This window comes from Pelodiscus sinensis, chromosome 8 (genome assembly GCF_049634645.1).
Source record: "Pelodiscus sinensis isolate JC-2024 chromosome 8, ASM4963464v1, whole genome shotgun sequence".
Lineage (NCBI taxonomy): Eukaryota > Metazoa > Chordata > Testudines > Trionychidae > Pelodiscus > Pelodiscus sinensis.
In genome coordinates this window covers 70,979,549-71,223,341 of record NC_134718.1, presented here as the reverse complement: position 1 = coordinate 71,223,341, position 243,793 = coordinate 70,979,549, and the positions used below count along the sequence as shown (strand labels likewise).

Genomic DNA, 243,793 nt, shown 5'->3' with positions numbered 1-243,793 from the left:
CGTCAGCCCCAAATCCTGAACTTTCTGCGTATATCTATGACCCTCCAGACACACGCACCTAGGCCAAACCAGCAGTGTTGACAGTGTGGCCAGTTCTTGGAATTTTATATTTGGTGTTTTTCTTAAAGCTCAAGCTACTAGAGTCCTGTGATTAAGTGAGAATTGTATTCACTTTTTTAACACAAATAGCCCTCATAATTGCAAAGCAAAGCTAGACTATATGACCCAACTGCACATCTAAGGCTTGAAAAAAAGCCCCCTCCCCCCCATAAAAGGCAATAAGAGAACCACATTTTAAAAAGTAAAAACCAACTCTTGATTTAAGCCTCTCTCATGGCATCTTGGGGACATCAAGGGTTGTCAACACTGGGCAAGGGATTTGGCTTCCAGTAGCAGCATGGGGATATGTCAACCATCTCTCTAGCGGGTAGGATAGAAAAAAAAACCACAACCTGTTTTGCTCCTTAGCAAAGGGAGCATCTGACTTCACAGACTGCCCTTCACCCACAACTGTCCCCCAAAATTTTAGTTACCATAAGCACTGGTCAGAAAAAGAAGCCAGTCCCTCAAATAAAAGCCGTCACCAGCCACAATAAGCAGGCAGAGAGAACCAACCTGCTAGAATCTTCACAAAGAAAAGCAAAGAAAGAGGCCAGAAGTCAAGGAGAGGCCAGGGTTTGAGTAACCTAGGGTATGTCTACACTAGTCCCCCAGTTTGAACTAGGGAGGCTAATGTAGGCATTTGAAGTTGCAAATCAAGCCCGGGATTTAAATATCCCGGGCTTGATTTGCATCTTCCCGGCCAGTCGCCATTTTTTGAAATTTACAAGTCTGGACTAACTGCCCATGTCTACACGTGGCAGGGACCCGGTAGTTCGAATTAAAGCCCTAGTTCGAACTACCTGTTATTCTTCCTGGAATGAGATTTAATAGGTAGTTCGATTTACGGGCTTTAATTTGAACTACCGGGTCCCTGCCGCATGTAGACGCGGGCAGTTAGTCCAGACTTGTAAATTTAAAAAAAAAAAAAAAATGGCGACTGGCCGGGAAGATGCAAATCAAATGCGGGATATTTAAATTCCAGGCTTAATTTGCAACTTCGAATGCCTACATTAGCCTCCCTACTTCGAACTAGGGGGCTAATGTAGACATACCCCTAGGGACCTGCTCTGCTCCAGCAAGTGATGTCTTGCAGTGGGACAGGAGAGCTGGGAGTCCTATCGACCAGCGGTGCACAACCCATAGGAAAAATGGCTCTTGCACAAAAGGGGGTTTTTGCACAAAGGAGCCATCTAGACAGCGCTTTTTTTGGCGCAAAATCCTCTTGCGCAAAAGGGAAAGGAAGAAGAAATGCAAATGAGAGCGCAATATATGCAAATGAGCACCCCATTTGCATTTGCTCTTTCCCAAGAGGCTCATAGTATAGACGTAGCCTTAGATAGTTAACGGAGCTGGGAGGAGGGGGAGTTAAGAATAAAAGGCTGAATTTACCCAAACTGATGAAAGCTCAGCGTTGATGTGGGGTGTCAGCACCCCATGCAATCAGCAACAGGGTGGCAACACTTATTTCATGATTCAAGTTTAGTTTCCTTTGGTCAGCATTTCTGGGGCTGGGACAGCTGGTTCGGACATTCCTTGGGGCACATGCCCAGAGGAATCTGATAGCCACAGCTTGCATCAGCACGATGCGGCCACAGGCACCTGCGAATAGGGTTTTTCAGTGGTTTTTTTTCTTTTAAATAAAAGCAGTTCTCCTTTATGTTCCAAGGGTGATGAAGCCCCAAACATCTCTGGAGAAGAATGCATTCACCCCAGTGCCTCCCTTGTGGCCTCGCGGGCTTTCCTCATCAAGTCCTCGCCACCCGTGGGCACTCCAGCTTCGTTACACAGTTTTCCACCCAGGTCGTTTTGAAGTTTCTCATCTTCTGGGGTATCAATGTCCCTGAAGTAAATCAGCCCTATTTTGAGCAGTGTTTGACTTCCTACGATGTGCAAGAGAGGCCTGGGGCAGGCTCAAGGAGTGCTCCTCCACCAAACAAACGAGAAACCTCACACACTCAAAATAAAGGGGGGTACCTTTTCCTGCCTCCTCTCAGGGGCACGGGAGTGTTGTCCTGGAGTGTCAGTCCTTTCCCTAAACAGGCACTGAGCGTTGGTGGTTTCCTCAGATTTCAGGAAGAGCTGTAGTGCTGGGTTTAAAAAAAAGAAAGGGCGGGGGAGGGGGGAGGGAAGGATTTTGAGGTGTAAATTTAAAGCATTTGACCAGAAAGGTGAGAAAATAAACATGGGACAGACTTTTTGTGTTACACATTTTTAATTCCACTCTTTATGCGTAGCCTATTGTAGCAGGTAAGGGAGGTGCGGCTGCATAATGGCTAAATTTGCTTACTCCATCAGGGACTCGGGATGTTAAAAATCGTGTACTAGGGTAACCGTGTCACCGCAGAAAATCTCAGTGGTTATATGGTTACACGTGCTGCAGACCCCACAGCAAAGCCTCCCTGGGAGCCGGGTCAGCAGCTCTTGCCCACCCGGTTGCCAGGGAGGAGTCTTGCCACAGCAAAGCCACCCCCCCAGGACAGGGCCGGCCCACAACATTTTGGCACTTGAGGCAGGGAGCTCAAATGACGCCTCCTTGCTTCGGCCAAAACTTTGAAAGGTCTCAATTCTCTGGGTCCTAGTGGCGCCCCCCCACAGTCCGGCACCAGAGGCAGCCGCCTCAGTTCGCCTCATGGTAAGGCCGGCCCTGTCCCAGGACGCTGAGTGTAGCCAATACCATTAGCTGATAACAGTGACCCCTGTAAGCGGAACACTTGTGTAGGTGCCCAGGAGAGATTCAAATGCCGCCCAGCTGATTAGTAGAGCGCTCACAGTGCCCAGAGCCAGCAGAATATGTTTTTTACTGGTGGTGTACATTTGCACATGCTTTGGCTCACATAACAAAATTTATTCCATGCATGGACGGAAAAGCTTAGAGGGAACACTGGCTGATAAGCATCCACTTATCAGCTAAATAGTTGTTTATACCCTAACATCCCTATCAGACACATGACAACAGAGCCAACTAAGGACAGCACGTAGCCCTAATTTTAGTTTTTCCTGACCTCTTTTTGCCAAAGCTGGACAGGTACAGTTCGACCTTGGGAAGTACCTAATGACCACGTTCCATTAACTAGGATGAGATTTAAAGATACTCAAACACCTCCAGAGTGTGAAAAGTACCTCTTAGGACAGTGGTCTCCAACCTTTCTAACCACACAATTACGTTTTCAATGTAAGTGCGATGTAAGATCTACCTCAAACCCAAATACCCTCACCCCACTTCCTTCCTGCCCCTGCTCACCCCTTCTCTGAGGCCTCACCCTGCTCACTTCATCCCCCTTCCTCCATGAACCTCATTCACTTTCATCAGTCTGGAGTATGGGGTTGGGGTTCAAGCTCTGGTCTTGGGCCAAAGAGTTCAGAGTGTGGGAGGGGCTCTGGTTTCAGGGGGAAAGCTCTGGGAAGGAGTTTGGATGTGGGGGGACTCATGTTTGGGGCAGGAGGTTGGGTGCAGGAGTCAGTTGAGGCTGGGACAAAGGTTTCAGGAAGCAGGCTCTGGTTGGGCACCACTTAACTGAGATGGCTTCCGGGTGGTGAAGCAGTGGAGTTAAGGCAGGCTTACTGCTGCCCTGGCCCTGCACCACTTCTGAAAGCAGCTGGCATGTACAGCAATGGCTCCATGGCATCACATGCTGCCCTTCATCTACAGGCATTGAGCCCACAGCGTCTACTGACCACGGTTCCCTGTTGTTGATCAATGGGAGCTGCAGGAGTGGTGTCTGCAGGCAAGGACGGTGTGGAGACCCCTGCTCTGCCTTTCTCAAGGGCTACAGGGACACGCCGGCCACTTCCAGGAGCAGCAATTACCATAGGGATAATTGCTCCATCCACAACAGGTTAGGTTCCCTCCATCCCCTTCTTCCTGTGTGGGAATAGGATACAGAATTGGGGGGAGAAGGGAAACCCTGATATCAGAACCGCCCTCTTCTCCCTCCTACACCCTGCACAGCAAGCAGGAGGCTCCGAAGGAAGCAGGTCCAAGGCAGAGGGCAGGAGCAGCATGACAGTGAGTAGAGAGGCAACTGAAGTGCCAGCGCTTGGTAACTTCCTGGCCAAACTGGTCAGGATCACCGGTCAGAGGCCCCAAGAACTACTGGTTGGTGACCACTGTCTTAGGATCAGGTCTTTAGGAACAACATTTCAGTGCAGTGCATGGCTAATCAGCCACAGGATTCATTACTGGCAACAGCAGTTGCATGCATAATCCCCCAGGCTTGGTTCTAGAGATACACTCCTTAGGGCTTTTTGGCTCTGATATACAACACAACACAACACAGAGCCTTTGTTAGGCTCCCAGCTCAGCTACTGTATTTATAAACCATGACTTCTTTAAAAGGCTGCTGTCTGTGCGATTCTTTTGCTGTGTTAAAAAATATCTCTCTACACACACACCACAAAAGTTGCAGAGTTTGTTCTTCAATTCAAACCTCAAATTCCAAAACAAAAAAATGCTCCACCTCTCTGTATTAAGTGCATCCTTTACTGCTTGGGAGATTCCTTAATTTCAAAACAAGCTTGCTGTGGGGATTAAAGGCTCAGCTCATGTGGAAACCAGGCATCTCAGGCCAGGAGTGGTTCTGAGAGGAAAGTCTGTGAATAGCCAGCTTTCCCACACTCACAATGAACATGAATGGCAGCATGTCCCCAGCAGCTTCGCTACCAAAGAGCTCTGCTCTAACAGCACCAGGCAGAACCCAGCCTCAGCTCACATGCATTGATTTCGTATAGTGGTTGTGAACTCAAATAACCACTCTCCTAGCTTGCAGTGCCAGTGCTTTGTCAATGACTTAGAGAAGGCTATCCTTACATTACAACAGAGCAGCTTCATCCATCTTACCTAAATTATAGATTAACATCGTACAAAGCAGCTCTCTCAGAGCTTAACCTCTTCACTACTTAAGCTATCTTCCAACCCGCCTTTTCTTGTACTGGAGACTGGATATTTCAAACCTCCTAGTCCATGTTCCCTTTGGGATAAAGGTAGCAAATTGCATACTGACTGTCAGCTAAGTACACCTTGTATTTTTCCCCACTGTTATCAAGGTTTTGAGGGTATCTAGTGATATGGCAAAAAAATTCTTCTCTTCCTTAAAACATTAAGCAAAGGGCAAATTTAAATGAGGCAGCTGCAGTTTAGCTGATTGATTTGTAGTTTGAGGATCAAGAATCATGGGTTCTAGTCTCTGCTTTACCACTTACTAACCATTTGACCTCAGCCAAGTCACTCAACCTCTCTCTCTCTCAGCTTCCTCATCTGTAAAATGGGGATAGTGATCCCCATACTTCTTAATCCATACTTATTACAAGAAAAGCTATTAACATTTTTTTCACTCTGTATTTCTTTCCAATTTTGCCTCTGTATGTCTGGACATTGATTCTTTATTCTTAATAGCTTCTTAGAGTCTAGATATGTGTTTTAATTCCTGTATGTCTTTCCTTATGCATTATTCTTACCAATTTATACTGTCAGCTATAGTGATTGTTTTACTGTATGCCCTGGAGAAGCTCAAATACCTAGCTACCAATACCCAAAAGATGATCATATCTAGAGGACAAACCGTGAATAGTAAAATGTGTAATTTAAAAACGTATGAAAATTTTATTATGGAAACTACAGAAGAATTTTCAATGACACTGTCACAACACACAGTCTAAGGGAGTGCCATTGCCTGTAGTTCATACAGTAGTGGAATGCACTAGTACTTTACTCAATCATATGCTGGACATCATCTCCTGTCTGTAGAGTCTGGTGATCTTCAATGTCACAGGTTTCTTTAAACAAACATATTTTAGTACCCAGAGGAGGATCTCAGGTTGATTCTAGCTTGTATCCACAGTGACACTGTGTGGCTAAATGCATGTAAGCATGCTCTGCTTCCTAGGGAAGTGACCTTTCTTCTTTTCTGTTGCCCTGGTAGTTAACCTATGTGAAGGAGTATCCCTAGGTCAGTGTTTGCCCTGCATTAAAAGGGAAATGCAATCCCATTAGGTGGGTCTGGAAAACTAAATTGCAGCACGTGTTGTTTGAAAAAAAGACCCTGATCACACAGAAGCGGAAATCTCATGGAAAGCTAAGCACTGCATTCCTTACAGCAGTCCCAGCAAACGGTGTCTTGTCTCACCTTGACACAGTGGCACTGATTTCCAAATTGCCTGGTTTATTTGATTCAGAGATATGGACATCACTTTTATGCTAGGGTTGCCAGATGGTTGAAACAAAAATACCAAACACCCCTCTCCCCCTGGAAAAAAAAACCCCAGGGAAAAATTCTGTTGGGGGGGGGAGAAAGGAGGAGTGGGAGACCAAAATTGTTGAGAAAAAAAATCGAACAGCATTAAAACAATTAAAACAGCATGTCCCCTTTAAGAGTGAGTGCAGGGATAGGAACAGCAGAGCTGTTGAGCACTAAGACCCAGGGGAAGCATTGCTCCCCCTAGGTCTTTTGGCTGGCAGCCATTTTTTGACAGCAACCTTGGGGAACCAGGTGAGCTTGAGAGCTGGGGTCACGGGGCCAGGGAAAGGATTCGGGGGAAGGCCGGGAGTGTTTGTAGGGTTGCCAGATGCCCAGCATTTTCAGCTCCTGGCCGGGGAAAAATTCAGAAAATACTGGACCACTCAGGTGTCCGGTATTCTCTGAATTTTTTTTTAATCAGACAGGAGGCGAAAATACCGGACTGTCCGGGTGAATACCAGACACTGGGAACCCTACATTATGCTGTAAGCCACGGTCTAAGCAATGGCCCACATGTGGCAACAGACATGTCACCCAAAGACTTTGTTCCAAACCCGTAGAGCTCTAAACTAGAGTACCCTTTCCCTCTATCACGATCAGTTGAGCTTTCAGCTGTAGTTGAGTGTCGGCATACAGACACTCAAGCTACAGCTACACCAGCATTTTTTGTCAGTAAAAGTTGTGTCAGTTAGAAGTGTGAAAAAAATCACATAAATTTCACTGACAGAAGCACGGGTGTGGACAGTGCATGTGAGTGGGAGACACTCCCCTGCTTTCATAGATATTGTTGCTTGAGAGAGCTCTCTTCCATCGGCATAGAGTAGATACACAGGAGACCACATGGAACCGCTGTGCTGTTGTAAGGTCCATCCTGTAGATACACTGAGCAATATATTGTGAATCATGTGGAGCTCTTTCCATATTGAACAGATTGATGGCAGATGTTTCCTTCAGTGCTCTGTCTCAATCATTCAGTGATCAAACATTTTTCTTCCCCTAGAGGTGTTGTGTCCACAAAATGCACCTGTTAAGGTTTATATTTAAAATCTCAGGTTGCATGCTAACCTGGCATCTGGCACTGAAGCTATGCAAGGAAAGTGTGTGCGCCATTATTATTTCTTCAGAACACAACCCCCTAAACACTAGCATTTTTTTTTTTTACAAATTGCACCCCAAATGATTAACAGAATTGAGTGACAATAGCAAGGGAGAGAGAGAAATTAAAAAAATACAGTCCTAACTGGTCCTTTAAAAGTGCACAAATAACACTGAGATCTTCTTTAGAAAAAGAAAGGCACCCTGCAGGACAGGAGAAATAGTAAAGGAGCAGGGCTGTATATGCCAGGGATGTGTGTGAGGCAGGGTAGGAGGAGTCACATTATATCATCGTAAACCATTGGGTAAATTATATAAACTCTGAATTACTCCAATCTCTTTAATTCCTTATTTCCTTTGCTGCTCTCCAAATTGGAAAATATAAAAGAGTGCACTGTTGCACTTAGCTCTTACTACTTGTTTCAGATGCCTGAAGTCTTGTTAGCTACTTATTTGCACATTAAGCCAAATACTGATCAAGGCTAAGGCCTGGTCCAGATAACAGATCTATAATCGGCACAATTACGCCATCAGGGTGTAAAAAAAATCCACATCTCCAAAGTGACAAAGTTATACTTACCTAAGCCGTCATGTAAATGGTGCTATCAGCAGGAGAATTTCTCCTGCCAACACAGCTTCTGCCTTTTGGGGAGGTAGTTTAACTACAGTAACTCCCATCAGCGTCTTCATTTAAGTGCTTTAGTGGTGCAGCTGCGTCAATGATGTTGGCTTGCCGTAAGTAGTGCCTGTTTGCTACAGTCTGTGTTTCTGAGGATAGTCTTCCTTTTGGGTGTTCCAACAAGAATTTCTATGGTTATCACTTTGCTCCTGCTCTGGTTGTCCCTAGTTATCTGTTTTGCACTAGTACTTGAGAGACTTGAACCTGGGCCCCCTTGTGCTGGATGTTGTACAAACACACACAAAAAGATGCTGCCTGCTGCAAAGGGCTTACAAGCTAAGTACAAGACAAGAGACAACAGATGGAGACAGACAGACTGGGGAATATGAGGAAACAACAAGGCAATACTGGTCAGCATATTAGATGCCAATTTTTTTTACAGGCATCACTGCAATGGACAGTTACACACCAAAGGGGCCAGAATGATTTTGGGCTGGAAGAAGTCTCCAGTGTCTTAGCCTGCAGATCACACAAAACAGTCATCCATTCTCATTCACCGTGGGCCTCAGGGCAAGGGGTGGGGCTTCAGATGGAAAAGGCGGGGCCAAGGGCAGTCAGCGCTTAGCACCGCCCAGAATATGGTGTCCCTCCAGCTCTCAGAGCCATACAGTGCTGTGCTCTGGTGACAATTCAAAGGGGCTAGGGTTCCAGCCCCTGCCCTTGCCACAGTAGCAGCAGTGGTGACCAGGAGCTCATGGCCCCTTTGAATCACTGGCACCCCAGGCAACTCCTCAGCTGACCCTCTTCCCCGTCAGAGGGCCTATCCTATCTCCTTCTAGATCACCTACCAATCCACAGACTGCAATGCGCTTCAATAAAATCAAGTCTCACAATTACCCTGTGAGCTGAGGAAGTATATTATCTTCATTTTACAAGTGGGAAACTGAGGCAGATTAAGTGTTTTGCCCTAAATCTCACAGGGAGTCTGCGATAGAGCTTGGAAGAAAATCCAAGGCTACTTACTCTCTGCCAAACCTCCCCCTCTTCTATATTACACTTTGGTAGGCTGAGGGTAGATATATACTGAATTTTATCTTTAAACATTTATTACCCGCACTTTTAAAAAATCCATTCTAGAAAGCTTTGTTCCAGGGTTCTCAAATTCCTGGCCCATGGGCAATCCCTGGCTGGAGCGACAGCACAAGCCAGCCTGGGACTCCCAGCTAGCTGGGGAGAGGGGCCTGTTTGTTACCATCCCCTAAACTCCACAGCTCCCCTCCCTTCCTTCCCGACATGGCACCCTGTTCCCCCAAGGACGTGGCTTTGGGGATCATGGGGGAGAGGGGAGCTGGTGCAGTGCAGTGGCAGTAGTTACACCCCCTCTTCACTCTCCAAGGTGGCAGGAGCTGTGGGGAAGCGGAGTGAGTGCATTTGCCTCTGCTTCCCCACAGCTCCTGCTGCTGCAAGGCTGGGGGGGGGGGGTAGGGGGCGGAGCGGAAGGGGCATTGCTGCCACCACATCGTGCCAGGCCCCTCCCCGGTGTTTGATTCTGAGACCCCTGTTTATTCCTTCTTTTTGAAGTAAGATTAAATAGCTCCTGAACCTAAACCCGGGTAGAGCTAGAAAAATGCCACTGATTGTATTTCTCACTGCCCCACTCTGCCCAAAAAGCACCTAGGTCTAACTCCAGGTATTTTCTGTCTGCCTGACTGAAGGTAGCAGGTTAGCGGAACAGAGGTTGATCCGTTGCTTCTATTCCAGAAAGGTGGCCAACTTCCATTTCCATGGAAACAGTTAATAGCTGTACATTTTGGACCCTCCCTCCCTCCTTTTCCTTAATTTTAATTCCTAGGCAGTTTCCAGGGAAATCTGATCACTGGGAAACCAGGTAAAAATGTTGACTGATTAAAAAACCTATTATACTTACCTGGCTTTTGCCAACTTAACTGTTCCTATAGAAACAGGAACCGGCCATTTGGCAGTCCTAGAATACCAATGCATGCTTGTCAAGCTCACGTAATCTTTGAAACAGCTCCAGAGCAGACTACTAATGATTGTGTTGCCTAAAGGCATTTTAACTGAACAAAAACCAAGAAAAGTGCTTTTCTAAATTTCCCACACCAGCGCAGCTAGGCCTAGTCTAAACTTAAGTTTTAATTTTGACAGATTATTTTGGTTTGGGGTGTGAATTTTTTAAACCAATATAGTTATGCCATTAAAAGTCCTAGTGTGGACCCAGTTATACTAATATAGTTACTCCTGTTCCCTTACAGGGAAGGGGGGAAATAAACCATACGGCTGTGTCTAGACTGGCCACTTTTTCCGGAAAAGCAACTGCTTTTCCGGAAAAACTTGCCAGCTGTCTACACTGGCTGCTTGAATTTCCGCAAAAGCACTGATGATCTCATGTAAGATTGTCAGTGCTTTTGTGGAAATACTATGCTGCTCCCGTTCAGGCAAAAGTCTTTTTCCGAAAAACTTTTGCGCAAAAGGGCCAGTGTAGACAGCAGAGATTTGTTTTCCGCAAAAAAGCCCCGATCGCGAAAATAGCGATCAGGGCTTTTTTTGCACAAAAGCGCGTCTTGATTGGCCACGGACACTTTTCCGCAAAAAAGTGCTTTTGCGGAAAAGCGTCCTGCCAATCTAGACGCGCTTTTCCGAAAATGCTTTTAACGGAAAACTTTTCCGTTAAAAGCATTTCCGGAAAATCATGCCAGTCTAGACGTAGCCTACTTGTATAAACCACGTTTATATTGGTGAAACTGTGTTCACACTGGGGGATTGTTCACTTACACTTTAACTATACCAACATAATTAAAGCGTTCCTATTTTCCAGCCCCAATTAGATACCAACCCAGCTGCCTAAGAGCACATCTTCACTATGAGTTGGAATGATGGGCAGCGATCCATCCAGCAAGGGTCAATTTATCATGTCTAGATACTGCAGTGAGTAGATCTAAGTACATCAACTTCAGCTACCCTATCTGGGTAGCTGAAGTTGTATAACTTAGACCAATGGCCCCAGTAACGTACACTAAACCTAAACATTCAGTTACTATTAAGCAGACTGCCATCCTTATACCCACTATTCTTCCATGGGAAACTTGTATTTTTTTTAAACTGAAGTTATTTAAATTGATTAGTATCAGGGCTGAAAAGAAATACAAAATGTCCCTCCCCTCACTTTGGGGTTTACACCAGATTTATTTTAGTGGAACTGCTGTAGGCAAACCCATTGTTTTTCCTACTTTATTGAACCACGACCTGGACTCCACTTCCTGCTTCTTCTTTTCTTATATGAATGTTCCCTTTTAACCCCCTATCCAATCTCCTTGTGAAGAAATACATCTTTTCTGCACCTGTCTGGATACTTGCTAAGGTCTGGGGACAGGACATATAATGCTAAACAAAAAACAAATAGCAATAATGCAAAGAATAGCAACAGCCGACTGGGAAATTGACAATCAAGATCAACAATAGGCAGGGGAAATAGATGAAGTAGTGAGTCCTACATAGCTTTACACATTCAGGACACATGCACCATCTAAAGCTAGTTTTTCTATAGACATCAATGCAAACGCCACAGGTTTCATCATGCCTTTCTATTTCCCTATACCCACTACAGCCACATCTCAAAATGAGGCATATAATGTATCACCAAACCAAGAGTCAGCATGCCCACATGCACACGCACATAGACAGAGAGCCCACTTGTTGGCTCACCAAGTGCATATATATAGTTTATTTTTCTCTGGGTGCTGATCCTTAGAGGTCTTCCCTGCTAAATGTCACTGTGGGGAGATTGCTATTTCAAGTATTACTTGTGGGAGATAGAGGAAAGACGCAAGCAGCACTTTTTGCTCATTTCACATTTTCCTCCATTAAGGGAGCAGCTTAGTAAGAGCAAGCCCTAAGGAGTAAATCCAGTAGGTTTAAATGCCGAGCAGCACTGGGCATTGAACACTGGCGTACATATGAGTTTTAATTATTCTCAGTCAAACGTCTTACCCATTAGCTTTTTCAATGCTAGCTTTCTTTCAATGCAATTCCACAAATTTCAGTGCACATCCAAGCACAAAGAGGTGATATGGGACTTCCTAACTCCGGGGGGCGGGAGGGAAGATGAAAAATCAGGGAATTGCACCAGTCTCATGACTTCAGCATGCTGTTTTCTATAAATTCTAGTTTCATGGTTCAGTATTTGTGATGCTGAGAGTGTATTAAAAATATAAAGCTATGGCTGATTTGTAAGAATAGGAGCTTAATATGGGTCCAAATTAATCAAGAACTTGTATTAATATCCTGAGGGATTTGAACATGTTTTAAAAATAAGTGGCTAGGCTGTTTCCTACGGGGAGATAGGAGGCAGCAAGTAGGCTGTTAGGAGACATACTACCCTTGCCTTCCAGCTGGCTGCTGCACCCAAAACCTCCCCTTGGGTTGGCCATGAAAATGGAGGAAATACACGTAAATTCATGCCAACGATGACTGAATGATGGCTACACACAGTGCATTCAAGGTACCAGAAAGTGCCTTTCACTGGTCTTTACAACACACACTTAAAAAAGGGAGACATATCTACCTAGAGAACATGAATTATAAAGCACATCACTCACATGGAGAAAGGTCACAACACTACAGTTTTTAAGCCAAAATATGACTCCAGAAGAGATTACTGCTATAACCAATCATCACATTAGTGGCAACATCAAGCTGATAAACCATATAATAGAGAAGCCATCAGGCAGCACCATTTGGAAGCACTATGGTTGGAGAAAGAGAAGCATATTAGGAAGAACATGACCTACAAGGAGAGGCTGTGGGATTTGGGCTTATTTAGTTTGCCTAAGAGAAGAGTGAGGGAGGATTTGATAACAACCTTCAACTTCCTGAAGGGAGGTTCCAAAAGGGATGGAGAGAGGCTGGTCTCAGTGGTGGCAGATGACAGAACGAGGAGCAATGGTCTCAAGTTACAATGTGGGAGGTCTAGGTTGGATATTAGGAAAAACTATTTCCCCAGGAGGGTGGTGAAGCACTGGAACGGGTTCCCTAGGGAAGTGGTGGAATCTCCATCCCTAGAGGTTTTAAGCCCCAGCTTGACAAAGCCCTGGCTGGGATGATTTAGTTGGGGTTGGTCCTGCTTTGGGCAGGGGGTTGGATTCGATGATTCCTGAGGTCTCTTCCAGCCCTATGATTCTAAGAACAGTGATTGTATTCAGAATGCTCACTTCAAGTAGCTTGTACCTGCTGGGCTGTAATACTTGGATGCTGTGGAACCAATCCTGCACAATTTTCCCTGTAGATTTTAATTCCTGGAGTAGCAGAACTCAGCATGGGCTTTAAAGCAAAGTGCAAGGCTTGTATTTTTTTCAAGGAACCAGTCAGGTGGAACCAATAGGATTTTTTAAGCCAACATTCTCTTTTCCTCCTCCAATTTATATTCTACACAAAGCTGGCTCTTCAGTGTCATTGTCAAGTCCTTTCTATTCTTTCCTGGAAATATGGTTAGTGGGTTACATTTTCTTCTGCCTGCACCACCCACAAACCAATGTTCTGCATTTTATTTCTTTTTTTCAGAAAGTCATATAGTATCCTTCCATGGTGCTAACAATATCACTGTTTCTTTCCAGCAGATTCACAACATGATGCATCACCGCTTCACTTAGATAAGGACTGTAGCTCTGGCGAACACAAGACAGGATGTGAAGAAAATGGCAGCCTTTTTCAGCATCTGCAGAAACAAAGGTAAAATGCAACAAGTCATGGACTTTGTAAGGAAAGGGACCAAGGGGCTGAGTTTGCAGTTCTGACATTGGCTAACGTTCCCATAACTTCACTGAAAAGTGCCAGTGTTAGGGCTAAAAAAGTAATAAGGAGAACGTGAGTTATTGGTTAGATAAGCCTGACAGAAGGCAGGGAGATCTAACACCTAAAGGTACATCCTGAACAGTGGTAACACATTTCAGACCCCACTCTGAGTTGTAAATCTCCATTCACAGTCTTTCAAGTTAGTCTTTCAGTCTGCAGCTCACTAAGAAGAGATCCAGTAGAAAGGCTTTTCCACATTTGACTAGTCTGAGTTTTGAAGCTCTAAACCCAGACAGTTAGATAAACTAATATTCTCAGCCAGTACTGAATGTTTGCCCAATGCTGACACCTTGTGGCCAAGCTGTGGCACTATACCTATTTTATACAACAGCAAAACAAACAAATAATTCTACATTTTACCGACTCCTCGGGCAATTGCCTGAACAGAAAGTCATAGATTTGTGATCTAGGCTTTCAGTGACTTTCACATTCCCTAAAGAGAGGTGAACTGACAGGCCTTTCACATACAAAGTTCCAAATTTTACAATTCTCTTACAACAGTTCATAGATTCCACAACCAGAAAGAATCACTGATCATCTTAGGCTGACTTCCTGTACAATACAGGCCATGCAACTTCTACAAAATAACTCTTATAGTGTAAAGATGCCCCTAACTCCAACTTAGGGAACAACAAGTGTTGTGCTGCCTTAAGGCAAAAGCCTTCTTCTGCAATTCAGCCTGCATAAACCCAGAGTAAGTGGGCTTTGCTCAACAGAGTTACAAAGTGCATAAAACAACAGCAGGAGAAGAATTCCTTTTCCAGGTGCTGAGCAGCATTATGAGCTGCAGTGGGGTTTGTGGTTGTTGCATCCTCCCCAATGGAAGGGGGATTTGGCTGGTAGAGCAATGAAGTAGGAGCTGGACTAGTCCCACCTGTAACACTTTTCCCATTCCATTTCGTTATCTAATGCTGCAGGATCATAGTGCCTCCCAAAAACATCAGGGGAAAGAAGCATTAAGAGATGCACGAGAGTGAGGTTCTGCTCTTCCTACTGTCTCTGGTGCAGAAAAGACAAGGCTAGTGTATTGGGAAACTAACGGTTTGGTTGTGAGGTTTGCTGCGACTGTTCTTTCCACCTCTAGAAGGAAGAGACATGTAGCTTTGAGCCAAATTTTTGAACCACCTGCTGTTATAGCTCCATTGCCTAATCTTACAAGCATGACTAGTGAGACGCATAGTGGCAGAGTTGTTGTACATAGTAAGACTGGCCTAAAAGAGCACTTGCCCAATGCATGGAGAGCCTTAACTGCTTTCTTAAATGGAGCCAACATTCTATGAGGAACCAGTGTGGTACATAGAAGACAAGGGTAACATGCTCTCAGTAGCTAGTGTTGCCAAAGAGATGGGTCATTGTGCTTTGGATCAATTGGAGGTTTGTTTTAAGAAGGCCAGAGTACTCATTACCAAACAAACAAGTTACAGTGACCCAGGCTAAGTCATTAAGGAATGGCCCAGCTCAGCATCCAACAACAGGAAGAGAGAAGGTGACATTTTTGCAGTCATTGGTCCTTGTGATTACAGAAGCACTGAGCAGCCCAGAATTACTTCTGACCACTTGAGGGTTGATTTCCTCTCTAGTGGGAGATGCTGTAATGATCTTCATAAGGTTACCCTCTTCCTTCTGACTTTCATCCATCCACATACTGATCTCAGCCTCTGAGATATAGGCAGACAATAGTGCTGTCATTGGCAAAGATGAGCAAGGTATAGAGCTGGCAGTCATCTGCCTATAATTGACAGCTGATGTTCCAGGTGGTTTCATGTAGATATTAGGCACTATGGGTGTTAAAATAGAGCCCATGTCCTATTTCAACCTAGGGGCAGAGCAAATAAGAACAGAGAAGAAGCTGGATAAGGAGCCCTCTGTTTTGTAATGCCTTCTGGAGACAAATTCTAATAATTCTAGCTGCCTTTCGGCCATGCTCTCACTGCTATGCTGGCCTCTGAAAGGGTGTTTTTTGTGAACTTGATTGGTTGTGACTGCCCTTGATTTGGACCAGGACTGTCCTTTAAGTGTATGATAGAACAGTTTTACAAGAACCTCATGTAAACATATTTTAGGGCCCCAGAGTTTATTCGTTTCAGGATGTCGGTTTATGGCATAGAAACCCACGTCTTATGTACAAACTGACTGACACAGTTTATCTTAAGAGTTAGTAGAAAGAGAGCTGTAATTAGTGACAAAGATTAGATAGAAAAAGGCCTCCCTTCTTGAAGGAAACTGGGAATTTCTTTCAATTAGTAAGAGTTGCTGTGTTAGTGCCTTTCAATTATTTCACCTTAGGTTTCCACAATTCAAAGTACAGTAAAACTCCAATAGTCTGGCATCCAATAGTCCGGCACTCCTGATAGTCCGGCATCAAAATGGCAAGAGCCTAGTGAGTGAGCTTCGGCAAAAAATGAGTCACAAGGTAACAGCGGCAGCAGTTGAACTGAGCAAAAAGGGTAAAAAAGGCTTAAAAAAACGAAAACATTACAGTATACTGTATACAGTATGTACAATAAAAAGGGTTAAGAACACTTTATATACAGTATATAATGTATACAGTGTATATATATATATAACCAGTTTATAGTACCTCCTGACAGACCGGCATATTTGATAATCTGGCACCATCTACGTCCCATAGATTCCGGATTATTGGAAGTCTACTGTAGTTTGTTTGGATACCCACAACCACCAGAGGGCATGCGAGAGCTAGCATAGTGCACAGTGCTATCTTTAAAGTCTATGACATTGACCACACATTATTTAAGCCATTTTCTGTGGCCACACGGGCTATTTCAGCTTTAATCTTCAAGACAGTTTCAGCCTTCCCAGTTGACTGCTTGACAATCCTATTATGTTCAGTGAGCATATTACACAAACAATCCTACAGAAAGACAACAGGGTGATAGAAAACAGACCTGAAAATTCCATCCCTTGCAATACAAAATAATTTACTATAATTGTGTGTCAATAAAAAAGAAAAAATCAAATTAGCCATAGATCACATTTAAGCGGATATATTTGTTCCTTCTCAAATCCAGGAGACAAGCATCCTGCAGCTATAATTTCATCAGATCTGAAACTAAACAGAATCAAGCCTGCTCAGAATACAAATGACCTGCCTGGAAAGCTCAGGTTCTTCATGAAGCAGAGTTAGTACTTCACTAGTTGCCATTCTTCCCTTTGATGAAGGAGAGAAAGAATGCTATTGTGGTTAAGATACTGGAATAAGATTTGAGACACCTTGGCTGTTCCACAGACTCACTGTGACTCTGACCAAGTCACTTAATCTCTCTGTGCCTCAGTTCCCTGTCTGTTCAATGAGGCAGAATACCTCCTAGCCTCAGAGGGCTGCTATGAAGTGCTCAGGTAGGTCAGTAATGAGGAGGGTAGCAGGTGCTGAGTAATAGATACTAAACTAAATGCCCAAAGCTATCATTACAGTACTATGTTGCCAAAGGTATGGTTTTCTGGATGAGAAGAAAAACAGTCCCTAACTATTTAAGGGATATTTAAATATGATGCTCAGAATTATTAATGAATTACAGTAGCATCCAGAGTCTCACAGTAGGATTGGTGCTCCTGCACCCTCGGTACAGTACGTACATACACACATGAAGAGAGGTCCTGCCTTTTACATTCAAATGTAAGGCAAGACTCAAGAAGCGAGGGTAGGAGTTGGCCAGATGAGATAGCTTGTGAGTGAAACTACAGTACATCCTCATCGAGGTGGTGCCAACTCATTTGAAAGTTGTTTAAAAAAAATAATTAAAAAAATCAGCTATTCCAAACATCCCTCTGTCTCGTTGGCAGATTTCTTGTAGGCATCAGTAGCAATCGGCTACTAACAGCACTAATGTTGGTATGGTGGCACATCAGGCAACTATGTTCAGACATGCCAAGTTACCCAAGCTGAACATTTGTAGCAATTATTCTTCACATTCCTAGTTTTGTGATGCTAACACAGAATAGCTGACATGTTCTAGCTAGACAAGGTAGGGTGAGAAGACCTCTGTGTAGCTCAAAAGCTTGTACCTTCCACCAACAGAAGTTGGTCCAATAGCTTGTCTGTCTCTTATGCTGGGGCCAACCCAACAACAACACTGCAAAAAGTCTTCTAGCTAGCCATTTATGTCATGCTGCTGTCTATGGTGTCCAGAAGTGGCTGCATTTCAGGGGTGAGTGAATGACCCCATGCGTCACATTCTGCATTGGTTTCGGAATGAGAGAAAAACCCTTGAGTCATGTACATTTATCATTAGGCTAGGTGCCTCAAACTAAACACAAACCATTGCCATAGCAATGATACACTCTGATCTTGGGGGAAAGGAGCAATTTTAAAGGCATGTCATCTGCTTAGAAATTAATTTAATTAGGTGATTTAATTGATCCCTGTGCACAGGGACCACACATAGTCTATGTATCACTTAAAGACTATGGTATGGATGAAATCCTGGCTCCATTGCAGTCAACAATGACTTCAATGCAGTCTAGATTTCACCCTGGAGGCTTGGGCCCCTGTTATAGGGATCAATTTCATTTAAAAATGTCCTAAAAATCTACACCTTAGTGAAGGCAACTGACTCCACACTACCCCTTTTGTGACATCACTCATACTGACACTGAGTTCATGAGGTGTGTGTTTATTCAGTAGTGAAAAGTACAAACCACCAGGGGCTGAGCTAGCCCTATTTGACTGTTCCGTCTGAAACCTAAATCCTCCACTGAGTTCACATCCAAGTCTCCAACATTCAGAGTGGCTGTTCATTTCAGAATTAAAGTGCTTTCTCCCTGCATAGTATTGTTGACAGCTTCCACGCTCAAGACACTCTAGCATGCCCGGCACCAGGCTTTTGACTGAACAAAGAAGAGAGGGAGGATAAGGCTAACTTAAGCTTGAGTTCAGGAAAAAAAAAGGAAAGGGCTATTCTAATCAAGCAGCAGGAGGAGATACTGTTTTCTATGATGGGTCAGCACTGGCTCAGAGACCAGACCATACACCTACTTACGCCTGGGTTTTCGACAATCTGCTTTGATGATACTAAGGGTCATGCTGTATAACTCCTTATCCTGGTCAGTCACCTAGAACACACAAGAAAAATTGCCAATTCACAGTAGTCTGCCTTGCAAACACATGAACTAAGAAGGTACATGCTAGCCTGACATTACCAGGATGGTACCTTTGCATTTGTGCTATATACAAAAGCAGTCACTTCTAGCTTCAAGTTATTCTTGTTATAAAAATAATATTAATAAACAATTAGGTGAAAGACAGCACACAAGGATCATTTCAAAAGGAGAGAGCTGCACAAATTACATAGCTTATTTTGAAATTTTGAAATAAAGCGCTATTCTGAACTGTCCCTTAATCCTCATGGAATGAGGTATCCAGGGACATTGGAATACCATGCCTGTTATTTTGAAAAATATTTTGAAGTAATAGGCACAATGACAAGATGCGGAATAGCTATTTTGGGATACCGGAAGTATCCAGAAATAGCGCCGCTGTCTAGACGTATCCTTACAGACTAACACTACTACCCCTCTGAAACTTCAGAGGGACTTGGAAACCCAATGGAGAGGGAGTTCAGGGCGCTACTTCTAGGTAAAGGGAGAGTCATTCATAGCTGAAACTAGGTTAGACCAAAGGATTCACTGGATCTAGTGTCTTGCATTCACTGAATAGATCGAGTGTCTGTGGATCACAAGGGTGCCACTTTGCACCTCTCCACAGGTAACATGCAGGATGGTCTCGCTATTTGGTCACGTTGGCTAAATGTTTCGGGTTACCAAGGATGTCTACTGCAGTTGTTGGTCAGCAAGAAGCAGAGGCAGCAGCTGTCCAGCTTTCTCCAACATGTACTCAAAAGAAACTGAAAAGATACTGAAGAGGGGAAGTACTTCAAGCAGTGAAGAGGGCTAACACTTTTGAACATGTAAATAGATCCCATAGGGTCCACCTTCCCCTGCTGAAACTGCCTCTTGGATTATGCAATTCAATCATATTACAGAGCGCCTCCTATTTGACTTGACATTCATGATATCTGGTTACACATCCCACAATGAGAGTTCAGTTCCTTACATGATACAAGTCCTTGGGGAGGTTTGACTTCTGGAAAACCACTCCTTTTTCCTGAAGCACCTCTATTGCTTGTTTGAACGCACTGTGTATCAGTTTGGAGCTGGCTTCGCTTTTTGAATCCATCTGGATGGGGAAAAGGAACAAACAAAATACACACAAGATGTGAAGTCACAGTCCTGTTGAAGTCATTGGTGAAAATGAATTTCAATAGAGCCAGCATGTCAACCAGTCTTTTTAGACAGATATCTTCCTCAGCAAAGCCAAGCCAGTTCTTTGGCTCAAGAGTTCACAAGTTATATTATATACAATTTAAGCCAATTCTCAGGCCAGAAGGGAATCACAGGTTTGTACCCCAGCACGGCAGCAGAGCCACTCAAGTCACCAGTTGCCTTTTTAATTTTTGATGACGAGCCCATCACATAGAGCCACCTCCTCCTAACTCTGGAGCACTGCAACCCAGGAGGCTACTATGGTGTTTGATTGACATGGATTAGGAGATTGACTCATTTCCATCCTCCAACTGCAGCGACATACACGGGTTCTGATTTTGACAGACTTCACAACTTAGGTGGCCAGGACAAAGGGTAGGTCGAGCATTACTTTGTCTAGGTGACCTCCAACAAGAATTGGAGGGATGGTGACACTCTTCCCTCTGAGTCAGTTCTAAGCCAGTTTCCTAGAGAAGGAAGGGAATGGTGGCAGGAGCCATACAGACATGTGGAGCGAGAAAAAGGGAGTGATAAAAGAGGTGGAGGAGAGGAGATGCTACTTATCGACTGACAAATACTGTCTCATTGCATCCTTGTGTTCCCCCACACAAACATCTGTTGTTTTCTCTTATACTTAGAATGTAAGCTTTTTGAGTTGGGACTATCTTTCAGTTCTGTACAGTGTCCAGCACAGCAGGATACTGGCCCACGACCGAGGGGCGTAGGTGCTATAGTAATACAAATAATAGCAAAAAAAGAGTGGTTTAAAACATTGCTAACCCCAAGCATTCAGAATATCAAGAGTCAGGACACCCAAGATCATGACATTTTATAAAAGATAAAAGTGTATTTATTTTTATTTGCCATCTGTGGGGGGGGGGGTTATTCTTTTAACTCAGTGGGGGCACTGAGGTCATTTTTCAAGATTTTTTCCTACAAGCATGGAGAAAGTTTTACAAATTGAAAAAATAAAACAAAACATGAAATTGTGAAAGCTAAGACTCACGTTCAGATGACTCCAGGAACTGGGACTTTACAAAAGCAAATAAATATTGAAAGAATTGACACCACAGATTTTGCGATAGGAGGTAAGCAACATAAGAACAGCCATAGTGAGTGAGACCAATAGTCCAGCTAGCCCAGTATCTATCTAGCTCAATATCCTGTATTCAATGCCAATGCCAGGTGCTTCAGAAGGAACGGAGTCATCAATGCCCTGCTGTCTACTTCCAGTAGGCAGAGGCTAGAGGTACCCAGAGCATAGGGTTTTCTTCCTGACCATCTGGGCTGATAGTCATTGATTGCCTTATCCTCCTTGAACTGATCCAAAACGTTTTTTGAACCTGTTATAGTTTTGGATTTCACAATGTCCACTGGTAACCCACAGCTTGACTGTCCATTGTGTGAGTAAGTACTTCCTTGTATTTGTTTTAAACCCGCTGTCTATAATTTTATTAGGGGACCCATGGTTCTTGTGTTATGTGAAAAGGAAGTGTTATTTACCTTACTCACCAGCAAAGAGTAAGAGACACATACAAGATGAAGAGAGTTGTGGGGAAAACAGGAAGTGTGTTAAGGGGAGTAACTTTAGAGCAGTGGTCCCCAATCTTTTGGGGCTGCCGGGCACCCGGGGGCAGGGCCGCTCATGCGCCGCGCGCCCGGGACCGGCCCACCACGCACCATGCATCCGGGGGCGGGGCCGCCCATGGAAGCATAGTGGTCACATGGTGTCTCTTTTTTTTGGAGGTGGGGGGAGGGTTGAGAGAAACATGCTTTGCTTTACCGCGACTCTTCTAGCCAACTAAGGAAGCACATTTAGTGGCTTTTTTGCAAGAGGTTTTGATGGATGCTTTTTTTGAGTGAAATAGGGAAGATTGGGCACTTATCAGGGCTTTCACAAGAAAGTACAGCTTCCTCATGCCATGCATACTTCTCCACAAAAGGAAGGAAATGTTGCCCTTCTAGATGTTGGAATATACCTTCAACAGCAGGGATACTACCAGCAAAGCAATTGCCTCCTGCAAGATGCTGATCAATTTTTAATGCGAAAGCAATGAATCAGAGACTCAAAGAGAAAGACAAAAAAAATCTCCAAAGGAGTGTGATAATTATTCAGTTTGGTCTAATGCTGAGATCCCGTCAGCAGGAGGAGATAATTGGGAACATGCTCTGTGCAAGCTGACGCATGGCTCGGCTTGGATGGATACTGAAAGAGAATCATTAAGGACGCATGTCGAGAGATTGACAGAGCAAACAAACAGAACAGACTTTGGGATGAAAAGAAAAAAGCATCAGTTCCTGTTTATTGAAGCTTCTTTGACATGCACTCATGAACCTAGGTGAACAGGCCTACAACAACAGGTGATCCTTGGGACAGCTCCCCATCAAGGGAACTTGGTAGGCCCCATGAAAGGTAGAAGAGAATTGGCACAGAAAATTACAGGGGAACTCAGGGTACATCTATGCAGCCGGGCAAAACTCGAATTAAGCTATGCAACTTCAGCTATGTCAATTGAGTAGCTTAAATCAAAATAGCTTCCCTCAGCTTTTGGCACGGTCTGCACAGCAGGAAGCTGAAGGAAGAACACTCCTCCTTCACCTTCCCTTACTTCTCATAAAATGAGGGTTACAGGAGTTGGAGTAAAAATTCCCCCAGCTCACCATTTTTTAAAAAAAATAAAGGCTTGTAGTGTAGACTTGCACTATGTTACTTCGGAATAATGTCAGGTATTCCAAAATAACGCTACTGTGAAGACTTACCCACAGGGTCATTTTTCATTGCAAAAAGTATCCTAATGTGTCCCTCCGTCTTCACCCTTGGACTTGGTTCACGGTTTGGTAATTTTCCTCTTTACTGCAAACTACTCCTGGCCTTCAAATCCACTCAGACACCCTCCTTTTCAAGATGCTTCCCCCAGTTTACACAGCACACTCAAGGGGGTTAAAATATCCTCATATCATGGAACCTGGTACTATTTGTGTCAATTTCACTTTACTTCTCTCTTCTACAAAAAGTGACTTCACTTCCAAAGTAATCCCTAAAGCCTCTCTTGGCTGTTTTGGTGGCCTCACCATCTCCTACCCACTACCCAGGTGTCTCTCTGCTTTCTCCGATTTCAGACTGAGCTTTGTTTCATGGCTTTCAGGCTGCTTGGAACAAACCTCTCCATGCTCACTGAATCCCCAAAGATGCCCCATGCTTATGCCACAAATCATTACAATTACAGTGACCATACACCTTTTGGTATTGGGCTGTGTCAAGAGGCAACAGGCCCCTGAAGACCCTGTAAACTTATTCCCTTTGATTGGTTGTTGGGCCATGCACCACGGCTATTTTCGGAAAGGCCCAATACCCCAGTTCCTATGCAAATCTCTCTCGTCAGGGTATTACGGCCCAGAGGCCTCAGTTAATATACTAGCACCTCTAGTCAGGGTTTTATTACCCATCGGCCTCAGTTAATATGCAAGTCCCCCTCCTCAGGGTAATACGGCCGAGAGGTCTCAGTTCGTACGCAAGTCCCCTCTTCAGGGTATTATGGCCCCGGAGCCTGTTAATACACAAGATCCTGTAGTCAGGGCATTATGGCCCAGCGACCTAGCCATAAACACTAGAAAAACTCCCCCATACAGGGGTATGTAAGGATGGGTTAGGGGGACCGGGGCCCTCCCTCTCCCAGCTCAGGGCCTTGTTGGCAGTGGCACAGTCCACTGCTTGCTCAGCAGAGAATCCTGCCGCAACTCACTGAGCACTTGGGGAGCAATTCCCCACCCTGGGCTACTTCCCACCAGATCCTGGCAGACGTCCTCCCTGTATTCTCACTCTAAGCTGCCGGCTTCTCAGGTAGCCCCTCTCGGCCTGGCTGCTGCTGTTTGATCCTCTCAGCCAGCTAGGCCAAGGCATCTCGGTCAGGCTCAGTGAGGGGTTGATACACCCCGTCACAGGCTGTATAGGATCCCAGCTGTGTCACTGGACTGAGCTCTTAGGCAGGAATTGGGTTTTTTTCAGTACAAGCCCACCAACTATACAGCACTGTGTGCACATATGAGGTTACAGCAAATAAACACAATCTGTGGGAAGGTAACCCCCTATATCATATCACATCTCTGTCCCTCCTCCTGAAGGAGGATGAAGGCTTGGCAACTGGAGAGATAAAAGGACTGCAACATGACTCATCAAATAATACATTACCCCTCTACAGAGCAGCCCATTAGAGGACCTCAAGCTACTTCGGCTACGTCTACATTGGCCCCTTCTCCGGAAGAGGCATATTAATTTCCAACTTCAGAATAGGGAAATCCGCGGGGGATTTAAATATCCCCCGCGGGATTTAAATATCCCCTGTGGGATTTAAATAAACATGGCCGCCGCTTTTTTTCCGGCTTGGGGAAAAGCCGGAAAAAAGCGTCTAGACTGGCGCGATCCTCCGGAATAAAGCCCTTTTCCGGAGGACTTCTTATTCCTACTTTGAAGTAGGAATAAGAGATCCTCCGGAAAAGGGCTTTATTCCGGAGGATCGCGCCAGTCTAGACGCTTTTTTCCGGCTTTTCCCCAAGCCGGAAAAAAAGCGGCGGCCATGTTTATTTAAATCCTTCATGAACATTAGTGATTTACAGCCTGATCTAAAGCACCCTGAAAAAGAATCCCATTGACTTCTATGGCTTTGCGGACATTCTCAATTCTCACTTCCATGTGAGTTAGGTACAATTACTGGCCTATATTGTTCCAGTGACTAGATTTTAGGTTCTTCAGTTTTAGAGTACTCAATTTGGGACACCTTAAAGAGATCTGATTTCACCTTAAAGAGATCTGCCAAGAGCACAGAGACCTGAAAATCAGCCCCTTTAAAAGGTGCGTCAAGTGGAGTGCCCAAAAATGGAGGCATCCAAAATCACCAGCCACTTTTGTAAGTTTAGGCCACTATCCCTATTCTGCACATGGGAAACAGAGGCAGAGTTTAAATAATGTCTTCCCCGCTTTGCACATGGAGCCTGTGGCAGAGCCAGCAATAAATCCAAGTCTCACATTACACCACAGACTAGAATTTGTGTAGCCAGTTATTCTCACCTTATGCCTTTCAAAAAAGCTATCCAAGCAAAACAGGCCAAGGTGCACAGTGATGCAGGAATTATCTTCTTTGCTGGGGAAGACTGTTGAAGGCACAGCACACCCAAGGGCTTAAAGTATCTTGGTATAATGGAACGTGGTATTGTCTGTGTCAGCGTCTCTTTTCACACAGTGCTTAAGCCTGGTCTTAGAGCAGGTGACAAGTTCAGTAAGAGATTCCTTGGCTTGTCAGGCATAGTGTCATCTTGTCATCATATCTGCACTATAGTCTCAAGAGGAAGAGATAAATCCATGTCAGCAAGCTGATGGGCAAGCCCTTTAGTAGTAGATATGTATGCACCAGGACACACAAGAAATCCAAGCTTAGAGTAAATATAAACAGCATTTTAAATTCCATGTTATAAATATTTGTCCTTGTTGACCCTGAGGTTATAATCAGACCAAGGAAAATATAAGCTGACGGGTCTGGAAAACACAATTCCAAAAGAGCTGTCCAAGCTAGTGACATGTTAACATCCCACTTGGTATTAAAATAGCACATTGTACAGCCTCATAACGAAGGAAGTGCAAAAAAACCCTGCTTAGCTCAGGAAACAAAACCATAGGGTATGATGCAACTGTGGCTGCTTGGTTGTGAGCCATACCAAGGAGCTATTTACTCCAGTTCAGGAACTGGATGGATAAAATTTATATATAGTTTTCATTCAAAGAAGAACCAAATACTCGTTCATCTGTCAAACACAATAGCACTCTTAGCTGGACTTAGGATCTTCTTGGGCATGCTAAATACTGGGTGACATTTGTCTCCACTTCCTGCATAGAAACCTCAAAGTAGTATTTATCTTATCTATTTTTGAAACCCAGTTATTCTCTCAACAGTCACTAGTGGGGGAAATGATATAGCTCAAACATATGGGGAGAGATCCAAGGTTTTTTAAATTATTTTGTTAGCAAAAACTAATAGGAATGTGTGTTTGTATTTAATAAAATTGATTTAAAAAAATCTATCCCCTTTCAGTATTTTAAAATCCTAAACACTGCAACCTTGTGCTAGAGATAATGAGAGCCACCAAGGAAACTGATTATATATCAAAGTCTAATTGAGTCCTACACAGTGTTCAGGTTACATGCAAGAAGTAAACAAATATATCATTTAACAGGATGTGCTTGAGAGAGTTACATTTTGGGTATCCTAGTATAACCCTTTCACTCTATATTAAAATATTAGACCCAATTCTCTTTTGCCCTGCCCCTTCTGTAGCCATTTGCACTGTACCCAATTTGGTGTAAGACATTACAAAAAAAAAATCACTTTAGTGGCTTTATAGCCACTTGGCACTCATGCAAATGGTTGCCTGGGAAATGAAGAATCAGGTGCATTATTTTGTTGAGGTCCATTCAGTCTCTTGGAGGGTACAAAGAATGAATACTGTCCAATGACCAAGTAGATGGGCAATCATTACCTGCTCTGACAAATGGGCACTAGCAGGAGTGGGCCTGAAGATGTGTACATCACAGAACAGATTCTCCCTTTTACAAATACTTTGTAAGGTGGATTAATTAGGAAACGCACCTGGGAGAACTACTGTTTTTCCAGGAGGAACACTGGGTACCTGACTCCTTGTGATTTATAAAAGCCACTTACACCAAGAGCTGCAAGATCAGGGATCTATATTTATATTTATAAATCCCTCTCTCCTCCCAGATCAGGGATCCATTGTGATGAGCACTGTACACACATCGTTCTATACTCGGAATAGCTTTTGTAAGCCATTTGTTCTGTTTCTTCTACAAATGCTGTGTAGGAACTTGTCAAAATGATCATTCCTTTCTATAACCCAGATGGTTAACCCAGATGTCCAATCCTGTGTTTGATGTTCTTGTACTGGTTTCTTTACCACAAACTGTCAGGGCTCCTGTTAATATTCATTCTTCTTTGCTTTGTTAAGAGCACAACAACAAAAGCTCCTTTAATAAAAGGAGGCCAAAAATAGTCTCCAGGAAGCAACCACTAGGAAGCATTTTACGGACCTGCAGGGAGTAATTTTCATTACTGCGTGAATTGAATGAAGAAGTTTTTTTCAGTTAAATGTCCCTCTATAGTGCTGCAAATCTAAAGTCAGAGAGTTATGTTAGCAACAGAACCAAACTAGGAGCAGTAAAATGCAAAAGTGAATCAGCTTAACCAATAATCAGGTTTAATACTCTTGGTTGTTTTTAGTAACACAGCTAAAGAAATAATTATGTACATATACCAGCCAGTCTCAATTCATGTAAATCAGGATAGCTCCATTAACTTCAATGGAGAGACACCAATTTACACCAGTTGAGAATCTGGCCTGTTACATAAGAACATAAGAATGGCCGTACTGGGTCAGACCAAAGGTTCACCTAGCCCAGCAGCCTGTCTGCCGACAGTGGCCAGCACCAGGTGCCCCAGAGGTGGTGGACTGAAGACAATGATCAAGCGATTTGTCTCCTGCCATCCTTTTCCAGCCTCTGAAAACAGAAGCCATGGACACTATTTCTATCCCCTGGCTAATAGCCTTTTATGGACCTAACCTCTGTGAAATTATCTAGCTTCTCTTTAACTCTGTCATAGTCCTAGCCTTCACAGCCTCCTCTGGCAAGGAGTTCCACAGGTTGACTACGTGCTGTGTGAAGAAGAACTTTCTTTTATTAGTTTTAAACCTGCTACCCATTAATTTCATTTGGTGTCCTCTAGTTCTTCTATTATGGGAACTAATAAATAACTTTTCTTTATTCACCCTCTCCACACCACTCATGATTTTATAGACCTCTATCATATCCCCCCTTAGTCTCCTCTTTTCTAAACTGAAAAGTCCCAGTCGCTTTAGCCTCTCTTTATATGGGACCCGTTCCAAACCCCTAATCATTTTAGTTGCCCTTTTCTGAACCCTTTCCAAGGCCAAAATATCTTTTTTGAGGTGAAAGAGACCACAGCTGTACACAATACTCAAGATGTGGGCGTACCATAGTTTTATACAGGGGCAGTATACTGTTCATCTCAATATCATTACATTTTTAGCATGTTATATGTCCATGTTACCATTTAGCCAGTATCAGAATGAGAACCAGAGACCATACTAGCATATTTTGGAAAGTGCCCTATTTTTCAGTTTCTTGATGTACAGCTGACTCCAATTACATCTAGGCTTCTGATCTCCACTCCATCCCACAATCTTGGCATTGCACAACTGGAGGCGTCCAACAAGGAGAATCTTTAATGGGAAGCAGATGTTCACCCACTCTTTTGTAAGTTTAAACCTAGTTTAATATATTGGCCTTCAATCCTCTGTTCTTGATCAAGTTCAGTACTACCCAGGCCTGGTCCACAAACTGCTTCAGTACCTTCAAGACATCTCCTATGCTGATATTTCCAATGTGCATGTAGTTTTCATAGATGTATGCAAGTTAAGAGTTTGAACAGTGCCATTATTAGATGATTGAGTACACCCCTGCAGCAAGCATAATATTGTTTCCTACAACAGAGGTTTCCCCAACCCTTCACCAGCCCCGTTTTAAATGTCTGAAGTTACAAGGCCTGCCAGGTACTGTCAATTCATCCCAAAAATTAAAGATCAGGAACTGGCACCCAAATGCAAACAGATGATCCAAAACCCAAGACATTTCCACATATACAAATCTGTAAGCAAACAAGAGGCACTATTTTCCATACTCAACGGTCAAAACCCAGCAATAACTGTGCTTACTTGCTGAGAGGTAGTCCTGAAGAGAGGCTGACTGGCCAGTGACACCAAGGATTCAACTGTTTCCAGCTCCTGTTGGTAAAAGGTCTGAATTCTGTTCTCCAATAGGAAATCTTTCACTTTCTCACTCAACACGTCAATTGCAATTGAGCTGGTAAAGTTCACACCACCTGAGGCACTATAGGGATACAAAACTGTTAGAATATATAACAAGTCAAAAAGTACGTAGCCAAGTTTTTCAAAAACAGGCCTGTAAAGTTCAGCTCAGAGTGTGGGATTTTCAAATGTGCCAAAACAGAGCTCAAAAGACCTCATCCTGGAGGTGAATGCCTGGCTGCAAAGATGGTGTTGCCGGGAGGGCTTTGGCTTCCTCGACCACGGGATGCCATTCCAAGAGGGACTGCTAAGCAGGGATGGGGTTCACCTTTCGAGAAAAGTGAAGACTGCATTTGGATGCAGACTGACTAACCTAGCAAGGAGGGCTTTAAACTAGGTTCAACGGGGGCAGGTGATCAAAGCCCAGAGGTAAGTGAAGAACATGGAAACCTGGGAGATAGGTCAGAAATGGGAGGGAATGTGGGCTATTACAGCAGAGAAAAAGACGGGACAAAGCAAAACTTGGAGGCAATATCAAATCAGTATCTTAGATGCCTATATACAAATTCAAGAAGTATGGATAATAAGCAGGAAGAACCTGAAGTGCTAATAAATAAACATAACTATGACATTGTTGATATCACAGAGACTTAGTGGAATAATACACATGATTGGAATAATGATATAGGAGGGTACAGTTTACTTGGGAAGGACAGGCAGGGGAAAAAGGGAAGAGGTATTGCCTTATATATTAAAAATGTATACACTTGGACTGAGGTGGAGATGGACATGGGGACAGAGGTGTTGAGAATCTCTGGGTTAGGCTAAAAGGGTGATGTCATGCTAGGGGTCTACTACAGGCCCTCTACCCAGGTAGAAGAGGTGGATGAGGCTTTTTTTAAACAATTAACAAAATCATCCAAAGCATAGGATTTGGTGGTGATGGGGGACTTCAACTATCCAGACATATATTAGGAAACTAACACAGAGGGCCATAGACTATCCAATAAGTTCTTGAACTGTACTGAAGAAAACTTTTTATTTCAGAAGGTTGAAAAAGCTACTGGGGTGGGGTAGGAGAAGCTGGTTGAGAAGTTAAAAGTGGAAGGCAGTTTGGGTGAAAGTGATCAAGAAATCATAGAGTTTATGATTCTAAGGAATGGTAGAAGGAAGAACAGCAAAATAGAGACAATGGATTTCAGGAAGGCAGATTTTGGTAAGCTCAGAGAGCTGGTAAGTAAGGTCCCATGGGAAGCAAAACTAAGGGGAAAAACATCGGATCAGAGTTGGCAGTTTTTCAAAGGGACATTATTAAGGGCTCAAAAGCAAGCTATTCCGCTGTGTAGGAAAGATAGAAGGTATGGCAAAAGACCGCCTTGACTTAACCAGAAGATCCTGAATGATCTAAAAATCAAAAGGAGTCATATAAAAAGTGGAAACTAGGACACATTACAAAGAATGAATATAAGCAAACAATACAGGTATGCAGGGGCAAGATTAGAAAGGCAAAGGCACAAAGCAAGCTCAAACTAGCTACAGACATAAAGGGAAACTAGAAGAATTTCTATAAATATATTAGAAGCAAGAAGACGACCAAGGACGGGGTAGGTCCATTGCTCCATGAGGAGGAAGAAACAATAACAGGAAATTTGGAAATGGCAGAAGTGCTTAATGACTTCTTTGTATCGGTCTTCACCAAGAAGTCTGATGATGAAGGAATGCCTAACACAGTGAATACTAGTGGGTATTGGGTAGGTTTAGAAGATAAAATAAAAAAAGAACAAAGTTAAAAATTACTTAGAAAAGTTAGATGTCTGCAAGTCACCAGGGCCTGATGAAATGCATCCTAGAATACTCAAGGAGCTGATAGAGGAGGTATCTGAGCCTTTAGCTATCATCTTTGGAAAATCATGGAAGACGGGAGAAATTCCAGAAGACTGGAAAAGGGCAAATCTAGTGCCCATCTATAAAAAGGGAAATAAGAACAATCCAGGAAACTACAGACCAGTCAGTTTAATTTCTGTGCCAGGGAAGATAATGGAGCAAGTAATTAAGGAATTACTACAAACACCTGGAAGATAATAAGGTGATAGGTAACAGCCAGCATGGATTTGTAAAGAACAAATCATGTCAAACCAATCTGACAGTTTTTTTTGATAGGATAACGAGTCTTGTGGATAAGGGAGAAGTGGTAGTCGGGATATACCTAGACTTTGGTAAGGCATTTGATAAAGTCTTGCATGATATTCTCATCAATAAACTAGGCAAATACAACTTAGATGGGGCTACTCTAAGGTGGGTGCATAAGTGGCTGGATAACCATTCTCAGAGAGTAGTTATTAATGGTTCACAATCCTGCTGAACGGGCATAACAAGTGGGGTTCTTCTGCAGGGGTCTGTTTTGGGACCAGTTTTGTTCAATATCTTCATCAACAATTTAGATAGTGGCATAGAGAGTACGCTTATTCAGCTTGAAAATGATACCAAGCTGGGAGGAGTTGCAACTGCTTTGGAGGATAGGGTCATAATTCAAAATTATTTGGACAAGCTAGAGAAATGATCTGAGATAAACAGGATGAAGTTTAAGAAGGACAAATACACAAAGGACATTTTGTTTACGTTGACTGTCCACAGGCATGATGTGGTTCACTGTTTCCAGAAAATGGGAGCTGCGGGAAGCAGTGGCCAGAAGGTCTCCACAGCCCACACTGCTTCCTGCAACTACCATTGGCCAAGAACGGCAAACAGTGGCCAATTGGAGCTGGGGGTGGGGGTGGGGGAGAAACTGTGCCTGCAGACTGTCAACATAAACAAAATGTCTCACGACCCACCAGTGGATCACCTTGGTGGGCTGCAAGCCAGAGGTTACCCACCACTGGGCTGTACTCTCTAAATTAAAAAATATATATATTAGTTCATGCTGTTAGGTGTGTTTGTGCAGAAGTGGGGTGAGGATGCAGCTGCATGGAGGTGGATTTGAAGGGAGAAATGTCTTCTAAGGTTCTGTGTTTTGGTCCTCCACCCCAAAGATCTTGGACATGAAAATCTAAAGGGAGGCCCATATGCAGGGGAGTATGAAAGCACTCCACCATGGTCCCCCAAGTAAGCATTCTCCAGCCAGCCAGGGGAAGGCAGGAGCAGCGTGTTGCCTGAGCCTCCCTCCCCCATGCTCTTACTAGTCGGGAGAAAGCTGGGGCTTATTTCCCCACTTACTTGGGGGGCCGCGGTGGTGCATTCGCACGTTTACAAAAAAAGCCCCCTCTCCCCCGAAATTCCTGTGTATGGGCCTGAAAGGGCAGCGCCTTATGGCAAGTCAAAATTGTGTGAGTCAGAAGAGGCTGCCCAACTACATTGTCTTGCCCTAATGGCTGGGCACACTGTTTCTAAAGTATTTCCAGCCTTTTCCAGTGCAGCAACCTGCTGAGCAACACGCTTTGCTTTTAATCTGGCTACCATGATATTCACCTCCAGGATGAAGAGCCACATTAACTCCTGCTAATGGCTGTGAGTATTTCACACCTAGACTGGATACCAACATAACCATCCTATTTACCTCTGTGCTTCCTCTGGGATTTTGAAAGGCTTATCATAAACTTCTCTGTAGAGACATGGCAACTTCAACATCCTTGAAATCTGAACATCACACGTAGGATCATTCACTTTATCTGCAAGGATATGAAGGAAAAAACTACCAGGGCTTTGATATTAATTCATTAGCTGAGCACAGCTGAGCTGCTACAGTACTACAAATACACTGGTGCAGCACAAAAGAGTTTCTTATGCCAAACATGGCTGGCACATTTTGTTCTAGAAGAAAAAAAAATGTTTGATGTTATTACTTAACCAAAAGGCAACCATAAACCAAGTGCTTTTACCCTGAAAAAGCAAAATGATTATTGTGATAGTTTGGGTGTGTGTCCCGTTTTGAATTGGCTTTATGAACACTGTACTACTTATTACAGTCATTCTGAATTCTATCACCCTTTCGATTGCAAGATACCTGCATGTCGGGAGGAGCTAAGTCTGGGAAGCTATGACAAAGCAATCAAGAATGAGCCTTCCCAGGTGAAACAATTGGTTACAAGGCTTTGCAGGTAATCTCTGCACAGAAACCCATTTGGGGAGAAAGGTGCACTGGACTCCTCCCTATCCTCAGCGCATGGCTTAAAGAGCTGCAGATTCTTCATTTGCCCACCTGACTGAAAGGCACAGCCCAGTGACGGGCAACTCTGATTAGCAAGTGGGCCACACAAGTGGCCCTCTGTCTCAGTGGGCTGCATGTGGTCTGCACACCTGCTCACAGCCCTCTCACACGCAGGGGCACTGGAACCTCGCACTTACCCAGTCTTCCCTCTCCCTTCCAGAGCTGGAATACTGTGAATTACTGATTCGTGGTGCTCCAAAAGTGCTGGGAGGCAGGGGGAAAAGTAGGATGTGCAGGGCTCCAGTGCACCAGTGTGCAAGAGGTATGTGGGGAAGGGGAGCAGACAGAAGGTTCTGGGCTGAACCCCAGTGGGCTGCATGCGGACTGCGGGCCACAGATTGCCCACCTCTGGCACAGACTGTTTTAAAAGTGTGCGTTTCCAAGTGAAACTGAAGACCCAGAAGAAGGGATCTTGCTTCCCTAATGGGCATGAACCAGAGACTCAAAAAAGGTGCTGAGATCAGACAGAAAGGGATTGCAGACCAGCCATTGATATGGGTGAGCTGGTCAAAAACCTGAGGTGCTGCTATAAGCAGGGTGCCTCCAAAGCACCTGTGCCCCTTCTCCTGCTGCTCTTCTGTCATCTGCAGCTGCACTACTCCTGCCCCCTGCCTTGGTGCTCCCGTCCCCTCTGCCCATGTACCCCATCTCCAAATAGCAGGGATGGGGGGAGAGAGGTCACAAGTGACATGGAGCTGCTGTCTGAACAAGCCTTCAGTCGGGTGATTGCCATTGTTCTTAAAGGCACCAGACTGTGTCTCGGACAGAGTGCATCTCTCTCACACACAAACTCTCTCTCTTTCACACTGTGACCGGACAGACTGCCTCTGCCCCTCCGAGGCGGATCTGCCCCGCACTGACCCGGCAGTCGCCCTTGCGCTCCTAGGGGCAGACCGGGAGGCACAGAGGCTTTGTCTGCCGTGCACGGCTGCGGCGACCCAGCGGAACAGTGGGGACGGGGTTAGCCACACGGGCGAAACGCGGTGGCAGGATGCGCCTGCGGGGCTGGCGGGTGACGTCAGCACGGCGAGGGGGGTGCTCTCACGTCAGTAGGGTTGGCGGGTGACTTCAGCAGGGCGGGAAGGTTTAAAAGGAGACTACTGGGCAAGCGAGGGGGGAACCCGGCCAGGAGAGGTAGGGCGCCAGTTCCAAAGGGGAAGGAGGAGGGTTCTGCAAGAAGGGAGGGGAGGAGGAGGAAGGGAGCGGAGGCAGACTGCAGGGTAGGAAGCAGCCCAGGGCGGGGCCTGGAAGTGTGGCCGGTGAGCTGGCAAGTTGCGGGCTAAAACGCCCACCGGCTGGACAGGTTTGGTCGAACCTGTCCTTAGGGCATGAAAGAGGGCGGGCCTGGGCCCCTCTACCCCGCAGCCACCCGTCAGTGGAGCCACCAGCATGCGAGACTCAGGATACTTGTGACCAAAGCGCGGGGGAGACCCCAAGACTAGACCAATCCCCCTCTGGGGCGGCAGGACAGCGAGTGGCGGGCTGAACGTGCACGGAACTGGCACCGGTAGGCCCCTCACCCCAACACAAACCCACATGTATTCCCTGTAATTTTATTCTTCCAAAGTTCTGTTATTTTAGCTTTTTGACTAGTCTATGCATTTCATAATTTTATGTATCTCTTATGTTTAAAATTTAATTCTTTGAGTAGTGAAAGTTCCAACATGCCTAATGTCCCGGATGGCATAAATATCATTATTACTTTTATTATCATATTTGCTTTGACATTCATCATTCAAAGTGATGCAGTCAGATAATGGTATTGTTCTAGAACAGTGGTGAGCAACCTGTGGAACCATCAGGGTCATCTGACTCGGGGCCATGAGACACTTTGATGTTGACCATCCGTAGTTACCCCTCCGTCCCCTGCAGCTCCCACGGGCTGTGGTTTGCCATTCCTGGCCAATGGGAGCTGCAGGAAGCAGAAGCCAGCACATCTCTGAGGCCCCTTTGCCTGTAGATTCCACCCCCACAGTTCCCATTGGCCAAGAACACCAAAATGCAGCCACTGGGAGCTGCAGGGGGCAGTGCCTGCGGATGGTAAACATTAGCAGAATGTCTCATCACCCCCCAACGGTTCACCCTCATGCTGCCCGTGGGCCAAAGGTTGCCCACCACTGTTCTAGAATGTATCTTTAGCTTGAACTAGCTTTAGCAGTGCCAGTTTAAAAAACATTAGCTACACACATAACATTAGACACAGGGCAGATGAAAGTTGCTTATTTTCAAAACATATTTTTAATTCTATCTGTAAAATAACTTAAATTGCATGAAAATAAATGACCACTGCGTACTTCCAGGGGGACACGTACCCCTGAGACCCACTGCTTTAGAAAGACCTACAAAGAAGAGATGCATACCCTACCGTGGGACTAAATGTATGTTGCTTATAAAAACACATTCAGTTTGATGCCAAGAACTACAATGCAGAAATATATCGGAAATCAAATCAAATATAGGATATATGAGAGGTTCTGAGATAAAGCTGAAGCAGTTAGTAACTTAATATCCATCACTGTGGTCTTGTCACAAGCTCACTTAAAAAACCCACACACACTTAAGAGAAAGAGATACTGCTCACAATAGTTGGATGCCTGGATTTCTCGCTGCTCTCTGTAGATTCGGACATGACCTCGGACCCTGACAATATCCCCAATTTCCAGCTTTGTTTTTCGGAGCATCTCCTCCTGGAGCTTCTTCATCTGTTCAAGTAGATCATGGCTGCAAGATGTGCCAGGTACTGATGCAAAAGATTTTGGGAAACCAGAGATAAGTATTAGAATGATGCTTTTCCTGTCACAATTTCAAGGCTAAGTTACCGGGGAAGATCAGCTAAAACCAAGTTACTCACCCTATGCAGTGAATGAGGTTCTTTGTGATGTGTGTCCCTATGGGTGTTCCACTCCAGGTGTCAGAGCATTCAAGCGCCGCTGATCAGAGTTTTGCGGTAACTGTGCCTGTCTGGGTCATGCATTCACTGTGACCGTCTCATGGTGCCATTGGTACCTCATCTAGTGTGCATGTGACCTGACCCTTTTAGTTCCTTCTCTAAGTAGGTCCATATGGAAAATTCCAAAGCAGAGGGGAGGAAGCTGGATAACGGAGCACCCACTGGTTCAGGGTTGCAAAGGCTGGGGGAGGCTATGCATTCCCAAACAGCCAAGCTCTGCACTGCTCAGGCTGTTGGCTTGTGTGGTTCCCCCACCTTCCTCACACTCTGGGGCTGTAAGCAGGGTGGCTGGCTCCACATGCCATCTGCCTTCTTCATGCTCTGTGGCTAGGGAGTCTGCGGTCATGTGCTGCCTGCCTTCTCCGTGCTCCTCAGTGATGGGCTAACCTAAGGCACAGCATGGGACAGGTGGCCAGGCTGGGGACGGGGGCTGGTTTACCCACCACCCATGCCCACAGGGACACACAACCTGATGAACCTCAGCGCCTGCACAGGGTGAGCAGTCTTCTCTTCTTTGAGTGCAATGCCTTTGTGTGCTCTGTGTAAGGTGATTGAAGAGCAGTGCCCTAGTGTGGATGGAAGCGGCTTTGGAATTGTGCACACAGTCGAGGCTGGCACCATGAGACCTAGTCTAATAATTGCATAATGGCTTATAACTGTGTGTTAGGAGGCACAGGTGGCCACTCTGCAGATATCTATGATTGTATGGTATTTAAGAAAACTATCAAAGTTCCCAACTTTCTAAATTTCACAACACCCTTGCCCCGCCCCTACTTCAGCACTCCACCCTCCTTCCTTCAATGGCTCGCTCTCCCACTTTCACCAGGATGGGGTACAGGACTGGGGTGCAGAAGGGGATGTCTCAGGGTGGGACCAGAAATGAGGGTTCAGGGTGCAGAAGAGGCATTCCGGGCTAGGGTAGGAGGTTGAAGTGCAGGACTCCAGCTGGGGATGTAGGCTGAGGTGGGGGCGGGGATGAGAGGCTCAGGGTCCTGTTGGGGGCTTTGGGTTGTTGTGCATATGAGGGCTATGGGGTAGGGCTAGGAATGAAGGGTTTAGGGTCCAAGAGGGGGCTCAGGGCAGGAGTTTCACTGTGGGAGGGGAATTCAGGCTAGGACAGAGGGTAGGGGGTGAGAGGTCCCAGCACCGCTTACCAGGTCCCTGAAATTCCTAGGAGCATGGCAGGTGGCCAAAGAGGCTCTAACAGCTGCCTTCATGCCCACAGATACCACCCCAGCAGCTCCCATTGGTTGCAGTTCCCAGCCAATGGGAGCAGTGGGGGCAGTGCCTGCAGGCATGAGAGCAGCGCGCAGAACCTCCCTGTCTGCCCCTGAGCCTAAAGACCCACAGGGACTTGGCAGCTATTTCCGGGAGCTGCTCACAGCCAGGGAAGGAGGGAGCCTACATTAGCCCAAGCCCCCACTGCATCACCGACTGGTCTTTTAACTGTCTGGATGTCAGTGCTGAGAAGAGCTGCCAGGGTACCTTTTTGAGCAGATGTTCTAGTCCAAAACTGCTGCCTGGCATGCAAAGATAGATACTGATCTTGTTAAATGGTTCTGATCCCTGGTAGGGGTTCTGTTTTGTGCTACTGATAATACATATAAATGCAATTGAGGGTGCAATTTGATAGCCTCTATGTGGATACTGCAGAGGCCTCGGAACATTCGGTCATGGAAGTGAAAAGTTGTGGAGATTTTTAGAAGGGCTGTGTTTTTTCCAGCTAGACCACTAATACTAGTCAGACATGTAAAGTATATAGGACAGCCTCTTGTATATTCCCATGGGGAATAAACAATAAAGATAAAACCTAGGCAGGTGAATCAGTTGAAGTGAAAAGAGGTTTTTTTTCTTCTAAAGAAGGAAAAAGATGGGAAAATATTAAACTAAAATGTAAAGATCACTAATTCTCACTCTTAATTATTTTCCTATGTTGTCACTGACCCCACTACAGAGCCCATCTCAGGCCGAGGACAGTAAAGAAGGAACTGGGGATGGGATCAAGTCGGCATGTGCTAACAGCACCAGAAGACAATCACTGCACTGCTACCAAAAATCTCCAATCAATGACTCGGAAGGTACCAGCACCTGAAGTGGAGCACGCACAGGGACAGCACTTGAAGAAGACCTTAGCTTCAGGGTGCCATCTTATTAAAAAAGGCAGCATACTCAGCAGCACTGGAGTTCCTGGGTGTCAATTTTTAGTTTAAGGCTCTGCATTTACTTGGGTTTTTTAAACTGCACAGGTATTGCTCTTCATGGAAAAACAAATCTGAATTTCTCACCCGGAACATACTCCGAACTGTGATCAAAAGCAAAGATTTTAATTGTAAATTGGGCATCACCCGACTATCAGGCTGAGCAAAACAGCAGAACTTTCTTACAGAAGGGAAAGCCTGAGCCACCTGAAGTAACACAAAAGCACTTGTGTGGTGCCATTTTGTGCTTCCAATGACGTAAATGCATCTTAACGGATCTTCCCATTTATGTAAAATCTTGGATTGAGAGTCAAGCCAATTCCTTAGTTGTTTGAAACCTGAAGTGTGATCCTGGCAGCTATGTCCTGGCTGCAGCAGGCTGTAAAGGAGTCTGCCTGTTCCCTCCATCAGATGGTTTTATAAAAATCAGGGCTGTCCCTCAAGGGGAACAGGGCCTGGGACAACCCCTCCCCCCCATCACACTCGGCCCTGCTCATACCCCACTTTTTACTGCCTTGATCTGTCCCCTTCCCCCAAAATGCTGCCCTGCCCTCCTCCTTTCCCAAGCCCATAAACCCTCCACTACCCAGTGATGCCGGGAACCAGCAGCGGGGGCTCCCAAGCCCCCAACCCCACGTAAAGTGCAGGGCCCTCCAGAGTACGGAGCCTGGAGTGACCATCCCGAACCATCCAATGGATAGGTCCTCTCTGTATAGAATACAAGCCGTTTTACTGATGGAAAGAAATTACTCAAAGAACATAGATCAGGTTAGGAAATGGTGCTACTGTCCTTTTGTAGAATATGCTCATCTCCCATATAAAACTTGGCAGCCTCATTGCCTTATTGTCTGAAAATTAATGCTCTACCCTGATATACTTATTTGGGAGCAACATGTGTACTAAAATCAGCTCTGTTAAACACACAGGACCAAATTCTCTATTGGTATAAATGGGGACAGCTCCACAGACTGCAGACATTTTCCATCCATTTATACCACCATAGAATTTGCTCCTCTCTGTGTACAACTGACCTCAAGAGTGACAGTATGATCCTAGTTATATATGTGTCTGATTCAGAGCTTCTTGAGTTCAGTGTAAAGAGTCCCATAGACTTCAATGGGCTTTCCTATACCTCCAGCCTGAGTTTAAAGCATTTAAGTGAGTAGCAAGAAGAGAAATGCCCTAGGAAAAAAAGCCAGACAAAAGTAAACCATTTCCCTACTGCTGATCTGTGTCATCACTTTTTTGCAGATTTGGAACAGCCCTGATCACTGAACTATTTCCTTCATGTTTTCAGGTTGCTATAGGCTACATTCAAAGTAGTTAATGATGGGCATATGCATATGGGAGCAGGAAAAACAAAACTCCACATAATAGACACAGGCCTGATGTATAAGAGAAGAAATAGGACAGGCCACAAAAGTCAACTGATTTGGTTTGGAAATTGCAGCTGTAACAATGGCAAATTTCCAGGATATTTCTTTACCAGATGAGGTCACACAATGGACCATAGAAAGAAATATCTTTGAACATTTTTGTACTGTCGAACGGAAATGTTACATCACTCTGATAAGCAGTGGTACGAACTGGCCTCACCAACGGTAAGAGCACAAGATGACTGTATAGTGAGGCTATGTTGAGGGGTAAGCATCTCAAAGCAGCCCAGGCTATAGGATGTACTTGTAATATTCTTCATGCCTGAGAACATAATGTGAATTTGTGTCGATTTAATAATTTACCATTCTATCTGAAAAAAAATCCCCCCCACATTAAAATGTTAAGTCATAGCTGAAATCCGTTATGTACTCTCACATTACCTGACAAAGACTTCTCTACTTCCATGGGATTTTTCCAGCAAATGCAGTTTATGACCCCAGTACTGTCATCCACTGTAAGAGAATTGCATTAATCAATAAACAAACGATCTTGGCATTCCAAGAGATCTCAACACATAACACTGCCCCACTTGTTTTGTCAGTACCCCTTTGGCTCAGCCTTAGAAGAACAAGTTATTTGCATTATTTTTCTGAAGACTACAATACTTCTTATTCTTACTCTGAATCATATGCCAAAACTAGTCCTCAGGTTAGACCTTTGCAGCATTCTCTCTCGGCATCCGTTATTATTAGTGGCAAGATAAATGTTAAACTCAATATTTTAAGTAAAATCTTACACTGAAACAAAACCCACCTACCATACTCTGCACATCTATGTCCCCTTTCATCTTAGGGTATTTCACATTCGTTAGGTTTACAAAATCCATATGATTCAGACAAGTATTACTACCCTAAATTCTTTGGGACCAGGAGCACATCCTTCTGTGTGTATATACGGATCGGCCCACCAAGCCACTGGATCCAGCCCACACACCACCCTCTTGAGACCGTCAGGCACGCAGCTGCCGCAGCTTAAAGCACAGTCCCTGCAGCTCTCTGTTCTGCAGGCAGGGGGAGGCTTTGTATGATCTCCTGGCCCAATCCTCAGCTCCTATAGGCTGGAAACAACCAGAGATTGGCCTGGAGTCTGGGGCAGCACAAGCCTCTTTCCTTTCTCAGAGCGGAGAGCCACATGGAGGTAACAAGCCTGCAGTTTAAAGTGATCTGCAGCATCAGCAGGGAGTCCAGCCTGCTCTAGGGGTGCTGCAGGGCAGCTGGTTTAAGTAAGCAACTCCTCTGGCACCTCTGCCCCTCCCAGGTCACCATCCAAACCCTCTGTACTCTGCCCCCCACAGATCACAACTCCCTCCCAGACTCTGTACCCTCTCCTACACTCCTCCCCCAGGCCAGAATTTTCTCCTGCACCCATACCCCCTCCCTGACCCAGCACCCCAATCCTTTGCATCAGGTCACTACCCAAACCTTCTGCAGTCTGCACCCCCTTTTCCCCTTCTCTCAGGTCACAATTCCCTCCCAGACTTTGTACCTCCTCCTAGAGGCCCTCCCCCAGGCCAGAATCCTCTCCTGCATGCATACTCCCTCTCTGAACCTTCACCCCAATCCTCTGACCCAGGTCACAACCCCTCCTTCACCCAAATTCCCTCTCAGACCTCACACCATCTCCTACACCTCAGTTACTTACCCTGTGTGCCCATCTGCACCCAGACTCCACCCTAGACCTCCACAGAAAAGTGCGGCCCTTGACCACTTTCCAAAATCTTGGAGTGGACCCCCAACAGAAATTATTGCCTAGCCCTGACCTAGTACAATCCTGATTTGATGCTCTACATGCAACTGCACTATATTATATATAAAATGAAGTTAATGAAATCTTAAAGGTTTAAACCTAACATTTTCAAAGGTGGCTTCTGATTTTGGGTTGTCAAGTCATGGCGCTTGGGTCTGATTTTCAGGAGTGGTAAGCATCCATGATTTCTATCACCAGGGTCCTTGGCATCTCCAATCCTACTGTATAGGTTGGACCTCTAACATCTGGACCTTGTTTTGTCCAGCAACATCTGTGACCCAGCATCCCTGTCGGTGTTCCTGGGCTGGAGCACTCACAGGGAAAAGCCAGACCTTACACTCAGCAACTCTTCCACTGCCTACCCAGAGCTTTCGAGCACCACAAACAGCTCATCTGTGGGGCTCAAGTGCAGGGAGGGAGGGGAAGGAGCAGGAGCAGGGTGACTGCTCGAGAGAAGAGACAAGGTGCTACTGGAGCAAAGCCCTGCAGCTGGAAGTAGCAGAAGGTCCGATATTGACTTCCCTTAGACCAGCAAATTCCTTGGTTTGGGGTGCACATGCTTATCTTATCTAAAGTATTGCCATCCCTGGGCAGAGGCCACAGGCTGGTCTAAGTTCCTAGTTACCTTCGCCTCTGAAGTCTGGATTCCCTTCAGCTCTCCCTGCTTCTGCCAAAGTCCTGATTTAAATCCATCTAGAACTTCTTTGTTCTCAGTTTTGAACCTGCTGCCCAAAGCCAAATTGGTGAGTGCTGCAGGAGCATCAAGCCAGCATGTCAAAGGAAAAAGGACTCTCCACTGTCTCTCAAGTATTTTGTTCTGCTTTTTTTCCTTCAGGTCTACAAATATCAAATCTAGTCAAGCTTGCTTTTGCTAAAAGATTTCTTGGAGGCCTCAGAGATGCATATTGAGAGCTTTAACTTTAGGGGTATGGGTGGGAGGTTCTGAACTTTATCACAGATATCCCTACTCCTAAATATTCTTTATATATTGATGTTAAGGAGTAATTAACAAAAAGTAGATAGAATTTATTTTCCCCTCTCAGTTGACCAGACTTCATCCTTTCTCATTTCACTATGGCCTTCCAGGGTAGAATCATAGAACACTGGACCTGGAAGTGACCTTGAGAGGTCATCAAATCCAGTCCCCGGCTGTCACAGCAGGACCAAATACCGTCTCGATCATCCCTGATAGATGTCTATCCAACCTACTCCTGAATATCTCCAATGATGGAGATTCCACAACCTCTCTAGGCAATTTATTCCAGTGTTTAACCACCCTGACAGGTAGGAAGTTTTTCCTAATGTCCAATCTAAACCTCCCTTGCTGCAATTTAAGCCCATTGCTTCTTGTCCTAACATCAGAGGCTAGGAGGATAATTTTTCTTCTTCCTTTTTGTAACACCCTTTTAGATACAGGCAGTCCCCGGGTTACGTACAAGATAGGGACTGTAGGTTTGTTCTTAAGTTGAATTTGTATGTAAGTCGGAACTGGTACATATTGTAGGGGAAACTCTAGCCAAACATTTCTCCAGAGCTCAGTTTTATTCTCCCACACCTCACTTCCCTCAGTCCTTTATTCTCAAGCTGAGGTGTCTGCTGAGAAAAGCCGCTCTGCGTCTCCCTGGTCTGCTGGGGGTGGGGGGGGGGGCGCTAGCTTCGCGTCTCCCTGGTCTGCTGGGGGGAAGCAGCTAGTGCGGTGTTGCCTCACTCCATTTGTAAGTAGGGATCCGATGTAAGTTGGATCCATGTAACCCGGGGACTGCCTGTATTTGAATACAGCTCTCATATGCCCTCTTAGTCTTCTCTTTTCTAAACTAAACAAGCCCAACTCTTTCAGTCTTCCTTCATAGGTCATGTTTTCTAGACCTTTAATCATTCTTGCTGCTTTTCTCTGGACCTTTTCCAATTTCTCCACATCATTCTTGAAATGCCCAGAACTGGACCCAATACTCCAATTGAGGCCTAATCAGCGCATAGTAGAGCAGAAGAATGACTTCTTGTGTCTTGCTCACAACACTCCTGTTAATGCATCCCAGAATCATGTTTGCTTTTTTTGCAACAGCATCACACTGTTGGCTCCACTATGACCCCCAGATCCCTTTCTGCAGTACTCCTTCCTAGACAGTCACTTCCCATTCTGTATATGTGAAACCGATTGTTCCTTCCTAAGTAGAGTACTTTGCCTTTGTCCTTATTGAAATGTCATCCTATTTACCTTATATCATTTCTCAAGTTTGTCCCAGATAATTTTGAATTATAATCTTCTCTTTTAAAGTACTTGCAACCCCTCCCAGCTTGGTATCAATCACTAACTTTATAAGCGTACTCTCTGCCATCATCTAAATTATTAACTAAGATATTGAACAGAACTGTGTTATCCCAAAAATATTCTCACTGGAGACCACCCATGGTTACACTAGTATGGGTTTATTTCCACTAGGTAAAACTAAAGAGGAGAAAGCAGCCACCAAAGGTTTAAACTAAAGAAAATAGAATTCTCTCTCTCTCTCTCTCTCTCTCTCTCATGGCTGGGGAAGCTGGTCAGGAGGAGAGACACTGGAGAGGAGCTTCTCAGGAGCAGGGGAAGGAAAAAAAGAAACTCATGTGCTCCTTCTCTTTATATAGTATCTGAATGGCTCCTCTGACTCATTCACCTTGTCATCAGGGAGCATGCCCAGACTTCCCTTTATCCAGCAGAGAGCATGCCCAGACTGTAATGACTCATTGAAATGTGCTCCATTGTTCCAAGCCTTCTTCAATCACACTCTTTCTCCATTCACTCTGGGGAGAATGCAGCTTAGGGAAATTTACAAGCAAGGTGGCTGAGAGTTACAAAGATTACAAAGTTGCAGTTTTTACAGTAAATTTCTGAGTTACACAGATTACAAAGTTTGACAAAGATCACAATGAGTTGCAGTTTAAAACCTTAGACCTTGCAGTTTGATGTAGCTTTAGAAAATCTATGTATATAAATCAAGTAAGCTCAGGCGGAGGCTTTTTTATGCAACAAACTAGTCCCAAAACAGACTCCTGTGGAAACCCACTTGTTATGCCCTTCCAGCATGACTCTGAACCATTAATAACTACTCTGTGAATGGTTAGACAGCCAGTTATGCACCCACCTTACAGTAGCTCCATCTAGGTTTTGTTTCCCTAGTTAATTGATAAGGTCATCCAAGACCGTATCTAGAAAAGACCTAGATTTTCAATGAAAAAAATATAAATAAATAAATAAAAATCCAAGCAGAAACAGACATGTGTATTCAAGGGAAGAGACTGGGAAAAATATCTTTCAGGTTATCTTTAATTATCAGAAAGGAACAAGTACAAGGACGTTTACCCTCTGCACGTCACCTTTAAAAACAGATGTTGAGAGCATGACTTCTCAAGGTATGAGGCACTCTGGTGGATACAACACTTGCTCCCTGCCTCACCAATCAGAAACTGTTCAGCTGAGAGATGTAAAAAAGTTATGAGCAGGAAACTATGTTACAATTTACACTGCTAGAATCAGCCTGACTGAGGTGGAGAACAGGACAGGGAGGGACAGCCTGGCAGGTATCCTGAAAGCTAAACAAAGAATTGTTGAACAAAATGGGAGCTAAGTTGGACACAAAAGGGTAGGAAGAGAGCAGGCTAGATGATAGCTCTATTCAACCATATCAATCTAACATCTGAGACCTTAATTCCACACATTCTCCTAGGTTCTTTTGTTTATATTGCTCTGTATCCTGCACTGATCAGATGACTTGAGCTAGGCTACATGTTAAAAATAGTCCAATGCATGGGATCCTGCTTCCCTTCAATCGCTCTTGCAAACTCAGATCCTTTTATTACTATACTGCAGTAGAAACCAACCACGCCAACTGCTTTCCAAAAACAGAGAAGACAGACCCTCTAAACACAGGAGACACTTTACTGTTTGAGTTTATGCCCAATACAAGATTTCACTGGGTTTCTGACTTCACTTTCACTACAGATCACCCTTCCACCTTTTTATCTTATGTATTTATAAGGCCCCTATTACCATAGTATCTGAGCATTTCACAGTTTTAATGCCTCCTCACAAGACCCCTACGAGGCAGAAAGTGTTATAATAGATGCAGAACAGAGGTAGAACTGAATGACTCACACAAACTCATACAGGAAAACTATGGTGGGGCAGGAAACTGGATCTGGATCTCCCTAATCCCAGGTTTATGCCATAATCACTGTCCCATCCCACTCTTCTGCTGTGCCATCACTATCCCAGTGGGCCCTTCTCTACAATAGAAATTCCTATTGAATAAATGGCCTGGCAGAAGAGTTAAAAATAAAAAGCAAGTTAGTAAAATGTCTGATGTTTTGGAGAAGCAGCTCCTTGTGGAGGAAGGCAGGAGCTTGTGTGCTAGGGAAGCATAAACATTCTATTACTAGTGAGATAGGCAGCAAGTGACTCATCTCATGGCACAGCAGCCTTTTAAGCAAGTCAAGCAGCATGGGCGGATTCAGAATCCCAATTAATGTGCCTTTGCAAAACAGTATGATGGCTAAGGCCCAGTCTTTTAAAGCTAGCTGGCACCTATACATGCAAATAGTCACCCAATAGGATTTTCAAAAGCACGTAAACACCTAGCTCCCAATGGGAAAATTCCAGTAGGCACCTATCTGTATTTTTGCACACCTATATGCTTTTCAAGCTCTGGCCCTAAAGGATGGGGGCAAAAGGGGAAATCAAAATTGAAGGAATGCTTTCAGGCCAGTAAGCAGAAAACGCAAGTGACTTCCCCTTTGCAGAAACCATCAAATCTATTTACATTTTATAAGAGTTTTGCACAGAAGTAGAGCCCTGTAAATTTGTGGATATCTGCTTTATACCCGCAAGCATCCATATCTGCAAATGTGAATGCATGTATCCATGGATCATTTTTGCACATACCAATGGAGATCCCTATTCTAGATATTAAATTTGTATGTTAGATATCGATTAATTGAATAATCAGGTAACCGCATCCAAACATTGCAGTTACATGATTATTCAATAGTCCCCGGGAGCAGGGCCAGCAATCCATGTACTTCTGACCCCACTCCCAGGGAGCCCCTGGCTACCCTGCACTGCTGCTACTGATATAGAGGCCGCAGGACAGCACCAGCCCATCCACAGGGGGCCTGACCTCCCCACAGCCAGGAGCTGCGTCAGAATGCTTAGGCCTGCCACGGACAGAGGCTGTTCCACCGAAGCCTCCCCTGACTCCAGCCCCACGCTGCTGCCTCTGGTAGAAGCAACAGCACAGGTGGCTGCCCATGCACAGCTCCCCATGCACAGCAGCTCCTGCCTCCCCTTCCTTGCTGCCTCTGATAGAGAGGCAGTAAGAGGGGGAAGTGCGTGTAATCGACAGGATTAATCAATAAGCCCAGGCTTATCAGTTAATCGTTTAGTCATCTAAATGTTTACATCCCTAATCTAGAATCCTGCAAATCTGCAGATATCTGCGGATCATTTGTGCAGATGTGGATACACTTTTTGTATCCATGCAGGGTCTATTTATAAATGAAGAACAAGAGTTTCTATTCCTGGATTGTATTCCCTGTTCCAACTCATCCAAGACTACAGGCAGTCCCCGGGTTACGTACAAGATAGGGACTGTAGGTTTGTTCTTAAGTTGAATCTGTATGTAAGTCGGAACTGGCGTCCAGATTCAGACACTGCTGAAACTGACCGCCAGTTCTGACTTACATAGAGAATCAACTTAAGAACCCCAGGCGTCCCCAAGTCAGCTGCTGCTGAAACTGATCAGCAGCTGATTCCAGGAAGCCCGGGGCAGAGCAACTCTGCCTCGGGCTTCCTGTAGTCAGCGCTGGTCAGTTTCAGCAGAAGCTGACTTGGGGACGCCTGGGGCAGAGCAGCTGGGGTGCTACTGGACCAACCCAGCAGCACCCCATCTGCTCTGCCCCAGACGTCCTGATTCAGCCGCTGCTGAAACTGACCAGCAGCGGCTGAATCAGGACCTGGGGCAGAGCAGCTGGGGTGCTGCCGGGTTGGTCCAGTAGTGCCCACGGGCGCTGCAGGACCAATCGGCAGCGCCCCAGCTGCTCTGCCCCAGAGTCCAAAACAAAAGCCTGGTCTGCAGGGGGGGGGGCACACTAGCTGCGCCCCCCCCAGCAGACCAGGGACAGGGGGAGCAGAGCCGCAGCGGCAGCGGGGTGCCGCGCCTCTGAGGCTTTGCTCTGGCAAAGCCTCAGAGGCGAGGGACCCCGCCAGGCTGCGGCTTCAGTCTGGGTGCCTGTGGTCTGCTGGGGACGGCCCCCAGCAGACCACAGGCACCCGGACTGAAGCCGCAGCCGCGGGGGGGTCCCGCGCCTCTGAGGCTTTGCCAGAGCAAAGCCTCAGAGGCGCGGGGAACCGCCGCTGCTGCCGCTTCAGTCAAAGCGGCAGCAGCGGCGGTTCCCCGCGCCTCTGAGGCTTTGCTCTGGCAAAGCCTCAGAGGCGCGGGACCCCCCCGCGGCTGCGGCTTCAGTCAGGGTGCCTGTGGTCTGCTGGGGACCGTCCCCAGCAGACCACAGGCACCCAGACTGGAGCGGCAGCAGCGGCGGTTCCCCGCGCCTCTGAGGCTTTGCCAGAGCAAAGCCTCGGAAGCGCGGGAACCGCTGCTGCTGCCACTTGGGTGCCGGTGCCTGTGGTCTGCTGGGGACGGTCCCCAGCAGACCACAGGCACCGGCACCCAAGTGGCAGCAGCAGCGGTTCCCGTGCTTCCGAGGCTTTGCTCTGGCAAAGCCTCAGAAGCGCGGGAACCCGCCCGGTGCCCCTGGTCTGCTGGAGACGGTCTCCAGCAGACCAGGGGCACCGGAGCAGCTTACGAACGGGGCTTTCTCGCCCCGACTTCCGGGGCGAGAAAGCTCCGTTCGTAAGTGCGGATCCGACATAAGTCGGATCCGCGTAAGTCGGGGACTGCCTGTACACAGCAAACCATTGGTACTTAAAAATACCTCCTTTCCTACCTTTTTAAAGTTCTTTGAAATCTTCATTTGAAGTATGTTACAAAACAGTGAAAAGTATAAATCAACAAAAATTTTTTTTGCAGTAACAAACAACGGTACATCCAATGAGGCAACTTCTAGGTTCTAATGGCTATAAATGTTGGAGTCCAGAACATGCTAAGAAACAAAAAACTTTTCTTACCTCCATATATATAGAAGGCATCTCGTTCTTTTGTTAGAACCACTGTCCCAACAACATCCACCTGTCTTACTGGATGTCCATTATAAAAGAATATACCTACAGAGAAAGTCAAAGAACATTTCCATTAAATGTGACTGAATACTGTTGCAGGAGTTCTATGTTGATTAGCCACTCATTTTATGAAATGCTCTTTCAATGAATTTTAAAGTTAGCTAACATTTATTTATATAAAAAATATCTTATCAATGAAAATGGGGAAAAATAGTAGTACTTGTTCCACTCACTTATTATGCTAAAAGGAGCTAGTCAATCACAATAGACACTGTAGCTCATCATAGTTTGGTAACTTCTCTCCTTCCTTGAATATTCTGACTACTAACAAAAGAGATAAATGTGATTCTATTTGCAATAATCAGGCGCCAGAGTAAATGTTCTTTTAAATAAATATGAGCAATTTATACATCGCCCAATACTTCTGTTTGAGGCTATCCATAAATTAGCACAGATAGCCTTAAAAATATTACAGATTCAGTGATATTTTCACTACCAGGACTAGAAACCAGAATGGTAGCTAGCAAAATCCATTACCAGCTACCAGTCTCCTTGTGACCTGCAAGACGTAAAGGATGTTCTCAATCAAGCTCCTATTAAATTGGTATATACATTTATATATTTTACATTTACCACTACAATTATCACCCTTTAAGAGAAAAGGCCAGAAGAATGTACTGAGGACTGCCTCTTGAAGAGAGTAAGCAGTTTTTCAAAGGGACATTGTTAAGGGCCCAAAAGCAAGCTATTCCGCTGCGTAGGAAAGATAGAAAATATGGCAAAAGACCGCCTTGGATCAACCAGGAGATCTTGCATGATCTAAAAATAAAAATGGAGTCATATAAAAAATGGAAACCAGGACAAATTACAAAGGATGAATATAGGCAAACAATATAGGAATGCAGGGGCAAGATTAGAAAGGCAAAGACACAAAACGAGCTCAAACTAGCTACAGGAGTAAAGGGAAACAAGACGACATTCTATGAATATATTAGAAGCAAAAGGAAGACCAAGGACAGGGTAGGCTCATTGCTCAGTGACAAGGGGGAAACAGTAACAGGAAACTTGGAAATGGCAGAGATGCTTAATGATTTTTTGTTTCAATCTTCACCGAGAAGTCTGAGGAAGGAATGCCTGACATAGTGAATGCTAGTGGGAAGGGGGTAGGATTAGAAGATAAAATAAAAAAAAGAACAAGTTAAAAATCACTTAGAAAAGTGTGACACTGTTGCAAAAAAAAGCCAACATGATTCTAGGATGCATTAACAAGTGTGTTGTGAGCAAGACACGAGAAGTCACTCTTCCGCTCTACTCTGCGCTGAGAAGGCCTCAGTTGGAGTATTGTGTCCAGTTCTGGGCGCCACATTTCAAGAAAGATGTGGAGAAATTGGAGACGGTTCAGAGAAGAGCAACAAGAATGACTAAAGGTCTAGAGAACATGACCTATGAAGGAAGACTGAAAGAAGTGCACTTGTTTAGTTTGGAAAAGAGAAGATTAAGAGGGGACATGATAGTGGTTTTCAGGTATCTAAAAGGGTGTCACAAGGAGGAGGGAGAAAACTTGTTCTTCCTGGCCTCTGAGGGTAGAACAAGAAGCAATGGGCTTAAACTGCAGCAAGGGAGGTTTAGGTTGGACATAAGGAAAAATTTCCTAAATGTCAGGGTAGTCAAACACTGGAATAATTTGCGTGGGGTGGTTGTGGAATCTCCATCTCTTGATCTGAGGAAGTGGGTCTGGCCCACGAAAGCTCATCATCTAATGAACCATCTTGTTAGTCTTTAAAGTGCTACATAGTCCTGTATTTTGTTCCATCTCTGGAGATATTTAAGAGTAGGTTAGATAAATGTCTCTCAGGGATGGTCTACACAGTACTGGGTCCTGCCATGAGGGTCAGGGACTGGACTCGATGACCTCTCGAAGTCCTTTCCAGTCCTAGTATTCTATGATTCTTTCTGATATAATCAACATGCTTTACTCTGCAGCATTTGACTTTGTTTCTTGAAGGGAGGGAAGGAGAAAAGCAATGGAAAGGAGACACAAATCTTAGTTGGAAATTTGGTATCTATATACACATGCATAGAGCAGGTCATGACAAGTTAGAAGGACCCTAAAGTTTCCAGAACAGTTGTGACAGTGACTTGATGTGTCCAAAAGCTGTTTGGAGGCTGTGTATAATGTGTTCACTGTGAGCAACACAACTGGCGAATCATCCTCTGAGAGCAAGACTGCTGTTAGTAAACCTTTTATACTATTTATATATAGCTCCCCTTTATTGTTGATAAGGTGCTGTCACATTGCAGAGTCAGTAATCTGGCTAGCTGCACTTTAACAGGGATAAAGAGGACCATTTCCTGGCTATAATTACATTGTATTGTTGCCTTTGACACCCACTCTCATTTCAAGGCCTCTGGGGCATCAAAATTTCTGCTTTTATCTGCATGGTTTTCAGCCTTCATGTCACCGTATACAACAGGAAAGAAGCTGTCTGGATTTACATTTTTTCCCCAGTGTTGTTCTAAGGGATTAATCATTGTTCATAGAATCATAGAATAATAGGACTGGAAGGGACCTCGAGAGGTCATCGAGTCCAGCTCCCCGCCCTCAAGGCAGGACCAAGCTCCGTCTACACCATCCCTGACAAATGTCTATCTAACCTGTTCTTAAATATCTCCAGAGAGGGAGATTCCACCACCTCCCTTGGCAATTTATTCCAATATTTGACCACCCTGACAGTTAGGAATTTTTTCCTAATGTCCAATCTAAACCTCCCCTGCTGCACTTTAAGCCCATTACTCCTTGTCCTGTCCTCAGTAACCAAGAGGAACAAATTTTCTCTTTCCTCCTTGTGACACCCTTTTAGATATTTGAAAACCGCTATCATGTTCCCCCTTAATCTTCTTTTTTCCAAACTAAACAAGCCCAGTTCATGAAGCCTGGCTTCATAGGTCATGTTCTCTAGACCTTTAATCATTCTTGTCGCTCTTCTCTGTACCCTTTCCAATTTCTCCACATCTTTCTTGAAATGTGGTGCCCAGAACTGGACACAGTACTCCAGCTGAGGCCTAACTAGTGCAGAGTAGAGCGGCAGAATGACTTCACGAGTTTTGCTTACAACACACCTGTTGATACAACCTAGAATCATATTTGCTTTTTTTGCAACAGCATCACACTGTTGACTCATATTCAACCTGTGGTCCACTATGACCACATGATTCTAGCAGTTAGATCTGGAAAAAAGACGTATTAGATCATTTAGCCCATATTCCTAGGGGCCAGTGTAGGCTTATTCCATGCAGTATATTCGTTAGTGATCTGTACAATTCTGACATAAATAAATTTGAGTGATGGGGCTTCTGGTCATTCCCTAGGGAGTTTGTTCCACAATCAAATGTGTTTCCCCTTGGATTCAGCCTACATTTCCTTTTTAATTTCCTCCCATTGCTCTTTGCCCCGTCTTAAGTCATTCCCAATTGCCATTAATAACCAGTTTATCAACAATTATATACTTTACAGCATCTGATCTTTACCAAACCCATTAGCAGAGAAGGGTTTTATACAAATTTATATGTTGCCTACCCTGTTCCCCCACCAGCCTTCCCCAAACACTAATTTGTGTATATTCTATTCTGATGGCATTTGATGTGGGTGAAAAAGATGATGTGGAAGGTACCTGGCACGAGTGTGTTTTGCACATGTACACTTCCCAAAGAGACAGGCAAGAGAGTTAGCATTAATTGTGTTCCGTGACTTTTCATTTTTATATGGGATCATAAAGTCTGTTTATATAAACACATGCATACAAAAGGACTGCAGTGAGCTTGGCTGTGCACAGAGACAAATCCACAAGAAATGTGGAAAACATGCATGCCCCAATTTTAAAAGGCTGGTATCTTAACATAGCAGAGGATACAGCCTTATGAGCATCTTATTTAGAAGATTAATGATAAAAATTGCGGCAGATGAGGAATCTCTCGCAAATAAAATCTCATGGCATGCAAATGAGACATGTAAGAGCATATCTGGGAGAGAGAGAATTGCTGTAGTTGTCTAGGACTTTATAAGAACAGAGAAAATATGTTTGTTGGTGTTCACAGAATGTGTTATTCTTCTGTTGTGTGCTATTATTAATTGTTCTGGAGAAGCACGTAGGAGCCCCAGTCATGGACCACGACCCCATTATGCTATGTGCAGTACAACACATAGAACAGAGATAGTCTCCGTATTATTGTGTAAGTACTTAAAAATGGCAGTCTGTCAACTCTTTGGGGGCAAGGAAATTCTTTTAATTGATGCATGCATAGCACCTATCGTGAGCCGCGTGCGGTTCTTCTCCCCCTGTCAGTGCGGCTCATGAAGCCGCCCCCGCCTCCTGTGCTCTCTGGGGCAGGGGAGCCATCCAGATCCAAAATGGTGGATCAAAAAATGGTGGCCGCGGATGGGAGCCTGCTGAGGCCAAAAAGCTGTTGGATCCAAAGCCTTTTTAAAGGGACAGTTTTTTGTTTGTTTGTTTTTTTGCTCTACCATTTTTTGGGGGGCTCCTTTCTTTTTCTTCGTCTGGAATGGGTTGGCCACCCCTGACCTATCACAATGGGGCCATTATCTCAGATTTAGGCCTAGAGTATATAATACAAATAGACCATTTTAAAACACAAAATTAACAATCTCTATAGAGGCACTCCCCAAGTTACAAATATCCGACTTATGAACATCCGCACAAACAAACAAAAGCTCAGCAGCCTGAAGCAGGAACATCCTTAGGATTTATGGGGCTCTACACAGTACTATTAAGCTAGTGCCCCATGGCCAATGGCAGTCTTTGCGGTGGGATGATGATTGTTTAGAGATGCGATTTTATAATATTCAGGAGCACACTAATGAAATAATTTTAAAGCAAATATCAAACTAAGGTCCTGTTGACTAACACAGTCGATTCAGAAACTGACAGTATATATAAGGGGTTGGCAAATGCCTGTTAAATGGTTTCATTACCACATGAATGGCTCTTTCACAGGTTCAGTTCTGCTAATAGCTCTTGCAGGCTTTTTCACTTTTATGTTAACTAGATCCTCTCTGGAGAAAGCAAAGCCACAGAACAGGGATAGGATGAGATGGGTGGACATTAAGTCCCACTGATGCCCCAAATTTTCTGATGCCCTACACAGCTGCATATTCTGGGTAGGGATGGTCCTTGCCTCAGGGGAGCAAGCAAGAGTCAGTGATAGTGACAAGCAGTGCAAGTGCTGGCCAGATGACTCCGGAGGAACAGCCGGTAATTGCATAGCCAGCGGCTGGAGAGAAGTGGCACGTTGAAGGGGAAACCGACATTTCTCTCCAGCAGCATGTCCACATCCTGCTCCTCCAGAGTCTTCTGGCACAGGCCCGTACCGCTTGCCACCTCCTGTTGATCAGAGACTGGGTGCAGCCAATGGGGGGGCAGGAGACAAGGAAATGGGACTGGCCACAGGAGCTAGCTCCGAGCCTGTGGGGGGCTGGTGGCCAGGGGTGCCTAGAAATCCCTTTCAGGATCTCCACCTTCCTCCTCATTCTCCTCTAATTAAACTTGCCTTTCCTCAAGCACCAGCATTCAAGGATAAATAAAAAACTATTTCGACTTTTTTCATGGCAAATATGCAGTATTTCAGCTGCATTATGGGTTAAGTAGGCATATGTGGGTTAGCTTGGGAATGTATAATTTATTACACTGGGAAAGTGCATTCAGAGTTCCGAACGACAAACATACAAATGAACTTTTGGAACACAACCCATTTGTAAGTTGGGGACTTCCTGTATTTGGTCAATAGGCTCTTTGAAAAACATCCATCATATCTATTTCCACAGAAGTAAATATGCTGGGTCTTGTACACGTCATATTGTCTCTAAGGACACAACACTAGATTTAAGGAGAGCATAACAAAGCCAGTTCTTGGCACCCTTCCTATTGTCAAGGAAAAGTTAATATATTAACAAAAATTAAGAGTAGTTCTTCAAGGGTAAAGCAAGCCAAGGACTCTCTTTTACTCAAGGGGATAAATAGATGCACCTAGTCTTTCTTGTAGATAAGCCTACTTGACTATCTGATTTTTATGATTATCTCTAGGTTTCCCTATGGGTTTTTTCTTTCCTTGTCCCCCGCACCACCCTTACTCCTAAAAACCATTTTAAGTCTGGCCCAGCGTGGTTTGGGGTACATACCCTCACCACTGTATGGAACACGCTGTAGCCTGTTTAGGTTTGTCTAATGATGACAGCAATCCAATGTTAGCTCTGTACTGCCTTACAAAATGTATATACGTGGGTGATATTGGCTGGAGCTCAGCAGGAAACAGACAGAAAAACATACACATTTCAAACAATGGTTAGGAAACAAAAGGTGTGTCATAAGAATCAGTACAGAAACTAGAATGAAGAGCAAGGCTTTCCAAGTACATGAAATATCCATTCATATTTAGAAACCAAACAAGCAAAGCTTTCCCCCTCAATTCCCATGAATGTGCCCTGACAAAAAAGCACTACTCTTACTGTTTTAAAATGTTTTTAAAAAGTGACCACTTTGCAATATGAAGGCAGTAATGAAAAGGCTGAAAATCCCCCAAGCATTTTTAAATGGCTTGAGAATGAGAGAGCATAACAAAAAATCCACCACTTTTATTTTTTTTACAATTACTTAGATGCCAGTAACACACACACAGACAGAAAGTTAGTGAACCCTTTCTGCTCTGTCAACAACTCTCAATTTCAGAGAGACTGTTTCATACCAGTTAGAACAATGGAGAAAGCATCTGGTCTCCTAAATTCCATTTTCAGTGCTGCCACTACAATTCTATATAAATTAATACCAGTTCTTTGACTGGATGGAGACAATACTGATCTCCTTCCCTCACTGGAGTGATTGAGAACTCATTCATCAACATTCAAAATCTGTGGTAGAGATCTTCGGACAGACAGTTCTATATAACAGACTGCAACTTTGTGAAGCTGATACTGTTCTACAATCACTCCCACCAGTAAGTAAACCCATTACATTTCTATACATACCACAGAAATCAGGCATATGCACATACCTGGAACCTGCTTAGATTCTTTCATTTCCTTTATATCCTTAATGTAGAGTCTTGCAAATGCACAAAAAACAGGATCCAACCCCCATAAAAGAGAAGGCATCTCTGCTTCATACTTCGCTGGCTGGGACTGCATTCAGAAACCAAGTGATCAATTCCCATTAACAACGACAGGCTAGGGATTGCTGATGATCTTTATCTACAAAGATGAAAAGATGCTATTACATATAGTCCTCAAAAATGGATTGTGAGATTTTCTTGACACTGCAGCAAAAAAACACAAGTAAAGTATGTGCTGTGCTAGCTTACTTGAAGTAACCAATAATAGCAGCAATAATATTTTGCAATCAATGCCTTCAAATTGGTGACAAATTGAGGGGATTTTCTTGCATAAATACAGTGACAGAAAGGTGTCCAAAATATATCTCACTAAATACAGTAGGAGTACCACAAGCCTCCTTTTTACCTTTTTTACTTTTCCATTTGTCTTTTTGTTTACAGTTTTTGCCCCTTCAAAAAATAAGTATCCCCCCAATTCATATACTTAAATATTTTACTGAAAAATTAGCTTATTTTATTGGAAGCAAATAAGAGCAGCGTCCTCTTCCTCTAGATGGTGATTGGTCCTGCTAAGAGGCCAGGCGACTGGACTTGGTCTCTCGAGGTCTCTTCCAGTTCTAGTATTCTATGATCCTAGGCCACCCAACCTTAAATACGTCATACTGGTTACCTCTCCTTCCCTTTGCTTACTCCTGGTTCTCTTCTCTCACCATATCTTAGCTAATTTAGACAGGCAGATAATTTCAGAAAATAGGTGGTTTGCCCAAAAATACCTGCCCTGGGACATACAGTAGGAATTTTGAGCCCTGACATGCATTTTTGTTAACTTCCCCTTTTCTGGCATTTAACTTGTTCCTATAAAGTACTCAAGGTTGCTCCAAAGAATGAAAGAAGCTGTAGAAAACAATTCTAACAAAAGAAGGATACCACTGTCCTGCAGCCTCCCCAATTTGAAGTGCAACACTCATTCATGCGGATTGATATAAGGGTAAAGATTTGTTTATTGCTAAGTTCCTCAGTGCAGCCATTCCCTTTTGTTCATGCAAAATTAATATCAGTTCACTGTGCCTGGATTTATTTTTATTTCCTCCTCCTCCTACAGTCAACTCTTTCTTCCATGCTGCCCCTTACACATGGAAGGCCCTTCCAAAATCTATCCAACCATCCTCTCCTCATTGAAATCCCTCCACAAAGTTTGTGTCTCCCCCTGAAACCTACAAAAGTGTGTTACATCAACCTTTTTCTTTCTGAGGCCCTTCCCCCTCTCAACATGCTATAAAAACTCAACAGCCCACCTATGCCACAACTGTCCTTCTGCTTATAAAAGCCAGGGACAGCTTTAAGGAGGAGCAAGTAGAGCAACTGCCGCTGTTTCAACCCAACCATAGCTCAGGGACCGAGACTTCAGTCCCACATGTTGGAGCTTTGGCTTTCTGCCCTGGGTCCCAGCAAGTCATACGGCTTGGTGGATCCCCTGAAACCTCCTTGCGATGCCCAAAGGGCCCCACGTTGCCAGCTGAGAAAGAATGAACTACAGGCAGTCCCCGACTTACGCGGATCCGACTTATGTCGGATCCGCAGTTACAAACACGGACTGCGGGACTTTGCGGTCCCGCTGCCCGTGTACTCCCGGCAAGAAAAGCTGCTCCACGTCTGCCTGGTCTGCGGCTTTGCAAAGCCTCGGGGGAAGCCGGCAGGGGGGCAGCCCAGGCGCCCTGGGCTGCTCCGCTGCCTGAGCCCCTCCGCGGCTTTGCAAAGCCGCGGGGCAGCCCAGACGCGCCGCGGTTGTCCCGCTGCCGGCATCCTCAGGGGCTTTGCTCCCCGTCTCCCTGGTCTGCTGGTCTCCAGCAGACCAGGGAGACGGGGAGCAAAGCCGTGGAGGACCCGGGCGGCGAGACCGCGGTGCGTCTTGGTCCGCCGCCCGCGTCTTCCTGGTCTGCTGGGGGGGGGGCTAGGCTTTTCCAGCAGGCTAGGCTTTTCTCCGGTCGCCTGTGGCAGAGCAGCTGGGGCGCTGCCGGTTGGTCCCGCAGCGCCGCTCTGGGCGCTACTGGACCAACCCGGCAGCACCCCAGCTGCTCTGCCACAGGCGTCCCCAAGTCAGCTGCTGCTGAAACTGACCAGCGCTGACTACAGGAAGCCTGAGGCAGAGTTGCTCTGCCCCGGGCTTCCTGGAATCAGCTGCTGATCAGTTTCAGCAGCAGCTGACTTGGGGAGCTTGGGGTTCTTAAGTTGATTCTGTATGTAAGTTGGAACTGGCGGTCAGTTTCAGCAGCGGCTGAATCTGGACGCCAGTTCCGACTTACATACAGATTCAACTTAAGAACAAACCTACAGTCCCTATCTTGTACGTAACCCGGGGACTGCCTGTACTTGATGTTTAGATCAAGCTTTATCAAGCTGAATACATGAAGCAATTCAGTGTATGATCTTATTAATTTAATTCTAGTGACCTCACCCCTCTCTGTTCCACTCTGGAGCAATGTTCATCACTTCTCATTGTGTCTAAACAAACTCTAGATTTTAAGCTTTACAAAGAAAGGATGTGGGTTGAGTGTGTTTTGTAGAGTAACCTAGCAATCCTTTGGAAATGGCAAAATTATTACTATCAGTCTCCCCTTTCCACTTAATCTGTTGCACATTTGTTCGCATCATCACACTAGAGCAGTATGGTCACCATTTCTGAGGGCCAATTGTTTGTTTCTTTTCAGTCCACCTTGAGAATCACTTTTTGAGTTGGGTCTTGCTCTTAAGAAGGATGTTTTGAAACTGTGAAGGGGCATAGCACATGATAAAGTCCTCTGTAAAATTAAATGTTAATAAACCTTCATTCTGTAACTAACCAAGGCTAGAGCAGCCCATGTGTCAGGAGACCAGGTCATAAGTAGTCAGATCTGATGGTCAGAGCAGAAGTCAGGCTCAGAGGTCAGAGTAAGAGATAAGAACAGCAGTCACAATTTGAATGCCACAAATCAGGATCAAGACAGAGCCAAAACAAGGAATTGGAGCCCAGCATCAGACCTGGAGTCAGAGAAGGAAAGAGCAAGGTTGGTTCAGAAGCAGAAGTGAAGTGGGTACAGGACTGGAAAAAGACCATGTGCTAGCCAGGCAGCTACTGGTTGGGTTAATATCTGGCCTGATAGCTTCCTAAGTCAACCAGGCATGACAGGAGTCTAAGCAGGCATAGCTGCAGGGGTCTAACCAGCTTAGAGTGAAGGGAAGCAGTTCTGTGTAACCCGCTCCCACACAGAAGGAAGAAGGGTTAAAATATCATGTCTGTGTCATGATGCTATTTTAGGGGCACTTATTCTCTGGAAAGTAACCTGAGATGAGCACATGATTTTGGTTCTCTCGGGAAGTTCTTCCCGTTGTATAGGTCAGTATCTCCCAAACAAGAGTTATCAGATACAGTCCACATGTTGAGTTCCAACAGCTGTCAGTTTTACAACAGAAGACATTTCTCAGAGCCAAACCCAAGATGACACTTGTAGACCTGAAAGCAACAAGGGAAGAGCTAGGCAAAAAACAGGTCTGACTACATTTTACTGCATAGATTCATACATGGTGTGGTGGAGCAGAAGAAGAAAGTCATTACTGGCACACATGAATCCCTGGGATAATTAATGAAGGCCTTCCCCATCAATGGCCTTTCCCCATCCGGGAAATAATGAAGTACAGTAAAACTCCATTAGTCCGGCATCCAATGCTCCGGGACTCCTGATGGTCCGGCACCATCAGGAACCCGGAAGTGCTGGGGCAGCCGGACAGGCTTCCCCCATTCAGCTGCTGCTGAAACTGACCAGCAGCTGAATCGGGGAAGCCGGGAGCAGAGTACCTGGGGTGCTGCCGGGTTGGTCTCGTAGCGCTGCCCCTCGGCTACCCCAGCTGCTCTATTACAGGCATCCCCGATTCAGCTGCTGCTGACACTGACCAGCAGCAGCTGAATCAGGGACGCCTGGGGCAGAGCCAGACTATCGTAAGGGGGGGCTATGAGGGGTCTGGGGTTGGCATCCCCTCCCACCCCATTCCATACTCCTCATAGCTCCCCCTTCTGATAGTCCGGCATATCTGATAATCCGGCACCCCCTGGGTCCTAAAGGTGCCAGATTATCGGAAGTTTACTGTCTTTGGGACTTCAATAGCATTTACTATATTTTTAAGATTTCCAGACATTTCCAAAAGGTAGATAGGCTGGACTGGCACTTTGAAATTCAGAGCCCGTACACAGTTTGCATGATGGGAAGCAGCAACTGCCTCATCTGTTCTTTCTTTCCCACCCAGCAGTGAGAATGATATAATATGCACTACTCTACTTTGAGCTGAATGCCCAAAGGTGTGGCCCATATTAATACAATGGTCTGCCCTCTGGCCTATGAGACTTTGAAGAAAGGGTGTTGCCAATGCTCATGATTTTTTCATGAGTCTCATGATAATTGTTCCCTTTAAAGACCCAGCTCACGGAGTCAAGTGGATATGTGATGATCTCAGCCTTCATTCTTAAAGAATTAGTAAGTTTCTAGCCCTTGTGACTATGGAGAAAGCTTCAAAATGTGATTCCAGTGAAGGCTTAAAAGCAAACAAAAAATAAAGTACACCAAATCTATTATTTGTACATAATCTCATGATTTTGGGGAACCTGACACCTTATTTTGAACATTTGAGGTTGCCAATACTGTTAATTCTAGAAACTTCAGACCTCTCGCTGGCTCAGCAGGGCCTCATATTCAGGGCATCACTGGGGAGAGGTACAAATGGACCTCCAGTGAGCACCGGAAGACCTTTAAACCTCCTTATGACACACACACACTCAGACAAAGCATGCTGTAGAAACAAAAAGCTTACAAGTTTGAGGAAATCCCTCGTGGAGTGGTATGTGTGCTTTAGCAATAGTGTTCCAAGGTCCTCAGCAGCATTCTGTGGGAGTCCTTTGGTCTGACCCAGTATGTCCTTATGTTTTTATACCCCCTCACCCACCCACTGTGACTTCCATTCATCTAGTATTGTGGGCTTCCATAATAGCTCTGTTTTGATTTATTCTTGTCATTCATCATAAGCACATTGAGAATATACCAATACAGGCAGTCCCCGGGTTACGTACAAGATAGGGACTGTAGGTTTGTTCTTAAGTTGAATCTGTATGTAAGTCGGAACTGGCGTCCAGATTCAGACACTGCTGAAACTGACCGCCAGTTCTGACTTACACACAGAATCAACTTAAGAACCCCAGGCGTCCCCAAGTCAGCTGCTGCTGAAACTGATCAGCAGCTGATTCCAGGAAGCCCGGGGCAGAGCAACTCTGCCTAGGGCTTCCTGTAGTCAGTGCTGGTCAGTTTCAGCAGAAGCTGACTTGGGGACGCCTGGGGCAGAGCAGCTGGGGTGCTGCTGGGTTGGTCCAGTAGCGCCGCTCCTCGGTGCTACTGGACCAACCCAGCAGCACCCCATCTGCTCTGCCCCAGGCGTCCTGATTCAGCCGCTGCTGAAACTGACCAGCAGCGGCTGAATCAGGACCTGGGGCAGAGCAGCTGGGGTGCTGCCGGGTTGGTCCAGTAGTGCCCAGAGCGGGCGCTGCAGGACCAATCGGCAGTGCCCCAGCTGCTCTGCCCCAGAGTCCAAAACAAAAGCCTGGTCTGCTGGGGGGGGGGGGAGGAGCACACTAGCTGCGCCCCCCCCCCCCCCAGCAGACCAGGGACACGGGGAGCAGAGCCGCAGCGGCAGCGGGGTGCCGCGCCTCTGAGGCTTTGCTCTGGCAAAGCCTCAGAGGCGAGGGACCCCGCCGCGGCTGCGGCTTCAGGCCGGGAGCCTGTGGTCTGCTGGGGACGGTCCCCAGCAGACCACAGGCTCCCGGACTGAAGCCGCAGCCGCGGGGGGGAGTCCCGCGCCTCTGAGGCTTTGCCAGAGCAAAGCCTCAGAGGCGCGGGGAACCGCCGCTGCTGCTGCTTCAATCTGGGTGCCTGTGGTCTGCTGGGGACCGTCTCCAGCAGACCACAGGCACCCAGATTGAAGCGGCAGAAGCGGCGGTTCCCCGCGCCTCTGAGGCTTTGCTCTGGCAAAGCCTCAGAAGCGCGGGAACCCGCCCGGTGCCCCTGGTCTGCTGGAGACGGTCTCCAGCAGACCAGGGGCACCGGAGCAGCTTACGAACGGGGCTTTCTCGCCCCGACTTCCGGGGCAAGAAAGCCCTGTTCGTAAGTGCGGATCCGACGTAAGTCGGATCCGCGTAAGTCGGGGACTGCCTGTACTGTCAAGTAATAGGTGTAACGGCATTGCGCAAGAGAGTTTTTCTTGCACAAGAAGGGGCAGTGTAGACGCTCCTTCTTGCGTAAGAGCCTCTTCTGAAAAAAATGGTGGCTCATTAGGTATGCAAATGAGGCTCAGAGATATTCCACGCTTAGCCTCATTTGCATATTACTCGCATAAGAAGCTGCGAGTGTAGACATAGCCTACAGGTATGCAGGGGCAAGATTAAAAAAGGCAAAGGCACAAAGGAAGCTCAAACTAGCTACAGACATGAAGGGAAACTAGAAGAATTTCTATAAATATATTAGAAGCAAGAAGACGACCAAGGACGGGGTAGGTCCATTGCTCCATGAGGAGGAAGAAACAGTAACAGGAAATTTGGAAATGGCAGAAGTGCTTAATGACTTCTTTGTATCGGTCTTCACCAAGAAGTCTGATGATGAAGGAATGCCTAACACAGTGAATACTAGTGGGTATTGGGTAGGTTTAGAAGATAAAATTAAAAAAGAACAAAGTTAAAAATTACTTAGAAAAGTTAGATGTCTGCAAGTCACCAGGGCCTGATAAAATGCATCCAAGAATACTCAAGGAGCTGATAGAGGAGGTATCTGAGCCTTTAGCTAACATCTTTGGAAAATCATGGAAGACGGGAGAAATTCCAGAAGATTGGAAAAGGGCAAATCTAGTGCCCATCTATAAAAAGGGAAATAAGAACAATCCAGGAAACTACAGACCAGTCAGTTTAATTTCTGTGCCAGGGAAGATAATGGAGCAAGTAATTAAGGAATTCATCTACAAACACCTGGAAGATAATAAGGTGATAGGTAACAGCCAGCATGGATTTGTAAAGAACAAATCATGTCAAACCAATCTTGTGGATAAGGGAGAAGCGGCAGACAGGATATACCTAGAATTTGGTAAGGCATTTGATACGGTCTCGCATGATATTCTCATCAATAAATTAGGCAAATACAACTTAGATGGGGCTACTATAAGGTGGGTGCATAACTGGCTGGATAACCATTCTCAGAGAGTAGTTATTAATGGTTCACAATCCTGCTGAACGGGCATAACAAGTGGAGTTCTCATAGACTCGTAGACTTTAAGGTCAGAAGGGACCATTATGATCATCTAGTCTGACCCCCTGCACAGTGCAGGCCACAGAATCTCACCCACCCCCTCCTAGAATAATACTCTCACCTATATCTCAGATATTGAAGCCTTCAAATACTTTGAAGACCCCAAGATGCAGAGAATCCTCCAGCTGTGATCTGTACCCCACGCTACAGAGGAAGGCGAAAAACTTCCAGGGCCTCTGCCAATCTGCAGGAGTCTGTTTTGGGACCAGTTCTGTTCAATATCTTCATCAATGATTTAGATATTGCTATAGAGAGTACGCTTATTAAGTTAGCAGATGATAGCAAGCTGGGATGATAGCAAACTGCATTGGAGGATAGGGTCATAATTCAAAATGATCTGGACAAGCTAGAGAAATGATCTGAGGTAAATAGGATGAAGTTTAATAAGGACAAATGCAAAGTACTCCAAGTAGGAAGGAACAATCAGTTTCACACATAGATAATGGGAAGTGACTGTCTAGGAAGGAGTACTGCAGAAAGGGATCTAGGGCTCATAGTGGATCACAAGCTAAATAGAAGTCAACAGAGTGACACTGTTGCAAAAAAAGCAAACACAATTCTGGGATGCATTAACAGGAGTGTTGTGAGCAAGACACAAGAAGTCATTCTTCTGCTCTACTATGCACTGAGAAAGCCTCAGTTGGAGTATTGTGTCCAGGCCTGGGTACCACATTTCAAGAAAGATGTGGAGAAATTGGAGAAGGTCCAGAGAAGAGCGACAAGCATTAAAGGTCTAAGAACATGACCTATGATGGAAGATTGAAAAAATTGGGCTTGTTTAGTTTGGAAAGGAGAAGACTGAGAGGGGACATGATAGTGGTTTTCAGGTATTTGAAAGGGTGTCACAAGAAGGAGGGAGAAAAATTGTTCTCTTTGGCCTCTGAGGATAGGATAAGAAGTAATGGAGCAAGGGAGGTTTAGGTTGGACATTAGGAAAAACTTCCTAACTGTCAGGGTGGTTAAACACTGGAATAAGTCGCCTAAGGAGGTTGTGGAATCTACATCTCTGGAGATATTTAAGAGCCGGTTAGATAGACATCTATCAGGGATGGTCTAGACAGTACTGGGTCCTTCTGTGAGGGCAGGGGACTGGACACAATTACATCTCAAGGTCCCTTCCAGTTCTAGTGTTCTATGATTCCCTTTTGCAAGCACAATAATAACAATTTCTATTATAGTAATTTAATTTCTTGAACTTTCCTATAAGTGTAATTTACACAAAATGACTTTGCCCGGTCAACAACGGACCTCACCTGCTAGTTCTTAATAAACATGGTGTATTGCCTTTTCCCCTGTAAAGATCCCATGTGCTTCTTACAAGCATAACACTGTTAAACAAAAAGCTATGAAGTACTTTCCAATTATCTGGAGGAGGACTGGCTGGTCACCAGGGCCACTAACGGGGGGAGAGCAGGGGCCAGGCCACAGGGGGCAGTTGCCCTGGGGCCTGGCAATTTAAAAAGGCCCATGGTTCCAGGCTGCTGCTACTGTGGCAACCAGAGCCCCAGGCTCCTTAAATAGCCACTGAAGCCTCACATGGTGGAGCCTGGGTGGCACTGAGGGCTGGTTGGGGATGGGATGGTGTTGAGGGCTGGCTGCCCCAGTAGTGCCTCTTCTGCTCAAGGCCTCTCCTCTTCTGGAGGCAGGGGAGGCGGAGGCAAGGCCGCCATCCCATATTGTACATGGCCCAGCAAAGCCTGCTGACAGCCCTGCTGGTCACACTGTTGTTGCAGATATATATGCATGACATTCTGGTCTCCCTTTTATTGCTTCACAAACTTAGAAACAGGTGAATGAACATCCTTTTGATAAGCAGGTTTGAAATATGGTTTGGTTTAACTGTACTTCAGCTTTGCAAACACCATTCTAAATGGTGCTGAAATTTTATTTTGCACAGTCTCACCACAAGCTGCCTCAATTAATTACAAAAGATACAATATGCTAAAGCTCAATCAGAAGCTGCAGAAATTATTGGCTGAAATTCTATGGGCTTGTCTTGAGCAGATGCCCAGACTAGATGATCCTATTAATCTCTTTTCACTTTAATGTATTAATTTTGCGGTGCTCTGCACTGCAATATACAATAGGTGAAATATTAAATTAAAATCCCTTCAACCTGCAAATCAACGACGCTACGTAATTCAAGAAAGCAGGCAAAAAAAAAACCCCCAGTTTGTGAGTTATCTGTTTTTCAAAAAGCAGATAATAGGGTTTAAGAATTTGCATGAGCTATTGTTGAACACACAACAGCTGCTATGTGTTGCCGAAACAATTGCACTATTAGTATCATTATTATGGAAGCATTTGGGGATACCTTAAAAATGCTACATAAAGCCAATTTTTATTCTACAATGTTATGATATCTTTGTCTTTAGGAATGAATAATTGCAGAACAGCTGTTTAGAAAACAAGTAACCTGTGAAACATTCTGCATGTAAAATTATGGTTCTGTATGTGTAACGTGTCATTAAATGTGCAACCCTAAAATGCCACCTTTGTGAAGTCACTTTTCACCAAAAAAAATCCCCAACTGTTGCCTGATTCTAACTAAGATTTTCACCTTCACCTTTGCATTATTTAGTGTCATTATTTCCTTTTTGTGCTACCATCTAAATTTGTTTCTGCCACACTGCATCTCTTTTCATCTTATGATTAAAGTATATCTGACTGTAAAACTAATAGCCTTTAGTATTTATCTTTGTGCCAAAATGTTCTAGTTTTGGAAATAAATTTTCTGAGAAATTGGGGATTTTTAAAAATTGTGGATGTGAAGAATAACGTCACCTACAGGATCATGGTTACAGCAAAACCTGAACTAGTTGTTTTTATTATTAAGGTCAGCAAGTCAAACATAATTTAAAAATAACCTAGCTACAATAGCGTATCACATTACAAGCTGTTTTATCTTGAGACTTTGCAGCTCATCAGGATATAGCAGAACACGTCATCGGTTTTGGAAACAAGAATGTGTGGTATGGGAGGAGGGAAATCAGGATTTGGAGCAAGAAAAGCAAGGTTTGTAGATATTTTTTTTTCAGAAATGTTTGTGCCATTGCTGATTGAAAGCAATATTAAGAGACAAAGCAGTCTTTATCCCTTAATAAATTCATAATCTTTATTATGTAAACTAGTGGAAATTTTTAAAGCCACAAACAAAGTCAATCAGCTTTTGCTCCTGTGCAAGAGGAACGGTCTAATTACCATTTGGTGGTAAGACAACTATGGTGTAGCATTTGCAGTGTGTGCATTCATGTGACTGGACTAAGCCTCTTAATGCCTATCAGATGGATGGTGCACTACAAGATTTAAGTAGCCTTTCTCATGTTCACATATTGCATAATGAAGTTTTGGTCCAATATCCCCGAGAACAACTACATAAGGCCTTTGAATTAAATAAAAGATAATCTCCACTGATTAAAACTGGTTAATGGGACTAGAATATTATTCCTTCTGGTAATATTATAGACATTTAATTATTATTTAATGAAGCATGCCAGTAATTTGGTAAAGAAGTATTTTAAAGTGTTCAGTTTAATATATATTCCAAAAATTGTGGTTAATATTTTTTGAAAGATATACCTATTTAAAACATACAGGCTCTCTTGTGAACAGTAATTTAAGTTATATGCATTACAAAGTCAAGAGATTTATCTAACAGAACTACTAAATGCACACTTTAGTCAACTTAGACGAAAGCAACAATCTTAAAATAGGAAAGTTAGAGGAACTTTCCTAATGTAGCCACTTGTCATAAACCTAGTAGATACTGGGTATCATATTTTGAGCTACACATGTCAAGCAATTGATGCATATATTCACATTTATGAGGTAATACTTAGTTTAATGATTCTAATAAGCATGGCAGCACAGTTTAGCTAGCACATCAGATGCATATTGTAGATAGTTCTGAAGGTGACATTATAGTTAGCCTGCTAGAAACACTGGGTCAAATATCTAACTTCTGTAACAACTGCACTAAAGTCAATAAGAAAAGCAGGAATGCATTTGGCCCAAAATATTTTGCTGAAGTGGAAGTAATCCTTTTTTCAACATAATTTTTGAATAAAAAAATCAAATATTTGACACAGCCTTCAGGATTTGCATCTTTAAAATTTCCAACTTTATTCAGTAATATTTGATTTCAAATGAAACCAGCTGGATAAGTGTATCATTTAAATGATAATTTAGTAATGACATTTTATTTGTCATTAAGCCTCAAAGTTTAGCATCCACTTGAGATGAACGCAGCTGTCTGCAGACCCTACAAGGTAGGCCTACATCACTTCCACATTGAGAAGGATTTCTTCACAAACAGAAGGGCTATGTCGTTAAATTTCTAAAATTCTCCGGCAAATACCAACTAACACCTTAGTCTGCTGGCATGCTTAGATGTTGTCCCCTGATATTTAGTGATGAGCTGAGGAACACGACTTCATGAACTGACCTAGTTTGCACAGATACATCATTCTGCCTAAGCACACAAAATGATGGGAATGCTTTGCCCAAATGATTGTTTTTCTCTGCTGTAGGGTCACAAGTCATCTTATTATTGGGGGCAAGGCTAATCAGAATCCTAGGACTAGAAGGAACTTCCAGAGGTCATTTAGTCAAGTATCCGGCACTACTGGCAGGGCTAAGTTTTATTTAGACCAGGCCTAACAGGTGTTATCTAATCTGCTCTTAAAAATCCCCTATGATGGTCATTCCACAACCTCACTAGACAATTTATTCAGTTAAGAAGTTTTTCCTAATGTTCACTCTAAACTGTCCTTGTTGCAAACTAAGCGCATTGCTTCTTGTTCTTCCCTCAGAGGCTAAGGAGATATTTTTTACTCCCTCTTCCTGATAATACCCTTTGATGTACTTGAAAACTATTATGTCCCCCCTTAGTCTTCTATTCTCCAGACTGAACAAACACATTTTTTTTTTCAATCTTCCCTCTTAGATCATATTCTAGATATTTAATCATTTTTGTTGCTCTTCTCTGGACCATCTCCAGTTTCTCCACATCTTTCCTGAAATGTGGTACCCAGAACTGGACACAATACTCCAGTTGAGGCCTAATAAGCACAATGTAGAGCAGAATTACTTTGTGTGTCCTACTTACAATACTCCTGTTAATACATCCCAGAAGGTTTGCTTTTTTTGCAACAGTGGTACACTGTCGACTCATATTTAGTTTGTGGTCCAGTAAAATACCCAGATCCCTTTCTGCATTACTCTTTCCTAGGCAGTCATTTCTCATTTTGTATATGCACAATTGATTGTTCCTTCCTAAATGGAGTACTTGGCATTTGTCCTTATTGAATTTCATTTAATTTACTCAATTGTTTCTGCGGTTTGCCCAGATCATTTTGAATTATAATCCTATCCTTCAAATCACTTGCAACCCCTCCCAGCTTTGTATCATCCATATACTTTATAAATGTGCTCTCTATGCCATTATCTAAATCATTGACAAAAATACCAAACCCAGAATAGATTCCTGCAGGTCCCCAGTCAATGTGCCCTGCAACTTGACTGTGAATCACTGGTTACTACTCTCTCGGAATGGTTTTCTAAACAGTTACACATCCACCTTATAGTATAGCTTATACAAGCGCCATCTAGCTTGTATTTCCCTAGTTTGTTTACGAGAAGGTCATGCAAGACACTACCAAAAGCCTTAGTAACAACAAGATATATCTTATCTACCACTTCCTCCCATCCACAAGGCTTTTTAACTTTGTAAAACTCCTATAATAAAAGGTGATTGTCTTTATTGTGTGTATCAAGAGGCAGCAGATCTGTGCTTGGCATACCCTCATTGAGGGATTTACTTTCATTGAAACTGCACTCATTAGACAGGCAACAAAGGTTCCAAAGAACAGTGGAGTTGAGAAAGGGTGGGAACAGGTATTTGTATCTGAGGATATGGGCTCTACCTAAGAATCCTAGGGTGTGTCTAGACTTCACCTCTCTGTCAACAGAGAGGTAGATTTAGGCACGTCGAAAATGCTAACAAAGTGGGGATTTAAATATCCTGCACTTCATTAGCATAAACATGGCCACCGCTCTTTTTCAAAACAAAGCTTTTTCAAAAAAAAAAAAGGGAGGTCTAAACGTGGATCTGTCAAAAAATAAAGCCTTTTTCGAAAGATCCTGTAAACCTCATTTTATGAGAGATAAGGGATCTTTAGAAAAAGGCTTTATTTTTCAACAGATCCATGTCTAGACTGCCGCTTTTTGGTTTTTTTTCGAAAAAGCTCCATTTCGGAAAAAAGGGACGGCCATGTTTATGCTAATGAAGTGTGGGATATTTAAATCCCTGCTTCATTAGTAATTTCAACGTGCCTCATCTACATTTCTCTGTCGACAGAGAAGTGTATTCTAGACACACCCCTAGACACTATATGACCCTTCCTACTTCCACTATGCAGTAACAGAGCAGGGATGTAAGCGACTAATAGACAAGTCAACTATCCAATAAGCAAAAGCTTATTGAATAGTCGACACACTAGTCAACTAGTCGCTTCCGTGCCCCCCGCTGCCTCTATCAGAAAGAGTCAACGGGGGGGGGGGGGGGAAGGAGGTATTGGGGGAGCACCTTTGAAATGTACAGCAGCCCCAGCAGAGACTCTTGTGCATTTCAAAGACTGAAATGCCGCATGGACCCCAGGGCCAGTGGGGAGTCACCTGCTGACTCCGGGCTCCATACGGCGCTTCTGCTTTGAAATGTACAAGAGATCCAGTAGGGCTCTTGTAGACTTCAAAGGGGAAGTCCCCCATTGGCCCCAGGCTCCATGCCGCGTTTCAGTCTTTGAAATGCACAAGAGTCCCTGCCGGGGCTGCTGTACATTTCAAAGGCGGAACGCCACGTGACATTTCCGCCTTTGAAATGTAGCAATATCCGGGCGGGCTCTTGCTATATTTTAAAGTGGAAGCCCCCTTATCGACTAATTGAATAGTCAATGGAAGTTCCATCGACTATTAGATTAGTTGAGTAATCTAATTTTAACATCCCTATAACAGAGTGGATTGAGACTCAATTGAATCTTTTGGTGCAGATCAATAGACCTGAAGTCACTAATGCTTAGACTTGGTTATTAGATTTGTTTGGGCAGCATCTCTGATACAGTCTGCACTGGCAATGAGGCTTCCTCACTGACAGATGAAATCACCGACATCTGTATTATATGGTGGGACCATAAGATATTCCAGAGTATGTGGTGTGTTGGGCAGCTGGCAGGGTAGCTGATGCCAGAGTGAGTAAGGTGCCTCACCCGCCAGGTTGGGGGGTGAACTCACACAGATGTACCCCTGACCTCTGTGTCTTTACTGACCATGGACAACAACTCTGAGACAGTGGAGAGAGAAGCACATTAAAGGAACATTTGGATTGGACTAAAAACCTAAGGCAAAGGACACTGTTCAAAATACTCTGGGGTGGTATTTTGCTCTCAGTTTTATGCTTATGAATGCTGCTTGCAGCGTTTTACTAAGTTAATGCCAGGTTACTTTTCCCCCTTTTTATTATAAGTTTATAGTCTACATTCAGACTGTGTGTCCTTGAGAGGTGAAGTACTGCCTCTTGGAGGTACCCAAAAGGTGGTGCGTAATTGTGCCACATTACTGGGTGTGTGCTTGAGCTGGTTCTGTGTTATATGTTGAATAAAACCCCCTATATATTGAATCTGGCCCTACTTGCTGCTGACTCCAGCTGGCACAAGGGTTACAAATTAAATGGTAATACATTTGTTCTCTATATTGAATTTTTCACAGTACATATGCCAAATAATTCCATACAGTGTCAACAGATTAAAACCATTTATAAATCCATCAGAAGCAAGGAACCCATGCAATACATTGTTTCAAGGTCACTGTTGTGAGCCAGAATATAGATTCAGATTAACAACGTAATGATAGCCCTGGAATTTGTCCTTTAATAGACTAACCTCCAGTATTATGCTTTTTTCTTATCTTCCCCATAAATTCCAGAATCATTTCCATTGTGCAAACAGGGACTTAAAGACAGCAAGCAAGGAAGAACACTGGGGTTGTGCCTTTCTGTTGATTCTTTATTAACAAGTTATGAAAGGCCCCTCCACACACACAAACTAGAAATGTGACTTTCTACCCTAGATTTCGAATTACATTCATTCAATTAACAGCTGAGAGCTCTGCATATACAATCCTGAGTTATTCAAGATGACTTTCAGCAAAAAACAGGAAAAGATGATGATATTTGTAATTTTTTTGGGTGGGGTAGGGACTTAAAACAGCCTCTAAGCAAAGACCTTCTTTATACACTGAAGAAACTAAAGAGGGCATAAGTCCATTTATTTTCTCATATTCAGATCGTGTTCACTGCTCTGGTGTGAGTGCTCTCTCTGATGCTAGAAATTCCTCACAAACTTTGCTGTAAGGCAGTGGTTCCCAACCTTTTCATGCATACGGACCCCTTTTGAATCTATTAAAATTTTATAGCCCTCCCCAAAACAATATAATTGTTTTCAAACATTCCATTACTTGATAATCATTTGAAATATATAATAGTTCATGTTATCTAAACAAATATAGTAGTATTAAGAGATAATACAGGCTGTCCACATTGAAATGTAATAACTTTGAGGTGCCATATATTTTTATTGAATAAAATGGTATTGGATCCACTGATCCATTTTTGCTAGAGGCCCAACTAAATCCTTCCCGTCACTCTAATAGCTTTTGAACGGTTAGAGCAGATTGATGTAGCCACGTAACGTGATCATTTCAAAAAAAGAAAAAATGGTAAAAAGTGACTGACTCGAATGTAAGCCGACTTCAGACTACAGTCGCAGCTTGTCTGCTTCAGCCTGGGCTGAGGGCCGGGCAGATTGCAGGGCCTGGAGCTCCTCAGTTCCCATTGGCTGCTTTTGCTGTTCACAGCCAATGGGAGCTGAGAGGCTCTGTGCCTGCAATCAAACAAACTCAGACTCTGCAAGCAAACAAATATCCAATCTGAGTCCGCAACACTTCCAGGGTCACTTGTCAGCCCAGCAGGGCAAAGTGCTGACGTGCTGGGACTTTTTATCCACATGGAGCATTTGCAGACTTAGAGCCTGTCAGCTCCCGGTCCCTACCTTTTGCCATTCTGGGTCAAGAGGAGTGATGGGAGGCGGCGGCCAGCATGTCCTTTGGCCCACGCTGCTTCCTCAGCTCCCACCCCCTCTGTCCTCTGCCCATCCACGGAGGATACAGCAAAGGGGCTCTCGTGGCCAAAGGCAGCTCCTGCCCTGGCACTCTGCCCTTGGGTGGGCATGGAGCACTGGGGGAGAAAAAAGAAAAAGAAAAGTAAGGATCGGGCCCACCGCGGGACTGGGAGCAGGGAGAGGGCTGGAGCGTAAACGGCAGTGCAGGACAGATGGTCGCAAAAAGCGAGCCCTGGGCGAGAATCACTAGGTGGAAAGTCCCAGTCCTGAGGTGGGCCCAATCCTTACTTTTAAACTTTCTGGGGACTTCTACAGTACTGTCACGGACCACCACGGGTTTGCAGACCACAGGTTGGGAACCACTGGGGACTAGCAACTCAAGAACAAGGCAAAGAAATGTGTTAGTTAAGATTTAATAAATATGTGGCACTTGTTATGCAAATAAAACTAGAACCCAAAAGTAGGGGGACAGCATGGTATGAAGAATAGGGAAGAGGCTACAAAGGGAAGAGTATAAGATGAATATAGCAAAGAAGTAGAAAGGAGAATGAAATGGAGCAGACACAAAGGTGAAGCAAGTATTACATAGCATGTAGGCGAGCTGGAATGGGCTGACACTGATGTGATAAGAGACAAAAAGTCAATGAGGAAATTCCAAGAGGAGAGTGAGCTGGTCAGACCAGTGGGAGAGGCAGATGTCTAATGATGAAACAGGAAGAGGGGAGATGCAGGGATGTCAGACAGATGTTTTTTAGTAATCAAGTGAGGTAAGACTAGCACAGGACCACAGGGAAAGAAAAACAGATGACATAGAAAAGACAGACTTTGGATCCATCAATGGAAATAATTTTGGAGCAGCTGATAAGAAGAGATGTTGGAGGAGCAGCTAGAGAGTCAAGAAAGGTTTATATGAGTAATACAGACTAATTAGAAGTTATCTTTGTATAGCTCAATGGTTCTCAAACTTTTTGACCCACAGCCCACCCTGCTCAACGCAGATCTTTCCATGTTCCACCAACCAGCCACCCATGACAATAAAATGGGTGTGCACACGGCTGCCTCTCTAGCAGAAGCAGCAGCATGAGTGAGAGGGGGCAGGCAGCTCGCGGGGAGTACCAGCTCCTGCCTCCCCATCCCTGGTGCTTCTTTGGGAGACAGCAGCACGAGAGCGGAGACATGGAGGCTACTCCTTCATAGTTACATGTAACCTCCCCCTCCTCCGCTGCCTCTGTATCAGAGGCAGCAGTGAGGCGGGTGGCAGGTGGGCAGTATGCAGAAGAGCAGGCTTTTAAACCAGCTCCCCATGCATACTGTCTTCTGCGGAGCCACATGCCCCTACCCACACAGCTGCCTCTTTATCAGAGGCAGCAGTGTGGAGCAGGGTAGTGTTGTCAAGTACACAATTAACTGATAAACTTGGGCTTTGCAGTTAATTCTGTTGACTACACTCACTACCGCTCCCTTGCTGCTTCTGTATCATGGGCAGCAAGTGGGAGGGAGGCAGGAGCCAGCTCCCCACAAGCACTAGATCCCATGGAGCCACCTGCCCCCCTCTTTCTACCTCCCACAGAGGCAGCAGGGGGGCAGGAGTAGGCAGAAGCTGGTTCTTGGAGCTGCCGGCTTAAAAGCAGCAGCACAGAGTGGGGAGGGGGAAGGCCCCACCGTGAGAGGGGCTGCTGCCACCTCGCATTGCTGCTTGTGTATCAGAGACATCAGCACAGGGAAGGGGAAGCACCAGCTCCCGTGTAGCTGCCTCCTATGCCCCCTCATGTGTAACTGCTGAAAATTACAGCAGTTACACATTTATCTGAGTAAATGCTTTTTAACATCCCTACTCCTGATACACCCGGTGTCCTTCCTCAGGCAATGGAGGTGAATCCACACACCCTCCCTGAACCTTTACGGCAAGGAGCTGTGAGGAAAAGGGACTCCACCGCGAGTGCCCATGTCACTGTCAGGGATGGGCTAATTGGGGGAAATGCTCAGGAAAGGAGACTCCCCTCACCCTTGTCCCAAATTAGGGGGTGAAGTAAGGGTCTCTCTCCTCTCCCCAACTGCCCTGTCCCCAATGGGGGAAGGGCGCTGAGGTAAGGGTCGCTCCCTCCCCCCACTCCCACCATCGCCAGTGGGGGGAGAGGGTGAGGTAAGGGTCTCTCCCTCCCTCCACTCCCATCATCGCCAGTGGGGGGGTGAGGGAAGGGTCTCTCCCCCCTCCTGCTATCGCCAATGGGGGGGGGGTGAGGGAAGGGTCTCTCCCCCCTCCTGCTATCGCCAATGGGGGGGGGGGTGAGGGAAGGGTCTCTCCCCCACTCCCGCCATCGCCAATGGGGGGGGTGAGGGAAGGGTCTCTCCCCCACTCCCGCCATCGCCAATGGGGGGGGTGAGGGAAGGGTCTCTCCCCCACTCCCGCCATCGCCAATGGGGGGGGTGAGGGAAGGGTCTCTCCCCCACTCCCGCCATCGCCAATGGGGGGGGTGAGGGAAGGGTCTCTCCCCCACTCCCGCCATCGCCAATGGGGGGGTGAGGGAAGGGTCTCTCCCCCACTCCCGCCATCGCCAATGGGGGGGTGAGGGAAGGGTCTCTCCCCCACTCCCGCCATCGCCAATGGGGGGGTGAGGGAAGGGTCTCTCCCCCACTCCCGCCATCGCCAATGGGGGGGTGAGGGGAGGGTCTCTCCCCCACTCCCGCTATCGCCAATGGGGGGGTGAGGGGAGGGTCTCTCCCCCACTCCCGCTATCGCCAATGGGGGGGTGAGGGAAGGGTCTCTCCCCCACTCCCGCCATCGCCAATGGGGGGGTGAGGGAAGGGTCTCTCCCCCACTCCCGCCATCGCCAATGGGGGGGTGAGGGAAGGGTCTCTCCCCCACTCCCGCCATCGCCAATGGGGGGGGTGAGGGAAGGGTCTCTCCCCCCACTCCCGCTATCGCCAATGGGGGGGTGAGGGAAGGGTCTCTCCCCCACTCCCGCTATCGCCAATGGGGGGGTGAGGGAAGGGTCTCTCCCCCACTCCCGCTATCGCCAATGGGGGGGTGAGGGAAGGGTCTCTCCCCCACTCCCGCCATCGCCAATGGGGGGGGTGAGGGAAGGGTCTCTCCCCCACTCCCGCCATCGCCAATGGGGGGGTGAGGGAAGGGTCTCTCCCCCACTCCCGCTATCGCCAATGGGGGGGTGAGGGAAGGGTCTCTCCCCCACTCCCGCTATCGCCAATGGGGGGGTGAGGGGAGGGTCTCTCCCCCACTCCCGCTATCGCCAATGGGGGGGGTGAGGGGAGGGTCTCTCCCCCACTCCCGCTATCGCCAATGGGGGGGTGAGGGAAGGGTCTCTCCCCCACTCCCGCTATCGCCAATGGGGGGGTGAGGGAAGGGTCTCTCCCCCACTCCCGCCATCGCCAATGGGGGGGCGGGATGAAGGGGATACCCCCGTGGGGCACACAACAAGGAGAAGCGAGCCGCCCCCCCGGGGGAAACAGTCTTACCCGCCCAACTCCTCGGCGCGCTCCTATTGGCCCCTGTCGGGCTCTCCGCGATCACGTGGCAGGGGCCGTTAACTGCCGCCGCGCAGGGCGGGGTGAGCGGCTCCTTTAGTCCCGCCCTCTCCCGTCTTCCTCTGCCAGCCGGGCTCGCCTGCCCCTCCCTTCGTCCCTCCGTGCGCGCGCTAGGGGAGGCGGGGGAAGTCGGCGCCGGGAGGGCGCGCGCGCGTAGGGAGGCGGGGCCCGGCCGGCCGGCAGGGCGAGCGCGCGCGCGGCGGCAGACGGTTCCGGACGCGGGGCGGGTGACGGACTGAGGCAGGAGAAGGAGGAGGCCGTGGCGGCTGGAGAAGCCCCTCCCCCCCGGCCCTGAGGAGACGCCGCTTGCCGCCTGGGCAGGACCCTGCCGCCCTCTGTGCCGCGTCGGGGGCCGGGCGCTCCTTCCTCCGGGGCTGCAGGGGGACCCCGCTCGCCTGAGGGAAAGGAGGCGGCTCCCGTCCCGGGGAGGGGCCTCCCCGCCCGCCGTCTGTGGCGGGGCAGGCGCCTCCGCCCAGGATGTGAGTGAGGAAGTTGGCGCGTCGTCCGTGGAGGCTGGAGCCGCGGACCTGACAGCCGCGCGGGTTGACCTGGTGGCCCGCAGGACCCAGCCCTCTGAAGCGTCGCGGGCATCTCCTCCCTCCGGCCCGCCCCAAAGGCTTCTCGCGCGGGACAGCCCCCTCCCCGGCAAGAGACTTGGGAACCTTCCCCTCCCGGGAGGAGAGAGACGCCGCTCGGGGAGCTGAGCTGCTTCCCGCCCTCTGCGGGCTTCTCCTCATTAATTTTCAGCGCTTCTCTCTTCGAAAGGGGGGGGGGGGGCACCATGTCTTTCTTCAACTTTCGCAAAATCTTTAAGCTCGGCTCCGAGAAGAAGAAGAAACAATACGAGCACGTCAAGAGAGACTTGAACCCGGAGGATTTCTGGGAGATTATAGGCGAGCTGGGAGACGGGGCTTTTGGGAAGGTCTTCAAGGTAAGAGACCACTGGAGAAGTGGCAGCTGAGCCCCCGTGGTACTGTTGCTTCCCACAAGTGCTTCGCAAACTTGCCTTTCTGAAAAGGCCTGGATCGCGAAGTAGCCTTGTAACCTCTTGGGCATCTGAAGGAGTGGGCTGTGCCCACGGAAGCTCATGACACCACCTACATGTTTCCTCCCCCTTCCCACCCCCCCCCCCCCCCCGCATCCCCCTTCTGTTCTGCAATGTGATTTGTCCTTTTCATATTTGTTCATTTTTTTTAATTGTATCCTTTGGTATATATGGTTGTGACTACTTTCTTCCACTATTTGATCTGAGGAAGTGGGTCTGGCCCACGAAAGCTCATCATCTAATAAACCATCTTGTTAGTCTTTAAAGTGCTACATTGTCCTGCATTTTGCTTCAACTACCCCAGACTAACACGGCTACATTTCTATCATCTATTTGTTAGTCTTTAAAGTGCTAGCAGACTACTTGTTTTTTTTAAGTTTATTCTGGACAGACTAACTCTACTACTCCCTGGAGCTTTTGTAACATAAGTATTACACCCATTTTACACTTTGGGAAAGGGAGGTAAATAAGTTGTAATTTACTCAAAGTTGCAAAGCTAACCCTTAAAAAAAAAAAAAAAAGCTTTTACAAACAAGTGGTCCTATACAAAAAACAGGACTATGTAGCACTTTAAAGACTAACAAGATGGTTTATTAGGTGATGAGCTTTCGTGGGCCAGACCCACTTCCTTAGATCAAATAGTGGAAGAAAATTGGCACAACCATATATACGAACAAAATTATATAGAGTATCGTGAGCTTTTGTGGGCAAAAACCACTTCTTCAGATGAGATGATCTTGAGTGTTGGGCTACCTGAAAGCCCTAATCATCTCAAAGAATCAGAAATTGGAAATGGAGAAGTCAGATTAGGTCATGTTCCTCTCTGTCCTCCACCCTGGCCACTGCTGAGTTGTTTCCCAGTCTTGCCTTTTTTTCTTCTTCTCCTGTATGTTGTTCAGTTTGGCTTTTAATCTCTCAAGGGAAAGGTTTCTTCTGTCAATCATAAGTGGTATTTTCCATCCCTGGCTTTATCTAAAAAACAAAAGTAAAATTGACCTCAGTGTCTCATACAGAAGCATAAGTGCTGATATTTTTAATAAGTGCATTTGCATTAATAGAATTGTACCCCTTTATAGAACATAAGAATGGCCGTACTGGGTCAGACCAAAGGTCCTTCTAGCCCAGTATCCTGTCTGTCGACAGTGGCCAGCACCAGGTGCCCCAGAGATGGTGGACCGAAGACACGATCAATGATTTGTCTTCTGCCATCCCTCTCCAGCCTCTGACAAACAGAGGCCAAGGACACCATTTTATCCCCTGGCTAATAGCCTTTTATGGACCTAACCTCCATTAAATTATCTAGCTTCTCTTTAAACTCTGTTATAGTCCTAGCCTTCACAGCCTCCTCTGGCAAGGAGTTCCACAGGTTGACTACACGCTGTACAAAGAAGAACTTTCTTTTATTAGTTTTAAACCTGCTACCCATTAGGATTGAAGTAAATGTCCCAGTGCTACTCAGGTTCTTTTTAAATACAAGCATTTGTGTGTTGGTTGTACTAACTTGTTTCAGTTGTTTGATTTAAAATATTGAAATATAGCAACAATAATTTATATTGCTATAATAATTTAATTTGTATAGGCTGCTTACTATCTTATGCTTCACTGAAGAACCCTATGTTGTAATACTTTTAGATTGTAGACACTATGGCTACGTCTACACTGACCAGTCTTGCGCACGAACAACATTGCTGTGCCTCATTTGCATACTTAATGAGCCTCCATTTTTGTTCAAGGGGCTTTTGCGCAAGAAGGAGCAGTCTACACTGCTTGAAAATAAGCGGCAGACCGGTTCTTGCGCAAGAGGGGGGTTTTGCGCAAAACCGGCAGCTCATTAAGTATGCAAATGAGGCCTGGCAATATTCATCGCCGTTCCTTATTTGCATATGGTCTTGCTCAAGGCTGGCCAGTGTAGACGTAGCCTATCAGAGAGAGATCAAGAAATACATTTATGCCTTCAAAGTTTTTCCCTGTTGGCTTTGGGTTTCACAGATGGCACCAATGCCTCTGGTTTGTTTTAGGGATTACATAATGTTTGTTTGTTTTTTGGCAATGGGGAGAGAACTGCATCCTCAAGTTCATCAGGGAACAGACCTGAGGCTGTAGGTATGACCGTGAGAGAAGTTCTCCTCCTGATATAGCTCTGTGCACACAAATGCTTATGTTCGTATAACTTGTGTCTCTCTGGAGAGTGTAATATTTACACACAGTAGCAATATAAGTTTTGCTGACATTGGCTATATCGTACACGACAATCTAAGTTAGGATACTGGTTCTAATTCAAGAGTTGGGATTTCAGGACTCTTCTATGTAAACAACATCAACTACAATTTGAAACCAAAGTTGGGATTTTTCAAAGCCGAATAGGGCAGGAATTATTGACCTTTTTCTTTGAGTCCCCCCCACATGCTATAAAAATTCCACAGCCCACTTGTGCATATTGCATAACAATAAATGGTTAAATTACAAAGCAAATATAAATCTGGTGAAAAGTGATTAGAGCTAAGCTTTATCTGGCATTCAGGTGGGGGTTGGGGCAAATATAACTTGGTCACAATTCCATTCTGAAACTAGTAGACAAACCATGTTAATTAAGTAGATCCTAGATGTCAAAGCCTTCAGTGAATCTAAATCAAGCTATCTTTGTTATCTTGCTTAGAAGTAGTGAAGAGTACTCAGAAGTGTCTGATCATAGAGTTATTAGATTTTATTCCTGGAGCAAAGATAATTTTCATGAAAACATGAATATAAAAACCTAGTTTTCTCTCAATTGGATTTAAGTAGACTAAAACATTTTTTTATGTAACTGTTAAATCCCTAGGAACCTGTGTGTGAATTTCCTTATTCTCAGTGTTTCAGCAGATTTACAATAAACACTAAACAAAACAGGTTTTGTTTCTTGGGTATTTAATGCAAAACAAAGCTCAGGTTGTTTACTTGCTTTGGTTTACATTTAGAAACATATTTTAAGTAGTCAGAACTCATTTTTGGGTGATAAAATATGATTAAGCATCTTTTTCTTGAGCATATTTTACTATTGATCATGAAATTTATTTGATTAACTGTATTAATATGCATTTATTTAATATTGGATATATTAACCTCACATAATATAGTTGAAGACTTTAGGATATCTAATTTGTAAGGGGGATTGCTAATGTCAATGCTCTTTCCCCTTTCTAATCATTTATTCAATTACAGTTAATTTCAGTTTTATTAGCTTGCGTGTGACATACATCTTGCAAATACTAAAAAAGAAAAGCATATACAGTCTAAATCAGAAATGTCAATATAATCCGTTAAAATATTACTCAGAACTGCATAAAAAGTCCTCTTCAATACAGTGCTAGAAGAGCAAAAATTGCCAATTTAATGACTATAGTAAAAAGTTAATTATCCAGCATATTGGGGGTGCCAATTAATCAAATATTCTGATTAACTAAGTTATACTTTCCAATGGAATACCAATTTTCAAAGAATTAGAATACAATAAAATGAATAAAGTATAAAATAGTATACAGGTACTAGCCAATCCAGTAGTAGGACTGTAAAGAATGGTTGGCTTCTTGAATCGGGTGTATACAGGTCAAGTTTTCAATACAGTAGGTTATCTTATGAAAAAACAATGAAGTCTCTTGTGGCATCATAAAGACTAACATTTATTTGGGCATAAGCTTTTGTGGGCTGGAGCCCACTTTTTCAGATGCATAAAAAGTGGGCTCCAGTAAAATACATTTGTGAATCTTTAAAGGTGACACAGGATTCTTTGTTGTTTTTACTCAAACAGACAAACACTTCTACTCCTTTGAAACGTATCTTATGACACATGTCACAATGGGTGGGTAGTGCATGGTTTACAGCCAGATCACTAAAAATACATTTAACACTAGAACTATGAACATAATTTAATCTTTCTTTGATTCTGAAGGCACTTCAGGATCTTGCAGTGCCTCAGAGTCGTCATCATCATCAATTATCACTTTAGGTATATAAGATTGGGCTGAATCTGCATTGGCTCTGATATACCCTGGAAGCTGCTTTTTTGATTAAAACCTTATCAGCCTCCTTACTTGTCTTCTGCATCTTTAGCATGAAAATAGTGCAGAATGTGCAATTGCTTAATCACCTGGTTAGTATTCCAGTCCCGGTTGCTCGTAGGGATGTTAAAATGCGTTTAATCAAGTAAACATGTAACTACTGAAAATTTCAGAGGATACAGAGAAAGCAGTGCGAAGGGGGCATGTGGCCCCCTGGGAGCTGGTGTGCAGTGGGAGCCAGATCCCCACACACATCAGGAGCCTGCATGTAACCATGAAGGCTAACAAATGAGCCCAGGCTCATAGGTTATCTGTGTACACAGTTACACTTTCATATCCCTAGTTTACTAGATGGAAGATATTTATCGGGAGGTATCAGAAATATGGGTTAGTAGATCTGTGGTTTATAAGTGCTGGATAACACAGCTTTTACTATACTAGGGATTAAGCAAATGCTACAAGCATCTTTTGAGATGACAAAAAACCCCAAACAAACCAACCCCCAAAGAGGTTAAACCCACTGTTCTCTCAGGATATGTCTACACTTCATTCCTCTTTCGAGAGAGGAATGCAAATTCAGCTGAGTGACATTGCAAATGAAGTGGGGATTTGAATTTCCTGTGCTTCATTTGCATAATTACGTTTGGCCGCTATTTTGAAATAACCACGTCTAGACAGCGTTTTTTATTTCAAAATAGGGTATTTCGAAAGAAAACCTTTCTTTCTAAATAACCCTTATTCCTCATACAATGAGGTTTACGAGTTATTTCGAGAGAAGGGTTTTCTCCTGAAATAACTGCATCTTAATAGCATGTGTGATTTCAAAATAGTGCCATAACGTGAATATGCAAATGAAACGCAGGATATTTAAATCCCGGGTTCATTTGCAATTTCTAATGTCTTCATTTGCAGCCCCCTCTCGAAAGAAGGTGCAAGTGTAGACATGCCTTCAGAAGCTGGACAATTCTGCAGTCCAAAAATAATGAGGAAGGTCTTCCAACACTCTAGATTTGTGCCAAAAATAAAGATGTGCAGGAAATTTTTTAGATCTACCTTTAAGTACAGCAGTTAGAAAGTAATACAAGCTCTACTGTGTACAACTCTACTATTAAACATACCTGGCTTGGAACATGAAAACAAGGTAGGGGGTAGAAAGTGGAGGAATTGAGTCTCCTCAAAATTATTTTGAATGATCTTGAAGGCTGTAATTTGATCTCTAAATCAAACTTTGCTCCCATAGAGAATCTGCCTTATTTATTTCAGTATTGAAAATTCTTTGCACTGGGGCACTTTTGTTCCCTCTATGTAAGCAGGTAGAACAAAGCACCTTTTGAGCAGAGCTAAAAACCTTTTGTTTTATGTCTTTATAATAATATGATGAATAGCCCGAATGTTGAAACTTTATCCCTAAACAAGTAAAAGCAGATACTTACTCTACAAGGTGGCCTTCTACTCTTTTTGAAGAGTGTTCTTCTCAAATATCATGATGGTCTTATTCTAACTGAGAACCAGATCTCAAAGTACAATATAAAGACAATCAAGATCATTATTGGCAGAGGCCTGTTGAAATTTTCAATAAAAAAACCTTATCATCGGCATATAGTAACTGGTGTTATTCTGATTCAATAAATAGTAAAGTTTTCTAGTTCTGGAAGTATTTGTACTGGTCTGCTGATGTCGTCTTAGCCTTGGCAGGCTGAAAAGGGGTAGCCATGCATTAAGGCTCACTAACTTATTAAACTTCTAAATAATGTTCGTAAATATCTTTGTGTACATCTACCAATACATGCTTATTTCAAAATAATAAATTCTGGAATAGTTATTCTGAAATAGCTTATTTTGAAATAGCATGTCTTCATTTCAGAGAAGCCTCAAAATTAGTTATTTTGGAATAGACATTATTCCTCGTAGAATGAGGTTTACAGATTTCGGAGTAAGCTGTCTGTTATTTCGAAGTTATTTCATGTTGCTAATTCAAAATAATGCTAGTTATCTCGAAATAACAGTGCAGTGTAGATGCACCCTTTGATGCTATTTAGGTAAAACATATAAAGAATTCAACTAAAAAAAATATTTTCACTGCAAATCTCTCCCAGTTAGATTAGATACCCTATCTAACTGGAGACTGCTGCTCTTCTTCCTTCTTATATTATGGTAATGGTTGGATATAACTTTTCATTCTAATTAGTTTTCAATCACTCAACTTCCACCTTTTGGCTGAATTATTTTTCTTGGTTTGGCATTTGCGGGTTGGGGGAAGAGAGAATGCGGTTAATTTTTTAGGGAGTTTAAAAAAAACCCCAGATAAGCTATTTCTGAGGAAAGTAGGGGAGAGAAGGTGTCCCTATTTGTATGGTATTTGAAATTTTGTCTGTGAGAATTACTTTTTTTTTTTTTTTTGTAAGGGGCATAAAAAGTTTGATGCAAATCATCTTGGATTAGTGTATGGGTCGTCCATTCACAGTTTTAGCTACAATTTAAATTGCTTAAATGATTTGGTTAAATTGATGAAACCCTTATGTCATCTCTCTTGCTTCAGATTAAAAGGCTATATATTTTTTAGTCAATTCAGTAATGAATTGACTTTAAATTAAATCAGTATAGGAAACTCAAACTAAAATTAAGAGCTACCACATAACAGGTTTCATCAAAATACTTTCAAAACTGATTTATTTAATTTGGTGTTCTAATTGCCAATAAACAAGTCTTTGGGTATAGATAATATTGTTCATAAGTTGGTCTTTCTAAACTCCTAAAATTCTGTGTTAAGGATTCTGTATTTTACAGATATGCATGACTCATTTAACTGCAAGAATGCCAAACTCAGCCCTCTGACTTAATCAGAAGTGTCTAGGACCCATTTCCAGTTTAATCTGCCAGCTTGGTTTGTGGGAAGAAAATTGCTTAACACTTCATTAGAAAAGTTCACAGCCTTCTGTAAGCTAACATCTAGGGTGTAGGTAGTGTTTCTCATCAATGCTCCTCTAGAGGATACTCTGCCAATAAATTTAGTGAGTCCCAACGATCTTCTAACTATAATCACATATCCGTTCGAGTGAAGTATCCTGAGTGCAGTATCCTATCTCCATAAACAATTATTCATCAGAAGAACTTGTCTTGCACATATTTTAATTCTTTTAAAATGTTCACATCTTTTGCTCAAATTGGAATGTTGTTTTTGCCCAATTATTTTCTGAAGTCTGAGGTGACACAACTTTGACTCAGATCAGATGCTTCTAGGACTGTGGTTACAGTTAACTGGTGGCTCAGCCTAATGTTTGCTGGTACAGTTCTACGTTATCTATATCTAATTTAGATGCAGCTCATACCAGCAAAACTTACTTTTGGTGATAAAACTTATGATGTTTTCTCAAAACAAAATAAGCTATGCCAGCAAAAGCACTTTATGCCTCTATGTTTTGTAATGTTTTGGGGTCTGAGACAACCAAAGGATTTTGTCACTTGCTGCCCTATAACTTTGGGTTGGGATCTTTAAACTGTTCAGAGGTCATTAATACCAGTAGCAAGTCCACAAACATAAGATTTTATGCTGGCTCTCACTAGCCTCGTTACTTTTTGCATTTACTTTTTGCATTTATTTGGGCATAAGCTTTCATGGGCTGATGCATCTGGCGACATAGGTTCCAGCCCATGAAAGCTTATGCCCAAATAAATTTGTTAGCCTTTAAGGAAACATGGGACTCCTATATTTTGGCACAGAAAAAACAAGTTTGTTTTTGTGTTTGTTTTTTTTTCCTGCACCCTTTTCCCTGCTGAAGAGTTGCCACTTGATTAAGTGGTAGTCTGTTTGATTTGATTGATGCCTTGCTGAAGCATTGGCTAATCTTTTTGTCTCTGAGGAACTTGTTTTTGATGCCCTCCAGGGTGTGATGGAACATGTCTTGGGAATATTATACTGTGGAATTCATATCTTTACAAACCATATTACCACACATTTTACTAGGAAACTAATGATCAGCAAATCATGAATTTTCAACAGTATCTTACACAATACGCTTTGTACAAAATTTAACAAAGTCTTTACAAAAAGGGGCGCACATAGGATATAGACTGCCAGACACCAACTCTCCTTCCAGTCTCAAGTTTCCTCAAATTCTTCCAGAGTTCTTAAGTACCAGAGACTCCAACCATTCCCATGCTTCATCACCCCTGAAGGCATGAAGCCAGCCTCTCATATATCAGCTTGCAATATCATAGCGACTCCGTGTACTTTGTACACCAGAGACCTAACCGGGGGGGAAAAACAAAAATTTATCCAATAGGAAAAACAATGATAAAATAATAAGGGAAATCAAACATTCAAGTTACACAGAAAATAAACATAAAAATGCAACTTCAAGTTTTACACTTTCATATTAGGGAAAATCTTTTTGTTATTGCAAGTTACATATGGCCTTGAGATGGTTTCTCAGCATACCTTCTAGCTATAGAAGGGATCCACCATTCACAATAAGCTGCTTGGCCAAAGACTGTCCCTCCAGTTTTGGATTAAAAAAACCTTGGTACCAATCCTATTTGTGTAAGCCTTTTTCTCCCCTCTGCCCCCAGTCCATGGTAACTCTTGATTATTCAGAGTGGGTAAATTACCTCTTGATTTGATAGCTTGGATGATTTTACTATCTTCCTATTAACTCTAATGTCTCTTCCTGGCCTCATGTTGTTTGAAGCCTATTTTGTATAAACACTTGGCTTACGTAGTGCCTCTCCCGCCTTGACAGCTCACTGCCCTGCTGTGAAGTACAGTTTAAGGGGCGCAGATTATGAGCAGTGTCCTATATACATAAATACATATATTCATAACTAGTCTGTCTGTGCAATCTTCATAATGACCATGTTGAGAACATTACAAGCTTTCGTAAGACCTTACACAATATGCTTTTGTAGTATAATACAGTATGCAATCAGTTTGCTTAACTGTTCATTTTTGGGGAGTTTAAAACTTCTGTTCTCTTAGGATCCTAATTGTCACACCTAAATATATATTAGGCTTTTGGCTGGTGTAGAAATGTTGTGTTTAAAAAAAAAAAGTCGCATTCATAATGCGCATTGTCATACAGGCAAAAGTTTCTAGTGCTGGAATGGTGCGGAATTGAGAGCATATGTGCTCTCTGAATAGCAACTTACTGAGAACTATCTCAAGTTGGTCAACTTCTCAAGTTTTTTGATTGTTGGGACTGAAGTTAAATGAACCTTCCTTTATTCTGTTTGTTTTATATTTGTAAAGTGACCTCACAGTGAGGGTCTACTTAGCTTTCTGGCCTCTATCCTAGGATGTAACTTGTCTAATTATACATAAAGGATAAATTATTCTCCTCTTTTTGGTTCTATCAGGATGTATTCCTATTTAGTTGAATTTAAATTTTGCACGCTGCCATATTTTGCATTAAAGTTTCAGCACTGGAAAAAACCCAGTCTGGAATAATGGGGTATATCATTGGAATTGGGTGAAAGACCAGAACATAAGTTTTTGATTGGCTGCCATGAGCCTAAAATCTGCACTTGGTAACCCTAGGATGCAGGAAAATATAAGCATGTGGAAAATTCTTCCTTTATCAAATTATGGGTATCTTCTCTTCCAATGCGGGTAAAATATTAATACTGATCAAATGAAGCTAAGTGCATCCAGAGACTTTAGTACACAAAAAAAATCAGTGGAGGATTTTTAGCAGTCTTGATTCTAAAATATTCTGTTCTAGTGTGTCTTGACTGGTAGCTTCCTGTATAAACTGAAAAAAATACAGGTTTTTTTATTATCTGAACCTACGGTCTGAAAGGGTTAATGACTTTCTTTATTGTTATATTAAACTATTGCATAAAAATGTTAGTATGGGGAACAAATAGTTTAGGTTATTAATATATTTGGATAATATTTAAAAAAAATAGCCTTCTTGTAACTGATTTAGGTGTGTTACACTGTGTTGGCTATTTTATAATTACCAGTAAAAGAAATTTCATAAATAGCTAGATCCAAAGTCATTTTTCCTTGTAAAAATAAACAAATTAAATCACACTTGTCACAAATTCAGATTGGATTTGCATTCAAGTGCTGTTACTTTTTGCCAGAAGTGGACAATGACAAGTGGAGGCAGAGAAGAAACCAGTCAGGAAACGTTTATGCTAGAAGTGCTGCTGCACTTCAGTGTAGAAGATACTACGGAGATGGCAGCTGGTAGGGATTTTTTTCCATCACTATACTAAAACCAAGTCTCCCTGGGAGACCATGGTTAGGTTGACAGAAAGATTGTTGTCTACAGCAGGGCTTAGGTCAGCATCACTTTGTCTCAAGGGCATTGATTTTTCACACCTTTGGTTGAGGAATTGAAGTGGATCTAGGTAGACCATTCTTCAGTTTACCTTTATTCAGATGTAACATGGATTCTTCAAACAGCATTGTTTACTATTATTTAATTAAAATACTTGCATACTTATTCTTATTTAATCTCAACTTCCTCAGTATACCTCATCATTGTGATAAACAGTCCTGAAGAGTTTGTTTTTTGGATATGACTTTTGAAACACGGATGAAAGCTTATAACGTGTAGAAATCAAAGGATTTTTTAGTCTCATCCATCAGCTTGGTTAGCTGGATCACTACTGAAGATTATAATCTTCCTTCTTTATAAAAGGTTTTTCTTCATCATACCCACACCAATGAAATGTTTTAAATAAGCAATATTGATAGCCCAAGTTGTTTAATGTCCCCTTATTTGGTATATATCCTTACTAGTCATTTGGTGTGTATCAGGTAAGCACTGTGGGTCATAATCATATGAATAATGTGTTGTCTGCATTTTTCTCTTGAATGCAGTGAGCACACAAGGGCACAGAGGATAAATATAGAATATGTTCATGTTCATGATCACTCCCTTTCCTTTACTAGTCATCTTTTCCAAAGTGTGAGCTCAGCTATATAAATTGTTCTGACGCTCTAGTTAAGTTCCTTATTTGAAATAGAAACCCCTTACTTTGATTTCTGCAGTGTTTGCTAGTACTCTGTCACCTGTTTTAAAACCATTTCTAACTTTTACGATCAAGAAATCTGCAGTTTATTATAGTTAATAATTGACTTCCTTGAATTTTTACTGATATTTTTATTCTGCAGATTGTATATACTTTATATAGTAGTGCAACCATCTAAAGTTGTACAATGGCTTCCATAATAATGTCCTGTTTTCAAACTTTCATACTTTGAACAACGTGTAAGCATTACATTTTTCCCATCTGTTTATACAGTTGTCTTTTCCTGAGTGTTCATCCACTTCTGCAGGAGAAAGGGATGAGAAAAATCATGATTTAATTTCTGTTAACAGGCCTTACATTTGAAGTGGCTAACATTTTAGAGTTGCATCTTTGGTAGGAAAATAGTTTTCAGAGGAGCAATACATATACATTTTAGGTTAAATGTTTTACACTTGACTAAATTATGAAGCTATACTTGAGGAAAATATGCTGTATATGTGTATATTTGTTTGGGATTATTTAAGAGGTGCAAAAGAAGACTTTTACCACTCTCTTCTTTGGTTAGGGAATCCTAAGGATGGAGTTTTTGATGTGGGAAAGTACGAACTCTGTTCATCGAAGACTCTAGACTGCAATTAGTATTCTCAGTTCTGAAGAATGTTAAACTGAATGAGACAGTTTAACCTAAATGGAATTTAATCTTAAAATAATATAATCTGATGTACTTTTGTTCATTTCATATTTCAATAAAAAGCTTAATTTTAAGATAATGCCAAGTTCCCAAATAACAGCAAAGAGCAAGTGTAGCTAAAATCAATTGTTTCTTCTGTAGGATTTGCCAGCCTAGAGCTAGTAACAAAAAACAGGACTATGTAGCACTTTAAAGACTAACAAGATGGTTTATTAGGTGATGAGCTTTCGTGGGCCAGACCTACTTCCTCAGATCAAATTGTGTAAGAAAATTGTCACAACCATATATACCAAAGGATACAATTAAAAAATGAACACATGAAAAGGACAAATCAAATTTCAGAACAGAAGAGGGATGTGGGGGGAGGTAAATGTCTGTGAGCTAATGATATTAGAGGTGATAATTGGGGAAGCTATCTTTGTAATGGGTAAGGTAATTGGAGTCTTTATTCAAACTTAAGTGTAAAGTGTCGAATTTGAGCATGAATGACAGTTCAGAGGATTCTCTTTTGAGTATATTCTTAAAAGGCCTTTGAAACAGGATGCAGGTAATCAAATCGTTGAGACAATGTCCTTTCTGGTTGAAATGGCAAGAAACTGTTTTTTCTTTGTAAAAACGACGAGGAGTCCTGTGGCACCTTATAGACTAACTGAAGTGTAGGAGCATAAGCTTTCGTAAGCAAGGACCCACTTCGTCAGATGCATGTAGTGGAATGCATCTGACGAAGTGGGTCTTTGCCCACGAAAGCTTATGCTCCTACACTTCAGTTAGTCTATAAGGTGCCACAGGACTCCTCGTCGCTTTTGCAGATTCAGACTAACACGGCTACCCCTCTGATAGTTTTTTCTTTGTGATCCTGTCTAATATCTGTTTAATGGGCATTCATCCTTTGGCAAAGTGTCTGAGACGTTTGTCCAATGTACATAGCAGACAGACACTTTTGGCACATGATAGCATAAATTATATTTTTGGATGTGCAGGAATGTGTGTTCTTGATCTTATAACTCACTTAGTTAGGTCCAATAATGGTATCAGCAGAGTGAATATGTGGACAAAGCTGGCAACGGAGTTTGTTGTAAGGGAAGATACCAGGGTTGGTATTAGTGTGGTATGTCCTGTGGTGGTTGGTAAGAATCATCCTGAGGTTAGGTGGTTGTCTATAGGAGATTATGGGTCTGTCGCCCAGAGCCTCTCGGAGTTTAGTATCCTGTTCCAGTATAGGCTGTAGTTCAGTGGTCCCCAACGTGGTGCCCGCGGGCGCCATGGCACCCGGCGGGCCATTTATGTGCGCCCGCAGAGCAATCTGGGCTGTCCCCCTTCCCCCCCCCCCTTGGCATGTGGCAGGTGCCAGCCCTGGGTGCATGGGCGGTCCCTGCCCCAGGGTCGCGGCGCTTGCCGGTGCTGGCCCTGGCCCCGGGTGCACCGCACATCCCGGTGCCGGCCCCAGGTGTGCGGCACATGCTTGGTCCCGCCCCCAGTCACGTGGCCTGTGAGCGGCCCCGCCCCCATACGCCCAGCACGTGAGTGGCCCTGACCCCAGGCGCCCGGCCTCCCCAAAACGTTGGGGACCAGTGCTGTAGTTTATTGATAATGTGTTGGACAGGTTTAAGTTGGGGGCTGTAGGTGATGTTCGTATGATCACATGTTCATATGTGTTCATCACCGACACATACTTTGGATACTTCGGTGTTGCTAGAGGCAGTGGATGGCAGAATAAACTCCAAGGGCAAAGTTGTAGATTAGGAGGTAGAGTTGGAGGATGATGCTGGACATGCAGAAGGGTTGTTGGGTGGTGTAGCAAGTCTCTTTTCCCCTCAGAAGGAAGAGGGGGGCCTGAGCCAATCCCAGCAGGCCATCTCTTGCTTGAATGATGCAAGAGAAGAGAGCTTTGATAAGTTATCTTCTTGAGTTGATGCTGCTCAGTTCTGTGAGGTAGAGCTATCCTTTGCTCTGTATATTCTAAAAGGGGAAAAGGGATGGAAATGTGCAAGACTAGCTGTATTAGAAAAGAGGAGACTATGAGAGGATATGATAGAGGTCTATAAAGTCATGACTGGTGTGGAAAAAGTGAATAAGGAAAAGTTATTTATTCCCACAATATAAGAACTAGGAAGTGTTTCTTCACTCAGCATATAGTCAACTTGTGGAACTCCTTGCCAGAGGATGTGGTGAAGACTAGGACTTTAACAGGGTTCAAAAAAGAGCTAGATAGATTCATGAAGGTTAGGTCCATCAATGGCTATTAGCCAGGATGGGTAGGAATGGTGTTCCTAGCCTTTGTCTGTCTGGAAATGGGTGACAGGAGAGGGATCAAGTGATGGTTACCTGTTGTGTTCTGTCCTTCTAGGACATCTGGCATTGGCTACTATTGGCAGACATGATACTGGGATAATGGACCTTTGGTCTGACCCAGTGTGGCCATTCTTATGTAATTCATGTTCTCCTGTGCAGCTGAGCAGTGTAATGGAACAGTGTGCTAATGTACACTGAATCTTCTAGAGAGATTTCTAGGAAATCCTCCTGGAGGGTACTTGTCAGTCCTCTGCCAAGGGTTCCTTGCCACAGCTGCATTGTTCCATGGGAAACTTTTCTGCGCCAATCAGTTGTACAGGGAACAAAGTGATACACAGTTGAGCAGCAAAGGGACTTGGTCTGAATCTGTACTTACACAGGAGACGTACGTTTTTGCATCCTTGCTTATTCTTTGTTTCAGTGACCTCCATCTGCATAAAATGACAGATTTACCATATTGTCCCTCCTTGCTCATAGTAACCCCCTTAAAAAGATGTAGGCTGTTTGCTCCATCGTGCGTGCGCGCGTGCTCTCCCACCCCTCTCCCCACCTGTCCAGGCTGAACACCCCATGTATAGGACATTTGCCAAACCATGTGCTTACCAAGGAACAGTCACAAACTGATCGGTAATGAAAATGAGATGCATTTTACTACAGCGATTCAATGCAGTGCATGCACTAAGAATCAAGCTTTTGATCATTGTTTCTTATGCTTCAAGAGTTGTGGCCTTTAAGGGAATGGGTCAGGAGTGGATGATAAATTTGATTGAGGAGTAAATGGAGATGTAGAAGTTAGGGATGCAAATGTGTATCCATGTACACAGTTACACACAGGGCCACTCTATTTTCCCTGCCCGCTGTTTCTGTATCAGAAGCAGTGTGGGGGAGGTGGGAGCTGGTGCAGGTGTGGAGGCAGCATTTAAGCCAGCACCTGGCATGTCAGTTCTTGCAAAACTGCCTAATCCCTCCCTTCCCTATTGCCTTCCACAGAGGCAGCAGCTGGGAGGAGGCGGGTGCATCAAGAGCCCCGGCTCTTGCCTGCCCCCTGTGTTTAAAATGGTAGCCACTGAAAATTTCAGCTATTGCATGTTTACAAAAATAAACAAATTTTAACATCCCTAGTCGAAGTCCCTAATTACGTTGCAGGCTGAATTGATGCATGCTCGGCCCCTTCTACCACTCCGCATATAATACAGAACTACTTTCTATCCCTTTCACACATTCTTTGCTACTTCCCAGCTTTTCTCTGTACCCTGTTCAATCCTTTGTACAGATTGCAAAAGGATAGCTGTAGTTGCACATAGCTATAAGAACCTACGTTGCCCTTTATTATTGTCTCCCTTTCCACCAAGATTTGTGTGTGTGTTGTTAATTGGTATTTAAGAACCGTACTAAAATACTACCAATCTTTTCTCCTACACCGCATAATGTTCAGAGGACTTTGATCATTTACTGAGTACAAATTGCAGTCAAGAATCATCAAAATTTTCATTCAAGGCAGCAAGTTAGCAGAGCATGGCAAAGTGCAATATAAAAGGATGCAGTACTGTAGCTCATTGTCAAAACGTTGCCTTCTAAGTGTAGGGATAACATATCAATGTATTAAAAATGTTTCCCCCAAATGGAAGTGACTCCCCATAATTTGTTCCCCACAACTTAAAGTGTTTAGATTGATTATTAATTCTTATTCTTATTCTTATTCATTCTTATTCTTATTCTTATTATTAGTTAAGATTGTTAAATGTTTAGATTTATTATTATTATTATTTATTATTATTATTGCCCCTTTAGAATATAATGTATTAGGTCATGTAATTTAGAACTATTAAGAATATAATCCTATGTAGCCAGAAACAGCCCCCCCTCTGTGCCCCAGGGCATGCTCAAGCTTGTGCAAGGGGCTGCTTGAAATTGACATTGAAGAGATACATTGTAACAATGCATTGTCAAGCCACTAACTCTGCTATGGGAGCCAAGCCCAGTAATTGACTAAGGGCATTGTTACATAATTGACCCCTGTTCTCTTTAAAACATTGTAACTTTACTCAGCACTCAGAATGTTTTAAGCAATACCACCCAGAAACTTTTTGTAACTACAACTCTGATATATGTAAAGTTATTATACAAAAATATTGTAAGAGAGAGAGTGCTTGGATGATGAGTGAATGGTTCTGAGAGGTGCCAGCCTGAGAATACAGCAACAAAGGGCTGAAGAAGGTATCAGGTGCCAGTGCAACCAAAAGGTGTCAAGTGGAGAAAACCAAGTACTGGAGGTCCACCTGATGAGACCACTGACGAGCACCTGGCAGCCACCCTGGAGACATCAGCATGATGCAGCAATTTCCATAGACTGGCATGGGAAGAAATTCCTATAAGAACTGGACTAAACTATGGAATCAGAGTCCAAGGTTCTGCTGCCAGCCTACCAGGAGCTTCAGATGTGCATCTGATCAGGACTTCGCTCCCCACTATCATCACTTGTGTACAGAATACCTGGCCAGTATTCTGTCACAAGCAACTTCCAGGCTGGTAACTATAACAAATACACAGAACCTGAATGAATGGATGAATGAATGTTTATATGTATAAGGGTTAAGTAGTTAAACAACGTTGTTTGCTTCTATCTTTTCTTTATTTTTTTATTATCTTTACAATAAATGTGGCTTTTTGCCTTATCCCCCTCATAAGATCCTGCTTGCTTCTATTTGGTATAACATAAGCCTCCATGATTCAAATAGCCTTGGTATGTGATTGCCCAAAATAAGCTGCCAGGCACTCGGCCTCCGAAATAAGCAGTGGAGGAAACTTTTCACCTTAAGCCTTGGGAATGAGGAAAACAGTAATGAGCTTCTGCCTGATGAAAAGGAAAAAAAAATATTCCTTGTGCCCTGGAAGCTGTTGTCAGAAGTGAGGAGACTTGGGCAATTTTATGCAAAATAGCAATATACTTCCCCAGTTGTGAATTAACCATTACCTGCTCAGCAGAAAGGGAGTTTTAATGGAAAAGTCATAATAAACAGTTCTATAGTGATAGCACCTTCCCTTAATAATTATAATAGGCTAGTTAGAAAATATACAAAACTCCAGAACTAGTTACATATAGTACTTAAGCTATTAAAACACTGCAGTTATATTAGGGAAGGATATCGGTTATGTTTTTGCAATGCAGAAACCATATTCATAGATAAAAACTTTGATAGTTGCAAAGTTTGCATAAGGGCAGCCATTTGTGCCTTGCACATTTTGTCCATAAAGCTTTTCAAGGTGGGTTGTATAATTTTATTTTTTTCTAGCATTTATTTAGAACACTTCCAATGCACTTTACAAACTGATACATTTTGCCACAGCGGTTACTGAATATGCCTCTGAAGTGTGGCTACACTATAAATTAAATAATGCAGGTGTATAGCAGTATACTATACGAAAGCACTATTGGAAGAAGAGGAATTTAGGTAGGTATGATGTAATAAGCCATCTTGTAATTTTGTCAGTATGCCAGGGTTAACACCCATCTTTAACCAACACAATTTGTGGTTGGTTCTATATTGTTTGAAAGACAGCTTCTTACACATCATCTTGCATTTTAAAACCATGCTGGGGGAGTGGTCTGCCTTTGAATCTGAGTGAAGAAAGAGTTCTTTAGAAAAAGGATTGAATCCTGAACACCATTTTTGTAGTACTGGTTTATCCACAAAGATCAGCCGTCCAAGTGCTGGCTCATATCAGCCTTGTTTCTCTTGTGAGTCACAAACTAATTGAGATTTGGTGTAAGCTTCACAGAAGAATCAAAAGGGAAAATCAAAGTATATAACTGCTGGCAAGTCTTAGACTTGAATATTTTTAATCTAACTTTTGTACCTCTTGTGAAATGAACATCAGCATAGAATTGGGCAGCAATATTTGTTTTTGTCTTGTTATTCAAAAACTGGAACAATATCTTAAATATATCAGATTGGGATTTTCTTTAATTCCTGTTCAATTTTTAGTTTATTTAAATTGGCTTGTATTTAAAAATTGCAAATTATTTAAAGAAAAATTACAAATATTTGTAGAAGGGAGCAACTCAGCAATACTCAGAATCAATTAAATTTTTCTTTTCATTTTATTTCTGGTAAAATTCTAAGCTTCAATTTCTTCAAAAACTAGTTGATGTAATATTGTAAAGAGAATTATTAATCAGGTTCTAACACTTTTTAGGAAACAGACATTACGACAATGCCTCTTTCTCAAGTTGATAAAAACATGCCATACTTCCTCTTAGCTCAGAAATTAGTTGTTTTTATCTGAACAAAATAGCTTTTGAGCAAATAAAGATAAAGTGCTAAGTATGATGCCAAAGGCTATGTACATAATAAGCTTTATAAAAAACTACAAAAGTCAATTTCCACATGGTATCCATTACCACAGTTTGATTTATATAGTCTTGTTTTACCACTGTTTTATAACAATATGAACGTTTGTTTTTCATCATATTTTTTTGTAAAGTATTGCTAGTCTTCATTTAACATGAGCATGTCTTTGTAAAAGGAAAAGTACATTATTTTAACTAGCTGTGGCTCACGTTAGCAAGGTAGAAGGTGCAATAATATAATGATGCAGTGTGTACCTCTTCTAAGAAATTCAGTTGAATTACTTGTAATGTACTCCCCTTTTTCAAAGATCATGAATGTATTATCACAATCATAGAACAGATCATTAGACACAAGATTGTTACTCTTCTGCCATATTGGAAATAGATCATGTGATTCCATTCTGTTTTCTGTAAGCTGGTTTCTAAGCCATGACAGAACTTTATTCCTTGTCTGTGACTACTTAGTTTCCTTAGTAACCAGAACTGTCAATTTAAAAAAAAATCAGTTGATTGATTGCAAGATTGAAAAAATTGTTATTAATTGCATCTTTAATTGCACCGTTAGTAATAAAATACAATTTATTTAAATATTTTGGGTGTTTTCTACATTTTTAAATATATTGATTACAACAGAATACAGTGTGCTGTGCTCACTTTATATTTTTTATTACAAATATTTGCACTGTAAAAAATAAAATAAATCACATTTTTTAATTCACATCATACAAGTGCTGCAGTGCAATCTCTTTATCATGAAAGTGCAATTTACAGTTGTAGTTTTATTTTGTGTGCATTATATATTAAAAAAAAAAAAATCTATGTGCAACTTCAGAGCCTGTAGGTCCACTCAGGCCTACTACTTGTTCATCCAATTGCTAACACAATCAAGTTTGTTTTCCATGTATGGGAAATAATGCTTCCCATTTCTTATTTACAATATCGCTTGCATGAAACTATTGTAGCCAGCTCTGCAAGGTATTTATATGCCAGATATGCTAAATATTTGTATACCCCTTCATACTTTCATGTATTAACATAAAATAATGAAGTCACTGGTGGACATTCTGTGGGCCGCATGTCTCCCATCAGGGTAATATGACTGTGGGTTGAGACATTTTGCTGACATTGTATATCGCAAGCATTCCCCCCTGTAGCTCCCAGTGGCTGCGGTTCTCTGTTCCCAGCCAATGGAAACTCTGTGAAGTGGCAGCCAGCAAGTCTCTGAAACATTTGTTTTGTTGTAAATGTGGAAGACTTTTTTAAAAATAATCACACAGTCTTTATGACCCAGCCTCGCTTATAATGACATGTTTTTCTTATAGCTGCTGCCACAAATAGGAAGTAAATGAAATATATTCAAACCAGACTTCACATTATTTGGAACACAAGACTCAACAAGAAGGGAGATGTATCAGTAGACAATGGGGATGTAATAGGATAACTGTTTATGTGGTTAACTGATAACCCTTGGTTTATCAGTTACTGTGAACTACATGTAGGCTCTGCTCTGCTCCTAGGGAGCTGGCTGCCACCCCACACTGCTGGCTCTGTATCAGAGCCTGCAGCATGGGATGGCAGCCAACTTCCTGGGGGTGGGATGGTAGCCGGCTTAAAGGCTGGTTCCTGGCGCACACTGGCTCCTGGGGAACTGGCTGCCACCCCGTGCTACTGCCTGTGATATAGAGGCAGCAGCGCAGGGTGGAAGCTGGATCCCCAGTGGCAGAGCCAGCAGTTGGGAGCCAGATTAAAAGCTGGTTCCCGGCGTACCCTGGCTCCTGGGGAGCCGGCTGCCATCCCATGCTGATACAGAGGCAACAGCACAGGTTAGCTCCCAAGGAGATGACTGCTGCCCCATGCTGCAGGTGTATGTATCTATCTAGCTCCATGAATCTATCTAGCTCTTTTTTGAACCCTATTAAAGTCCTAGTCTTCACCACATCCTCTGGCAAGGCGTTCCACAAGTTGACTATGCACTAAGTGAAGAAAAACTTCCTTTTGTTTGTTTTAAACCTGCTGCCTATTAACTTCATTTGGTTACACCCCTCCTCCCCCCCAGTTCTTATGCTGTGGGAATAAGTAAATAACTTTTCCTTATTCACTTTTTCCACACTGGGCATAATTTTATAGACCTCAATCATATACCCTCCCCACCCCCAGTCTTCTCTTTTCTAAGTTGAAAAGTTCTAGTTTTTTAATCTCTCTTCCATATGGCACCCGTTCCAAACCCCTGATCATTTTTATTGCCCTTTTCTGAACCTTTTCCAATGCCAAGATATCTTTTTTGAGATGAGGCAACCACATCTGTATGCAGTATTCCAGATGTGGGTGTCCATGGTTTTATACAGAGGCAATAAGATATTTTGTCTTACTCTCTGTCCCTTTTTTAATGATTCCTATTATTCTATTTGCTTTTTTGAGTGCTGCTGCACACTGAGTGAATGTTTTCAGAGAACTATCCACGACTCCCAAGATCTCTCTAGAGGAGTTGTAGCTAAATTAGTCCCTATCATATTGTATGTATAATTGGGATTATTTTTTCCAATGTGCATTACTTTTATCAACATTTAATTTCATTTGTCATTTTTTGCCCAAACACTTAGTTTGGTGAGATCCTTTTGAAGCACTTCACAGTCTGCTTTGGTCTTAACTATCTTGAGCAATTTGGTATTATCTGCAAATTTTGCCACCTCACTGTTTACCCCTTTCTCTAGGTCATTTATAAATAAATTGAATAGGATTGATCCTAGGACAGACCCTTGGGGGACCCCACTAGTTACCTCTCTCCACTCAAAAAACTTACCATTTATTCCTACCCTTTATTTTGTGTCTTTTAACCAGTTATCAATCAATGAAAGGACCTTCCCTCTTATCCTGTGACCGCTTACTTTACTTAAGAGCCTTTGGTGAGGGACCTTGCCAAAGGCTTTCTAGAAATCCAAGTGTACTAGATCCACTGGATCCCCCTTGTCCACATGTTTGTTGACCCCCTAAAAGAACTCAAGTAGATTAGTGAGGCATGATTTCCCTTTACAGAAACCATGTTGACTTCTTCCCTCCCCCCCCCCCCAATTATGTTCATCTATGTATTTGACAATTTTATTCTTTACTATAGTTTCAACTAATTTGCCCGGTACTGATGTTAGATGTTAGTGCTCCATCTGGCCATAGGAGGCCATATCATATTAGCATGCCAACTCACAGGAACCAAATGTGAAATGATACACCATTGTGCGTAATTGGTGCACTCTAGTCTTTATTGCTACTAGAAATATAGTTTTGGGTCTTCTCCCCCTGCCCATTAAGTTCATTGTGAGTCCCAGTGACTTAAGGCTATTCTAGTGTGTTTTTAAAAATGCAGAGCATGGTTGAGTTGCCTAGGTTCAAGGAAGTGATACAGAACTGTGCTAATAAAGCAGTTTCTTGGATTTTTTGAGAATTGCCAGCAAAAACGGGGAGGGAGACTTGTTTCAGGTTTCCAAACATTGTGGACTCATAAGTAAAATTATTTCAGTTTTGAGCATTTTAAATGTTTGGATTGTTAAGAAAATTTAAGAGAGTTTCTGAACAAAATATCACTTTGGACTGAAATTGAAGCATTGTTTTCAAAATGTTGAAATTAAGTTATTTGGGCTGAAACAAGTTGCCAAAATTGACACATTAACACATTCCAAGGTGCATCTGCATTTTTTTGCTCCTACCTATCCAGACAAAAACATACCTTTCAGCCAGCTTTACAAGCTGGCTTGAAAGCAGGTAACGAAAGGTCCTCTTAAAGCCTTTGAGCAGAATAGGAGGATACATAATAAAGAGAATGTGAGGATTTGTAGCAAGTACCACTGCTTCCAGTCTAACATGCTGGTCCAGGTGCCACAGGGCTCTGACCATGGCAGAGCAGCTGCTGTGGCCACATGGCCTTGGTTCTGGCCCCCAGAGCAGCCATGGGCCGCCCCCAACACGACCCTGGCCACCATTGCTATACACAGTTCAGCTGCCTCGGTGTTAGTGTAGGACAGGCTGCCAGAATCTTTTAAACACCATCACCAGCAGATAGACATCTATGCTAGAGCTACCAGTTATGCTAATACTATTGGAACTGAACTGTCATTTTAAGGGTATGTCTACATTGTAGAGTTTTCCGGAAAAAACAATATTTACGTCCACTGCTATTGCATTCTTTCAACAGAAAGTCGAAAGAATGCAGGGGTTTTTCTAACGGCAATAAACCTCATTCTATGAGGAGGAAACCTTTTTCCAAAATAGCTTTTTCAGAAAAAGACGTGTGTCGATGTGGAAGAGAATGTTTTTTCAAAAGAAGAGGCCTCCAGGAAAAAGCACAGGTGCCCTGGTGGCCACTCCATCCACAGTAATCACAACTTAAATGCGAGAGAGCGTCCACGCTGACTGGATGCTATCTTTCAAAAAAGCCAATTGCTTTTCTCTTATGCTTTTGTTGTGTAGCTGCTCTTTCAAAAAAAGTGTTCCTGGAAGATCTCTTCTGAAAAAGCTTCTTCCAAAAGAAGCCTGCGGTCTACACGTAGCCTGACATATTTTTCATAGGATAGACCAGTCCATAATGATTCCAAGGTTAATTAATTTTAGTTTCTGATCTGAAAAATGGGGGGTTTTCTCTATTTTTTCCCTTTGTGTTTCCTTTCTTACTACTCCAAGATCCAGTATAGTTTTAGTTCAGTTACTAAGATTTAAGATTGTAAATAAGCATGAGTAGGTATTTAGTTTAGGGTGTTTTCTGAACAGTTACTTCTAACCTAGCAGAAAGACAGGAGATGAGAGCTTCCTCCTTTGCCTAGGACTACTTTACAGCTTAAATCAACATAAATTATGTCCCTCAGTGATGTGAATTAGCCACACCCCTGAGCAACATAATTTATGCCCATTTAAATGCCAGTGTGGGCAGCAGTATGTTGGTGGGAAAGCTTTTCCCACTGCTCATCTCACAGGAGTTGGAGTAATTAAGCAAATGAGAGAGCACTCTCCCATTGGCTTAGAATGCCTACTCTAGAGAGCTTATATCTGCATCAGTGTATTTTGCCTCTGCAAGTTCTCTGTTTGTCATTAAGAAAGTTATCAAACCTCCCTATGTCTCAGTTTATCCAGCATGAAATATATGTTGTCATCTGTGGGATATGTTGAGGATTAATGAGTAAATATTTGAAGATAGCAAAATGCTACAGTAGTGTACTAATTATAACAGAATCTTGAGGTGAAATTAAGTTTGTCATGTGTATTTTGAATATCTTCAAAATTGAGATGTTCCTATGTTAATGGAGCTATGACTTCCTTTTACAGGCTCAGAACAAAGAAACCAAAGTCCTTGCTGCCGCAAAGGTGATTGATACTAAATCTGAGGAAGAACTAGAAGATTACATGGTTGAGATTGATATTCTGGCATCATGTGATCATCCAAATATTGTCAAGCTTCTAGATGCTTTCTACTATGAAAACAATCTTTGGGTAGGTGTTTCTTTTGCATACAGTTCTGCTATTTATATAAAAACATTGAACTTTAGGTTTTCCCCCAACTTATTATATAAAATTTCTTATTTATTTCATCAAATCTTTTCTACATTGGTACTAATATCAGGATAATTATCCACAATTTTACAACTGGCTTGCAAGACACATGATTACTGTGTCAAAGCATCTTCTAGCAAATCAGTAAGATGAAATTAAGCTATACTGAGTCATCTATTCAGTTCTGACTTTAACAGCAACTCTGGTTTAGCCTGATTTGAATCTAAACCTTAGAACTTGATCATTTATTTCCATGTATGGAGAGGATTTAGACATTTCTTGTTTGTAAACTGCTAAATTCAAGTTTTAAGTCCACCAGCTCAGTTCTGAAATAGCAAGAATATTTGATCACGGCAACCAGATAATTAAAAATAAAATAAAAATTTGGGCTTATCAAGTCCGATCTTGTGAAGGTGCCGATCAACCTCAATTTCCAGTGATTTTAGTGGACCTGGAGTGCACTTACTAATTTGCAGATGTGTTTTGCGTCTCTCAGAACTGGGCCCACAATTTGCTGAAGATCCAGGCCTTTCAGTGTATCTTGCGCAGATTTCACACATAAAGTGAATGTACTTAGATACTCTACTAATTAATTTGCAGTTTAGTAAATATAGAGAACTAGAAGACCTATTCGGCATCGCTTGGGTCCTTTAGGACAGGGAACTAAGGGTGTGTGTGAGGGGAGGGAGAGAGGGAGGAGGACTTCAGGCTAGGGGTGGGGAGTGGAGTGCAGCAGTCAGATCAGGAAGTGGGGAGCTCAGGGCCGGGGATGAGGATACAGGAGTCAGGTCAAGGGGTTTGGAGCTGTGGAAGGGCTCAAGGAAGTGGGGAGGAGTCCAGGACAGGAGGTGGGGCATCAGCTACTCCCTGGGACTGGCCTGGGATGGCAGGGATCATACTGGTAGCCAGTGGCTGCTCCCCGGAGCTGAGGCGCTTGCTGCCCCTCTGTGGCCATTCTGAGGTATAACTGTCCTCTGTGCTTGCTGTCTCCCTGTGGTCATTCATGAGTATGTGTCCCTAGCTCTTACCATTTAGGAGGAGTTTGTGAACAAACAGACGCACAAACTCTCAAATGTATAGTAGATCATAAAAGTCATGTGTAATAAGATATTTCCACCTACAATATCATTATTAGACTGGAATAGACTTCAAAAGGAGGCTGTGGAATTCCCATCCAAGTTAGTGCCTCCCAGACAGAGCCTGCACCTGGCACCGCCCTTCCCTCCAACCCTCTGCTTCCCCTCCTGCATCCCAGCCCCAGGTCACAACCCAAGTTCTCCTAAACCCTGTATCCCAATCCCCTGCCCCAAGTCACAACCCTTTCCCAAATGTTTCACCCCCTCTTATAACCACTCCTCCAGGTCAGAATCATCTTCTGCACCAATACCCATATCCCCTCCTAGATCCTGTACTCTCTCCTGCACCCTAATCTCCTGCTCCAGGTCACAACCCCCTCTTTCACCCAAACCCCCCTCCCAGACCCCACATGCTCTCCTACACCCCAGTTCCCTACTCAGAGTTCCCTTCTGCTCCCATCCTCCATCCCAGACTAGGGGTGTTAAATTTTGATTAATCAACTAATCGAGTAGTTGATGGAATTTCCATCAACTACTCGATTAGTTGATAATGGGGCGCTCACTATCCCACTGTACCTCTGCTTCTGAAATGTACAATAGCCACTCACGGCTCTTGTATATTTCAAAGGAAGAGGTTCAGTGGGACTGCCTAGATTCCCGGTCATAGGGGGCATGGGTTCCAAGCTATGTCTCTCCCTTTGAAATGTACAAGTGCCACCCTTGTACATTTCAGAGGGAGAGGCACAGCATTCGAGATGCCTCTGCTTCTCCTGCCCCCTGCGGAGATGGTGCTGGAGGGAACATTTCCTTACATTTAAGTGGTTAATCAACTAAGTAAGTGGTATGGCTTAGTGGTGGGGTGGAGGACTGCTCCAGCCTAACTAGATCAGACCCCAGCCTATGGGACTCCCACTCCCAGCCCCAGCCCCATGTGGTGCAGGCTGCCAGCTCCAGTCACGCAAAGGGCTGGCTGCTGGCTCCAGTCCCAGCCCCATTTCACAGGGCTGGCTGCCGGCTCTTAGCCCCAATTGTGTGGGACTGTTCCAGCCACATGAATTGAAGGAAGAGAAAAACAAGTCAAAGGGGTTTGTTTTCCCTTTAAAAATATGACAAGTCTTTTTCCTTTTATTTTTGATGTCTTTTCTTTCATGTAAATACTATACTTCTGTTTCATCTAAAGGAAATGAAGATAAGGCAGGTATTTCTACTATTAAAAATGTTTTGGCTCCGATACTCAGAATTTTCAAATCAGAAGAGGGATTATAGTACAGCAGAAAAGCATAGTTATTGGAAAATGACTGTATGGTGGTTATGCAAATCACACACACAGCCAATCAGATTCCAGTTGACTTTAATCCTTTTATTGTGGAATTTTTATACCTAGATTAACACATTTTGTCTAAAGATCTCCAAGCACTTTGCACTCAATTTACTTAAACTTTGCAGTGCCACATTCAGTTAGCTAATATCACTGTACTACAGAGGTGACTTAAGTGATTTATCAAGGTCACACAGCATGCTAGGGATAAAAGAGGAAATGGAACCCAAGCCTCCTGATTCCAAGTCCTTTGCTCTCTCACCTGTAGGCGACCCTCCAATTCAGTAAATGAGCTTTATTTTTACCTGTGGTTTTTATTTATACACAGATCCTGATTGAATTTTGTGCCGGCGGAGCAGTAGATGCAGTAATGTTGGGTAAATACAAGTTTTTGTTTCAAATAATAATCTTTATTAAAATATAGTTAAATATTTGGAAGGATTTTACTTTTAAAAATCATATGCTATTTTAAAATTCAGTTATTTTGTATTTTATACAAGACTGTACTGAACAACACTGTGTGATTGCATGAGCCTAAGTTAGATACCCGTGTACATAACCCTCTCATCTTAAGGCAGAATTTTGTTATTTTTAAAGTGTCATCATACTTCTTAAAAACCTATATTATTTTAAATTAATAACTTAAATTGTGCATTAATTTAGTCATGTGAGCCACTTCAGTTGTATGACTATACTACTTTTGTGATTAATAGTAACAGAGAGGTAGCTGTGTTAGTTTGATCTTGGTAAAACACAAAAAACAGTAGTGCTACATGACTGCTTTTTTTGTGATTAAGTTGAACTTTGCATGTAAGTCTTTACAGAATCTGGTTCTTTTTTTCCATGTTACTTCTAATTATGTTTTAACTTACACTTTATATTTCATTGACTTGACAGTCATTTTAATGAAATTTCTGTATATTAAACAGAAAATTCAAATTAATTTTATAAATTGTTCATAAATGAGATGTTTTTAGATTCCAGGAGTGAAATCCTGGCTCCATTGGAGTCAATGGGAAGTTTGCCAGCCATTTCAATGGGGCCAGAGTTTTTCCCTGTATGTTTACTTCTGAAACTAAGGGTACATCTAGACTACATGCCTCTGTCGCCAGAGGCATGTAGATTAGGCTACCAGGCATAGGAAAATGAAGCGTCGATTTAAATAATCGCCGCTTCATTTAAATTTGCATGGCTGCCGCGCTGAGCCGATCAGCTGTTTGTCTGTTCAGCGCGGTAGTCTGGACGCGCGGGTGTCGACATCAAAGGCATTTGTCGACCACCCAGGTATGCCTCCTGGGATGATCAGCTGTTTGTCTGCTCAGCGCAGCAGCCATGTAAATTTAAATGAAGCGGCGATTATTTAAATCGCCGCTTCATTTTCCTATGCCTGGTAGCCTAATCTGCATGCCTCTGGCGACAGAGGCATGTAGTCTAGACGTACCCTAAGTGTTCAGATTGACCGTTTTTACTATGATTTATAATGATCAATCTGGAAATTTATGTAAAAATAAAAACAAAAATGCAAAAAATGGGATTATTTTTATATTTGTGGATGTGTTTTGCTTTCAGAGCTTGAGAGGCCATTAACAGAACCTCAGATCAAAGTAGTTTGCAAGCAGACTTTGGAGGCACTGAACTACTTGCATGAAAATAAGATCATTCACAGAGATCTAAAAGCTGGAAATATTCTTTTTACATTGGATGGAGACATTAAACTAGGTAAGTCTCTTGCATGGAAACAGACAAGATTTTTTTAAAAATCACTTGATCTTATGAACACTTTTGTTTAAATTGTTTTGGCACTGTTATGTATATTTTTGTTTAGAAATACACTAAAAGAATTATACTTAAACAGACATACATGATATTCAGAAAAATAAGTAAAGCTTGATTTATCTTATTTATGCTTGGGAAATCTCCTGTAGACTTCAAAGGGAGCAGGAGCAGGTCTTGTGCCACTAATGTTACTGAATTGCATTAACAAAACGCTAGATGTAAATACAGATTTTGTTTTATTTTAAAAAAATATATATAAACAAGAATTTAATAGTAGATTTGTGGTAGAAACCTCAGTTCTTCCCTCTGCAGTATCTGGCAATGGAAAACAATATTTTAAATGTGTGAAAACAAAGTCTATAATTTGAATTTCTTTAAGTGTCTTTCACTATTATTCTTGATATAGAAAAAGTGTGATATGATCAATATTATTATTATTGACCTTCCTTTTCCTACAGCCTTTTATATTAGGGATGTAAATGGTTAACCAGTAAGTCTGGGGTTATTGGTTAACGTTCACTGTTACAAGCAGTCTCCTGCCCTGCTCCTGGGAAACCACTTGCCTCCACAGGCTGCTGTCTGTATCAGAGGAAGCCGCGCGGGGGTGGCAGCCAACTCCCTGGGAGTGGGACTTCAGGCGGGAGCCATTGTGCACCGGGAGCTAACTTCTTAAAAACCACCTCCATTCCTGCTCCCGGGGAGCTGGCTGCCACGTCACAGCTGCTGCCTCTGATACAGAGGCAGCAGTGTGGGGCAGCAGGCAGGAGCCAGTGTGCACCAGGAGCTGGCTCTACAATATATCTTCTAAAAGTTATACTGCAGAGCCCACAGCACCATGTAACCGCTAGGATTTTTAGCAGTTACACGGTTACATTTTTACATGACTTTTTACATCCCTAATTATGACAAGTGTATAAAACTAAGAATTGCTTGCTTGTTCTTGGTGACACCTAGTTCTTGTGTTACAAATTACATTGATAGATAGCAGATTTAAAACAAACGGAAGGAAGTACTTCAAACAGTGCATAGTCAACCAGTGGAACTCCTTGCTGGGGAATGTTGTGAAGTCCAAGCCTAGTAACGGGGTTCAAAAAAGAGCTAGATTGATTCATGGAGGATAAGTGCATCAATAGCTGTTAATCAGGATGGGCAGGCATGGTGTCCCTAGCCTTTGTTTGCCAGAAACTAGGAATGGGCAACAGAGAATGGATCACTTGATGATGATCTGTTCTGTTCATTCTCCCTGGCACACCTGGCATTGACCACTGTCGGAAGACAGGATACTGGCTTAGATGGACTCTTGGTCTGACCCAGTATGACCCTATATTCTTACGTAATGTGTAATCTTTTCTTGCTACTTGTACTATTGGCTTTTTTGCTTCTAGTGGTCTTCAGTATGTTAAGTCCAATGACTGCTGTTTTTTAATAAATAATAAGGAATTTCTTGTGTGGCACAATTTTATGAAAACAATCAAGATTTAATGCCTAATTTATAGTGTCTACAGTCTTTTAATATTTTTGTTTTTATGCTGTAAAATTGGCATCTGCCTTAATCCTACATTTTTCTGTTAAGAATAAAATTAGGGTTATCAAGTATGTTGAGGTTTGTAGGTCTTTTTATACAGATTAAAGCAGATAGCACAGGGTCATTATGTCTGTTTAGTCTTTATTTAAGAATTAATTTTAATTTAGAAGTTAGAATATCTGTTATAATAGGACTTATAAAACAAGTGTATTTGAAGAGATTTTTAAGTGACAAATGTCATGCTTGATATGCCATTTGATCAAATTTATGATAGGAAATGCAATAGTTCTAATATACAGTACATTTTGCAATCAAGTGTACCTACCTGCCTTTACTGTTAGTTTTTTCCAACATTTCGTATAGGGAGAACAGAAAAATGAAAATAAGTTCTAGTGTAGGATTTCTGAAGAATGGTAAAAATCAAAATCTAATGGGGAGTTGTTAGACAGAGACGTTTATGTTCAAATTTAGTGTGACAATTTCAGAGGCAAAATAAATAATTTCCTAATTGAAAGTATTTTATTCTTTTTCTTCTCAACAAATATTTCTCTTACCTGCTGTTATTTCTGTCCTTAAAAGTGCTTTATTTTTAGCAGGGAAAGCATTAGATTGTTTTTTATTAGAACAGTTAATGAGCTTAAAGGGGGCAAGGAGTCCTGTGGCACCTTATAGACTAACTGAAGTGTAGGAGCATAAGCTTTCGTGGGCAAAGACCCACTTCGTCAGATGCATGTGAGCTTGAAGGGTTACTGATTAATAATACCAACACATTTAAATATTTTGAAATTTCACTTTGGAGTTTTAATATTCATGCATGTGTACTGTTGGGTCTGAAACATATCACCACACTTCATGTTATTTGTGGAATATAAACAAAATCCACCTCTAAATGAATTATATTTTTGCTGTTTGCTTCAAGCGGATTTTGGCGTATCTGCTAAAAACACCAGAACAATACAGAGAAGAGATTCTTTTATTGGCACACCTTATTGGTAAGTGCAGTTTTGTTAACGTTTAGTATGAACTAATATTTTAATATCACAATTGATTACCTAGCTTTCAAAAGAACAATGCAAAAGATGTAAGGGTGGCATTTATTTTTAAATATTTAGTGAAAGTACTAATGAAACTAATAAGAATGTTTTTGACTGAAAATGATGTTTCATTTTCTAATTCTATCCATCATTCTCTTTTGCAGGATGGCTCCTGAAGTGGTAATGTGTGAGACCTCTAAAGACAGGCCTTATGATTATAAAGCTGATGTGTGGTCACTGGGCGTCACTTTAATAGAAATGGCTCAAATAGAGCCCCCTCATCATGAGTTAAATCCTATGCGAGTGCTATTGAAAATAGCAAAATCTGATCCACCTACATTGGCACAGCCTTCAAAATGGTTAGTCTTTTAATGCTAACTTTATTTGTCAAGAGTTTTGGAGATTGGCTTTGAGTCTAAAGCGATGTAAAGATGTTTAACATCAAACGCTTGTGTAGTTCTGTTAAACTCTGTGGAACCACTCACAAGCACAAGTTACATATATGTGGCCTTGAAGGATTGAAGCCCTGACCCACTGTTATTACAGTGTCTAGAAGCTTTCATATTAAAAAGTCTATGGTATCTTACTATTTTGATATTGTTGTGTTGGAAAATAAAGCTTGTTCTTTTCAAACATAAGATTCATATTCAACAACAAATGTGTATGTAAAGATTTTTAACTACCCTTTTTAAAAAATTGTCAGAGTAAAAGCATGAGGATGATTTGTTTAAAAAAAAAAAGTAAAAATGGGAAAAGGAAATATTGAAAGGTCCTATTTTTAGATTTTATAAGGAGAATATATATTGTTTGAAGAAAGTATGCCATTTCCCATTCAGTCATGATTCAGCTTGTTTTTAAATGGCTAGTGCAAAGTATTACTAGGTGAATTCGAAGCTAGGATGCATTTTAAATCAAAATCCATAAAATAAAACCTTTCTTCAAAATGGAACTCCATTGGGGAAAAAAAAATGCAGCTCGGGGACTAAAAAAGAACAGAAAGGTTAAGGTTGCACTTCAGAAGACAAAATGTGCTGCTTTCACTTTTAAACATTTATTGGATTGGCTCTCAAACGATCAATATGGAACACCTCATGGGCTTTTGGACTGTAAAACTCACTGGGTTTAATTCGTTGCTGGAATAAGCTCAATTCATTTTATTATCAGAGGGGTAGCCGTGTTAGTCTGAATCTGCAAAAGCGACGAGGAGTCCTGTGGCACCTTATAGACTAACTGAAGTGTAGGAGCATAAGCTTTCGTGGGCAAAGACCCACTTCGTCAGATGCATGTCTACATGCATCTGACGAAGTGGGTCTTTGCCCACGAAAGCTTATGCTCCTACACTTCAGTTAGTCTATAAGGTGCCACAGGACTCCTCGTCACTTATTCATTTTATTGTAATCAGTCACAGGGAATTTGAGTTTTTTTCATTCCTTTGTCTCTCCTGCCTTCTTTTATAGGGTGAACAATTGTAATGCACTCATAAATTGGAAATTGAAAAGAATGTGTTACTATGCAGTTTCTGAATGAGGAAAGTGGCAAGCCCATCTTTGTTTGTTTTTTTTCTACAGGTCTTCAGATTTTAAAGATTTTCTAAGGAAATGTTTGGAAAAGAATATAGATGCCAGATGGAATACTGCTCAACTTCTGCAGGTAAGACTAGTTAGTTACCAGTAAGGTTATAGTACTTGGATTATTAAATCTAATACATCTGTTTAGACACAAGATACTGCTACAGTGATGTTCCAGATATTTCAGAATTAGATATAGTTTGTACACTTAATCTGTATTTAACATTATGTGGCAAATCCTCAGTTGATATAAATCAGTTGAGAGACACCATCTTACTCCAGGTGAGAATTTGGCCCAGTGTTCATAAATGTATAGGTGAAGATAATTCTTTTGTGCACTTATCTATATTAATTCAGTGCTTTCCTTAATATAAAGTAGCTGTATTTATATAAGAAGTTGATTGCTGACAGATGTTTTAAAAGCTTTAATGCTCATCCATCTGCTTTAATGCTGTCACTGCAGAAGAGCTAACAGGAGTAGATCTGACTAGATAAACTTGATTCTGTTCAACGTCCGTGCATGTTTATTTGTATCCAAAATACATTTGACACACGTTGAAAGGCTTTAAGAAGCAGGACCAAATAGAGAGAACAGTTTATCCAGAAAGGATATGAGGACAGGTAGTTATTTTTTTTTAAAGGAAAAAGTACAGAAGAAAGTGATTCTCATACAACTTTGGACCAAAAGTAACATTGTATTTTTAGACAATCTTTCTATTAAGCGGCCACCGTTCTTGTTCTACATTAAATATTTCTAGGTAGAAAATTTATTAGGTAGATGTTCAGGTGTGAGATGAAAAAATGAAGACCATTTCCAAGAAAAGCAACCTTTTAAAAACTCTTTCTACTTTTGTTGTTTGGGGTGTTAAGGTCAGTATAACTTTTTAAAAATTATTTGATGAGTTCTCTGTATTTTTTATGAGTTTATTCAACAAATCATGGTATTTTATATTTTAAAACGTCTAATTTGTAAAAATAAAATAATTGCACGTTAATAAAAAGGTTGTTGGTTTGATATTACACTTTAATATTAATCCCTTTAATCTCTGGATGTAAAGAATCCTAAAATATAACCCTAAAGAAATTGCTGCTTTTATTCCATTGTTATAAAAATGAAACAGCTGTTTACTGTGTATTTTAAAAGGCTTTTTTTTTTTTCTTTAAACAAGCATCCATTTGTTACTGTCACTTCTAATAAACCAGTCAGAGAGTTGATTGCAGAGGCAAAGGCTGAAGTAACAGAAGAAGTTGAGGATGGTAAAGATGAAGATGAAGAGGAGGAAACAGAAAATTCTCTGGTCAGTTGAATACATTTGTAGATATATTTATATGCTTATTTTAATTACATTTTGTCTATGGAAAAACTTTATTTTTTGTTTCACTAATTATTTTTGCAACATTTTAATGAGTACTAAGAATATTTTTCCCCAACTATAGTATGTCTTCAGAAGTCAGAATATATAAAAGCCAAATGATCTTAAGCTTTAGGACAGAATAATAAAGAATATTGTGTGCATGTGTGGCTAGATATGTGTATGCATTTGGATATGTAAGGTGAGAAGGCTGTTGAAACAAAGATTTTCATCTTTTGTAAAATAATAGGCAAATATATTAATAAATAAAAGTGTACTGTGTATTTGGCATTGTAAATAATAACTGTTGTATGGGTGAAGATACGACATTTGTTATAAACTAAGTTTCTTTTGCATTTATTACTCAGTTATTTTTAAAAAAGCAAAAAATCTCTCTTCAGGACAAACTCTCCAGTGGATTTAGTTTGTGAGCAATTAAAAAAAAGCTTTAGATTTATAAGGATACTTTTGTCAATCAAATTCAGTCCCTTAAAGGGAAATGAAACCATGGCTGTAGTATGATGATATGCTAATGTATGGTAGATAAAAAATAGATGCATTTACAGTGTTTATATATGCCATTTAAACACATTTGACTTCCAGTATACTGAGATTCAAAAATAATTCTAAATATTAAATTATTTTAGAAACATTTTAGCAGAAAGAGTGTGTTATTACATGCTTTCTTAGACAAAACTCTCAATGAATTTTGTCTCAGTAGGAAGAATAGGATCAGGCCAGTCCTTGATACACACTAGCTATTGAAATTATATATCGTAGTCCACTAATGGAAAATTGTAACCGTTTAATTCTCAGATTATGGGATTCTAGTAGTAAAAGACAGATATGCCATTATCACTCCAAAGAGTAAAAGTAATTATGATTTGAAATGATGGTTCATTAATATATTTGTCTATATCAGTCTCTGTAGAAATATTACATTAATTCAAAATCTAATTCAAAATCTAGCAACATCAATAATTCCTTGTTACCATCCATTCATATCTGCTGGAAACTTTTGGCTTTAACTGAAATTTTTCATGTTTGGCCTCTTCCTGAAGGTGAATTTTTGAAGTTCAGGTAAAAATTGTTCAGTCACTTTTGAGTGAGACATTTTTCCCATTATGTTATAAACTGTTTTTTGTGAATTTATTACTCAATTTATATTTAAAAAGCAAAAGCAAAAAATCTATAACAACGCCGGGGGTAAATCTAGGTATATTTAGATATATAGGTATATCTAGATCGAAGTATAATATATATTTAAAAAACAAACAAAATTGCAAGTTTCTTAAATATTTGCAAGTTAAAATTTGGCATGGAAATAATCCTCCTGGAATCAGTGTCTTGCATTGTTGAAAAGAAATTGTTTTTTTTTTTCACATGTAAGTGGAACCTAGTTGGCTATAAACCAAAAAGCCTAATCAGATGTATTCATCTTCATCATCATCAACAACCATGGGCTCAACGCCCGTTGGTGTCCGATGCCACCCTCGCTATTTTCTTCTATCTTTTCCTTTCTAGTGTGGAGTGGCTTAGTTTCTGTAGACTAGCTCCGCACGAATCTACTATATCATCTACCCATTCTCTGTGGGGTCTGGCTCTCCTATTCGGACTATCCATTATGCCGAATACCAGGGTCTTAACTTTTTGCTTGTCATTTATTCTGCAGATATGCCCGAGTAGCTGTAACTTCCACTGTATAACCTTCTGCAGTGGTTCTTTTGGCTGTATCTTCTTATATAATTCCTCGTTGGTGACCTTCTGCATCAATCCTATTCTCAAAATCTTTCTATAACAACTCCTCTTGAATGCCAATATCCTCTTTGAATCTTTTGTTAACACCCCTGTATTACTTTTTATTATTTCAGAGATCCTAAACCCACTCCACCCTTATGTCAGAGAAAAACACCCACATTTGGCTATGAGAGGATATCCTCGGCACAGGCACTTTGAAAACTGCCTCATGGCTGTTTTTAGAGTATCCCCTCACAAGTCTTAGCAAAGCGAATGTGCTGGGGGGTAGTGGGATCATCTTGGGGGCAACATTCAGATTGTGGGCAATGCTGTAGTCCATAGGGAATTTTGGTGAGGCTGCTGTAATTTGGACGGACGGATGGACGTGTTTTATGCTTAGGTCCTCTCCAGTCCTTGGAGGAAGCCCTTGATTAGGAGGACAATAAGGTGGCTTAAGGCTACTTTAGTTGCTTCATTCACGAACACCCCCTGCAAAGCTATAGATTTTTTTTTTTGTGCCTCTCAGATATGCAGCACCTCTCAATTCTGTGGCCAAAAGAACCATATAGGGTGAAAGTGGTTGAGGAAGGGCTCATAAGGATTTTTCAAGGTATGTTGGTGCTATGGCAAAAGAGATCCAGCATCTTTTAGGGACAGAGAGAGCCTGTGCAATTGTAAACTGGGCAGAAGGGCTTTTCTGCAGAGGTAATAGTTCTGTAGTTAGGTCTGGTTCAGTAGCGTGAGATTATGGGATTTATTTTTTGTGGCTACATACGTGTGGTGTCTTTTGATACCTCTTGCTCCTATGCCAGTGTTTCCCAAATGGTGTTCTGCGGAACCCCGGGGTTCCATGAAGTGAAAATAAGGGTTCCGCAAGAAAATTCCGTTCCAATAACATTTTATGATTTTTTTAAAAAAAATATTTAAGAATTTATGAATTTTATTGAAAACCTGTTTTCATTTGTGTTTGCCATGATAAGTGTCCCTGTGTAATGCCAGCCGCAGTCAATCAGTGATACGATTGCCTGTTATATACCATATATTAGACTGGTATTAGGGGTTCTGCAAAATTCTTTTAAGTTTAAAAGGGTTCCGTCGCCAAATAAAATTGGGAGACACTGGTCTATGCAAGTATTTTTATGTAATTGTTTTTTATTTAGCAAATAGTAATTTTTTTCTTTTCTAAATAAAATTATAGCAATTACCAACAAACAAGCGTGCCTCCTCTGACCTTAGCATTGCCAGCTCTGAAGAAGATAAACTTTCACAGAATGCTTCTATTCTGGAATCTGTTTCTGAGAAAACAGAACATAATGCAGCTGAGGAGAACATCAGTATATTTCCTGATGATAAAACAACTGCTGGCAAACCCAAGACAATTAAAGATGTGGAAATTATTGACAGTGTGTCCGATACAACTTTTGGAGATGATAGAAAGGTGCAGAATGGGTCTGTATTAATTGAGGGAGATGAGCAAGAGAAAAGATCAGGACTTGAAAAGAATACTCAAAAAGTAGAGAAAGTAAATGAAGACACAGGATCACAGACAGAAAGAAAAGAAGTTGATACAGTGACATTAGAAACAAATGATAAACACAGTATAAAAACAGAGGAAAGAACTGCCACGGAAAATGAACAGACAGATGAAAATAAACTGAAAACACCTGAAATTGAAGATGTCAGTGCTCAAACTACACAAGTGATATCTAAAGAGAATGGGGAGAAAGAGGAGAAAGAAAGCAGAACAGATCTCCATGAAAATAATAATGAAGAAACAACTACAGAAAAAATTACAGAGCAAAAAGGTGATGGCAAATCTGAAGAAGTTCAGGAAGTTGAGATGACAGGTAGCACTAATGAAACTCTGGTTAAAGGTGAAGAGAAAATGGCTGATATAGATCAGGAACCAATAAAAAATGCAGTTGATGTTGCTCAAGAGACAGGCAGCACTAGTGAAAGTCAGATCAGTAATAGAGAGAAAATACCCGAGAAAGTCCAGAAGCTAATGGAAAGTAGAACCGAGCATGTTCATGAGACAGGCAGCTCTGAAGAAACTCAGATTAAACATGAAGATAAAGTCACCAATATAGATCAGAAATTAGTAGAAAGTGAAAATGAAGATGTTCATAAAATAAGCAGCACAGAGGAAACTGAGGTCAAGAATTCAGGAAAAGTGGCTGTGACAGACCAGAAGCCAGTACCAAGCAAGACTGAGAATATTCATGAGACAAATAGCGCAGAAGGAATTCCTACTGAAAGTGTGGATAAAGTGGTTGAGCATGATCAAAATTCAGAAACAAATGGACCTGAGGACACCCAGAACAACATTGAGTTAAATGCAGAGAATTCACAAGTTCCGTGTGATGCACCACTTAAAAACAGGCTTCAAGATCCTGCAGTTGAACAGCCTTCTGATTCTGAACTCACTCCAATACCTATGATTAGTGTTAGCACTGAAGAAGATGAGGAAAAAGTTAAAATGGGTAATCAAGTCATTGCTGAAACATTACAGCAGCTAGAACCTGAGACTCTAAAGGAAAATGATGCAGATTCAGGCACTGGTTCTGCAACTGATAATAGCATTGATTTGAACTTATCCATCTCTAGCTTCTTCAGTAAAAACAAGGATAGTGGATCAATATCTTTACAAGTAAGTATAGACAATTATAAATATTTTTAATGTAAAATCTTGTACAATAGAGCCTTAAGAATTTTTTGGGGGAGTTAATAATGTTGAGAAAATTAACCATTCAGAAATTAGCATTGTGATACTGAATCTGTACATTAAAAGAAACCACTTCGCTAAAATTGAAGATTGCAAATAGTCAGATAACAGTTGCATCTAAAATTGTTTTAAAAGTAAAATATTGAAGTACATTGAATAGCATTGTAATTCTGTGCATTTGTGATTTGGTTACTATAAAATTGTGTAACTATATTCTCAAATCTAAACTTATCAGATCAAAACAATGTTAACCTTCAAAATATGAACTAATGTAAACTAGTACAGAACATCGAGACAGCAAATTCTGAAGAGCCAAAAACTACAGACTATTTAAGAGGAAGATTTGTCTTATGGCTAAGGACTAGAATCAAGATTTCAAGTTCAAGTCTTGGTTCTATACGCAATTCTTGTGACTTTCAGTAAATCAGTTAACCTCTCTCTGGCATGTCACTCTTCTCCACATACATCTTCTCTGTAACCCATTGTTTGGCTTGACTGTTTAGATTGCAAGATCTTCAGGCTAGCATTTGTATCTTAAAACTTTTCTAGAACAAAAAGTGCTTTACCTCTATTGGTATAAATGTAGTTATCCGGTACATTGACATAAGCAATTATATCTCATTCCTATTTAGAAAGAGGAACATAAGGCACTATGTCAGCATAACAGCATGCATGGTACTGGTTTAAAAAAAATCATACCCCTAACCTACATAGTTACACCAGTACAAAACTGAGTGTGAGCCAGGCCTTAATATGTTTTCACAGTGCCTAGTATGATGAGGACCCACCTTCAGCTGAGACCTCTCTGTGCTACTGAAATAACATAATATCAGCGATAAAAACCAGTAGTTCTGAGAGAGGAACTTTTCCTTTTTATCTCAATGAAGTCATAATTTTGGAACTATGTAGTAAAAGTGTAATAAAATAATAATAATAAAATACTATGAACTAGTTAGTCATATACTGCTGAATTGATAGGAGGATTTAATAGATTAAATAAATTCCCCAAAGGAATGTAAAAAGTTATTTAAAAATGTAAACATGTAACTGCAAAGAATCCTAGCAGTTACATGTGCTGTGGGCTCTGCAGTATAAAGCTTATGTATAAGCTTTATTCTGCAGCACCTGAAGTGAAGCCTCTCTGGGAATGCTGGCAGCCCCCAGGGAGGCTCCACTGCATGGTCTGCAATATGAACAATATATTGCACAGCCTGCAGTGAAGCCAGCTCTCCAGGCTGCTGTCACCACTCCCCAGGAGCCAGAATGTGACCTTAAGGGAAACGGATAAGCCTCAGCTTATCAGTTAACTGTTTAAATGGTTACACTTCTACATCCCTATTCCCTCAGTGCTACTGCCAGTAACTGAGACATGGGGGGGAAGGGATATTGGGACTCCTACTTGAGGTATTGTTCATGAATACTGCTCTTAAGCTCCTTTTTTTCATATCCACTTTTGGCTTGTAGGTGTCTGACAAATGTGAAACCCTCCTCACCCTTTCCCCCTACTGATTAAGGGATGAGAACTATTTGTTCTCTCTTTCTGTCTTTCACTCAGGAGCCTCTTACCTTATCCCAGTTTTTTTTATTCAGCTTCACTGCTGCTTTTCAGACTCCTTGGGACATCTGTGAAAGTGTCTAGTCTTGATGAATTCAAGGGAAAGGGCAACAACAGAGGCAAATAGACTATCTTCATACTCAGGAATATACCACTGCATCAGCTTCTATTGGAAGACATAAAAATTGTCTAGATAAATGGCAGTTTAAAAATTAGCAATAATAATGACTTACTTTTCTGAGACAGCAAAGGAGGGAACTATGACTTCCTGGTAAGAGGACTTTTCAAGCTCTTACAACTTGAAGATAGTTTACCCTTGTTGTATATGCAGTTACTCTCAGTTTAGAAACTCAGTAATGTAATTTATCAGATTAAAAAATGTTTTAATTCAGTTGAACACTGACGCAACATTTTCATTTAGGAAACAAGAAGACACAAGAAAACACTGAAGAAAACGCGCAAATTTGTAGTTGATGGAGTAGAAGTGAGTGTGACAACATCAAAAATAGTTACAGAAAACGATTCAAAAAGTGAAGAATTGAGATTTCTTCGGTGAGTAAAAATTTCTAAATAATTTTGGAGACATTTGGTATTTTTTTCCTTCTGTAATAAAACAGAAGGAATCTTTAATTAATGCAAGAGTGCTCTCAATTTATTTTTATACATTAAATTTAGATTTTTGTGTTAGCTAATGGAAAAACTGTTTATTTTAAAATGATACAAAAATCCAAGTCTAATTCTACATTGCTTTTTTACAGCTGGTATTATTGAGCCCAAATTGGGTTTTTTTTAAATACTTTTATCTTTATTCACTTACCCTCTTATTTTGCCCCACCAACACAACTCATTATCAGACGTCAAGAGCTGCGGGAGCTAAGACTTCTTCAAAAAGAAGAGCAGAGAGCTCAACAGCAGCTCAGTAATAAACTCCTACAACAAAGAGAACAGATGTTCCGACGCTTTGAACAGGAAATGACAGTAAGTGGGGGAGGGGCGGGAAGAGAAGGGAGGTGGAATTTGCACCAGCATGATATAAGGCAACTTATTATTGAGTGAATCTAGTACTCTTACCATATTGATGGAGTAGATGAACATGGATAGATGAACAACCAAAGCTTTTCCTGCTGAGGATACTGTTCCATGATTCAATGTTTGTTCTCTCTACTTAGAGAGATTTCAACAGGTAGTCTTGTTGCTGTCCTGTATTAATCAAAATGCTTGGGAATAGTGCCTCTCAACCAGCAGAGGGTGATAAAACCAGTGTGTGGGGGGAGTGGTATCTTCCCCACTCCATTAACGGTGCTCATTCACATATTGCAGTTGTCTTTGTCTCTAATAAATGGAGGAACATTTCCCTTGCCAGATGTCTGATTAATATAGGCTAAAAGAAAGACTAGACCAGAGATAGTCACTGATGTATAGCTGCCTCTGCAGCATGAACTTGAGGCCCCAAGAGTATGTGAGCAGGACAGCTCCTACCCAATACACAGAATACACAGCTGCATAGGGTTGCTCCAAATTTCATAGTGCCTTATGCAGCTGGGTTTTGTGTATGGTCTCCAGCAGCCCCCATCTCCCTACCCCCATATTCCCTGAGCTCAGTGCTGGCTCTGGCAGCCCCCGGCTGGGCCCCTTTTCTCCGCCATAGGCTACGTCCCCAGGTGGCAGCGAGCAGCACAAGCTGGAGGATTCGGGAGGAGCAGAGGAACACAGCCAGTGCCTGCACAGAAGCAGTGGTTTCCTCTTCCACTGCTTCTCTCTAGCTGCAATATGGACGCCCTCTGCTCCTTAGGCCCATGCTCATGCAGCTCGCCACCTTCCACTTGCTAGCCTGAGGATGCAGATGAGTCTTCCTGCCCTGCTCCTGCTCTTGCCTAGGATTGCCAACTCACCCGACTGAGTGGATCAGGTGCCATTTGCAGCAATGGAGTCCAGTCTGTCTGGTACAGGAGAGTTGGTAACCTGTTCCTTCCCCCACAACTTCTGCCTCTGCAACCCCCTCCTTCACAGGTGCTTCTGTGAGTGATCATATATGCTCCAGATTCTTTCCCCCCACTATATCTAAGGGTACGTCTAGACTACAGGGTTTTGTCGACAGAAGTTTTGTCGACAGATACTGTCGACAAAGCTTCTGTCGACAAAGAGCGTCTAGACTACATTCAGTTCTGTCGACAAAGCAAGCTGCTTTGTCGACACAACCCTGTAGTCTAGACACAACCCTACATGCAATAACATCTTCTGTCGACAGAACTCTGTCGAAGGAAGGCATTATGCCTCGTAAAAGTCTACTTTTGTCGACAAAACTCTGTAGTCTAGACACACCCTTGATCATACTTGCAACACATCAAAGTAGGCATTCGCAGCCAGAACAGAAGATGCAAGAAGGATTCCCTTTCCCACAGGCAAGTTCCCAACCCTTACAAGTATCAGCAAGCTCCAGCTTCCTCAAGAAGATAAATAACTACTCCTGTCTTCTATATAGCAGGTCATAGGCCAAGATAATGGGCACCTTGAAATACGTACAGTGAGATATCACAGGTTCCCTGCTAGACTCTCAAAATGTTTTGATCTGGAGCTGATAAATATCTTGGGCCATGCCTCCCATCCTTGCTCTCATTTCATGTACACCCAGATAAATTATTTTCAACATAACGTACAGGCTTTTTGTATGAATTGGGAAGTGTTGCCCTCTATCGGCTGGCTGAAGATAAGGAATTTATTATTATTATTTGCTGAGGGTGGTAACCCTAGTTTTAGAGGCCTGTATTTTTAGACTATGATCATTCAGCTCCAGAGGTATGAATGTAAAATGTATATAGTAAATTGAGTCTATTGTGTAATGAATAAAGATTTGTAACACAGGAGGTCTCCCCCATGTGTTTTTCAGCACAGGCAAGGCATGCCTTGTTCATGTTCATACTCATTCACCCCAAATTCAAAATTTGGCATACCACAATTTGGAGTTCCTTAATTAAGCAAAGCAAATATGATTGCTTTTACTGTACAATTCTGCCGAACTTTCTCTCAACAGTCCCAAGTTCAGTTTCCTAGAAAAACATCCAATGAAATGGAATTATTTTACAGAGTAAAAAGCGGCAGTATGATCAAGAGATTGAAAATCTAGAAAAGCAGCAAAAACAGACAATCGAACGTTTGGAGCAGGAGCACACAAATCGTTTACGAGATGAAGCAAAACGTATCAAAGCAGAACAGGAGAAGGAATTGTCCAAATTCCAGAGCATGTTGAAAAACAGAAAAAAAGAGGTAAGACTCATTGATAATTTAGAAAGTAGGGGGCCTGATAGAAGTGAGTATGGCTTTAACCCCTGCCATAATGACTTCTGGATGCCTTCATAGCCATTGGCATATTTTGGTTGTTTTATTATGTACAAAATAGCTGACTGTTGAAATATTGACTTCTGCAGAAGTCAGTGGCAGATTATATGAAATACAAATTTACTAATCTGTAAAATTTAAAAAAATATATTTTTCATAGCACTTCACAAAACAAAGATAAATTTCCCTATATTTGTAATGTTAGAATTTCAAAAATAATACAACTTTGGTAACAGTTGAGTTATTATACCTACTGTAAATTTCCATTTGTTTATTCCTTAAGCCCATATTTTATAATTTTTCTGTAAAAGTATAACTCTGGTCAGCGTTGTCTGTCTCTACTGATTAACTCAATTGGGGGAAAAAAGGTAACTGAAAAGTTTTGAGACTAACTGCAGGTCTAAGTTATATAGTGTAACAAGTGAGCGAAGGATGAAACTGAAAGTCTGAACTGTTAATTTGCTTGTGGTAATGTGTGAGATAATTGTGCATTTACATATAGTTTTTTGCATATGAAGACTTTAATTTTTAAACTAATTGTATCAAGTTCTGTGTATGTAAAGATAATTTATTCAAGAATAATAGTTAAGATTAATATTCTTCACTCTAAAATCTATGGTGTACTATTAGGGCTTTTTTATAGGACTCTATAGTATGAACATGTTTAGAAAAATATATAATTTTATTTATTTTGATCTGTACACTGGTATGTATTAATCACTTTTTTTTCTTTTGCTGAACTTCTTGCATTTTTGAGTTTCTTTTTACTGGTGATTGGGTCTTATATGGGATAACTGGCGGAACTTATTGCTGTATACTGATCTAAAATAGTTCTTTCTTGGAAATAAGAATAGCATGTGGTGGTTTGGACTCTGATTTTTTTATGGGGCTTCCACTATTAAATAAACAGTTATTTGATCTTGCAGGCATATATTTTGTCTTTATTATTTATAGCTCAGTGGGGAGATTTACAATACGAGGAAAATGTAGCCAGAGCTCTAAAACTATCTGTTATATTGGAGAGTATGGAAAGTATGTATTATTAAAAACTGGTAATATTTAATCTCCAATAAATAAAATGAGAAAATCATCATATTCAAGTTGCTTTATTAGATAGTATTTAGAAATTAGCTCACCACTTTAAAGTGCATTATACTGAAACACATTTTATGCGATTTCAGCCTAATTGTAATACAGAGATTTGTAAGACTATAATAATTGGTAGGGATGGTTTTTACAAAGGCTTACTTTTTAAGTCTGAATACTTTCAGCCCTTTTATCTTTGGTGTACTTATGTGCCTCTTATATTTTAAAACATACTATGTAAGTGGTGTTTGTGATTCTCATATCCAAATTGATACAGTGTCATTTCTATATTCTCAATGTCAATAAAAGCTCTTTCTCAGTGGAAGTTCCCCTACTATCACTCATTTCAGATCTGTTACTATGGGGATAAAAATATTTTTTTAAACTTCCGGTACTGTTTAAAGATACTGCTACTATTGCAGGCAGCTTTCTTAATCAATGACAGCTTAAGTTACTGCATGAAACACATTAATGAGATAAACTAATCCATAGGAAGGAATTGCTGATTCTGAAGGAACTACATTCATTTGCATGTAAAATCAAACTGGTTTATGGCTCTTTTCTTGGCTGCACTTGGACTGGCACAGAGCATTCACTATCTTTTCCTTTTCACCTAATTAACACCTCTGCCATTAAAGGAATGCATGCTTTCCAGTACCTTAGTGCTTGAGCAATATCTGTCATGTTCCCAACAAATGCTTGCTGTGGAGAAAAAACATTATTTTCCCCACCTTCTGCATGCTTATACACTGTAGGTTTTTAATGAAGTGGAGAAAGCACCAAAAGAGCTGAGAAAAGAGCTCATGAAACGCAAGAAAGAGGAGCTTGCGCAAACCCAGCATGCTCAGGTAACAGCAGCAGCTTCATGCTACTAAAATCCAAAAAGCAGCAGTAGTGTCACAGCTTAATCATTTCACTTTCTTGTATAGAGTGACTTTGAATTTAATATCTAACCCTTGACATTTGTTCTGCTCCCCCAAATGCTCCCATAACTCTTCCCAATTAGTACAATATAGACTTATGTTAATACGTTAAAAAAGCTTAACATTCAGGAAGCTTATTCAAATTAGAAAAATATCTTTATACATCACAGGAAAACTCATTACATTGCCTTTTCAGCTGATAAGGAACTTGTGTGCATAATTTAAATGTTAGAATAGACAGTCAAGTCTTTTCAGGATTTTAAGCATAAAGAAGGAAAATAAAAGTGTAAAGTTAAGGATTATTGTTCATAACAGCACAGCATTGAAGTAAACTTGACTTAATTAAGTATCCAATGAAGTGGAAAGTTGTATAGAGACTTTAGAAGATTGCAAATATAATTCCACACTGACATTAATTGCCAGAACTGGATGAAAAAGACAAAAATATTCAGTGCGTGTTCTTCATTTGTAAGGTTTTGAATGTCCTATTCTACCTCTAGTCAAGATTGTATCACAAAAAGTTTTTTAGGATGAATAACTGAAGTGGGGTTGTCCTAAAAGTATAATTATTGTTTACAGTAGTAGAAAAGGTAGTGATGTAACTAGAGTATGTTAATAGCAATTTGACTTTGAAGCTTAGAAGTTATATTTTTATGGGCATGATGGGTTGAACAGCGTGAAACAAAGATGGGTGTACACGTGAGCAAAGTTCTTAGTAAACAGAATTTTAGACCTGCAAATTGTCCTAATTCTATCAGTGGATTAACTTGTTTCCACTATTGCAAAAGTTGTGATAAATAATTCTACCCTGATTAAGTTGACAGATCCTCATTTCTTGTCATCCAAAAGTACTGTAAGCATAAGCATCTCTACAAAAATTTGTTTTGAAATCTATAAACAAACCAGTTACTATACTTACTGGTACCATTTTTACTGTAAATAACTGTTAACTCAAACCATGAGCCTTGGAATCATCTTCCTCTCATGGCTGATATACAGTAGTTTGCCATCTTTGAAAGAGGATTTTTTTTTTTAACATTTTGACCTGGGAAGTACATTGTATTCTGATCCACAGGGCATTGCTCAGGTTATGATTCAATCTTTTCAATTGTCTTCGTGTACACTCTTCAATGCACAAATGCAGGATGTAAGTCCCAAAATACCAAGGGTTATTTCCCTATTTTTTCAATTTTATGTACTCTTCTGTTTCTTTCTTTGGCTCATACGTGCTGATGAATTTCATTGTCTCAAACTAAGTGGAAATTTGTAAAATTGTGTGGCTTGTGAATTCAAACTGCAATGGGTAACCTTAGCTAAAATGTGAATTTTCTCTTAGAAACAGAAGACATCAATAATTTAATGATTGTATCATTTCAGCACCTGTGAGAAATTGAATGCAGTGGTGAAGTTTTATGTTGTGTGTGTGTGTGTGCAGTGACATTTTTATCTTTGGGATGTTGGATGAAAGCTTTTTTCCTTTTCCAAATCCTAATACAATACTATGTTACTCCTTTCAGCACCAAAGAACTAATGCAACTGCTAAGGAGCAAATTGTATTGTGGTCTGCCTGAAATTTTTCTTCAGTGTTTATAGCATGTAATATGATAAAGATTGCGGAGAACATCTTCACTGGCAACTTGGTTGGATAGTGTAGGAGGCAGACCACAATACATAGGCTTTGTGTGTGATGTTTGGGATTGATGTAAGAAGCCGAAAGGACAGTACTTGTGTTTTTCAGATACCTGGCTTAGCTTTCTCTGCTAGCCATTTTAAATAAAAGAACCCTTTCATTGTGACTTCCAGTATAAACAGATTAGAATGGATATGTAAGTAATTGAGGGAGGAAATTGCTTTTTTTGACCTTGACTACACACCTTCCAACCCCTGGAGAAAATATTAATTAGAAATGTAAGACTGCATGAAAAAATACCCTGAAAGTAACCTATAGCATGTTTTACACAATTGTGCATCCAGCTAGTCCAGAATATGAAAGGTGTATTTCAAATATATTTCAGCCTTTTTACTCGTTCAGTTGAAAAGTGAATAATGTGAAACCCTTTAAAACTGTATTCTCATCAGTCCATTATTCTGTTTGTAACTAGATCACTGAGCTTATCCTTCTGATAACACCCATAATTGTCATTCCCCAGATATTCACCAGCTTGCTCCGTTTCCAATTTTATACCACCTTCTGCACAGCCCATTCACTCTATCACAATCTCCAACTGTACCCTTTTCAGTGTTCTCTACTGGACCCTTTACAGATGGTAGTGCCAATTGCAACTCACTGTCCAATGGGAGAGACATACACTTTGCTTACTATTTTCTTAATATCTCTAGGAGAGGAAAATGATCGATCCCTCTCTCTCATCCTCAGTCATTATCAGATGTGCCTGTAACTGATTGCTGATTCCAGATTTCACTGTTTGCATCTTTTTTCCATTTAAGCTTTGTAGAATATTTGCTGCATTCATCTTACTTTAAAGATCAATAAGATAAAGTGTTATTGCTTCTGCTCAGGACCAGATACCTCATTTGACCTTGATCCACCTGTATCTCCCAGCAGTCTTCCCATCTCTCTCCTCTCTAGAAACCATCTTAAATTTCATTTTTTCCTGTGAGAACAAATGCTCCTTCCTGGCTTTGCAACTTGGCTTATATCACAGCTATGAGCAACATTTCCATTGACTATATACTTGCTGGTTGTCAGTCATTCTAGAAATGAAGTGTCTGCTCTAACATGCTCAATATGAACACAGTGATGTAGTTAGACCACAGCTAATTAGTCCCCAGGAGACTACAGTGAGGAAGAAAATAGGAGAGACTAAGGCCTTGTCTACACTACCAAGTTTTGTCATCGAAAACTGCCTCTTGGTGACAAAACTGAGTGTGTACACGGTTTGATCTCTGCTACCCTGCAAGCATGCACCCATCCATTTTCAAAGCCCATGGAGGTATCTGACAGCTGAGTGTGTTGCTCCCTTTGGGGAACAAAGCAAATAATTGGAATGTTCCTGTTCTGGCTTGCACTAGAAATGCAGTGGCAGGCAGATTGACTGCCTGCAGCAGCAGGGGAGGAAAGAGGGGAGAGATGGCTGTGCTGCTTTGATGTACTTCATCAGGGAGAGCTCATGATGCACCTCCTGACAGCTGAGGAGGCTGAGATAATCCCAAAATATGTAGTGATTGGCTCCATCTTCCCACAACAGTGCATTGTGAGAAATATACCCCCCGTGCATTGCTCACACTGTTGATGGTTCCCCCAGTCTGGACATGATCTGTGGGCAGGAGAAGCAAAGAGTGAACACCATTTTGTGATTTATTTTTTTTTGTTTTGTCAACTTTTGGATGTTGACTTAGGATTTCTTGACAAGGCCTAAGGTGTCACCTGAGGCCATTGAAGTGGCAAGGAATTCATTAGTTGAGATCTAATCAGATGCTGAACCTTTGTCCCTATTCATACCATGCAGAGATTTATACAAAGATAATAAGAATCAAATCTCTTGCTTCTTAGCATATGTTTGTTTTCTTTCATTTGTAACAATCATCATTTTTAGATGTTTTGCTAAATCAGGCCTTTAGTCTATTTGTATATTGCAAGTACAGTAAAAATAGTTAAAACTTGTTGGACTAGTGCAGCAGAAAAGTTTCTTTGATAACCCTATGCAATACATGTTAATTTTCTGAATTGATGAGCACTAAAACAAGAAGACTTCCAAACTCAGAGTATAGAAAAGGCAAATTATTGCTTTTCATAATCTGTCCTTAAAAAATAATATACCCTTTGTAAAGGTAACTTTCAACAACAAAAATATTAGTGACTGTTTCAGAACTCTGCATTAATTATTTAACTCACAACTTTACTAATACACTTTTATAGCTTGGAAGCACTTTATTGAAAAACTGTTTGTTTAAAGGCAAAATTAACACAGTAATGAGGTATTTATTCTCCTTATGTTCTTTTTTTGTCTGTCCCACTAAAAACGCTGATTATACTGAGATTGTGGCCTTTTCCATGTAACCAGTACAGGTTCATTTTTAAAACACCTTTTTCTTAATTTAGAAAGTAGGTACAATGTATAGCATATTTTTCATACAATTGTCTTGTTTTATAGGGAAAAGGTGCATGCGTGTGCGTGTGCGTGTGCGTGTGTGTGTGTGTGTACATAAAAAAGTTGCATCAGTAGTAGTGTGTATAGGTGATAATAAACTGTAATGTCTGCTTTATTTTGACTAAATAACTTAGATGTGACCGTGCAAAGTGTGCACACAAAAAGGCTTTGCTTAATAATCCCAAGAAAATTAAGACTGCTAGACTCTTTATTACATTGGACTTTATTGTACCAATGAGTTTTTCTTGCTGTGTGTGTGTGTGTGTGTGTGTGCGCGCGCGCGCAAAGGAGGGTGGGAGGTGTCAACTTTGCAAATAAACATTTTTCTTATGTCTACAAATTAGGTTCCTAGTCCTGCAGCTTGTTCTGCATGGGAGGAGGACTTTTGCACCTGTGTGGTACCCCTTTAGGGAGTGGCAGTCCATGTTGGGCTCTACCAGCATGGAGCAAATTTCAGGACTGGGGCTATATTAATATGACTCCTTCAGTTTTTATTCTCTAGTGATATAAATAAATATACAAATATGAACATTATTTTGTTTAAAGGTCTTTTTAATTATGTGCAGATAGTTTCTATTGGTTTATAAAGGCTTGTTAACTCTACATGATGCCCAACAAAGAGTAGCTAACAATGACAGTATTTGGCTTTGAGTTTTTAGCACATGGTTGGTTGTCCTTTATTGCTACTGCCTGGCTTCTTCAGACCCATGCAGGTACTATCACATTTAGTCGGGTTATGCAGCCCTTCCAAAACCTAGAGCCTAGGTAGAAAGGATATTTAAACACTGGCTTTACATTTACATAAGCCACATATTTTCCACCTCTTTAAATTCTTCTGTGAGGGACTGCTCCTTATTAGTAGGGCTTAGTATTAGCCCTTCCATGCATCTTGCAGGACAGTACCATTATCCAAACAAGGACAGGAACCAAAGTTCCCTCCCTTTTCCCCTCCCCCCCCCATAAATTTCACACGTAAATTGGGCAGTTGGTGTTCTAATTATCAGAGTGTATAATAGTTACCTCTCCCAGGTGTTGACACATTATTTGAGCAACATTAGTCGCTCTTGTGGTTCAGGGAATAAAACATTTTAGTTTTTAATATCTTGCGTTTTTGTAGATACACAATTTCCACCCACTTTCAGGCCAGTTGCTATTTTAATTTGAGAAGATGTAAATTATTTTTTCTAATCAGACTTATACTATATTTTACTCTGATCATAAAAACTGCAGATTTTGTTTAGTTTGTCTCATTTCTAAAAGTGCAATATTCTATACCTTTTCTCTTTTTATTGGGCATTCCAAAAAATGGATAAATTTATAGCAGATGTATTGTAGGTCAAATTTTCATAAATGTGTTTGGTTTGCAATCTAGTCAAGGGAACAAAGAGAATTGTTCTGGGAATCTCAATAAAATTCAGTATGAAATAGAAATACAGCAACTTAATCTATTTTTACTGGTTTTTCATAGGAACAAGAATTTGTGCAGAAGCAGCAACAAGAATTGGATGCATCTCTTAAAAAAATCATCCAGCAGCAAAAAACAGAGCTAGCCAGTATTGAGCGAGACTGCCTGAATAACAAGCAGCAGCTTATGAGAGGTATCCATCATCAAATTTCTCATTTAAAACTAGATTTTATTTTGTTCAACTTTTCACCTCAGAGAGCGGTTAGAAAAATAGTAACATCTGACTTTAACACTGGATGCCCTTGATTGTATAGATTAAGTTTTAAACTACAGTTTCAGTTTTATCTTTAATATGAAACAGAAATGCATTTAAAATGGCTTTGTTCTGGTAACAGAAACATGGTTAAAAATTTTTTGAGAAGTACCATGTCTCTTCTGACTCAGTTAGACCTATTTATTTGCATAGTTTTGGTCACAAAATTTTGAATTTTGCTTGTAACTGTATAAAGAAAATAATGTATTCAAGAAATTTTCATGTAATGCTTTTCTTGGATTATTTCTTCATTAAAATTATAGCTATTGATCATATTACTAGATATAGTTATTGTGATATATGAATTAATGGCTGCTTACAAATGTTATCATTTTTTAAATTAAAATATCCCAGTACTGTAATTTTAAATATATATGTATAGATTAGAAAATATTACATAATACTTTCTGAAACAAACTTCCTCCCTCTTCAGCTCGGGAAGCTGCAATCTGGGAGCTGGAAGAGCGACATTTACAGGAAAAACACCAGCTTCTCAAACAGCAGTTGAAAGATCAGTACTTCATGCAGAGACATCAGCTACTTAAGAGGCATGAGAAAGTTAGTGCTGAGTTTGTGACTTTGCTCTATATTACAGCCGTCAGTGGTTTATTAGTGTCTTGAATTCTAGACAATTAGTTTACTTGTTTTCAGGAACTTGGTTCATTCAAGTTATATTGCTCCTTTCTTGCTATATACAGCTCTCTTTTTATTTTGTTGATTCAGTCAGTACATTGAGGCACTTTCTCCAAGTTGTTTGACATGTTTGGTAACTAACATATAATGTATATTTCAAGCACTTAGAGTGGGCCAGATTTCTTGTAATTAGGAGGGAGACAGTCCATATTCAAAAAGATAACAGTCTAAATTTAAGGCCAGATGCAACAAGTCAGAGCAGTAAATGATTAGGGAGCATAAAGGGAGAGTTACAAATATAAAACACTATCTTGTGAAAGCACACTTTTACATAATTTAAGTGATCAGTCCCATCTATTTGCATAATTATTTGTAACATCAGGCCTTAAAGTAATGGAATCAAGATACTTATGACAAATGTAACCCCAAAATTAGATTTCATAAAACAAGTTTTAAAAACTAGAAAAGAAGAATTTCCATGAATGGATTCTTGCTGTTAGTATTGTTATTTTATTCCAATGGAAGATGTTGCTTTAAACCAGGGGTGGCCAACCTGTATTTCTTGAGCTGAATGTGGTTCTTTGATTAAGGAAATGCAGCTCCTGCTGGTCCTGAGCCGCGCGCCCAGACTGCTCATGGTCGGCCACTCTGCGCCCAGCGCCTAGAGGGAGAAGCGTGCGGTAGCGGCTCTGGGACCCAGGCATTATGTTAGAGTGGGGGAGGGGAAGAGGATGCCTAGCTTTGGGGGAGAGGAGGTGGATTGGGTTAGAGTTGGGGGGGGGGTGCATGGCTCTGGGGGAGAGAAAGGAGATTGAGTTAGAATGGGAGGCTGGGGGTGTTTGACACTGGGGGAAAAGGAGGGGGATTGGGTTAGAGTGGAGGGGACGGGGGACTGAAGCACCTTAAACTCAAAGTCTTCATGGATGCAGAATAAGGCTGCTAACACAGATGTCATATTTAAATTCCAGGGTGAAAAAAAGAATCAGCATGTACCTGGGTTATACTGTGTTTCTTTAAAGAAAATTCAAAGGTTCTTGTTTGCCAGGCTGAAGTAATTTATTCTGAGATATGAGTCTCTCCCTTCTTGTTTTTCAACCTCTCGTATTTGCAGTCTGGGAAAGACCTGAATTTTTAGAACTATAAAAAAGCCATAATCTTAATAAGTAAAAAAAAAAATGAGGAAACCATACCAGAAATCAACAAGCTGCTTTTTTTGTGAGAGAGAATATTGCTGTATTTTTAAAGGTTTTTTTTAAAATGTGATGTTTGTTCCTTGTAAAGTTCTCTGAAGATTATGGATTGGCCATTAATTTTTTAAGTGACTAGAGACTTTTTCATTGGTTTTTCTCCAAAATGTCCTGTAATGTTGTTTTTATCACTACATTTTGTGTACGGTGTCTGTCTGTCTGTCTAAAAATAAATATGTAATATGTGGCTCCTCGTGCTCTATCTACCGCTATTTTGACTCTTCGTCTCTAACTGGTTGGCCATCTCTGCTTTAAACAAATAGTTCCCTGCAGTGTTTAGAATCTCATGATTCCAATGTTGTGTTATGCAGGAGAACCTGACAGAGATATTGACCATATTCTGAGCTACATTGCACTGGTTGTAACTCCAGAGTAATTACACTGATGTATTAAAAATGAGCATTTTAATATAGATTAAGAGCCTTTATTTCAGAATATTTAACTTCAGTGTCCCGTATAAGGCCCCAAATTCAGCAAAAATACTATAAGGCCCTATCATATTCATCGCCACAAAAAATGCATCCCAGACCATGAAATCTGGGCTTCTGTGTATTTTTAACCCTATCCTTCTAAGCTGGTCAGCTGTAGAGCAGCTGCTGGCCAGGTTCCCAGCTCTGAAGACAATGCCACCAACAGCAGCTGTGTAGAAGTAAGGGTGGCAATTCTGCTACCATACCATGCTACCCTTACCTCTGCGCTGCTGCTTGTGGGGGCAAACCCTTCAGAACTGGGCTCCTGGCCACAGCAAGAGCTCTTCAGTCACCCAACTTTGAAGGCAGTGCAGAAGTAAGGGTGGCAATATCATGCCTAGTCCTGTAATATCTTTACAACCCCCTTTTTGGTCAGGACTGTTTAGTTTGGGAAATGCAGATTTTTAAGGACTTCAGGTGTTTATAATTTGCTCTTTTAAATTAAAATATGTAAACAAGTTTGTTAAAATATCTTGAAGTTTACAATTTAAATATCTGAAACCAAGACATTCAAAAATTTTCAAACGCTGTGATGGTGAAATTTACAAAAATGGACTATGAATTTGGTAGGGCCCTAATGATAAGCACATTTCCATATTCAGCAAAGAACTTGCATATATGTTTGACTTACGTGGATTAGCACCTGATCCAAAGCTTTTTGGAATCAACAGAAAGACACCCATTGGCTTCCCTAAGCTTTGAATTAGGCCCTGCAGAAATGAGATGGATGAAAGCACATGGGCCTAATTGTTTAAACATATACTGTTAGTCATTTAGCAATATTATAAAACAAAGTTTTTGTTCAAAACCTTTTTAGGAAACAGAACAGATGCAACGATATAATCAACGGCTTATTGAGGAGTTAAAGAACAGGCATACTCAGGAAAGAGCAAGACTGCCCAAAATCCAGCGAGGGGAAGCAAAGACTCGAATGGCTATGTTTAAGAAAAGTTTAAGAATTAACTCATCAAGCACTCCAGAACAGGATCGGGAGAAGATTAAACAGGTGACTGACACACATCTCTGGTTTAAATACCTGAAAGTACTTGAGTCTAGTGAAGTTTTGAAGTATACTTATTAGGGATGTTAGATATTGTGTAATGGAATAGTTGTGTAACTCCATGAAATCTTAGCAGTCCAACTCCCGGGGAGCCCCCTGCAGCAGCTCAGAGTGGCAGGTGGAGCTAGTCCATGAGGGGAGCCAGTTGAACACCAGCTCCCCACACAGAATGGCTGCCTGCCACCCCTTGCTGCTGCCTCTGATACAGCAGCACAGGATGGCAGCAGCCCCTGTCTGGGGGGAGGGGCCGAGCTGTCCGCAGACAGTAGCTGCTGCTACGGTGCAGTCTTTGTCTGAGAGAAGCTTGGACCCCCCCCACGGGCAGAGGCTGCTGCTGTGGAGCAGCCTCTGTCTGCAGTGGGCCCGGGCCCATACTTACCATGGACGGAAGCTACTCCATTGGATGCGGCGCAGCTTCTGTCTGCAGGGAGCTCAAGCCTATCACGGACAGAGGCTCCCCTGCCCCCATGCCTCTCGCTGCTACAGGCAGCAGCTCAGTGTGGGGCAGGCAACGTTGGGGAGTTAGTGCTAGGGAGAACTGGCTGTTAGCCTGGTTCCCTCCAACAGCAGCTCCTGCCCCCCCCCCTTTCCCTGCTGAAGGAGGCACTGGGGAAGGAGGGGGGAAGCGGGTGCATGTTAACCAATATGCACATTATTCCAATAGGCAACCGATTCCCACAAGTATTGGCTCCAACCTGCCTCCCTCACCTTCTATGTTGCTGCTTCTCTGTCAGAGGCAGCACCATGGGGGTGGAGGAGTAGGCGGATCCAGTGCTAGTGGGGAGCCAGCTTTTGTTAGAGGCAGTGGGGGCAGAGGGAAATGTGTGTAGTTCACAAGGTTAACTGATACCTAGGCTTACCAGTTAATTGTTTGGATGTCTACACGATGACATCCCTAATGCTTATATGTATTCAGTTGTATTTTAAAAGGCATCGGTTTGAAGGCCTATCGATATTACCCTGTGCAGCAGCATGAGTGTCCCAAATCAGTCTCTTATGTCAGAAGGGCATGAGAATGTTAAGAACTTTATATTGCTTAGTGTTTCCTTTCATGAACAACTTTTGGAGTATAATTTTAATGAGTTTCAAACAGAGTGCCATCCAGTCCTCTGTGCAGGTTTGATGAATTTAGAATATATTTCTAAAATCATCACACTGTAAAATGGAGACTGGATTGTTTATCAGAGAACTCTACCTACTGGGTCAGTCTGGAGCAGCCATTTTTACTTGCAGTGTAAGGGAAGTATTTGTGGTTACCTTTAATCCTTCTCCAGATTTGTTTGTACAGATCAGTTGGTTGTGTGCCCCAGTCACTTCTGATGTTTCCAAGTCATGAGCACATTATAAGGTTAGCTGGAGTGCCTGCAGCAGATCAGATTACTTCAATTGGATATAACCATAGACATTTAAATGGTTCTGACTTTTGACTGCCTAGGTTTGATGCAGTCATCTGTACACCTTCTAATTATTGAATATGAATGATGTTGATCATTTTAGGCGCCAGTCCTCAAAAGACTTACCACATACTTAACTTTACATACAGTAAGTGATCCCATGGAAATCAATGTGACTACTGAGTGTGTAAAGTTAAGTACGGGCATAAGTTTTTGAATTGTTGGGGCTGTAGATTTGATGGTGTGCACTTAATAAAATAAGATTGTATATGAGGTGAAAGGCAAGAATTACTCATTTATGGCTTATGCATATTTTGAACATTCCATTATTTTTTAAAAATGTAGAGCCAGAGTCTAAGCTGGTGCAAATCCATTTGCACCATTAAAGTCAACAGTACTTTGTTGATTTACACAAGAAGATTTTGGGTTCATAATAACTGTAATTGGCATATTTTAGGGCAGGGGTGCCTAGATCTGTTCCCTGAGGCTCAGCATTAGGGAGCCTGCACTAGCCCCCCACCCAGGCTCTGATATGGGGGTCTTTCTCCTTCTCAGTCAGGAGCAACATAAGTGAAGATTCTCCCCCCCCTCTTCTCAGTTGTGTGCAGCCCCCGGCTGATTTCAGTGTGGGTCAGTGGCCCCTGACCCCAAAAAAGTTCTTCAACCCTATTTTAGTGGCACTGAAGTAGTAGTTATTTTTAAATGGGGATTTTAAACAAAGATGGAGAAGTGACATGACACAGAAGAGATGGGGGAGGAGCCTACTTTGGATAAGGGTATAATGGAAAATTCAGGAAATTACACTGATGACTTTAATCTTGTAACGTTCTGTCTAGTTATACTTTACATCCATTATGTTCTTTACATCCCTAGAAAAATCATTTATAAGATATAGCAGTATTAAGTACAGTATAAATCACCTACTCTGCTTTTAATTTTAGTTTGCTACTCAAGAAGAAAAGAGGCAGAAAAATGAGAGGTTGGCTCAACATCAAAAACATGAAAATCAAATGCGGGACCTTCAGTTGCAGTGTGAAGCAAACATCAGAGAACTGCACCAATTACAGGTTAAACATATAGAGCATAAAATAAGCAGTGTATGATGAGAGTCATGTTAATCAATACCAAATGAGCAAATTCTGAATTTACTGATTAGGAAAATGTTTTGCTGGTTTTTTTCTTACAGAAATACCTACCTATATAGAAATTGAGAGCCTTCTCTAAGAGATGCAGTATATTATAACATAGTTAATGATAAATAGATTTCCGTGCACACACACTAAAATAAGAAATATTACCTTTGTGCTTACCAACCTTTGTTTTAACTGCTATTTTTCTTTGGCAATATTTCTTTTTAATATTTTTTAATCAATATTCAGAACAGAGACAGGCAGCACCATCTTCTGTTAATTGATTTTTCAGTTCCTCTGCGTGATGTCAGTATCTCACCATAACAGTAGCTCTATAGTACTATATGTAATGAACCCTGTCTTGCATAGGACAGGATGCTGATTATATCTGCAGTTGTGGGACACAACTAAATTTACAGTGATCTAGGCCTCAATTTTTGGTCCTTTCATGACGTAAGTTGTAAAACCAGCTGCTGTACATCATTCGCCATATCCTCTTCCCCATTAGGGCTATGTCAACACTACAAAGAAAAGTTGGAAAAAGATACGCAAATTGCTTATCCTGTTTTTCTTTTGAAAGAGGCTTTTCCGAAATTTGGTGCATCTGTATGGCACGAAATTTTGGGAAAACCTCCTCTTTTTTGACACATCCCTTTTTCTTCGTAAAATGAGGTTTACAGGGATGGCGCAAGAGTGTGTCCGCTTTTCCGATTCCCCCCACCCCCTTTTCTCCCTCCCCACATAGACATAGCCTATTTTGCTCCAGTAACCTAAGGCAGATTCAAGATTTAAGTGACCTGCCAGTGGAAATCCTACAGTAGCATACAGCCAAGGAAACTGGAGCTGCACCACTCTTTCACAGCACCATGTGGAAGTGAACATGTTCACAGCATTGATGTGCTTCAGTGAACCCCCCTGCTCTGTACCTCATTAGGGGCCATTTCAGCTGGTGTAAGTTAGACCTCCCCTTTGGCTGCTTTGAGCTGTAGCAGGGGATAATTTGGCTCCCAGCTGGCTTCAGGAGGAAGACAATGATGTAAGGGTACAGCACCATTAGCTATCAGTGTTCCCCATTCTTCAGGTCTTAGACTGAGCTCAGCTAGGATTGATGCCTAAGACAACCTTGGTGATGTAGGTTCTTTGGCAAATGTTTATAATGAAAGTCTTCAGCAAGGTATTAAGCATATCCTTGCCTTTACGCAGGTTAGTAATAGGGATGTAAAAGGCTAATCGGTTAACTGGTAAGCCTCCTTAATGGATGAGGCTTACTGGTTCCAGATAACCAGTAAGGGCTGGAGCAGCTCTGTCTGTGTCCAGCCCACTCCGCTCCCCCTCCCCCCCACCTCCAGGTTATACGCTGGCTCGCGGCTACAGAGCCCATGAAGCTCCCTGGGAACGTGGCTGGCAGCACCCCCTGCTGGTCCCATTTCTGGGGAGGTGGCTTCACTGCCGCGGTAAAGCTTCCTCCCCATGAGCAGGGCTGGAAGTAGCCCTGTCCCTGGTCCTGGGGAGATGGCTTCACTGGCAGCTCTGCAGTATCTGGCTCCCCAGGAGCAGGGCTGGCACCAGGTAGCCAGATACTGCAGAGCTGCCAGCAAAGCCATCTCCCCAGGAATGGGTCCAGGGTTGCTTCCGGCCCTCCTCCTGGGGAGGAAGCTTTACTGTGGCAGTGAAACAGCTTTCAAGGAGCTGGTTGTCACTCTGCAACCCGCAGTGAAACCTTCCTAGGAGCACTGGCTTGGCTTGTTCAAGTTATACTGCAGAACCCGCAGCGGTGTATTACAGTAACTTTAGCAGTTACACGGTAACATTTTTACATGTCTTTTTACATCCCCAGTAAGTAGTCCCGTTCCCTTGTGCCTTGTTGGGCTACTCATCTCTTTAAAATTGAGTAGTCCTTTGGCACCTTAGAAACTAACAAAAATCTAAAGAGTATCATGAGCTTTCGGTGGGCAGATGAGCTCATGTGTTTAAGGTTAGCCATGTGCATAAATATCTTGCACTCTCCTGTGGCTTGTTGCCTTTTACCTCTTTGTAGTTGTGATTCTGATACTCCCTCAAGACATATAGCCTTTGATTTGTCAGTCAGCCTCAACTACTGGAATCAATGGCTGAGGTGGTTGCAAGCATACTGTTCTAATGTGAGGAGCTCTTAAATTGAGTCTGACAAAACTGACGTGACTGAACAGAGCAGATGCACTGTGTGACACTGAACAGATTAGCCAGTAAGACAACATGCAGTGTTGAGTGACGTTATCTTCTACACCAGTGGTTCTCCAACTGTGGGTCAGGACCCCAAAGTCGGTTGTGACCCTGTTTCTATGGACTCCCCAGGGCTGATGTTAGACTTGCTGGGGGCCAAAACTGACGTCTAAGTCCCACCGCTTGGGACCAGAGCACGAGCCCCTCTGCCCAGGACCTAAGCCACAGTGAAAGGGCTTCAGCTCTGGGTGGCAGGACTTAGGTAATAGGACCCCTGCCTGAAGCTGAAGCCTTTGGGTTTCAGCTTTGACTCCTGCCTCCCCCACCTGGGGTGGTGGAACTTTGGTCCCTGTGTAGTAATTTTTGTTGTCAAAACAGGATCACAGTGCAGTGAAGTTTTAGAACCCCTCTTCCAGGCCAGTAAAACACATTTCACAATATTCTGATTATGCCATATTTTATAACACACAATCATTGGGTCTGTTGGAAACATGAGGTCTTGATAAGAATACAGTACTAACATTGCATTATCGTATAATTATTTCACATCACAATATGCAGTGTAAGCTGGTTTAAAAGAATTAGGGCAACATATGTTACTGTGCAAATGGTTAATTGTCTAATCTGAATTAGTTTTCTTTAAGGATTATCTGCCTTACTTTCAGAATGAAAAATGCCATCTACTAGTTGAACATGAGACTCAGAAACTAAAAGAGTTAGATGAAGAACACAGCCAAGAACTGAAGGAATGGAGAGAGAAACTAAGACCAAGAAAAAAGGTAACCAAGAACTGTTTATAAGCAGAAGACAGATAAATGTTGTATCATACTCTGAAATTGAATGGTTACAAATAGGGCAGGACAAAAAATCAATCCCAGGAAAACAGTGAAATTTAATATACAAAAAAATCGGTAGAGTATCTAGAAGCTACAGTGCATACAAGGGAGGCAGACCCAAGAAGCTTGCAAGTTATCCACCTTTTAGCATCTAATAGAATGTTTGTGCCCGTGTGTTTGTGTGTGTAAAAATAAATTGGACACTTAAACATAGCTACTGCTTTGGGCAGATTGTTTTATAGATGCAGACTAAGTGAAATAGTAAGACCTGAATGTTCAATTTGATGTTTGTCCATGTTTTTTGTAGTCTGTTACGTGAAAGTTGGACAAATAATACAGTGTAAGTGGATTTCTTTATACTTCACCATATACACTTTTGTTAATCTGTTCTTTTTAGACACTGGAAGAGGAATTTGCTAGGAAACTTCAAGAACAGGAAGTTTTCTTTAAAATGACTGGAGAGTCTGAATGCCTTAACCCTTCAACACAGAGCCGGATTTCCAAATTCTATCCAATCCCTAGCCTGCACTCCACTGGATCGTAACTAGGAACTTCTGTAGATTTTCTTATTTGGAATTCTCATATCTCCAGCTTCTGCCACAGTAGAATTTACAAACTACATCAGAGGATCTCAGTGCTTCTAAGTTTCAGTGGAGACAATCAACTGTCACTGTCAAGATTTTCCTTTTTGTTTCTGATGGGGAGAAGACGAAATAGAAGAACAGACATTGATCTGCAATGATAATATGATGTCATCGTTCAGATGTTTCAAGAAGAATTTTTTTCTTTATAAATCTGTTTCAGAAATGTTGTCTACTGTTTTGACATTAAGCAAATAAGCCTACAATGTTAGATATAGTCATTAAGGTCACAAAAAGAAACTGTTACACAAGTTATATGAACAATGCAATATTATTACCTTTTATTAACACTGATTTATCCACCGCAGAATTTCACAACTGAATCTGTGCTGTAAAGAGTTTAAAAGTTTTGTGTTATTGAGAGAGTCATTCTTAACCTGGGGCAGAAATATTTCTTCAAAGTGTATTGTTGAATTAGAAGAAAAAGAGCCTCAACATAATTAGTTACAGCAAATGCCTTTAAACATTTAAAAATAAATCTTCTGGCATCATAACTCAAGCAACCAAACCTCCATTACATGTTTTGTACATTAAAATCCATGATGAAATGGGGTGCTAGTTTCATTAATCCAGTGCCTGAGATACTTATTAATCTTTGCAATAGGATAGGCTTTTATTGTTGTTTTAAAAAAAAAAACCTTCTTAGTATTGGTTACTGTAAAAAAAAATCTTGCTGCTACTGCCATTTTTGTCATAATTCCTCACCCTAAAATATTTTGCACTAAAATATGTAAAGGTGAAAAACCGCTAACTTTAAAATGCACAAGTTATTATTTTCTTTACACATCAGAGGTATTTACTTCTACAAAATGAAGTAAAAACTATAGAATGTATTTTCAAAGTATAATGTGCATTTGCACATTGTTTCTCTAACATACTTGGACTGGGTAGATGAATCCTTCTGTTTTTACCAAAGTCTCTTCATTTGAAACTCCATCAGAGAAGTGGAAGTGGCTGGTCATATTTATGAACTAATTGCCGATATCTGATATGAATAGAAATATTTTGAAATTTTTGTTTGTCAATTTAAGTTAAATATGTAGACAAACTACTTTACAGATATGTATGTGTTTGGGTTGGGGTTTTTTTGCCACATAATAATTAACGTGTTATGATTTTTATTTTTCAAGTTCATACGTGTACTGTGGGTTATTTACTTGATTGATTTGCAGTGGGAAGAAAAATCTGAAATGTTTATCTTGTACCCGGTGAGGAAAAGGAAAAGTAGACTTGGAGGTTTAGAATTTTGAGTCATATCAAGACAGTATTATAAACTGTACATTGGTATGCCAAAGTTAAATTTGTAAAATAATGTTTGGTTTGTCATTTGAGATGATCTTTTAGTATCTTTGTAAAAGTTCTTTTATTTTTGTTTGTTTGATGCAAGCTAGCAAAAGAAATGAGACTGCTGAACATATAATGTTCATTTCATGGGAACAGTGATGCATGTGAAAGAACTGATTATAAATTAATGTAGAATTTTAATTAGCCTTGGTTGAAATCTTGGATGCTGAACTTTTAGCCTGTTAGTGCAGACAATTTAAATTAACAGCACAGTAAAGATAATTGAGAAATGCATGTTTTTGCTTAAATTTTGTAACATTTTTGATAAGCATAACTTACTCTGAAAATTACTTTATAGCTAGCCTTAATTTCTGGCATTTTATTATATAAATATGTATTGTGTACTGGATGTAAATTCACATACCATATCATACTAGAATGTTATATGTCGCTATTTGCAAAATTCTGTAATATGTTTATTTTAAAATGCTAGGGTGAAAAATGTCTTTGAAGGCCTCTACTTTTTAAGCTACATCTTTATAAAATGACTAGAACTAAATATAATATTAAATAGTGTTTATATCGCTATAGTCACCAGAACAATGTGTGAAAAACGGTTGCAAAGTACATTTAGTGTTTAATTTTTTGTGAGGGCGTCAGGCAGATTTTCCCTATCCAAACTATGCTTTCACCTCATTCACAATGTTTACTCGCTTCCCAGGCAGGGTATATTTTTTTCTCCTCACACTCCCATCATTTTTGGTTATTTGAATTATCTTTTGCTAATCTGTTTTATGACGCACTATATATCTTGTTCTGCATTTGTAAGACTTTTTATTTGACTTCCACTACCTTCCTCAATAATCTCTGTAACCTTATCCCTTCAGAAGTTGGATAAACTAATTTATTAAAAGAATACAGGAAGGGAATGTAGCAGCTGAAACCTCCTCAGACAATGTGTGGTCAGGTATGGATTTAGAATATTTCCAGTTATACTGCATTCATTAAAATATCTTACAGTATTTTGAAATGTCTTGATAAATAACATCTGATGTAAAATTACCATTTGGTAATAAAATCTAGGGTAAAATATTGTTTAGGGGCAGTTAAGCTTATAGAATTGCTTTTTTGAAGATTATGGAACATGAAGGAGGTGCACAAGATTGCTTTTATGCCTTTGCTAATGACACGTTTAAATTCAGTCTGAAGCCTGATCTCACTTATTTTCAGATGAAACAATTGCCTTTTTCACTGAATCTGGTATGCTAAAATGTCATGCTGCCTTTACTTCTAAACAGCATGGTCACAATCTGTACATGCTCACTTTTAATTCCAACCTCATGATAAATGCCACCAGAACAAGTGTACAAACTTATGAAGTGCAACTGAACATTTCAGTTGTCGTCCTTTATTTACAACACTTTCCCTTATTTAAAAGTACAGTTAGTCCCACTGGGATCTGCTTTTCCAGAAGATATTGAGACTTCTAAATTAGTGCCAAATTCTTCTCACCTGGTCCCTTAACTTCAGACTTTTTTGTACTCTCTTCAGTATTTCTTTGGAAAATGAATGTGGTGTTGACATTCTGCTAACATGCAAGTCCAGGAAAACTTCTGCTCTGAATCCATCCTAAACAAAACTGTAATCTACACAGTGGAAATTTCCCGTATGAATCAGCTGAAATTCCAGTGCCACAGATCATCTGCACATAACAGGTGCTGCACTTCTTGTGCACCTCCCCTCTGTATAGCTCCAGGCTGACTCTTGTTGCTTTTGGCAGAGTCAGAGCCTTAGGTCTGTTTTCGTGGACCCTGGAAGCAGGCTTCAGTACCACCTTACGTGGCTCACTTAGGCCCTGACCCTGTAAACATAGATGAGTTCAATAGCACTACTCACAGCATGAAGCCACTACTGCGTTTAAATGTTTACAGAGTCAGAGACTTTGTTAGTAGAACCTTTCAGGTGGATACCTCAGATTGCTGGATAATCTGAATTCTGTCATACTTACTGTAGAAGGTTCTTGATCCCATTTCTGACGCTCCTACCCAGAACTAAAGCAGTCTCCTTAAAGTTAAAATGGTCCTCCGATCACAGCGGCCATAGAAAGTGATATCTGGGCCCTACCGCAGTCCATGAGCGTTTTACTTTTGACTTCAATGAAGCCAGAATTGCACCCTCTTTTCCCCCTCTGAGGGGTGTAAATGTATATACACAAGGAATGTTTAAAAATATTTTTTTCTAAGCTTTCTCCTGCCCCCACGTACACCCATTGTAAAATGAAACAAAATACAGGACTGAAAGCACACCCATTGTAAAATGAAACAAAATACAGGACTATGTGGCACTTTAAAGACTAACAAGATGGTTTATTAGATGATGAGCTTTCGTGGGCCAGACCCACTTCCTCAGATCAAATAGTGGAAGAAAATAGTCACAACCATATATACCAAAGGATACAATTTAAAAAAAAAGTGAACACATATGAAAAGGACAAATCACATTTCAGAACAGAAGGGGGATGCGGGTGGGACGGGGGGGGAGAAGGTGGCTGTGTCCTAGGAATTCTGTCCATACCAGGGAGAGGAGCATTCCTTGCTCCATGGCCTTGCCAGGAAATTTCATTCTGTTGTATTAAAACAGCACACAATTGAGGTTCTTACCAAAAGGTTGTACGCAGCTGTTTTGTCACCTGGGGTCAGGGATGTCCTCATTTGACTTGAAAGATTTTCTTGTAGAAAACTCAGAATAAGCAGAAATTAAATCAGGTAAGGCTGTATTACTGCCTTTTATGTCAACCGTCTGACTGGAAGTGAGTGACGATTGGGGCCACTCAAAGCGACTTTCTACAGGATTTTTTGAAAGCTGATTATTTCAAATGATGTATCGGGACTTTATGCTTGTGGAGGAATTGTCTGTTCAGTCAAGCCTTTCACCAGAAAAGGAAAAATACCTTTCCCTTTGGCTTTCTGGCAGTGCCATGCTTCATTTGTATAATTTATTCAAATTGTTTGGCACACGGAGGTTTTGTGCAATAACAAGCAGTGTGGCTGGGGTTTTTTTGCACAAACCCTTATGTGAATGATGACTAGTCACATTGAGCAAGAGCTGAAACCATCAACCAGAAATTTAAAAAAAAATCAAAGTTTGCCAAGGTGTACTTCTGCATAAGCAAAAACAAAGATTGTACTAAGTGCAAGTGCTGTATGGATGAATCAGGTGCGTGGAAAGTATTAAAAACCATTAGAGGACATTTTATAAATTACTCTGCCTGTAGCCTGGTCATAGTCGCATGCCTTGGTGTGATAGTGTCAGCATCTGTTGAGATTTTATACAGTAACAACTGTCTACACTGCACTTCTCTACCGAGCAGATGTCTCAAACATGCTACACAGTTACCAAATTTTACCCAGCTACCTTTGTCAGGCAATTTATTCCATGAGCTATTTTGCATATTTACAGATAATTTGTATAGAAACAAATTTCAGCTTTAAACCACAGTGTGGATTTATTGATGGGGGAAGACCTCTCTGCCAGAGCCCTGGTAGATTTAGGTCCCTGTTGAACTCTCCTGCACAAGTCCAATGACAGTCTTGCACCCTACTCTGTCAGCATGCTTTAGCCTAGGACTTAATCCAGAGCAACTGGCCTTTCAGTTTCAGGTAGTGTCCATGTGATTCTTGGTCTTTCTACTGAGACTGACAATTAGTGCAAAGTCAGCCTTTTCGTTTGTGTTGAGGCCTGGGCCAGACCCATCAAACCCGTTACATAGGCCCCACCAAACTTCCATTATGTGAAAATTCTCTGAGCTGGGCTAGATGAATACTAATGCTTAACACATGAAAATGCTGTAGGCCCATGGAGTAGATTGCGATCTACCAGTAGATCTCAGGGGCTCTAAGTGTAGCTCTTGAGCCCTCTCTGAAGTGCGCGCCTGCGCAGTACATTTACATTAGATTTCCTCATTTGAGGAGCAGCTACTTACCGAGCAACAACACAGGTGAGTAGCTGCGAGGAATGGTGGGAGGTCGGGAGGGCTGAAACACCCCAGCCAGCTGACTGTGGCTTTCAGCTGAAAGAGGCTGCCCTGTGCTCCAGCTGATCAGCGGCTTCCCCTTTGTGCCTGCCCACGTGGAGCTTGGTGCACTCTGGCTGAGTGCCAGGGCCAGCTGGCTGGGTAGCCACTTTTCTTCGCTCTAGCCTGGCTGCCCTGTGGTCAGTCCTTCTGTGCAGAAACCAGTTCCTTCTGGCACCCTGTCTCCTACTACAGAAACCTGTCCTGGCACCCTGCCTCCTCTCCCCTGCCCCAGAACCCACTAGCACCCCTCCCTAGTACTGTGTCCCCTGCTCCCAAATGACTTTTATATGGGTTAGTGACCCTTTACTCAAGGCAGGTTTCCTGTCATTCTCATAAAGACAATGCAGAAACTTTTTGTGTTTAACATAGTATTTTATTTAAAAATGAAGCCTAGCCAACAAGCCCCCATCTGACCACAACCACTCCTGCATTCCCCCTTCCCCAGACCCTAGATCTGAGCCTATCAAACACTGGAACCTCCTGCCCTCTGCCCCTCACATACCCCAACCCAAATTCCTGCACCCTCACATCCGCAAGCTTGTGGCTTGCTTAGTATCCCAACACTGCCCAGCCTGGAGCCTCCTCCCCGAGCCAGCGTCCCCTTCTCCACCTCCTCCTGCATCCAGATTTCCTCCCAGAGCTTGCACCTCTTACCCCTTCCCACACCCAAATCCCTCATTCCCACCGCAGAGACTACACATCCTGTCTCAACACAGCAAGGGTCCAGCTAGACTGCAGAGTTTTTCAGGATTCTGGAGATAGCCCAGAAAAACTCTTCTGCATCCAGGGTTGTGTTGTTTGTTCTGCTTTTTTAGTGGAAGAGCAAACAGGCTCTTTTAGTCACCCCTATATTCCTCTTTCCACAAGCAATAAGGTGGCTTCCAGAAGAAGGGTTTTTTTCCTGACATTTGGTCCAGTCTAGACAGGCCAAATGTTGGAAAAACCTCTTCCTACAGAAGAATTTTCTTTTTAAAGCAGCAGTATAAGTATTGGGGATAGCAAGTGATGGAGAGGAGGAGAATAGAGAGGGCGGGGCTTCAAGGAAGGGGCGGGGCTTCAAGGAAGGGGCGGGGCGGTAGATCTTGGCTTGGTCTGTATTTTAAAATGTGATCTTGGGTGTAAAAAGGTTGGAGACCGCTGCTGTAGGCCATGGCTGGTGGCAGCCAAGCATCCAAAAAACATGTACACCCCTCTTCAGTTATTGCCAACCACACCAGTAAAACTCTTGTCAAGTCCCTCAAAAGCGTGGGAATTGCTTAAAAATGATGAGATTTAAAATCATGTGTTTTTTGGGTCAGAGCCTGAGTTCTAACACCCCTCCCCTAGCCCCATGTCTCATGGCAAAATTCAACCTGAAAAGGAACAAAAATGTGCACACACCAATGAGCGGGAAGCCTCCCACCTCCCTTCATATTTGAACAGCCCAATTCCCCGCATTCAGCCCCTGGGCTGTCTCAGGCTTCCTGAGGGATTGTGACTAAGTTTTGTCCCCATTCCATGTGCAAAGTGTAGCCTCTTTATTCCCCTAGCAGAGTGTAACAGCCCCCACTCCAGCATGGCTGATCCCCTCTGGCCCCAAAGCTCCTTCCCAATCCTCCCCCACCCTCACCAGGCCCCAGCAAACCCCACATTCCCTCCCACAGGCAACCCCCTTCTTCCCCTTCACTCTGCCGCTGCAGGCCCCAAGGCCTTGCCCTTCAGCCTACGGAAAGAAGCTGCCATGCTGGGACATGGCTGCCCCAAATGCCTACCTCCCCTCACTGGCCTGGCTCCCAGTGATTCATCCATGGAGACGCCTTGCTCATTGGCAGCAGCTCTGCCTTGCTTGGGGCCCCGTAACCTTGAGTGGCTCACAAGGGGAAACCAGTCCCGGCCACTCGCCAAACAATCCACCCCCCAAACCAGAACACCACTGCTCAAGTTACAAGTGGTGGCAGCATGTGATAACATTAGTGGCAGCTAGTACTGGGCAGGAGCAGGGAACAAATGAAACTCCTGGCCTACCTCTGGGAGTCCAGCAGGGGCTAATGGGCAGGTTCTTGGCAGGGGTCTGTACTGAGTACGATCACAAGCCATGCTGTCTAGGATGGAGACCTGCAGCATGAGGTAGGGAAGGGGCGTGACCCAGTTCACACAAGGAGGCCGCACCTGAATGGAGAACAGCCAGGCCAAGTGCTGTAGCTGCCAGAACATCCTTTACAGCTTGGCTGAATTGCTTCCTCCAGGCTCTTAACCACCCCCTCATTAATGAGTAGCCCAGAGCTGTTTGAAAGAATGGCCAGGCAGTGTGGTCTACAAACAACCGGCCCCACTCCTCCGTTTAGGGCAGTCAGTTATTTTTTGTCAAGCTCCACATTTCTTGGGTATGGCATAGTCCAGGTCTAGACACTAGAGAAAATAATTTTAAAATAACAATGATAAGTAAATAAAAAGATTTTGTAGTCTGTGCAAAAGCACCTAGCAAAAAAGGCCAGTCTGCCTCTGTAAAAGCCACAGAATTTCACTGGTTAAACCACGTTGGAAACTAAAAATTACTTTCTTCCAAACAAAGAGGCGCAGAGACTGGAAGGAGGGGTGCTGTTGCATCCGCTGGCTTGATGTGGTTTCCATCATACACAGGGTTTCCGGTTTGGTTCAGTGTGCTCAGTCTCACCACTGTACAAGTTATTTCGGTACCCCAGCTAGGAGGAGTTTGGTAGGTTTTCCAGGCATTGACAGGAAACACATGTACAGACTCCAACACTGTTGCAGTAGTTAAACAAGACACCAAGTGAAACTTTTCAGGGCATTTTATTACAAAGGGAAGGTCTCATCAAGTACAGGCATTGTATGTACAATCCAATAGTAAACTTTGTTCATTTAAAAATACAGCAAGCTTCTGTGCATTCAGAAAGCCAGCCAGTTAAACACAGCCCGTGTTTCAAACCATCAAAACAAAATAATACAGGAACCAAATGGACCAGCTAGACTTTGTAGCATGGGCCCTTCACTAGAGTTAGTGAATAAAACTGATGAGTGGTGTTTACGCTTTGAATGAAAGTAAGCAGATGTTGTTTTCAGTAAGATCTATGATTTGATCTATGAAGCTCAGATACCAAACCTGTCTAGCAATTAAGCGCCCAGTTCCAGTTTAACACCTTTAAATGGAGGAAAATCAGCATTTGCCAGAGTAGAGCCTTGAGATTATCCACAGGGTAATTTTGGAATTGAGTATACCTGACTAAGCAGTTGGGGGATGGGGTTGGTGTGTGCTACTGATGTGTCTCTCAACGGGCAGGTGAGGTAAGACTGTTAAATGGAAAACTGCATACACTTCAGTGGTCAAATGACTGACTCGTTAATCTCTGTAGGTCATAGAGCCCTTCCAGTTAAGCCAGCACATGGCCAGTTCTGTCCCTGCCAGATTAGCCCTGCACTGATGGGATAAATTTAAAATTGTGAAATCATTGGACTGTTGAAAAAAATGAAGATGTTGTCAACGAGACAAAGGGGCCATTCTCCCCTTGCCCCATGTGTGTAATTCCCTACTAACGATGGAAATCATGTGCCCAGTCAGCAGGCAGTTGGCTATTTAGGTTGACTATGTTCATTGTACAATTAGGACAGTGACCGTTTGTCACAAATAAAGCTCACTTTGATAATGTGCCGTGATGTGATAGGACGTGCTGAAAACATGCCTGGTTCTTGAGGTGCCTAGTGTTACCATCTCCATGCATGATGTGTTGTGTTTCGTTTGAGCCAATGAACCCTAATGTTAGCCTTGTGACACTGAGGCTAATGCTGAGTTCCAAATGTAAATCCTTGATCGGAGAACATAGGGTTAAAACACACAGTAATTGGGAGGTTTACATTCAAAATTGCATTTTCCCCCACCTTAAAAAAAGAACTGTATAAAAATATTTTTTAAAAACAACAAATCATGTTTACCAAAAGTGCTTAAGTTCTAATGTCCCCACACCCTTCACATCTTGGCAATGCAGTTGGCATTTAAAATTAAAAGGATATTTGGCAGAGTCACCTGCATAGCATATGGGTGCCCATCCTGGGTGTGTCTGTATGCGATTGCATGGCAGTGTTGTAGGACCACGCTTTGTAGCATTGGCCTATGAAAGGAACAGATGTGGCATCTGTTTCTACTGCAATATTACATGGACTTATCAAGCAGCTCCAAATGCATTTCTGAGTGGTGCCAAAAAGTGTGTTTGAAATTTATAAGGGCCCCCTCCATTTTAGTAATAATGAAATGGTAACATCTTACCACTGCAGCTGTGCAGGTGGGAAGCTGAAGTGTAAACAGAGGTCAGGTATTTCTCTGTGTGCTCTAGTGTCTGAGTTATGTTTACTCTTCAGTTTCCATTGCTGGTGAATTACATGTCCGGCGTTTGACAGCATAGCTGCTCCCCAGTTTTTGACTGTCAAATGATACGGAGACTTCCACGCATCCCTCCACCCACTCTGCTTCACCTCCAAGAAATCCTGATCCCTGCAGAAGTGTGGCTGAGTTTCTTACATTGTTGCTTTCATCAGAACACAGCAAAAAGAAGAGACAATCCATAGCCATGCACAGCGACAGGTGGCAAGTACAATGAAACCTGCACTCAAGCTCAGTGGCTTGAGACAACCTACTTCTATGATCTCCAAAGCCTCCCAATCACTTTTGTCCAAGTTTCAGTTCAAAACCTTGGCTCGGAGTCTGATTTCAGAAAAATTGCTCACCTGCCTGGATTTTTTAATTTCCAGGGTGCTTGAGTAGTTGGTTAAAGCAGGTTTTACTGTATTTATCTAAGTCTGGCATTAATGCAAGATGCCTGTCTTGGTGACAAAGGAAGTCCTTAGAAGACCTAAGTTACAAATACGGGAACGTGAATACAATTTGCATCAGTGGACAATGTGTGTGTGGGATTAATGCACAGAGACCCATCTGTTTGCTGGGCAGTTCAAACTAGAGTCATTGAAAGCCCAACAACACCAAATTGAAAAACAAAGACCCGTCCTGAACTACCAAGTCTGTGGTTAGTTGACTGACTAGGAAGATGTTCTAGCAGGAAGCCAGTAAAGAGGCAGATTCTCGACTAGATTCCAAAATGGCAGCCGTGGAGCCGGCAGAACGGAATGCTGATCCCGGTGCTTAACTTAAACCTCCGACACTTCTTCTTTTTCTTCTGCCAACAAATACTTGCTCACCTAAGAGAGAGAGAGCAAGATTGGGAAATGCTGGGTATAAAAAGGCAAAGTCACCGGAGACGGGTTGTTCTGGTGACACCTTAAAGCATTCACCTGCCTTTCGTTTTCAGACCGATATTTGCCCTTGGGTTTTGGTACGCATATAGCCTTCAGTCCCCCTAGTGCAGAGGGCATATGCAACACTGCAGCCTCTATGGCAGGGGGTTCGTAGTGGTTATTTACGAAGGTTTCCATGAGGTTGTCTATCGCCATGGTATCTGAGCTGCCTGGGCTGTGTGCCGCCTCCGTGTCTTGGCCTTAGTTTCACCCTTTGTGAACCCCTACACTTGGTCTCGGCCATCTGATCTACGGCAAGGGGTATTTTTGGCCCTCACAGAACTCCCCCTTGGTTCCAACCATGGTTTAGAATTTGGCAATGGAAGGGCCTTTTATAGCAGTAGGATTCCTTCTGGTGTGAGTTATTTTGGACAGTGAATATAAAGGCAAGAAGCAAAAGGTGCTCCCTAAAATTCAGAGGCTGGCCCAGAGAGTATTCTCCAAGCTTCTAATGAGGGCTCAGCGCCAGCTGTCCAGAGGGCCCCTTGGAGGAGGGATGGAGCATGTGGCTCTGCTCTGGGCATTGAGGGAAGAGGGATTCTATTCCATTTACTCCCGGAGGTGGGAGAGGTAAATGGGAGGCGTGGTCAAGCGACTCGCCCCAGGGTGCAGAGCAAGTCCAAGCTGGAGCCAGGATTCAAACCCAGGCTCCCAGCCCTCATTGAAGCCACCAGAAGATGCCCCCAAGGGCTATGTCAACCCCCACACTGCTGATTACTTTCAGGAACAACAGCATTGCGCAAGAGGGTTTTTGTTGCGCAAGAAGGGGCAGTGTAGACAGCTCCTTCTGGCGCAAGAGCCTCTTCTGCAAAAATGGCGGCTCATTAGGTATGCAAATGAGGCTCGGCGATATTTCACACTTAGCCTCATTTGCATATTTCTCCCACAAGAAGCCGCCAGTGTAGACATAGCCAAGCAGTGCAGAGCACGTGCAGCACTGCAGCCCTTGGGGCGGGGGTAAGTAGTGGTGACTGGCCATTTCTTACCTTTCTCTCCTTTTTCCCCTTTGGGGCCCCTAGGTCCTTGGCGTCCTGGAGGCCCCATTGGCCCAGGTTCACCTGCAAGGACAAGACGGACATGTTTGCTTTTCATTGTGACCTGCAGGTCAATCGCCCCCCCGCCCCACTCGTTGCTTATGGCAAGAGCTGGGGTGGGGGAAAAAGGGGTATCAAGGCTAGGGTGACGCTAGGGATCAGAGGCTGAAGACAATGCATGCAATGCGCAGCTAGAAGACTCTTCCCAGAGCCTGTGCTGCTGGCTGGTTGGCAGAGGTTCCTGGACTTGAGTGCAAGGAGGCAGCAGGTTTGCAGTTCTTACCTTTGGGCCCTGGGTAGCCCCTGGCTCCCTGCTGACCAGGTGGCCCTGGGATGGTACCATATGCTGTAGGGGAAAAGGAATGAATGCATCAGTGGGATGTGCCAGCAAACAGGCCCTTGACCTGGCTGCAGAAACACCGAGCCGCCCTGCAACCAGACTCCGATCCAGGCTCTCTGGTCTGTTTTCCTAAGTGGTCTAGCCTGGTCTGTTTGGGGTTTTCTTTCTGATTTGGGATGTTGGGGAGGCTCTGGGCCAGATTCTGATCTCCCTTCCCCTGGAACAGCCCTGCTGGCTTCAGCCGGGTGTCTCCAGATCCTCACCGATGCCACCCAGAGCAGAGGAACACGGCACAGGGAGTTCTTAGCGAAACGTATGGAGCTGCAGGTGGAACCTGCACAGCTGGCGTAGGATTGCCCCACAGGCTGCTGTAAACAGTTCTACAAAATGTGACGGGCTAATGGGGCTGTCCTGACTGAGGCTAAATGCTTCCCGACCCTGTGCTGAGCGGCAAGCGAGGCCGAAGACGGAAAGAGCCTTTCTCCTCCTGCTTGTGGCACAGGGGACATGCTGAATTTCGGGTCCTACTCTTGCAGTATGCAAGGGCCAGCGAACGTTGCCAATGAGAGAAGCCCAGGGAACCCCACCCTCTCTGAGCACCTCAGCCAGCAATGCTGGGCCAGCGTGGGGAGGCTGCGAGAACACATGACGTTCTGGCACGAGCAGGGAGGGAGCAAAGTGGTTCTTACTTCTGAAGAAGTCCATGAGGTCCTCAGTGACGTTGCCATAGTTTGCAAACACCCTGCTGATCCCAGGTGGCCCAGGAGGTCCTGGTGGACCTTGCGCAGCGTAAGCGACCACGTCCCGAAGGAGGCCTCGGCCTGGGAAATTAAACATGGGGCTTAAAGCAATGACAAAGAGGGCAGTGACAGAAGCTTTGGCAAGGCAATCCCTGTCCTGGGGTGATTTGAATGGCAGATTCGTGGCCTATTAACATTGCTCCAGCCCTGCAGGGTGAATTCCAGGGGCTAACCCAGTAAGAGATCCCCTTTTCCTGCAGGAGAGGACGACTCTTAGAGGGTTGTGCTGCATGTGGTTTCACTGCTCTGGAGCTTGTACTCAACGTCTTGGAGGAGTGCGGTTTAATTTGCCCTTCTAAATCACCAGAGAACAACGGCCCCTGTGCGGGGGACCAACACAAGAACCCCAGGACCATGCGAGCCCTAATTTGAGGACGTCAGAGGGACTTGGGTCTTGCCCTGGTACCTCTGCACAGGCGCCATTTCACCCAAAGACAGAGGGAGGCGAATCCCCCAAAGCCGTGCGTTACAGTGTCATTTCCCTGGGCAGGTGAGGGCTGCCCCTTGCCTACTGCTAGAAATAACGAAGCTCAATTCATTCTGGCAAAGAATTCACAGATCACTCTGCACCCAAGGGTTTGTGACTCTGCAGTAATTTGCTCCCAGTGGCCCAGGAGAAGAAGTAGCCTGGTCCGGGAGGCTAATTTCCTCCTCCTTGCACAGGAATTTTCTGCTGGCGAGGATCAGTAGCTCTGTGCCTTGCTCCCAGGGGCGATGGCCTTGGGAGAGAGCTGCAGCCAGCATCGCTCAGCCGGAAGGAGTTTTGGCCGATCCGATGGGAAGGAGGTAGGAAGGGAAGGGGGTGATTGAAGAGAGATGGGGTGTTGGAGGACTCAGGGAGTTGAGGTCCCACATGCAGTGGGAGAAGACTCCGCACTCACTCTGGATGCTCTCCGACACCCGAAGCGCCAGCTCGTTGTAATCCAGCGATCCGGTGAATGACTCGCTATAGGAGCCGCCTGAACTCGTCGATCTGCCCTGTGTTCTGTCTGCTCCCGCAGATCCGCCGTAGGAGCCGCCTGCACCCAGCAACCCATCGTCCAATCCGCCGGCCCCCAGGGATCCGCCGTACGATCCTCCTGCCCCCAGGGATCCACTGTACGAGCCGCCGGCGCCCATGGATCCTCCATATGACCCAGTCACAATGCTGCTATCTCCTTTTGGCCCCGGGGGTCCCATCGGCCCTGGGGGCCCAGGAGGCCCTATGATGAACCTTCGAACATCATCACCTGCAAAACACAACAGGCGCTGATAGGGTTGTAGCCCACAGACACACAAATGCCACACTCCCCCTGCTAGACAAAGAGAGACTGTGGGCATTGGCTCTAGTGGCTGGCAGCCTCGATATGCCGGGCAGTGGCTGAGGATCTGCAACATGATTTGACTGCAGAATGCAGCAGGCAACATGTTTCACTTTCCATCTGCCAACTGCCCCACGAGACTGGGAAGTGTCCTTAGCCCCAGAGGGGGAAACTGAGGCACGGAGCCGCAAGAGGGAGTCTCTCCAGAATGCAAGCCACTTTTTCAAAGGTTGCCCTCAGCAGCTTGTCAGCACAGGATGCAGGCCAGGCTGGGTTCAGGGTGTACCTCCTGCGGGCTCAGTCTACTAGACCATACCCCTTTCCTGTTGTCCATGAGGAAAATGCCTTCCCCATAAAACAGGTGACCGTAGAAAACACCCAATAAATCCACCTTTAAATATAACCAAAATAAGCACCCATCACCTCTCCAGTGGTGTACATCTTCAGATTGCCGCATGCTATATGCTATATTACCACCTGCCCGTCCCGTCCCGTCCCGTGCAGAACAGGGAAGGTGCAACAGGTGAAAAGAGTGGGCGGGTGGTGAGACTCTGCCCTCAGACACCAAGTCTCCTTACTGGCTAGATACTGGATCAGCTCGCTCCTGAATGTGTCGCTCAGCACGTTGTCGGTGTAGGAGAAGTGGCCGGTTCCTGACAGCCCTGGTGGCCCGGGGGGCCCTGGAGGTCCTGGGGGGCCCGGAGGTCCAGAGACGGACGCGTAGCCCACTCCTGGGGAGAGCAGGAAGGGGAGAAATAGCATTTTGGCCAAAGGACGGGGACCCGGCAAGGACCCTCGCTTCGGAATCTTGATGGTGTCAAGGTTTTGGAATCTTGATGGTTTCAGGATTCCGACCCCACCTTCCACCTCTCTCCCCGCCCTAGAACAGAGGTTGGGGAGATTTGCAAGCTGCCCGGGGATTCAGTCCCACTTAATGGGACGTGCTCATCCAACTCTCCCTGCGTGTCGTTTCCTCTGCCGGCCCAGACCCCTCCCAGCAGCTGTGGAGAGGAGGACGCTCCTTACTTTGCAGGTAAGAGGTGACGTCCTCCAGGGTAAACGTGGAGAGCGAGCTGCCTGGCATTCCAGGGAGACCTGGGCTTCCAGGGGGTCCTGGTGGCCCTGGGGGTCCAACAATGCCACTAAAATCAGAACCTGCAAGTACGAGGGAAGAGAAAGTCATTGTCAGGCTCCCCCCCACTACACCCAAAGCGTCGGTCCCCTGCAAACGACAGCTGGTGAAAAGGCTTCATTCCCGTGCTTGTCTTTGCAGCAGGAGCACGTGGGGAGTCCCAGAGAAAGTTCTGTGAGCGATGGGGCAACCTCTGCCTATTTCCATGCCTCACATGGAACGGAGACGTCCCAAGCTCCCAGATGGGTTTGGCCCCAGTCAGCCTCCTGACCGCCCTTCAGATGGCGCAAGTGCCCGGAGGCGATACGCAAAGGTTTGTGCACAAACCACACGCTGTCTGTTAGGGACGCCGTGAGTCTGAGGGAACGGTGACATTCGTACAGTGTAACCACATGTCTGCAAGCAGGGCAGAACGCCCCATCGGAGGGTAAACCATGACAGCAGGTGGTAATGGCAGTCCTGGGCTTAAACCAGACTCTCCTGTAGATGATGGCGTAGTTATACTCTCCTCTCCCAGGAAAGGATACTTTCCCCTAAGCTGTTGATCAGCCTGTAAAAGAACATTGCTACCTACCTGACACATTGCCAGTAGGACCTGACAGCCAGAGCGCTTACCTTGGAGTAAAGCTGTTAGGTCACTATAAGATGTTCCAGGCAACCCTGGGGATCCTGGGGGGCCAGGGAGCCCAATACTGAGTCCATTATCTAGGAAATTAAAAACATTTTGCTGTGAGGATTACAGGGACGTAGGCTCGACAGTACACGTGTCACTGAAACGTGATCCCTCTCAGTGTGGGACAAAGAGCCAATAATAATCCCGGTGGGTTGAAATTCATCTCTGTACAGAAGGTCAACCCAAGGCTAAGGGGTATGTACCACTTAGGATCTGTTCAAAACAGGGCTCGGCTGACACCGCAGTCTGCCCCTGCCCCTCCTCGCTAGATGGGAATTTCACCCTTTGTGAATCTAACCTCTTTCTCTGCTCCTGGAACAGCCTCATATTTACTGGACAAATCTCTCTCTGAATCCCTTACTCTAGGGACTGCTCATGCAGGTTCAACCAGTGAGGGTTAGCTGTGATTGAGCTGATGAATCACATGGTATTACTCCTATTCCCTGATTGGATAAGCATATGCAACCACCACCAGGTGGATTTGAACCTAGGACCTCTAGAGCTTAGTGTAGAAGCCTCTGCAGCCTGAGCTATAAAGCCAGCTGGCTCTCAGAGTAGGCTGTAGAGCTGCCCTGCTCTGATCTTTGGCTGTAAGTGCTCTAAGTGCCACTACATGGGACAGTGAGCCGCACCAGGTGTGTGGGTTACACATGCAATGCTTTCAGTGCAAATGTGTGGGTTTAAAATTTGATTTTTGACCAATACGGGCAGCTCGCGGCTTTGAAATCTGCGTTGCCAAAATGGTTCTGCCAGCAAAACTCGGCCACCCAGGTTGATCCGCTCCCGGAGGGACAGGTGGGGCTACAAACACCACAAACATGGGCCAGCTCGAATGGCCAAAAGTGGTTTTCCCCTCTGGAGCTGGCTGGGTAATAGGCGCCAATCATTCAGGGCCTGATTGTAAGCGGAACAGAGCAGAGAATTGAACCAAACCCTGAACAGACGGGCCAGGCCCATGGGCAAAGTTTGTGTGGGGGCAGCCCTGTGCTCCCGGAAGGGGTGGAGCCTTGGGCAGAGGGGACGGGGCTGCAGCCCGGAGTGAACTGTGCCAGGCTCACCCCTTCGACAGGCAGCTGGGAGAGCCGCCCAGCGCCCTCTGCACAGCACTCCAGCGCAGATCTGAAGACTGGTCACTCCGCAGTGGTGGCCCTGACGTCTTCTGAATCATCAGGCACCAGGGCAACTGCCCCTTTTCCTTTTTGCCCCTGCTCCCCAGTCACCAGGCCACCAGCTATCCTGAGCCCTTTTCTAAGTGTTCCCAAGGAGTCCTCTGTGCTAGCCATTGGCAACCCCCCCTACACTTTGGGCCTGCCACAAAGGCCACCGGAGTCAGTGGCTGCCTTGCCCACCACTTCCGTGGCTTTCCGAACAGGCCCTTGGAGAGAGCAGAGAGACAGACACAAGCACAAGGATCATTACTTGTCATGTAGCTTATAACCCGTCTGGTCATTTCGTCATAGTTCAGAGACATGCCGTCTCCTCCGGGTCCAGGCGGGCCTGGGGGACCCCGAGGTCCAACCAGATACTGACGAATGTCTTCTCCTGGAAAGAAAATGGGAAATGCATCTCTGGTGCGGCTGCTGGGCCACAGAGGGTGGGAAGGAACCAGCTGCAACCCTCCACCGCCTGACAGCTGGGCTTCCGCGCCGGGGCGTGCAGGGAAAGAGCCCCTCAGACTGTCAGCGGGATGCTCCCACACATGCCTGGAGTGTTGCATTGGAAGCGGTGTGGCTCATAGAGTTCAGGACGCCACGGGGTTTGGGCTCCCCGAGAGACAGGCATCCCTGCGCTGGTCTCTTTGAGTTGCCCCAAGATCTGCTCTGCTTGGCTTGTGTCTAGACTGGCCAGTTTTTCCGGAAAATCAGCCGCTTTTCCAGAAAAACTTGCCAGCTGTCTACACTGGCCACTTGAATTTCCGCAAGAACACTGACGATCTCATGTAAGAAATCAGTGCTTCTTGCGGAAATACTATGGTGCTCCCATTCAGGCAAAAGTCCCTTTTGCGCCAAGCTTTTGCGCGAAAGGGCTAGCGTAGACGGCTCAGATCTGTTTTCCCCCCCAAAAAAGCCCCGATAGCGAAAATGGCGATCGGGGCTTTTTCTGCGCAAAAGCGCGTCTAGATTGGCACAGACGCTTTTCCACAAAAAGTGCTTTTGCGGAAAAGCGTCCGGGCCAATCTAGACGCTCTGTTCCAAAATGCTTTTAACGGAAAACTTTTCCATTAAAAGCATTTCTGGAAAATCATGCCAATCTAGAAGCAGCCCTTGAGTTTAGCAGGCTGAGCTACTTCTCCAGCACCAAGAGCCGCTTGATATCCCAGCCTGAGTGCCAGGCCTGATTGGATTCCGTTTGGTGTTGGTGTCTAGAGGGGAAGGGTTAATTTAGAGCAGGGCGGGGCAAGAGTAGACCTGGGGGCCTGGAGGTGACTAATGCTTAATGCTTTGCTCCAGCCTGCGGACCTGCATCTATATGCTATTTCTAGCTTGCTGCCCATGGCACTGAATTTCCAGGCAGTGGCTCAGGGAGCGGGATCCTATTTGAACTGCTCGTGGCTCATGGCTGCAGCCCTACCCTACCAGAGCCCGGAGCCGCGAGCTTTTTAAATAGCTGTGTAACCCCGGGCGGCTGCAGGCAACATGGTAGCAGCAGGGCCAGGAGTCCTTTGCTGTGTCAAAGCCTCCGGCCCCGGACAACTCTGGGGGGAGGCTAGTCCCTAGCTCCACCCCTTCTACCTAAAGCCCCGCCTTTTTCAGGGGTGGAGCCAGCCCGTCCCCACTTATCGAAATTCAGTAAGTGGCCTCCCTGCAATGATTGCCCACCCTTTGCTGAGACGCATCAACGAGACGCCAGGTGATTTGCCCCCAGGGCTCCAGTTGCTTAGCTAGTAGAGCGCTCTGCAATCCCAAGCTGTCACCGCTATTTAACTCCCCGCTACGGGATTCCCCTCTGACCTGAAGCATGATGCGATTACAGCGCTAATAAGAGAGCTCCTGGCTCTGCATTCACAAATAGCACCCAAGACGATCCGGAGGTCAATAATCCCAAAGCAAGGGATAAACACCCTCCGGTCTGCAGCTTAGGGCAACCTTTAACTCACGGAGGCGAGGAAGAAAATGGCCCAAGGAGCAGGTTTCACCATGGCAGCTGGCTGCCGGGTTCCTTCCTCTGAAGCAGCTGGTGCTAGTGACAGGGACAGGCTACTGATCTGAGCCAGGCTGGCAAGCCCAGTGTCCCCAAGTGTGACCCAGAGGGTACCGAGCAGCAAGGGGAGCTGCAGCCCTCGCGGCACGGGGCACTTACGCTGCAGCATGGCGAGGAGGCCTTCGTACGACAAGGCTCCGGTGGACGAGGACGATGACGATGACGAGCCGGACATCTCAAAACTGTAACCAGAGCCTGTGGGAATGGAAAGTTTGACTGTCACGGGGGACGAAGCCAGGAACTGAGTGTGTGGGGAAGACTTTCCATTCGTGCACAGGGCGCCTAGTCCCAGAAGGACAAGGCAGTGGCAGACGGTCTGACCCCAGGAAGCGGAGGCGAGATCGTCACCTCCACGCTGCCCACAGGGACGATCGCAGCTTCTATCCCCCCTGAGTCTGCGTGCAGGAGGCTGAGGGTCTAGCATCCAAACTAAGGAGTAAGTCAGAAGGGGCTAAGCCTAATTGAAAATGAGACGAGACACAGGGCTCTGTTCACGGGGAGCAGCACTGGGGCTGATTCCCTAGCCGGGTGTAAAATAGCTGCCAAGACCCCTCCCCTCCAGCCCAGGGCTCAGCAGAGGGCCCCATTGCGACGCTGAATTCCAAGGAAGGATGCGACCGTGAATAGGACGCGGTGCTTACTCCTCATGAAGCTCATGACCCGCCTGGCCAGCTCAGCATAGTCCAAGGATTGTCCGTCCATGGTGGTGATGAGTCCTGGCAGCCCGGGGGGGCCCGGAGGCCCTTGAGGTCCAATCAGATAACGCCCCAGGGTGTCACCTAATGAGGAAAAAAGGTGAAGGCCAAATCAGCGGAGCGAGAACAGCGTGACGCCCTGAGAGATGGTACCACCGGGGCTGAAGGGAGCCGGGCCGGGTGGCTCCCCCCGGCTGGGTGTGACGTACCGCCTGAGGACGATCACACACCACTCTCACTCACGGGACTCCCCTCTCCTCAGCCCGTGGAAGTGTAACACTCCTGCCAGCTGGGGGGGGCGGTTAGGCAGGGACCATGCAGCAAGGGGGTGCCTGTTGGCAGGGCTAGTGTTGGGCTGCAGCCCATGCCGGCTGGGCTCACACGCTCAGGAGAATGATTAAGTTCTCAGCAGCAGAGGGAGGCTGGAAGCCTTCCAGGGAGGACGGGAGAGGGCGGGGAGGCTGTTTAGCTTCCCCCTCCCCTGCTGGAGATGGCAGCCTCTGCAATGGCCCGCGGACCGGCGGGGGGGTGGAACTGCTAGGAGCAGATGAAGGACCAGCCCTGGTCAAAGCCCAGCGTCCCTGGTTGTACTCACTCTGCAAATACTCCGCAATGTACTGCTGAATCTCCTGCAGGGAGCCTCCAGCGGGGCCGGGGGGGCCGGGAGGACCTGGGGGCCCCATGATGTATCCTGAGTTTGAAGCTCCGTCTGAAGACATAAAAAAGGCCGATGGCTTTTAGCATCCAGGGGACAGAGCGAGGACTGGTGAGGTAGGAGAAGGCCCTGCTCCTTCCCCTGGGGTGGAAGAAGAGCCGGGGTTGGGAGGGACCCCTAGGAAATCAGCTAGTCGGGCTGACTCAGGCACATAACGCTGGAGCTCCAGGCTCGGCACTGGCTCTGTAATACCCAGGGCTGTCTGAGCTCTGGCCCCCATCACCAAAGCGTCAGAGCACCTCATAGCCCTTAATGCTGGAACAGCCCTGTGCAGCAGGGCAGGGCTCCGAGCCCCATTGTGCACAGGGGAAACTGAGGCACAGAGCACCACTCGTCCCCGGTCACACGGTGGAGCCGTAATCGGACCCCAGCTCTCTCAAATGCTCAGCTTGTGCTCTCCCCCTGGGGCCACGCCTTCCCAAAAGGCCCTGCTCTGAGCCGCCGCTTCCCGCATCCTAGTGTAATATCCCGTCCGCTCGTAGGAAAAGCCTGGGCAGAGCAGTTCCCGGGGGGCGCTCCAGAATTTGCTCGCTCGTGTCATCTGCCTGTGCCCCCCTCTGGGAACCGGGAAGCAGATTTCTTGTGGAGGACAGGAAGGGAGGGGGGTAATGGTCTTGTGGTTCCACCTTGGCAATGGATCCTGGGCGAAATCCATCGCTGGCGGGCCTCCCCACCATCCGTGATGGAACTGCAAAGCCCAGGTGTGATTCTGACAGTGTCCCTTGTGGGAGAGATGTTCCAGCGTGCCCAAAGGGCTTAGGCGCACACGCGCCATTGACTTTCAATGGGCCCAACGCTCCTAACGCCTTTTGAACGTCTCTCCCGGGAATGTCAGTGTCTCCTGCCTCGCAGGGCCAGATAGACTCTGATCTCCAGACGGGCTGCCCTTACCTGTGGAAAACCCTCCTGGAATGCCGGGAGCCCCTGGCACACCTGCATCACCTGGAAAGGAGGGAGAGACACACAGGTAGCCTGGATGGGACAGCCAGAGATTCATTCACCCCTTGGGTGGCTTATGCTGGCTGGGGCACACGTCCCCTTCCAGCCCCTGCGCTGATCCAGTCTGCGCTGGGGTGATCCCAGACCCAGGGGCTGGGGTGAAGGGACCCACGCAAGCCCCGCAGAGACGTGAATACGAGCAGCAGCAATGGCAGCTCCTGCCTCCTCGACGCACTCAAAGCGGGTGTCAGGGCCGTGCTTTCAGCCTGCCCCAGCCCTGGAGGAGCAGGCTGCTGGCCCGCTGGCCTGGAGGCGAGCCTTGGGCGTGATCGGGCTGCAGGTACAGGCCACGAGGAAGCCGAAGGGGTTTTCTTTTCACAAACCTTTGGGGCCGGGAGGTCCTTGAGGTCCTGCGGGTCCCGGAGGTCCCTGGATGGCAACGCCACCACCTGCCCAAGCAGAATGCCAAGGAAGAGGGGTCAGAGGCAGGAAACCCTGGGGCAGATCCTGGCCCCACTGAAGTCCTGCTGTCGATTCCAGCAGGGCCAGGATTTCACTGCCTGGCTTCAGCTGAATGCTCAAGCACAGTTCCCGCGGAAAAGGAGGGCATGTGCCGACTGACCTTGGATAGAGTAACCTGGGAGGCCGGGCTGACCTGGTTCGCCTGTAGGAAACACACAGAGATCCGGTTACACCCCCCCACTATTGTTGTATCCCTCCGCCTAACAGCGCTATTCTGCACCCCTCTTTACCTGTGAATCCTCGTGGGCCCGGTGAGCCTGTGGACAGGAAAAGAGAGGCCTCGTTAGACTGTTTGCCCCCGCCTGGCTTGGATTTGCTAGCTCATCCCAGCCCTGATCACAGGGCATTTTAACCCAGTCGAGGGAGCAAAACCCCTCCCCTCACCTCCCCTCACCAAGAGCCGGCTTCCCAAACCTTCCCAAATAGGGGGGAGGGATAGCTCAGTGGCTTGAGCAGTGGCCTGCTAAACCCAAGGTTGTGAGTTCAATCCTTGCAAAGGCCATTTAGGGATTTGGGACAAATATTTGTCAGGGATGGTACTTGGTCCTGCTGTGAAGGCAGGGGACAGGACTCAATGACCGTGCAAGGTCCCTTCCAGCTCTAGGAGAAAGGCAATTTCCATTAATTTAATTTCCCACTGAGCAGGGCGTTATGTTTAACACGGCCTCCTCCAAGCATGCTGTGATGCACAGCTGAGTCTCCGGACCCTGCGGCAGGAGAGGCACGAGTGCCGCTGGTGGAGATGTCGGTGAGAGGGACTCGCACGGTGACTGAGGCAGGACAGAGCTGGACCTGGACTAGCACCATGGATGCTCCCAGTCACAGCCCCCGCTGCACTGGAGGCCACGGCGTGCAAATGGGCTGCAGCCCTTTGATGGCAGAACCGAAGCTCCGGTTCCGAACACGAGGGATGGGAGTGTGTAGCTGTTGAAACGATGAACCGATAAGCCAAAGCGCATTGGTTAATGCTATTGACTGCATGCATCCTCTCCTGTCCCCCTCTCCCCGCCGCCGCCACTAAATATTTGAGAGAGCTGGCCCGCAGCCCGGCTCAGTCGGGGTCCCTGGAGCTATTCCCCACACGGCTCTGCAGGGAACGTGATTTCGGAGCAGGGCAGATCAAAAAGGCAGCGCCTGGCCCAGAGAGGGTCTGTGTTGCTTATCGGGTTTGGTGCGGAGGCACTTTCCTGGTGCCTGGGGAAGGTTCGTGCCCAGCAGGATCTGAGACGCTGGGCTCACCTTGGTCTCCTTTTGGCCCCGGTGGGCCTGGCGGTCCGGCGAAGAACGTTTCTGTAACAAAGATCACAGGGCGGTTTAAGGGACAAGTGCGGACACAGCCATGGCCGGGGGGGCCCATGACGTTCTCCTGAAGTCAGGGATCGCCAGGGATTCGTCCGATCCACAGCGGGACAGGGAGGTTTCAGCGGGATCCAGCCCGAGGACCGGAGTTAGGAAGCGAGTGAAAGCACCTACCTGAGGTGGGCACAAAGGAGCCTGGTGGACCGGGTGGACCTGGTAACCCTTCTCCTAAGCCAGGGAGACAGAACAATGCTCAGCGGGGAGGGCAAAGGCCAATGAATGCAGCAGTCCGCCCAGCAGTCGCTGGATTGCCAAACCTGGTCTGAGTTCCTTCTCTTTTCCTGCCCCGCTACCCCCCAGTGATGGGTCACTCCCGGCTGTAACACTGTAGGGTCACAGCGCCAGCCATGTGGGGTGACACGCCATTGCCAATGTGGGGACAGGGAAAACCCAGAGTGCCTCCGTGCGTTCGGCTGGGCTGGCCACGCCTCGCCCAGTGACGCTTTGTTTCTAGCGGAGTCGTCCGTCCACAACAAACGGGGCCCACGTCACTCAGCTCGTGGGGCTGCAGCCATCGCTATCTCCCAGCTAGTTTTTAAGAGCGGCATTCCAACCTCCTCCTCCGCCGCCGCTAAGGGCAAAGGAAATTACCACCAGCCCACTGAAAGGGGAACAAGGCGGCATCCTAAGCGACCAGTCTTGCTCCTGGCAGGGCGTTCAAACGAGCCTCGGGTAGACCGCTGGGCAGCTGAGCAGGACTGGACTGCAGCGGGGCTGACAGCCACTGCGGGCCCCCGGCTAGGCGTGAGGGGGGGGCCCTAGCTCTGTGCTGCAGGAAGGGGAGGGGCCTCAGGAGGAAGGGGGTGGGTCCAGGGGCAGCCAGCCCACAGCGCTTTCCGAACGGTGGCGCATCCTCCCCTCCAAGCCCTCACCCTTCACCTGTACTGAGTGCCCGGCAGGGTTCTGGGACTCTGGCCACTACGTCGGCTGCAGTTACCGGGGGGGTGGCTGGGAGCCCCAGGCCCCTTTGAATCACTGGTCCCTGGGGCAACTGCCCCTTCCCCCCCCCCCCCCCACCTATCGGCGGGCCTGCTGGACTGAAGTCACCGCAGCTGCACAAACGAGTTGGTGCCCTTTCGCTTCAGGGTGCAGACATGACTTTTCTAGCCAAAGAGTCCCCTGCCATCCTCCCCCAGCCATCAGTGCCACCTGCACATCCAGAACTAGAGGGGGACTTTGCTGACAGTCCCTCTCCTGTTGGAGCATATCTCCCCTTGAAGGCTACGTCTACACTGCAGGCTTCCTGCACAAGAACGGTTTTGCATAAGCAGGGCTCGCTGAGCCACAGTGAGCCCCGCTCGCCAACCGCGCCGTCCGGCGTTCTGCACATGCACAGGTTGCCTGAACCCGGCTCTTCCGGGTAGATTACATAGACTGTCGAGCCCTGTGCATAAGAGTTCTCGTGCAAAAGGTCTTCCACAAGAGAGCGTCCACGCTGCCATGTGCTTTTGCACAAGAGATGTGCTTTTGCACAAGAGCATCCATGGCCGTGTGGGCGCCCTCGTGCGCAAGAAAGCTCTGATGGCTGTTTCAGCCATCGGGCTTTCTTGCATAAGAAACCCTTGCTGCCTGTCTACACGGCCTTCTTGTGGAAGAGCTCTTGCACAAGAGGGCTGATTCCTCGTGGGGAGAGGAGTAACTCTTGCACAAGAAGCCCTGCTTTCCGACGCTTTCTGTCAATTTACTTGTGCAAGAACGCGCGTGCAGTGTAGATGCTCTGCAAGTTTTTGCGCAAGAAGTCTGCAGTGTAGACATAGCCCTAGTGAAGTGCATCCGTGTGACCACGCGGGATGAAAATCCCGACCTTGTGGAAATCAATTGCAAAGCTCCCAGTCACGTCGAAGAGGCCACGATTTCCCCCACGGTGTTTCAGAATTACCCGTCTGGGGCACATGACAAATCGACTGTACCCCCCCCATTCTTATATTTAGGGGAACAAGGTTTTACCTGGTGGGCCGCGAGGTCCAGGTGGTCCCTGGATGGAAGCGCCTGACAAAGAGAAACGGATCAGAAGCTTTCAATAATATTTTCACAGCAGAATGAACCCAGCTGAAAATATGCTGCAGACTTCATTCCACCCTTGTGGCCCCTGTGATCTCTCATACGTACTGTGCTGTAGTCAATTCTCTATTTTAATATATACCTGGGGGGCCTGGAGGTCCTGGGGGGCCTGGTCGTCCGGCTAAATCTTGAGATACTGCAAAAGCAAGAGGGGAAAAATTGTTGCTATAGAAATATTGTTACTATAGAAACATTTTTTCTACATTGCTAATGGAAGCTATTGAAGTCTGGGGTCGATTAAGGAACGATTCTTGATACAAAACCTCATGGGTAAAAGGGAAGCTGGACCCACCCAGGGAGGCCAAAGGAACTGGGCTGTGATGACCAAGCTTGTCAGGAAGAGAATTTTTTAAGGGGGCTTGATTTTTTGGTGAGAGGAATGGGAAGCCCATTTTTAATGAAGCCGGATAGTCGCGTGCCCACAACTGCCAGCATGTATTTCCATTGGTGGTGCACATCCATATATGCCTTGGTGCACATAACATTTATTCTGCACATGATGGAAAAAATTAGCGGGAACATTGGGCGTGGGGCAGTCACAAAGTTCTGTTCCAGATTTGGATTATGCGAAATATAGTGTTTGCAGACGGGGAGTAGATTGGGATCACTTTTAGTCTGAATCCATTCCCGATCCAGAGCCCAGACATAGTTACCGAAGCATTTCAGAGCACAGCAGAACAAGCCAAGGTATAATAAACAATCATAGTGGCAATTGGTTGCAACGTGCACACTGTATTATATAAAACATTTCTCCCCCTCGGGGGATCCTGCCATTAATTCCATTCTGTGTCTGTCATTTTTGCCTGGAAATTAGTATTTCTTTCTCTGCTGGTTTTGTCCTTGAACATTTGGGAGACTTTGGCTTTCATTCCTCCCCCCACCTCTATTTAATGTGGTATTTTAGGCTGGTTACTTCTTTGCAGTAGTAATAGCTGTACTCAGTTTGCGTCCCCACAACTCCTGTTGCCAAAGGGAGGGCGGGGACGGGGCTGACAACGGCTGCCCCCTCACCGGTAATTCGCAAAGTCATGTCCTCAGGGACAGGGTGCCACGGGGAGGGGGGGTGAGAGAAGAGGGCAGGGCAATGGCAGGAAGGGGCGGGGCTTGGGGCATGGTAACGGACATCCCCCCGTGAGCCCACAGGAAGTCCTGGGCTGGGTTACGCAATTGCTTCAGCCAGGGATGGCCCGTGGGCCGGGAGCTTGAGACCCCTGTGCTATACACAGGCGTGTCATCGTACGGGTCCCACGCCCCTCAGCTCAACACGCATGCCCAGCTACACCTGCGAGGCCAGCGGCATCTTCATGTGAAGGCCCCGCTCCCCAAGCGGTTAGAACGGCTGGCCTCCCCCACTGCCCAGAAAACCCAGACGCGTCCGTTCTTACTTTGCGATAATGAAGTTGCAATTTCTGATCTGACGGTTTCCACGACGGTTTCACCTGGGAGCCCCCTCTCGCCACGTGGACCTTCATCAGGACGGGAGAGAAGGCGGGTTATTTAGCCAATTGAGGAGGAGCGCTGCCTTTGGGGGAATCTGCAAGGCTGCGGACTAAGACACTGATCACTGACATGGCGCAGGATTTTGCTTTCTGTTAGTACAGTACATGGGGTGACCAAAACTCAACCCGCATCACATCTGAAAGTTCCTGCCATTATTCTCAAACTCAGCTCAGGGTCCATCTCTCACTCCCACCTTTTGAGATGGCAGGACCTCTAGATCAAGACCATGAACCGTCTCTTCAAACATATTTAGGCACTTCATCCCCACAGAACGCTGTTCCAAGGGGAGTTAGGCACCTAACGATCTTTGAGGATCTGGGCCCATGTTCCCAATCACAGAAAGGCAGCTTTGACTGAAATGGGCTCTACTAGAACTAATGTCTGGATAAGGTAATAATCGAACTAACTAGGTCTGCAGATTTCACCTGGAAGATATGTGGGAATTCCTCACCCACTCTTCTGTGGAGGGGTGGGAGACATGAAAATTGGGAATTTTTTAAAAGATGAATTAAAACTATGAAGGCAGCCGAATGAGTCAAAATGGAAAGAGCTGCAAGCAAAAGAAAAAGATTGGGCAAGCAGCAGAGAAACAAGGAGTCGAACTGAGAGATTTTACAAGAAGGTTGTGTCTAGACTGGCCAGTTTTTCTGGAAAATCAGCCGCTTTTCCTGAAAATCTTGCCAGCTGTCTACACTGGCCGCTTGAATTTCCACAAAAGCACTGACTTCCTATTGTAAGAAATCAGCGCTTCTTGCAGAAATACTATGCTGCTCCCGTTCGGGCAAAAGACTTTTTGCACAAAGCTTTTGCGCAAAAGGGCCAGTGTAGACAGCTCAGATTTGTTTTCCGCAAAAAAGCCCCGATTGCAAAAATGGCCATCGGGGCTTTTTTGCGCAAAAGCAGGTCTAGATTGGCAGGGATGCTTTTCCACAAAAAGTGCTTTTGCGGAAAAGCATTCGTGCCAATCTAGATGCTCTTTTCTGAAAATGCTTTTACCAGAAAACTTTTCCATTAAAAGCATTTCCGGAAAATCATGCCAGTCTAGACGTAGCTGAAAAGTAATGAATGCAGTTCATTTGGAGGCAGGTAGTGTGCAAGGCAGGCTATGTACGGTACCTTGCTGTCCAGGGAGACCAGCGGGTCCAATAGGACCTGAATTCAAAGGACAAACAAAAAACGCGTGTGTTAGATTTCCATAGCAGTATTTAACCATAACAGGGGACAATCAATAGGCTTTTGAAAAGTGCTGAGAACATCAACTAATACATTTGTCTATGCAAGTAAATTAAATCAGGGCAGGGGGGTGAATTAGTCAAAGTGTCAGCAGACACTGGAGGTTCAGGGGAGGTGGCTCTCAGTTAATCAAATAAAGCACATGATCCAGCTAGAAATAACCAGGCATGTATCGGGTACAATAGAACGATAACAGGCCTGATCTAGGTTCCCCTTTCTCAGTGAAGTTTAGGAATAACACCACAGAAGCCAATGGAGCTACTGGAAGAGGCAGATCAGTGCAAGAAGAATTAGCTCATCTGAGCTTTGCACTGTGATCCCATTGTACCAGAGGGTGGTGACTAGGGTTGCCAGATGGTTGGACCAAAATACTGAACACCCCGCCGCCCCCCCCCCCCAAAAAAAAAAACACTGGGAAAAAATTCTGTTGACGGGGAAAAAAAGTGAGGGAGACCAAAAAAAGAAAATTAAAATAAAACAGCATGTCCCCTTTAAGAGTGAGTGCAGGGATAGTTGAGCACTGCTTCCCCTAGGTCTTTTGGCCGGCAGCCATTTTGTGCCAGCAGCCTTGGGGAGTTCGGGAGTGGGGGAGGCCGGGCGCTGAGTGTTTGTAGGGTTGCTGGGTGCCCAGCATTTTTGCCTCCTGGCTGTGGGAAAAAAATCAGAAAATACCGGACATCTCAGGTGTCCACTATTCTCTGAATTTTTTTTACCGGACAGGAGGCAAAAATACCAGACTGCCAGGTGAATACCGGACACCTGGCAACCCTAGCCAGTGTCTGCAGTAGGAATGTTCAGAAGAGGTTTCAGCTGGGGGCCGAAAGTGTGGGGCTGTTCATTTTTGGGTCTGGCACTGGTAGCACTAAAATCTTGTCATGTGTTCTGGGGAGATTTCTGCTGTGTGGCAACCATCCCATCCGACTCAGGACTGGAAAACAAGCCCCCTCGACACCTGGATCTGAAAACAAAGCAATGGGATGGGGCTTCCAGGGGATTCTCCCCCCTTCTCTGGAACGCAAAGGGGTGTGGATTTGGGATTCCAGCTTTGCCCCACTGCTAGACAACGTGCATTAGATCAACATCCTCACTTCCTACGGCTCTTCCAAAGCCACCCTCCTACCAGCCCCTTTTGGGTCTGTCTCCCACTCCCATCTTTACACCTCCCTGCTGGAACGCCCTTCCCTGTGCTCCAAACGACCCGTCTTTTGGCTTTTAAATTCCTACCTTGAAATTCCCATGTCCCTCGTGCGGCCTGTTTAAGTGAGGCCCAGTCCCTGGCCTCACTCCTGCGGAGAGCACTAAGGGCAGGTGAGATGGGGAAGATAATGAACAGAGTCCCTGCTCTATGTGGCCTGTAGGACAGGGCGGCTTGGCAGAGATAGGAAGCCATGAAATATAGAATATCCCTGACTGCTGCTCCGGAAAGAGAGAGTGGAGGCCTTGGCCATGTTCCCAAGCCGGCCGGCTGGCCATACTCCTGTAGGCCCATGAAGCACCCCCAGCATTGTTCACCCGCACTCCTCTGCTCAAAGAAGTAGCATTTTCCAATTCTGCTTTTTGCCCCCAATCCCACCAGTGAGAGGAGCCAGCCTTTTGCCCTAAGATGGTTAAGTTCCTGTCAGGGCAGGGACCCTGTCTTTCTCGTGTATTGAACAACCCCTTGCCGAGCGCTCAGTAAATACACAGTGAACAGTGGTGCAGGCGGCACCTGCTACAAAGAAACAGGGTTTTCGTACCTGGGGCACCAGCTGGTCCTGGAGGCCCCAGTGCTCCTGGTGGGCCTGGAGGGCCGGGGACAGCAATAGTGGAGGAATCCCCTGGAACACAAAAATGAGGCAGTTGGCAAAGAGAGAAGCGGAGTAAATCTGCCTCAGGTCCCATTTGTAACAAATGCTCTGACCATTCTTACACGCTGCCACAACCAGCTTCAATGCTGCAAACACCAAGGGCATGTCTACACTAGGAGACTATTTCAAAATGAGTAAATTCAAGTTAATAACTCCCGATTTAACAAATTCAAACTAGCATGTCTACATTATGTGGAAGCCTCAAAATTAGTCTGAGGCAGGCTCCGTTAATGCGGACGTGCTACCTTAGACTTAGAGCCCCAGGAAGCTCTGGGGAGTAATTAGTGCAAATTACTCTGGGGAGTAGTTATGTCAAAATAGAGGCACTGGAGCGTCCATACTACTGCTACTTTGAAATCACTCTTCTGGAGTTAGCGTTACTCCTGATGAAAAGCAGGCGTACAGCTTTCAAATTCCGCAGCCTGTTATTTTGAAATAACAGGCTTGGTAGTGTGAGCGCTCCGCTTATACATTCAACCTTGGGGGGGTTATTTCGAAATAAAGTCCTCGTGTAGACCAGGGCCAAAGGACCATGGTCCATTGTAACCACAGATATAGAAGGAATAAGAGAAATTGTAGAAAACCATCAATAACTGGGGCTGCTGAAAATCCCACGGTCATACGTACCAGTGGTTATAACTCTGCCAGGAGCCCCAGGTTCACCTACAAGAGTGGGACAAAAGAAGGGGGATAATTAATAGACACAATATTTTAAAGGAACTTCTGATGGCATTTTGGCTTTTGTTCGCATCTCAGTTTTTGTTAGGGAAATTATCAGACTAGGAGGTAATGGGGGAAGAAAGAGACAGAGATGAGAGAACTCAGCTAACTAACGCAGAAAGATTCTTTAATCAAATGTCCAAATGTTCCGTGTGTCATAACGCATAATGGGCCCAGTGCTGATTGTACATACAATGGTGCAACTTGCACTGAAGTCACTGGGGCTTGAGATCTGGTATCGGGGGACAAAGTGGGGTCCAAAATGGGGTCCAAAATGGGCTTTTCAGCATGGAAGCTAGGCTCAGAATTCTTTGGCGACCCTCCCCCTGATTTTCCATGTGCTCCACCAGGAGACTTTTGTTAACTCCATTTCTCCTCTTTCTTTTTTGAAGCCACTAGATGCCACTGTTGATCCAGAACAGCAATAGAGACGCAGCCCTGTTAGTCTGGTCTTGCTGAAACAAAAGACAGGACTATGCAGCACTTTAAAGACTAACAAGATGGTTTGTAAAGTGATGAGCTTTCGTGGGCCAGACCCACTTCCTCAGATCAAATTGTGGAAGAAAATTGGCACAACCATATATACCAAAGGGATACAATCAAAAAAAGTGAACACATAAAATGACAAATCAGATTTTAGAACAGAGGGGGGTTAAGGGGGGGAGGTTAGTGTTGATGAGATAATGATATTAGGGCATCATCTTGTTAGTCTTTAAAGTGCTGCATAGTCCTGTCTTTTGTTTCACTGTTGATTCAGGCACTGGTCAGGAGGCAAGAAAATCCCTCACTAATGCAAAGTACCAACAGAATAAATGAAAATGTGGTTTGAATCCTGACTTACCTTTCGACCCTGGGACACCGGGGTTGCCTGGGAGACCTGGTATGAATAAAAGAAACAATTCAAAATGATAAATGCAAACATTTCTTTTCCAGAAAAAACTTAAAAAACAATAAATAGTCTTGCAGCACCTTAGAGACTAACAAAACATGTGGATGGTATCATGAGCTTTCGTGGGCACAGCCCACTTCTTCAGATGAATGGAGTTTAAGGCGGTCCAGGTTTTTTTTTTCCAGGTAATTCACAGAATTGTATGATAGGTTAAGGAGTAAACTCCCTACCCAGCCATGTGATCCAACCATTTCTATTCCTACGTTTATAGAAGATTCCTTTAAAAGGTTTCCTGCTGTTAACTTCGCCTCCTTTGCTTTATCAGAGAAGCCCTGATATGAGAGCAAGACAGTCACAGTGCTCTGGGGATTATCGCATCGCTGCTGGAAAACACCAGATTTCTAGAGATAGCTAATGGGGTTTCCATTTATGTGCAAGGGCCTGGGACACCTTCCTTCAGAGTGAACCACTCTAGTCCGGCACCCTCTGGACCTGACCGGTGCCGAACCAGGGAATTTGCCAGACTACAGGGCTACGTCTAGACTGGCATGATTTTCCGGAAATGCTTTTAATGGAAAAGTTTTCCGGTAAAAGCATTTTCGGAACAGAGCGTCTAGATTAGACAAAACTGGGCTGGAACTGGAGCCTTGCATTTGGGAGAGGATGTTCCAGCCTTCTGATGTGTGATCTTGCCTAGGCTTCCATGCATGGAACCGCTGTGAGGCTGAGACCACTGCCATGCTAAACTGTACTAAAGAAAAACCATCTCCTGAAGGCCCATTCTTCATTCCTACAGTGCATTCCCAAGTGGGCTTTCCTAGCTCTTCTCTGTGTTAACCTAAGAACTGTGATCAGCTGAGCTATCCTAACCCCATAAGGGAGACTTGGTCATGCATGAATATCTGCTCTCTGTCTCACTCTCGGCTATTTTAGTGACCCATGCCCCTATGTGTGATGTAAGGACAATAGCCACACAAGTGTGAGGCGAATAGGAAGGTGAGGGTGCTACAGTGTGTGGGTGGTATGCCAGAATGTGGCAAAATGACTTACCTGGAGGTCCCTGTGGTCCTGTGAGACCTGGAAAAAATAAAAGCAAACATTCTAAGAGATTTGGAAATTTGGGATGGGGCATCATTTTGTTGACAAGTATGGGCAGATATTCAGCTGTGCACATCAGCATCCATGCACGTGAGTAATCTGCACCTTGCAAAGGGCCCAACAGCCCTATATCATCACATTGCATGAACCCCCCCACCAGGATATCTGGCATAAAACCATGAGGAGCAAGGCAGACAGGATGTGTAACTCCATGGGCCTCATCTAACAACAGGCATCTTTTCCTTTCTGCTTTTACCTGGCTGTCCTGCATTTCCGGCGGGTCCAGATGGTCCTCGTGCTCCTTGCAGTCCCATCAGACCTTGTTCACCTAGGGACAATTAGCAAGACAACTTATCACCTCCTCAGCTTCACGTAACACAATAACCATTTACGTTCTAGAGAGTGCTGATGCAAAACAAACCAACATTTCAACGGTAGGAGCCTCCCACGAGTCAGGGGGCATGCTGGCATGTTAAATGGGTACTTTCATGCCTAAATGCCCAATGTGAGCATCCAGAGTTTGGAAGTGGACAACCAGTGTTTGAAGTGCCACAATTTTATGATGTCAAATGTTAGCTTGAAGGCCGCTACTGCGACTTAGCTCTACTCAGTTCATCTCCAAGAGACCATGTAAGGTATGTCTAGTGCAGGGGTGGCCAACCCATTCCAAACGAAGAGCCAAGATCCAACTGGATCCAGCGCGAAGAGCTGGGGCAAAAAGTTGTAGAACAAACAAAACAAAACAAAAAAAGAAAAAGGACTAGCCCTTTAAGAAGGCTTTTGAGGCTTTTGGGCCTCAACAGGCTCCCATCGGTGGCCATGGCACCATATTGGATCTGTCATTTTGATCCGGATGGCTCCCCTGCCCCGGTGAGCACAGGGGAGCCGGGAGGGTGGGCCACGTTCAGGGAGAGCGGGGGGCAGCTTTGCGAGCCGCACTGATGTGGGGGAAGAACCACATGAGGCTTGCGAACTGCGGGTTGGCCACACCTGGTCTAGTAACTCAGGCTGTTGCTTGAAAAGACCAGATAGAGAACACATGCTTACACATTTATCTTGTGCTCACGCTGCAGAATGCCTATGACAGTTCACTCTTCACTTCACCCTAGTGCTTTGGACATATGGCTCATCTCAGGTGAGGCCAAGATGATGGAGAACTGGGCTCAAGAACATTTAGCATCCCCAACCATCTCTCGGTTCAGCATTAGATGTTGGACGGCACACTACTGTCCTACATCATTGTGAGTCCAGTCATACATACTACGTCAGTAACCTGCATGCAAGTCGCAATGTGATTGATCTTTTCTCTCTGATGAGGTGTAATGGGGGAGAAAAAGGATAAAATAGTGACCTACCTCTTGGGCCCTGGAGTCCATCGGGGCCAGCTGGACCTATTGAAAGATGAGTTCTCATTAGGGATTGCTGGAATGGTCCCGCCATATACCCAGCAGAGTAGATAGTCCCTGTGTGGGGCTGAACACAAGACTCTGGCTTTCTATTATATTATGTCTAAATAAGACCTGGACTGGGATCATTGAGGGTTTAGAGTATTTCACAGAAAGTTTAAATTTGAGGCTCACTTTTACACAAATAGTGATAGAAATGTAGCTGTGTTAGTCTGGTGTAGCTGAAACAAAAAACAGGACTATGTAGCACTATAAAGACTAACAAGATGGTTTATTAGGCAATCAGCTTTCATGGGCCAGACCCACTTCCTCAGATCAAATAGTGGAAGAAAATTGTCACAACCATATATACCAAAGGATACAAATATAATCTAGTTGAAGAGATTTGGGGGGAAGATCTGGCAACACACACAGGACAATTCCACTGCACAGTTATATCCATGGCAGTCCTCAAAGAAATAAACTATCTACTGGTGGAAAAAACTAGGGATGTTAACAAACGTTTATTTTTGTAAACAAGTAATCCCTGGATTTTTCAGTGGATACACGTTTACACGCAGGGTTGGATAGGCAGCAGCTGGTACTTGCGGGATGCCAACTTTTACACCAGCTCCCTGCAAGCACCAGCTCCCGCCTGCCGTCCCTGCTGTTGCCTCTGATACAGAGGCAGCAGCATGGGGGAGGGGGCACTTCCTGCATGTACCATCTCCTGCCTGCCCTTCTCTCCCGCAGACACGGAGGACAGCTGGCTCCATGGAAGTTGGAGATCATGATACAGAGGCAGTAGCACAGGAGGGAGAGGGGCAGGCAGCTTGGTGGGAACCGGTATGCATGGGAAGCCAGCTTGAAAGCTGACTTCCTGCGTGTACTAGCTCCCACTTGCCCACTCCCCACCTACTGCCTTTGTGGGAGACTGCAGTGAGGAAGGGAAGGCAACTCTGCCGGAACCAGCACGTGCAGGGAGCCGACTTAAAAGCTGGTTTCTCATGGGCAGCGGCTCCTGCCTGCCTCCTTGCTTCCTCTGCTGTAGAGGCAGGTGCATGCGTGTGTGTAACTGTTAAGATTAACCAATGAGCCCAGGTTTATCAGTTGAATTCCACGCTAACATCCTAGAAACAACACCTGTATATGTACATCAGTTGAATCAGTTCCTTGTTACTTACCTGTAGCTCCTTTAGGTCCTGGCTCACCTGAAGGACCAGGCAACCCTCTTGAGCCTGGTTCACCTGCAATCAAATTAAATTCAACCGAATAAAAATAATGTTGGCGATCATGGTCCACTCCTCTGAGCATTGGGCGGGAGTTTTCCAAAATGCACAAATTCACGCAGTGTATCCTAGATAGGGGGCATCTTTCTGAAGTAAGTAAGAGGCATGGATCCCTACCTGGGGATATCTAATTATAGGAATCAAGAATATGATCCGTTATGGCAAACCTTATGAACAAAAATAATATTTGTATATTTGTATTTTTTGTTAATAAGCAAGGTTGGATGACGTTGCTGCAGGCACTTTTTAATAATAGCCCACTTCTTATTTTACAGACTGTATGAATTTCAGGGCCCTAGACAAGAAATGTTTATATACTGACCTGTCAGACCACGAGGTCCTTTCTCACCAGGGTCACCTAACACAAACACAAGGGGAAATATCACATTAGATAAGTCAGAGAGTTAGAGGTTTCAAGCCAGAAGGAGATTTTGGGATCCTCTAATGTAGCCGCCTGTTTATCATAGGCCACAGAATTTCCCCAAAAGAATTCCTAGAACAGTTTGATTTAAAAATGGTTAGTGACGGAGAACCCACAACAGCCCTCGGAAAATTGTTCCCATGGTTAATTACATTCACTGTTCAACAATTATGCCTTATTTCCACTATGAATTTGTCTAGCTTTGGCTCCCAGTCATTGAATCTTGGGATGCCTTTCTCTGCTAGACTGAAGAGCCCATTGTTAAATAGCTGTCTCCCATTTAGATAGTTATAGTGCAGGGGTGGGAAATAAGCAGCCAAATTGGTTGGAAATGGTTCACCAGGGTTAGCCCCTGCGGGCCGCCAGAGCCTTATTTACCTGCATGCAGCTCCCATTGGTCACAGTTTGCCATTCCCAGCCAATGGGAGCTGTGGGAAGCGGTATCCTGATCTACGCCACTTCCCGCGATTCCTATTGGCCGGGAACAGTGATCCGTGGCCAATGGGAGCAGCAAGCAGCCGCACCTGTGGATGCTCAGGTAACTAAAATGCCATTGCCTGCCAGGGGCTAGCCCTGAATTTCATCCGGTCCACAAGTGGTCATTCTCCACACCTGTTACAGAGTGTGATCACGCCACCCCTTAACCTTTTCTTTGTTAATATCAAGAGATTGCACCCTTTGAGTCTATCACTGCGAGGGATGGTTTCCAAAGCTTTAATCTGTCTCATGGCTCTTCTCAGGCCCTCTCCAACTTATCAGCATCCTTCTTGAATTGTGGGGGTGAGGACTGTTTCACTGAAAGATTTTAGTGTCAAGAAAGATTTAGCTAGGGTTGGTCCTGCTTTGGGCAGGGGGCTGGATTCGGTGACCTCCTGAGGTCTCTTTCAACCCTAGGACTCTATTATTCTATGAAAGTAAAAGAAAATCAGATGACAAAAAGCATCAAATAGCAAAGTCAATGAGAGATGTGATTGATCCCAATCTGATCATGGGAGAACTAGGACAAAATATCCCAAGAAATCAAAAGCACAGACAATCGTAATTCAATTGATTAGTATACCTTTGGGTCCGGCTGTTCCCAAATCTCCTTTTTCACCTAAAAGATATAAAAGCAATGGCTTAAAGTATAAATATTGTAGGGGGAAAAAGGTCTCCCTCCATCTTTCCTTTCTAGAGACATAATATGTCTCACCTGTCTCTTACTTTGACGCTTAATCTAATCTAATCTAATCTAATCTAATCTAATCTAATCTAATCTAAGAATACTCGTATCTACCTACAATATTTCTAGGGCACCCATCACCACCACTGCTATTCTTTTTCCTCCTATCTTTCTTCTATTATTCTCAAGCCCCATGGTCAGAATTGTTAATATGACTCTGATTCACAGCTGGGTGTGCTCTTCTGGGAAAAAACAGAAAAGCATGTTACAGCCATTGTAACTGGTCAATATAGCAGAACGCGGACGCTAGGTCGTACCTTTGGGCCCTGGGGCACCTGCTTCACCTTTAAATCCTTGAAGTCCAGGGGCACCTGCAAGAAAAAAATGAAATTGGGAGTTTAATCATGTCCATTCTACTCAATCGCTGAGCATGTTTTCTACAGAAGCCAAGCGTGAAGAGTGTTGTCGCTCCGTCTTTTTGTTTCCCGTGTGTTACAACAAGAGAAAGTGACACTCACCAGGAGAACCTCGTGGGCCAAGAGAACCCGGCATGCCTGTAAATAAGAAGAATACAATATTCAGTTACATATCAGTGGGAAGGAGAATCCATCTCTTTGGGTTTGCCAACAGACACCAAAGTGCCCCTAACTAAACAGGGTCTTCCAGCCAGTAGGTGGTCTCACATAATTTTCATCCTACAAATTAGAGCAGAGCTATTCAACTTTGGAAGCCTTGGGGGCCACAATGACACTCACAGTGCATGCCAAGGGCCGTAACTTAAGTGTGGGTGAATATACATGCAAATATATATGCAAATACAGGCAGTCCCCGACTTACGCGGATCCGACTTACGTCGGATCCGCACTTACGAACAGAGCTTTCTCGCCCCGGAAGTCGGGGCGAGAAAGCCCCGTTCGTAAGCTGCTCCGGTGCCCCTGGTCTGCTGGAGACCGTCTCCAGCAGACCAGGGGCACCGGGCGGGTTCCCGCGCTTCTGAGGCTTTGCCAGAGCAACGCCTCAGAAGCGCGGGAACCGCTGCTGCTGCCCCTTGAGACCCGGTGCCTGTGGTCTGCTGGGGACGGTCCCCAGCAGACCACAGGCACCCGGACTGAAGCCGCAGCCGCGGGGGGGTCCCGCGCCTCTGAGGCTTTGCCAGAGCAAAGCCTCAGAGGCGCCCGGACTGAAGCCGCAGCCGCGGGGGGGGGGGTCCCGCGCCTCTGAGGCTTTGCCAGAGCAAAGCCTCAGAGGCGCGGGGAACCGCTGCTGCTGCCGCTTCAGTCAAGAAGCGGCAGCAGCCGCTGTTCCCCGCGCCTCTGAGGCTTTGCTCTGGCAAAGCCTCAGAGGCGCGGGACCCCCCCGCGGCTGCGGCTTCAGTCCGGGTGCCTGTGGTCTGCTGGGGACCGTCCCCAGCAGACCACAGGCACCCAGACTGGAGCGGCAGCAGCGGCGGTTCCCCGCGCCTCTGAGGCTTTGCTCTGGCAAAGCCTCAGAGGCGCGGGACCCCCCCGCGGCTGCGGCTTCGGGTGCCTGTGGTCTGCTGGGGACCGTCCCCAGCAGACCACAGGCACCCAGACTGAAACCGCAGCCATGGCGGGGTCCCTCGCCTCTGAGGCTTTGCCAGAGCAAAGCCTCAGAGGCGCGGCACCCCGCTGCCGCTGCGGCTCTGCTCCCCGTGTCCCTGGTCTGCTGGGGGGGGCGCAGCTAGTGTGCTCCCCCCCACAGCAGACCAGGCTTTTGTTTTGGACTCTGGGGCAGAGCAGCTGGGGCGCTGCCGATTGGTCCTGCAGCGCCCGTGGGCACTACAGGACCAACCCGGCAGCACCCCAGCTGCTCTGCCCCAGGTCCTGATTCAGCCGCTGCTGGTCAGTTTCAGCAGCAGTTGACTTGGGGACACCTGGGGCAGAGCAGATGGGGTGCTGCTGGGTTGGTCCAGTAGCACCCCAGCTGCTCTGCCCCAGGCGTCCCCAAGTCAGCTTCTGCTGAAACTGACCAGCGCTGACTACAGGAAGCCCCAGGCAGAGTTGCTCTGCCCCGGGCTTCCTGGAATCAGCTGCTGATCAGTTTCAGCATCAGCTGACTTGGGGACGCCTGGGGTTCTTAAGTTGATTCTGTATGTAAGTCAGAACTGGCGGTCAGTTTCAGCAGTGTCTGAATCTGGACGCCAGTTCCGACTTACATACAGATTCAACTTAAGAACAAACCTACAGTCCCTATCTTGTACGTAACCCGGGGACTGCCTGTATATGCAAATAGTTTATTTCACACCGACAGGCATGAATACAAAGATCAAGGCAAGACTATACAACACACAGGCTCCATTGAAGTCAGTTCTGCTGATATTAATAAAATGCAATATTTACCTGATTTCCACCCATATGACAGCACTTTTAATGAGCAATGTCAGTCTGGGAATTTAACTACTAAAACACATCTCAACAGAAGACCATTCTATTGACTGCTTTTTTGTTTGAGCCTCGACCCACGGGCCGCCAACGAACAAGCCTCAGGCTGCATGCACCCCACGGGTCGAGTAGCCCTGCATGAGAGCAAGTTAGTCTTGAACTAGGATCTCTGGGAGCCACAGGAAGCAACCGTCCCTAGTGGGCCACGCCATAGCCTCTCCTCATGGCCCCACGCAGGAGGAACAGAGCACTGGCTTGTGTCTGTGGCGAGCTGCTCTTTCAGAGCAAAATTTTTCCTCTAGGTTACAAGGCTCAGCTCCCATTGGAGCCTGGGGTGTGGCACGTATGTGACAGATTAAGGATTCGCCCTGTTATTTCTAAAGTCATGTACCGCATCATTTGCATTTCCAAAAAAACAAGCCATTTAAAAGTCTGTTTTAAATATGCTTCTTTTCATTAGAACATGCTGCTCGGAAACATGGTAGTTTAGTGGAACACCAGCTCAGTCATCTGCCCATTACAGGCACAAATCAAGACAGAGGGACCCGCAACCTTCAACACTTCCTCCCACGGCTCCTCATCAGGGCTATTTCCCATGCTACCCTGCTGCCATTTTCTGTTCATCCCTGTATTTACCTTGGAGGCCAGGAGACCCTGGTGGCCCGGGAGGTCCTTGTTCACCAAATGCACCTAGAGAGTAAAGCATCAGAGAATGTCATTAACCAGCTGCCCATCTGCCATCCTCCACCCCCAGAAGAAACTCTAAGACTACGTCTAGACTACAAGCCTCTTTCGAAAGAGAGCGTCTAGACTACAAGCAGATTTTTCGAAAAAGCGAGCTGCTTTTTCGAAAGAGAGTCTAGATGCGGTCTTTCAAAAAAGCACAGTTTGCATTCAATAACGCCTTTTTTCGAAAGAGTACTTTTGAAAAAAGGCGTTATTCCTCGTAAAATGAGGTTTACCTCAATCGAAAAAACTGCTGTGTTCTTTCAATTTACTTTTGAAAGAACGTGGTTGCAGTCTAGATGGCTACTTTTTTCAACCCCCCCCAACACCCCCCCCCCCCTAAGTCCTGGTGTACACTAGGACCTTATTTAGAAATAACCCCCTTTAGATTGAATTTATAAACAGAGCATCTGCACTACCAAGCCCGTTATTTCAAAATAACAGGCCGCTTAATTCAAAATCGGAATGCCTGCTTTTCATCGGGAATAATGCTAATTCCAAAATAGCTATTTCAAAATAGCAGTCGTGTGGATGCTCCATTGCCACTATTTCAAAATAACTATTCCTCAGAGTAATTTGAACTAATTACTCCACAGTGCTTCCTGGAGCTCTGAGTCTGAGGTAGCACGTCCACATTAACGGAGCCTGCCTCAGATTAATTTCAATGCTCCCTCATATTGAGCACACACCATTTCAGATTTGTTAAATTGGAAGTTGTCAAATTTAGTTATTTTGAAATAGTTTCCTAGTGTAGACACGAACTAAAATTCAGAGATGTGTCCATCATAAGGATCAATTGCACCACACTGAATTCCTCTTATCCTCCAGGGCAGCGAGACAAAACAAGGCTTTAGCTTGTTCCTCTGGGTCCACTTGCTATAAATAAATTGTCTCCAGGAACCTAAATGGTGCTCCCTGTTTATATTTCCAGCCATCTCTTTCACCATCCCACCCTCAGCTCCAATTGTGAAGCCCTGCGAATTATAACCATGGGTATCCACGGTCCACAAATCATTTTTGTGCATATGTTTATACATTTTGTATCTAGAACCCTGCAAATCCATGGATATCCACTACATATCCATGGGTTTCTGCATCCATGGATCAAATTTTGTATCCGTGCAGGGCTCTATCCATTTGCACCGATGCAAATGCTGCTTTGCACGCAGATATTACATGTTTATACAGCTATAAACCACCAGACATCTCTAGTCTATTTTCTTCAAAGAGTCACCTTGAATGACTGAGGTTTAACAGTCAAGTAAGTATCTGATTGTGGAATATGACTGATCCTCTCTCCCCCGCACCTCAATCAGTGTCATGATTAATTAGCAATTAAGACAACTGAGAATGCATTATCCTGAAATGAACTCATCTCATTGGGCATGATGATGCACCAGAGTCTGAATCTTTCTCGTGGCCCAGGACTTATCTCACTATACCACCTGGCATTGTTGCCTTCTGTTGACAGTAAATATTTTAGAAGAAAAAATGATCTATCATTCATTTCAGCACTAAAAGATGAGTAAATCCACTGCAGCAGCTAGATTTTTGCAATGAATTGTGGCAGCTACAGAAATTAACATGTTCTTTTTGGTAGGACACACTGGTAGAACTGTCACTCAGCACCCGTCCTTTTGCACACACTCAGCAGCTTTCTGGGGTAGTCTATTCGCTCAACACTGTCGTCGCTTTGGGCCAGAATCTTTGGGGTGACGCTTGACTCAACGTTGGCAGCGCGGATAAGACGCAAAGTAGCAGAGAGCCAAACCACTTCTGATTCTGCAAATCCCAAACCGAACTGAGGAGCTTCGGCCAAACCAAAGCCACCTGGGTTGGCCCTTACCGAGGTGGCGCAAACCCGAAATCTTTCAGCCTATTCTGAGTGGCTCCAGAATCCACTGGATCTAAACCTGTGTCTGAACTAACAACACTGAATATTAAGCTCCGAGGCTTTAGCAAAACCAGAACAGAGACTCAGCCTCCATGGCCCATCTCTTTACGCACTGGAGAGAGGGCAGGACAGTCTCCTACCTCTTTCTCCTTTCTCCCCAAATCCAGGTGGTCCAGGTTCCCCACGAGGCCCTGGTGGTCCTTCATGTCCTCGTGAGCCCATAGGTCCCTCCCTGCCAGGATCACCTATGGAAAGCAAATGGCTTGTAATACAGCTTGATACATTCCACGCAGTGATATTCAGTCCCCCCGCAACAGGATGGCAAGGGTCGCGGTGGAGTCCCGGGTTCACACAGGCAGGTGGAGGCGATGCACATACTTGTGTGAGTCTCCCATAGCAACTGAGCTGTGATAAGCTCAGAAGTAGGGTTGCTAGCTGTCCAGTTTTTGCCCAGACAGTCCAGTATTTGTAGGCCTGGACATGTGTTTTCTGGTTTTTTTTTGATAGTAGGCCAATGGGGACATTTTCCCCTGCTGTGTCAGCAAGGGGGGGGGGGGAGCAAGGAGATTTAAAGGCACAGTTACCTTTTTACCTTTTTGGGTTTTTTGCTCAACAAGTTTGGTCTCCCTATTTTGGGGGGAGGGGGAGTCAACCAATTTTTTCCCCCGCCATGTTCGGGATTTTTTGCGAAAATATCTGGCAACCCTAGCTCAGAGTAATCATGTCAGATGGGGCGGTGCTGCTTACCCACGCTGCCTTTCTGTCCTTTCGGGCCTTCTGGTCCTGGGTGCCCAAACGAACCTGGGATGCCTGTCAGCAAAACACAAGATGGTAAACCTACGTATTCCCTGACAGTGGACCCAGGACTAGTGTTTAGCTCATATGAAAATAAGGGATTTGTAAACCCAGAGCTGCAGGGGGAGGGTTGCCAGGCTGAAAAAACCATATTGTTTGCTAAGTATTGCATGTGGGCAGGGTTCTCCTTAGCAGCATATGGTAGGCACAGTTGGGTGCAATGATAAATATTCTCCCTTTCTCAGAACATTCCTGCCCAACCGGGCTGATACTGAAGGAAGCATGATTTTGTCTATAGAATATTTCATGAAGGGGTCCGGAGGCCATATACCAGCGGACCATGAGTGTGCACTGTTATTTGATGCAGCGGTGAAACGCCCACTTGTAATGCCCACAACGTTGCATGCACACATCCCTTGCACATGCATTGTGAGGACACGGTCACGCAGGCATACAGCTGATAGAATTGTCACACGCAGAACCCAGTTTGCAATACTTGACCAGGATCTTTTAAATGTGCCCAGGGGGTCTCCGTGCACCAAAATGGTGCCAGGAAACATCTGCTCATACAAGGCAGGATGGGATGAAGCCTTGGTGCAAATAAGGCCTTTGAGCTGTCGGGCAGGGGTTCTGCCTGGATTTCAGCACTGGCGGAATAACAACTGGCACTCGGTATAAGACATTTGCAGTGGCGCAAGAGTTAAACAGACTCCACGGAGAACCAGCCTGGAGGTATCTGCTGTGCAAAATGAATCCTTGTGTGCACTGTTCCACGGAAATGCCACAAAGGCTGGCAACTTGCTGAACTCTGCCTACCTGGTACACCAGGAAGTCCTCGGTCTCCTGTCAGGACAAAGAAAAGGAACATTAATGGGGAAAGGGCTCTTTCCCTATGGTCCCACCTTCATCCTTTTGCAAGTTATTTACCTTCCTGCCTTTGAAAAATCACACCTCCCAACGTTCCTCTAAAGCACATTTTGATCAAATTAGATACCGTACAATTTCTGTCTTGCTTTGCAAATGGGCGAGTGTATTTCTGGATACAAAGCAACATCTGATATCCCCTCTACAACCCTCTCTAGGTCTTTGCCAGGGGCTAATACAAACAACTACTACAGCCAACACTGTCAATATAATACTTGACCTACAGAACCATTTAGAAGGTCTCTCAGCACAGCTAACTTCTTTGAGAGACAAAAGTCCATCTTTCAGCTAAGTGCCTCCAGCGCTAATGTTCTCACAGCACTTTGCCCAGGTATATGAGAAAATGTCTAATTTCAGACTCACCTTTGGGACCTTGCACTCCCATATCGCCTGAGAAAGGAGAGAAAAAAAATCAAATCAAGAGAGATCCAGGAGGTATTCCCAATAATCGCTCATTTTGAGACCATCCTTAGTACACTCTAAACTCTCAGGCTAGACTGGCATGATTTTCCGCAAATGCTTTTAACGGAAAAGTTTTTCCGTTAAAAGCATTTGCGGAAAAGAGCATCCAGATTGGCACGGACACTTTTGTGCAAAAGCACTTTTTGTGGAAAAGCGTCCATGCCAATCTAGACGCGGTGTTGCACAAGAAAGCCCCGATCGCCATTTTCGCCATCGGGGATTTTTTGCGCAAAACAGTTTTTAGCTGTCCACACTGGCCCTCTTGCGCAAAAGCATTTGCGCAAGAGGGCTTTTTCCCGAGCGGGAGCAGCATAGTATTTGCACAAGAACACTGACAATCTTACATTAGCTCGTCAGTGTTCTGGCGCAAATTCAAGCGGCCAGTGTAGACAGCTGGCAAATTTTTCTTTCGCGGAAAAACTTGCCAGTCTAGACGCAGCCGCAGTGAGAGCCATGGGACTCTGGGGAGAACAGGGAAAGCCGAAATGGGCTTTTCCCATTTTAACTAGTTGTGTGATTCCTTGTGCAACTCCCTGGATTCCTTGTGCAAATTGTGAGAAGAAGCCGAGACACAGAACAAAGAAAGGGAAACACAACTCTTCTGTACCTTTCATACCGGGTTCTCCTCTGAATAAACCTGCAATGGGAAGTAAAATGGTTGTTAGATTTAATTACACAATTGCTAGCAAAACAGTCTCTTTCTCTCTGAAGACACAAGGCCGCTTTTGACTTGATTTCAAGGCTGGAGGCAGCCTCGTCTAGTGGGCGCAGTGTAGATTTGGAAAGCAGCAGCTGCCCAGATATAATGGACCGACTCCCTTTGAAATCAGCGGCAATCACTCATCTGCTGCAGAGGAAGGAGAATCATGCTCTCTGAGTGCTAATCCCATTCCTGACTGTCGGGCTCGGACTAATTGCCCTTATTTTCCCCAGCTATAAAATACAGATCTCATTCAGAAGGACGTTGTAAAAAATAATCAGTGACTTTTTGTGTAGGGCTTTAAAAATGATCAGCCTTATCAGTGCTGTACGGGTGATTCGTAATTACCCAGAACATTAGTTTACAACCACCTTGATATCTTTCTCTTGGATAAGTCAGGTAGATTTAACCCCTCTGTTACTTCCATGACAGGCAGCATTCTAAGACCCGCACTTGCTCACAACGTGCTTTCCCATAATTGGAAGGATTCCAAATTTTACTATATTGTGCTGCACTTCGAAGGCCTCTGCCAACTCAGATATGGAGTCACACTCCTGACCTGGGAAAAAGACTATTCTGCAAGTCCTTCCAGTTATCTGGGACAGTTAACAGGGCACATTAAAAAAAAAGGCCACTTAAACTATTCCTGCAAAACTTACATATGCAACATTTGTGGAAAACAAATCTATTTTTGCATGGGCAGTGCATACACCTCTCCATTTCCTGCATGTAACTGTAGACAAAGGTGTGCATGAGAATTTTACATGAGCATATAGACAGTGAATTTGGAGAATCCTGAAACAAAAGAAGGCGAATGGCTCACGAGTTCACATTTGTCAGTGCAATCTGACAACAGGAACAAGGGCGGGACTGAATTGAGGTAAGATTTTCCTCAGTGACACAAATATAAATCTGGAGTAACTCCAGTAAAGCCATTGACATTATTTCAGATTCACAGTGGTGTAAGTAGGGGTACGTCTACACTGTAATACTATTTTGGAAAGCCAGAGGTACCCCAGAATAGCTACCCCGCGTCCAAGGAATGTGTCCACTATTTCAAAATAATTTTCAAAATAATGGACGTGCTGTTTTGCCATCGCTGTAAAGCTCGTTGCACGAGGGATAAGGGATGTCTCAAAATAGCCTATTTCGAAATAAAATCGAAATAAGATACACAATTCGCATAGTGCAAATTGCATATCTGATTTTGATTTTGGAGTGCAGTGTAGACAAACCCTGAGATCAGAATCTGCCTCTTCTTCAATAATATAAATGGATCTGATAACACTATGTTTTATGTTTCTTGCTACTTAAGTCACACAGAAGTTTGAATGGTGCAAATGGAAGATCTGCCTTTTTTTTTCTCCGGAGGAAGCATCTTTTAGCAATACAGTCTTGTGGGATTTCATGGGCTGTTGTTCTTCTTACCTTGTTCTCTTTCCGAAGCTATTTTGTTCTTCATAAAGAGCCAGAGGGCATCTTGATCTTTAAGATTGAAATGTGTACTTGTTGTACCTTGCCCCACATCGGAAACATATTTTTCAATGTTTGTTTTGTCCAGAACAATTCCCTGGGCTCTCTCCAGCATGTCCACACGAGACTTCAGCTTCCTCACTTCTTCCGCTGAAAGGGTGCATTATAGTAAACCGTTAAAAGGGAAGAATCCTTATGAGAGCAGGGGAAAGTTTATTGTCAACTAACTGAATTTGGTGGTGGAGGGAGAGAGAGGATTATTCTGTGTATCTTGTAGTTCCTTATGACTTGTAACTTTTTACCAGAGATTTCCACGGGACTGAAAAGACATCTTTTCAATCTGTTAGCCTGTAAAGGGGAGAATTATCTTGCGGTCAAGAGCACAGGAGTGGGCATCGGATCTAAAATTCCCTGCCAGCTGTGTGATTGATTTCCTGTGTGGTCTTGAGCAAGTTACATTTCTTCTCTGGTCACTTTTACACTATGAAAAAAGGGGAGTTTGTAGTGTAACTAACCCGAGGTAAAATCCTCAGGTGGACACGACAGTTTGTAGCTTTCACATGAGTTGGTTGAGGCAAAGGTTTTAATTCACATTCTTTAATTCAACCTGTTTATATAAGCGGAAATGACACACTGCCCTGTTCTCACTAGGTTTTTACCTCACCTTAGTTATCTCGAGTTAACACCACGCCTCCTTTCCTAGTAAAGAGGCACTTTGTGCGCCTCATTCCTAGCATCTGTGACAGAGGAACAACACTGATTTCTATCCCTCGCACGGCTGTTGTGAAGCCGAATCCACTAATGCACTTCAGATCCTTGATGGACAGCACAAGAGAAGTGCAATTCTCTCTAATGGGCACTTGAAGGCACAGACAAAGAAATGTGCATTTAGTCGCTGAATATGCACGACTAAAAGATACTAAATCCAAGAAGATTTGAAAGCAAAGCTGATCAAACATGGCCGTCTCTGGGGACAGCACGCACCGTGTTGGTACAGCATGGGAGAGCCGATGGACGCTCGAGCATCCTGCTGCCTTTATGTCCAATGCTGGTCAGTTCTTTACAGGAGCTGACACAGATCACGTCACAGATGCTGATGGGCCCCGGCAGCACAGTTTGGGGTTGGGGTCAGATCGTGAATCATATGTTAGGAAAGAGGAGGAGGAGAACACAAGAGCTGGGACCCAGATCAGACCAGTGGTCCATATAACCCAGGCTCCTGTCTCTAAGGCGGACCAGCACTGCATGCTGTAAGGGTCTAAGAAACCCTACAATGGAGAGTTGTGGGACAGCCTGCCCAGCAATGGGGCTGGTACACTTTGAATAGAGGGAGCGTGCCAGCCCAGCCCTATTACCCATGTCTGCAGCCCCTCTCTGGAACTGGGGCTGGAAGCATGGCCATGTTTGCGGGGGGGGGGGGGGAATCCAGAGAGGCTAAGGAGGCTGAGGCTGGGACCACTGATGGGGGCAGGCATGGGGTTGGGAGCAGAGCTGGGACCTCAGGTGTGGGGCTGAGACAAAACCTGGGGGTACTGCAGCACCCAGCTGTACCTATCCTTCCCACACCTATGCTGTCCGGAGAAGACGTTTCCTAACCCTGGTCACTTATAGGTTGTTTTTTGCCCTGAAGCAAGAGGGTTTCTATTCCTTACACATTATTTTTATCATACCCCGTGTATCTGTTCTCAGTGCCCTAATCTTTGTCTTATCTTTTCCTCACCCCTGCTAAACCCTTCAGTGAAAGTAAGTTCACAGGCTAATTAGGTGCCCTGCAAAAAAATACACATGGATCAGTTGTCAGTTTAATTTAATGCTCCCTGATCTGTGGGACAGAGATTATTACATTCGCTCTCCTGTCCTATGTTTTGTTTCTCTCCATGTTCCTCCTCCTCTCCCCCTTCTCCCCCCAAAGGGGTCAGGATGGAGGGCTTTGCCTGCCGTCACTAGAGAACTGGATCTCAACCTCCTCAAAGTTTGGGGGGTGTTTAGATTTGGGATTCTGTTTAGGTGGATCACTAATCACATCTGGAGTGCACAGAACTGACCACTGCTGAAGGATATGGTCCACCCGTAGGCCTGCTCTTGCTGTGACCTCTTACCCAAAGCGATGAGGCCAAAGAGTAATCCAAGTAGAAGCAGCCACGTCAGAAGCAAACCCAGGAGCCATTTCCACCAGCTACAACAGGAACCACACGGACACCAAGCTGGGGCAGCACCTAGCCCACCTCCTCCACCGTCGCCTCGTATTTCTAAAGTGGGAAAGGACAGCAGCAAGATTAGTGAACAACTCGCTCATTTCAGTTTGAGAATCAGGCCCACGGGAGCATTCAATCCACCGCTACGGAAGAACTTTTCCACTTCAGCTTGCACACAGTGGGGCTATGTCTACACTGGCATGAATTTCCGAAAATGCTTTTAACGGAAAACTTTTCTGTTAAAAGCATTTTCGGAAAAGCACGTCTAGATTGGCAGGATGCTTTTCCCCAAAAGCACTTTTTGCGGAAAAGCGTCCGTGGCCAATCTAGACGCGGTTTTCTGCAAAAAAGTCCTGAGTGCCATTTTCGCGATCGGGGCTTTTTTGCAGAAAACAGTACTGTGCTGTCTACACTGGCCCTCTTGGGCAAAAGTCTTTTGGAAAAAGACTTTTGCCCAAACGGGAGCAGCATAGTTTTTCCGGAAAAGCACTGATGATTTTACATGAGATTGTCAGTGCTTTTCCGGAAATTCAAGCGGCCAGTGTAGACAGCTGGCAAGTTTTTCCGGAAAAGCTGCTTATTTTCTGGAAAAACTGGCCAGTCTAGACACAGCCTGGGTGAAATCTGGGCCAGCCTGGAGTGAGTGGCAAAGTTCCCCAAGATTTCAACAGGGCTAATATTTTTCAAAGTGCTGACATCCAGTTTGCAGTTCCTACTTGTCCCCACACTTGTGTGCTTGCCCAGCAATGACAATGAACCGCAGCCACAGTTCTGCCTAGTAGCTCTGCCAACTGCTAGATGTGCCCCTTCAGTCAAGAAGCGAATCTACTCAGATTTTCACTTACACTGATTTACGGGTGCACATTTTGCAGGTACAGACAGTGCTCATCTTAAAGCAGCAACACTTATGAAAATAACTCTCCCCCTTGCTTTATCATTTACAGATTATTTATATCACCGCTGGGTAATTCTTTTTTTGCATTGAAAGTAAACTGTGCTTTAATATATCCCCTCCTACGAAAGACTCCTCCAAGCTCTACTGACCTGCGTAAGTTGCTTTGTCCTTTGTTGACACGGATTTTAGACCTCCTGTTGTTACAAATAACAAAAGAGATTGTCATTATCTTTCTTTGCAGTGGCCAACCACACCCAGGAGAATGTGGACACAGCTAAAGTACAATTCTGCTGACCAGTGTGTCTTTAGCACAAGCTGTATTTCACACAGCTTGATTCTACAATGAAAGTATTTAAGGCCACAAGCAGGTATTAGTATAAACTACTGGAAATAGTGGAACAAAATTGGTGCAAATTGCAAACTGCAAATTCCTTAAGCCTAAAAAACAAGCGAAATTTACACACCCTGGGAATGGAAGGATGGAGTAGCAGGAAAAGCAAGTAACAAGAAAGTGTTAAGTGAAGTAGGGGCCATTCTATCCCATTGGTAACTTTTCCTGCTACATGCACTCCCAAATATCCCCTCTTAGTACACACACCTCTCCAGCACCCCCAAATACCTCCTCCCAATACACATACCCCTCCAGCACCTCCAAAACCCTCTCCCAGTATACACACACCCCTCCAGTACCCCCAAAACCTCCTCCCAATATACACACCCCTCTAGTGCCTCCAAATATCCCCTCCCCTCTTTCCCACACTCGTTTTATTCATCCAGGGTCTGATTCAACAGTATGTCACCGTGTAACTCCACCTGATACCACTGAATCAGGTCTTAGGTAAAAAGTCGGTGCAAGGCATTTATGGATTGGTATTATCATTTTGCATGTCTTTCCAGTAGCACCCCAGGGTGCTGGCAGGAAGAGAAGTTCCTTCTTTTGCCCCCAAGAGCTTAAACTCTAAAGATGAGCAGACAGAGAGAGGATAGGAGGAAGGGAATACACGGTGTAAGCGTGTGATTGGCTTTGTCTTAAGAATAGGGCACCGTTCTTTTTTTAAATAGGTCATATAATATTCCTGATCCCTAGTTTATTCCTAATTTTTCTTACCATCTCACTCCCAGCTCGTAACAAGCCTCATCACTTAGCACTGACGTGGAATAGAGCCCTTTCGGGTTTGTGAATCAATGCACCCAGCCACAAAGAGGAAATTAAGAGTCCTCGGCAAGGGATATGTTCAGATGGGACTGGAAAGGAGGACAGGTGAGGTGGTGAGGGATAGGCAGGCGGTCCCAGGTAGCATGGAAGAGGAGAACTTGTGCTGGGAGAAACAGAAGATTGGTGCCAGACCGACTGCTTCTTACCATTTGTTTCAGATTTCACATAGGAGTCTGCAGCGTAAGAAGAAGAGAAACCCTGCTTTTCTTTCTTCAGGGTGTCTTCTGCAAAGGACCCTGTGTGGGGACCAAGGAAGAGTCAAACAGGTCTTACCAGAAGTCCTAGTGGACCAGACCTTCAGCTTGCGTAAACCATTGAAGTCAATGGGACCATGCTGATTTACACCAGGAACAGCTCTGGCCCTTGGCCGTGAAGCCCTGGAGTTTTAAAAGCAAGCTGGCTAGCAGGTGTGCATTGCAACGTTTTCATAGAGTATGAACTTTGCCCCATGAAACTGGTGTTGGTGGCTACCCTCAAGGGCTGCTGGATGGCATGGCAGCCCAAAGTCTACTCTGCATTCCCATGGCGTACCATGTTTCAGATCAAACTCTAGGTGGCGCTGTCAGGCAGGTTCGTGTAGTGCACACTGCTCAGGCAGGTTTTTTCCTGGCTGTACCAAGCTTTTCTTCAGCATCATTTTAAATGTGTCCCAAGAGCGGGGGGGGGGGGGGGGGGGGGGGCGGTTCACCGCTCCCCGGGCTAGATGGTTCCACGCTGGATAGACCTCACTGTCAGTAGTCAGGGCGATGCTCATTCCCCCGAACCTGCCAGGCTCTCACCGTTGGACCGACTTCCCAGTAATTAACACTCATTTCCAAGCCCCCAGCATGGGTGCCGATGGGGGAGAACTTACCTCCACTGAACCCTGAGTTAGAAGTAGCGAAGACCTTGCCACCGTCCTTCGTCATGATGAAAAGCTCCATCTCCTTCTTGGCAGGGACATTCTCCTTCTCCAGCAGCAGGAACTTGCAGTCCTTGCTCAGGATGTCGTCGCTCTGGGTGTTCACGGTGCTGCCAACTGGGGTGTGCGAAGGAGCAAGAGACAGAGAGAGACAGAGAAGGAGGTTGGTGGGTAGAAAAGATGGTCCAGTGGTTAGGATGCTATTCTAGGACTTGGGAAACCTGGATTCAATTCTCTGCCACTGACTTCCCGTGTGACCTTAGGCAAGATACTTAGCCCCTTTGTGCCTTGGTTTCCCCTGTGAAAAACAGGGTTCACAGAGGTGCCCTATCCCACGGAGGTATTGTGAGGATAACTACACTTAAGATTCATGCATCTGATGAAGTGGGTTCCAGCGCACAAAAGCTTCTGTCCAAATAAATGTGTTAGTCTTTAAGGTGCCATGGGAGTTCTCGTTGTTTTTAAGCCCTGGAGTTTTAAAAACAAGCTGGCTAGGTGGTGTGCATTGCAAAGTTCTCCTTGGAATTTCATACAGAGAATACAAACTTGGGCAGGCCAAATGTCTATTCTGCTTGCCCATGGCTTATAATGGCTGCTGAAACAGAATAACACGGCTCTTAAATGACACTTAAGATTGCGAGCCACTCCGATATTATAGAAAGGAGGCTGTATCAGATAAGATATGCTGAGGGAGCTGGTGGGCAAGCCACAGATGAAATGAAACCATTTGGTACAGTACAGACCCCTGGGAGATGGAGATACAGCGACCATAAGCACTGAGTTATGGAACAACCAAGCATCTGGCTAGCGGAAGAGCCGTAATGTTGACCAAGTTTTCTGGTTATGCTAGCTGTATGCTGATTGCTACTGAGAGCTTCATATATGGTTTGGTATAGGCATATCATACAGCCACTTGCAAATGGGAAGTAGAGCCACCGAATTGCTTGCTCTTCGCACAAAATGGAGTACAAAACTAAACTTGTGAGTATACCGGCACAAAGTTCGGATGAAAGATAAAGGGTCTGCTTTTGCTTTGATATCTTGGTGTGAATCTAGAGTAATCACTGCTGCCCACTTTACTGTAAGTTTTGCTGAATGTTATAGTTTTCTAAAAGTCTCACCTTCTGGAGTCCTGGGATTACATGACCAACAGGCTGTAATTAAATACAAGTTTCTAGCCCTCAGAGTTGGGGAGGAAAGTTTGAAAACATGAACCCTAAAGGCTCAGAAACAAGAATGCAAAACAAAAGAACCCAGAATTTATTTATTTATGTATTTATTTTAGATCTTGTGATTGTTAAGATGATCTCATCCATTCTTAACTCTTGGTGCTAGTACTGCTGTAAAATGATGTACAAAACAAACCTGGCAAAACTTCAGATTCCATATTAAAGATAACAGGTCTGATCTGTCTTCCAGTTACTCTGGTTTAAATCAGGATCAACACCCAGGAAGCCAGCTGAGTTACACCAATAAGACACTGGCACCCAGACACAGGCCTCTGATTTCCTAGGGCTGAACTTGGTGCACCTTTGTGGAGATTTGTGAACAAGAGTGACATCTAGTGATAGAAATGTAGCCGTGTTAGTCTGGTGTAGCTGAAACAAAATACAGGACTATGTAGCACTTTAAAGACTAACAAGATGGTTTATTAGATGATGAGCTTTCGTGGGCTCATCATCTAATTTGATCTGAGGAAGTGGGTCTGGCCCACGAAAGCTCATCATCTAATAAACCATCTTGTTCCTCTTTAAAGTGCTACATAGTCCTGTATTTTGACATCTAGTGGACACTTTGGTTCGTGTCCTGTGTTTACATCTTCCATGTGTTCCTGGGGCCCAAGAGAGTGAATCCAAGGCTGTGTTTACACTACACCACACTCACAGGGTGGAGTGGCAGTTGGAAGTACGGGAATAAGCTTTCATTTGGCCAGCTGGCTTCTGGAGCTGCGGCAGTGGAAGCTTCAGCGTGGGCCAGCACTGAGCCGGATTACCCAGGATTCCAGGTGGGTTTGACTCGTACAGCCAATGCCAAAGCACATGCTGTTGCTGTTTCATGCAATGCCTGAGCTAGCTCAATGAAAGGGACTATGGGAATGTCTACACAGACTGTAGTCTTGTGGGTATGTCCACACCAGCTGCAATCGTACCCTCCAATACATTCAAACCGTGATCTGCCTGCATGAGGGCAATTGCTCACACAGACCCCATCACAGACTTCCGTGCGTTGCGGACTCACCAGTTGAAGTGCCCACTCCACTAGTAGTCATACCAGCGCTCTGGGAAGTGTTTTTCTTCACTCCGTATACTGCAAGACAGAAATCAACAGAGACTAGGACCAGGGGCCTGGCACACTCCTAGTCAGAGTTAGAGCTGCATACCAGCAGGTGCTAAACATGCAGGCTGAGAGAGGAGGGAAAAATAGAATGGTTCCCAAAAGGAAAGAGGTCAGGGAGCCTAAAGTACCTGCCCAAACCCACCCTGGGCTTGATCCTGCAACTTGGCCCATGTAAAAAGTTCTTTTGCAATGGGTATGGAACAGCTCTGGTAAGAGATTCCCCCAGGACTAGGAGCATGCAGGAGTAGACTCCTTTTTTGCTTTGGGTGCTGCTGATAGTTGGACCTCACATTTGCAGGGCAGAAGGGAGCACCCCATCCCATTCTGTATGACATACTAGAAAAATTGCCAAAGGGAACTTGTGTTCATATTTGTTAGGGTTGATCCTGCTTTGGGCAAGGGGCTAGACTCAATGACCTCCAGAGGTCTCTTCCAGCCCTAGGATTCTATGATCCTATACTTCTTTAAAAGGATAAATGAGAGGTGAATATCTTACTGCCCGTATAAAACTATGGTACGCCCACATCTTGAGTACTGTGTACAGATGTGGTCTCCTCACCTCAAAAAAGATACTTTGGCCTTGGAAAGGGTTCAGAAAAGGGCAACTAAAATGATTAGGGGTTTGGAACGGGTCCCATATGAAGAGAGGCTAAAGCGACTGGGACTTTTCAGTTTGGAAAAGAGGAGACTGAGGGGAGATGTGATAGAGGTCTATAAAATCATGAGTGGTGTGGAGAGGGTGACCCCCTTGATTTTCATGCACACCTGCTCCTGGGTGGCCAGGCTGGCAGCTCTCCTGCCCTAGACGGCCACTTTCCTGTGCCTAGTGCGGAGATCGTGGACGAGGTCCACAATGTCCGCACTAGCCCAGGAAGGTGCCCGCCTCTTGCGGTCCAGGGCAAGCTCCCGGGAGCCGCCAGCCTGGTCCCGGCAAGAGGGGGTGGGCTGGAGGGCATCGGGTGGGTGGCTCTGTGCCGTGCCAGGTGCAGGTCTGCTAGCTGGGTGCTGGCAGGCTTGCACCTGGCACGGGCACCGTAGCCAGCCCGTGCCCCTTTAAGGGGTCCGGGGCCGGGAGGGGGGCATAGAGTTTCCCTGGTGTTGGCCAGAGTGGCCACCAGGGAAACCTGGGGAGGGCTAGCCTCCCACTAGTTCGAACTAAAGGGCTACACAGCCCTTAGTTCGAACTAGGCGTTAGTCCTCGTAAAATGAGGTTTACCTAGTTCGAACTAAGCGCTCCGCTAGTTCGATTCAAATTCGAACTAGCAGAGCGCTAGTGTAGCACCTATTAAAGTTAGTTCGAACTAACGTCCGTTAGTTCGAACTAACTTTGTAGTGTAGACATACCCCCTGGCCTCTGTTTGTCAGAGGCTGGAGATGGATGGCACGAGACAAATCGCTTGATCATTGTCTTCAGTCCACCCCTTCTGGGGCGTTGGCCACTGTCGGCAGACAGGCTACTGGGCTAGATGGACCTTTGGTCTGACCCAGTACGGCTGTTCTTATGTTCTAACCCATTTTCTTCTTGATTCGAGTCCCATCACATTTCATGTGGAGCACCGATTCCACTCTTGGCATTGTTGGCTCTTTTAGACTGTGCCTCCCGGGAACGGGTTCTGATGTGAATGATTGGATCATTAAGGAGTGCCTGGGACATGGGGACGTGCCACAGCATAGCAAAGCAGCACCGATCGGTCACCCAGCCTCTCCCCGCTATGACTAAATGTCACTGACCTGCGGAGGCCGAGGTTGCGCTCTGAGTCCTGGCTGTGGAGCTGGGAGCCAGGTTGTTTTGAACACCAAACACTGCAAAGACAAATGTCCTGAGGTGAGTAGCAGGAGGTCAGCAATGCAATTGGCACTTGGACAGCAAAAACCAGCACCAGTGAACATAATCAGAACTACAGTGATTCCTGCTAGCAAAGGTCGAGTCGCAGGCCTGAGATACCCCTCTGGGAGGCTAACGGATCTCCACGGGCCAGCTGCATGTTTCGCACACCTTTGTGTTCATTATCTTCAGTAAGACTTTTGCACACTTGCCAACTCCCCACTTCCTCCCTGCCATATCATCCTGTCCTGGAAGCCACGGTGAGTGCAGGATAAATTATGGTGGCCATTTTGGAACATTAGGGTGTGAAGAAAACTTCTGTTGACTCTGGGGATGTGCATGGCTTTATGGAGGGGCTGATTTGCAAACTAAGTATTTAATTCACTGGCATGTCTAGCCAGGCTATAGGAGAGCTGAGAGGCAATGCAATACCCACACCACAGGGAGTATGTGAATGGTGTGGGCACCACAAAAGGGAGAATTGTTTAGGGTCACCTAGGAGGGTCTAGCCAGGAGTAATGGGATGGGATGGAGCAAAGAGAAATATATTAGTCTGAACCTCAGGAAACAACAAGTAACTTCACTGCAGCCAAGAGATCGGGACCCAGCCCTAAGAGCCCACAGGGGGAGTAATCTCGGTGTCTGTTTGTTATTCATTTCAGCGGGTGTCCTGGGTTCCAAAAACAAAGACAGGAAGGAGAGAGATGTCTGACCTGTTGAGGAAGTGCTCAGCCCTGTGTTGAGCATGGAAGAGCCGGAAGCCAGGTTATTTGGGGGTCCGAACACTGCAAGAGGAGGGAAAAAAGACTATTTGGCACAACGGAGCAGTGAGATCTGGCACATCCGGGCAGATGGCTCAGCCCCCAATGCCTGAGTATGAATGGGTCACTAAGAAATGCTGTTCCTTTGTGGAAAACGGATTCTGCTAGAGAATGTGCAATAAAGATCTCAAATCGCAGCACAAACACCTGTTTTACTCTCTTTTAGAAGGGCAGAAGGTTTTGATCTCAAAAAAGTGACAGTGACTGGACACGGTTAAGGTGCCAAGCTCTTTAAACCTTCGAGGAGCCTTCACCGTTCCATTTTAAGATGGGGGCAGTAGCATTGAGGGTGGCACTACCACTCCTCCCTGGTATTTAGAAATGGGCTTGAGATGTATTGATTGAAGTGGGAATTCTGGATGTGTGAGGCACGCCGGGTTAAACCCAATAACCCTAATGTGGAATCCAGCGCTGGTAATAACTCAAACAGCGTCCATACTCCAATCCAGTGTTCTCCTCTATAGAAGTCTTCACCCTGACTGAGCTCCTTAAGGTCCCTGGTAAAGGCACAAGATCAGGCACTATGGACGTTTGAGCTTAATGAATAAGGGATTCAAAGTACAGGCTTGCGACGCGATCGGTTCCTGGGGAAGCGTCGCAAGTCGGGGGCATCGTAACTTGAACCCGCATTTACGGTAAGCGCGTGCGCCGTTGTAAATGCGGACCGAGGACGTAAGTCGGGGGTTTTCAGCCCCTTCCGCACTTATAAAAAATGGTTGTAAGTGTGGGGGGTCGTAACTCGGGCAGTCGGAAGTCGGGGTTTTCCAGTACAATCAACTCAGAAGTAATTCTGGGGACACAGGGATGCAGAAATCTACAAAGAACAATCAAGTGCATTTGCTGCCACGTCCGCTATCCCTGCCCTTAACCTCGCCTCCTCAAAGACATAAAACCCCAGCAGCAGAACGAGGATCCCAGGGCCTGTGCCCTATCCGCACAAGTGCCCAAGGCGGTGGTGCAAATACTGTACCTGATCCTGTTGAATGGGACATGGCGTTGACTAGAGAAGAGCTCTGAGCCACGTTGGTGTGGTAGCCACCGAGGGAAGATCCTGCAGGCAGGGTGGAGGACCACATGTATGGAGGGAGGGGGGCGTTCATGATGGTTGTGTCATATGTCCCCGACACTGGAGAGGAAACAGTAATGAAGCTGAGTTAGAGCAGGCTCTGGTAAGATTTCTTCTTAGAAAGAAATCCGAGCACCTCGGCAGAGGTCACAGAAAGCCAGGTGGCGATCTCAGTTTCTGATCAGGTCCTGATCTCCAGTTCAAATCTGGAGCCACTCCCTCAGTTTCAATGGGGTTACTCCAGATTCACCCCCATGTAAATGAGATCAGTGCCTGGTCTCCGATAGCCAAGCCAACTTTGAATCCCTTGGACAAATACAGAGATTGCCTGTCTCGTCATGGTAACCACCCGCAAAGCATCTCAAAGGTGTAATCAACGCACGTACGGGGAAGCCAGAATACAAACTAAACACATTCCGTCCACATCCTGGTGAGCAAATCAAACATCCCAGGACTCTTGTTGTGTTTCTGTGACACCTCCACAAACGGGCAACTAGGAAAGAAGTCAAGTGTTGCACCCAGATGAAATATGAGCATGGAACCATTATTTGTGCTGTTAATTTTGGGAGGGTTCAGTGGTATTACATCAGGGGTGAATCTGACCCATGATGCCTCAAGAACTATAGCAAGGATGGGTACATGGATGAAAGATGATGTATTGGAGTGTTTCCATCCCTTGCATAGCTCTGTGGACCAGTGAACGTGTAGGGACGATGGGGTGCAGACCATCGGTCAAATGTAGGACATTCTACAGTCTGGCCTGTGGCTTACTGCTTAGACCAAGACAGAGAGTTGTTTGTTTCGGGCTTTCGTCTCCACCGGATGCAACTCTGAATTAAAGACAATGGCAGCGGGAATCTGCTCTGTTTATGAATATTACTGGTCATTTGACAACCATGGCCTGGTCTGGGCAGTATCCGGCCACCCCCTTTGTGCATTGTTAGTGCACTCTGGAAAAGAGAGCGAACACTGGAATGCTTCCTGATACTGTTGTAAAAATGGTCTGGAATTTCGAGACAATCTAGGGCCCAAACCACCTGCTTTTGCTGACTCCTTCCCAGCTCCTTGTGCAACTGGCATTGCTAGCCCCCCCTCCGCACAGTACCTGACTGAGAGCTCCCAGTCACCATCTTGGTTTCCACGACAGCTTTCTTGGGGATGGGGAGAGTGTTGGATGAGGATCGTGTGGGGCTGACGCTGGCCGATCGACTACCCTTCAACAAACGCTTCACATCATCCAGTTCGGTCCCTGGCAGAGAAAACAGATGTCCAGACCGAGCCCAAAGCCCTCACCAAAAACAGCATGGAACCAGCGAGGCTCCGAATATTTTAACACGGTGTCCAGCAGGAAAGTGGGCCATTTCCTGACACTCCTCAGCACTTTGCATGTGGCAAATGGTTGTCTGTAAGCTGGCTGGGTAGAAATCCTCAGTAGGGCTTTCCCATCGCTTTCTAGTTTAATCTGTCTGATGGTTTCATGGGCTACAACTGGTTTCTGGCTAGTGCTGCCCTGCATTCCTGGCAGGAGGTGCTGGTGTCTCGGGAACTCCAGCTCTGATATCACTGGACACTGGTGACTCTCAAGATGGGGCAGGTGCTGAACCTGTTTATTAATTTGTTGTTAATTAATATATTCCTGTCTAACCTACTGCACCTATCAGCGGGGAATAGAGGCACCTGCTAGAGCGCAGGTGTAATGCCAGCTGACCCCCGTCATCTGTGGGCAGAATCAAACCTGGAACCTTTGGAGCTCAGTGTATGAGCCTCGACTGCTTGAGCTAAAAGCCTCTCTGCTCTCTGTGAGTGGTCTCAGCACCCCTAGATGGGACAGCGCACCATTGCCAGAAGGTGCGTGGGTTATACAGGCTCATTCTAGCAACAGTGCAGCACCAAGATCAGGACCAAAAAACTCTTGTAAAGCCCCTCACTTTTTTAGGCCATGTCTCCATATCCTGGAAGATCAATGCTGCGGTGGGTGATCTTCCAGCATTCGATTTAGTGGGTCTGGTAAAGACTTGCTAAATCAAACACTGAGGAACTCCTACTCCTCGCGGGGAGTAAGCAAAGTCGACAGGAGCGTTTCTCCTGTCAACCTGCTGGGAGGGCGGCGCCGAAGCTTGGCTTAAGGTAAGTTGACTCCCGCTATTTTTTTTACATTGCTGGAATTGCGTACTTTAAGCTGACCTTCCCCACGCAGTGTGGACCTGGCCTGAGGGTGGCAACTGAAATGAGCAGTGAGGATCTAGGGTCCTGCATCATTGAAGTCATTGAGTGGTTTGCCAGTCACTTCAATGGGAACAGGACTGGGGCCTTACTGAGGTCAGGTGCAACTGGCCAAATGATTCTATTCAGGAGGCTAAATGAAACCACCCCGGAAAATACAAGTCTAGTCCACAGCAAACTTCCTTATTCTTCACCCTTTAATTGGAAGTTACTTGCAGAGAGTGAGGGGAGGTGGTTTTTCATCACAGCACGCTAATTTGGAGACACCTTTCTCTGCCTCCCAGAGTGCTCAAGCCCAGAGAAGCCACTGGCACAATTAGAGCAGAAATAGCCAAAACGGTCAGCCGCAGGGTTGACTCTTGAGGGCTACGCTTTAGGAGGGGAAAACTAGGCCGCCACGTTCACTCTCCAATGACAGCAGGAACACTTACATCTGGTGGAGGGAGATGAGCTCTGGAGTCGTACTCGGATTTCGCTCTCTGCACAAGAAAAGAGGGTCATGAATACAGAGCGTGGTGACTCAGTGCCATGAGCAGAAGCTAATTTCCCACTTCTCACTGGCCTTGTGCATTAGAATCTGTTAGGTTTGGGCATCTTTACAGAAGTGGCTTTTTACTCTGGGGCCAGATCTTTGACTCCCTCTGAGGAGCGTTGTACTTTTTGCATACTCCCACTGAAATCAGTGGGACTGCTTGAGCAATGAGCTGCTGCTTGGTATAACTAAAAGTATCACAAGCTGGCGTTTTAAGTTTTCAAAATGCTTTGTTCAACATTTTTGGTATCATATACATACTTCCACAAATAACCACGAAGACAGATTTTTGTTACATTGTCTAGAATCTTATGTACCTCATTAGGGAAGTGTGGCATTAATATAAAATCCACTCTTGCAGCCCTTAATCACGTGAACATCTTCATTGATTGCTATTAGTTAATTACTTTTATTATATTATCCTAATATTATAAGCACTGTTCCCTCTAATTTTTTCCATCCATGTGCAGAATAAATTTGTTATGTGCACAGAGGCACATGCACCACCAGTAGAAACACATGGTGCCAGGTGTGGGTGCTCTACTAATTAGCTGCATGGCATTTGTGTCTTACCTGGGTGGCCACTCAAATGCTCATCTCACAGGGAATTCTGGTAACAAGGGACTTCTGAATATTAAAGATTACTAGATGCATTAAGTCTATAGTCTTTCCTAGCTGTCACTCAGATAAAACTCCTATTTTCTTCACTTGGAGATTTACCTGTGTCCGGACAGGTCTGTAAGGGTACGTCTACACAGCAGTGCTATTTCGGGGTAACATTCATTTCCCGAAATAGTGTTGTGAGCATCTTAACAGCATGCCCATTACTTCAAAATAATTTCAAAATAACAGGCGGCTTATTCTGGCTTCTTGTAAACCTTGTTGCACGAGGAATAAGGAAGGTGCTGGAATAGAGCTCTAGTCAAAATTTGGCACTGTGTAGACAGCACCAAATTTCGAAGTAGGCCATCTCAAAATAAGCAAAGCAAATTGTGTAGCTTATTTCGAGCAATGCACAACTGTGTAGATGTACCCTCACTGTCTGACGATTTCTCTACTGGCTCATTTAATGTAGACTCTCCCATACACATTTTTATTGGGTTCTGCTTGATACAAAAGTGCTTTGAAATAAAACAGCCGGGTTGCAAAGGATTGTTTATTTATGCAATACTATTGCCCACAGTCAGTTTTATTATTGGGTTTTATTTTCCAATATGAACGAATATGAGGTTAAATGGACTGGGTTGAAACAAACTTTAAATCTGGTTGTCCATGAGCCAACTGGCCAGCCTTAGGACCTGACACAAATTCCTCCAGATGAAACCTAACTGTGGGGCTGTGTCTAGACGGGCAAGAATTTCCAAAAATGCTTTTAACGGAAAAGTTTTCCGTTAAAAGCATTTTCGGAAAAGCACGTCTAGATTGGCAGGATGCTTTTCCGCAAAAGCACTTTTTGCGGGAAAGCGTCCGTGGCCAATCTAGACGCGCTTTTCCGCAAAAAAGCCCCGGTCGCCTTTTTCACGATCGGGGCTTTTTTGCGGAAAACAAATCTGAGCTGTCTACACTGGCCCTTTTGCGCCAAAGTCTTTCGGAAAAAGACTTTTGCCCAAACGGGAGCAGCATAGTTTGTCCAGAAAAGTACTGATGATCTTACATGAGATCGTCAGTGCTTTTCCGGAAATTCAAGCGGCCAGTGTAGGCAGCTGGCAAGTTTTTCCGGAAAAGCAGATGATTTTCCGGAAAAACTTGCCAGTCTAGACACAGCCTGGGTGTATTACGAAAGAAACACTTTTTTTTGGCAGTTGCGTGGAGAAGATGATAGATTGGGGCTGTTTTTTGAAGCAATACGAAAGCTGTGGCATGATTCTTCTGTGTCTCCTTTATTACGTGCGGGAAGATTCCCCAAGGGGGTCTCAAGCTTCTAGAGTGCTGAGAGAGATCCCAGGTAAAAGTAATGGGCAACGGTCAAACTCTGCTGCAGGAGCCATACCGATGTCCTTTGATATACAGCTGCTGCTCATGTGAATTTGGATAAAATCATTTTTATAGTTGCTTTCTCACCAGCTGGGAATATAAATGAAGCTCTTCGGTATCAATTACATCCAACTTTTCCCCACACAGGTGATTAATTAGTGAAAGGAAAGGAGGGAGATTCTATTTAACAGCGTAAGCAAATCAAAATTTTACATGAAGGTGTCTGAATTGACCACACTGCTTCAGCGATTTCCTATCCCTCTCACAAGTCCACTGGGGCTCGCCTTTTAGGGGAATGTAGTTACTGTCTCGTATAACAGATCTCAGTAGAAGGAAATGAACGGGTTAGATAGATAGATAGATAGATAGATAGATAGATAGATAGATAGATAGATAGATAGATAGATAGAACAGAGAGGGGAAAAAAGAGTGCTGACCCAATGTTGCCTCTAACTATTCCATCCATGTGCAGAATAAATTAGATTATGCACTGAGCCATGTGTGAATGTGCACCACCAGTAGAAACAAAAAACTTAGCCAGGGTACTCTGCTAATCAGCTAATCTCTCCTGAGCAGTTGCACAAGATGATGGCTTTCAGGGACACGGGTCTGATCTTGATCAAGATTATGACCCTGGCCTGGCTTTAAACTTTGTGCTGTTTCTAATACCCTCAGCCATCCAACTCCCCAGTTCATCCTTAGGAAGATCTCCCCATACCCACCACTCCTGATTTCTTCACCCTTATTGATTTTTGCATTTTGCTCATTGTGCAATTGCCCAAATCTCAGTGATCTAGATCTGCAGCTGGTATAAACTCTCTGGAACCAAACGGCTGTACACCAGCAGCAGGACTGGTCTAGAGAGTGGCTAGTTGAAAAGATAAAAGCAGGCGAAGAAACAAGGAGTCTCCTAAAAGCACTTTCCATCTCACCTCGGGTTTGACTCCGCCCTCTGGTGTTGGACGATGCTGTGGAAAACCAAACAGATAAAAGCAATTTTAGACTTTATCAACTGTTACATATTCGAAAAGAAATGCAAGGGATTGCTTATGTAAGTTGTACAGTTGCTTTGTTTAGCAGGGGCATGGCATGGAGACACTGATCCCCAAATATTTTGGCTACTCTCACTTAGGTCACTGTGTGCTTAATTTGAAATGTACAATTTTTAGTACTTCTGGATCATCTAATCATTCCCTCTATGCACCCGAAGTTGCCCAATGCCCCCAATGACAAATCAAGAAACTGGATGATAAATCAGAAGCCAACTCGGAGAAGAACCAGGGGACGTGGGCACTGAATAATAATAATAATAATGGTCAATTGCATTGATGGGTGCTAATACCCAGTTAGGGAATATGAAATTCAATGAGCTCTCCCGTCCACAGCAGCCCCTTAAAAAGAAGCTCACACACACAAAGTTGGGGCTAGAAGAAATACAATAGAGCCTCTCTAGAAATGGTCTTTAGATACAAATTCAGCTCTCGGTTAAATTCACATAAATTTAGGGAAACTACACTCATATCACAGAGGCATATGTCTGTGTACTGGCTGTATGAAACCCTCCGAGCAGAGAGGGAGTTGTGGGCACAATAAGACATTATGAACCCCTTCCCCATGGGCAGATTTTCCAGAGTTGTTCTTCCCCATGATTTGTCATGTGCATGGCATTATTTTTATTGATTCATGTGTTATATGAAAAAGGTAACAAAAAATATCAGGAGTTTGGAACGGGTCCCATATAAAGAGAGATTAAAAAGACTTGGACTTCTCAGCTTAGAAAAGAGGAGACAAAGGGGGAATATGATTGAGGTCTATAAAATCATGACTGGTGTGGAAAAAGTGAATAAGGAAAAGTTATTTATTTATTCCCACAATATAAGAACTAGGGGTCACCAAATGAAATTAATAGGCAGCAAGTTTAAAACAAACAAAAGGAAGTTTTTCTTCACTCAGTGCAGAGTCAACCTGTGGAACTTCTTGCCAGAGGATGCAGTGAAGAATAGGACTTTAACAGGGTTCAAAAAAGAGCTAGATAGATTCATGGAGGTTAGGTCCATCAATGGCTATTATCCAGGATGGGTAGGAATGATGTCAGGAATCTAGCCTCTGTTTGTCTGGAAATGGGTGACAGGAGAGGGATCCCATAAAGATTACCTGTTGTGTTCCCTCCCTCCGGGGCACCTGGCTTTGGCCACTGTCAGCAGACAGGATACTGGGCTAGATGGACCATTGGTCTGAACCAGTATGGCCATTCTTATGTTCTTAAGTGTCATGCCAGAAGCCATATCACAGCCAGCTCGCATGCCCTTGGTCTGACATTCACAGTGACAGCAATAAAAGAACATACCAAACTCTTTCCTAGGTAATTCGGGAGAAGAATTTGCGCTGGAGCTCCCTGCAGAAGGAAAGAAGATTCCATGTTAAAGCTTTGCCACGCTTTTAGGGCCCATTGTTGTTAAGATATTGTTTAATATGTCATGTCTGCATCTATCACACCTTAAGTATTGGCAGTGAGGGTGGCAGTGAGGGGATAACAAACATTTAAAAAGAACTACTGAGTGTGATACTGATGAGCTGCTGTCATGCTCCAGCTACAATAAGCAATGGAAATTATTTGGATGAACGTTATTATTGAAAAGACAATTTTCATTAAAATACCGGTACATCCTTGTGGTCTATTATTGGTCCTGATTGGGATCAGCAGGTTGTAAATGATAAGATGACTTAGCTGGGCACCTCTATTTTCCAGTCTCTATGACAGATTCTATGATACCTTCGTATGTTGCATTGCGGGTGACATAGGTTTTTCTTTCAAAGGTGGAGGCAGGTGATTTGGTGAGGGTAGAGGCGGGAGACGGGGCTTGCCTGTAGCCAGAGGAGGAGGAGTTCAGTCTACCACTTCCACCTAAAGGTAAAACAAAATCCTCTCAGCAAGTAAAGATAATGGCTCATACATTTAAAGTGGTGCGAGGCTTATACTCTTCTGTGTGGCCATGGGTGGACCTCACGCTGAGTTGCAGAGGTAGGTTAAGGATGGGCTAGAATCTCAAAGTTTGGATCAGGCATTGTTGAACTTCTCCAAAGTTCGGGCATGCTTATAGCTGTGATTTTAATTCAGCTCCTTGTACAGAGACAAACCCTTCAACCTTTGAAGCCAATGAGAATTTTGCCAGTAGCATCAGTGGGAGCAGGTTTATGCCCAGAGAGAGAGGAACCAGCCACATCGCCAAAGATGGGAGATTTTGGGATCAGGCTAGGCTTGTGGGCTGGTTTGGGTTCCACCCCCCTGTAAATTTAAGGGCTAGTGTGACACAGACCATACATTCATGGGGCTCTTAAATTGGTCTCAAACATGGACATGGAAGTGGGAAACCCATCCATAAATCCACAAGAAGGTGTGGACATTTGTGGAATTACTCCCATGACAGCATGAGGATCCGTGTCCTTACACTGCTATTGCTGGGTTCCAGGAGTACTGGCGTAGGGGCGAATGCGAGTCAAGGAGCTGGGGCCTTGAATGCTGTTAAATCCAGGCAAAGGAAAGGGCTTCTTTCTGACTCACATGTGAGCTGCAACAGACGGGGAGGCTGGATTACATCTTTCACTGCTCTGTCGTGTGTGGAAGGAACTAGCCCCCATGTGAATTCTAAGGGCACGTTTAAACCACGTGTTTATTCAAAAGAGGATATGAAAATTCCACTGGAATTTGCATATCTTCTTTCGATCTCACTTTTGAAGAGGATCTTTCGAAAGTGAAAGTAGTCTGGACGTGGGGTTTTTGGGGAAAAAAACCCTTTTTCAGAAAAAAAAACCACGTAAACCTCCTTTTTTAAGGAAGAGCATTTTTTCTGAAAAAAACGTGTCCAGTCTACTTTCATTTTTAAAAGATGCTCTTTCGAAAGTAAGATCAGAAGAAGAAATGCAAATTCCCGTGGAATTTGCATATCCTCTTTTGAAAATTCTACATAGTCTAGACATAACCTAACTCTGGTATTCGAGTCACAACCCAAAGTCGAGGGCCTCCTGAGATCCAGCATGATATATTCACGAAGATCAGTGAGGGTGACCGTGGACATCTCCTTTCCGTGAGCACAAAGAGAGTGCGTCTTGGGCATCTCAACAGAGAATGAACAAAGGCCAGAATGTGGGTACTCACTTGCCCAACTATTCCTTCCCACCCCTCCACACACTGCCTCACTGCCTTTAGAAAATGTGCTGGTGGCATGTACCACAAATCCCCAGCCCACCTGAGCCCAACCTTTCAGGAGGCTAGACCAGTGTGAAAGATGGAATCTGTCTTTCATGGGAAATTTTGAGGTGACTTTCTGTTCTGGACTGGAACGAAAAGTCAAAATGTTTTTCCAAATAAAAAATTCCCCAAAGTTTCTGACGGAAAAGATTAAAAAAAAGGTGGTGTGCGCGAATGGAACAAAACCTTCCGACACATGGAAACGACACATCTCCTTTTGATCCTGCTGAGAGGGAAATGGAAAGCTTTCATGAAAAATGATATTTTCTCTGGGGAAAATGTCCATTTGAACAAAGCCACATTTCTGGGTGGGATTTTTTTTAGCGTAAAACAAACGTGACCAGTCCTACAAGACGCCACAGTCTCCTGTTGACTTCAGTGGGAGCAGAAGCTGGTCATCCCCTTTCAGGGATGGGCTTTTGCACAGAAAGTGTTCTCATCTAGTCCCTGTGAATATTTTCTGGGTTTGCCCTTGTCTTGGGCTCCATCTCTATTCCCTCCCTACACCTCAGTGAAGCTGTCTATGCTTCCTGCTCATTCCCTCTCCGTTTCATCATGACTTACTTGAAGTCACGTAGCTGCTGCTGCTGTGGGTGTACGACCTCTTTTCCACGCCACTCCCTCCGCCGTGGGCTGAGGTTTTGTGCCCGGTGCTGCTCCCTCCTTCTGCGAGAGGCAAGCACAACATCAGACAGTCTGTGGCCAGAAGCGAGGAAGACAAGAGCAAAAGAAGCTGGACGATGAGGCACCAGGCACCCGCTGCTGGTGTTACGCTTGGTTACAGAGCCAGGGCAGTGGCTGAGGAGTTGTCTGTGGAGCCATGCAGGTGGGAGGAGTAATCAGTGTTGGGGAAGTCAGTCCAGCCTGCCCTTTTTCTCTGTCTTTGGGCTCTCACATTCCAGCAGCCACAGCAACCAAAGGTCTCGGGTCATTTTCCCTTTCCATCCTGGTTGCAGGAAGTCTCTTCTCAAGCAATTGCATGTTGGGGCCAAGAACACGTCAGACTCACCCAGGGTGGGGTAGAGAGGTATATATACACCCCCGTGCCCTGGCTGATTCTGTACGTGCTCTGAGAGGATTCATCTTGAGGGAAGTTGCCCCCAAGGCTGTGTCTATGTGCACACCGCTGCCATGGCACAGCTGCGCTGACAGAGCTCCCCAGTGCAGCATGTGTTTTGAAGACCCGCAAAGCCAAAGGGCGAGAGCTCTCGTATTGGCTCGCAGCAGAAGCCGCTAGGGGAAGCTCTCCTGCTGACACAGCGCTGTGCACACGAGCAGTCAGTATAACTTAGGGTGTGTCTAGACTACATGGCTCCGTTGATGTAGAAGAGTTTACTAGACATAGCAAAATGAAGCGGTGATTTAAATCATTGCCGCTTCATTTACATCAAAATGGCCGCCGCCCCTGCTGTGCCGATCCACTGATTGTCGGCACAGCACGGTAGTCTAGACGGGGATCAGCCGACCCCAGAACCCTCTGTCATCAGATCCTGTTTCACGAGGCATAAAGGATCTGACGACAAAGGGTTCTGGGGTTGGCTGATCCCCGTCTAGACTACCGCGCTGTGCCGACAATCAGCTGATCGGCACAGCGGGGGCGGCGGCCATTTTGATGTAAACGAAGCGGCGATGATTTAAATCACCGCTTCATTTTCCTATGTCTAGTAAACTTCTACATGTCTCCGTCGACGGAGCCATGTAGTCTAGACACACCTCTAATGTCTCTCAGAGGGGCGAGGAGTCCCAGCCCTGAGCTCCCTACGTTTTGCTGACGTAGGCGAAAGGGTAGACATTTTTCTGCTGGTGGAAGAGAAACGGGGGGAAGTGCAGGAGCCCTGCCAATAGCAGCTGCTGAGGAGATGAGCTAAATCAGCATATCTCATAGCCACTCTGTCTTTTTGCCATCCCCAGCCAGCGCCACCCTTTTTTTAGTTTTTATTTTGGGGTGGGGGTGACGTTAGTCTCTTATGGGGCTAACATTTCTCTACCTCAGTCCTGGGAGCCATTTCTTCCCCTGAACCCCTCACCCTGGCATAATCCCTTCATAAATCTGGTCTAGGAACTTCCACAGACCAGCTTTTGTTTCTTTCTTTCCCACTCAGATACCTCCTGACCCAGACTCTATCTAGTTTAATGATCAAGAAGTACTTTTTCTGGGAGGTGAGGGATTCTGAGACCTGTATGTTGCTTCTCTGAGGCCAATGCATGAGGACTTGTGAAAATGACACCAGCACACATAAATTGAACGCAAGTGTGCGTGCGCGCGCACACACACACACACACACACACACACACACACACACAGCTGAGGATGAACAGCACAATGTATAACGTATAATGTTTACTTACTTGGTGGTAAGGACGTCAGTCTTGTGGTTACTGATTCTGTAATTACTAGGAAAAGAAAAAAGGGGAGGTTATGGCCTTGAAATCTAACCAAGCACGATGCAAGTTTTATTTCATGTCTATGGAATAACGGTACTCAATTAAAGAAAAATCTTTTAAGGCCATCGAGCCAAAGGGCACTCCAGCCAGCTTTGTGACGCACACACTCTATGTGGGGGTTTTTCTTGCTGGACCATGGATGTTGCCGGACCAGAGAGTGCCAGATTTGGGAGGTTCAACCTGTACTAGAGGGGGACAGAGTGCCACACCAAATGGGCCTGAGCTTCAGAGACTTCCTAATGATACCCTGAACAAGCCCTCACCTTTAAAGCTGCTAGCCCCTGGTTGCTGTCAGCTCGGATCAAACCTGGGACCTCTGGAGCTTATCACATGAGCCTGTACCTCAGGGGGAGTCAACTTTTTTTTTTCAAGAGTCAAGATTCTTGGTCAAGGTATAGCCAAGTCCCAGACACCAGAGCAAATAAAAAGCCCCAATCTGATAATAATAAATAAAAATATTTCAGGATCCATTCAAAAGTGCCTGGAAGTCCAGATTTGGCCGGTGGTCCATTTGTTGACTCCCCCTGCTCTGTTGCATACGTTAAAAGATTCTTCTCTTTTAGTGAAGGTTGTGGCAGACTCATAAATCATTAGCTCAGTAGCTCTCAAACTGCAGCCCATGGGCTGCTTGTAACTCATCAGCACACAGCTACAGCCCATGTGACATCCCCAGGGCCATATAGCTAGTACTGGATGCAGCCTGCATAACAGTTACATGGGGCCCACAAGGGTAAATAGGTCAAGAACCACTTAGCTGGTCTGGCTGCCGCTAGAGGGCGACCAAGTACCACACTAAGCAGGCGTGGATGATGTGAACAACTCCATGCTGTTCCGGGCTGTGGGAAGAATCGAGCTTGGAGACCCGAGACAGCTGCACAAGGCAGTTCTAGACCCAGGTTCAGATTCTAGCCCCCTCTATGGTTCGGGGTGTTCATATCTGGGAATGGAGGTTGGGGATGAGATTTTGTTTTAAGCGGTTTGATTTTGTTTTGCTTCTCTTACGTCTTTCAGTGACGTCGGCTCCATCCCGTACGGTTTTCTTCGTTACCACGTCCATGACATCACCACCTGAGGAGAAAGCACAGGGGCCTCGTTTAAAGGGACACTGGTTCATAGTCGTTCAGGATCAGCACTAGGACATGCCATGGAGGCTCTGTCATGCTACCAGCTGGCGGACAGCCCCATGCGGGTAGTGAAGCAGCAACGAATGGATTGGTCCGACACTCAAAGGACCTCCATGCAGAGCACCCCATCTATTGTAAGAAAGGTTGTAGTCCGAGAGAGGCTCTTTCCTTCTGCAAATCTCTGCAATATTGTCATTATTTATGCTGCCTAGTGCTCAAGGACCTGCTGGGCTGGGGGACTTTACTTGCTGCCCTCACTCACCCTCTCTACCAGCTCACATCTTAGCAAGCTGACGATTTTGCAGCCCATCATATTTAAAAGCTCGCACCGTTCTTCTTTTTGCTCTTTGTTTTCTCACTTGTCACTCAGCATCTCCTGGGGAAGCAGAATATCTGGAGAACTTAGATTTCTGTAACTCTGCTATGGACCACGTGCAACAGCCATGGGCAACCTTGGCTAGTGAGTGGGCCACGAGTGGCCTCCTTCACCTCAGTGGGCTGCAAGATTGCTGTGATCAAGACGGTCTTCCACAACTGGGGAGCTTTGCTAACTGCACTGGCATACCTAGAATTCACAGGGTACTTTGACTGAACCGTAGCGGCGCTTTGATTGGACACAGAGGGAGCACACGGCTCTCACAATCAGAACTCCACTGGGCCGCAGGTGGGCCCACCACCGATGTACACTGTGGATCCACCCCATACAATGTCGATCTATCCATATAGCCCTACGGAAATCCAACCTCTGTCCATCTCAGACTGACTCTAGGGATACCCAGTGCATGTCCAGTAGGGGAGCCCATATAAAAGCACAGTGCATGTCCACATAAGCTATATCTCTTGAGACAGGCAGCATTGCAAGTATGTCCACCAAACTAGAATTATAGAATCATAGAACACTAGAATTGGAAGGGACCTCTAAAGAGCTCTCTAGATGTGCTTGTGTGATCTTACAAATGCATCCCATGTGTCTTAGCATCCAGTAGGATGCATTACGATAGAGGGCGTTTTATGGTATTTACAATTTCATGGCCTAAGGGTGAGAGTGGGTTTATTCTCATCCTGGTGTATAGAGAGTCTTTCAAAGTGTGAAAGACACACTAGTGGCTGGTCAGTTCAGTCACAGAGGCCTTGTCTACATGTACCTGGAAGGTCGAATTAAGATTCGTAACTCCAGCTATGTTTGTTGCATAGCTGGAGTCGACGTTCCTTCATTCAACCTTGGGTGCTGATTCCACAGTGGGAGGTGGACAGGGAAAATGCTCCTGTTGATTTCCCTTACTCCTTGCGAGGAGCAGGAGTTCTGGTGTTGATGGGGGCACCCTCAGTGTTCGAATTAGCGGATCTTTCCTAAATCCACTACATCGAACTCCGGAAGATCGACCACAGCAGCGTTGATCTTCCTGGTAGTGAAGATGTAGCCAAAGGGAACACCACAATCAGAGGCCATTCCCTCTTTCCCCCATTTCACAGTCTGAACCCATGTGAGTACAAGGGCTTGCTTGGCATCCTTCTCCCTCTGAAAGAGCGGGAGCCGATGGTGTTCCAGGAAGCTCAGGGTTGACTTCAAGCGCCATTACGGGCAGTTCACAGACAACAAGCCCAGACATTCCAGGAGGAAGCGGGGAAGGTGCATGGAGAAGGAAAGCAAAAGCCAGCAACAGAAATGCAAGTGACTTTATGACTTCAGCGTAACTCTAGAATTGCTTGTTGCCAGCCCTGTCTCTGGGGGCGTCTACGCTGCCCCGTTATTTCAAGATAACTAGTATGATTTTGAAATAGCAATGTGAGCGTCCACACAACCATTCTGTGATTTTGAAATAATTTCAATGGATGGCTTATTCCAAACTCGGTAAACCTCATTCTACGAGGAATAACACTTCTTCCGAAATAGATATTTCAAAATAAGGCGCGTAGACCCTCCACTTCTGCTATTTCGAAATAGCCTTTCACCAGGGCCATTCTAAATTATTCCTCCCCAGTGCCTCCTGGGGCTCAAAATCGAGATAGCACGTCCACTTTACGGAAGCCTGCCACAGATACATTTTGAGGCTTCCCTGCAGTGTAGATGCGTTATTTCGAAATAAGCATGCTGTGTAGCTGTACCCTAAATGAAATGAGTCTGAATCAAAACACAAGATCCAAATCCCAGCCTTACCCACCTGCTCTGAGCAGGGTTAGAGGACACCACAGGCAGCTGCAGAAGTTTTGTCCACCCTACAGATCCCACCTTTGCTATCACTGCTGGAACTGCAGCATTGTCAGAGACGGCAGTAGTTATTACTAAAATACCAGCCAGGCCTTAACGCCGTGCACCCGTCTCTAGCCACAAATATAATCCCAGACAGCCTGAATACTGTCTGTCCAGGTTTCATAATGCACCGGTACCAAGAATATTGTGTAGCTGGTAGGAAAACAAACATTAGTCATGAGGAAAATCCCCCTGTAAGAAAGAACAGAGCAGCCATTCAGTCCGTGTCTTGTTCAGAAGAGTTACCCCCATGCCCAAAGGGCAGTCTCAAATGCTAGAAGTGAAATTTTAATCTGTGCAAAGCATGAGAGCCAAATCAGCAAGTAAACTCCCCCCATTGCTGCCAGGGGTGCCTGCTTATCTGATGACATGGGTGTATAGAAAGCCTCATATTTATGGACTGATTCTGCAAAAGATTCAGGCACCATTCTACTCCGAGTCCATGGGAGTTTGGTTTGAGCAAGGGCTCACGATCAGTCCCTCAAGCACAGCTTTACAATGTATGGGTTGGAGTCTTCAGCGCCCTACACACGAGTTTAGAAAGGAACGCACTGATCAATCACTTGGATGAGAAACAGGATAGTTATCCCTGTTCCCTCGGCTTTAGGCAATTGTTTAGAACAGATCTGAGGAATGGCCTTACGTTGCTCAATTTAAGTGATCGCATACGCATGGCAAATGGGCTCTTTCCAGCATCAGTCAATCTGGGCCAGATGCTTAGATATTTAGGGATCTAATTTCCACTCATATCCCTAGTCTGCTCCTTTGCTCCTACAAATAAATGCAACCAAACCATTGACCTGATCCTGGTAGCTGCACTGGGCACCCAACCTGTAGCAATTTCAGTGGGAATTACAAGAAGTCAGTACATCGCAGTATTAAGATTCCTGTGTATGCATGCCGAGAGAGGACTTAGGGGGGATTTTGGTTTCTGCAAGCCCCTACTGCTTTGGTTTCAGTTTAGGGTTTGGTGAAATAATCCCCCCCCCCCCATTACATAATTTAAACTATTTTTTGGGAGCAATGGAAACTTGGTTTTGAACCAAGATATTTCAGGTGAAGTGGAAATTTGTGTTACTACAGCAATAAAGATTCAGGCTGAGATGTACAGCTGCTTGAGGGAATTGGAAATCCCCTAGGTGGCTATGAACGGCTCATGCTCCGGTTTTAGCTCTAGCAGGGAAGGAGTGGAGGGGAATTAAAGAGAGCTCACAATTTCTCTGAGAGAAATGTCGGCATTCTGTTCTAGAACCTGGGGATTTCAAATTGGGGTTGCATTCATTTTAGCATGTTCCTATCTGTTCTGAGGTGAACAGTCCTGCTAACCACACTCAAGTCCTTACACAACAACTACATCCACTCCACACAGCGGCCTGCCATGCCCACCGAAATCTCCAGGAGTTGTGACTTAAGTGGGTTGACTCACATGAGTAAATTTACCCCCCTTCTTGTTTTTTTTGGGGGGGGGGGGAGAGGAAGGCAGAAGCCTTCCCCAGGGTGTGAATTATACTTCTCTGCACCAGGGAGGCCCCAAACATTCACCGTGAGGAGAGGCTGGTGTTTCCATCACCCGCCCCTCTTGGAATTTCCACCAAGACTTGCGGATAGCTTTATGTCACTGCACTAAACTCAGCGAGTGGATGTCGAGTGGATGGACTCAGTGACTTCCCTCCTTAGCCAGCCCGACTGACTTTTGGAGACTCTCTGGCTTTGCATCATCGTAACCTTTTCCACCTCCCACGAGCTGCCCCTGAGTTTAACGCTGGCAGAAACCAGCAGAAACCTGGGGTAAGTCAGCCACCTTCTCCTCGAGAATTGGGAACGTTCTGCTTTAACACTGTACAGGTGAAATAAGGAGAACACTTTACAATGTATCCCCACAGATCGCTCATGAGTTCCTAATGACAGCTTTGACTCCAGCTGCATTTTGCTCTATGGACCAGGTTGATCCCCCGCCACGGTGGCACTAATGCAGTGACCAGCCTCTCTCCAGCACAGCAACACAACTTGATGGTCAGTTGCTGCCAGCACTGACCTGTGGCACCGACTCCTCCTGCCGGGACAGCTATAGGCAGTATACGAAACAAAATGGAATAGCTCTGGTGAATCAGAGCAACCATTTGCAATTATGCCTCAGCTACATGCAGAGGCTTGTAACACCTCACCGGTCTCATGCACTGGCAGGCAGCAATAAGACAGAGTAACCCTAAAGATATTTTGGCTTATGCTGGGGACTGACTTGGCCCCTAGCACCCCCAGGGATCTGGCAAGTGCAGCAGACTCATGGGACCAGGAGTCAGGAAATCTCATTTCCCTCACAGGCTTCGTCACTGACTCACATCATGAGCCCCATGCAAGTCATTTCACCACGTCTGAAAACAGGGGGCTGTGGATAGCTGTCCTCATTTGTCAAGTGCTGTAAGAGCTAAATACGGGCCCCCTCATGCGAGCAGCTGAGTGCTCTCTGAGAGGCAGCCTCTCAGCTCCATCTGATTTCAGTGGGAACAGAGGGAGGTCAACACCTTGCAGGGTCAGATCATAAGGACATAAGAACGGCCGTACTGGGTCAGACCAAAGGTCCATCTAGCCCAGTAGCCTGTCTACCGACAGTGGCCAGCACCAAGTGCCCCAGAGGGGGTGGACCGAAGACAATGATCAAGCGATTTGTCTCCTGCCATCTCTCTCCAGCCTCTGACAAACAGAGGCCAGGGACACCAATTCTATCCCCTGGCTAATAGCCTTTTATGGACCTAACCTCCAGGAAATTATCTAGCTTCTCTTTAAACTCTGTTATAGTCCTAGCCTTCACAGCCTCCTCTGGCAAGGAGTTCCACAGGTTGACTACATACTGTGTGAAGAAGAACTTTCTTTTATTAGTTTTAAACCTGCTACCCATTAATTTCATTTGGTGTCCTCTAGTTCTTCTATTATGGGAACTAATACATAACTTTTCTTTATCCGCCCTCTCATTTTATCCACCCCACTCATGATTTTATAGACCTCTATCATATCCCCCCTCAGTCTCCTCTTTTCTAAACTGAAAAGTCCCAGTCGCTTTAACCTCTCCTCATATGGGACCCGTGCTAAACCCCTAATCATTTTAGTTGCCCTTTTCTGAACCCTTTCCAAGATCCATGGGATACGTCTACACTGGAAAGGAAAGCCTGAGTCACAGCCTGAGTCAATTGACGCAGGCTCAGGCTGCAGGGCTAAAAAGTAACAGCGTCAACATTGCTGCTCAGTGTGGACTCCAATCTCTGAAATGGAGAAAAGGGGAAGGGTTCAGAGCTCTAGCTCTAGGCTAAGCAGTAATATCTACACTGCTATTTCCAGCACCTCCCGCCTGAATCCTGTGAGGCCAACTCAACTGCCTGGGCTCTGAGAATTAGTTCCGTGGGTTTTTCTTTGCAATGTAGACATACCCAAAGGCTACGTCTATACTGCGCTCTCTTGCACAAGAAAATATGCACATGAGGCAAAGCGGTGAATATCGCCGTGCCTCATTTGCATACTTAATGATCCTCTCTTTTTGCGCAAGGGGCTTTTGTGCAAAAAGGAGCTGTCTACACGACTCCTTTTTGCACAAAAAACCCCTCTTGCTCAAGAGCCGTTCTTCCTGAAAAAAAGCGGCAGAACGGCTCTTGTGAAAGAAGGGCTTTTTGCACAAAAAGTAGCCGTCTATAGGGCTCCTTTAGCGCAAAAGCCCCTTGCACAAAATAGCGGGTCATTAAGTATGCAAATGAGGCACAGCGATATTCACTGCTTCACTTCATTTGCATATTTTCTTGCACAAGAGAGCGCAGTATAGACGTAGCTCCTGTGTGCAAATGATTATTATAATGGCAGGGCCATACCAGGTGTCCATGCAACAGTGCAGATAATCACTCTTTCTCTGACACACACACACACACACACACACACACACACAGACACACACACGGTATGTCTACACTGCAGAGTTTTTCCAGAAAAACGCCCATGCAGCTATTGTATTTTTTCAACAGAAAGTTGAAAAAACAGAGGAGTTTTTCCAACAACGGTAAACCTCTTTCTGCGAGGAAGAAGCCTTTTCCCAAAAAAGCTTTTTCAGAAAAAGGTGTGTGTGGATATGAAAGAGAGTGTTTTTTCTAAAGACGAGGCCTCCAGGAAAAAGCACAGGTGCCCTGGTGGCCACTCCGTCCACAGTAATCACAACTGAAATGCAAGATAGCATCCAATCAATACCGACGCTATGTTTCGAAAAAGCAGATTGCTTTTTTTCATTGCGCTTTTTCTGTGTGGACACTGTCTTTCAAAAGGAGTTTTTCCGGTAGATCTCTTCTGGAAAAGCTTCTTCCGAAAGAAGCCTGCAGTGTAGACACACACACACACACACACACACACACACACACACACACACACACACATATACACACACATTTTCGGTCATTTTTAAATATAGTTTTATAACCAATTTAACTGGTCTTTGTATGGTATGTGCACTCATCGATCTACAAAAAGCTCCATTACATCTGACCTTTATGCTTACGTAATGCTGAGAGGTAGAATCGAACAAGGGACCTCTGTTCATGAGCTTCTATCGCATGAGCTAAAATTCAGCTGGCTCTGAGCTCAGGCTGTAGAGGAAACCCATTGGCTTTCTCTGTAAATTATCTAGTGCCACTACATCAGGCAGTGAGCCACACCCAGCAGGTGTGTGGATTACATTTACTTTACAGTTTAAATGATAAAGCACCCCACAATGTTCAGCCAATTTTAGGTGCCTTGATTAGCCGGATATTCCAATTCTTCTGCTTATTTTAGGAGCTAGATATTACCTGCATGCAACATTAACAATGGTTGTTTTCATGCTTCTTGTCAACAGGGAAACTGACTGCATATTTATGTAGGCATATTTCAATGGAAGCAATTTAAAATAGCCACGGATGTTTCATTTTTTTTGTTCATTCCTACACTGATCATTGCTGTTTTCACATCAGAATATTGTTGCATTCTCATGTCAGGTAGATGGAACTCATCTCGAGCGTTTTAGCTCCACCTAGACTACTTCTGCAATGAGAAACTCTACTCAAGAGGTGCTTGGTCCTGCCGGGAGGGCAGGGGACTGGATTCGATGACCCCTGCAGGTCCCTTCCAGTGCTAGTGTTCTATGAGTCTATGATTCATGTTAAATACGGCTGAAAACCTATGATCCTAGGAATTCCACAGACCTCACTCATTGTGGGTAAAACAAGCTATGTCAATAACACTGAGTATTTAATCATTCATCTAAAGAAGTGGGTTGTGCTCAGGAAACCTCATGATACTATCTATATTTTTTATTCGTTTCTAAGGTGCAACAGGACTATTTGTTGTTGCTTAAGTTTTTTCAGTTACAGACTAACATGGCTACCCCTCTGAAACTCTTGAGTATTTAATGCTAGACACTCCTTTCTTGATGTCTAACATGCCTCCTAACTGCAAGTCAAACCTTTTCAGGTGTCAAAGTCCTTAGATTACCATCAGAACAAAACAGCAATCTGTTTACTTTCACCCGACAGTCTAGGTTGGAATCTGACTATCCTACTCAGCTTTAAAAGTTATTCAATTTCAGTTGATCATCAAGTCATTTTTTTTAACTTGATGGTTCCCAGAGCTGAGGCAGTATTTGTGGGTTGTCTGCAAATAGCAGGCTAGTCTAAGGGGAAAAGGTCCAGGAATTCTTGCCTTGGCATCCATTTGTGTGGAAGCATAACCCACTGGATAGTATGGGTAATGCTTCTCCATTTGTGCCTTATTTGCAGATAATGTCCATATATTGCTCAGGCTTTGGTGACTAAAACAAAAACACCAGCCTCTATGCTCTGGTATCACCCAGTTAAGTGAAATGCAGGTCAAATTTTGCCCTCCGGCATACCAGTATGAATCTAGAATATGGTTAATGGCTTCAGCAAAGTTATTCTGCATTTACACTAGTGCAAAACCAGAATCAGACCCGATACAGATTCTGTTTGCTAGCTGTAGAGGCTCATTTAAATGTTACTAATTGTGGTGAATGGGGAGCAGAAGGAAGAGACGTGCATCTCCAAGAGTTAGATATGTTGGAATGCTCAGATTTTATAGCCTGACTGATGTTAAGCATGTGTCGTCTCTGATGGCAGGGTATGGGGCACTGCCTGGATTTTACACTGCAGCGCATAACATGCAACTTTCAATACTATGTCCATCTAGCTGCATTGCACAAAGGAAAACAGATCCAACTCCAAAAGCAAGAACATTTTATTCTGCAGAAGCCACTCCTTCCTGTCGCCAAGAGGGTGTTAAACATTCCTATGCAGTAATATTCTGCACTCTCCAAGCAATGGATCTCAAAGCATGTAGGTGCTGTAATCACCCTTTTATAGATGGAGAAACTGAGGCACAGAAAAAGGAAGTGACTTGCCACCGAGCGTCAGTGTCAGAGACACGACTAGAATACGGGACTCCCAATTCACAGTCCCAGGCACTAATCAGTAGATCACACTGTGCAAAGGCTTAAAAGCGACGGGCAAACAAACATTTCACTGAACACGCTTTAAAAAAGCGTGATACAATTCTTAGCTTTGTAATCTGATCTGAAAACAAATGTGTCCAAAAGTCCATGCTGAGTGACTCATATGGGGTAAATTACACCACTTCTCTGGCACTGTATTATTTTAAAGCAAAGTTGGAGTCTCCCAAAACAAACTTCCATTTCAAAGCAGCACCTGGTACTCTGTGAACTGCAGATCAATGCACTTTGTGCACAAATATACCCTGGGTCAGACTCTACAGCCATTATCTAGAGTATTAGCCTACAGTCATGCCTCAAATATATTCATTTTTAAAGCAGCCACAAAGCTCTGTGCATTTTGCCATGTGGATAGTCTTTTTTACAGATCCTAGCACAGAAGCTCAATCTATGCACCATCTCATTTATACAATGCTTTCATAATTAGCACTCAAAGAAAAGCATCTATGTCTTGGTTTATATTTCCCATCTCTCAGCACATCAACCATTTCCAATTAGGATCCATTTAAAAAGCAACCCTCTCTTGCAAAGTTATAAACCAAGGCAAGCCAGAATATAAAGATTTGATAGACTTTTTACACCATATGTCCCATAACAGATTGCACATTTTCTATGTTTTATTTGAGAATACAGGCTTTCCTGTGTAGGAATACTGGCTTCTCCTAGAAATAAAATAGGATACTTTATTTCTTTGTTATGTTTCTTACCTGGAATGCTTCAATTAAAGACCTTGAAATCCCTCTTTCTCCTCAACTCTTTCCTTTCTATCAAAATTGGCCTCCTACACTTTATACCACATCTCTACAAAGGTGTGTTGAGTCTGAGTGATCTTGCAGGAATGTTTGTTTCTTCTAGCTGTTAATGTTTTCTATCCTGCCTCCCCAGTCCTTCCCCTATTCTTTGCTCCCAAGCAAGTCCAGACAAAGGTGTGTCATGGTTTCCTGCCGGGCTCCACCCTTCCAATTATCTGACGCTCAATAAAAAAAAGAAAATCTGCCTCCAGGAATCAAACTTTATTGAAGGCAAGAAAGTGTCTACCTACTTGCTGAGAGAGATTAACCATTTAGATACACGATAAACAGGTGGAACGAAGACTGATGTCAGAGGAAATGTCCTATTAGAACATTGCTTTCTCAAACACGATCTGCACATTGTAGGTGTCAATTTCATCTGCCATGGCTTTTTGTTACAGAAGGGTTGAAGAGTTTTATCTGTCCTCTCTACAAGGGGAACTGAGGCTGAGTATTATGCAACTTGTCTACAATCACCCTGATCTACAACTCAGTGGTTAAGTGGCATAGCTCCATTGAAGTCAATGGCCCAGTACTATTTAAGTCACCATTGATATGTATGCAGTATTCAGGAGCCAGGACTTTTAATCGATAAGTTACACCAAAATCCACGGGGACAAACATCCCTGCCAGGCTCCACTTATGCAATCCAACTGCATGGGGGATTTGCATTGGTGCAATAGATAGAAGAACTCAACCTAGCCTCTTTACTTTCCCAATAATTTCAAAGGAATTGCGTGAATGTATTGGAGAGGAGATTGTGGTGTATTATCATTTGTTCCCTACGGTAAATTTTCTGCAGTGCACGGAAGAGTGTTTGGGACACAGTGATTCTTTACCACTCCAAACCCTAGTTCATATCCCATCTGGCTGCAGAGAGCTGGATGGAAATTTCTTTTGGAGCTCATCAAGGTAGCTCCTAGATCAGCCAGCATGGTCATTACAGACCATTACAAAGCACTCATCCTATCCCGGAGAGGAACATGGACAGTACAGAGCCCTGATAAACTGTACACAGTAATTAAATGAATTTAGGAGCCATAAGGCTTGATGCTTGGATCTGGCCAAACTGTACTCAGCGCAGGACCTGATGGAGGCAGGTACCTTCCAGCCATCTGGTTCGTTGTTCCCGTTTTTTGTTGAGCTAACATTGACACTTGCCTCTTTGAACGCCTCATACAGTGTCAGCCTCCAGACCACATGACAGCAGCGTGTTCTAGCCATGCTCTGCTGCCCAGGGCAAGAGGACACAGCATACAGCTGGCTGCTCCAGTGTTATGACTCCAGAGGCTTCCCTGAACCCACCGAGTCACTGGGGCTGCACAAAGAAACTGCGCTGGAGAGGAAGGTCCAGGCCTTCATTTTAAAATAGCGTGCAGAAATGGATCCAGGCCTGATATAACCTCCCCCCCATCTTTATTTTCTACTTTGTATCAAATAAATAAATGAAATACATTACATAAGCAATGGCAACAATCTCGCTAACCTAAGATAACAAAAGTAAATATGTCGGATCGTTTTGTGAGGGTGTAGTGCCAACAGGCACAACCGAGCGGGGAACCTCTGCATGAGCCTCTACTGCCTGAGCTAAAAGCCAGTTACCACTCAGCTAAAGCTGTGGAGCAAACTCATTCCCTCACTCTATAAGTGGTCTAAGAGCCACTAGACGGGACAGTGAACCTCACCCAATAGGCGTATTGGTTACAAGGCCAATGACTAAGACACCGGATAAGGGCTTCTTGGCAACAGACTATTTGTGGAGCTGAGCCGGTGACTCATATTGTCAATTACTTGTTTAATATCCAAGGTGGATGGAGGGAGAAGATAACATAGATTCCTTAAAAGGAATTAGAAAAAACATCCACACGTTGGAAACCACCGAATCAGAATTCAGAAGGGAAGATTTTTGGGGAGTTGAGTGGCAGAGGCAGCTGGTAAAATTGTTGCCATCTGAGGGCTGTTTGATGGCCTTGCTGAGATAAATTGATGGTCTCAGTCCAGCTCCTAGTGGATAGGCAGGTGCCTATTAATAATACAATAGGCACAAGGCAGTGGTAGGCAAACCACAGCCCAAGGGCCACATGCAGCCCACGGGCCACATGCAGCCCACTGGGGTTCTATGTGTGGCCCAGGAGACATTTTCTTTACCATTGCTCATGTTCTGGGTTGCCAGATTCTGCTGGTTTTCATCCACGTAATTCCCCCCCCCCCCTCCAGTATTACAAAAGTGACATGCACGTAAAGCAAGAGCACATGAACTGAGGTACGAGATGATTGCACACAACAGTGCGAGAGCCATGTGCTCCCCCTGTATCCAATCAAGGCACGGCTACAATTCAATCGGCACACCCCACAAATTCTACACAAGTGAGGTTAGCAAAACTACCCTACCTAGGAAGGTCATCTCGGTTACGACAATCTTTTGGCCCCCTGAGATGAAAGAGGGACACTTGTACAGTCCCCGCACTAGCACAAAGTCTTGATTTACAGGAGGCCTGAGTATTCACATCTCCAGCTAAAGTAAACGGGAACAACAGGTGATCAGCACCACTGAAAATCAGGGTTTAGCTGCTTCCCAGCTTGACCGCCTCTGCAGAGGCCATGGACTAAACAGGCCATGAGACTGAACTCAACTCTTACTCTAGACAATCAGGATAAGGACAAGAGACATTTGTGTTGGAGTGGGGGAGCAACTTGCATTCTGTAACTGAGATCTTTTAATGGCAGCATTATCACACTGTGGCGACACTTTGCAGTTGGCTTTTTCTGGATGGCATAACTGATGGAGCTGCACAATCATACACCAAAGAGTTTGGAAGGATTGAAGTCTAGCAATATTCACCTTTTGCCGCTGTAATAGCAGGAAATTGGACGGCCCTGATTCTAACCGGCATCTCCGACTTATTGGTTGACAGTAGAGCAAAAACCTTGATAGTAGAGCAATGGCTGGAGAGCAAACCTGCCTCTTGCTCACAACTAACTGAAGCTGTTTAAGTTTATATCCCACAGACCAAAGACACAGGAAGATAGCATACCACAAGGACACCGGAAGATAACAGTGAACAGCAAAGAAATGTCCAAGCATCAGGAAAAGAAAAGAAAAGAAAAGAAAAGAAAAGAAAAGAAAAGAAAAGAAAAGAAAAGAAAAGAAAAGAAAGATTTATATATAAAGACTGGTCAAATCATAGAATCATAGAATCATAGAGCTGGAAAAGACCTCAGAAGGTCATCAAGTCCAGCCCTCTGCTCTAGGCAGGACCAATCCCAACTAAATCAACCCAGCCAGGGCTTTGTCAAGCCGAGACTTAAAACCGCTAGGGATGGAGACTCCACTACTTCCCTAGGTAACCCATTCCAGTGCTTCACCACCCTCCTAGTGAAATAGTTTTTCCTAATATCCAACCTGGACCTCCCCCACTGCAACTTGAGACCATTGCTCCTTATTCTGCCATCCATCACTACTGAGAACAGCCTCTCTCCATCCTCTTTGGAAGCTCCCTTCAGGAAGTTGAAAGCTGCTGTCAAATCCCCCCTCACTCTTCGCTTCTGCAGACTAAACAGACCCAAGTCCCTCAGCCTCTCCTCATAGGTCATATACTCCAGCCCCCTAATCATTTTGGTTGCCCTCCGCTGGACCCTCTCCAATGCGTCCACATCCTTTTTGTAGTGGGGGCCCAGAACTGGACACAATACTCCAGATGTGGCCTCACCAGAGCCGAACAAAGGGGAATAATGACATCTCTGGATCTGCTGGCAATGCTCCTCTTAATGCAATCTAATATGCCATTAGCCTTCTTGGCTACAAGGGCACACTGTTGACTCATATCCAGCTTCTCATCCACTGTAACCCCCAGGTCCTTTTCTGCAGAACTACTACTTAACCGGTTGGTCCCCAGCCTGTAACAATGCTTGGGATTCTTCCATCCCAAGTGCAGGACTCTACACTTGTCCTTGTTGAACCTCATCAGATTTCTTATGGCCCAATCCTCCAATTTGTCTAAGTCACTCTGGACCCTATCTCTTCCCTCAACCGTATCTACCTCTCCCCCTAGCTTAGTGTCATCTACAAACTTGCTGAGGGTGCAATCCATCCCCTCATCCAGGTCATTAGTAAAGATATTGAACAAAACTGGTCCTAGAACCGAACTTTGGGGTACTCCGCTAGAAACCAACCGCCATCCTGACATCGAGCTGTTGATCACTACTCGCTGGGCCCGGACTTCTAGACAGCTTTCTATCCATCTTACCGTCCATTTATCCAATCCATATTCCCTTAACTTGCTGGCAAAAATATTGTGGGAGACCGTATCATAAGCCTTGCTAAAGTCAAGGTATATCACATCCACTGACTTTCCCATGTCCACAGAGTCAGTTCCCTCATCATAGAAGCTAATCAGATTGGTCAGGCACGACTTGCCCTTTGTGAATCCATGCTGACTATTCCTAATCACTTTCCTCTCTTCCAAGTGCCTCAAAATGGATTCCTTAAGGATCCCTTCCATGATTTTTCCAGGAACTGAGGTAAGACTGACTGGCCTATAGTTCTCTGGATCGTCCTTCTTCCCTTTTTTGAAGATGGGCACTACATTTGCCTTTTTCCAATCATCCGGGATCTTTCCCGATCTCCACGACTTTTCAAAGATAATGGCCAAAAGCTTCTCAATGACATTTGCCAACTCCCTCAGTACCCTCGGATGCACTAAGTCCGGACCCATGGATTTGTGTACATTTAGCTCTTCTAAATAGTTACTAACCTGTTCTTTACACACCAAGGGCTGTTGAACTTCATCCCATCTTGCGTCACTTAGCGCATTAGTCCGGGAGCCGACCTTGTCCATGAATACAGAAGCAAAGAAAGCATTGAGTACTTCAGCTTTCCCCACATCATCTATCACTAGGTTACCTCCTTCATGAAGTAGGGGCCCCACACCCTCTCTGATCACCTTCTTGTTAACATGCCTGTAGAAACCTTTCTTGTTATCCTTCACATCCTTTGCCAGTCGCAATTCCAATTGCGCTTTCACCTTCCTGATAACCCCCCAGCATTCTCAAGCTATACCTTTAAACCCCTCCCTGGTCATTTGTCCAAGTTTCCACTCTTTGTAAGCTTCCTTTTTGTGCTTAAGTTCACCAAGGATTTCCCCTGTAAGCCAATCCGGTCTCCTACCATGTTTGCCTCTCTTGCTACGCGTCGGGATGGTTTATTTCTGTGCCTTCAATAAGGCTTCTTTAAAATACTGCCAGCTGTCCTGGACTCCTTTCCCCTTCATGTTAGCATCCCAGGGGATTCTGCCCATCAGGTCTCTGAGGGAGTCAAAATCTGATTTTCTGAAGTCCAAGATGTGTATTTTACTACTCTCTTTTCTTCCTTTGGTCAGGATCCTGAAATCTACCATCTCATGATCACTGCTTCCCAGGTTATCACCCACCTGTACTTCTCCTATTAGTTCCTCCCTGTTTGTGAGCAGAAGGTCAAGCTGCGCAGAGCCCCTGGTCAGATCCTTCAGCACTTGTAACAAGAAGTTATCCCCAACATTCTCCAAAAACTTCCTGGATTGCCTGTGCACTACTGTATTGGTTTCCCAACAGATGTCAGGGTGATTAAAGTCCCCCATGAGAACCAGGGCCTGCAATCTGGAAGCATCTCTCAGTTGTCCGAAGAAAGCCTCATCTACCTCATCCACCTGATTCGGTGGCCTGTAGTAGACACCAACCACAACATCACTGCTGTTGTTTGCACCTCTAAACTTAACCCATAGACTCTCAACAGGTTTTTCTTCCTCTTTATACTGGAGTTCAGAGCAATTATAGTGCTCTCTTACATATAACGCAACCCCTCCTCCTTTTCTCCCCTGCCTGTTCTTCCTGAACAGTCTATAACCTTCCATGACAGCGCTCCAGTCATGCGAGTCATCCCACCAAGTCTCTGTTATCCTAATTAAATCATATTTCTTGGACTGGGCCAGGGCCTCCAGTTCTTCCTGTTTGTTGCCTAGGCTTCTCACATTAGTGTACAAACACCTCAGATAAACAGTTGATCCCCTATCTTCTCCATTTGAATCAGGGGTCCTCCTTTCTTGCTTGTTCCTCTTTGCATTTCTTTCCGATATCCAACTTTCCCACTCCCCTCAGGGTTTTGGTCACCATCCCCCAACAAACCTAGTTTAAAGCCTTCCTCACTAGGTTTGCAAGCCTGCCCACGAAGATGCTCCTTCCTCTCTTGGTTAGGTGGCTCTCATCTCTTCCTAACAATCCTTGTGCCCAGAACAGAGTCCCATGGTCGAAGAAACCAAAGCCCTCTCTGCTAAACCACTTGCGCAACCATGCATTTACTTCCTCAATTCAACGATCCCTGCCCAGTCCTTTCCCTTCAACAGGGAGGATGGACGAGAACACCACTTGCGCTTCGAATTCTTGGATCCTTCTTCCCAGCGCTACATAATCCGCAGTAACACGCTCAAGGTCATTCTTGGCTGTATCGTTAGTTCCCATGTGGAGAAGGGGTAGCGATCTGAAGGTTTGATGAGTTTGGTAAGCCTCTCAGTCACATCCTGAATTCGAGTGAAATACACCTCACTCTACAATATATGGACAATTAAGTTGGCAATGAGCTAGAAATTACTGTTAGTTAACTGTTAGTTAACTTAAACCCTAAAACCAACTCTATTATTGCTGTATTGTATTATTGTTGTATACCATTTACAATGTTCATAACTTTGCCAAACTGTTTAACTAACACACAGGTAAAAAAAATCAACAAACTGACGGCAAAAAGCATCATGAAAAAAAAGGGGGGACGACACACTGGTTAAAAAGAAATTAAGTGACATAGTAACTACAAATTGGGTAAACAAATTCCCTAATTCTCTGTTGGTACCAGTTATTTGTGATATCTGTGATAACCAGTTAACTGAGGCACATGTCATTCAAAACCATCTCGTCCAGTGTTTGGACACTAATGCTAAATCCTGACACAGCAATATTTGATATCTTGATCACTGTCCATTCAGTAGATTATCTGAAAGACAGCGTCCATAAGAAACAACTTCATCTATGTCAACTATCCATGTGTCACAGAGCACTGCAACCAATGGAACAGAGAAGTTAACCATATAAAAAATGGAAAGTAGGACAAATTACAAAGGATGAATATAGGCAAACAGCACAGGAATGCAGGGGCAAGATTAGAAAAGCAAAGGCACAGAATGAGCTCAAACTAGCTACGGGAATAAAGGGAAAGAAATTGTTACTCACCTTGTGCAGTAACATCTGTTCTTCGAGATGTGTGTCCCCGTGGGTGCTACACTATAGGTGTCGAGCTTGTCCCGGCGCTGCAATCCGGAAAGTTTTCACCAGCAGTAGCCCCCTCTGGAGGACCGCGCATGTGCAGAAGTGTCCCGTGCCGTTCACGCCTTTTCTGTGTCGCGCGGTCCGACGCGCCAGTTCCTCCTAGCTGGAACATCTGAAACAGAGAAAGAAAAGAGCTCTGAAGCAGGGAGGAGGGCGGGTCATGGAGCACCCACGGGGACACACATCTCGAAGAACAAATGTTACTGCACAAGGTGAGTAACGATTTCTTCTTCTTCGAGTGATGTCCCAGTGGGTGCTCCACTATAGGTGAGTATGAAGCAGTAATCCAAACAGCTGATCGTGCTTTGGAATTATCTGCACAGAAGAAAGAACTGCTTGAGCGACTGCTACGTCCGTAGCTCTGAGACCGTCAAGGGCATAATGCCTAGCAAACGTGGATGACGATGACCAGGTTGCTACGCGACATATGTCATGTAGCGGGACATTCTTCAGGAATGCTGTGGAAGTAGCCATGCTCCTGATCGAGTGCGCTGTTGGTGCACAGGGCAGAGGCCTGCCCCTAAGGGTATAGCAGCGAGTGATGCAGTTAACGATATGCGACGATATACGTTGTGATGACAGTTGATGACCTTTAGAATGGTTCGCCACTGATAATAGTAATCGTGGGGACTTCCGGAAGGGACGCGTTCTGTCCAAATAGAATGCAAGAGCCCTTCTGACGTCTAATGTATGTAAGCGCGCTTCCTTGGGTGTAGCATGTGGCTTGGGGTAAAAGGTAGGAAAAACCATAGGCTCATTGACGTGGAATGACGAATTAACTTTTGGCACGAAGGATGGGTGACATCTCAGTGTGACGCCCTGTTGAGTGAATACTGTGTAGGGAGGATCGGTGGAGAGTGCAGCGAGTTCGGAAACTTGGCGGGCCGAAGTAATTGCAAGGAGAAAGGCAACTTTAATAAAAAGGTGGACTATGTAGCACTTTAAAGACTAACAAGATGGTTTATTAGATGATGAGCTTTCGTGAGCCAGACCCACTTCCTCAGCTCAAATAGTGGAAGAAAATAGTCATAACCATATATACCAAAGGATACAATTAAAAAAAATGAACACATATGAAAAGGACAAATAACATTTCAGAACAGAAGGGGGATGCAGGAGGAGGGGGGGAGGAAGGAAGGTAAGTGTCTGTGAGTTAATGATATTAGAGGTGGGGAAAGTTAGATGTCTGTGAGCTAATGGTATTAGAGGTGATAATTGGGGAAGCTATCTTGGTAATGGGTAAGGTAGTTGGGGTCTTTGTTCAATCCCCCCTGGAGAGTGTCGAATTTTAACATGAATGACAGTTCAGAGGATTCCCTTTCAAGTGCAGATGTAAAAGGTCATTGTAGCAGAATGCAGGTGGTTAAGTCGTTGAGAGAGTGTCCTTTCTGGTTGAAATGGCAAGAAATAGTTTTTTCTTTGTGATCTTGTCTGATATCTGTTTTGTGGGTATTAATCCTTTGGCGAAGTGTCTGAGATGTTTGTCCAATGTACATAGCAAATGTGTTCATGTCCTGCATTTTGCTTCAGCTACACCAGACTAACACGGCTACATTTCTGCAACTTTAATAGTGAGAGTCTGTAAGTCACAAGTTACGAGTGGTTCAAAAGGTGGGCGAGTAAGAGTGTCCAATACAAAGGTAAGGTCCCATGGTTCTGAGGTAGGCCTGTGTGGTGGGTAGAGATTGGAAATACCCTTAAAGAACCTCTTCGTGAGTGGATGTGAGAAGATGGAAAAACCCTCTATGGGAGTGTGAAAGGCCGAAATCGCTGCCAAATGTACTCTCAGGGAAGCAACTGCCAAGCCTTGCGAATGCAAGTGGAGTATATAGTCTAGGATGCATTGGATATGTGCCTTGAGAGGATCAATGGCCTGTGATTGGCACCAGGCATAGAAGCGACGCCACTTGTAGAGGTAAGATCTCTGAGTGCTATGACACCTGCTTTGTACCAACACGTCTCTGACTGCTTGGGAGCAGGTTAGTTCTAGGCCTTGGAGCCAATTAGGAGCCACGCTGTCAGATGCAAGCGGTCGATGTTTGGATGGAGAAGATTGCCGCGTTGCTGCGAGAGCAAGTTCTGGAAGTCATTGAGGTCAGGATAGCGACATCTGCATGAGCTGCATCAGCCAGGTCTGATGAGGCCAGAAGGGAGCCACCAGGATTACTGTCGCTGCATCGGATAGTATTTTCCCTATCACTCTGGGTATCAGCGGAATCGGGGAAAAGGTGTATAGGAGATGATATGTCCCCCAATTGAGCAGGAAGGCATCTCCTTTTGATTGGCTGCCTATGCCCGCTCTTGAGCAGTAACAGTGGCATTTCTTGTTGTCACGGGTGGCAAAAAGGTCAATTTCTGGGTTGCCCCATAGTTGAAAAAGATTGCGGGCTACGTAGTCGAGGAGTTCCCATTCATGTTGGGAGTGGAAGGATCTGCTGAGTGTATCTTCAATGGTATCGATCCTGCCGGGGAGGTAGGAGGCTGTGAGTGCGATGCTGTGGCGAATCGCCCAGTTCCAAAGGCGTACCAATTCCGCACATAAAGTTCTGGATCTGGCTCTGCCCTGGCGATTGATGTAGTATACAGTGCATATGTTGTCCGTGAGAACATGTAGTGTGGTTCCCTGGATCTGGTGAACGAAGTGGCGGCAAGCATTGAAAACTGCTCTGAGCTCCAGGAAGTTTATATGGAGTAGGGATTTCTGGTGGGACCACAAGCCTTGGACCCGATGTTGTCGCATATGTGCTCCCCAACCTACAAGGGACGCGTCCGTGGTAAACTGGATTGACGGGGCTTGAGCGTGGAAGGGGACACCCGCAAGAGTATTGGCAGGGTTGAGCCACCATGCGAGCGAGTCCTTAACGTGGGCAGGAATAGGCATGAGTTTGTGGATATTGGTAATACCGGGTCTGTAGGCTGCCAGAAGCCAATGGTGCAGGCACCGCATACGAAGACGAGCATGCGCTATGACATACGTAGTAGAGGCCATGTGGCCTAACAGCTTCAGGCAGATAAGGTACGAGACTGCCGGGGCAGTAAGCAGGACGCTCGATAGGTCTCGGATGGCGTGGGCTCTGTCTATGGGTAGGTACGCCATAGCGGTTGTAGAGTCCAGTCTGACGCCAATGAATTCGATGGACTGGGCCGGGACCAGAGAAGATTTTGGGAGATTGCTGATTAGTCCAAGAGTCTTAAAAATACCTCTTGGAGCGGTAACTACGTTCTCGGTCTCTTGCATAGAGGGGGCCGTGAGGAGGCAGTCATTGAGATAGGGAAAGATGGTGATGCCGGCCCGTCAATGGTATGCAGCTACGACTGTCAGGGTCTTTGAAAACACTCTTGGGGCTGCGGAGAGACCAAAGGGAAGCACCGCATATTGGTAGTGATTGTTGCCCAGGGTAACGCGTAGAAATCTCCTGTGAGCTGGATGGATGGAAATATGGAAGTATGCGTCCTGGAGATCGAGGGACGCGAAACAATCCCCTTTGTGTAGTGCTGGGATGATGGAGCCCAAAGTAACCATTTTGAACTTCTGTTTCCGCAGGTGGTGGTTGAGGCCATGAAGATCCAGGATCGGTCTCCATCCGCCAGACTTCTTCTTGGTGAGGAAGTACTGGGAATAGAAGCCTCTGCCTTGGAACTTGGAAGGAACTTCTTCTACTGCACCGACGGTAAGTAGGCGCATGACCTCCTGAAGCAGCAGAAGGTCATGAGAGGGGTCCCTGAAAAGGGACAGGGATGGGGGGTTGGAGGGAGGTAGAGTGGAGAAGGGAATGGTGAGTCCAGAGGTTACGATCCCCCTGACCCAACGGTCTGTGGTATTGGCGAACCAGTGGCGGCAATAAGGGCTCAGGCAGCGGTGGAAAAATTTGGTTACTTGTGACGAAAGCTCCAATAGGGGGATGGTGCGCAGACCCTCGACAAGGGCGTCAAACCTGCTGCCGAGGCTGTTGTTGATTTTGCGGCTTATTAGGCTGCTGGCGGCGACATTGGGGGCGCTGCCTTTGTTTATGTTGGTCATAAGGCCTGAAGCGTTGGGTGGAATAATAATACGAAGGCCTCTGTCTGTTATACGGCCATGCTCTCTTGTGCCTTAAAGGCGGAGTGTACATCCCGAGGGTTCTTAATGTAGTTCGGGAGTCCTTTCCGGAATGGAACACTTGATCCGTGTTCTGGGCAAACAAGGAGGCCCGATCAAATGGGAGGTCCTCCACCTTGGGCTGTAGATCTTTCGGTACAGAAGCAAGGTGGAGCCACGAGGCACGCCGCATGACGACTGGTGTTGCCGTAGTGCGGGAAGCCGAGTCGGCAATATCCAGAGATATCTGGAGTGCATTACGGGCTTCTGTATAACCCTCCTGCACAACGGATTTCAGTATGTCCCGTTTGGAGTCCGGCAAATGTTGCAGTAAAGGCACCAACTTTGAGTAATTATCGAAGTCGTGGTTAGCAAGTTGGGCGGAGTAGTTGGCCATCCTCAGTGTGGCTGTTGCCGATGAATATACCGATGAATATTCCTCCCGAGCAAGTCCAGATGCTTAGCTTCCTTGTCCGCGGCAGAGTTTCTTGATTGTGTGGACTTCGCCTTTTGCTGTGCTGCATCAACGACGATGGAATTAGGATACAGACCCAGGTTCAGGAAAGGGTCTGAAATGACAGCATGATGGATAGAGATAATCTAATCAAACCACGAGGTTCAGGGTGATGGGTGATATCTAAGAAGCATGAGAGGGTGGCAACCTGACACATCAGGAGTCATATGTAACTTGTTTGTACCTGTGTATAAAGCAATATCTTGGGGGGGACAGTCTTTGTCCAGCCGGGGAGGGGGCAGTGGGAGTTTCCCACTGGTTGTGCTGAGTCCATTGTTATGAGCACATGTATATAGTGATTTGGTAGAGTCTACTGACAACTATGACTGTACTTCGCTTAACAATAAACCTGGACGGGCACCTTTGATCCTTATCTGATTTGTGGTCTGGGGGTTTGGAAATCATGTTTGAGCTGGTTAATTGCTTTTCTCTGTTCTTTTGTAACTACAGATTACAGCCCAGGGATTATGCCTGAGTCTATTTCAATCCATGGCTTTTAACACCCAGTCATTTACTATGCTTGCAACAGTCGTCTTGTTTTAATAATAAAAGTGTTTTATTTTTGTTTTGGTTAACTGGTATTATTTGATTTTTCTGTCCTTAAATGTATGTGCCTAAGTGAAACCATGTTACCCAAGAGAAGCAGAGCACCATTGTTCCCTGTCTGTTTTCCCAACTCCAAGCAAAATGGAGGTTGGGGACAGGGGGAAAAATTGCTTCAGGGAACAAAAGACAGGACTATGCAACACTTTAAAGAATTCCAAGTGGTCTCTTCCTGTAGGAAGGTGTGATGGGGCAGGCCAGCCCCGCACTGAACAAGGGGAAGTAGAGCATGCCTATGGCGGGGGGGAAGAGAGGGGGAAATACGACTCTACCCCGCGACCCTGCTGGGCATGCTCCCAGTGCAGCCCGTGTGTAAAAGCCTGTAGCGCAGCTCAGTTGGGGCTGACCTCAGGAGGGGAAGGAGCTCCTGCCAGAGCACCAGAGCCACAGCTACTGCCACCAGCGCCACCAACACTGCCGACACAGCCCTCGAGACGATCTCTACCACCTCGCCGGCCATGCCTTGCAGCTAATCTCGCTGCCGTCACTGCACGCGCAATTGCCATAGGACCAACCAACCCAGCCACCGACGTGGGATCTGGACATGATGGTAGAGTCTGCAGTAGCTAGGGGGACGGGGTAGGAAGCAGCCTAGGATAGGACATGGGAAGTGACCTGGTGGGCTTGGCGCATTTCGGGGAGAGCTCCCCACCAAGCCAGTGGTGGGAACCACCCACCACTGATAGGGCCCTGGGATGGGGCCTGGAGGAGAGGGAGGGGCCGGGCCCCCCTACCCAAACCCTTGCTACAGAACTGTGATTCGGCCTTTGGGCCTGCAGGACAGTGACTAGGCCTCAGGGCCTGCGGGACAGTGATTCGGCCTCAGGGCCTGCGGAACTGTGATTAGCCTCTGGGCCTGCAGAGCAGGGCCCAGAGCCCCGGGGTGCCGGGTCAGGGAGAGACCCGGGGTAAGGCGACCTGGTACAAAAGGGTTATTTCTTTTTATTTCTTTTTATTATTATTATTCAAATTGACACTTGGTGGTGGCAGCAATTTTTTTTCTTGGATCTCAGGGAAACTGAGACCGGACAAGTTTGTCTCTGGGAGTTACAGAGACAGGTTCTTACAGAGTTGTTTCTGCTAGCTGGCCTCTATATCTACACTTGAAGAGCCAGATTGGGGAACTGAGCTGTGACAGGGGCTCTCTTGGGGTCTGCGGTAGTGACTAATCACATAAATCAACACAGCACACATCCTAGAGCGCACACACACGCAGCCTTCTGATTATCATCATCGACGGAGCCAGAGACCTGTTAGGACACCACGGTTACATGGGTGACCCTATAACAACCCTGACAAGTTGCCTTAGGGAAATTCCAGTTAATCTGTGCCTTTCTCCTTGAATAGTGAAAGAGTAGCCTATAAACACTCCCTTTCTTTGAGCCAGACACACAGATCCACTTGATGCAGAGAAAGATGAGATGGAAAGGAGAAGCCTGTGGTCTGACATGAACAATTTCTGGTCAGGAGGGATGCAAATAAAGCTTTTTCCTCCACTGATACAGACAGCAAGAAACTCCACCCAGGTGAACTGTTCTGGGATGTAGAAAGCATTGGCGTGAAATCTCCAATTTAAAGACTTGCCTTTTCAGGCTGGTAAAATCCAACAGTGGGACTTTGGATCTGTCATTGAGGGAGACTTTCCATGGATCCTTTTTGGGAGGGCAAGATGCCAGACTCTCTCCAATGAGCAACTGGTAGGCCCGTGCTCAAGAGGGACTTTTCAGTGCTGACAAACTCACCCATCTCTGCCATGTCTTTAACCTTTCTGTTGTGGGGAAGATTGCTGAAGAGGTTATGGGCAAAGCAGCCCTTTTGAAAGAGGGATGTAAATTAGACAGATCAAAATTGCAAATGAAGCTGGCATTTGAATTTCCCGTGCTTCATTTGCATAATGGCAGCCGCACGTTCTTTCGAAAAAGGGTTTTTCGAAAGTTAAACTGCCATCTAGATGTGGTTCTTTCAAAAAAAACAACCCCTTTTTTGAAAGATCCTGTACTCGGCAAAAAATGAAGTCAGGACCAGGTGTGGGATGGAGAATGCATTAGACCTGCCGGTCTCTGCTCTCCTTCTCTGGATCGGCAAAGCTCAGACATCTGTGCTGATTCTCATAGTTCCCTCAACTGCATTGGTCCCTTTGACTATGTGGGGTCAACGGGGTTGCAGATACTGGCAGAGATAGGTGGGATCACTTTCAAGGAATTCCTTGCATTTCTGAAACCATCTCGGAGATTGTCTTATTGCTCATCTGTCCCAAAGGCCTCTCAATAGGGAGTAGATATTCCAGGGCTCTGCATTGTCCCTGTTCAATGTGCCACCGTGCAGAGAAAAACATGTTTTAGGTCCCAGTGCCCCTTGAGCATGTGGATCACTCTCAGCTCTATGTCTTTGTTTAATCAGGCATATCCAGAGTAGCTTTTCAGCTTTGCCAGCAAACTGGCCAAACCTGGGGCTTGGATGAGTGATAATTGATTGAAAATAATTTCAGATGAAATCCAGGTGATACTGATGGGATGAAGGAAACAAGCAGAGGTGACATTGATTCCTTTGATTGTGGGAGTAGACCTGCTTTTTGTTGATCAGGTTCACAACTTGGGGATTCTGCTGGATCCTCAGCTGATCTGCATGGTCAAACTGCAACAGAAGCCAAAGACTCATTCTAGCAGCTGAGGACAATGGCAGGATGACATAGGAGCTAGGGGCTGGCAAGGATGTGACATAGGCACCGCTATGGCTGCTCCATGCTACTTGAAGGATCCTCTACATAGGGGCATCTAGATTGATGGGGTTGGATGCTTTACGTCACAGGCATGGTGGCGAAGCAACTGGAGCAGGGCCTGCACGAATATAAAGGAAATATAAATCAATGTGCATGCAACCAGTAAGAAGCCTGCCTCTGAATTAGAATCAAACCAGTAAACCACACAACGTCTGCTGGGAGTGCAGCTTTTTCAAGAGTCAGCAATTTGCATCAGCGCAGTAGGTAAATTTACCGAAAAGGTCGTTATCGTCACATTTGGTCAACTCACAACGATATCTGTAAACAGGCTCCCATACTTTGCCATGGCATGCCTCTCTCCGCTTTCCCCACATGCTACGTGTGCTCCTAGATAAATCACTGAAACTCAACTAACTGGTCTGGCCACCGCATGCCGTTGACTCTTCTCATAGCTTAAAGAAAACGTGGTAGGTTCGTATGCTGGAAATATGCCTGGGAGCCACAGATTATTGTTGTCCTCAACTTCAAAGAGAGATGATGAAGAAAATGTAATGCTTGCAGAAAGATGTTCAGGCAATTCTGTTCCAATTGTCATGTTTCCATGAGGCTTGTGGCTGGTGAGTCAGACTTGATTTTGATTATAACATTGCATGTCCACACAAAGACTGTTAACCAGAGTAGAAGATCACACCTACCTCTGTTAGCAACTGCAGCTGCTAACGTACCTCTGCATTGCACATTCAAGCCATGGCAGCATCGGAACTGATCAGACCTTGCTCACTGATTCACTTGATTGACTCAGAGCCTGGTGTTCGCATCTTATGCATCACTTGAAAAATTCATCGTGAGTAACCTAAGGCAGGAAAAGAAGCACGTTGGTGACTAGCCATTGCCTTTGGGGGGTTCCTGGAGGGGAACACCTCTACAAACAGGGCCAGGATAGGAGAACAACGCTACTCCCACGGCAAAGCCGCTGTTTGCCAAAGCACTCTATGACTTCAACCTTCAAGAGCAGAAACACTGCCCCTCTGCTGTCTATGCTCATTTTTTATTGAATGTAAGATCCTTGGTTCCTCTTTTTGTGTTGGGTGTGTACCACATCTAGCACACTGGGCTCTTGGTCCAGGTTTGGGGCTCTGTATTGCTACTGGACTATCAATAAATGATACAGCTACCTACACATGCACAATTGGAGGCTGTTAGCACTTGTGCAATACAAAATTGTAATAAAGGATAAGAACAGGCAATGTATTTCTAGTTAGTCCTTAGCTGGGGAAAGATACTTTGACTGCTGAAATGTGGCACATGTGTATCATGGCTACAAGACTGGCACGGATAGGACGAGCCCTAGTGATGGAGCCAAAATAAACCTGTGCCTAAACAAATGAAAGGAAGTTTTTCTTCACTCAGCGCACAGTCAACCTGTGGAACTCCTTGCCAGAGGATGTGGTGAAGTCTAAGACTTTATCAGGGTTCAAAAAAGAGCTAGATAGATTCATGGAGGTTAGGTCCATCAATGGCTATTAGCCAGGATGGGTAGGAATGGTGTCCCTAGCCTCTGTTTGTCTGGAAATGGGTGACAGGAGAGGGATCATGTGAGGATTATCTGTTGTAATCCCTTCCTCTTGGGCATCTGATGTTGGCCACAGTTGGCAGACAGGATACTGACCTAGATGGACCTTTTGTCTGATCCAGTGTGGCCATTCTTATGTTCTCTTTTGATGCCCTTTGTTCTCTGAGCCACTGCTTTGTGTGTGTGGACAATTTGGCACCTTTAGGCCTTGAGAGGTGTCAGGTGGCATGCTGGGATTTGGCTGATAGAGCCAGAAGTCACCACCAACACCGTCCTTGCCTAGTGACTCTTGGGTTTGTTTAGCCATTTTGTTTTTCTTGTTGCCTTTTCTCCTCCATTTTGGGGCACTATCTTCTTGTTCAGTTTGGCACTTTTTTGTGGTGTCTAATTTTGAATGGCTAAAACCTAAATAATCCTGCGCAGTCCCCTAAATGATCCTGTCCGGTAACAGAACAAAGGCAGGAAGAGTGAAAGGGAAAGAGCAGGACAAAGTCACAGCACCCCAAATCATTTGCTTGGTAACAGGAGGTTATTTAAGGGTCTGACGCAGCGTGACAGGTGGTTGTCTGTCCAGGAAGCAGCCTATGTTCAGGTTACATGGTCCTTTGCGAAGACACCTGCCACCTACCTGTTTCCATCAGTGAAGGTGCCCTTGTTCTGCCTACTGGATGCTTCCTGCTCCCTAGTGGCATGGTCCTTAACCCTGGTTCCTTTGCCTGAAAGAGAGAGAGAGACGTGAGCTCTGTCCATCCAGCCAACTGCTATACAGACGGAGCACTCTAGAGACATCTTATATGGTTAGCCCATTTGTTCTATCTGGGGATGGGCTTCATGCCTTTTTGTATTTGGTAAAAACCACCAAGCTCTTTTACTAATGTTTTATATGAGCCTGCCTGTCAATTAATCCTTTTGTTTTACCCTTGAAGAGTGTTTAAGTGTTTGCCTGCTGTGATTAAGAGATGATAGACCCTAATTCAGGGGACTCATGTTTATTTTAGGAAGGGGAGGGTCCTTAAATATCCTTTCCTTTCATTTCTTCTGGTAACATTTAAGACCTCTAGTTTAGATTGTGAATTATTTCTTACTGAATTAAGTATCAGAAGCCTCAGAGGGTAGTCACTGATTTCTAAGACATGGGTCTGATGCTGCTAAGTGACACGTGATGGCAGGGGCAACGAGGAGTCCTGTGGCACTTTATAGACTAACAGATGTATTGGAGCAGAAGCTTTCATGGGCAAAGACCCACTCCGTTAGATGCATGTAGTGGAAACTCCAGAGGCAGGTAAAAATATACAGGCATAAGAAAAGAGTACCAATCAGGAGTAAGGCTAGAGATAACGAGGCCAATTATCACTATCAACACACTCCAGTCACCTCTGCATAACGGTCCAAACCTACCTAAGAGCAATTGGTCAAACAGTGAAAAAATGGATTCACAAAAGTTTCTGTGAATGAAAGCACAGAATCTGGTTCATGGGACTCATCTAACTCCTCATTCAAGAGCATTTAGACCAGTGGTCCCCAACATGGTGCCCGTGGGTGCCATGGCGCCCGCCAGGGCATTTATGTGCGCCCACCGAAACATCTGGGCTGGCCCCGCCCCCGGCGCATGGCACATGTGTGGTGCTGGCTCCGGGCGCGTGGCACATGGTCGGTCCCTGCCGCAGGCGCTCAGCGCATGCGCAATGCCGGCCCCAGGCACATGGCGCATGGGCGGCCCCTAACCCCAGTGCGCAGCACATGCGTGGTGCTGGCCCCGGGTGGAGGGTGCATGGGTGGCCCCTGCCCCGGGCACGCGGCTCATGCGCGGTGCTGGCCCGGGGTGCGTGGCGCGTGAGCGGCCCCAACCCCGGACGCCCAACAGCCACGAAAGGTTGGGGACCACTGATTTAGACATATAAGCAGGATCTGAAGCTAGCTGGAACGAGGAGAGACCCTGGATGTGTCTATGTAAATACAGGTTGCTCTTGCTTTGTATAGATTTGTTAGATATTCAGAAGATGGAGTGGTATTTTGCTCATTGTAATCAACTTAATTTGTGACCCAACACCAGCCATGTTTGTATTAAATCTAGGGAGAGCTAAAATATGGTTACTTATGTCTGTAATTTTGTGGGAATACCCTGTGTAGACAGTGTTAGGTCAACTGGAGAATTCTCCATTAACCTAATTACCAATTCTCAGGGAGGTGGGCTGTTTACCCTGGATTACCCTCCTGTTCGGATGGTGTCTACGGAGCTGTAGCTAGAACACATTTTACAGGTTGAACCTCTCTAGTCCAGAAGTCTCTAGTCCGGAAACATCTGTGGTCCAGCATGATTTTAAGTGAGCTGGATGTCCACTTTTCATGGGTGTGGCCAAGTTTCCCGCAGTCCCATAAAGTTTGTTTACAGCCGCCAATCCTGGCTCTCAGTGTTCTGTGCTGTTATTTAGCTCTAATTTACCCCTCAATGTCCTCTAACAGTCCAGTAAGCAGTGGAAGTGTTGGCAATGCTGCTAGACAATATTGACCTCGATTGGTCCAGAAACTTCTCTGGTTTGGAACAGGTCAGGCCCCCAGGGTGCCGGACAAAAGAGGTTCAACCTGTAGTGTTTCAAGTGTAGACATCTCCTTGGCTAGACTCTCTTTCTCCCTTGAATAGGTATTTCCTTTGGTATTATTCCAACGAACATTTCTTCTCTTTGAGGGTGGGGATAACTCCTCCACCCAGAACACATAAGGAAGTGAGAAATCCTGTCTGTGTTTCTGAGGCTGTTAGTGTGTGTCATGTTGAGTCATTTTCTATTGGGATTCCACGGCTGGTCACATGAAGGCTACAGGTGAAATCCATCACCATGGGAGATTTCACCTCACAGCTGCTTCTTATTCTAGCAGATGTTTCATGTTACAGTCATTTTCAGGCAAGTCTTTTGGTGAAGGTTTGATAAAGGTTTTAAGTAGAGAGGGCCAGATTCCCTTTGCAGGGCATGTCTACACTTAAAATGCTGCAACAACGCAACTGTACTGCTGTAGCACCTTCATGAAGCTGCTCTAAGCCCATGGGAGAATTAATCCACAGGTACGAGAGAGGGTATCTTTTTCAGCAAGAGATGTTCTTTCTCACCAACACAGCACTGCTGTCTACAACGGGGGATTAAGTCGGGTTAACTGTCACTCCCACGTGTGAATTTTTCACACCCCCTGTGCAATGTAGTTCTACGAATATAGATCTGTTGTGTAGCTCAGGCCTCAGTGACAGTAGAGTAAAGACAGATCCTGATCTCAGCTATAATGGCTTTAATCTGGTTTAACTCCAGTGATTATGGAGCAAGGGAAGATTTACATTTGTGCAAATGAGCTCACATTTGGGTGCAGGGTGCACAATTATACTTCAACGCGGCCACTTTCTATAATATTTTTAGCTGCTTTGGATGATCATGTAAAACTACTCAGTAATGTAACAGATTTTCTTCTTATTTCTATTCATAGCTAGCAGTTTAACTGGTTTGCTGAAAGGCTTGAATTCTTCTTTCTGATTTCTGCCATTGCTGCACCTGCTTTTCCTGGGGCATCCACCCTTCTCTGCCATGTACAGGCTTGCTAAACCCTAGTTTACTGGCACTCCCTTATTAAAGGGAACATTCCAGAGGTATAAAATATTATCACCCAACATCACCCAATATATATATGGGCAAGAGTCTGTAAACCTCCTTCACCATTCAGCACACAAGACAAGACATGAGAGATTGGCAGCAGCCTCCTAGGCTATGTCTGCATCACACGCGGCAACTGGGCACTTTATTCCTTACCATAAGCTCACATTCCTTGGTTCTGTCTTAGAGGGAACCTGTGGCTGCCACTCCAACTTGGGTGTTAGCTCCTCTATATGTAATGCCCTGCTGTAAATAATGGATTATGCTGCCACCATTCTTTGCTCATTCTCTTCCTCTTGACCAACTTAGTATCCTCTTAAATATCTAAACACCCATTGACCTGCTCCAGCTGACTTCACAGATCTTATCTCTCTCTGCTTCCCCTCTTGGTAGAGGTGAGAGGATGGCTTTAACACTACACTAATTAATGCATTTTGAGATCACAGGAGGGAAGATGCTATGTAAATGTAAATTGCTACTAACAGAGTTGGGTGAACAAGTGCTACCAGACCATGTGTTGTTTTTTAAGTTTATTGGTACTGAATAATGTATTTGCTATTTAAGCCTTTTTTCCTGTTCATTTCAACACAGATATGTCTGACTGTTCACAACCTGTAAAGCTGAACTGGACGTCTGATTAACATGGTTTTTCTTTCAGCTCCCTAAGTGAAAAGACTCATAGACTTCAAGGCCCAAAGTGACCATCGTGATCATCTGGTCTGACCTCCTGCGCATTGCAGGTCACAGAACCCCCCCTCCCACTCCCATAACATCTGGCTGAGTTAACAAAGTCCTTAAATCATGGTTTAAAGACTTCAAGTTACAGAGAATCTACCACTTACATTAGCTGAAATCTGTAAATGCCCTGTGTTCCACACTGCATATGAAGATGAAAAATTGGTCTCCACCATTCTGACCTAAAGGAAAACTCCTTCCTGAGAACCCAAATATGGGGACCACTTAGATCCGGGGTGGGCAATAAGTAGCCCATGGCCAGAGATAGTTTGCTAGGATTAGCCTCTGGCCTGATTTGAGGCTGTAAGTGATGCGTAGACCCCATGTCGAAATAACTAAATTTCTCTCATAAGAACGTAAGAACGGCCATATTGGGTCAGACCAAAGGTCCATTTAGCCCACTCTCCTGTCTTCTAGTAGTGACCAATGCCAGATGCCCCAGAGGGAATGAACAGAACAGGGAATCATCAAGTAATCCCGCCCCTATCACACATTCCTAGCCTCTGACAAACAGAGGGCAGGAACACCATTCCTCCTGGCTAATAGCCATTGACGGACCTATCCTCCATGAATTTATCTAGTTCTTTTTTGAGCCCTGTTAAAGTCCTGTTCTTCACAACATCCTCTGGCAAGGAGTTCCACAGGTTGATTGTGTGCTCTCCCACAAAGACTAAAACAAAATCACTGAAATTCAACTCTTTAAATGGAGCATTGACTGCTACGTAGGGGTAAATGTCAGTCTTAGTCATTTTCTTTTATTCTTGATAGGTGTGAAATTCCATTATCCAAAATCCCAGATATCACACAAAGGGACCGCAGTTGCAATAGCAGCATATCAGAAAGTCTGAAAATGTGGTTGCTCTTCCAGCTGCTGTCTATATTTTATCGTTTAAAAAACTAAATGCACATAGTGTGAGACAGACTTGGCAAAAACAAAGGTGTTTGGACAGTGCCACAGATGATCTGTGAGATGAGATCCCAAAAGCAACAGTCCTTCTTAAGGCTTTTTATTTGTATTGCTTGTTATGTGCAAATAAAATGTAGTCTCAGGCATCTGTGAAAACTGAGTTATGGTGTTACTGCTCCCCCACACAAAAAGCTGGCCCCAGAATAAAAGAGTGAGATAAAAGTTTTAAAATAGCTCTTTTTAAATGCTGTTTTCAGTATGTATAAGTTGCCGCAGAAGAACAAAACCTTCCAAGCCTTTCTACTCAACATTGTACATAGCAGCGGAGCAAGGATATAGAACATGAGAGTTCCTGAACATCTGGCACTGCACACGTGGCAGAACACAAAGGTTCATTTAACGAAGTGTATGCCTACTTGTTTCCTAATAACAATAGCATTTACACGGCACTTTTCCTCTACCGATCTCAGAATGCCATTGCCCATGGTATACGGAGGGAAGCAGACAGATTTGGACATGATGCCTCAGCTCATGCAGTGATAAAGCTTGTCATGGAATCTTGACTCCGGAATGATGCCTTCCTTAGACTGCCTCAGGTCTCAAGCCATGTGAAATCCATTCACCTGTTCTTCTCCAGTCTTGAACTGGGAGATCCGTCTGAACCCTACATATCAGATCTATAACCAACGCAAGGGGCACCACTCCGATCCGCACTGTAGAGGAGGTACTCTCTGGATGGCGCTGGAAGGCAGTGTGCTCTCAGCTGTTTGTCATCAGTCATAACAAGCATCCAGGCACCATGGAACTGGCATGATAACCCATCCCGCAACTGTAGCTCAAGAACAGGCAATAAAGAAGTTATACTGTACATCTTATCTGAAGGTTTAATATGTTGCCAGACTAAGAGGGATAGATCAATGTTTTACTCAACAATAGGTTAGTAATGTTTCATTACCATGGTTACCTTTTTTCCAATCATCTTGAATATAGAATCATAGAACACTAGACCTGCAAGGGACCTCGAGAGGTCCTCGAGTCCAGTCCCCTGCCTTCATGGCAGGACCAAATACTGTCTAGACCATCCCTGATAGATGTCTGTCTAACCCGCTGTTAAATATCTCCAGTTACGGAGATTCCACCACCTCCCTAGGCAATTTATTCCAGTGTTTAGACACCCTGACAGTTAGGAAGTTTTTCCTAATGTCCAACCTAAATCTCCCTTGCTGCAGTTTAAGGCCAGTGCTTCTTGTTCTATCCTCAGAGGCCAAGGAGAACAATTTTTCTCCCTCCTCCTTGTGACACCCTTTTAGGAACTTGAAAACCGCTATCATGTCCCCTCTCGGTCTTCTCCTTTCCAAACTAAACAAGCCCATTTCTTTCAGCCTTTCCTCATAGCTCTAGACCTTTAATCATTCTTGTTGCTCTTTTCTGGACCTTCTCCAATTTCTCCACATCTTTCTTGAAATGTGGTGCCCAGAACTGGACACAATACTCCAACTGAGGCCTAATCAGCGCAGAGTAGAGCAGAAGAATGACTTCACGTGTCTTGCTCACAACACTCCTGTTAATGCATCCCAGAAGCATGTTTGCTTTTTTTGCAAGTGTCACGCTGTTGACTCATATTTAGCTTGTGGTCCACGCTGACCCCTAGATCCCTTTCTGCTGTACTCCTTCCTAGACAGTCACTTCCCATTCTGTATGTGTGACACTGATTGTTCCTTCCTAAGTGGAACACTTTGCATTTGTCTTTATTAAACTTCATCTTATTCACCTTAGATCATTTCTCCAGTTTGTCCAGATCATTTTGAATTATGGCTCTATCCTCCAAAGCAGTTGCAACCCTTCCCAGCTTGGTATCATCTGCAAACTTAATAAGTGTACTCTCCTTGCCAATATCTAAATCGTTGATGTAGATATTGAACAGAACTGGTCCCAAAACAGACCCCTGCCGAGCCCCACTTGTTATGCCCTTCTGGCATGATTGTGAACTGTTAAAAACTACTCTCTGAGTACGGTTATCCAGCCAGTTGTGCACCCACCTTACAATAGCACCATCTAAGTTGTATTTGCCTAGTTTATTGATAAGAAGATCATGCAAAACTGTATCAAATGCCTTACTGAAGTCTAGGTATACCATGTACACCACTTCTCCTTTATCTACCACACTTGTTAACCTATCAAAGAAAGCATGACATGATTTATTCTTTACAAATCCATGCTGACTGTTACCTATCACCTTATTTTCTTACAGATGTTTACAGATGATGTCCTTAATTACTCACTCCATTACCTTCCCTGGCACAGAAGTTAAACTAACTGGTCTGTAGTTTCCTGGATTGTTCTTATTTCCCTTTTTATAGATGGGCACTAGATTTGCCCTTTTTTAGTCTTCTGGAATCTCTCCTGTCTCCCATGATTTTCCAAAGATGATAGCTAGAGGCTCAGATACCTCCTCTATCAGCTCCTTGAGGATGCATTTCATCAGGCCCTGGTGACTTGCAGACATCTAATTTTTCTAAGTAATTTTTAACTTTTTCTTTTTTTATTTCTATCTTTTAAACCTACTCCATTCCCACTAGTATTCACTATGGGCATGTCTAAACTACATCCCTCTTTCGAAAGAGATATATCAATTAGACCGATCAAAATTGTAAATGAAGCTGGGATTTGAATTTCCTGCCCTTCATTTGCATAATGGCAGCTGCATGGACTTTCGAAAACAGGTATTTAGAAAGTGAAACCGCTGTCTAGACATTGTTCTTTTGGAAAAAACAAACCCTTTTTCCGAAAGATCCTGTACTCCTCATTTTTTCTGTCTCTGCCTGGGCCCCTACCTTTCACAGGAAGGACTGAAGAGAATACCATATTGACAATAGCTTTTCTTATTCAGCATAGTGATGGTTTGTCAGGTTTTAGGTAGCTGATATCTTACTTTGTGAATTATATGAAATATAGACCAGAGGTATAATTTGATCACGAGTAAGTTCAGTGGTCGGGATATAGCTCCGTCCTAGGCCATACCAAATACTGGATCCAAACATGGAAGTATTCACCCTGGAAAAATCTGACCTTTATGATCGGAGATCATCTCTAGTTATGAGCCAGAGTGTTACCTGAAAAATGGCCAAGTTACAATAAAAAGAGTCTATTATAACAATCTTTTAAATTAACAATCCCAGTTAAGGATGCTGTGCATCCTGTCTGCTTATTAAAATGATATGTAAAATATTTCCCTCCCCTATTGTCTTTGTCCCTGCTCCATAATGTTCAGCTTCTGCTGCTGTATAAGAATTATTTTTTTAACGATAATTTGTTTTTGTCACAGTGTCTTTCATCTGTGAGGATCGTAGGGTCATTTCTAAGGCGTGATAGAGGGACAAACAAGTTATAGATCATGTTTGTATTTGAATTATTAAAGCATATGTGATTCTCCTAATGTGGATTTTCCTATACTTTGATTCTAGTGTCAAAGCAGTGACCCTCGTAAAGCACTAATTATACCATTGGCGCAGAAATTCCAATTAGGCAAAATTTGCCCTTATTTTTTTTTCTGCAAAAGAACCTCAGATTGGGGGCACGATGAGTGGAGGAACATGAAACCAGAAGCTGATGGCTTCTGTCTGAAAATTCTTAAATAATCAGATAGGCCAATAGTTAATAAATATTTCCTACATTTGAGTAAATTATAATATTTCTATCATTGAAAAAAACAACAAAATCTGGAAAATACAGGATAGCTAGTAGCAGATCATTTATCAATATTCATGATGCTTCTAAATATTCACAGAATACTTGAATACTCCTTATTCACAACTGGCAGCTTGCTAACAACCTTTTCTAAGTCTGTTTTTTAATCCTTTTTAGCTGCTGTCTTTAGTCTTTCTCGTGTGTTTACTGGCCTCAAGCTTTCCTGTCATGAAGGATGAAAGACAGAAGTACTCAGTATCCTTTGTTTTTCTCCCCCCCCCCCCAGCTTTTTTTTTATGTTCCTGAAATCACCACCTTTTCTCGTTTTTTGAAACTGAGATCATGCTTCTGCAAATAAAGGCTTAGCCATATACACTTTTCCTATACATAGCCTCAAACTCTACAATAAAGTCAGACAAAATCTGTTTTGTTGAATGGTATACAAAGAGAAGGTTCATGACCCAGAACAGTATACAAAAGATCAATGTCTGTGGCCTTTGGAGCATTATTTGTTCATGCTTTAGGAGAAAAAAAAACCCACCAGGGTATGATGCAGTTTGTGGAAATCAAAACAGAATTCTCTATAACAACATCATCTTATATGCCTTCAGGTCTGCAATAGTTATCTTGCTCTGTTCTGCACTATATCCATGTCATAAAAACATAAGAACAGCCATACTGGGTCAGACCAAAGGTCCATCTAGCCCAGTATCCTATCTGCAGACAGTGGTCAATACCAGATGCCCCAGAGGGAGGGATCACAACAGGTAATCCTCACGTGATCCCTCCCCTATCACCCACCTCCAGAGAAACAGAGGCTAGGGACACCATTCCTACCCATCCTGGCTCATAGCCATTGATGGACCTAACCT

The 243,793-nt window shown here is 44.6% G+C and overlaps 3 protein-coding genes across 6 annotated transcripts; 1 reads left to right on the top strand and 2 right to left on the bottom strand.

The window, feature by feature from the left end:
• Positions 1-1,434: 1,434 nt before the first annotated feature.
• Positions 1,435-76,101, bottom strand: STN1 (STN1 subunit of CST complex). 3 transcript variants are annotated; one of them, XM_075935532.1, is made up of 11 exons: positions 75,970-76,101; positions 72,427-72,611; positions 55,899-56,094; positions 48,786-48,881; positions 40,261-40,332; positions 35,877-36,035; positions 32,645-32,756; positions 28,999-29,173; positions 19,991-20,113; positions 18,918-18,990; positions 1,435-13,780 (listed from the first exon to the last, which is right to left on the bottom strand). In XM_075935532.1, exons 3-11 carry the CDS (start codon positions 56,029-56,031, stop codon positions 13,623-13,625), a joined length of 1,101 nt encoding a protein of 366 aa, XP_075791647.1. In that variant the 5' UTR covers positions 56,032-56,094; positions 72,427-72,611; positions 75,970-76,101; the 3' UTR covers positions 1,435-13,622. The 3 variants fall into 3 exon arrangements, with proteins under 3 accessions (XP_075791647.1, XP_075791649.1, XP_075791650.1); XM_075935534.1 differs by lacking the exon at positions 72,427-72,611 and having other exon boundaries at positions 75,970-76,095; XM_075935535.1 differs by lacking the exons at positions 72,427-72,611; positions 75,970-76,101 and adding an exon at positions 72,111-72,250.
• Positions 76,102-76,210: 109 nt separating this feature from the next.
• On the top strand, positions 76,211-139,292 carry SLK (STE20 like kinase). 2 transcript variants are annotated; one of them, XM_006135378.3, is made up of 19 exons: positions 76,211-76,969; positions 100,740-100,904; positions 103,687-103,735; positions 104,928-105,077; positions 107,579-107,651; positions 107,858-108,052; positions 109,262-109,343; positions 110,431-110,559; positions 113,549-115,000; positions 117,052-117,182; positions 117,485-117,608; positions 119,715-119,894; positions 121,808-121,900; positions 127,556-127,685; positions 128,239-128,363; positions 130,973-131,161; positions 133,551-133,676; positions 136,607-136,720; positions 137,175-139,292. In XM_006135378.3, the coding sequence occupies exons 1-19, from the start codon at positions 76,820-76,822 to the stop codon at positions 137,319-137,321; spliced, it is 3,804 nt and encodes a 1,267-aa protein (XP_006135440.2). In that variant the 5' UTR covers positions 76,211-76,819; the 3' UTR covers positions 137,322-139,292. The 2 variants fall into 2 exon arrangements, with proteins under 2 accessions (XP_006135440.2, XP_006135441.2); XM_006135379.3 differs by lacking the exon at positions 121,808-121,900.
• Positions 139,293-146,011: 6,719 nt separating this feature from the next.
• COL17A1 (collagen type XVII alpha 1 chain) lies at positions 146,012-217,221 on the bottom strand. The gene is made up of 57 exons (XM_006135380.4): positions 217,040-217,221; positions 207,431-207,496; positions 206,333-206,377; positions 204,548-204,649; positions 202,508-202,639; positions 202,082-202,129; positions 200,667-200,702; positions 197,660-197,707; positions 196,111-196,254; positions 194,910-195,065; positions 193,832-193,903; positions 193,025-193,096; positions 191,195-191,263; positions 188,909-189,073; positions 188,202-188,291; positions 186,989-187,033; positions 185,849-185,998; positions 183,705-183,899; positions 182,184-182,213; positions 181,478-181,504; positions 181,007-181,033; positions 180,143-180,205; positions 179,536-179,640; positions 177,412-177,465; positions 174,892-174,927; positions 174,691-174,744; positions 174,272-174,307; positions 173,113-173,148; positions 172,686-172,748; positions 171,472-171,507; positions 170,373-170,444; positions 170,069-170,095; positions 168,971-169,006; positions 168,037-168,072; positions 167,299-167,379; positions 165,446-165,481; positions 164,215-164,295; positions 162,912-162,965; positions 162,716-162,757; positions 160,883-160,936; positions 160,649-160,699; positions 159,640-159,666; positions 159,510-159,551; positions 159,271-159,336; positions 158,840-158,890; positions 157,829-157,942; positions 157,180-157,317; positions 156,638-156,733; positions 154,757-154,879; positions 153,280-153,369; positions 152,559-152,687; positions 152,111-152,263; positions 151,113-151,460; positions 150,121-150,252; positions 149,375-149,437; positions 149,044-149,115; positions 146,012-147,961 (listed from the first exon to the last, which is right to left on the bottom strand). The coding sequence occupies exons 2-57, from the start codon at positions 207,483-207,485 to the stop codon at positions 147,906-147,908; spliced, it is 4,461 nt and encodes a 1,486-aa protein (XP_006135442.2). The 5' UTR covers positions 207,486-207,496; positions 217,040-217,221; the 3' UTR covers positions 146,012-147,905.
• Between the last annotated feature and the right edge of the window lie 26,572 nt (positions 217,222-243,793).

Coding starts and splice junctions, on each gene's coding strand:
- STN1 (XM_075935532.1), bottom strand. CDS start 56,031: ATGCAGTCCCAGCCAGCGAAGTATGAAGCAGAGATGCCTTCTCTTTTA. Junction 48,882..55,898: donor AGAATCTAAGCAGGTTCCAG/GTATGTGCATAT, acceptor CTTTCTCTGTAG/GTATATTCTTTTATAATGGA. Junction 29,174..32,644: donor ATCCCAGAGGAAGCACAGAG/GTAAATAGGATG, acceptor GTATCCCTATAG/TGCCTCAGGTGGTGTGAACT.
- SLK (XM_006135378.3), top strand. CDS start 76,820: ATGTCTTTCTTCAACTTTCGCAAAATCTTTAAGCTCGGCTCCGAGAAG. Junction 117,183..117,484: donor GAAGAATTGAGATTTCTTCG/GTGAGTAAAAAT, acceptor ACTCATTATCAG/ACGTCAAGAGCTGCGGGAGC. Junction 127,686..128,238: donor CAAGCAGCAGCTTATGAGAG/GTATCCATCATC, acceptor CTCCCTCTTCAG/CTCGGGAAGCTGCAATCTGG.
- COL17A1 (XM_006135380.4), bottom strand. CDS start 207,485: ATGGACGTGGTAACGAAGAAAACCGTACGGGATGGAGCCGACGTCACT. Junction 162,966..164,214: donor TGCAACTTCATTATCGCAAA/GTAAGAACGGAC, acceptor TTGCTTTTGCAG/TATCTCAAGATTTAGCCGGA. Junction 150,253..151,112: donor GGTGTCGGAGAGCATCCAGA/GTGAGTGCGGAG, acceptor TTAATTTCCCAG/GCCGAGGCCTCCTTCGGGAC.